This window comes from Solea senegalensis, linkage group LG17 (genome assembly GCF_019176455.1).
Source record: "Solea senegalensis isolate Sse05_10M linkage group LG17, IFAPA_SoseM_1, whole genome shotgun sequence".
Lineage (NCBI taxonomy): Eukaryota > Metazoa > Chordata > Actinopteri > Pleuronectiformes > Soleidae > Solea > Solea senegalensis.
This window is the reverse complement of record NC_058037.1, coordinates 8,186,762-8,475,119: the sequence shown is the minus strand read 5'-3', so window position 1 is coordinate 8,475,119 and position 288,358 is coordinate 8,186,762. Positions and strand designations below refer to the sequence as shown.

The window sequence follows — 288,358 nt, the reverse complement described above, 5'->3', positions numbered from 1 at the left end:
CTGGTGATGACTGTACTTAAAGAGTTTCAAGAAACAACTTCAATACAGATAAAGGACAATTAATGGCTGATCCATAATCATGTCCGTCCTTTTTGTCAGTGGCGGCCTGTTCATTGAGGACGTTCAGTCTCACATGAAGAAGAAGATAGGAATCAGGAAGATTTTGACTACCGTGTGTAATCTGCATCCATGTGTAGTTTACTGGCTTTCCTTTAGGGCACACAGCTCTTTACCATAGACTCTCTCGCTATAGTGAGAATGCACACAGACACATCCTTGCAATGCAAACGATAGGGAAGCTCTTGGCCACACAGTCGAGTGGACTGGCCCAGATAACCGGATATAAAGATCTTACTCTGGTAACTTTTGTATGTCACCATAAATAAATAAGAGCCTCAGAATTTATGAGTCAGACTCCTCAAATTCATTAACTAAATCCATTCTTAAACCACAGCACAACAACGATTCCTAAGCTGTTCGTTGCCTGACAGTTTAAATTATTAATCCATCGGTCGACCCTGTTTGACCGCATGTGTACTTATATACGTGTGTATACATTACACACGCTACACTTTTTTCACCCACTTTACACAAAGTATGGAACATCCCATCTGTTTGGCTGGAGGAAGTGTCACGAGGTCACTCCAGCTCCCCCGTCCGTCTTCGTCTACCTGTCCAAACTGTCAGTGTGCCCGCGTCCGTACATTGAAATGATATCTCAAATGCCGGATGATGAGTGTGGCGGTGCACGAGATGGTACCACCAAGGACAGCCGGGAGGACCCTAAAGGGTTCTCAAGAATTCCAGAACCTCTGCATTAAAAATAGAATGGGGCCCATACGTCCATCCCCCCCTTTGAAAGACAACCTGCGAGGCTCCCCTTTCAAAACAAGAAAGGGGTGTTCTCTCTCGTGGGATTAGCTGGTGTTGCCTGGCAGAGGTGACTATAGTGGTCTATTTATCGCGTGACAAATGAGCAGTTTTAATTTTGATTTGGTGAATCAGTCAGCAGGGAGCTACTATGTGGCCTCGAGCTTGACCTGTGGCCCCCACGCACAGCTCAGAGGAACAAAGTCGCAGACACCAATAATAGAGTCTACATCTACAATGCTACTTTGGTGTTCTCCATACATATTTAGTGTCAGACTGCAACACTAAATGTCAAACCAAACAAAGTGCGGCTCAAACATACGTTTTGATCAGGAGTCAGGAGATCGTCAACCCACGAATATCTCGTCGTTTTGCGTTGACCGGAGATGACCCAGGAGAATCATAAGTGCTGCCATGCAATCAGGCCTCCACTGTCACTCAAATGAGTGACAGTCATATCATAGTAACCAGGCAACATTTGGCAGATGATGATAATGATCTGCACTGACTCGAGGAATAAGCACATTAAGCAGCTACTTTGGGCTCCTGTATCCATGAAGGGGCCCCCATAGGGCAATTGACATGTCTCGCAGGAGCTCACGTTCATACAAAGATGCAATATCATGTCAACAGCTTGAAAACAAATACTGCTAGTTCAATCACGCACGTCAAACAGCGCGTGAATGATCATTGACAGTTGTCTGCTGGGGTATAAGGTGGATCAAAGCGACAAAAAAGAAAAAGAACTGCAGATTAAGAACTTCAAACTGTGCAGACCACAGAAATGATTATTATTAGAAGAAGACTATGACCAACTCTGATGATACAGACAAGATATAGTATAGAAGATGAATCATCATGTGATGGATTTCACTGTGGCAGGCCAGTGAAACGACACACACATATACAAACATACAATTACATACAACATACAATTAATTAAAGGGCCACTTCACCCAAAGAATATACTGATTTTTTTTTTACTCATTTACAGAGACAAATATGTTTTTGATCATCCGACAGCTGCTCTGAGACACAAGTCACGATCCCACAACAACAGAGGAAGTTGAGATAACAACAAAATAAATAAAATTGACGACAAAAAATCAACGTCAAAGTCACTTCCTTCAAAGAAAATGAAAGCCCTAGACTTCTCTTCACTGTGTTTCTGTCAATTATAACAAAAGATACGGCTAAAAGATAATGTATAAAAAACAAACAAACAACCAGGTCAAATTGAATCCAACTCAATAATTCATCTCCACCAACATCCAGTAGGAAGTACTGATACAGATGTTTTCTATAGAGCGGAAGGTGGAGGAATATTTAGCTTCTAAAGAGTTTTTGCAGCAGTCCTGAGTGTCTGTGCAATCTTGTGGTGACCAAGCCACTTCAAATGTATTACTCTCTATGTGCTGCATTTAAATTATAATAATAACTGCTTGAAATATTGCTAAATGCACTTGGTGTCACTTTCCTTCCTTCTTTAAGCTAAAATGAATATTCCACTCTGATGTGAACATAAAGTTGGAGACAGCAGGGATTTTATTCAGCAGACTGACAGAAAAAAGGGAAGAAACTGTGACCTAGCTCTTTTAAACTTTTTTATAAAAACTTCTTTGACGTAACGCAGCTTTTAGTCTTGGCCGTCTTCTCATCACTGCCGGATTTCAACAATTCATAAATGACATGTGCGTGACTGTGCTGGCAAAGTTCATGGATTCATATCCTTAATTTAGTCAAACAGATGGAATTGAGATCTGGTGGTAGTAAAATGACGTTAGCTTCACCTCAGTGACCAAACATAGCCTGTTGAAAACTGTTGCAGCATGAATGAATGAATGAATGAATGCAGGCAGACAGGCGTGCGATACTGCATTTAGAAACCGAGAATACCTACAATATAAACTTTATGATTTCATTACTCGTCATAGTAATGATGTGACACGTCGCCGTTATAAATGCTTCAGTAGCACCAGGCTCAGTGAGACGTGTCACTTGAGAGGCTCTTATGGTGTTAGGTCGTTGATGGTTACTGTTGGAGTGAAGTCATCGCTGGCTCCTGTACGAGTGAGTTACCCCGTCTGTGAATCTCTGCAATAATGTCAAAAATAGTGATGACATACTGGAGCCTACATAAAAAAAAAGTAAACACCACATGCACAACGATGGCACTATTCTACTTACAGCAATACAGCATTTATGTCACCGGTTGGTGTATGATGATTCTCTTATACATTAAACTCTGAGATTTAAAATAGCACACACACTTGGACACCACCGCTTGACCTCGCTAAACAACAACAAGGTCATTAATAATCCACACGACAACAGTGGGCCTATAGAGGTGATGAGAAATGTGGAGGGTCTGACAGGACTATTTGTAGAGGGATTGTGGAGTCAGGAGAGTGTATTTTCTGGAGTGTAAAGAGTTTGCATACCGAGTTCATTTGACCGTGATGTGAAAGCATGCGCAGGGATTGAATGTGCAGCCTAAAAACATACAGAAGTGCTGTCTCCTATGTGTCTGTCTGTCTGCCTGTGTGTTCAGCTGGTCCCCCGCTGACGCCAAGACCACAAGTAGCCATGCCACCTTAATGACACTAACGCACGCAGACGCACGCGCACTGCGACAGCGTCGACCACGATCAATCTAAATACAGATAGTTTTTTATGACATTTCAATCCGTCTGCTTATATAGCACGCCAAGTACGGCCACGGCATACATCTATACTGTATAGCTATACACTGAACATTCTTTTTTTTTTTTAACTACAAAGCAACACAGCATGTGATATGAATTCATTTTATATGCAGAAAGTCAGAGTTGTGTTTATAATCCATAGTGTCAGATTAGAATGCTAAATATCTCCATATATTATAGAAATTCAAGCTCAATAGACATGTGAAGCATGATGGTGTAAGTTTATTCTGCTTTATTCTGCTAAAATATAATGTTCATTACTTTATAACAAGTCATTACTTTTGGAAAATGATATCCCCCTTAATCAGAAATTATCCTTCATAATCTTTTTTTGGTTGTGTTACTGCCCTCCACTGTACATTTGTATTATTATTATTTAAACATCTGTAAATAATTCCTGTCACATTAATTATTACCCTTCAACTTTCTCTTTGTTGCATGATATCCTGGAAAGACTTTTAATTCCAAAAGGTAAGAAGCAAAGTTATCAGGAAAAAAGCTTCTTAAGTGCAGTGATGGGATTATTTTTTGGATTGCCACAAGTTTAAATGCATCAGTGTATAAATGATTGTGAATAGATCTGCAGTACTTCACAGTCTGTCTTTTAATACATTGTAATTGCACTGCAATATTCCCAGAATGGTGCAGTGTAGCGTTGCTCAGCAGCCATCGTCATACACTGCCATCTGCTGGTCACGCCTGAGGGCAAATCCACACTGAACATGAGTGTGTATGTAGAGTTGACTGAATCATGTTGGCTGTGATGCAGAAAGGAGGCAGACAAATTATAATCCCGCGTTACTAGCCTTTTATCAGCATATGTGGTTGCTATGTTGTTGTTATTGTACTGTTGTGTTTTGTTATTTCATACTGGCTGAAACTGGTCAGAAAGTGTGAACTTTGATCGTTTTTACATTTATAACCTCTGTCAAGATGGTTATAATTTTGCCAGATTTGAACAGATTTGGATTACATTATCTGGGGGTGTAGGTTATGGCCCAAGGAAGAAATATGGATTCAGACTTTTAAAAAAAACAAACAACAACAAATGTTAGCTTTGGTGGAGGTTTGCTCTCCGACAGCAAATGCGCAATGGTTTCTATGGAGATCAAACGTTAAGTTACCAGGGAATACTGCGTTCTATAAATGAAGTTGAATTCTGATTATAGATTAAGTTCGAGCAGCTGCAGCAGTGAGTTTTTTCAATTGTTTTATAAAATACAAGTCACTTATTTGAGTGTAATAACTCTAATAACATTGAATGGTAGATTAGCCCAAAGGCAGACTTTTTATGCTATTTGTTCAGTCACATGTTAAACAGAAAATAGTGACGTTGTTGGTGTAAACAACCGAAATCTAATCCTGTCCCATCATGGAAACCATAAGAAATTATGAGTTCAACACAATTTAAATCACTCTTTAAACTTGACACTGACTGAATTTAAGCTTGAAACCAAGTGACTGCAAAACACACTGTAAACACGCTTGTGTGTTGCCATGTTTCTTTAGCTCAGCCAGTCCTATGTGTTATAAATTAGACAACATATGTTTATAAATCATAAATACATTTATTAACTTGACAAAGACCACAGGGACTATACAGCAGAGACTGACAGTTGTTTTAGGGAACCGCGACACGACAACCTCAGACACCACCGACTGAAATGTTATAGTTAAAATAATAGAATCTGGGTCAAAAGGAGAAAAACAGAGCATTTGAAGACAGCTTGAGCTCATTTAAGTGCATGTACGTGTCAGTGCTCTGATAGTAGCCCTATCAAGATGACAGTACAATGACAAGAAATAGAAATCCAAATGTGTCTCTCTACATATATAGCCCAATACTTTCCAGTGGCTTTGCCAGTTGCTGATCAACACCAAACACCGCTCACATCAAACATCAACACCAAGACTAAAAGAAAAACTTTCATCTAAGACTGTTGTAAAAACATTACCCCCATAAACAAAAAACAACACCATTCTTAAATATCTGATAATTAGATCATAATTAAACGTATGCTCTTCAAATCACCAAAGCAGAGAAAAAAGTAGTTTTAACTTGTTTCTCATACACAAGTGCAGCATTTAAGCTTGATTTATATATTATAAAATAATAATATATCATCCACCTGTCAATGGTGTACCCCGCCTTACACCCTGTCAGCTGGGACTGGCACCAGCGCCCCCCGTGACCCTCATGTGGAGGAGAAAGCATAAAGAATGAATGACTGAATATATCATCCACTATGCATTCAAAGGACAAAAAACACAGAGAACAAAGTTGGAATTGCCCTGTTGCAAAGTGATGGTGGTTATTATGAACTGCTTCAGTAACAAAAAAACAAAAAACTTGGATTTTAAGTAGAGGACAGAGAAAATTCAAATGTAATGGGAGGTGTTTAGCCAGAGAAGGCAGTACATGCACACATTTTTAACACAAAATACGTAATTCAAATACTTTACAAAAAACTACCAAGAGTTGGATCTGGATCTGTCAATAATATTACTAGATAACATTATACACTAGTTTAAACCTGAAAAAAAGTGGTTTAGTTACTCTTTCATTTTGAGATTGTGTTGGGGTATATGTCCAAATTGTGTCATATATGTGCAATGTCTTTGCACATTTTGCTTTATGTATATACAATTTTGCCAAAAAATAATGAGCAAGTTCATTAAATATTGTTGAAAAAATAGGATTTTTGAATATCAGTACTGGGTCTTTTTTTTAATCCAAAATGTTCTGATGTTTTTGTCAAATTGTTGAAAAAGGTAAATTTTTCATTTATATTAGGGATGTATTTGTGGATAACATAATTGAAAGGGCAATATGGGTGTGTGATTTTAAAGAGAAGTTCTTTAATTGTTTTGGGCAGCACATATTTGTTTTGTTTTGAATGTAATGAAAGCCTGTAACTGGCCAGCAGAGGGTGTGCCTTCCCTATTCTCCCGGCTTGTCAGGGCAGCACCAGACACTATAGATGACTTCAGGTCCAGACTGAACTCTTGTTTTATTCTTTTGTATGTTGTATTCATCATCTGTTGTATCTGTTGTAAAAGGATGGGTTGCTGACTGAGGAAGTATTATGGACCGATATATAAAGATAATGGAGGAAAATCTGGAACATTTCAACAGATGCCTCCAGGGAATGTATAAAAAGCCAATATCCACAGTAAAGTAATTCATAAAAGGGACAATACAAGGAGACCCTCTACCACCAATTATGTTTGCAATGTACATAGGGAAGCACTCACTGAAAATATAAGGGAAACTCATAACATTAAAGGATTAAACTGGCATTATATACAGATGTTGTTATGTATTTAACATCCCCAGAACAATGGGTTAGTAATGTAATAGAAACAAACATTCTGGTTATAATGTAAATGGAAATAAATGTGAAATTATAGTTGTTGGTAAAGCGGTACCACCAGAACTTAATGATAGACATACATTTAAATGGGATTTGAAGAAAATAAATAATTAACTTTACTGGAGATACAAAGACTTCATACAGAAACAATTATAAATATTGGAATAAAAAAAAAATACCAGACTCAGTATTAAATAGAATATGTCCCCATCCCACATAGTAGCTTCAATTTATATTTGTATATATGTATATATACATACATACATACATACATACATACATATATATATATATATATATATATATATATATATATATATATATATATATATATATATATATATATGTTACTGACCTATTTTCAAGCCAAACAAGTAGAAACAATAATGAAATGGATGGACAAGCTAAATGGAAACTAATCTGGAAAACTGGCACTGCAACACTACCCTTTCTTTTACCCTCAAAAGATATGCAAAAATAAAATTATAACTGTGTAGAACAAATTGGAAACATATTCTGCTATTCACTTGAAAGGGACAGTTTATATTTGAGAGAGATCCAGATTTTCCACCTAATAAAAAATGATAAAGTTCAGAATGAAACAGCAGAGAGACACGCAGAACAAAGTAAGCATAAATTATTGCAGTTCATGAATGAAAACAGAAACTGCCACAATGGAAACAAAATGATATGTGGATAACACTACAGACAAAAACAATGGGAGAACAAACTGGCAAGAATAATTTTGGACTGGAGATATAAACAAATCTTTGAAACGACACACTCAAAATACTGGAGAGATTCCTGTAGGGTAAATAAATACGAGGATATTTTCACAACAAAATTCAGTACAGTAGGGAATGCCAGTGCTGACAAAATTTTGGAATGAATTTCTGTATAAAATAACAAAACATTTTACCAATAGAGCCAACAATACTTTATCTTTATCTTTATTCTCAATCTTTATTTAACAATACGTTAACCCTCCATCCATGAGCACTTGGAGATGAACAGTTAATGAGATTAAAGAAATGGAAAGAATAATTGACAAGCTTAGAGTCAAATGAAAATTAAATGGTCCCTGGAGATGGATGAAGAAGAACAATGGAACATCTCGTGCAAACAAACTCTCAAAAGAGTAATTAATATTTCTGATGGATAACAAGGGACAACCCTGACATCTCTACCCCCCCATCCCTCCCACCTCCCTGTTTTTGATTTGTTTTGATGCATGAACCCCTCACCCCCTTCCCTACACTTTATTCTTTCGATAAAAGTGTCAGTTAAAATTGACTTGTATAGTGCAATGAAAGTTCAAGAGCTCTGTAATGTCAGAAATGTGTTTCTATAGGGCTGTGTCTCTTTTTGATCACACGCCTCCTGATCTCTGTCACATTACCGTAGACGGTTGGGGCTCGTGGGACTTGTCTGGTGCGCGTCTCCTCTCCCTTCTTGTAAGCCTGCAGGCCTGTTTTCCGAACACATGGACCCCATTCCGTCCACTCACCAACCTCACAGTTCACTAGAGGAGACAGTAGATGTGATGTGAGGACACTGAAATAGAATAGAAAACAGTAGAAATAACCATGTGGTGGATTCTTAGAGAGATAGATGGAGAAGGGGGTGGGCTCTCACCTTGGGGGATGCACTGCATCAGCTGCACATCAGGCTCAGTTCCAGTCGGGCAGGTGAGGTGGCACCTCCCATGGAGAGCATACAGATGTGCTTGACACCTCACACACATGTTCCTCCTCACACACGCCTCACAGCCAATGGGGCACTCTGAGACAAGGGGTGGCGCATATTATAGAGCGTGCTGCAGTTTCCTGAGGTCATGGGGTGACACATATGCACTCCATAAATAACGTGCAAGAGTGACGGTATCTCACCTGTGCATTCTTGCAGTACACCGTTTGCCGTCAGCCCTTTCGGACAGCTATTTTCACATTTGCCTTGAAACAGAAAGTGGCCCGGGCGACAACGAGTGCAGAAATTTTTGCTGAAGCAGAAAGCGCAGTCCTCTTTGCACCCTGCGAATGGAGGGAACCTCAGTCAGTGACCATGTGATGTAGCGCCTATAGTTTTCCAGAGGGAGTCTCAGGGGTCACTCACAGCTGTTTGCTCAATAAATCCAGACCCATTTCATTCAGTCAAGTCTCATTCAAGTTCCCTCAAAATACTACTTAAACATCATCCCACTACTCCTGCATACAGTATGTTAGGGATGGATCGATACCACTTTTTAGAGTCTGATACCAAAACCAATATCGTAACCTTGAGTATCTACCGATACAGCAATTTTAAATTTTTTACAGTACTGACCTGATAACATATTCATAAAGATGCATTTATCACAGAGCCATAACCTGCCATTACAAAAAATATGAAGCTATTGGCTGATCCCTACTCTATGTTCATTGGCACCTACTGTTACAGGTGTTGATGTGCGGTGAGCGGCTTCCGTAGTGGCCTCGGGGACAGGTGGACAGACAGGTGCCCCTCTGCCTCATCCCGTCCAACTCCAGGTGGAAGAAGAGGCGAGGTTTACAGGACAGACAGCCATTCAGGGCCGAGCACAATGCGCAACCTGCCGGACACGGTCTCGTCACTGAGGAGCTCCCTGTCGTGAGAGGTCAGTGTGTACAAATGATCAGAGAGTAATTTTGATATTCGTCCCTTGTGCAAATGAAATATCCTGTGTCACATTGAGAGTTAGTACAGCATTCTACAGGCAAATTGTTTTTTCATGAGAAATGAACTATTGACCACATTGTTAATCCCTTTAAATTGACGATGGAGTCACATTAAAAGGTTGCATTGCATGGTGCTAAGTGGAAATGAGAAATAATACATGAATACTTACGTCTCTGTTGCAGCACCTTGGTGCCATCTACACGTATTGTTAGAATGATGAAGTGCGGAATCCAAATGAATAATGATGTCCACATTTTCCTTCACTTTGAAATTGATCCAGTCCACAAAGACACCTTGCATGACATCCCAAATATCATGATGCACGTTGAAAAAAAACAAACTCTTCATTGAGCTGGATCCATGCAGGAGACGTGTGACGAGACAGCAGTCGAGTGCACAAATATTTTTCCAAGGAAGAACCCCATGTACATTCCGTGCTGTCACTCAAGCCGACAGAAAGAAGCCATGAAAGAATGCAAACATAAGAGAAGCCATCATATGACAGTCACAACCTAGAGCTAATATAAAGTTTGGTTTAGCTGCTGTGTCTGTATCACACACACACACACACACACCTCCTTTTCCTCTGCTCGACCCTCCTCCTGAGATCATATCTAAAATGTCTCACACAGAATGGGACCGGGAGATTTTGCTTTGATTCGTGCACAGAAATAGGATGTACGGAAAATCATGCAATCTTAAAATATCGGTTAATTCTTATAATTCTACATCATTTCATTAAGTTTGTGTGTTTTTACTCAATGTTGCTTCACATGGATGTTTGACCTTCACTGTGCAGAATTGAACAGGATAAAGAGGTTCTCAGAGTTTAACATTTAAGCAGGACCTTCCGACACACAACTGGAAGCCACTGTTTTATTTGAAACCCACACAAATATTGAGGAAACTAGAATCCACAGTGTTTCACGTTACTGTCATCAAGTAGCTGTGTGGCAGGTTTCTTTTCCCCATTCATTTTTAACAACAAAATGAAATATATGTTCTATTTTGAACAATAAAAAGATACTTGTATAATTTCAGGTGTATATGAAATGCACAAAACGCTACATCAGTCACTTCTATTTTTAAATAACCGACTCATGGCACATAAGGTTAGTGTGCAATGGTGAAAAAAAATAACCCTGATTTGATTCCATGTAATTTAAAAGGCATGGCTATGTTTTTTGACACAAATCATGACAAGGGTCTTGTCACGCAGGCCGGATGAAGTCACAATGTTTGAACTACGGAAAGGACACGAGTCCACGCACTGCCAAAAACCTACACTTCCCAGACGTTTCGACTTAAGCCACAAATGGCCAGTGCATGTGTACAATTAAGCCGTGGGTTTAGAAAACAACCAAAAAAAGCACAAAGTGATTTGACTACAGAATGATAAGAAAACAAAACTGGAGAGTTGGAGGTGTCAGAAAGGACTGGTGATTCCCACAAAGCCTCTGGAATGTGATGAAAGTTTCAGTCCTGTGGGAGATTTGTTGTTTGACATCTTGTTGTATATTATCGTCTGTTTTGGGAAGTCTGTGGTTCTTTCAGTACTTCTCCAAAACAGATTTGAACTGCTCCTTCATGCATAGTTTTCGACCTCCCATAGCCTGTCAATGCTTATTGTGTCGCAAATGATTACATTTGTTAACAGGCAATAATTGGTGATATACTGCATGGTGATTTGTAAAAATGTTACAAATGTTGTCGTATTGTTTTTATGCTGGCGTGATGCCATTTCTGTGGCGGGAAATAAACAGAAACAGCAACGTATTTATGAAACCTGTGAAACCATGTGCTCCTCATTAAGAAAGGAACTGTTACTTATCACAATAACATCTCTGCCAGAATGGACTGTCATGCTCTCTTACATCTTGGCTTGTCTGGGAAAATGTCAAAAGAGGAATTAGCAGGAGCGATGCGGTGGGATTCTTTACACTTCTTTGATTTACTGTATGCGAGAGAGGAGCTGGACAGGGCGATATGCTGGCAGCCTTAAATTGTCAACAGGTGTTCAGACACATGCACACACACACACGAACTAAACAGACGAGGAACATTGTGGCTGGGCTACCTCTTTGTTTTGATAACGGGTGAAGAGTGTGTGGGTTTTTTTGTTTTTTTTTTAAATCCTTCAAGAACAGCAGCAAACCTGGAGAAAATGATACATAAACACCTCAGAGGAGCCTCTGTGTGTGCAGCCAGCCAACAACATCATCCTTCTGTCTGCATCTAGTGGTTTAGACAGTTCTGTTCAGAGGCAACAGTGAGAGGAAGTTCATCTCGAAAACTTGTGGAAAATATCAAAAATATTTCTTAGATATTGCAATTGTGCTTCTTTTTTTAATGTATAACTGATTTTGTATGTGATGGAGCATTGCCATATGATCTATGGATGAATGAAATAATATGGAAAAACTACTCTGTTCTCATATGCAAAATAATATGAAAATATGAATTCTCATCACTGTAACCAAACCATAATGTATGTGAGATATGCTGCGTAACATATATCCTAAATAGCTCCCTTCCCTAGAAATTTGAGAGGAAATAGTTTTATATTAGTATGTATAGTATGAAGGTGCCTCGTCAAATATTAGAGGGTTCTATAATAACAACAGGAGAGTCAAGCAGAGAAGAGCCGTGTAGAGACCGCTGAGAGGTGTCGCAGGGTTCAGGGGTCGGAAGGGCGAGGCTATAACAAACCCCGTAACATCCCCTCGACCTGACTAGGAACATAAACATGACGAAATCTACACTCGCTGGGGTGCCAGATCAGTTTCTTGAAGAAAACAACCATTGGAGGTTGTGGAATACAATTACAAAAACAATTACAACAAGCAAAAGTTGTTATGATCCAAGCGAGTAATAGAGTTAGTGTTCAATGCAAAGTGTATGGACATGTACACAATACAGGCCAAAAGTTTAGAAGCAACTTCAAGTTTCTGTTCACAATACCCTTCTGAAAAACAGTACGAGTTCAATGGATTTTGTTTCCTGCATGATCAGATTTTGCTTTTCATTGATATGCACCATTTTCCTCAAGTTACCTTATATATTGATTAAGGTATAAATTGATGTAACTAGACCATTGCTGAATAAATGTTAACAAAACAAAAGAAGGACTTTAAGGGATGAAAAGACTTGCAAGAGTCACAACTACAGTGCAAAGGTAAAAAAAAAAGACATCATTTTATATTTCAGATATTAACTGTGTTACTTATATCTCTGACAAACTACCACAGACATGGCTAGAAAGAAACAGCTGAATAAAGACACAAGAGTACACATTTGTACTTTGAAGAACGATACGTACATGCAATCGGACATTGAAGCTGCACCTTCTGCATTTTTGTGTGAAAGCACATAATGTACTGCTTTTACACTGACCATGTGCAAACCATTTACGACTGGATCAGGTCAGTAAAATGTGAGTCTGGTATAACATGATCCAGAGACATTCTTTGGATGACCAGCTGCTGAAGTTGCATCGACAGGTTAGAAACAATTGAGGCACATACTGTTTGGTTGAGCAATTTATAATCTGACTGTGACCTTTTCACCACTCACAATAAGGAGTGGTGATAAGGAATGAAGAGGATATCATCTGAACCATCAGATAATCTATAAAGCATGAAGAAGTGAGGAATTTGGAAGGAGGCTGAGCCCACACTCAGTGAGGAGGCTGCAAAGCACGCGACAGAGCATGACGGATAATAGACAGAGTCAGATAAGAGGTGAAAAGACTTGAACGTGCTAATACATCCTGAGCCATTTACAACTTAAGAGTTCATACATTCATTGTGCAAGCCTTTATCCTCCACATGAGGGCTGCTGGTGCAAATCCAAGCTGACGTACGGCAAAAGGCGGGGTACAAAATGAGACAAACAATCACTCATCAGAGAGTCAGAGCAGGCAAGTAACCTCACCATGTTTTTGGACATGGAAACTGAAGAACCTGGAGAAAACCCACACGCACACACAGAACATGCAAACTCCACACAAAACGGCCTGGACTGGGGCGTGAACCAGAAACCGGCTTGCTGTGAGGCAACAGTGCTAACCACGTAAACCACTGTGTGGCCCCTCCAGAGTTCAAACATAGCTTAATATACCCAGTATCCTGAGATCTATACTGCTTTAAAATAGTAAATATAAATACTTTTGTGTATTTCTGATCATTTGCCATCATTGGAACAAAAAGGTGTTTCCAATCTATGAATTTTGATTTGAATATTAAAAAAGAAAACATATTTTTTGCATCACAGATTGCAGATCTGAGATTAAGAAAATATGACACATTATACTGTAACATTCACAAACATTTAATAAAGAATATAAAGTCAAAACATTTGCTTGCACAAGATAAAAAGATTCAAAAATTAAATTCAGAATAAAACAAATATTGGAAATATCATTCACAATGACATTTGCAATGTTTGTTAAAAATTAAAATGACATAAAATGTCATACAAATTACAGTGATTAATTCCACTCTTCATCCTCTTGCCTTTTTCAGCATTTTCTATAAAAGAGAAAGAATTTGGATGTATTATCAAGCTCAGCTTCCACATAATTATTGTCAACAGCATTGCATTTAGCCATTTGGCAAACACTTGTATCCAAAGCAAACAACTGTATCACAACAATAAAGTTCAGTACAATAGCAAACCAAATGGGTTCAAAAACACAAACAGGGGTGTGCGGGGGGGAAAGGAATTTTTGTATTTACATCTGATTACATTTTAACATAAATTGTTTTATAAAAATAGACACATTGGTGAAAGTTTGATGATACTTGTTGCTCTTATTTCTTGTTTCATTTGAAACTTATTACACTCACAAGCAACCTCAGCTGTTACTGACTCAGTTTATATGTACACCTTTAACACACTCAAATTATGATAAAAGAAACATTTTTTTGGGCAGCCCGTGGCCAAGTGGAAAGGGAACTTGACTTGTAACCAGAAGGTCGCCGGTTCAAATCCCCACCCGGCCAAAAAGGGCTGGGGTACCCCTGAGCATGGTACCCAACCCCCCAATGCTCCCCGGGCGCCACTCAGTGTGGCAGCCCACTGCTCCTAATTCTAGGATGGGTCAAAAATGCAGAGGAATACTTTCCCTAAGGGGATTAATAAAAACTAACTTTAACTTTATTGTCAATGCAGTGAAAAAATAAAACAGAGATTATGAAAGCCGGTATTTAAGTAACAGCATCTTGAAGCACAGTAGCTCATTTAACGTAAGAACAATCCTGAATACAATGTATTTGATAAAACAGTGTGATGTGTAAACCAACTGAATTTTAAATTACGTTTAGTGCATTCCTGGCAATAATCTTCTTTACATCAACATCAACTTAAACTTAGATGATGGGGGTTTATGTAGAATACATTAAAAGTGGAACTGAATTGACAAAATAAGCATCAAGAGTCATTTCAAGATATTCAATAAAGAATAGTAACCCCATAGAAAAAACATACAACGGTATGTAACTGCATGTATTGTCAATGTTTCAAACCAAATAAATGAAATTCAAAACACAGCATGTCTATCATCGCCGTGTTGTTCCTCAAACACTTTTGGTCAAAAGCATAAAGTGTTTTATAAGAGACACCATTTTGGAGAAATGTTAGCACAAGTAAGAGCCAGACAATCTTTACACACAGGATATGAAAAGTAAACTCACCTTGGAGACAGCTTTCACGTTATGAGCTCTGATCCTAGCAGATTTTTCTTCAAACGCGTTGGTCTTGGCCTCCTCTGCCAGGTTGCTCAGAAACAACAATGTCAGTAGTTCTATCTGAGGAAACGCGGAGAAAACCGGTTGGTTATTTACGTCGGCTAGCTTAACTTGAATTTACCCACGAGTGGAACCAATACATAATGATTTCCTACCATCGCTTCCGATGTTGGTTTCACGTTGATATTACTCTTCGTTTTCGTTTTAATGATAGATTTCAGTTTTGGTGCCTTGTTCAACATTTTGAGCAAATGTTCCAACCGCGCGCCAGCAAAAAGGTTGTTTACGTTTTTCAATGTCCCGCTTCTTCTACTTCCTGGGTGTACGTGCTTCTTCTTCGTGTGTTTCCTTGTCGTTTATATCGTCTGTTGCTGCAGTACTGCCACCCATAGGTGTACGTCTGATAATTTTTTTAAATAGTATAATGTACCCGAATAGTACAATGTATTAATGATTATTTCAATGTACATGTAAAAAGAAACAACAATCCTCCAACAATGATTTTAGAGACGATTTTGAGACTCGTTCCTTTGCTTATGCTGCCATCTAGCGACCGCGAGTTTAACAGTCAGTTGCGGCGGACAGCGATGGCGGCCACGATGGAGGCAGCAACCGACATGAGCAATTTACTTCAGTTTATGAAACTTATAGGACAACTCAAAGTAAGACTTCTGTCCACACTCAAGCTTCTTGCACGTGTTTACGTCCCTGTACATAATATTAACAACGGTTTGATTTAAACGGATCTGGGACAGCGTGACTTGATAATGTTGTGCACACACACATAGAACGACGTGGAAACAAATTGCTGCTGTAATTTAGTAAATAACCAACAGTATGTTAGATTGAAAATAAAGTCCTTATTGAGTCAACAATAACTAATACTATCTTGTGCTCCCTGCAGATACAAATAACAGCCATGACAGATGGAGGACCTAGAATGGTTCTGTGTAGTGTTTATTAATAATTTACCACGCACTTTATTTTATTAAAAATGGATTTGGATTAAGTGACAATGTTGACACCTACATGCCTAACTACATTGCATTACTGTCATGCAATTGGCTGATTAGATTATGATTAACTGGTGTACCTAATAAAGTGACTCGTGAGTGTATTTTTTATTATTGAATAATCAGCTGATTAAGTGCTTTGTATACAGGCTGTAGAACAACACAAAGACAGAGTCACTCTGCTGATTCAGTAATGTGAGAGAGAGATTTATAAAAACAAAACCATTTAGACTTTATGTCCCTAATGCCTTGTGTTGTGTGTGATCCTGCTTGCAGAGAGTGCCGCGGACAGGTTGGGTTTACAGGAATGTGAAGAAACCAGAGAGTGTATCAGACCACATGTACCGCATGGCCATGATGTCCCTGACCATCACTGACCCCACGGTTGACAAGGACAGGTGGGTCCCACTCTCCACAACCGAACAAATCACACAGTTTGACAATGCATCTGTAGCTGATGGAAAACACATGAACTCATTGAAGACTGACAAGATGTAGCCCTGTCTGCAATCTGCATTTATTAACATCAAACTACTGTGACGTAATTGTGTCTCCACAGGTGTATAAAGCTGGCACTGGTTCATGATATGGCAGAGTGCATTGTGGGAGATATCGCTCCTTCAGACAATGTCAGCAAAGAGGAGAAACACAGGAGAGAAGAGGCAAGACATCAACAGCATTTACTTTACAGCTACAATAAAGTTTTTGACCTACAGCATGTTTCTGCTCTTGCAGTGTATAGTACATTATATACTATACAGTACTATACTGTTTCTTATTTGGTTTCTTATTCTATTTATGGTAGTTTAATGTACACATTTGCAGATACCCCTTGTATTTCTATATGTATTTTACTCACATTTATTTCCATTCTTGTTGGATCACCTGCAACAACCTCATATCAGGATCAATGAAGTATTTTCAATTCTGATCTCTTAGGAAGCGATGAGGCATTTATCAGGTCTGCTGCCAGAGGGGCTCAGACAAGAGATTTTTGGACTCTGGGAGGTAAATGGTTAAATTAATCTAACAGTAGCCTCAGCAGAACAGATTACAAAGTCCCTTTATGATTACATGGGTGTTGAATAACACACACGTCTCTTATCTGCAGGAGTATGAAAACCAGAGCAGTGCAGAGGCTAGGTTGGTGAAACAGTTCGACCTTCTGGAGATGATCCTGCAGGCTCACGAGTATGAAGAGTTAGAGGAAACACCTGGAAGACTTCAGGAATTCTTTGACTCCACCAATGGTGACTTTTAATTCTGTTTTGGTTTGACCTTAATTTGTGTCTTTGTTCCTTCCTTCCTGTATTGGTTCCTTGTTTAGTGTATACATGTGCATCTGAGGAACCATTCTACTTCATGTTTTACAAGTCTTGAAACTCTGTTTTTGAGTCATTTTTTAATATGAAAACTCATATTTGTGAGATTTAAACGCAGGTTCCTTTCACTTACATTTTGTATAATTTAATTTTTACATTTTCGTTTGTCGTCAGGCCGTTTTCATCACCCAGATGTGCTCCAGCTCCTCAGTTCATTGAATGAAGAAAGAAGGAATCGCATGGCAAAAGCTGATGGTACAAAGAATTCTGGGGACTTGAAAACTGCCACTGTAGAATCTCGGTGTAACACACAAGCTCCTCCTTAGTGGAGTGACAGAGATACTGGACACAAAATTTGCAAACAAGCACGCACAACTATGTCACATGACCAGATGTGGGAAACGGTATTTTTGAGGATTACAATTGTGCTCTACAGTTGGAGGTTTCTGTTTTACAACAGTGTGTCTGTCAATTCGATGCTGTTCTGTAAATCTGTATAATAAATTATGAATAAATAGTGGTCAAAGTTTTTATGCAAATCTTTTAAAAATCTATTTTAATATGTTGCATAGAGCTTGTGTTCTTTGTTATTACATTTCACTCTGTACATTTCATTCTATTGTGATCTTTTTTGTTTTTGATTTTAACCTTGGTGAGGGTGTCTTTTCAAGACCTGAAACATCCATAAACATGATTATAAAAAGAGTCCCATGTGATATTTGTTTTAAAATATGTGTGATATTGGATATATCAGCCATAAAGCTGTTATTTATAGAGCAGTGTTTAATTGTATAAATGCATCTTTAAAAAAAACTTGAAAGCTAATATACAAATGTCTTCTTTCAATAAAAGGCTTTGTAAAAAGGTCCTCAAATCTGTGATGAGTAAATTATTATTAATATAATTATTATATTATTATAATATTATATAATTTCAACCCATGACGCATAACTGTGAAATGGTTGACAGGCGTCGAACTTGGCAGGTGACTTACACCAGTGTTTTATGGTAAGATGCACTATATTTCCCTCTCACATGTAGTGAAGTAACATAAAACTGTAATACTCAGTTTAAATATGAGTACTTAAACTAGGAGTAATTACCTCCTCTCTTTTGAACACTGAATGGTTGTTATTTTTGCTTAATTTAAAGATTTTCTGCAGTTATTTCTATTTTGTTACTTTGCTTGCGTAAACATTACACGGGAGGAGGAACGAATGTTTCTGCGCAGGCGAACCGTGGGAATGATATATATCGAACACAGGAAGTGTAGTAGAGGTCGCCGCACGGAGCGAAATCGCGGACGCACGGCTTCGCTCACATGGGGATTGTAGTCGGCTGAACTGGACTCTGTTTACACTGGACACCGCCAATGTCACGAGTTTACCGCAGGAGATGAAGAAGAAGGAGTCAAGTGAGAGTGGATATGAATAACTGGACGTTAATTATAACGTAAACAGTAGCTGTTGTAGACTGTTCTGCTTCATTGCAGTACACGTCTAACCTGTCTGGACTTCCTCACTCTGGACTTCCTCACTCTGGACTTCCTCACTCATCTCCAAATGAATGTCTGCAAACCCGCGCTCCTACAAGGCGTTAGAACGGTTTAATAGAGACTGATCAGCAGATATCAGCAGCATGCCCCTGTCAGACTTCCTGGACAGCCTCAAGGACAACCCATACTTTGGGGCTGGTTTTGGGCTGGTTGGGGTGGGGACAGCATTGGCAGTGGCCAGGAAAGGTGCACAGGTGGGGATGATCTTCTTCCGCAGACATTACATGATCACTCTGGAGGTTCCCAGCAGGGACAAGAGCTACCACTGGCTGCTGAGCTGGATCACCAAGCACGCCAGGCACACACAGCATCTGAGTGTGGAGACTTCTTACCTGGCTCATGAGAGTGGACGGGTGCACACGCAGTTTGACTTCCACCCAAGCCCTGGAAACCACATCATATGGTCAGAAGAATACACACAATACTATACATGTAGTGTTTTACTGCTTTGCATGATGTTAAAGCTGTCCAACATCCTGACCTCCATACAGTCACTGGCCCCATATATCAGCTGCATAGGAGGACACATAACAAAGTGGTGTCCAGTGGGCTTCTGCTGCTGTAGCCCACCTTCAACTTTTACTGTGTTGTACATTCGGAGATGATCTGCATACCTTGGGTGTAACGATTGGTTATTCGAGTTACTGTTACTGTAGTTTAGCAGCCATTTTCCTCTGACCTCTGTAAACTGTGTGTGATCAGCAGTTTCTGACCAACAACCACAATAATGCTTAAGCTCAGTTTGAACTTTGGCTGGTCATTTTGATGATTAAACATTTTAACCAGCATTAATGATAATTATAAATATTAATGATAATAACATCAGCATTAATGATCACAGCTTTTATCCATTGCAGGTACGGGAGGAAGTGGATCAGGGTCGAGAGGACCAGAGAGAAGCAGATGGTGGATCTGCACACTGGAACCCCGTGGGAGTCTGTGACGTTCACTGCTTTAGGCAGAGACAGACAGATCTTCTTTAATATCTTACAAGAAGGTATAAGCCAGAAATACAGTTTCTCAAAGTTGTGTTTAACTCTTTGTTGTGCACAGTGGTCACTTACTGCAAGCTGTCCATCATGTCTTATAGCAAGAGAACTGGCCCTGAAGCAGGAGGAGGGGCGGACAGTCATGTACACAGCCATGGGTGGTGAGTGGAGGCCCTTTGGGTTTCCGCGGCGACGCAGACCCCTCAGCTCTGTGGTCCTGGAGGCTGGCGTGGCTGACAGGATTGTGGACGATGTGAAGGACTTTATTGGAAACCCCAAGTGGTACACAGACAGAGGTAAAGTACACACACAAGGACATTTTCAGTCAAGCTTGATATAATAAATGTTTTGTTATTGTTTGTTTTTGTTGGGTTCGTAGCTGGTCAACTTAACTGTACAAAACCACAACTGTTTTGATAAAAATTGTGTGTTTTTGATCAGGATTATGTGTCGTTTATCTGCAGGCATTCCCTACAGAAGAGGATATCTGCTGTATGGACCCCCAGGATGTGGCAAAAGTAGTTTTATGTGAGTGTGCTAAGGTTGTTCTTATTTACTTTACAGTTTTAGTGTAACTGAAGGATGGACTTGGGTCAAGTTAAATCTTGTTTCTGAAACATTTTATCATGTTATTTGTTGAAATCCTAAAGCTGCTGTAATAAGAGTCAATAGCAGCCTACGACCATCAGATTATTTATTTGATTTTTATATATTTTTAAATTTTGTACTAGATTGATTTTATTGATTCTTATTATTGTACTGGTCAGTTGTTCTTTTATTTATTTATCATGTACTAAGTCTTATTTAGTGGAGCCGGGAGCACTTTTATCTCATAGTTTTTATCTAGTTTTAGTGTGTTTTTATTTCACAATTTATGTTTGTCATGTCTGTAAGCCTCTGTCTTAAAACTGCAAATCAATCTGTTTTAGAATTCTGGACTATAGCTTTACATATCAAACTCTGGTTTTACTCCCATGTCCTGTTTTTGTATCACCGTACTTCAGCACGGCACTGGCAGGTGAGCTGGGCTACAGCATCTGTCTGATGAGTCTGAGTGACCGGAGTCTGTCCGATGACCGTCTGAACCACCTGCTGAGCGTGGCACCGCAGCAAAGCATCATACTGCTGGAGGATGTAGACGCAGCCTTCGTCAGTCGAGAGCTGCTTCCCACAGAGAGTAAGTAGAAGAGGAGGTGATTTTGGATTGAAAATTTTTTTTTTTTTTCCTGCTCTTCTATTTTAAAACTGTCATTTAACTAGCCGATTAAGCCTCTCAGCTCCACACAACTCTATTTGTACCTTAGTATAGGAGTGTTCAGATGGTTTGTCACCCAGCAACATCCCGTGCCACATACAGAAAGTGATTTGGTTTTTTTTATATGTCAAGACAGATGGAGTCAATGGCAAGATTGCACTAGTGAAACAAGGAACCTACAAACGCTTTGGCAAATGACCAGAAAAACACAAAAAAGTGCCCATGAAAAGCTTCAGAATGAATTCTACGGCTCAAAAAAACACTAGCACTTTGATGGGATAAACCTTTGTAGCCCCCGTCCGCCCCTGTGCTGCCAGTGTAGAAATACAAACACTCACTCAGTCAGGTCTGATAGTATTGCTTGGCAGAGCCTGTTTTTGTCATAGTACAAATAACGTGACATCATTTTTGTTCATGAACACCAAACAGTGGCATCATAATAACCTCAACAACAACAAATCACCAAAAGTCACAGACTGTAGCTTTAAATTCTTGGCACGCATCAACAATTAAAAATGCTCTGCTCAGGTGCCTGGTACAACTGCAGCTGTCCTATGTGCATAATTCTAATTTGAGGGTTACATTACATCTGTGTTCGCCTCACAGACCCTCTGGCCTACCAGGGAATGGGACGACTGACCTTCAGCGGTCTGCTCAACTCTCTGGATGGAGTGGCTTCATCGGAGGCCAGAATAGTTTTCATGACCACCAACTTTATTGAAAGGTAAGAACATAATCAGAACACACAAGAAAAAAAAAAGATAAATGTTGTATTTCACATGAATAGTAATGTTGCGATGCATCTTTTTTCTGATGGATAGATATTTGCTATCACAAAACACTAACTACTTGTTTTTCAGTGGCATTCACTTTGAGTTCTGTGCACACAGGTTAGACGCGGCGCTGATCCGGCCCGGCCGCGTGGATATGAAGCAGTACATCGGCCACTGCACGCACTGGCAGCTCACGCAGATGTTCCGGAGGTTCTACCCAAAGGAGCCTGCGTCCGAAGGAGAGCGGTTTGCGGAGATAGCGTTAGCCGCCCACTCCGAGATCAGTGCTGCTCAGGTGCAAGGACATTTTCTGCTGCACAAATCAGACCCCGCGGGGTCTATAGACAATGTTGCCCACATAAGAGGATGACTGAAGATGTTTGGAGAATGACAGCTAAATAAAGAGAAATATGGCACTCATGAGTACGTTGTTTTTACATTTCCAGTTAAAAGTTATGAATGAGCTCTACAGTGTAAAAGTCCTAGACACCACAAAACACACAAGCACAAAAAAACGACTTGATGACGGAAACGATCAATCTCTTTCCTACAATACAGCTGAGAGAATTCCAGCAATTCCAACAGTGGGAGAAAGCTCAGTGAGAGTGGAAAGAAAACACAGACAGACTCGAGAGACGTTGTGCAATAAAGAGAAAGGCAATGAAAACAGATGTTCTAGTGAGGCTGTTCCCAGCTATGTGCCCTCATCAAAGTCTTTGACACAGTCTAGAGTCCACATTGGTTTTACTGCATTGTTGCATAAAGAAGATTGAACTAAAGAAAAAATAGTTGACTCTTGTTCTGTCTTGTTTCATCAAGATTGTTCAGTAGATTGTGTTTTGAGTTTGTGGTGTATGGTATAGCACAATTTTTATATTATGCATTTTTTTTTCTATGTGCTATAGTTGCTCCACATAAACATTTGTGGCTTTTTCATAACATTTTGCACTACAATGATGTCTTTGTTGGTCGTGGTAGAACCTTGAGAGCTGGGAAGGGTTAAACGTTGCATGAAACATGACTCCTCCCTGCTGAGCTACTCTGTGGACCGCATTAGGATCCTTGCATTTTTTTTTTTTTTCCACCAGCATGGCTTTGGGACTGACCCGATGTCTGGTGAAAAGAAACGGGGGCTGGCTGCTGCCCGGCCCCGCTGCCATGGCCAGGGTCCACTACAGGTGTTCGGGAAGCACCTCGTCCGCCACAGTTGTCCAGCACAAGCCTCGGACAGTGAAGGACCTACCACATGTCAGCTTCTTGGAGATGGTCTACAGGATGGCGTGTCAGGGTTTCTACAAACGCATGCACGAGTTACAGGTATGCCTGTAGGGGTCTCTGGGTGAGACAGACATGCATTCTTGTGGACTGCACTTCAGAAATCCCTGACACAGTTGTGTCTGTTCTCAGGCCACTTGTATTACATTTGTTCCCATAGTAACCTCCAGATAATCCAGATTGTTTACAGGACTTTCTGTTGAGAATGGCATTCAGTCACGCTTTAACAATTACACGCTCACATGCTCCAATCACTGGCTTTGCAATGTGCAATGTATTTTCTATGACAGTGAGTTTGAAACGCATATTCAATTATTGCTCATACGACGAACATTTCTTTTAAGGATGATAAGACTGAGTCGTTTTACTTTTGTTTACATCAGATCTATGAGAAGCAGCGATATGGGCCCATATACAGAGACGGGTTCAAGTCGGTGTCTGTGAACACTCCACAGCTACTGGAGGAGGTCATGAGGCACGATGACAAGTTCCCCTGTCGAGGAGACATGTCTCTGTGGAAAGATTATCGCGACATGAGGGGAGTTGGATATGGACCTTTCACAGTGTAAGACTGAAGAATGTGCACCAGAATACTTCCTTTTTTTTCTCTCTCCCGCAAACGCTGCTGCATGTTTATACAATAGCTCTGTTGTTAAGATGGAATGTTGGTGACTGGTTAGTGTTTGCTCTGGGAGAATGATGGTAGACAGCCCAGCAGTCATTGCTTAGACACACACCAACTTTAAATGTAAGTATCTATTTCAAATTAACTCAAAGGCCTGACTGCTAAGTCAGCAGGAAGTAAATAAAATGTATTGGCTCATACGTGAATTCCAAAAACAATGAAGGTCATGATGAAACTAAGGGATCATCCCAAACAAACACAAAAAGGCAAGATGATGAAATCGCTCCAGCAACAAAATAGTCTGTGTGTCCGGAGAGAACCCACGCACACACAGGGACAACATGCAAACTCCATGCACAAAGGCCATTCTTCCAACCAGGGCTCGAACCCGGGTCTTCTTGCTGCAAAGGCAAGAGCGCTAACCACTACACCAACCGTGCAGCCCTTATTCTTAAACAATGTAAATGTATGCAAATGCTACTTATTTCATGTGCAACACGTCGATTTGCAATTGGATCTTCGTTGACTTGATCCGATTCCTGAGCACCAAGAGTTTATACTTCACGCTGCATTGTGGCTGCGCCTCTGTCGCCAGGGAGGGGGAGCAGTGGCAGAACCTGAGGTCCACGTTGAACAAGCGCATGCTGCACCCCAAAGACTCTGCACAGTACGGAGGAACCATCAATGATGTGGTCACTGACTTCGTCAAGAGGATCTACTTTCTACGCCAGTGCAGCCCCACGGGAGACCTGGTAACCGACATGGCCAACGAGCTCCATCATTTCTCACTGGAGGGTAAGTTGACTGGACACTCCTCACATTACAATACTATACATTTTGCCATTAGGAATATTTGTACGGTAAATACCAATAAAGAAGACTTAAGGGAGGATGAATTTCAGGTTTGTAACGTGTAATTATCAGTTTTGATTCGCAAACACTTTCACGTGAAGGTAGCCTATAGATATTTGCATTATCAAGCCATTACCTGGATACTAATACTTAAATAGCATGGTATTACTACTACTACTACAATTGTTATTTCCAAGCTAGAAACAGCATTAGAAATTAGATGCTATTTACGGGAATATTACCTCACTATTACCAAAGATTACCATATAAATACCATGTCTTCACATTAATGTAAAGTGTTACCCTTGGTTTAAAGCTGTAGTATGTAACTTTTAAATAAAAAACAAAACAAATGTTCGTTAAATCCAAAGCATTGTGAAATGAGTTCACACAATGACGATTAAGTCTATCAGCTCTACATGAGTCTCTCTGTGTTGTTTTCCTGTCTGTGGAGACACAGTGTGATGCATGTTACATCACCACTGACAGAGCGAAGGTGGAAGCATAACAGCTCAAATTAAAATGAAAAATTCTTCCATCATTCTCCCAACCTGGTGGGAACTCGAACCCTCTGGTTACAAGCCAAGTTCCTTTTCCACTTAGCTATAGGTACACGAACCTGCGTGAAGCTACCGTGGGGTAATTCTGCGGGACGGTAGCGACACTAGCAGTGTTTTGGCAACAGAAGTTACACACTAAAGCTTTAAGGCTTCTGCAGTGGCTAACATAAATGGTAAAGATGAATCAAGTCAAATGGAGTTCGAGCATTTCCTGGTATTCAACGAAGACTTGAGAGAATCCATTTTGCAACCACTCAGGTATCGCGTCCATTCTGTTTGAGACGAGGCTCGGGTGTCTGGAGGAGGAGATTCCTGAGGGCACCCAGGATTTCATCAGTGCCATAGAGCAGATGTTCACAAACAGCATGGCCGTGGTGCTGACACCCAAGTGGAGCCGCAGTCTGCTGCCCTACTGGAAACGCTACATCGCTGGCTGGGACGGCATCTTCAACTTTGGTGGGTTTTAAGACGAGAAGCATCGACTATGGTACAATCTCTGTTCGATCAGGATCATCGCCAAAAACATGCAGATTTGGGGATTGGGCAAATTGGACACTTTAAATTGACCCCAGGTAAATGCGACCCTCATGTGGAGGATAAAGCGGTAGAAGATGGATGGATAGGTCAGTGTCATTGCTAGACAGTTTTACGTGTGATAAACATTTGAATGTTTTTGTTCACAAGCCTCTGAAAAATAAGAAACACCAAAGTGTGTTGTTTTAGAAATGCTATAAGGACCATAAATAACTATTGCTTAATCTCTTCATTGGAATAAAAACACAACAAATATAAGAAATATGTATGCACTGATAAATTAACCTAAATCCCGTCTTTCCAGTCAAAATGGCAAAGATCACAGACTTTCACCCACATCAAATCCTAATTTTGTACAAGCAAGACCAACAACACTTTTGCACAGCGCTGTACATACAGTGTGGACAGAATCAGTGCTTTACTCACCAACCAACATACATTTAACCCCTCATGAATCCATTTAATGTACAACTTCATCCAACTTCAGTATTGTTATTTTACTTACAGATAACGTCGTACACGTGTGTCAATCTGATGGACACTTAAAAGAAATGAATGTCTGCACTTATTCCACAGCTAAAGAGTTGATTAATAAGAAGATGGAGGACATTCAGCGGCGTGTGGACAGCAGCCAGGATGTGGAGGGCGAATACCTCACGTACCTCCTCTCAAACTCTCAGTTGAGCATGAGGGACGTGTACGGCAGCATCGCCGAGCTGCTGTTAGCGGGAGTGGACACGGTACACGACTCAAGCCTTACATTTCAAACGACTACCGACTTAAATCCACAATCACAACAAGTTTTCCTTCTTTTTCTCGCAGACTATATAGTGTTTTATTTCAGCCTGTTTACTGATTGGAATTTCTCTGTTTGGTCAAGACATCCAACACCCTCGCTTGGGCGTTGTACCTACTGTCCAGGGACCTTGAAAGCCAAGACCGACTTTATAAAGAAGTGTCCTCATTGGTGCCGGCAGATCGAGTCCCCTCCACTGCTGAGATCACGCACATGCCATATTTAAGGGCCGTTATCAAGGAAGCTCTGAGGTAGAACTGAGATGATAGCTCAGGTTTTGTCGTCCTGACTACTGCACTTTTTTACGGACAGTTTGTATTCTTCACAGAAATCGTACAATATATCAGTTATCACAGACATTGGCTCTGTATTCTATATCATATTCCTGTCTATACCTACAATTCCCACCTCTCTTCATGTATATTTCTTCAGATATATCATCAGATTCTTGTTTTGCAGGATGTATCCCGTCGTCCCTATGAATGCAAGGATCATGTCAGAGGACGTCGCTATTGGTGGATATGAATTTTCAAAGAAAGTGGGTCATGTTTCACCCCTTTAAGCTGATTTTTTTTACTTGTTCTGTGAATATTTAACATACTTTATGTTATGTGACTTGTTATTTTCCCCCAGACTCCTTTCATTCTCTGTCACTACGCGATCAGTCACGACGAAGACACTTTCCCAGAACCGTTCACATTCAGGCCGGAGCGATGGCTGCGCGACGGCCGCAAGTTGCCCAACCCCTTCGGCTCCATCCCATTTGGCTTTGGCGTGAGAGGCTGCGTCGGCCGACGGATCGCTGAGCTCGAGATGTATATGCTCATATTTCATGTAAGTGGTCGTTGCTTTATTTATTGTGCATGGACGTTTGAAGGAAAGCAGTTGAAAATGATGACGAGTGAATGTGGGAATGAAGCCAGAATTTGTATTTACACAAATGAAACCACAAACTAATTATGACTTGGCAATTAGTGCCCTCGAAACTTCCCATCTTGTGTGTTTTTCCATATCAGTAAATATTCACGACTGAATAGTCAACATCCTCAGGTAATATTTTTTCGGGATTGTAGGATATGAATTGGCTGACAGAGACTGAACACATCACCAAATATTAGATGCTGCATCAAATCTTACTGGTGAACAAACATATGTGACATAATCCCAGATTTACTCCCATTTACTTCAAAATAGAACATGAAGCAAGGAAATAAAGAATTTTTATTTTTTTATTGAGGCAGAAAGCTGTACTTGTTTCTCAAGTAAGAAGTGAAGTGGTTTCACTAGAGTTTTCTCCTTATTTTTTTAATGTATTTTACTTTGCTTTTAGTAAAAGCAGTAGCAGAGAGTAGCTATGTGAGCCATAAAAAAGTAAAAATGAAGCAACCAAATTGGTGCGGCCTCATTCAGTCAGTCTATAAAAAATGACTTCACCTCTTCTTCTCTGACCCTCTTGACCCCCTGCTCAAAAATGACATGACACTAAATACAGTGTATAATTAGAGTTTATCTCTGCAATTATAAGCTCTATGTGAATTATCTCGGGATCAAAATAAAGATACCACTTGTGAGATTCACTGTAGATGCCACTGTGAAGGTTAAGTAACTCCTTATTCTCTTGTTTTCCCCTCCAGCTCATTCGCCTTTTTGAGATCAAACCGGACCCAACGATGGGAGAGTTAAAATGCATCAACCGCACTGTTCTGGTACCAGATCAGCCGGTCAATCTCCACCTTGTGGCCAGGAGACGCGAGGACGCAGGTTGACACGCGTTGGCAGACGGGTTGGCGTCGCATGATGTGAGTGATGTATTATAAATGAGTTCAAAGGTTGCAGCGGCTTTAAACGTGTAAACAAATTAAAATGGATCTCTAATAAAGTCAGTTTGGAGTTTTTTTGTAAAATATGTAATTATACGACTGACTTCAGAGAAGCCTTTTAATGTTTGTGGACAGCTATGGTTTTTAATTTGTTTTTTGGGGGGGGGAAATAAACGTTTTTGAATCAAATTTAAACCAAATCTGACTATTCTTTTTCTCTGCATATTGTTATTATTGTTACCTCCCATTCATGCACAAACACATGACCTCAGTTATCTTGTAAATTGTCATGACAAGACAAGCTTTAACCTTCAAGCCCTTAAACATTTAAAAACACAACGCACGGACAAACCAAGTTACACATGGTGTGGTCATTTCAACAGTTCAGTCTTTACTACATGAAGGAAAACATGATAATAATAATGAAGACACAGCATAAACATGATCGACCGGTGTTTCGTGTCGTTTGCATCTTTGGTGGCGACAAGGTTTTCAAGTACAAAGTAACTCCACACAGTGTTTTCAGCTTCAACAACAGGTCAATTCCGCACAGTGAAGTTTGTGGAGCGACAGCGCAATCTGGATTACAGTCTCACGTTACAGTCGAGGATTATGTTTCAGCCTGTACGCGCAGCAGAGACGGTACGACACCATTACGACGTGTAATATGACTCTGATTTACTATCTTGGGTTTCTGCAGCAGGAGGCGCACTAACACTTAGTTGATCTTCAGGTTAATTCCATGACACGCCTCTTAATTCCCAGTTCAATTCAGTTGTGTGTACAAATGTTTTGTTTTAATCCAAATCCAGCATCAGATTTCAAAGTCTTGAAGATTATATGTACAAAGTCATTAGAATATACGTAATTCATTATTACACTGATTCATGAACAAAATGTAATAATATGTACATGACGTAAAGGTTAGACTACATTAGTAAGATACAGCATGTAAATAGGTGTGTTACATTTGAAAGTTGTTGTTTTTAAGTGTTACAAGTACATTTGAAAAGATTCATCTAGTTAAATCATGTATTGTGATGATAAATAGTTGAATTTGACCTGCAGAATGGATAGATTAGTCAGATAAAAACATTAAATAATTTTTTTGAGCAGCAACAATTAGTTCATCAGTTGATTAGTCCACTGAAAGGAAATAAACTACTTCATCATCCATTCATTTCAAGCTAAGAAAGTCAAATGTTTCCTAGTTTTTGCAAAAAAAGGTTAATTTTCTTTGGGTCATATAAAGCAGTAAATGAGTTGTGGACTGATGGATGAGCACAGAACCGTATAAGGCCTTTTTTAAAGCAGAAAATACAATTAAATGTGTTTTAAGTTTTAGTCTTAAATCATTTATGCATTTAGGAGTTCTGGGTTGATCATGTCAGCCTGGGTTATGTACATTTTTAAGTACTAGGAAGCTGAATATGTAACGTTAAAATCCATTTTTATATACTTTATATACTTCAGAATGGTGGCCGTCAAATGTGTTGTACATCTTCCAGTTTAACCGTTTCCACCGAGGGTAAACTTACAAAGCAAAAGGATGGAATAAATAAGACCTCGATTTGTGTCTGTGATTTGATCACTGAACTTTGAATGACTTTGAAGGTCTTCCATCTGAAAGCCAGTACTGAACAGAAAATGATGTCATATTTGTGAGACCACTTGGTACCAAAGTGGGAGATATGCAAGATAATAATCAGACTTTTACTGATGCCACAAATTTGGAAACAGAGGCTTTCACAGAAAATATGAGGGTGAGAGTTAGTTTAGATCTACCGTGCAGGTCGATGATGTCAACATTCAGCATGTCTAAGAACACACACTGAAGTGACACAAATCTGACCTTGAAAATAGGTGTGTTTCCACAAAAATCTGATCTGAGTCACTTCATGCACCCTCAAGTTAATAAGGAGTTAATGATGGTGTCAGTCTCTGATGACTTTTATCACATACAGTAAAAGACTTTCTGCCAAAAACATCTAAAAAAAAAAGAAAGTAAAGTTTCAGTCAGAGCTTTTAGTGGATTTATGACAAGAGTGCTGTGATCCAGCCGTGATAAAGTTCCTAGTTTTGGTCCTGGATGCAGCTCTAACATGGTCTTTCAGAGCTGTCTGTTAAGTTGTTAGTGGGCGTGTCCTGAGAGCTGGCATTTGCTGCAGATGAGAGGACTTCTTCAAAGCTGCCGCCGGGTCCTGTGCCACCAACCTTTGTCTGAGAAGAAAGAAAGAAAATGCAGTCACATGGTGTCTCTGCTGGAGCACTGTTGTTGTTGTTGTTCTGCAGAAAAGACTCAAGATGGCAGCATTTTACACCATAAGACTTTTGCATAGTGTGTAAAACAGCACACAGACCACGAGTCTTTTAAAATATATATATGTATACAACACACACTGCATACCTTGATAGTGGACACTGTATTCTCAACTTTCTCCTCAAAGGACTTGAAGCTTTGAGAGTTTCTGTAAACACAAGGAATACAAATCATTTTTTAGTAGTAAAAAAGTAGTGTAACTGTATAGTGTCCCATCTTTACATTTTCACAGGTTCAATCAGTGTCAGAATGGCTGAAAACATGAACTACATGTATGTCAATAGAAGCATCGTTTATAAGCAAATGTTATATTATAATGAATTAAATATTAATTTCGCAAGAAAAAAAAGATACAATAGGAATCACACAATCATGTAAGCAAACATGCAGGTAGAGTAAGCAGTCTCACTGTAGTTACCTCATGGTGGGCATGCTCATAGAGTGTCGGACAGAGTAGCTGTTCCCAGAGAGCGTGGTGAGAGAGCAGTTAATGATTAGCACAGGGTTTGAACGCACGCACGCACGCACGCACGCACGTTCACACGCATGCACGCAGGTCCGCAGTAGGCAAGAGAAAGCAGAAGTTGTCCCAGAGCACACAGTATACATAGTACTTTATGATGAAATGACAGACAAAACTACTTTAAAGTAGGCACCAGCTTCAGGGATATTACATTCATGGAATCATTTTATACAAGACTGCACCTCACAATCAATTAATCCATCCATCCGTATTCACCAGTCTCAGCCATAAAATGAGTGAAAACCTTTAAGGATATTCTTAAAAAAACAAGGATGTACAGGGAAGTACACGACACCTTGTCCACATGATTCAGTGAGATCATTCATTTTGGTTGATCAGAAAACCAAAATCAATTCGATCTGTGTCACAGGAAGTCACGTGTGGCAGCAGCATTTACTCAGCTGACTGAAGTCAGAGATCCATTTAAATGTGTTTGGAACAACTAATGAGGGATAATGAGCTGTGTGACTCTTACCCTATAGAGTTGGACCTTGGGAAGCATGATGAAGGAAGATGAGAAACATTTAAAGATACCTCAAAAGGCATAGGAAATATTAAACACACACATTGGATTCAATATTGTTTTCAACACTTATTCTACGACAAGAAAAGCAATGTTGCTGTGGATGTGCGAACTGTGCTTTTTCTTAGATGGAAATACTCAAATTAAACACATTAAATACAAGAAAAGTAAAGTGTGTTAACTGTGTGTTTTAATACAAACATTAAAACACACAGTTTAAGAAAACCCTAAACCCGTCAATGAATAATTACCACCACACAAACCAACACACACACACTGCAAATATAAGGTTAAAGTTTGTTAGTATAAGAAGCATTAGGAATGGTGAAACAGAGCAACAGTAACTGCACTATTTCTATAGTTAATTTAATGAGAAACACGGATAAGAAATGTCAAGGATAAAATAAGCTTTTATGTTACCTTGTAAAACATATTGTAAAACACATTATAGGACACTCATATATTCCTGAAAGTAGTTCTGTGGTTTCCATCTGTCTTATTTCATCACACTTATAAGGAACTTTGCTGCACATACAGTGATAATAATACAAGTGAATTAAATTATTAATGCAACAGGACACAATATCAATAAAAATATCTTTGAGACACTCATCTTAATGACATGCAACATGCTCCAAACACTTCCAGCAGAAGTGGTAAACATGCTTACTGGACACACACACACGCGCACACACACACACACACACACACACACACACACACACACTCACACTCACAACATACCTCCGCGGGAACAGTAACTCTAGACCAACCATGCTGGAATACACACCAAAGAATACACACTGTTTTCTTTCTGAAATCCATGTTTTTAAATGTAAGCAATATCTTGTGGTTTAACAAGAATGACTAAAACTACATCTGTGTTTTGTTCGTTGAAACCGTCTTTTTGACAACACATGTAAATAAATGATCTTCGTTTCAGTTTGTCTTCTTTTCTGACCTTTTGTCCGACATGTACAGGACACAAACAGACACTCTGCAGCGAGTCCCACAGCAGGCCCCCACATCCCGGAGCATCCTCTTGTTGTCGTACACACAAACCCTCGTTCTACTTCACTCAGAACAATAGAGACACATGCGGCCTGACACTTTGTTGTTTGTTTACTGTCGCCGTCTCGGACGCAGAGAGCGACACAGAGCATCACAGAGAGACAACGAGAGACTGAAGGAGACGGAGGGTGTCCTTCAACTCTGAAAGCAGCTTAATGTATGTGTCCACAGCCTTCTCTGAAGTGGACTGCGTGAGAGTCAAAAGTGAGACAGCGCACGTTAGAAAGAAACAAAGACTGTAACCCACAAGGACATGAGGAGGATGCAACAATTCAAAAAGAATGAATCGTCTGTGAATAAAGGAGAAGTTGAAAAACTGAAGTTATTCACTTGCTGATTATTAGTGAAGCCAGGCAGAGGAGGGTGACACTTGACAGATCTGTCGCACCACAAACAACCCTAACACTGAACATGGGAGTTTTTGAGTTGTAAGGCAATGAGCTGACACAACTGACACTGACAAAATGATTGAGGATGATGAAGATATGTGATCCAAGCAAACCTAATATGATGACGTTCTACTTTTAAAGCATAATTGAGAACTGCATTGGTTCACTACCAATGACTTATTTTGTGTCAATTATCATTAAGCTGTTAAAATGAATCTTGTTTTTAAATTTAATGACATCACTCTGCTCCCCTCAAATATCAGATTCAGCTACGTTTGTTATCCACTGGCACAGATGACTTATTTTAAGGGTATAGATATTTATAAACCTTTATAAACATTGTATCGTCATGAATATCTCCATGCTTTTGGAATATTTTATGTAGCGGGTTGTATTTTTTTTATGGGTTGCCATTTCGTCTTTCTCATAATTTTATTTTATTGGACTATGAGGCTGTAATGAAGACTGAATTGAAATGTGTGTACCTCAAGTCTCCGAACCTCCTGGTGATGGTGTTGCCGAAGGTGCTGAAGGCAGCTGAGGTTCTCTGTCCTGCTGTGGACAGTGTCTCTGTTGTCTTCTTGTAGCTGAGACACAAAAATAAACATGTCATTACTAATGCACACTTTTATGCACTGAACTCACACACACAAACATGAGATCATGCTTCTTCCCCCCAACACAAGGCGCTGATAAAATAAACCCAGCCATCATAATCAATGTCACAATAACTTATTATTATTAATTATTATAAATCCTCATCAAAGGAAATAAACCCCACACTAGTATCACTCACGTCTCTTTATTAATAAACAACCAGAAAATACAGAAAATCTGAATTAATTAAGCTAAGAAAATGAATCAATTGAAAGAAGATCTTATATTTTAGTGAGTGTCCAATGAGTCAGACAGCGTATACAATATAATGCTAAAGCATGTCTTGAATAAACCTGACCTATTTAAACCTAAATAGATATAATATTTTTTATCATGATTTATATGTTCGGGACAGGGGGATTTATGTAATCAATCTGGCTTTTAAAGGGTTAAAATCCTCAAAATGATTAAATGCTTGATAGGTTTGGTTTTGAGCAGGGCTGAAGTTTTTATAGCAGTTTTTTGAAAGTGGACATTTTTGTCCTTAAGGACTTAAGAGGGTAGTAAATTTAACTGAAGCATGAGGGTTGAGTTTGTAGAGGCTGATTTCTTTTCTGTAAATGTTACTTTTTTTAATACTGCATACATATTTATCATATGTTCTGGCATGGTCATTATAGCTTTGCTTAAACAGCAAATCTCATGGTGGCCAAAGACTTTTGTACTTAAGGAATAGTTTCTTCTGTGCACATTATTTGTAACGTGGTGGCTCCTGTCGTCCTCATGTCGACTGAATCATGATTTGAAACTTTAACCAATAATGCGTCCGAGCCTCTCTAGTGTCTTCGTCTTACACTCCCGTGGTCACACTGGTTCATTATAGATGAGAGTGGAGGTTAGTGTGTGTAAAGTGATCTTCAGGCTCAGGTGTAACTGGATCAGGAAAATGTCCTGTGGAGACTATCCTCTTGCTCAGCACTGACCAACTAATTAATGATTAGATTATTTATGTATACAATACGAGAAAAAGGAAGCATGACTTTTGATTTTAATCACATACATCTGGAAGTTGTTTGTCAGATTGTTGCTCTATTTAGTTTTGAAATGGAAATAAAGGTAACATTTCAGTGTTCTTCTTCTCTGTAGGAAATTCCAAATGTACGATAGAGATGGACATTGTCAAGACAAAAGGTGCAAATGATAACACATGATTTTCTTTTCCAGTGCAGACACAGGAAGCAGCATGTGAAGCTGGCCGTGCACGGATATCAAAAACAGCCTTAAGCGCAGTTTGATGTGTTTTTAATTGTATTCATGATGTCACAACAGAGATAACGGAACACACACACACACATGCTGTGCTGCTATAGAAGCAGATGTTTATGTCTTTTCGATTGGGTTTTCTGATATATATATCTGGTTGACATGGTTGTTTATGGTTGTGGTGGCTGCTCTCTGTGTTTACTTTCTGTGAGTGCGTTCTGTAAAGGGCATCCAAGTTGGCAGCAAACAGAAAATCCATTCTGCTGTTAGCTGCCCGACCAACACAAATACACACACTCACACAACTTGGCAACTTTTTCCACACAAATATAAACACAAACATACTAACTTACGCTGTGGAGCTCTGCATGTCATGCCAGCCTCTGCTGAAGTTGTTTCGGAGCTCACTCAAAGGAGTGAGGCCCAGTTGCTGTTTGAGCTCGGCGTGCTGCTTCTCTTTGGACGACAGAACCTGCCTCAGTGTGCCGATCTCCTCTTCCAACTAGACACACAAACAAAAACCAGTCATTTTACTGCCTTTGTATTTTTGGACAAACTGTGTCCGTGTATCTGTATGTTCATACTTTAGCCAGTTCTTGCTGAATCTCTTGTCTCTCCTCCTCCGTCATGGTGGAGTTGGTTAGGTTGACCTCTGACACCAGGTCCTCATCGGCCTCTTTCAGCGGCTCAGAATCCATGAAACCTAGAAGAAATATTTCATATTTGATAAATATATACAGCGTCAGTCAAGTCAAATATTTAAACAATTAACCAGTTTATTATTCTCTGATAATCACATGGTTTATGTCATCCAATACAATAAAATCAAAAAAAGGAAGCTTTGTTGTTTCTCTAATAGTTTCTCACTTTTTTAAAGTGTCGATCAGGTTTTTTTCCCCACTGTTTTTATACTACGTGTCCATCTGCGTGTCTGTCAGCCTGACAGTTATGTCATCTGAGTCCGCAGCCAGTAGAGCTCTAATCTGGATTAACTCATTCGGATTATCTTGCTTTTAGTCTTCGGACCGACACTACATGACGCACACACACCAACAAATAATTAAGATGCATGGGGGAGACTGTGGGTCAGTGTTAGAGCCACAAGTAGGAAGCTGGAGGAGGTTTGATCCCCGGCTCCTCTAATCTACTGTACAATATGCTGACGTGTCTCTGGGAAATTACACTTCACCTCAACTGCCTCCTGTGCCAGAAGCATGTGAATGGGTATGATGGATGTGAGATACTAAATGTGCTGCATATACCTGTAGATTCATGCTGTATGAATGTGTGTGTGTGTGATTAGAATGGCAAGTTATTTGACTGCCTATTAAATCTATTGTGGTTTCACGCCGTTTACATATTGATTTTAGCAGTCTGCAAATGAGAATACAATGATATGGGAAACGTGAACCATCATGCAAACTTTGCAAAAAACCATGAGGAGCATGACGTTAAAAAAGAAAAAAGAGATCACATTCTTAAACGCACAAATATAAAGAAAACACTTTCCTTCTGAAGATTTAGAGCACAGAGCGAAGACAAAACTGACTGAGAACACCTTATTATATGACCTGCACACTGTATTTATACTTGTGGTATAAACAAAATCGCTAAGTCACACACACACACACACACAATTAAAGTGCCACACCCACTTGCACCAGCATGAACTCTTCATACATTAAATCCCTACTCTCAAGGATGTAGACAGTTTGAACTTCATCTGATCAGCCTCGGCTGAATATGATGCAGCAGAAATTCAACGACTTACTAACATGGGGTTTACACAGTGAGAGTGTTTCTGCCTGATTCACCTCACAGTAACTTTCTGAAAGGCAAAACACACACACAACCTGAGACGCATGCAGATGGTTAGGTTTGCTCTGTGTGCGTTTGCTGCAATGTGTACCAGTTATGTTTTTGTGTGTCATTGTGACAGAAAGGAAGTAAACACTGTAGACTGTAGTCTGATGGAAAACAGGTCATGTTCTCTCTTGATATAGAAAATCAGTAAACTTTTCCCTGAGGAGTTAATGGTCTCAAATGCAACTTGCAAGTATTTGTCATTAGCACATGACGTCAAGTGTTGTAAATGATGTTCCCATTTAGAGGAAAATAGACACTAAAAGCACAGAAACATGTAAGTGGACTCCACTGTGATTAACAGCTGGTTTCATATGATAGGTCGCCAGTTGCAAGGGATCTTTGTGGACTTTTGGGTTAAAAAACAGTCATGTAACTGGTCTGATATCCAGTTCATGGAAGAAAAATAACTGTACCTGCTCCGAAGTGTCCTCTCTCTTCAAACCGAAGCATTACAAGACAAGGGAAGATGGAGAAAGGTTAGTAAAGACCGACTGTAGTTGTGTTTCTACACACACCCCCTTCTAATCTAAGGTTAACAGGGTCAAAACAGCACCACATGCAGCTCACAGCACTAAACTCAAGCACAGCACGCACCTGCACAAGTCAGACATTTCTATAGATGAGAGCTCCGACACAGCAGCAGGAGGACATTTAGGTTTTTAAACCCCTGTGGCTCAGACAGGAGCTCAGACAGGAGACATCAGATGGAAGGTTTGTTTCTGTTCATGCAGCCGTGACAGCAGCTAAGAAATGACAGTATGTTCAGTGAGGAGACATTAGCACCTACAACACCTCTCCTCTTAAACTGCTTTCAACCAGCAATCCACTACTTTCTTTGCAGCCACAGCTTAATAAATAAGTGTCAAACAGAGCACATGACATGAAGGCATTTTTTGCCAGAGGGTTTGCTTGTGTTGCACGTCAGACAGATGAATAGTATAATAATAGAATAATGTACATTAGAGTTGCAGTGGGACATTAGGTCCCTTGTAATCTCATTTGTACCACGGGTACACTGTTGTAGCCACTTGCCAGGTTGCTTGTGTGAGTAACTCTACACTAAACTACAAGAGTTGGGTCAAAACAAGTTTGATTTTAAAGCACCACTTTAAAAGCAAGCTTATATTTGATTAAAACTACTACTACTAATAATAATGCATAAGACTTAGCCTATAGCACAAGTCGCTCTACAAACAAAGTAATCAACAAAGGTGGGTTCTGAGTTGGGTTTTGAATGAGGTCAGTGAGTCTTTATTGCATATGTTTGGAGGGAGACAGTTCCAGAGGGCTGGGGCAGCAATGGCGTACACTCAATCTGCGACGAGTTGGGGGGTGACGTTGAAGGAGGTCGGTGATGTTTGGAGTGTAGTTTCAGTAGGATAGGTGTGATGTGGTCTCTGGAGAGGACCTAGTCAACTTTACTGCTTATATTTGCCAATATCTTTAATATTGTTAACATTAACATTGTTCATCTGTGCACACCTTCTGTAGTAGCTAGGCTCTACGACATTAAGGGTAAAAAAACCCCCACAACATTTCACTTTGGTTGAACATGTAACACACAGTGCATCCACACTGATGAACCCTTTGAATATTTCAGTGAGCTGACACATACTGTAGATTACATTTAGAAGAAGGTTGTCCATACCCTCTCTCGCTCCGGCAATGACTGTTTAAGTGGACCCCAGAACCTGATCGGTCCAAAACACACTGACCAAGTACATATACAAATTAAACTCTACTCTGGGGAGACAGAGTTAGAGATACATCCTCAAGTCCTCTTGGAGAACATATTTTTGTTTACTTCAAACCAACAATAACTTCTCTAAAAGGCTTCAATTATTCTATGATTTGTCAACATTTAATTCTGTACTTGATTGTTTAATTCTATGACAGAGAGGCTCTTTTTGATTTTGCTGATTTAGTTAGGTCCAACGTGATCTATATACCCTACGGAGACTTAAATACTACTGGGGCATATCTACTCTGGTATTCATTAAGTGTTTTGTCCTTAAAGAAGTATAATACCACCAAAAACCGGCCACTTAGATTACAGACGAAGGGTGTGTTGACCCTAGTGAGGTCAGTTGCGATGACAAGTAAATGTTCAACCAAAGTGAAAGACTGGTCTACACTATGGGCTCTAATCTATGCTCCTCTTCACCTGTGCTGTCTAGCTGCATGTCCCAAGTAGTGGACATGAGCCAGTTGTCAGAGCAGGACGCTGAGCTCTGGCCAAACTCCTTGGGCGAGGACATTTTACCCCATTCTGTCAGGTTTTCCCCATTTTGGCGACCGGCATCCATGTCGCCATCATCTGAGGTCCACTTACGTGATTCATCTATGGACGGGTAAAAACATACCCTCGTTCAAACCTGGGCAAAGATACAGTTACAGAGTCTTGGGCAAAACAGAAATCACTTGACTCATCTTGTTTTTGGAAGGGATGAGTTCTGGGGAAATTAGGTTTTAGCTTAACTGGCAAAAAAAAAGGTGCAGATTTTGAATTTGAAGCATGTGAAACTGCCAGTGAGAACAGAGTAAAGGGAAGTTTCTGTCAACTGAAAAGAATGCACTCTGGTTAGTGGGGTCTTAAAGAGACAAGCCTCAGTCAGAGGGGAATGAACACAGAATACTCTTTGTCACAGTGTTAGGACTGAACAATATGAGGGAAATATCTAATTGCACTTTTATCCTGACAGATGATGAGGTTTGAGTTGGAGCATGATCTACATTCTAACGCAAGGATGAGATGAAATGAAATATGTCCCATAAGAAGGATCTAAATCTCTGACATTGAAACAGGGAAGTCAAAACCTTTGACAATGCAATAATAATAATCTGTCAGATATGCAAGATAACTTCAACAGCAGCCTTTGCTTTGTTTTGTTTTGTTTTCAAACGGTGATTTTGAGTGTCAGCTCTACGCACACTGTGACAAAACGACGTGAACATATAAGGGTAGTTTAAAAGTAAGGTTTCCTGCCCCGCCGTTCTCCGTGTCATCAGATTAACACACTCAACCACTCTCCTGAAAATCATCACATAAACAAACCCTCCACCACAGAAGAGAGAAAATGTGCCGCAACACTTCTTTAAAAACACCAGCGACATCGGTTTTCTGCTTCGTGGAATTCAGTGTGGATTTATGTTTTCATCTGGGAGAGTCGAGTCTTACCCTGCCCTCCCTCGTGTGTGACTGAGTTAACCCATTGCTCTCCGGGACCCATGCTGCCCCAGTCCACCTCTGCTTCACTCAGAACACTAGAGTACAGCAGCTCTGCAGCAGAGCAAGGCAGCAGGGGGCGAGAGGAGACAAGAAAACTGGTTAGACATCCACACACACACACACACACACAGGGATCTGTTTCTCTGGTGTCTGTCCCAAATCCACTAAATGGATAATAGGTCTGTCTTGTAGGAGTCGGTGCAGGCAGATTAGCCGAGTCTTCACTGGTGTGACACAGGAAATCTGATTTTTGACCCCTTTGTGGCAGAGATCTGAACTTCCCTGCGATCTAACTGGAAGTTCTCAGTTCTTGCAATCTGAAAAGTGAGCTGGTGGCAATTCTGAGCCAACCAGATTTGCTCATGAAATCTGATTACAACACCATAATGCAGCACAGCAGGAGGAGGAAGCTGGCCAACATTGTGCTGTTTCAGTGGTAGTCATTTCCTCCCGGTTTCACAGTTTATCTGATATCAGTGCAAAACAAGCATGATGGGTGGCCATAATCAACGCTATCGGTCACTCGATGTCATTTATCAAGTTGACAGGCAAACAACATGTTGGTTATTCCAGTGCCACCATCACACCTCAGACGAGTAACTTCCAAAGCCTTTCTCTTTTTAAAACAATTCAAATGATATTGTCAAATAAGCATTTCAGCCTTTCCCGTGTCATGCTCCCCCACTTCTTTTTGAGTGGGGTGGAATATCTTTGGTCACAAGACTTCCATTTGGTCCGGCAGTCATGTGGCTAAGCTAAATCAGGGGCCCGGAGACGGTCATATGGCTGCAAAATCAATTGAAAAGCTAAACCCGAGGCCAAGTTGGCCTGCAGTTTGGCCGACACACTGTACATGCAGCAAATAAACCTCTCAAGTTCTTCAGGGAAAGTTAAGAGCAAAGCAACCTTCCCAAGCCAAGGCTCTTTTTTCTTCTAATCTTTCCATAATAACACGTAATCTCAGGACTCGGTGACAAGAGGAAACTTTCAAAGCCTGAGACACAACAGAACGTTCACGTTTATGCAAAAAGAAAACAAAACAGCAACTCACTGATTCTGAAATTCAGAAAGTTCATTGTTAGCCATAACAACACAAATACACCACATTCACCACTATAACAACATAACACATTGAATTGGCTGGAGCCAGTGAGGATTTTAAATATCAGACCATTCCCATTTAAATTGTAGGCTACATTCATACTTTTGTTCATCTAAAAAAGCACCTGAGGGTTCAAGTGATTGTATGAAAAACACTTCTACTGATATCATACTGTAAGTTTATTCTTTGAATAATCTCAAAGGAAGATGTTGGAGACCATATGTGGCCAACGGGGACATTATTTTGATATCATAGTGAAGGAAAACTAAGTCTGCAAATACCAAAAATACCAGAAATCTCCTGCATTAAACCATAAGACAGATTCTGTGCGTGCAAACTTTATTTAATCCGGAGTTTCCGTGTTGTCATGAACAAACAGTAACACATACCTGCTGCACACTGGGCCACTGTGTGAGGAGGATGTTTGCTTTTCTACCTGAACTCACTACAGTCACCAGCAGCTCCTAAACCAGCCTGTCTGTCACCAACAAGCACGTTCAAAGTCACTGAAATGGCCCTTGTTCTCTGCTCTGATGCTTGGTTTCAACTGCAGCAGGTCATCCTCACCACGCCTAAGTGCATTAAGTCACTGCCATGTCATTGACTGACTAAATATTTGCATGAACGAGCAGATGGCACTACAGTGAACGGCTGTACCTAATAAAATGACCAGTGAGTGTATTTAAAAACCTCAGGATAACAAATGACACGTGTTCACTTTCATGTGGGGAAAACAACTCTCTCAATACTACAAAATTATTGTCGTACATTGTTCATTCTTACTTCCCTGTATTGTGGCATCACATACCCACGATGACTGTGACCTCAGTGACGTGTGCAGCCCACGTCAAAAACTCCAGCTCAAAAACAAACAAAACAAACCCACGAAAGGAGCGAATAACACGTGAAATGTTTGCTCTTTCGCGTCTTCTCACCTTGTTGTCTGGTTTCCATCAGCAACAGCCAGGTGAACTCCTCAAACAGCCTCGTGAGACACACACAGACACAGATACTGACACGCAGCACGCGCGGCGCCGGGTCAGTGCGCGTTCATGCGCTCCGCGGATGTCACGCGCTGCTTCCAGGCCTGAGGCGGGGCTGGGCGCACGTCACGAGCCAATGGGCTTCCGCTGTTGTGAATAATACTTATATATAATGTATATACATATATATATATATATATATATATACATATAGTGTATTCCAGACATGAAGTCACATATTTTCTTAGTGAAGAAAAACTTGTAATACAATACATCACAATCATAATACAAAGACTTGCAATCATTTAAAATCTAAAATGATCAATAGGACGTTTAACCTAAACTGCTTCATAAACACATCTCTTTATTAAATCAATGATTAGTTGTCTGTCCACCCTATTTGCTTAGTGATCGTCCTAATAACACACAACAGCTTGATTTTATTTTCATATCTATATATACATTCTGTATTTTTTGCAATTGGGTTTATTGAAAATATAAAATTCTGCTATAAATCCTGCTAATGTGCAGATAGTATAATGCAAATGTCATTCTAATGTAATCAAACATAAATAGGGGAACGTTCATGGGAACTAATGTGCAACCTAAAACGAGGAGAACTTTCCATATCAACTACAGGAGAACCTAGGTTGTTTGCTGGCTCACCAGGGCCGGCCCAAGCCTTCATGGGGCCCTAAGCAAAATTAGATTAGAATTAAAATTAGAATAAGCAACAATAAATTGAATATAGTATAACTTAACTTACACAATTGTTATTAAATATTATTAAGCTTATTTTTTATATTACATAATCCTATAAATAATCTTGCAAATAATTATTGTTACATAGATTTGCTTGCAACAGTACACTTATATTTGCATTGCAAATTAAGTGTACAAATTAAGGTGAAAGTCTTGTGTGGCACTCTGACGACCCCTGCTGGCAATAAATTGTAAACACGGCTGTGACAGGCGATGGAAACATTCACTGTATGATCAGGGGAGTGCTCTACACCCCTAGTGTAAAGAGATCAACTCAAACAAATGCATGATGGCGTTTGATCCAGTTGTATTTATTCTCCATCAGATGTTTGTGAACAATAATAATAATAATAATGATAATGATAATATCAGCAGACAATTTTAACAGTGACAGCAGGTGGAAGAATGTGTCTTTTTGGTGCAAATAAAAAAAAGAAAAGACATTTAAAAACATACAAAAATGATGCTGTTTTTTTCCAGCAAATGCATATTTAACCAGGAAAGCCCATAATACTAATACTACACACTCATCTGAATAACCACAGGCCTCCTGAGTTGAAAATCACCTCCATGATTGTCAATAAATACACGTTTGATTTGACAAATCCTTTTTGGTTTCACAGCCTTTTCGCACTTATGTTTTTTTTTATTTTTACTCTTTTTAACCTACAGAATGAAAACAATGAGGTTAGTAGGAGCGTGGGTATCTGGGACATATGGGAAACCCTGGATTGTGATACCTGTATACATTTGAATCTCTACAAAAAAATAACATTCAGCAGGAAAACACACACACATTAATTAGTTAATTGAAGGCCTGATTGTACTCGACACTGTCTTGTGAGAGTCTTTAACTACAGTATGTTGTAGTTACTCTGTTTGTGTGTTATCAAGGGAAATGTGTGCTTCAGGAGACACCGACATGAGCAGAAACTAGAACAAAGGTGGCTGTGAGCTCCGTGCAAGGTGTTTACACAGGTGTTTACACAGAGCAACATGAAAATAGAGTTTGAAGATGGGAGTGGGAGTCATTTCATATATAATTATTAATCAAATACTTTGGCATTGCAGCAGAGGTGAAACCAAGACGTGGCCATCTGTTATAATTTACTCTGCTTCAGGTCTGCGACACATTCTACTCCCATTTGCAACATGAACCACAGCTTGGTAAACCCTGATCTATACTGGATGTGAAGGCACGTTGCATATTTATGCCAATATTACTGGGACAAACAAAACAACTGGGGGGAATCAGCCAGCCAACACACCCCAGCAAAGGAAATCCCCTGGCTAAAACAAAAAATTTTTGTTTGCACATAGAGCTTAAACCAACTTACAGTTTGGGTAAATGTCAGCGAATGTCAGTAAAAGTCAGTTATGTAACAAAGCAATGATGGCAACATGGCATCTTTAACATACACATACCAATAGAGGATAAAGAAATCAGATATAGGTGCATGGCTGCAGCTTAACAGAGGGCACAGGTTCATATTAATTGAATGCGTCAGTAAACCCACGTTCATCAGGAAGCTTTTAACCTCATCTGACCAAATTATGGGCATTCCTTTTTCCTGATAAATCATGTAAACAATTAATCAGTCGTCAAAAAAATGACATTTGTTGATTCTTTGGCAAAGAATAAGGATAAATTCAGTGGTAGCATGCAATACAAAAATTAGAAAACAACAGCCCAAAGTAAATGAACCTAAATTCCCCCCCTCTGTTGATACATTCCTCTGTTCTGAAGTACAAATATCCACCACGCTCCCGTCAGTCAGTCAGTCAGTCACATGTCACTGTGGTGCTAACCAAGCAGTTACATAAAACACATTGTGCAATAAAACATTTCAACAGATGCGTAGATACTTTCAACAACATTTTGTTTGGCGCCAAACTTAACTCGTTCGGTTTCCCAGAGCTGATTCGCCTTGACCTCCACGACACGGCTGAGTCACACAGAGAAACACAGGCTGAGATCTGGATCTGGTTGTTTGTTTGTTTTTGACACTGGAGGATTTTTTTCCCTCCCCTGGAATTAAAAATGGTTGCTAAGCAGCTCAGAGCGAATGCATCAGGAAGTATCTTGAACCAGTGAGGCTGTTCATCGATTTCTGGCGGCACACGTCATGTGGATGGAGAGCTCTGGGTACAGTGAGGAGAGAACAGGGCTTCCTGAGACAGCATTCAAACCCACACCCAGGAACCAAAGCACTGCAGAAATCCTTGCATGTACAGTTTGACTGTACTGTACCAGACAGCAGTTTATTCATTATTTCCTAGAAAATGTTTCAGATCCCTGGAATAAAGCCAAGCGAATGGCATTGCACTGCAAAAATGTCCCATTATGTGCAGGAACAAAGAACCTGCTTTTCCTTCATACTTTAAATCCGGGATTTAGCAAAGATTCAGAAGTGAAACATGCTGTAACGCTCGGGATATATTCCACCGGTAAACACAACGGATTTTTAAAAAATGCATTCATGAAAACACACACAGCAATCTCTTCCCTCTGTGCCGTAGCATCACTTCTGTGCCTCTCCTCGTCTTCTGTTGTCATTTAGTCGTCTCCATTGAACGTGTTCATAGACTTTCCATTAAGGAGAAACATAAAAAAAAATGATAGATCCATAGAGTGGGTGGGATAAAAACACACACACACACACAAATGTCTGTGACTGATGTTCTTGACTGCAGTGTGCGCCACACTTCTGCTCTGTGTTATTTTCATATATCAGAGGCTTTAAAAGCCATCCAGTCTGGATGGCTTTTAAAGCCTCAGCTGCAGAGGATGAGCGCTCATTTTTACCTCAATCGAGCCGTTCATAATGTAACCGTCAGCTTTTTTTTAGCCTCTTTTCACGGCAGAGGTCAGAGAAATGTAAATGCAGTGACACCTCGGAGGACAGGCTGGAGTGCTCAATGGAAAAAATAATGAAAGAGAGGAAAAGAGGAAGAGAGAATAGATAGATAGAAGGAGGACAGTGAGCTGGTTGCTGTCACATGATGACTGTTAACGCGCTTGGATATCTCCTGATTCCTGGCAGCACCGCACATGTAGGTTTGTTTTAGTGCCTATGTGTATGAGTAGCTTGGTGTGTGTGTGTGTGTGTGTAAGATAAAATCCTCAATGTCACTCCACTCTCCAACCTCTCAATCAGAGAGAAATCCTCTGCACTTCAAAATCAAAAACCTCACACGTTAATTCCCGAAAAGCTTAAGAACTACATCATCTTACGATTTACATCCGAACTCCAAACTGCAAAGCAACCTGACACAGACCCTCAAAGCTTTTATAATATATTGAAAAATGTTTTCAGCATCCAGGTTACCCTTTTGGCAAACGACCACCCACACAACAACAAACCTGAACACTGTTTTCTGTGCATCTACAGCAACATGATCAGTCGCATCATTTAGCTGAAAAGCGGTTCGGAATGGCATCCGTTCTGTCTTGTGCATAAACACGCTTGCGACGTGTGTGTGTGTGTGTGTGTGTGTGTGTGATCCTGTGCAGACTCGCAGCATCACCCACCCACCCGCCCACACCTCTGTAAAAGGGCGACCCTCTAAAAACAAATCACAGTGGAGTAGTGGCTAGCGGAGGTTAACTGGAGTGAGTGAGTGAATTGTCTGTCTCTATATGTGGCCCTGTGATGGACTGGCGACCTGTCCAGGGTGCACCCCACCTTTCGCCCTGTGTCAGCTGGGACCCTCCTGCAGAGGACAAAGCGACGATAAAGACAATGTATGAATGAATGAATGAAAAAGCTAACAAAAGGGGGAGGGTCAACTGTCTGTCCTGTCACGTTCAGCGTTTTTGTTTTGGCACAGTTACTGCATAGCCGCAGATACTGGCACACAGTTACAGTATGTGAGTACAGCAGTGAAGAGCTGCCAGACAGAGAGTGTGTGTGTGAGCCATGATCCGGTCAGGAAGGGAGGAGGAGGAGCTACAGCAGGGGGCGACAAAGCAATATTGATAATTATCACAATATAATTTTCTTCAATGCCATATAACAATATGTATATATATATATATATATATATATATATATATATAAATATATATATATCACTATAATGTTGTATGCATTGGGGAAAACACCACACATTGAGATACTATAGATCACTGCCTTGGATGTTGTACCTCAGAATTGTGTCTTGAAGAAGTTCTAAACCACAGTTAGTAGTTTCAAAATGATATTGTGATTACAATTCCGGCCATATCGCCCCAACCATGGAAGAACTAAAGGACAGTTAGAGAGATGAAAGGGAGGAGATGATGGAAATCCTCAACCAGACAAAAGTGTCATTAACGAGAGAGTGTGCATGTAAATGCCAAACGCATTTAGAAAAACTCTTAACCTTTCTAGCAAGAACTTGAGATCAGGCCCGAGTCAGCCATTATCCAGTGTAAATCCGAATAACAATACCAGATCCTCCTTCCATGATCCTCCCATGAAGTTTAGTCTTTTAATTTGGCGTTTCATAGTGTGCGCTTCCCAAAACTTAAAGGTTTGGATGTCAATGAAAAGTGAGATCAGGAGGGGAAAAATAAAAAATAAAATAATAATAATAATGATCAGTCCTTTTTGCATCAGTGAGAATTCCCTTCTCTAACATGGCTTTCTCCAGATTTTTCCAATTCTTGCACTTTTCCAGGTTGTTCATCAGCGATATCCGTCAACAAGTGCAGATGTAAACGAATCTGCCTCCTCTTGCTTAATATGACACTGAAAGGCAGCGAAACCTACTGTGCCATGTCCTCACTGCTGGGAAATGTTGAGTCCTAAAGGATTCAAACACTTATCATCAATATTGTGAGCAGCACTGAACCAAGTCGGTGGTTTCCTCTTGAATTCAGCGTCAATGTCAGGGTCAGTTTTTTTTGTTTTTTATTTCCGTTTCAGCATGAATATCCTGGTCCTCACTAATTGCCCACGCTCTGGTGTTCTTCACAGACTCGTGCGATGACTCAGCATGGCGTGTCTGTCCCTGAGGAAATGTGGGGGTGTCATCGTTTCCAGCTGTGTGCGTGAGTGTGTGTGTGTGTGTGTGTGTGAGGCCTGGATGTAGAGTAGGGCAGGGTTTTATATCCACCGTCCAGAGCCCTGAGAGCGCTGCTTCTTCCTCCTCTTACACACATAGTAGACAGGGAAAACCACCGAACCTACAGATGAGGAAGGAACAGAGAGATACAGACAAAATATTTATTTTTGAAAGCGCCAGTGTCTAACTTCTGTTGCATCAGTGTTAGTATCTCTTCCTCCCTACCATAACCCTCTCTGTATCTCTAAACATAAAGCACACAAAACTGGCAGAGAAGACATAAAAGTACGTTTCTGATAGTTACTCAGTGGATTATGATCAAAAGCTCAAAAACGAGCGGCTGGAAGTAAGAAAAAAAAAGACATGAATGGAGCTTCTGCAGTGAGTGACAGAGACACTGGTGTATTCTCCTGCTGCAGCGGAATACTTCACCAATTTGCATTTAGCTTTACAGTATATTACTAGAATGGGGTAGTAGGGTCAGCTTCCCCTGAGTCGAGAAAGTTCCTAAGATGTGATTTTCTGCCTCACTAGGACCAGGTTTTGGTCTCCATGAGGACTATTGGTCCTGATAAGGTCAGTGTTTATGCCAGGAAATGGTGTGTGTGTGTGAGTGTGTGTAAAAGATGTTAAAACAGACTTATTCAGCATTACGTGATCTTATTTGCCATTAGTTTGAATATAATTGACATTTGTTTACATTCAAAAGTTGGGCACGACCGCTTTACAATCTCAAGACGTTTCCACATGGATCTGATTTGATTATTCTGTACTACAAAGCGCCGCGAACAGATTTGGCGTATGCCAAATTAAATGAGCCGAAAAAGGCGGAGTGAAGACTATTAACTATGAAAATAAATATCAATCTGCCACCGCGGCATGTAAGCCCGTGGCAGATCATCTGTCAGACATACAGACACGGCGAAGGGATTAACACTAATTACAGTTCAGCTGAGGCATCAATAGTTCAAAATAGTGCCTGACAGATGGCGCAGAAGAGTCTCCTGTTGGATGTTACTTTCGACAAATAAAAATAAGCCACCCCGACAGTGGAAATCCGGATCTATAGCGCTAATGAGATGCCTATAACAGAGGATGTCCTTGAAAACTGCAGCTGCACGGCTGCGCGAAAGCAAGATTCTGGAGCCAAAGCATTCAGTTGTTATTTGTTTAGTGCACCCCTCAGGTATATATGCATATAATTTCATTACCTATCACCAGCGCGAGGGCTCCCAGCACCACCACCAGCAGAATAACCACTGGAGCTATCAGCACCTTAGCGCCTGCAGGGAGACACGGAGAGAGCAAGACTCAATAACAGGAGTCACTTGTGATGAAAATGAATACTTGTGTTACATAGAAAGACATAGCATTGTTTAAAATGAATGGGTTTTTTGTGTCACCATATTTCAATTATAACTCTTTAACACAGAGCGTATCGCAGATGACGCACTTGACAATACCGTGATTGTTAATACACTAATTTAACAGGCAATCAATTGTGAAAATCTGCCAGATATTGAAAGTTATTATGGAAAAATGGGCAAAAACTTACTTACACTTACTCACAGGACATTTTGTAGCCCTTTTTATGATTAAAATAAGTAATAAAAAAAACATTTGAGGCTAAGGTGTGAAAGAGTTAATGAATCGCGGCAGAATTTCCTTCTTTTAAAGATGTTAAGTCACAAGGATGTAGTTACAGAAATGCAGCTGATATTTTTCATGTTAAATGTAAAATCTGTGGCGCTAACCGTCCATGACATTAGAACAGCGATGAGAGCCGTAATGAGCGAACAGGCTCTTGTTAAGGTAGAAATTAGCTCTTGGTCCGACAGGCTCCCCGCTGATATCACAAGCTGTAGCTGTCACAAAGAAGAGTCAGACAGTTCTATCACGGGAGCTCCGATTCCTGGAGGCTCACTCGTGCAATAACTTGATAAATGCGAAAAGATGATTGTGACTAACCTAATCTGATACAGTATAGTGATTCCTTCATACTTCATTATACAGCGTCAGTCTGTGGTTTCTGTGACTACAGTCAGATATGAATGAACACTCGTCCTGCAGTTATAAGAATAATAGAGTATGTTGCATGGTAACTGCGGCTCTGCGGTGCTCAGGAATGATTGGATTTAGACTAAACTTCCAATTATAGCGTAATGATACTAAGTTGACAACAATTTTGATCATTGATAAATTCGTTTTCTGTGATTTTAAATATGTTTTCTTTGGTATTGTGTGAAAGTAAACTGAATATCTTTGTGGACAAAGAGTTAATAAGAATGAAATGAACACAGTGGACATCCTGGGGGTGTGTGTTTATAGGTCACATATTCAGGCTTTAAAAGAAATTGTGTTATGTCATTTTATGTCACATTTTTAGTTGTGATATAAAGTAGCAATAATTGTGCACTAGATCATGTTTGTGTTTATCAAATTCCCAGTCAAGTTCCACTACCTAAAAATAGCAATGTGCCAACACTGTACCGCACCACACCTAACTTTTAGGCCAACACACCCATACTGTAGGTACACATGAATTTGCATGATTGCACGGTTTGAAACTCACACATATTTTGTGAAACATGACCTTGTCTTTTTATCTGAAAACGAAGGGGGGAAAAAACTAACTCGCCGCTTCAATTTCTCGCAGTATTGCTCATGTTTATACACTATTATAATCTCCAGCTGAGGGCAAAGTTGTCTCACTGGTTCATTTTCAGTCAGACAGAGTAGTGGAGGAACAGAAAATAAAGCCAGTTGAAAACAGAAAAGAAAACAGCAACAACAGTCAACAACAGTTTATGGCCACTGTACTGAATCTTCGTTAAAACCCTAAACAACTCCAATAAAGCAAAAATAGTGTGTATTAACAGAGAGCTGTATTAGTGTAAATTTCAATATTTCAGACTCAATTAATTGGTATTAAAAGCTTTTCACAGAGTAAAGGAGGAGCAGATTCAGGAGTCTCTTTGCCCCACCAGCACATACTCCTACATACAGTATAAACACCAACATACCACAGACAGAGCCTCTAATTAGCCGTCTCAGATGAGGTTTATCGGGCAGATAGCGATACTTGCAGCCAAAAACGCTGAGGTTTGATGTATGATCCCCGAAAAACCTGCCAAAAAAACATGGAGATAATGAAACCAGAGCTGCAGGGGGAAGAAAAAAAAAAACATAAAAGGAGGAGAAAAATAGCAAAAGGCTCAAACCTTAGGTGTCGATAACGCTCACCACAGCGGTAACAGAAGTTTGTGTTACACTGTGTGCAACTCATATGGTCACATCCTTCTGTTCGCTGGATATGAATCTTAATGAGAGAAAGAAAAAAGAGTACATTACTGACATTCGAGTGCAGTGCAGGTACACACTTCTCTTATTTTCACATAAACGACCATTTAGTGGCACCGTGATAGTGTATTCATGCAGCAGCACTGCTAATGGATTCTCACTGCTCGGCTGCTCTATCAGTAAGCAGCCTTGCTATAAACTAGGAATTAAGTTCAGCCGCTCTCAGCCTCTTTTCCACCGTAACCCACCATGACACCAATTTGTTTGGCTTCACAGTCAAACGCGACGGTCCCACCCTGTTTCCAGAGCAGGGACTCGGAGACGCGGAGCAGCACAGCAGTGCGAAGCACACAGATGGAAAGCCTTTGCTCCTGTGAGCAAACATTTCCCATAAACCGGTAATTAGCTTAATTTATGCCTTCCTTTAGTCATCTTCTGACAGTCAAATTAGATACAGTGCAGACTAACTCAGTTGTAATGAGACAGAGAGATAAGACCAGGTCGGTTTTTATGACCGTGAGAGTCAACCAGGCATGATTTTGAGCAGCAGAGACATCATCATTTTTGCAATATGTTCCTCATCTGTGTGTCTCTGATCCGTTGTACCACATGCACTTTAAATCTGGGCCTCCACCTCGTTCTCTGTAGTGCCCCATCCATCATCTGTCGCTGCTTTTAATGCTTCTTTGCCTCCATCGATTTATTCATCTACATTGATTCCACACCCCATCAGTCAACTCCCTTTTCCATTTACACACGCCCACGTTGCTCTGCAGAAACGGCCAGCGGTGCCCGTGCTTACCGGTGCTCTACTGCAGCTCGTAGATCGTCAACTATCTGCACTTCTTACCTTGCACTGTGGACACTTTTGGGCGTTTCTTTGTCCATGTACGATTACATTGGCCCAGGTTCGTAGCAGCTTGTCTCCTTTCCTGTATTCGCGGCATTTGATGCCGTTGTGCCAGGGCGCGTGGCATTTGAAACACCATACAAACTGGCAATTACCACACTGGATCTAAAGGAAAGGAGACCCATGCAGACATTGGTCTTGTAGTCGGATTTCATGCATTTCACAGAGTATTGCTGCTAAAGCCTCTGTGCAGCTGGAACAGCCGAGCTTACCTTGTACTTTTGCTCGGAGTGGTTACTGTTGTGCTTCTTCAGAGAGGTGAACTGACGGCACTGGGGGCACGGCTTGGTGCTGGAATCCAGCTGATTCAACTCCAAAAAGTAACGATATTTTGCCACATCCTCGTTGGCCAAGTGGGAAATCACCAGCCCCTCCTCCAGGTAACCACTGCACTCTGGGATAGGACAGCTGATGTGAGGCTTGGCCACTCGGACCTGTGAGACATCACAGATCGGTCAGTTCAGACCTGTAAAAAACATCTGTCCTCAGTTTAGATCTCAGGTCACAGCCAGATTGGGCTAAATATGCACCAGGGATTAAAATGCATCCTAGATTAATCTCCTGTGACTCCGTATGATCATATCTGGCTCTTTATTCAAATACACAAAGGCGTCATAACTGGAAGTGTGACGTATGTGCATCTGTGTGTGCGCAAGTGACAGTGACAAAGAGAGAGAGAGAGAGAGAGAAAGTAGAAGTGATAGAACATTGAAATATGAAACAAAACGCTATGTGCTTTAAATGGAAGAGCTGGTGGGTTTCTCCCACAGAGTAACAATGCTAGATGTGGGGTATGTTCACAAAAGCCACTGATGGGGAATGGTTAATAATTTACCGGAGAATAGAGTGAGAGATTGGTAGTTTAATGTCAGACTGAAGGAGGCAGTGGAGAGAGTGTAAGTTAATATGTAATACTGTACGCACGCACACACAAACTTTTACATGACGGGTAACCGCAGGTGATGTTCTGAATTACGCTTGAAGCAAACCAAGTGCTCGTACACGTCAAAACGCTGTATCTTACTTATTCAAATTGTTTCAAATAAGCACAAGCAAACACAAGACTACATTTGACACATTCGCGGTCTTCTCATTCTCACAGGGTGTGATGCTTTAAGTCAAGATACTCATGACAGCCTTTGTGCTCAGATCACATCTAATGTTACACATGACACAGTGATTATTCTCGGTACGACTGGAGGGACATTGACTCACACCAGCGACTTTTTCTTTGTTTCCTTTTCACCATCTATTTGCTTTTCTTGTCTCTTTTTGTCCTCTTCCCAGAACTTCTCTGCAAAGAGAATATCTCGCCACCAGTCTCCATGAAGACCAAAACCTGGTCCTAATAAGGCAGAACCTTACTTTTGAGGAAGCGGCTAAGTTTAGGGCGACATGAACTTGATTAAGGTTAGGGATTGTTTTTGCTGTTGGGAATGAATGGGAGACAATGAGAAGCAAATAACAATAGCACTGGCCATGGCCATGTGGGCGACATACCAAATATCACTTACAGCACGTGCTCGCACACACACAGCACGTTACATGAATATGAAAACATGTCCTCTGCAAGACTGCGAGCTGATGTGTTACTATTGTTGCCACAACACACACTGTGGTCTGTGATGACCACTGCCAGACTGGTTGGACAGGTTTGGACGGCTCTCTCTCACACTTACACACCCACAAACTACACGTGGTGTGTTAAAAGTGTGGGTGACTTTGTTCTACATTTCCACTAATTATTATTATTATTTATTATTTTTCTTTATGTATATCTAAATACTATTTTTAATACTATTACTTTTTGCTGTTTTTTTGAGTGGACAGCAAAGTAAGAATGTCATTGTACAGGGAAACAGGTGTTTCTTTGCTGTGCATATGACAATAAACACTTTGAATCTTGAATCTTGAATAAAGGTAAAACACAAAGCGACACATCGCCACTGACTCTGGCTTTTACTCACTCCTTCCTCTGCTGGAGAGATACTCGACAGAGGGCGAGCTGGTTCTGTGAGCTTGCCGAGTGTCAGACTGTGTCACTGAAATCATCTTGTCCACTCATCCATAAATCAAGTGATTCAAACAATGTTCATACAATGAGCAATAGGTGACACAAGCCGATGAAAACAGGAGCTAAAGCACTATCATTCTATCTGTGTCTATTATCTTGAAAGATAAAACAATGTAATCATATTTGTGTGAAATGCTATAACTGTACCTGGTTTGAAGACATGGTTGTTTGCACATTACATTAAGTCCTACTTCAGAGTTCAGCAGTAAAATTGGTTTGTATTACATTTCACAACAGTTGTAACAAACAACAACAAGCGTGCGGGTAACCCGAGACTCAATCCTACTAGGGCTGCAACTAACGACTAATGATTATTATAGTAATCGTTTGGTCCATAAAATGACACAAAATGTTGAAAAATGTTGATCACTGTTTCTCAAACCTGGAAATTACGACATTCTCAAATGTCTTGTTTTTGGCCACAAACCAAAATTATTCAGTGTTATAGATTTCTTAGTTATATGGAGCACAGAAACCAGACAATATTCACATTTAAGAAGCTGAAAAATCACAGAAACTGGTTTTAATTCTTTAGAAAACACTCAAACCTAATAAATAATTGATTAATAATCAATTCATCGAGTTTCAGCCCTACATCCTACATTGTATCACTTTAAGTCATTATCTCAAGTATGGCTGCTGATTATTAATCAGTTACGCAATTAATCGTCAATTATTTTGATAATCCATATTTCATGTTTCTCTGATTTTTCCGCTTCTTAAATGTGAATATTTCCGGGTTCCATTGCTCCATTAAAACCGAAAAAAATGTTGGTTTCTGGACAAAACAAGACTGAGAACATCATCATCATTTCGAATTTATGGACCAATCGATCAATCGCGAAAGTAACTGACAGATTAATCTGCTCTAATCTCAGGGCGCTGTGCACAGTGAGATCAAAATAAACTCAGAATATTATTGAGAAAATACAAATCAACAGTTTGCCAATAATGCCTTGCTATAAGGGGACTGGTTACTGCTCTAACCTTTGTCATAACAATATGGACAGAGACAAAGCGTTGAAATCCAACCTCTAACAACTGCATCCATCTACCCTGCCTGACCTCCTTTTCTGAAGTGCCCTGGAGCAAGATCCAGGTCCTTATACTGTGATCTCTCTCACTTAATGTTTACTGTAACTACTGGGGGACGACATCAAACGTGTGTGTGATGCATTAACAGAAGAAAATTCCACCTACTCAGGATCGCTTACATGACCTTATCTCATCCTCAGTGTGCTTATCAGTGCACGTCTGTGCCGGTGTGATTATCCATACACTGTTATCAAAGACAGCGATAATAACAGATAGAAGGTAAGTCTTATATCTGATATAAGACTGATAAACACTGTTTTATTACAACAGATTTAAGAAGAGCATCACCACTGTATAAACTGGGCACTTAAAACAAAAGAAAATCCACCATGAGACACTTCGGCTTTGGTAGGAGGCAGCGACTAGCAATGTGCCTTTTTGTTGCCGAGTGCCTATTTCCATGCAGCTCCACTGAAGATTAATGGAAGCAAATGTTTCATCTATCAATTATTCATTGTCAGGATGCATCAGTAAATCATCACCAGGACCAATGAGTAAGATCTGTGACTCGGCTCTTTATTTTCACATCGATATTCAAAAGGTCAGACGGGGTGAAAATTGGTTTTTGTTATGACTCTATTTTGACTGACTTCTGCACACATATATCGACAGTACGATATCAGCATGTGAGACATAATGTAAAAGTTATATACATACAGTATTGCAAAGACTGCTTGAACTGCAATAAATGTAGATTCCTCATTTCGTTTTTCTAAAATACGAAGATTATTGCTTTATCATATCACTGTTGTATGATTGCATGATGCATGTTTTCCTAATATCACGCAGCCCAAGCTTTATTTTTTTGCATCAGCAAATGGCAACTTGTGGGGAGAAGAAGAAGAAGAAGCAGCAACACACCTGAGCTCAAGTACACACTTGTAAACTATCTGAGTGGAGGATCCTCCTTCAAATAAGTGGGCCTGTGGTAAGAGAATAAAAGTCTGCTGCATGAACCCGGCATCACACAAAGTGTGCTTTTGTGAAAAGCTTCCCTGCCCAGGTACCAATTTTAGAGCAGAGCGTGACCCACATTCACAGAAAAATACTCATCACAAGGCGTCGAGACACGCCGCTGTGACAGCTTTGCGACAACAATCCCACAAAAATGTTGTACTATTTAAAACCGTTTTAATCTTTAATCCAAATATTTACATTTGTGGTCTGATCTCATCCAGTGAAGGATCAGTTTTTTCCACACTTCCCAGAATTTGCAGCCATGCCCCCGCCTGAAGGCAGATAAGATGCCAAGCACAAGACATAAAAGGTAACAGAGAGGATAGTTTGTGTGTTGATGTTGTTGCTGCTAAGGAAACGAACAACAAACTAACATTATTTTCACAACAATCGGTCGATTAGTCTCTCAATTAATGGGGTAGCTGCTTGATCCATAGAATGTCAGAAAACGGTTTTGTTTTATACACAAACCAAATATATAGAAAGAGTTTGATTTAAAGGTGTGTGTGTGTAAGAATCAGGTAATTATGGTCACTTTTGCATATTACAACCAGGATGTCGTAATAGCTGCCTCCATAAAGAAAGAAATAAAGTACATACTTTTCCAAGACTTAGAAGACCAACCAATTTTTAATTTAAAAGGTACAGCGTGTCAGTGAAATCTAATGCAGCCTGTAACAAATGATAAGGACTTCTCTTATCATCACTTCCTTTCCCAGGTGCTTCAGGGAACTATGGTAGCCTTTGCATACAAGGAACAGGATGTTATTAGGCTTTAAAATGTGAAAGGCCCCATTTGAACTCTCAGTTTGTGTTCAGGCTGGTGTAGAAACATGGCGGCACATGATGGCTGCTTCTGTAACGCAAGCAGTGGCGATAGCTCTAAAACAGCGAAGGGAGCTCAGTTTCCGCTAAAATGTTGTCAAATAAGTTCTGTGTTGTATTAACATTTCAATACTAAACAAGTCAGCGCCTTACGTGAATGTCATATTCCCATAGCAGCCTCCATATTAAAACCACTGGAGGCTCAACTACAACTTATCCTATGGGACGACACAGAATAGGTTTATTTCACTGCTGTGAGCTCGACTGTGATTGTAAAAATGCAGCAAAAACTACACTTCCACGGAAGCTCAGCTTCTCTATGAGTCAATTCTTCTGCATGATGATTGGAGAAACTGAAAGGCAGAACCAGTTTTCGATTGACAGCGTAACTGATGCCTCAGTCCTGTGTGGATTTTGCGAGGGGAGTCTGTTTCTTTTGTACATTTACACTGTAAAAAAAACAGTTAATAGCTAATTTACATTATTATCGAGTTTCCTTGTCCTCCTTGTTTGTTCGCTTTGTTTTAAGTTCCTCGTTGTTTATTCGCAGAATTTACGTTTATGTTTAAATAACTGGGCCGGACATGAGCTTCCCCTGTTTCAAAGACCAGCAACCACCACTAAAGGCCTATAAAAACTAAACAATATTTATTTTAAAGTGATTATATACTAATATGAGGGTAGTAATAATTTTCATAAATCGAGCTATTAACTGGATATTATGTTGGAAATAACATGCTTTTAGTATAATATTACCTCCTTCTTAACACACAAATTATAATTGTCATTTACACAGCAGAAAACTCCTGTGTTGCTCCCTATGACACAATATTTTCCATATTATTCCCCCACAATACAAACAGTGATGTTGCTGTACTGTATTGTCTGTATAAACCTTACTAGATGTTACAGACTGGACATTTAATAAGGACAATTCTAATTGTGGTTCAATTTTAATCACTGATAAATCACAGTGGCACAGATTACACACTGTATTATCGCCCTCTCACTAACCTGGGAGCTGACGTAGAGTTTCAGACACTCATCACACACGGCCTTCCTGCAGCAGGGCAGGGGTGCGATGGTTTTGTCTTCGAGGCACACCCGGCAACTCTGCGTCGCACTCTCCGCATCAGCCTGCTCCTTGAACAGCTGATGGACCATGTCCCCGAAAGGGTCCCCCAGGTCGTCCAGTGTGTACAGAGACGGTTCCGGACTCGAATCCGCGTCTGGTCCGGCCTCAGAGTCCTCAGCGTCCGGCTCGTCAGACGAGACAGTTTCATCGTAGGTCGTGTCAGTGTCTCTGTGATGAATGTCGTTGGCGATGCAGTAAACAGTGCAATACACATGTTCTTTGACACGGAGAGACTCGTCTAGACTCGCCGTGCTGACGTCATTGTCACATAGATGATGGCACCGAACTACATCAGCATCCGAAGTCGTTAACTCGCTCAAGGTTGGTTCGTTTTTAGTCCCGTCTTCTCCCGTTTCCCTGTCCGACTTTGCACATTCGCCACATTCACTTCCATGACCGTGAAGAGCGTCGTTGTTATCGTTCCCCGGGTGGTTTTCACGCTCGGTGTCGCGGTGCATCCGGCCGCTGCTGTTCAAACGGAGAGAAGGAGATTTAACCACCGCGAAATTCCTCCTCAGAATCTCCACGGCGCTCGCCCTCCTCCTCCTCTCTCCTCCTCCGCTGTTGCAGTTGTTATTGTTGTTGCTCTCCGCATCCTTGTCCTCCTCGCTGCTCCTCTCCTCCGGCGCCCTCTCACCTTCGTCGAGTGACAACCGAGAGTTTGCTCTGGTGACACGTCGGCTCAGAGCTCTGACCGAGCGCTCAACTTTGCTGTCCGCGAGGGAACTTTGTGTCGGCAGGTTGCGGGACAGTTTCACCCTCCCCTCCTCGAGGCAGCCGATGAAACTCGGCATTATACAGGCGTCATTTACCGGTCCGTCATCGTCCATCCTCAGTTTTGCTCTCCCCATCTGCCGGGCGCCTCTCACCCGGATGGACCTCTGCCTACAACTCCTGTCACTAAAACAAAACAAAGCAGAGCTCAGCGCGGCGCTTCCGGGTTTCGTCGTCAGCGCGTGTGTGTGTGTGGGAGCAGCGATAGGCCGAGGGGAAGCCTAGTGGTGGACTGCAGCAGATCAGCCGCAGCACACGCATCATTACATCCATAATAACATCCATGACAGACACAGACCACAGTGACTGAAGCAGGACACACTCAGCCCGGGGTGACAGAGCCCAGGCCTCCCACAACACCCCACCAGTCCAGTGGTGTGCACAGACATTTGGAAGCTCAGGAGCGAAAATTAAAAGGGCACCGGTGGGGCACCACTTGTATATAATATCCCACATTCTCACACACACACTTATGTATACATATAAAAAGGGACAGCCTTTACAGCACAGAATCGCTTTCTATCACTTGATATGGTTCCATTACTATAGCACCTCCTCAATGTGGGCGGAGTCTAGCATGGCTGCATGAAACTGCTGTGACTTTGTTTTACACACCACACACATAAACTAGTGACTCGTCTTTTCGGTGTACTGAATCATCAGACTTAATTAAAAAGATTTGTTTACAGAATCGTTCAGTACTTTTTTCATGACTGGAGCACAGACTCCATCTGACACTGAACTGAAATACAGTGCCCGGGGTTGTGATGAGGCTCGCCGCTCACGATCGCAGGCCTTCAGCAGTGAGAACAGAGTGGAGGGGTCCAATTCAGTTTGTCTTTTTTTGTGTTTCCATTAGGAATAGTACCAAAATAACTGGCCCCAGCCATTCCTTTTCTCTGTACCCTTCCCTTGCGGTACCAGAGTTATGGTACAGTACAGTTACGGGGGGTGGAGCTAGACCCACGACAGTCGAGCTGCAGGATGTCCTCCATTGTTGTCTGTTGTGTCACGTTCGATGTCGACATTCATTGTCGTCGCACCGGTACAATGTCACGCCAAACCGAACTGTACCATGATGGAAACACAGCTTTAGGAAACCCTATGGAACACTGTCATGTAGGCGTGGTAGGAAACTTTATAACAGCACCCTTTTTTGATTGGAAGGACGCCCATAGGAAATAAAGTTGCAAGGGCATCTTATAGGACACTGCACCACTTTTCTCCACTAGAAAGACACTCCTTTAGAAACAACCACTGCCCCAGTCATAATCAGTGTCATCTTCAAACACCTTAAAGGTAGACCAAGCAGGCTTGTTTTGATCCTGTCTACTCTTGTTCAAAATTGTATTTTCAGAATTACTCTTCTGCAACTTCTCTTCACTCTATTTACAGCCTCACAGCCTGCTGGAATTTATTGGAAGAAGAAGAAGAGGAAGAGCTTTAAGGTTGTAAATAAGAGAGCAACGTTCTGTTCTACACAGTTTTCGAGTCTGTAATCACAGTTCAAAGTTCTTGAACACAAATCCCAGTTGTCCTTAAATTCAATCATGATGAGAGGCTGTGATTAATCAGATCACAGGGCAGTTCAAAGAGCGACACAAGATGTTCGCTCGGTGTCTATAAAAAAAAAAGGATTTTTCAGAGAACGTGCATGTAGGTGTTTTCATCCACTGTTTTAAAGAATGTGGGGAGTTAGTTCTCCAAGAGAAGCAGAAGGTGGTGTGACATTTCAAACACATGATTTGCCAGACCCAACATTGACACTGAATGTTAAATTTTAAAGATCTTTCCCCCCAGGTTTGGACATGTTACAACATCACAACTATCACAGAACAATGTCTGCCAGCAGCTCCTCCCTCCTCCCTGGGAACCTATAGGTTAATCCAGCTGTGCAGGGGATAGTCACAGCCTGTGTTAAGGCCTATAGGTGGTCACATAATGGAGCTGCAGAACTGCAGTTCTACAATTCGCTAGACACAGACAAAACCATAGGTGTGCTGTACTGAAGCTGCAATTTGGTTCGGAACATTTTTTTAAAACATTATTCGTTGGAATCCCACATTTCCGCTGCTATCGTTACATCCAGTAAGTGACATGTTTGGCTACTTTGTGTGTCTGTGAGCAGCAGAAGTCAAAAGTAAAGGACAGGTGTGGATCAAATTTTCATATTTAGATTTTGGTCAATTTCAACTCAGTGGTTGTAAGTTCATTTACCCGGCTCTACTAGTCTACATTGGACAAGACACTTAAACCCCACGTTAGATGTACCATTTGTTAACCTTGCAGAATAGGGAAGTGTATGGACATTAGGTAACTGGTAGTGATTTGCATCGTCTCAGTACCTTCTCTGCTTTTTCACTTATTTTTATATTCATGGGTGGTAATACCAGCAGGTTTATTCTATGGTTGTATTTAATCACATCATGTGCACACATTTGTCACCTCTGTAAAGTCCCACATAAACCAGAGCTCATTTCATTTTAATGAGGAAAAGAAATTGAACAGCGAAGAATGGAAGTGATTTGGAATGACACACTTAAAGTTCAGCACTAGTGGCACGGCTCTCAAATAAACCTTACTGGACTGCCTGTTAAATGGGTTGTTAGGTCTGTTACAATCCCTCATTTTGCCATCGACTGCAAGCCACATGGTAATTAGTTTGCTTGTCCTGGCAGTGCCCATTTGTTTAAGTGGAAAATACCAACATTTTTTCTTTATATAATATCAGACACCCAATCCAATGCTTTCAGGAGTGTGTGTGAGGGATGGCACACAATCTACAAGTAAATATTTAAACTACTTCTACCCTTGAGCAATCACACCATCAGAAACACAGGCGATTGCTCCTGTTTAAAGGCTGTCTGGGGATGTCTGAGCTGAACTGAAAGAGAGAAAAGATCAGGGTTTGGACTGTGGAACAAAATGCTTGGCTTTTCTTCAGTGTTTATCCTTTGGCTGGAGAAGAAAAAAAAAATCCAAACCAAAACCTCAAAATAAACAAGCCAGACTGTCAATACTTTGTTATAAGCATGCATAATAACAAAGTGGCAGATAAAAATATGTCTACAAGGTGTCAAATAAATAACAGAGGACACACTGTAGACTTTGCTTCTTAATTGTCTACTTTATTCCCAACTGTCTAGTTTATGTACAGTCAGTCACCTGTGAGGGGGAAAAAACCACCAGAAAAAGAGAAGAAGTTAAAGCAACACAGATGGTTGGAGTCAGTGGTGAACATTAACAAATCAACCCAGAGCCACAAAGACTGAATGAAGAAGGGTTTTTTTTTTCTCTCCCACTGGCAGTTAGCAGCATATTCCTGCACTGACACACTGACAGTGTGGCTGTTTGTCGTGATGATGATGTATTAACGCACTCTTTGAGCTCTCCTAAATTAAGATTAAACTGATTCAATGAAAGAACTGCTTTTGAAATTGTCAAACGCCACACATTTGTACTGTCCGCTCACCTAACATGGCACAGTGACAAGCGACGGGGTTGGTTCTGCCGAGACTATGCATATACATTTCAGACAGAGAAACACTAGCAAAATATGTCGTTTTTCTTTCCCTAAATAAGTCACACACTTTTACGCGGTGCCACATTAATAACTGTAAATAACGGCCATAACTATAAAGCTTCCGCTGTGGGTAGTTAGATACTGGGACAGGTTGTAAAATGTCGCAGCGGCTTGACTAAATGTTTGTTTGCGCCACTTAAAATAATGGCTCGGCTTTGGCTTCCTCTCTCTGTACAGAAGTGCAGTTTTCCGATCTATAAGCAAGAGCTCTATTGACTGTTCCAACGTCTAAATGAGAAGATACACGATGCACTAAGCGCAGTGTGTCTTTATAATTAGTGTTACTGTTGTTATTGCTTTTCATTAACTACACGTATTAAGTTCGTCAGTCAGTTGAAATTTGTTGTTGAGTCCAGAGCAGGTAATGTCTTTAGCAGATGCAGTGCACACACACACACACACACAGGTTTGTGCAGCTATTCTTCTTAAGACACTTCATCTACGTCTATTCATTTGGACAGCCGCCTGAAAGCGTTATCCCTAACTTTAACCATAACCAGTCAACGCGTAACCCTAAACTTAATCTAACCACACGCTCAAATCTTAGCCCTACACTTAACCAGTTCCTCAGTAATGAGGTTCTGCCTCACACAGGACCAGGTTATGGTCTCCGTGAGGACGACCGGTCCTGACAAGGTCAGCGTTTATGCCAGAAAAGGTCCTAAAGAGGTAACACACACACACACACACACACACACACACACACGCACAGTCTTTCCGTTTGCTTCCGTCTGTCCAATCTCCCATAATTGTACTTAGTTTGATGCTGATTCCACAGTGTCAGGCGATAATAAAGTGATTCCAACTAAATAAATTCACTTTCAGTTCAAACCCGAGTCATTTGACAGATGACTGTGACTGTTTATCTTGAATCAAGAGCTCTTCATAATGGATATGTGACCCTTTCACAGTCCCCGATTTAACATTTCCAGAAGACACGGTCATTTGCAGCGACTTTGTTTATTAAAAAGCTATGTGCATTTATCAGTCTAAATAGAAATGAATAAATGTAATGCTTGTCATGTGCTGAAGTGAAAGTGAATTTTTTTTACGACCTCGGTGAAGGTTTTGATGAAAGAATTATGGACTATAGTGCAACTAAATCTCTTTCCTCCCGGTCTCCTTTTTTCTTACTCTCTCTTATGTAACATAACTGTACATTTAGAAGAAATAAAACATAGAAGTCCCACTTGTACACAACATCATACATTAGTAGTCAACTAGAAAAAACAGTAAACACGGCCACATGTTATTAAAAAACGTCTAGAAGTTCAAAGTTACATGTCATTGTTTTACACTCTAGTAGCTAGTATTGTCCTTCACTTGGCAGACACTTCTGACTGTTATAGAAAAAATCACAAAGTTCACATATAGGACTCTTTGAAGAGAGCGAAGGAGCATTCAACAAACCAAACAGTTTCCACTTTTAAGTAGCTAGTTAGTCACACGCAGCATGAGATTAAATATGCAACAGTTTTGGAAACACCTCATGCAAACACACAAAATGTTGTTTCTGTCCTCCAGAGTGACTGTAAGTAGAGCCTCGAGGGGCAGCGGCTCTGAAGGAAACCCGCAGAGTTTTGTTTAAAAACCAAAAAACAACGACTAGAGATAAGTTGGCAGAAGGAAGGTGGAAGATGGACTTTAACATCAGTTTGTAGAGGGGGGAGGAAAAAGGGTCTGTTGGTCAATCCTCAACAGTTTCCCCTCACCCCCCCCGCAAAAAAACACCGTTCCTTGTGTGACAGAAAAAGGCCTCAAACGTTTGGTCCGGAGATCGCATCACAAATGTAATGTTTAGCCACATGTCCAGAAGGAACCTGTCCATTCTTTTTTTTAAGAATCAATTCTGCGAGCCGTCTGGAATGCAAACAGGAAGGATCTGACACTGTTTTGTTGACATTAGGAACCAGATAAAAGTGAACCTGAGACCCATCACATTTGGTCCCAGTCCGTTGCTCTCAGAAACCAGGCTTCTTACAGGTGTCCGCGCGGTATCTCGGGTTGGCACTTTCAACATTTAAACTTGAGTCGTCGGGGTGAAAGAGGGGCGCAGCAAAGTCTCTGGTATTGTTTTTTGTCCTTGTTAGTCTTGCGGGCGAGGGTGGATGCGTTCACTGTCAGCCTCCGTTGTTTCCTTCAGCCTCCGTCTTTCACTAGTGCTTTCCATACATAAATAATAATAAATAACTCATCAAATTGTGTTTTGTGTTTTTTTTAATTTAGAGGCTCCTCTCCATGTGACAAATTCAAAGATACCAAAAGCTACTTTGACTGTGATTGTCATTCCTGTAAGAGTCACATGTCTTTTCTCTCTGTGGCAGCGTTGCCCACGGAAGATTTCAGCTGCTTTTGAACTATGTCTGTTATTAAATGGAGCTGGATGCTGTGGGGCTGAACAGGCATTTAATCTGGCTTCCAGCACTGTTTAAAAATATAATTCAAAAGAAAAAGAGCTGGGTGTGGTGGCTCCATGAGGACTGAGGTGGATGGGAAACTGTTGTGTGACCTCAAACATCTCTGCGGTACTGTGTTTTGTCTCCATCTCCCTCTACCTGCCTGCAGTGGGTGGAAGACAAATTACTTGGACAGCAAGACACCAAAGAAATACATCTGAACAACTGTCCTGTCTGATTTAGTATGGAAGAAAACGCCAGTTGGCATTTGGGATACTGCAGTGAAAAAGTGTCTGCAGGTCTGCCTGTCTGTCTGCTGCTGCACCTGTGAGTAAGAGCTCAGTCTCTCTGTGGTTTTTTTTTGTAAACATTGTTATTATTCACATTAGTAGTAAGGAAGTGGTTGCAGATCTCTATTAGTGTGTGTGTGTGTTGTTGTTGTGAATGTGTCTGCGTCCTGTACACATGCACGTATGTGATGATGTCATGTAAATATACACGTCCCCCTATCGCTACTGAAGTATTCACAGTTTTTTCAAGAAACAACAAATTAAATGTGAGTCTCCGTCTCCGTCTTTGCTGTCGAAACTTATCCGAATGCACCGTGAAGCAATCACAGAAAAGTTAAGTCTTGACATTCCTTGCTTGGCAGTCTTCTGAAGTTCAATCTTATGAGGCACACTGAGCACAAACGGTTCCAGGGTTGTTTAAACTGGCTCTATTGCTTACACAAGGGTGGGGTTTTTGCACTCTTTGGTCAGGCAGATCTGCACACGAGAGCTGTTTGTTTGTTCCCACATCACTCGAGGAAGCATCTCAAAAAGAAGGAGCTCCATGTTTATGTTTTCTTTTTTTTTTTTTTGTCTGACAGCAGAAAACAAACAGTTCTCTCTGGAGGCCTGAGGAAACACATCACCTGATTTGCGCCTCCATTTGGTTTCCATCTCACTGCAGATACTCAAACAGCACAAGACAAAGCGAGACCTCAGAGGCAGAAAAGAAAAGAAAAAAATCCTGCAGTTACCATATTCAACCACACGAGGCCAGTGTTTCATCAAGAACAGACTTAACTGAATTAAAAACAACAGAAGGGGCAGAAGGAAGCCTTCTGACCATGTACTGGGGAGAGGGGGTATTTGTTGGTTGAATCACAGAAAATTCAAATGTCAGTGACTCCCATCTACTTGACTGTGTCTCAGTTGTTTTTCAGTTGAAGTAGTAAAAGCAGGATGTGAAGCAGTGGTGGTTGGTAAGGCAGCTCTCCTCGAGTTTATCCCGGGTTTACTTTGACCTGCGGAGGAGAAGAGAGAGGAGAGCGTTACACATAACAGTAATGATTTATTGCTTTAATGTAGATTTAATGGGTCAAACTCCCAAACTGCAACTTCTCCCTCCTTCTTTTTAAAGGCATGTTAAGCAGCCAGTTTTAAAAAAACAAAACAAAAAAAAAAACAGAGTAACTTCAATGCAACTTGAAAAATCTGCGACACAACTGAAAACACTGACGGTGACGAAGTTTGGGGTGAAATGTGAAGTGGTGAATTTGCTCAGTTTGTCCTTGATAGCATAAAGTGATACACGAACACAACGTTGCGTGATGAGAACATCAGGAGCACAGAGAGACAGATTAACATCGTCATGGAGACACTGATACTTCTAATTATCACTACTACATACTGTAGAAGAAGCTGTTTGGTTGTCAGTCATCACCAGTGTTGACAGAGCAAATGACAAACATCAGACTATGTAGTAAAAAATATTCATCGGTGATAAAAACATACTGGTGTCATCTCAGTGTGAATATTGCTATTGTCATGCAGTGCTAGTGATCTGTACCAATGCTGTACTCTCTTTGTGCTATTAAAATGCACACAAATAGCAATATACGTTGTATAAACACGCTGTCTCTTTGTAAAGTAATGCAAATGCAATGTGTGTGTGTTTGTTTGTGCGTAGGCACAGCTGAGTTGATGCTGTTTTATTGGTCTCTCTGGTCAGGGCCAATAAACACCAGAGTAGAGACAACAGCTGGTGAACAATGATAGTGTATTGATGATCTTTGTGTACTGTATGTGTGCGTGTGCGTGTATGTACATGAATGTGTGTATAAGCACAAACCATCTATCTTTGCGCCTACATGTGCTCAGTACACTCAGTGTGTATGTGTGTAAACAGTAGATACGTGTATTCATACTCCAGCTCTTATGTGAGTGTGTGTTTGTGTTTGCAGCCATTATGTTGGGGGTCCATGATTTACGATCTATGTTATGGCTTCCACAGGGGACATATAAAACTAGAGAATGGCCCTTTATTGCCTTTCTTCTTTGGTTAGTTCTATGGTTCATCCATCACTGTTTATTTCTCATCTTCCAGTCTCCTTCTCTCTCTCTCTCTCTCCTTCTCTCTTTCCCATCTTGATCTCTATTGCTCTTTGTCCATCTCTCTCTCCCTCCGTCCGCCCGTGTCTTTCTCTAATTCGCTCCAGCTTTTCTTTCTAATAAAAACTGTTATCGATAACCTGTCGGCTGCACATCAGTGGAATCACCATTATTCTGCCTTGTTGTTTGTTACAGTGGGGGTAGCTTTCGCTGTATTGCTCGGTGCTTTCCGCAGGCCAAAAGTGAGACTGTGAGATTGATGCAGAGCTGTCTAAGCCGGGCCTCGGACTGATTTTCTGTTATCCTATTGGCTCTTTGGCCTCAGAATAGCTGCCGATCTCGTTGAAACTGAAATCCAAAGTCTGAGCCTCAGGAAATCTCCATATAGACACAAAATAAAATCTTCCAAAGCAACAAAATCCATTTCTTAACATAACAAACATACCCTGCAGGACACGTTTTCTATTTATCGGGGATAAAGTAATTAACAGTGTGAGAAACAGCTTCAGTGTGAATGTGATTAACAGATACAAAGGGTCCCATCATATACCCCACCTTTATTTGCAAAGTGCGAGGGGAGTGATAAAAATGCATGAGTGATACCTAATGAGACCTTGGGCTGATAAATGGTAAGACCTTGTGCTGATGCAGCGCGGGAGAGTGCTCATATTATTCTATGCAGACCTCAAGGTATTGAAATTTTGTCTCTAAACAGTTTGCTGTTGATGGTGAGGCTGAATTTAAGACGGTGAGACCTGTCCACAGCCTGAATACATATATAATAATAATCAAACTTCTTTTTTTAGGAAGATTTAAGACAAACTGTTACAACAAATACCAAAAAAATGCTTGTATTTGTGTGACAAAATTGATTTCATATTATTTGTATGCCGTGTTCTTCATCTGAAAACAGACTCTGTCAAGCAATACTATCAGACCTGACTGAGGGAGCGTTTATATGTATACAGTGGCAGAGCAGGAGCGGGCGGGGCAAAGGGCTTTTGGACCATCGACCGGCTGAATGACAAGATTTTTGAGCAGAAGAATTCACTTATGAAACATTTGGTGGGCACTTCTTTGTATTTTCAATCATACTCCAACCTGTTTGTGGTCGTCTCACTTTACTAGTGCAATGTTGTTGTTTTTTTTTATATATACATCTATATATCTATAGATGTATAGATGTATATAAATATATATATACACATATATGTATGTATGCATATATATATATATATATATATATACATATATATATACATATATATATATTTATATATATATATATGTATACATATATATAAATAAAAGTATTGTTCTCGTTTCCTCCTTGAGGCCAAACTGGAAGTAACAATATTCTAAACAACCACCAGGGGGAAACTCCTTTGAATGGGAAAATTAGCCTATTTACCACTTGATTTACTAACGATCTCAAAATGTTGAGTTTGTAAATTTTGTTTCCATTTAGATGAAAATAGATGTCCAGTACATATGCGTGGACATCAGTGTGGTAGACAGCTGGTATTGTCCAACAGGGACCTGCTGTGGGACACAGCCGGGGGACATCCGTTTGCAAAATGTCAACATGGCGCCGGCCAAATCGCCAATCTTGAGGCTTCTAATCGGGACTGTCTTCAGGGGACATGATCTAAACACTGTTATGCTGATAAATGCAGAGAGTTGAGTGGAGCTGAAAGGTTTAATCAGCATCACGTGAACTCATGTAACAGACGTCAAAATTAGCCGTATAAACTGTATTGAATCTTGTTGCAGTGACTTAATAATGTTATGATATGGAATTATGTTAAAAACATCTGGACACTTAGAACCATACTTACATGTACATGGGCTGTAGCTGAAGGTGAGACGTCTTCTGAGGCCCCTGGTAACCATACGAGTCAAACCCTCCTATAAAATCGACTGCACGGAAAGCAAACAAAACAAAACAAACAACAACATAATTAAAGAATGCGTGTGTGCTCATCTGGGAACCTTCCAGCACAGATGATTCACTGCATTAGGCTTCGTAAACCTACAGAAAGCTCAACAGCTGTCAGAAACACCAGCTATCATTGCTTTGAGGCATGAAACTGCATACAGGGAAAATATCTATTCAGTTGTAAGGAAAAAAAAAAGCCATATATTGCAATTTTCTGTCTTTTTTTCAGGAAGGAGACGTTATATTTATACCATGAGAATACGCTTATCTCTTAAATTATCTAGAATGGCCGCACAGATTCCTGGGCTGAGGAGCTGCCAGCAGGTGGTTGCTTTCCTCACACTGAGGCTGAGAGCCTGGACTTTTGAAGAGAGGAAGCCATGATATCTCCTTACTTTGATGTTGTGGAGCTTATAAAAGGCTACTTCCTCGCCTTGATCAGCGGCATACTCTCTTATTAATTCAGTGAAATTTCATAACGCTACGCACACTGTTGTGGGAAGGAGTCTGGCTGTCATGAGAGTGGGCTATCTGTAAATGTACCTGCGCTATACGGAGGAGGGTCATTTCAATTAAAACAAGTGCACAGATTACACAACGCCTATTCAACTCTGGGGCAAATGCACAATTAAGTCTTCTTTATTTACAGCATCAATTCAATTTTATTTGTATACAGTAGTGCCGAATCACAACACACTGGAAATCTCTGACAGAACCAGACTCAGAGATGTGCCTCGACCGGTTGGGGTGAAAGGAAAAATGGGGGACAGAGGAGAGGTGGGGGGGACAGACAGGGGGGGATACAAAGGACATTTATAACTAACAGTTTTCCTGCACTGCTGTGATATTTTACAATCACTAGGATGATTACTGTTGCCTGGACACAAACTGCAGAGCAATTGTCTGCATTTTCTTTGTGTGTTGTGACAACGTGGCCCATCCGCCCCCCCCCTAAAGGATCAGCCTCAACTGTTCAGAGCTGGGTGGATTCACTATGGCTCCATTTCTGCCCCCCTTGGTTTAAGCCTTTGTTCATGTTACAGGTATACCAATGCATTCTTCTTGCCTTCACCCACCCCCCCCTCACTGTCGATTACCGACTTAATATGTGATAGTTTGCCTGTGTTGACTTAACCGTAATACATTTCTTGTTTACTTGAAATGCTGATGTGTGGTCCTCCCTTCTTTGTTATGCCACTGATCGAGCCAGGCATAACAAGCGGGGGCTCGTCCAATTTGGAGAGATGTCACCAATTTCTGTGCGTTTGAGTGGTGTAATTGTGTTGGGAGACCCGCGGTGTCTGTTACCATTATGTTTGAGATTAGCAGGTACAATTTGGGCCTGTTATTTACACCGCTAAACTGCGTATGAGCTGTTGCGGGGAGAACAGTGATTTTTTTTTGGGTTATGTGGGAAAGATTTAAGCTGCATAGCTGTGTTATTTGTGCTGTGCGACTGTGCGAGCGCTCGTTGTATTCCCCAGATGGGCTGTAGCATCAGTCACAGCTTGGTGGTGGAATTTTGTAATTTGTTAGATCGTAAAGTGATACAATCTACAAAAATATACAAGTGAAAATTAAAAAAAAAAACACAGGCAACCAAACCTAATGAAACACGCCACAGAACCCATTTAAAAGATTCTCCGGAGGCTGCAGATCCCATTTCTAATGAATAAGAGTCTTATAGGGTTGGCGCAACTACTTCAGAAGCACAATCAAATTTTTGATTTCTCTCTAGTTTGTACAAATGGAAAGAAAAACCAGAGGTGACCTGTCAGTGGTAACACTGGGAATGGAGACAGTTAACAAGCAATTAGAATTGAAGCAGATAAAGAAAGGCTATAAAGACGAGTCATTTTCATGTAGGTAAAACAGGGGCCCAGTTATTCATACATAAATTCTTACACAAATTCTGCAATCGAACAAGAAGACATGATAATTATGTAAAACCAAAAGTTTTTATTTACTATATCGCCAAGCAAACGCTGGCAAAAGCGGGTTCCTGTGACTGCCCCATTAACTCCCAGAGAAGCTAAGCTTCCGTGGAAGTATTCTGAAGCTGAACTTCAGGAATACGAAAATCACATGAGACAATCCGTCAGCTGATTCTGAGTGACCTAGTAACAGGTTCTAATCCGGCATATTGAAATGTAAATAAAACACAGTACATATGTGTCGACATTTTAGAGGAAGCTGAGCTTCCCTTTCTGTCTTAGGTCAATTGCCTGGCGTGAATGGTCTCAGAGTAACCTTTGACACAGCTACTAGTACCAGCCAGTTTGGCTTTAATATTTTGGAGGATGCTCCTAACAGGGCATTTCAGATTGATGATGCAGGTACAGTAACAAAGTAGACTAATTTCTAATAGTACTTAAGACTATGGACTAGTAATTGGCCCCAAATGTGGACAATAACATCAATTCTGGATCCGTTTGTAAAAAAATGCTACATATCATTGAACAATGACATGAACACAGCATCTGCAGCTGCAGTTATTGGGTCCAGAGAAGGACTGCACTGGGGGAATTTCAGGTTCCAGCGTTGTTCGTCTCTGGAGGTTGCCCATCATGAGCCGCTGGTGCTGCCGTGGGACATGTTTCAGTGAGAAATGGAAAGTTTGGAGCACACGCGTGTCTTGCATTTATCCTTGGATGGAAAGGGGGAAAATAATTTCAAATTTGGCAAGTCACAGGAGCTACTTAGTCAAGCTGTAAAACAAATGGGCGTCCGCCAGTTCAAGGTGTAGACATGTTTTTGGACGTGACAAAGCTTCTGTGTGGCGATAATTGCGAAGCCGTGTCAAGCGGAAGAACATTCTGAGAGGAAGGAACCGTTTAAATTGTTAAGCACTTTCCAGAGGACAAAAAAAAAAGAACAAGCTGCAGATCCTACGCCGCAACCCTGATTCCTAGTTTATGTCGAGACGCTCCTTAATGATTTCTTGTTTACTTAAATGGTTGTTGTGCAGACGTCGCCCCTCTATCACGCTCCTGAATGAGCTGGGCGTAACAGTGTCGATCTGGCATAGGAACGCTATGGGCTTCCTGCTGATTCATGCTGCAGTCAGAGAGTCTCAGCAGTGTTTCAGCAATGCATGACCCACTGAACACAAGAGGAGACGCAGTCCCCGGACCTTGTGAGCGATCGTGGCGTCATTTAAAATTCTCATATGTTAATCATGAGACTTCTGGAGTGTGCTGTGAGCACGAAGGAAACGAGATGCCAGGAAAAGGATTCTCCATCGTATTTTTTTTCATACTATTTCAGAAGGGTCATGGTTCAAAAATGAGACCTATATTTTTTTTTAACATCCCTCTACATCCTACACTATAGAGGGACATAACCTTAACCCTTAAGGCTTTAAAAAAATGTGTTATTATGTGTTGTTGAGTCAAAGTTTTGATTCATTTTATATCTCATATTTTTAGTAGTGATATAAAGTAGCAATAATTGTGCCGAAGTCACAAAATTAGACCGCTTTTGTCTTCTTTTTGTTCACAAGTGAACTCTGAACTGTGACGTATTTCCAAATTTCACAAAGTCACTCCGATTTTAAACATTTTGAGTAATTTTGCTCAGGCGTGTTTATATAGTATAGAAAATGAAAGCCATTTTTCATCAGATTGCCTCGGTTGTGCTGAAAAATATAGCATATACTGTATGTTTTAACATATAGTGACGGAAAACAGCAGCCAAAATGCTCTGTGTTCTAAGGGCTGAGTTTATATAGACTGAAAACACAGCATATGGTGCTGTAGTGCATTCGTTTCTGCAGACACAATCGACTTAGATTCACCAGTTCTCGTTGTCAAAGTAATCTCAAAGGTGAGTGTACATCATTTACGTGTTTCAGGGTGGGCGCGAGACTCTGTCTGACACATGTGAATAGCCGCTAGCCGTACAGTAGATAACTGAAGACCGAAGATAATGAGGAATCTCCACAAGCAGATGCTACCACACACACGTGTGCACACACGCACGGAATAATTATCAGAGTAATTAGCTTCCTCAGCATCTTACAGTCCGCACAGGTCCTCAGTGAGTACTAGCTTCTTCACCCAGGGCACTTTCCTCTACTAAGCTCCCTGATTATGGTTTAGTCTCCCACATTACATTTGTGCACGTCGCTTTCCTTCACAGCCTCATTCAGAAAGTGAGCATCAGCAACGCAACGTTAACAATGGGTCTGGAAATAATGCTGGAGAAAATGATCTTTTTTGTTGTGTGAAAATGCTGCATGTGACTTGCTGTTACCACCGCATACATATTCATTAAGCATTATTTTTGCCTGAAACCTCAATTTGATCCCGATTTTTTTTCTTCTTAATATTTGTCCCGCGGAGGGAAGGAAGTGTGGGAATGACTCATGTGGCTTATTATCAATTATCTGTGTGAAGTGTGAATGTCGGCGTGGCACTTTTTATTTGCGTACCGGCAATTCTCACAAGACAAGACTGCTTAGGTTATTTATCCAATGCATTATCACAGCCCAGAATAATCATTTCTGAGAGCGCACTTACGTGACGTTCACCCATTCTTGCCAGAGTCTAGTGTCTGTCTCTAGTGTCTAGATTTTTTTTTGTTTTTTTTAGTAAACAAGAACAATCTATCTATCGGAAGTGTTTAAAAATTGTGACTAATGTTAACATATTTACTTTTGTGACACATTTGTGTCCTGGAGGAAGAGCATAAGAACAGGACAATACATAAAATGGACTGGGTGCTTAATCATTGTTGGAAATGTTGGCAAAATGAGTTGTTATTTCAATATGGACTAAATATTTACATAAATAGGTGTACATGTACGGACATCATCGTGTGTCTTTAATTGACTTAAATAAATCATGATTTAGTGTTTAATGCTTTAGTAACACAAACGACTTTGAATAAATATCTAATTGTGATTATTTGAACTGATATTGCGACTGTGATATGATTAACAATATCAGAGGGAATACATAATGACATAATTATTCTCATTTCCATTGAAATAACACATTTAAAATGATTACCATGCGATATCTGTGTACATCTGTGGGAAACAAAGGTGTTTTCTTCAGTCTGTAGGATATAATGTGTATGGGTGAGGACAAAATTTGATCTAAAACAGTTGAGATTTTGATCAAATTCTGATTAATTGTTCAGCCCTGCATGCCCCATGTATGTATAAGGGGATTGGCACTTTTGGTTAACATGTGTTGCCTCGTGATCCGCTTGCCTCTTGTTTAACGTATGATAACATTGGCCCAGCTCCACTGACACAATCTTATTAGTTTAGTAAATGAATGAGCAGATGCCTAGTTGATACTATATCAATGTTTAATTTGAGAGAATCTGTTAAAACCTGTGACCGCTTGATTTAAAAATTTTACTCATAAACATGAAATATTCATAAGCCCAACTATCAAAGTTAAATCGCATCAAATGAAATTCAAAAGAGGCTACGCTGACTCTTTCCAATTGAGCCCAACCCAATTTACATTAATGAAAAAAAGAGAGAGACTCTATGCTAATGTGGAATGACCAAAGTACATCAGTTTAAAAAAAAAAAGGCACATAGGAACTAGGTAGATGTTGATAATTTACAAATAGAAGAAGAGGCAGTTTAAGTTTCATGTCGCCGCAAAGCAGGCGTTAGTTCTCATCTATAAGCCCTGAAACTCAATTTGTCATGAATAACTCATGAAAGTGGCAAAAAACACCGTGTTCTGAACTGTTCCTTGACTTTAACAATGGAATTATGTCATATTTAACTGTGACCTTGATGCACACAGAGGTTGTTTATCACATCAAGAGCCTTTAGAAACAGTCGCTGATTCTTTACCCAGTGCAATTTTACAGTTTTATATCGGCTGCTGCTGCTCAGGAACAAAAAAAAAAAAAAATAAGCCCTCCATCACTCTCAATCGTCATATCTGCTTCAAACAGGAAGGAAAGCAGGAAAACCTGTCTACTCTCAGCACTTCAAACTATTTCCAGATCCAGTCTGCATTTATTACCTGTCAATACGTCTGTGTTGGTAAAGAGCATCCTCGATCCAGTGTTGAATAAGACATGCTTGGTTATTGATTCTCCCGCGTAATAGCTGCACTTTAGTGGAATAACAAACTGGCTCAGGTAAATGGGCTCATTCAAGTTAATCCTCACAGTCATGCGCTGCATTTAAAAGACAACAATCACAGAATCGACATGTTGATTTTACTCATATTCCTCATTGTTGTTGTGGAAGTGCACTTCAGATGCAATTCATTTCAAACTGTCAAAATGCTTAACGAAGACTGTTTTACACTAGAATTTGCGAGTATACCTGGGCTTTAACCGCGGGGAAGTTGCTAAAAATGAACACGATTAACACTAAACTAAATAAGTCGGGGAAAAAAAACACAAAAAAGTAAATTCATTTAGGTGCATGTCTGTGAGTGTGTACTTACAGCTATCCTCCTCTTCAGAAATGAGCTTGACCACATAGCAGGCGTAGATAAACCCCACCAACTGGAGACAGAGAGAGGAGCAGAAACACAGGAGAGATTATTAGCTCCGTGGAAGAACACTGGTTCATAGATGGAGAGAGACCGAGAGGGGGAAAGAGAGCATGGACACTGACCAATTAGTTGGAACAGACAGACAGGTGTTGGTGTAAGTGGAGCAGAACAGCAGTGTGGTATGTTGTTCCAAAATAGGGCACCTGAATCAGTGACTATGCACGTGCACTCACACACACTGGTTTCCATGACTTCAGAGGACTTTACAGTGACTTACATTCACTTCCTCACTCTAACTTTAACCCTAACCCTAAAACCAGGTCTTAACCCTAAAAAAAAGCCATTTTTAAGGGGTGTTAGAATGTGAAGACCAGCCTACATGTCCTCACTTCCTTAGGTATAAGGAAGTTGGTTCCTGTAAACAGACTGAAGTCCCGACAATATGAGTAACACTTGAACCACACAGTATCCGGCCGTGGCGTAATCAATCCATGCAAAAATGAACCAAAGAATTGTCACAGCCTTCTCTCCCTGTGCTGTGGTGCTGTGGGTAAAGATCGGGATTGAGATTGTGATCAGTGAAAGTGAATTTTCACCTCCCTCTGCTGCGTTTGTTATGATGTCAGAGCAGATATTTGTTGCAATTGTGAAAACAAAGGCCTCACACCACTGCCTACTCTCTGAGCGGCCTTTATAAGTGGTGGTTCACCTCACATTGCTCTACTCCATGGTCTCAAACACATATTTGAGCCCATTAAAAAAACCTGGAAACAACGAAGGATTCCTCTGTGTGCCGTAATAGTCGCACAAAACACATAGCGTTCAACATGTGTGTGTGTGTGTGATATTTAAACAGGGCCAGAGCAGTCCTCATTAGTAAAACACCTTTGCTCTCTGATCCTTTCTTCTCATTGACTATCTGTTTCCAAGGCAACTGGAGGTAGCTGATTGGATCAAAGATACAGGAACTTTGGGTTATAGTGAATTTATTACCCTGGAAAACAGAGATGGAGAGAGAAAAGAGAGGAAGACACAGACAAACAGGGATGGAGGTAGAGGTATGTGTGTGTGTGTGTGAGAGAGAGACAGAGAAATAGAGAGTGGCACTTTAAAACGAGAGAAGGCAATTTCTGAAGAGATTGCAGTGGGATTGCTGCCTTCTGCCCAAGCTGAAGCAAATCTGGCATGTTGCATTGAAAGTGCCATGAATGTGAAGAGTTAAAGGTTTCTAATTGAATGTCTGAATGTTTAGAGAGAAGCTGAACATTCGGGCAAAGTGAGGGATTGAGAGGAGGAAATAACATCCACAATCGAAGAACATCCCTTAGGGCTGTTGCGTTTATCACGAAAATGAACTGTGTGGCACATGACGACACATCGTATAACAACGGCTTCCCTGGCACAAACAATGGCCACACAGGTGTTTAAGTGTGTGACAACGGCATCTACTCTACCACAATTTGACTGACTTTTGTCACTTTGTCTTGTGTTACACGTATATTCACATACAGTCGTTGTTCTAACCTCGTGGTTAGATTTACAGCGATTGCTACTTGCTCTGTCTTAAAAAACGACTCGAGACTCGCAATCAATAATGTCCTAAATGCCGTCACTGTGTGTTTACATGTGTGCAGTCTAATCTGCTGATCTGATCGCGCCCACGTTGAGGAGGAACTATAGTAATGGAAAACGACGTGTCTGGTACCCAAAACCGTGTCGAGTCGAGCCGTGCCATGCCGATTAGAGCTAGAACTGTAAAGTGGAAAAGCACCAATAGTAAAGCAAAGACCCTATTACTGACATGTCTTCACTATAAGCCTTGGCTAAAGACCCTGATATAGGTTTTGTGAAGACAGTGTCAAAAATGGAAAAGGTAATTTAAAACAAGTCGTGAACTTCTGTGTTTACTTTGGTTGTCACGTTGTATGAAACGCGACTTTCTGGTGGAAAATCATGTATGAAGAGTGACATTTGTGAACTGTGGACTCTCGGATGTGATGTCATCCACCTTTTATGAATTACACACCAATGTACAAACTCTAGAATACGCTCTGAAAAATTCCAATTAGAAAAAGACAAGCCACGTTGTCCTAATTACATTGAACGCTCTGAAGTTTGAATTAAGATTTTGAAGTACATGGAACTAGTTAACTGACAGACATTAATGGAACAAGAGGAAGTAGAAAAAAGGTATAACCATATAGTGGGGATTGTTTGCAGCACTTAGATGCATTCTCCTAAATGAGGAGGTCTTACTGCTCAAATAAGTGCTGAATAAATGACACTGACTCTGTTAGTATTCTATGTGGACGGACACACACACACACACACACACACACTCGAGCATATAAACACAGCGAGCAGCAAATGTGAGCATTTGAGATTCAGTGTATATCCCAAGGTCCTGACCTCATTTAGTCTAAATAATGTTCTACTCCCAAAGCTCCCTTCTCCTCCCCTCTCCTCCCCTCCACACTTTTTCCTCACACTGTCTCCCTCGCTCACCATTTCCTTCCAGCGTCCTACATCGCGTCCTTTGTTTCCTTCCCCATACATCACCGACTCCTTCCTCAGACATGTATGTATTTATGCTTCGTCTCTTAGTCATAACTATAAATATAGTGTTGTTCTTCTTGGTGAATGTATCTAAAGATCAGCCAAATAATGGAAGGAGAAAATGCTGCCAGTATCAGTGATGAGAAAATCAATTTTGATTAAAGCGGAGACTTTATGTGGCAGAAACGCCTTTGAAAATTGACCAGGAGTCAACAATGCTGATGAACCTTTCTGTCTCAGTTGGCAGTGGATTGGACGGGAATTAAGCAGAATCCCTTTATTTTGATGTATTAGTTTGACCCGGCGCCGACCTCAAAGTGGCCTCGCCGTCCTCTGCCACTCCAGCCGGAACGGTTTATCATTAGCATTCACTGTGAAGGAGACTTCAGATGTTGCAAAGTCAAAATGTTGTTCAAAAAAAGACTTCCAAGAGTTGGGAGACTTTTCTGTCACGCGGCGCTAAAGCGGAGATGGAGAGTCCATTCTGTCTGCTGCAGCCTCATTGCCTCTGAAAATGACTTTTGGGTGCAGTTTTGTTAGCGCCGCGGAACAAAGTGCAGAGAGCCGTGCCCACACTGCAATAAAGAACATCTGATCAGCTGTGACAGAGTGCGTCTCTATGCACATCAATATCCTGTTAATATTCTGTGTGTAAGCATAATATCCTGTTTACAATAACCTTGATTATAATCCTCTCCCAATAACCAGGCTCAACCAATATGAACAATGTGCTTCACGCCGCGGTTCCGCGTTGGTTTGGTGCCCGCACTTACAGTCAGACATTCCCATTCGTCCTGCGTCGTTAAAAGATTTGAGGCATTTTGAGTTTTAAAAGAGACAGGAAACCAGTCAAAATTTCATCCACAGCTCCATCCATACAAATGCATTTTCATTTCGTCGTGTCCACACTACCCTGGCATTTTAGAGTCTCACACGCAGAGAAGTTTAAGAAACGCTGCCGACTGTGTTTTATTGTGATGTTTTACTGAACCTCCAGGAAACTATGACACAGTTAACCTGTGTTCACTTCATGATGGGTTCAATTTCAGTCTCACCTTGACGTCAATCTCATAAAAGAAATACTTCCTCTGGTTGTCGTACTTTCTGAAACGAAGCGAGCGAGAGAATCGACTTCCTGTTTACATGCCCAGTGTACATGAATGGTCACATGATATAATAGGTGCTCGGGCCGGGTATCACAACTGATAATTCATTTATTTAATTTGATTTGACCCAAAATCAGTTGGTTCAATTAGTTACGAAAGAGATGTTCACAAAAATAATACCGCAAATTACACAAAGTGTGGATCTCTGTAACCTGCTGCTTCATTAAAAATATTAAAAAAAGCTAAGTGCATACAGGAAATGGCATATATTAAAAGATAAGTCTATACATTCATCTGATACAGCGCTGAAATGCATCTGAAAGGACCATTTTCAAATGAAAATGTAATAGTATGATGTAGCCTATTTTTAATTAAGAGAGGGTTAAGAGTTAGTGAACAATTAATGGCCACAGAAAAGTAGTAGCGACTAAAATAAATAAAATTTTCCTCAATACTTATCCCTTGTGGTGCAGCTTTTGGTTCCTGCAGGTAGACTGAATTATAGTTTTTATCAGAAAGACAGCGGCTCCCTCGTCTTCTTTATTTTTTGTCAGGGGATTAGGGTTACCTAGTTACCATTGCAAAAAGGATGGAAGGCTGTTCCAGTGTGAAGAGAGGAAATTTAAATAGCAGCACTTCGGCGCGAACTCAGGCTGGATCTCTGACCTGACGAGCAATAATTTGTGTAACTTCTCCACTTCACCTCACAGAGGCATGCACCTAATTCACAACAGAAGCCATTTGAAAGGTTATTAAAGTGTCACACTCTATTCCAGGAGACTGGACGACAGTCTTTATGCCGATCCTTAAACAAACCGCACAGTGGGTACTTGTTGCCATGGTAAACACAGTAAAATGTAGATATTTAAACACCTACGGTAAGTGACTTTATCTTGAGAGAAGGTGAAAGGAGCAATGATATGGACAATCAGCTGTCAAATGTACATGTTCTTGTCTCCGTACAATAGAAGACGGTAACATCTTTCGCTCCCTGAGAGACTGAACAGGATGTTCTGGACAAATATTTGAAATTATGATGACTGCAAATTGGACTCCTTGCACTGATGTTATAACCTCTAGTTTCTTGGCACTTTCGGCTTTTTATATTCTGAGGCATTGTGAGATGTTTTCAGGTTATAATACAGATTATTGGGTAGTGTCATCTTGGCTCCCATTTGTGTTTACATCAGATTAAAATCACGAGCATGCATCACGCACACACACACACAGGGTAAAGGTATTATTTGGAATGTTTGAAAAGATGAAGGGTTTGGTGTAAATAACACAAATCGGCTTCATAAATCCAGTGGTGTCAGGACACAGATTGATATCAAGAATTTACTGACATCTTGCAGGTATCACTCTCTTAAAAACCTTAGAGATAAACCCGTGTCAGGAAATGTTTAAGAGGACCATAAAATGCAGGGCTACATTACCCAAGAAGAAAGGAGATGACATTAAACTGGGGAAAAAAAAAAAGATAACTGAATCATCATTCTTTCTGAAAATAATCAAGTCCCAAACGCTCCCCGAGCAGAGATTCTGAGAACACCTGGAAGTTTTTGAAAGGAGCTCGGGGAGATATTGGTTGAATGTCAAACAGCTGGTGTTTGATAAGGAAGGGGGGAACCTGCGCTATATGCTCTGCATAGCCTGAGACCAGGAAGCCAGGCAGAGCATCATGGGAGGAGACCTTTTCGAAGAGCAAGGACAGATGCCAGGAGAAGGCAGCTATAGGTCAGTCACCCAGTGATGCAGATTTGTCCTCCACCGAGCAGGAAGGAGAGTTTGAATTTTGCCAAAACAATCACAGCGCAAAGTGCTGACGCTGAACTGAACAGTCTCCCTCAAGGTCTGTAAAACTTGTAAAGCTTAATCAGCTCACGCGCTGATATACGACCAACACTTCAGTCGATCATGGCGTCATTTAGGTCTGTAATGGATTCTGTCCCGCTGCCTCATTCTTTTGGCCCAGGGATTGTAGAGTTTTTTTTTTTTTTTTGGTCTCACAATCTTGCTTTGTATTATTGAATGCAATATCCCCAAAATCTAAATGCCTTCAAATGAAAGATTTACGGCGGCATTACTGTGCTGTGATGAAGGTGTTACATCTCGGTTCAAATCAATTTGGACGACCAGATTGAAGGATTAAGGGAGGGTATGTCGCCAAAAATGGAATGATATCGCTGTATAACCACCTGCAACTGTGAATCACTGGGTGTCATTTTTATAATAGCTCACAACAGACAATGCAAACACTTTTTATGTCACCTGAAGGCAACACTTGGCAGGGGAGGAGTTAATCCACTGCTAAATGTAACTAAATCCTATGCACCGACAGGATTTGGCATGCGTACTTCTCATTACCGTAACTCCTAGACTGTTATTGTGATATCTAGAAAATTCCTGAATATCACGATGGCCATAAGAGGGTTAAAGTCTTGTGTCTTGCTCCACTTTCTTGACTATGCTTTTTAATTATGTGTGGTGAAACTTTTTTTGGACTGCACTGAAAAAAGCTCTAACGCTACATTCAATAATTATGCCTTATCACTTTCATCTGCATTTGTTTGTGCCAGAAGACGCTGGATTTACACATATTCCAATAATGATTAACCTCACTCACCCATTTGTTTATTTTTGCCTGATATCACAGCAACAATTTGCCATTTAGCTTTCTATGTTGCAAGAACTAATTCAAGACCCTCAGTGTTACCTGTCTTGATTTGGGGAAATCCCAACAACACCACATCCATTCACTTTATAGGAAATGAATAGGAAAACAATGCGTCACATTATGACTCAGTTTCAGAGCACTGCGTCCATCTTCCCTAACAGTATTATTTTTAATTCAATTCAATGTTATTTGTTTATATGGGGGACAGAAATTGAAAGAAGTAGAGACAGAGAAGAAAGAGACCAGGAGCCGATATATAACAGTTGTGTCGAGTTATAGGTTCAGACAGGGCAGTTCTGAATCAGTTATGACATGTTTATAGTACTACAATGTCATTTATACAGACAATTATTTGTTGATTTTATTTTAAAAGTTTGTCTTTTTCATTTTGGTGCTAACGATGAGAAGCCACCGTCATCCTGCTGACCATTGTCATAAGAAAGGCCTTGGTTTATACAGATCTAGGTCTAAATCTAACAGACCTGAAGGTGCACAGGTGTCTTTGGTTCGTACTTTTGATTTATCATATTTTACTAATGCCTCACTCTGTTGCATTAGTTCCAAATGAAGTAATTAAATCAACAATATGACTGTGACGGGCCACACGGTTGGTGCAGTGTTTAGCACTCTAGCCGTTGCAGCAAGGAGACCCAGCCTCTGGTTTCCTCCTACAGTCCAAAAACATGCAATATGAGCATTAGAGAAATTGGACACTCTAAATTGTCCATGGTTGTGAGTGTGAATGGTTGTTTGCCTCTATATGTGGCCCTGTGATGGTCTGGCGATCTGTCCTGGGTGCACCCCACCTTTTGCCCTATGTCAGCTGAGATCTCCCCCCAGCGACCCTCCTGTGTGGGATAAAGGGGTAGAAGATGGATGGGTATGACTATGAGATGAAACCTTTGGTTATCTAAGAAAAGAGATCTACTTTTCAACTTTTCCCTGACAGCTGGTCACTGGGTGTTTCTGACAGAACTGTGTCGAAATGTTTGGATTTTCTGGCAGAAATATGTCAAGGACATGAGCCCAGTTGAAGCACAATGCATTTGACTGTGGGCGTTGTAATGTTGTGTCATTTTTGTGCTCACTCTCGCACCCAGGACTCTGTCGTAGCTAATTATAATTTCCTTCATGTGAACCCATAACATTTCATTGTCAAGCTTATTTGAATGAGCTGTGCATATTTTCTTTCCTACCAAAAAACAACAGTAGGTGATTTCACTGATTAGTTTTTCCACTAAGGTTCAAGTCATGTTAATTACTTCAATTACTTGCTGCGCATGCAAGACCACTAAGCAAGCAGGAGGCCCAATCATAGGTGATTTCTTTTGTGAAATACCATTTAATTATCCTACTATCTGCAGTATTAGCAGTAAGAGGAAAGCTGAGGGGAAAAAAAAAAACAACCTGTAATTACAGAATTTGTTGCTCAATCACCGACACTGTCACAGTCTGGCAGTGATGCCATTAGCCTATGTCTCACTGAGGACTCCGGATCACTGTAGGTGACATCAGCGCACATAATCACACCGTGTTTCTAAAGACATAACAAAACAGCAAATAACACATTTGACTCAATAAAAGTGAGTGAATCAGCTCATTTACGATGTGAAATATATGAACCATGACCACTGCCTGCAGAAAAAAAGACAGAAAAAAGCTAATTTTCTTTGCAGATACATGTTAGAAATAGAAGAAATGGAAATAATTCACCGAGGTTGAGTGCAGTCGGAGCTATACTCTAACAACATATGAATCTTAAGCAGGAACAAAATCAGCCGGTTAGATTGTTAGACAGACAAAATAGTCCCATCACAGTCTGACTGAGTGACCGCCCAGCCAAACTAAATCATGCTCTGCTGAAAACCGTGACAGCTGCATATGCCTCGGTGAATGTTCCGACTTCACGGCACATCTTCATTTAAGGTCATTTCTCCTCAATCCCGTCCATCGCAGGGAGACAATTGGCGACGTGTCACGATTCCGCGTCTCCTCATTATTTACCGCAGCAATCAAATTACCGGCGACATGATCAGTGAAAAGACACCGCCGGCCACTTCACCGGCAAAAACCCAACCGAACCCCTAACCCCCGCTCAGTCAGCCAGTCCACTGGTTGGACGTTTGTTATTAGGCGCCCTGACAGTGTTTCCACCAATTACAGTACGCCAGCCAGCCAACCAGCCACAGCAACAGCAGTCAGACTGTGGAGTGTGTGCTCATGGAGCATGACAGTGTTTCCACACACCAATTACAGCGTGACAGTGGTACAGCTGTGTGGTGGCTTGGCACTCAGCCACACCAGAAGTGCCACTATCGATTGGAAGAGAGAGCCAGAGATTGCGCGCGGAGAGCGAGCAAGGAGAATGATGCCAAGTGAGAATGAGGGCATGGAGAATGAAAACTCTTAAAACTGAAACTCTCCCTCTTTCCGAAAAATGGCATAATGATGCGTGCGGTCGCGTGAAAGTGTCAGTTTGTGCATGTATTCATATGCATGTACACGCTGGAGAAACGGAGCCAGCAGCACAAAGACGCCTGGGATGAAAGAAGCAGGACAGGCCTCCCTCATTCTCGCTGTTTATTTCCCTCTCTGCTGTCTCTTCTGATCCCGCTAATTATCGCAGTTTGACAGGGCAACCGAGGAAGAAACTCAGAGTGCGAGGGTAAGAGATGGGCAGAGCAAAACAAAGAGAACCAAATTGTTTTTTTTGGAACAAAGAACTGCAACAGAAAGAGGGAAGGGAAAAGGACTAAATACTAAAATAGAGAGGAAGCGTCTCCAGCCCCATTCTATGCAAATGAGCCAAAGAGGTTATTAACTTAATGGAGCTGAGACGCTTCATTCTCCTCTCAAATAGAAACCACGACGTTGAACAAAGATTCAGAATTCTCTAACCAGATTGCAAGAGACAAAGAAGTTGGCGTGGTTGTGATACGCATTATAATAACATTAGTGACTATGCTAACTGTATAGAACATCAGCTTAATTCATTCAAAGCACTTGAGTCACAAAAAGAGCAGAATTTAAACACAGCAGATTATTTCTGTCCACACAAAAACAGATTCGCAGAAACTCAAACACTGAAACAAAGCAGATTTCTTTTAATTAATAACCAAATGTTACCAATCTAAAAACATTGGCTCAATATTTTGGGAAGCCATGGCTTTGTTGCTGCATATTAGATTGTCACATTATTCTCAATCATCTCTTGAATGTGTGATTTCTGTCATCTCTTTGCTGCACAGCATTCTCTGTCTGTCAGTGAATTGCTGGGGTTTTAAAGAACCCGTTGTTACTGTTTTGGTTGGATGTTGTTTCCAGATGTACAGAGTTCACAGAGAAAAAGTAGTTCATTTGGTTTTTGAAGAGTCTGGTATTTCTCTCAGTGGTTGGCGGAGAACAAAAATGACAAGGAGGAGAGGGACATTATTTGTTTTGTGGGGAAGAGCCTTGAAGCCACATGAATGCTAATGCTGCCTGATATCTGTTAGATGTGTAAAAATCGATACTACAGTTTTAATGGTCAACAGAATAAAGAGAGTCTGAGGCATTTAAAAGCCGATCAGTTAAAAGCATTTTACCCCCATTACCAAATGAAAAGAAACACAAGACATTTTAAAAGGTCTATGCTAGTCTATGCCATGATATATCAACTATATTAAAATGGGACGGGAATCAGTATCTCGTCAAAATCACTGGATCAAACAAATCCAAAAATTCTATATATCTCATGCTTCATTATTTACATACTGTAAAAATATCAATAATAATCAGTAAAATCATTTCAGCTGAGTAATATTTGGGCTGTTCATTTCTGTACTTGTTACACAGCTGGAGAATTATGTCTTTGAAATGACTCGGCACAAATGTGTTGTTAACAGCTTCATAAATGGTCTAAAATGAGTGTACTGGACTAATATCGGTATTTGCAGATACTCTAGTTTGTGATGTTGTGATATTAAAAAAGTGGTATCATCCGTGTAAAACATTTCCATACTTCTGTTTAGTCAACTGCATGTGTTTTTGCATAAGTAATGGAATTTACTAGTTTCCTTGAATGCATTATCAGCAGGTGTGTGGTTAGTGGGCTGCATGTGTGTTTGCAGAAGTAATGGAATTAACTAGTTTCCTTGAATGCATTATTAAAGGTGTGCTTTAAAACAGCAAGATAAAGCCCATACAGCCATTGAGCCATAAGTTGTGCTAGGCATGCTACTTATAGGTGTGTGAATCCTTCTAACCTTCATTGGTGATCATGTGTTTGTATTGTCAGCTTGTTTCATTTTCATTTTTATTTTCACAAATCACCAATTTAATATTTAAATAATATTGCTGCATGTTACCTTAATTCAAGTACCGGAGTTACTGCATTGTAAAAGTGACTAGTAGAATTTGCATTCCATGTATGTTCACTTACTTATAATAAAACTGAATATTAAATATGTTTAAAGAATGAAATGGGCACTTGATAGAATAAACTATTAACATAAAACATTGTGCACTAATCTACGACACCTATCAAGTGTAATACATTATTGTAGATATTATCATGACTGTGTTTGTAATAGTAGAACAATACATATGTATACATATACTGTACATTCTTGCCTTTTTTGGGAAAGAGGGAAAAGCAATGTCAGTGCTTCCGTTTTGAAAACGCCACCTTAGAATTCGCTCGTGTCTATTGGTTGTCCAACTCTGCTTCTGATTGGCTTACCAGGAAATGTTCCTCTACCTTAGCAATCATCATTACTTATACAGTTGTCCCGCCGCCCTCACCGAAGAAAAGAAACCTTGCAGATGCTACATAATTACAGTGGCACCAACTGTGAGAAACAGGCACTCCCACTGAAGATATTTTAAACGGTAAACCCAGATTATAACCGTGTGTAGTCTGTGTTCAGTCGCTTGGTTTGAAATCACAGTGCATTCTAGAAAGTACGTCTTTAGCTCAAGTACTTACAGCCAGCAGTATCTGCAGCGAGGAGTGAGCCACCTCTATGAACTGGAAATCCATCAGACAGCCAGATATAGATATATATCGGTGGTCCTCGGGTGCCCAGGAGGGGGGAGGGGTGATGGGTGTCACCCTGCACCCGGGGCCGTTCTCCATCCACCAGGAGCGATGCATGGACAGGTTGAAAGTCAGCACGAGGTCAGAATCCTGGCAAGACAGCGAGAGAGGGACAGAAAAGTGAGTTGAATTGCATCGTCTGAGGTAGCAGGCAGAATGTCAGGGCAGATTCTCACCAAATAGTTTAATTAAAACCGATGTATTTGTCACAGAGCGAGACAGAGAGTGAGAGAGAGAGGAGAGAAGGTTTAGTTAGGACTAAAAATAGATGTCAGATCTATGATTCCATTGATTTAGGATAATTCAGATTAGATATCACTCACGCACATGCAGAATAATGATGAGGAGGGAAGAGAAGGGAAAGATGGGAGGATGTAAGAGGCAAGACGAGGAAGGGAAAGAAGGACCAGATGATTTTCTCCAAGAATCAGAAGATCTTGTTGAACACTTGCCGCCTGAGAGAGAGTAGGATTTGTGTTGTGGTGTCATACCAGGGTCAGAAACTAAACTTTTTATTCCTCCTTAGGCAGGAAAATCACATAAATATGGAGGCCATAAAAATGTAAAAGGCACAATTAGAGATGGGGGGGGGGAGGGGGTTCGTGACCATGCCAGCGAGTCAGATGATCTACCACCTAAAAATCTGTAAAATTAATGTTCCTAGATGATGAATCCCACTCTGTGTTAATCCCAGAATCCCATTTTCATTTGAGACTGACAAAGATCCTTCAACTATTAGATGGATTGATGTGAAATCCAGCTCCACATCAAGCACAGACTCACTGGCGTGTTGTTTTTCCTTCTTCTGATTATTAAGTTAAAAGTGAATTTCCTTCTCTTCCTTGGCAGAGCCTGTCCGCCACAGCATGAGCAGCCCCATCACAGAGAAAGATGACTTAGAATTAAAGCCAGAAGCTGCAAAAATAGCACAACTGACAACCAGTAAATAAATAAATAAACATTTTTTGTTCCACACTGTTTGAGCTCAACTTTGCAGGGGCACAGGGAGACCACATACAGTTACAGTGTCTGCCTTTTAATTCTCAACGCCGCAAAGACGTGAAATAAATCAGTTATGATGGTCGACTTAGTTTAAATAATGCACATATTAACGACTCCACTTTGCAAGGAGAGACGTAGATCATTCATCAGGCGTGTATGGAATCAAACACACACATCAAAATGCACTAGTAAATTATTATTTTATTCATAGTACTGTGAATTTCACAATTAAATACAGGAAAATACTGCACACTAATGTATGAAGTTGCAGTAAAATACAGCATTCATACAGAGAAAAATGCCATATTTTCAGTGGTAGAGTGAGTCGCGTTGTTAACGTGAAGGTTGTGGGTTCGAGTCCCAGCTGGTCCACATGCCGACACTTAACCCCACATTGCTCGTGACGACTGTGTCAGCAACGTGTGAATGGGTGAGAACGAGATAGAGAATGAAAACTGTAGTTTATAGCAGATTTGAGTGGTCATCAAGACTAGAAAAGTGCTATATACTGTAAATACAGACCATTTACCATCAAGCATCCTACATGTTAATGTATGACATTGCTGCTATGTAGTTGCAGTAAAAATACAGCATTTATACAGAAAAAAAACTACATTTTCACAGTTTTATATTGCGTAACTATGACGACAAAGGAAACAGTTAAGTCAGTGGCTACGGGAGCTTGGTAGTAGAGCAAGTTGTCTGTCAACTTTCAACCAGCTCTTATTTTATATTGGCGATGTGTCCTTGAGCAAAACACCCCACATTCCTCCTTTATACAGCATTTGTACAGAAAAAATACTACATTTTCACAGTTGTATATTGCGTAACTATGATGACAAGTTTACAATAACTCAGTGGTACAGTGAGTTGTCCGTGAATGGTGAGTCGTGAATGGGTGAATGGCAAAACTGTAGACTAGAAAAGCTACATAGATACAAACCATTCACTTTAAGCATCCCTACCTATGTTAAAATTAAGTGACACAATACTTAACTACTGTAAATATTCACATTTGCTATGAAAGTAATGCAATTAGTTGGCTGTGAACGCACAGTCAAACATTGTACAGGATGCAAATAAAAAACGTTAGAATAAATGTGAATATAGTCCCACAAAGGCAAGTGAGACTGACTAATAACTTTTAACAGGAACCTCATTGTGACTATTTAAAGTAAGAAGGACACAAATCTTTAAATAGAGCTTTAAATAGAGACGGTGCTCTTCCATCAACACACAGTCAATGTGTGCAAATCTTACTTCATCTCTGCCTTGACCCTCCCACCACATCCACAGATCACAGTGTCACCTCCCTCAATATTCGAAGTTCATTTTTTTTCCTGTTCTACTCTATTAATTTATATTAAGGTCCCTCTCCCCCCCCCATTCTTCTTTTCTCCCCCTCTTTTTCTTCCTTGGCCTCTTTCTATTCAGCGTAATGAGTAAATGCCTCATTAGCGCAGAGCTCTGATTAATGCCATCTCCTCTTGTTGTGCTCCTCTTTTTAATGAGTAAAATCTCTTTAAATTTCTCTCTTCCTCCCACTCTGCCATCACTCTCCCGCTGTCGGTCTCCCACAGTTACTGCCTTGCTCCCTTTCGAAATCTCTTTGTTATTTAAATTTTTCTTATTTTTATTTTCTTTTACATCATATTTCATCGCTCTCGTTTCTCGTGTTTCTCCCCGAGACAATGCTGAACTTGCGATTTCCTGGTCTCTATGCTAATCTGCGCTAACTGGCGCCGCTGAACCTGCACGAAAACATCGACGGGATGCAAAGCAGTTTTTGTGGTTACACTGATCAACATCAATAATTGATCCACCACATTGAACAACTAAAGAGACGTAGGAGAAAGGTTTTTTTTGTTTTGCATTTATTTGAAGATGCAGTGTTTACTGAGGCTACATGGTCTGTATTATAGCTTGGAAGTCATAACAAAGAAAGTGGTTATCTCCTTTCTATTCATCCAGCAGCAGCAGTGTGCCACAATAACACTTGGCTAATACAGATGGAGAAAATGTGATATTAAAAACAACACACTGGAAATCAAGCCCGTTCTGTCCCAAGCAACTGTTTGCGAATAGTGCTTTTGTAACAACACGCTATTTGTATTATGGAAAGTTTTACATGTGTTCACATCCTGCACAAAAGATCTTAGAGCAGAACTAAAAATCCATCCAAAAAAAGGGGAAAAAAACACCACCCCACAACAATTAGACAGCAGCTGTGTACTGGCATTGATGCATTGCCTTAAAAAAAGTGGAATTTATTCATCACTGCAGATTTGACCCACCACAATGATGAAGCTGTTTCTCCAAAATAATTTTCAGATATTAATCTTTCTGGCAATGAGTGGACTGTTTGACCTGTAACCTTAAAGGAATACTTCACCGACTTACATTTAGCTAGTATTTTTGAAAAACTGTGCTTACCAACCTCAGTTTCCCCTGAGTCGAGAAATATCTTCATTCTTTTTTTATGTTACGTGACCACCAGTGACACTTGGTCCGAGCCTTGGTCTGAGGCTTGAAACTGCAGCGCTAATTCCGCACTTTTTAGACCCACTCGTAGGGGGAAGGGACCTCATTCCCAGAATGTAAACAGTGTCCGCCATCTTTGCTAACAGTTACGCTAACACTCGTAAGTGGACGGGACTTAATTCCAAGAATGTAAACAGTGCCCGGCATCTTTGCTAACAGCTACGCTAACACTCGTAGGTTGACGGGACCGCTTCCCCAGAATGTAAACAGTGTCCGGCATCTTTGCTAACAGTTATGCTAACACTCGTAGGGGGACGGGACCTCATTCCCAGAATGTAAACAGTGTCCGCAATCTTTGCCAACAGTTATGCTAACAGTACCAAGTGTCACTGGTGGGCACATAACAAAAAAAAGAATAAAGACATTTCTCGACTCAGGGGAAACTACTACCCCTATTCTAGTAATACAAAGCTAAATGCAAATCAGTGAAGTATTCCTTTAAATGAGACATATCTGGTGTGTGTGCGTACTTGTATTAGTGACACGTTTAGGGACCTTTTAGGGGCATAAACTCATGTCCTCATGGAGACCAAAACCTGGTCCTTATGGTCCTTAGTCTCATAATTTGAATGGTGTTTAGGATGGTGTTTGTTAGGCATTTTCAATGTATTTTATATACAATGACAATGAAAGCGTTTCTATTTTCTGGTATGCTACAGTTAGGTATGAGAGTCCTTCAAAGGAAAGCTATGAGAACCTGTGTGTGTGTGTGTGTGTGTGTTCGTACCATTTTCGACTAGAGGTCTCTCTCCACATGTTTCTCTCTCCCCGCTCTGACGCTCGCTTGTTATCCCCTCACAAACACAAAGGGGTAACAAATACACAAGTACACTCACACACCGGTTTGCACAGGTTTCTCAGGACACTGCACTGACATCCATTCGCAAGCCTGTGCTCTAAACTTAACCAGCTCCTCAGAAATGAGGCGTTCCACCTCATTAGGACCAGGTTTTAGCCTCCATGAGGACGACTGGTCCCTACAAGGTTAGTGTTTATGACAGGAAAGGTCCTGAAGAGAAGCGCACGCACACACATGCTGTAATTTCAAGTGTGCTAGTTGAAGATCATGCACTCTTGCTCTGAGGTCTTTGTCTCTGACTGTGAGCTAGTGACGCTTCAATGAACCACATCTGATTTTCCTCTGCCTCTGTCTCCACCTCTCCCTAACATCCTGCCCTTCTCTCTCTCTCTCTCTCTATCTCTTTCCCCCCTTTCCTCTTAATTTCCCCTCCATTTCTCACCTCTCTATTTTCCTTTGTCTACCACTCCCAGGAGATAGAGGGGAAAAGACCACTCACATAGAATGGTCTTTGCTTTGGCGGTCTGATAGTCGACGTCGGGAGACCGACGCCCTTGAGTTGCTACCGAGAGCAGTTCAATGACAATTAGGGAAAATGTGTGTGCAAAGAGGAATAAATAAACAGACTTTGGTCAGTAAATAAAAAGGAGCATCTGGAAATTTCAATTGTACACATTGTCTTAACTTTCATAAAAACCCATTTTCTACTGGATATCATGAATTAACAATTGCACTGATGGTACACCGTGGTATCAAAAAGGCACAACATCAAAACTAAGAATTCTACAGTATGAGCTGGAGGTGGGCAAGATAAATCATCTGGGATAATGTGGTGATTGTTGTTTTAAAATTATGCAGATCGACATTATGGAGCATTTAAATGACTTTACAAAAAACTGATGAAACACACACTGAAACTCCACACATTCTCTGAATCTGTGCAGCAGAAGGTCTCCTTAATTGCTGCAGCAGTGAGCGGGACTCAGTGTCACCAACAGTGGGTCTAAATGGAGACACCAGCCTTGCAACTAAGTCCCACACCTCGTACAAGTCCTCTTTTTAACCCTGTTCTGTGACAGGATTTGGCATGCGTACTTCTCATTAGCGTAACTCCTAGATCATTTGTGATAACTAGAGAACTCTAAAACTATGGACTGGCGATCTGTCCAGGGTGTGACCCCGCCTTTCGCCCTGTATCAGCTGAGATTGGCACAGCACCCTCGCGACGCTCATGTGAAGGATAAAGCAGAAAATGGATGGATTACCCCTCCCTCTTCAGATTAAGTCAGCTGTGTTTTCGAGGGTATGATGGAATGATGGATAGAATTTTAGAGTTGTATCCACAATACTGTGATATTTTTGTGTAAGAGTATTATATTGTCAGAATAGCATTGTCCCATGCCTACTAATGACCTTTAAGTCCATTGGATGGATGGATGGATGGATGGATGGGTGGATGGATGTATGGATGGATAGCATAAGGGAGGGAGTGGCAACTTTTCCTCATGGGTGTCTTCAGTATGCGCCCACTGGACACCTGCCTACAGCTTAAAACACAGACTCCACATAAAATCGTACAGCTTTATTTAACAAGCGCCTTCACTAATTTAGTGAAACAGACAGACAGACAGACAGACAGACAGTACAAAAAACATTCAGACTGACATACTGACAAACAACCACAGCCCACCGGGCTCTCAGTCCATCCAAACGGCCAATACAGAGATCATCAGCCTAAAGGGCAGAAAATCAGGAGGCGGAACATTATTAGCTTTACTCACACTAAAGTACATTTTTCACTCTATTTAACTAAACCTCTATCTCTATCTGTGGCTTCATCCGCTTTTCTATTACTCTGTCTCTGCGTCGCTCCGTCTGTGTTATTTCACACCAATATCATCAGTCACGGTGCATCTCCCTACATTGTTTTGCTGTGATTTCCCACGGGTGTTAGACGAGGCCTTAACCCATAATGCCTAAAGCACTTTTCCCCCTATCAGATTGGTTGGGGATGTTAGGGAATTGTTGGTGTGTGTGTGTGTGTGTGCACACGGTGGGATGCGTAGAGCATAAAGATGAAGTCCAGATCCTGACCCTGACCTTAACCACGCCAAACCTATTACTATTCTATAAGCAAATGCCTCAGCGTAATCGTTTTATTCCCAGCGGTTTTCAGATTGGTGGGCCAATTACGCGGCGCTTCCCCAGGTGGGATTCACGATTGCATGTTTGCCACGTACAACTTTTAATGGGTTAATGGGATTTGTATAAACCCTGTGGCCACACCTGATACAACCAGTCACAATTCCAGTACATCTGAGCGGCTGTGATACTTTAAAAAAAATCTGTAAAAATCCTTACAAATCAAATCAACTTAAGTTTCCATGGGACAACACACAGCCAACAAAAGACATGATTCACAGAATATAAATAACAGAATAAGAAGCTCTCAGGTGTTCAACACCTGCCTTAAGACATAAGAAAGTGCTTATCAAGACACATGACAGAATTATCTTTTTTCCTTGTTGAGTAGCGCCACAGACGTTGGGATAAAAGCGAGCTTCAAACAGTTGGTTTTACATTCGCTCGCTCAGTAACATCTGCCACACACAAATAAAGCAGCTGCATCTTAATGAATGTAGTAAAAAATACAAATGCAACGAGACAATCAATGGTTGTGTTGGTGAAAACACACAATTATTTGATCTTAAAACCTACAAAAATGTCTCATAAATAGTATCATGCCGGAATATGAAGAAGATGCTGATCACAGATTTCAACACTTATTTTAGCAGACAGTCTGATAATGTCCAATGCCACAACTGGACATAACAATTAACAATTAATCTTTAATGCTCATTTAATCCAATCATAGGACCATTTCCTATCATCTTTACCCCTCTGAGGAAACTAAAAGATCTCATAATGTAAACATTAAATAAACTTTTATGGTTCAGGCAGTTTATCAGTTTCATCTTGCATGTAAAAAAAAAACACACGGTGCCGCTATCACAGCCCGGCTAAAAATCTATTACAATCCAGCTATGAAATTAAATAAGAGCAAGTTTAACTGCAGCAGTCAGGTCAATCAAATTCATTATCTGATGCGGCAAAATAAAGAAAAAAAGGAAACCCAAACACAATCTCTGTTAAATCGGCTTGTTCCATTAGAACGAGTCAAAAATAACTCTCGCGGTCGCACATGAAAGTACACAGAAACAATGAATAATCAAAACGAATCGGCAGTTATAATAGCTCAGAGCTCAAATGACAAAACTGTCGAGCGAGTGTCCCGCTGGAGACACGCGGATGAAAAACAGGCAATTTCATGCCGTGATTTCAACAAAATGCGTCCATTGATCAAACACAGTCAGAGCTGATGCATTAACTCAGAGCATGAGGGTGGAGGTTGAAAGTGGAATGTCTATGATTTAATGTGTGGGATCCTCGCATTCATTATCCTGATCGGTGGTGAGTTAATACTGAGGCCAGTGAAATTAAGTGACTATTAGCATTCTGACTGGCCCAGGCAATCTGTTTTCTTTTCTTTATTCCAGGATGAATTGGGTGGTTTGCAGTTTGATTTACTGTCATATTTTTTCCCGGCTATTTATCCTGCAGTGCAAGTCTCAGCCCTGCAACGACAACGGCGACTCTTGATGCTGATGTGAAATTGATCTGAGAGGATCTTTTTCCTTTTCTTTCTGTTAGATAAGCAATCCTATCTTCCTGGGAGGATTTGTGTTGCTCTTAGTTTCTACTTTCCCCCCCCCCTCACTCTCTCTTCTCTCTTTTTCCACTGTTGAAAGCAACAGTGATTCACATGTGGCTTCATCCCTCAGCACATCATCATAAAATCATACCATCCTCTGTCTAAACCTCTCCGTCTCTCTCTGTCCACCTCCATGCTTTACTTCTTCAACCTGAATCTTTCAGTATTTTTTAGTTTCTCCCTCCTCATCTTTCATTTCATGTCCCGTCTACCAGTTTTCCTCTCTCTGTCACAGCTCCTGTGTGTGTGTGTGTGTGTGTGGAGTGTAGAGTACATGACTGGACAGGTGTGGGATTTGGAATGGTGCAGTTTTATGACTGGTGTGCACACATTCACACATGTGTCAGCCATGTTTTCTTGTTACTGGGATGACGAATGACAGTTTCTCCAAATGCTAGCAAACACTCACACACACACTTACACTGTCACACATTCAGTGTGTGTGTGTGTGTAAAAAGACACCCACCCTCCAACTCCCTCAGTAAATGACTGACATATGTGTACATCTATGTGTCTGTATCTCTGTGTCACCAGGCACCCAGGAGGTGACACATTTTATATGACACAGTGGACCACTGACAGTTCATTGCCTGAAACTGTGTGTGTGTGTGTGAGGGTTTGTATTTGTATTCCTTGTCAGGACCAGTCGTCCTCATGGAGACCAAAACTTGGTCCTAATGAGGCAGAACCTCATTCAACTGGTTAAGTTTGGGGTTGAATTGTTTGAATTGTGGTTAGGTTAAGGTTAGAGTTAGGCATTCATTGGTTATTACAACGGAGAATTAGGGCCAAAGTTTTTTTTTTGTTTTTTACTCTTTCGAGAATAAAGTGGTAATATTATGAGAATAAAGTAGTAATATTATGAGGATAAAGTGGTAATATTATGAGAATAAAGTAGTAATATTATGAGGATAAAGTGGTAATATTATAAGAATAAAGTAGTAATATTATGAGGATAAAGTGGTAATATTATGAGAATAAAGTAGTAATATTAAGAGGATAAAGTGATAATATTATGAGAATAAAGTGGTAATATTATGAGCATAAAGAGGTAATATTATCAGAATAAAGTGGTAATATTATGAGAATAAAGTTGTAATTTTATGAGAATAAAGTTGTAATTTTATGAGAATAAAGTTGTAATGTTATGACAATAATGTTGTAACATTTCAAGAACAAAGTCACAATATTATGAGAATAAAGTCGTAATCTTTCAAAAATGTTGAAATAGTGTGTCAATTAAGTTGTAATATTATAAGAATAAACTTGTATATATTTTGACAATAAAGTCGTTACAAGCAAAAAAAGTCATAATTTTATCTCTAATCATAATATACTCTTCGTAGATTATGATTAAGTTTAGGGATAAGAGGTGTTTTTAGGCTGAATCAAAGTCAGTGACGAGTCCTAAGAAGAACAGTTGTGCAAACCTGTGTGTAGGTGTGTGTGTGTGTGTGTGTGAGGTGTGATGGCAACACAGTGGCAGCTCTCACACTCACACTCTCCACGGGTTTCCCTCCAAATCTGTCAGGAATGGCACATCAGAAATATTTATAAAGATTCATTTTCACAACAGTGCTGCTGTATTAGATAGTGCAGCCGTGAGTGACAGGCAGGATGGGAGTGTGTCAGACTGATATATAGTATATATCTTGGGCTTGAGTTCAAATTACTGTCAGGGCAGGATGTATACCTTATCTGGCCCACATGCCTCTACAGAAGCCGTATGGAAGGTAAAGATACACGTTTGATAGAAAGTTCTGTCAAACTTAGATGTGCGGGAAAAACAAACTGGACTGGGTTTAAGGGAGTTTACTAACAATCTGTTACCTTTCTGTCAGGTAAGATTTTAAAGCTTCACACACTGATAAATAAGGTATGCTCAGACATGCGGTGTGTTTGTAGTATATGTACAGTGCTTAACAAATTTATTAGACCATAACTAAATTCTATTGTTATTTATTTGGCAAATAAACTGAATTTGCCCTTTTTATACCCAAATTTGAGTTGGCTCACTGGGCTTCTTCTCTGAGAAGTCAGAAATGAATCAAGCATAACATTCAACTGCTAAAATTCTTCCACTAAATCTTTCAGTTCAGGAAAGAAAGTAAATAACTATGATTTGACATCTTAATCAAGAAATAATATTGGGCTGTGCTATGCTATTTTTCTTTATTTTTCTTTATTTTGTACAACAGTAAATTTGGAAATTCATGGATAACAATCTTCCACATATTGGTGTATTACGGAAATGTAAAATATAATTTCTAAATTTCTGTTAATTTACGGTAGCTGTGGCTAACTAAAAAAAAACAACTTTCTTTCTTTAATGTTTTTATATTATTGGTCATGATTAACTTACTGTTATTTAATGATTCCTTAACTAATGGCTAAGGGAAATGCATGAAATTTGCAAGTCTAATTGAAACGCACGGTAACAACGCGAGGATTTGCAGAACACAGCTTTGGTCTCTTCTTCTTTAGCTGTACAAACCAAAAAGAATGAAAAGAAAGGTGTTCAAGTTCAGATGCAGCCAGCTTTCACACACCTCCATACATCTGGCCAATCACTGTCTTGAGTTGATGTGCTTGTTGTGTTGTCAAGTTTCAGAAAGTTGCAAACGATTGTTTCAGCACCGGGAAAGACGAGCGAGGTTCACAAGCTGTTCAACCATCTGACAAGTATTTCACTATACGATTCATTCCCGTCGCGACGTCGTACTGTAAACGAGAAACGTGCGAGAAGCTTGAGAGACAATGTTTATCCTGGATTAACGAGTGTTAAATTGTGATGAAATCACGGCGACAGTTTATGAGTGACCACAGTAATCAAGCGACTATTATAGCATGAGCGCTGAAGTAGTGATTAAGGCGGTAATTGTGGACACAGAAGTACACAGACGCTCAGAATAACCAATGGTGCCGGACATCTGCTGACAAGAACCAAGCAAATATGGCTGACATGGACTTTGGGATTCCTGCTGTTTCTAAATCCCAGGAACAAACTGTCAAAGCTCAGAATAACCGATGAGGAGAGAAAAAAAAAGTGTCTTACATTCAACTTTTGAGTCTGAAAAACCTGCCGCATGCGTGGGACATCGTCTGTGACTCATCACCGACATGCAACGCGCTCCTCCTCGCCACGTCTTGTTAACTCAGCGGCATGATGTCGCATCAGAAAACTTCCCTTGCATCACCTCCAACATCCGACCATCTGCCCCGTCTGACTTCTCAACTTCAAACTGCGCTGACACATTCTGACACGTCCTCCTCCTCCTCCTCCTCCTCACTGTCGACGCCATCTTTCCTCCTCGCGGTCCTGGGCGTTGGTGCCTTCATCAGGAGGAGAAGATGTCGCAGGTGTTTCGGCAACGCTTTTACGACCCCAGTCTCTCTGACTTTTCCAGCTGCTGTGCTGCCAGGCGTGTTCAGCACAGTTAAACTGATGCATCGCGCGACAAGCAGGTCTGTCACCGTCCCTTTAATCTCCGAGATTTTCCCTGCTTTAAATGTAATTACACCGTTTGTTGTTATTCTAGTGTCCCTGTTGTGTTGGGGGTGGGGAGGATGTACAGTCTGGGTATTAGAATAAAACGGACACAATTATTTTTTCAAAGCCACTGACAACGTGACATAAACCAAAGCGCGAGTGATTTTCTGACTCTTTCACGCAGGGAGATGTCTGTGAATCTCTGTAATGAAGAAACATCGAGTCTGTCACAATCATTCTCGTCCTGTGACCCCAAAAGTGTCTAAAGTCATGTAATAAATTGGCACACTGTAGCCGCCTATACTGGGACTTGACCATGAAGAGCAGCAGTCCCGACACTGGAAGCATCGAGGAAGAAAGTGGATGAGAAGGTGAAGAGGAGCACGGGCCCAGACTCACATGGCAATTGGCACAACTACATGAAAAAGACTTGATTGTAGGGTGAATTACAAGGGGGGTGAAGAGGGTGAGGAGGGAGGAAGAGGGAGCAAGAAAGAAAGCGGTAGCATCAGAAGTGGTTATTGGAAAAAAAAAGAAGAAGAAGAAATTCTATAACACTGCTCTGAAAGAACGGCTCACACACCATCATTACCTTGCATGAAGAGACCAGGCCTAATCACTGAGAGTTCAAAATTGGCACCCGGCACTTGCCAAATAAGAGTGAAAAAATATACGTTGGTGAATAATGTAATGAGGTCAGTCCTCAGTGGTGGATTGCTGAAATAGACCTACTTTATAACCTGCACATCAGTGCTCCACTCTCTAAAGTCGAATCTAGAATTGGTTTTCTTTATCGTTAAAAAAAAAAAACACACTCCGCTAAACAGCTTCTGGTTAAAATGACCGTCCTCCCAATCATAGATTGTGGTGATGTCATTTACATATCAGCTCCCAAAGACCCTCCATAAACTGGATTATCTTTGTCACTGGGGTTCCCGTTCATGCCGAGAAACACGTTGGTTTCTGTTCATTTACAAAACCTGAACTTATTAACGCATTCATCCCCAAAGAGAATTGGTTCTCTAAGATAAATAAATAAATAAATACCTTTCATTCAGCTGTCCAATGTCTCAAGCAATAGCTCAACACAAGGGACACCCTGACACACACGAACGCAGTGAGGCGCTAACTCGAGCTCCAGTGGACGACTCACACCCATGCGTCACCTGCCACGTTTCGACTTCTTAGCCACGGTCGCTCGGTCAAATCGAAGGCGATGCGATGTCTGCCGTCGTCGGTTGCTCCCTTTTCCGTCAAAAACAGAGCGAGCGCTCTCGCCCGAGAGCTCAGTGATTTGAGCGACTAGCGCCTGTGTCGGAATATTTGCATAATGGGATGTGATTGGCCAGCGTTCACGCGGCTACTTGGAAAGCGGAGGCTGAACAGTTTGTCGTTTTCAAAAGCAAAATAGAAATTGGTGGCGACGCAATTATCGCATGGCAAAGACTATAATTTAGCTGTTCTATATTTTATGCCAATTTAAAATGTGCAATCCATAAATGGTGGAAAGTTGGGTGAAATTATTTTTGATTTGGCAGAATTTGAAGGTTTAAAAAAAAAAAATTTCTACTTTGTTTTCATATAATTGGATGAATGAATGAACTCAGAATGAGACTTTTTATTTTGTTGTAAAAATGACCCACAACCTTCACATTTTTTTTCCATATTAATGATCAGTGAAGGTGACATTAGTTCTCCAAAACACTTGAAAGGGAAGAGGGAGGGATATTCATGTGCAACATTCAATTTCAGCATAACTGTTTCTTAATTTTACACACTGCACGTTTAAATGAGCATCCCTGTGCATCATGGCAACGAGATATTTTACACAAATTATTCAGCCCTATTGGACAGTTGGACATTTCTCAGTCTGTGCCGCATGAACAAAGCAAAGCAGAAGACCCACCACGTAGTTCACACCTCCCCCACGTAAGTGTGAGTGGGCCTTAAGAGTTTTTACACTGTCAACAGCTCAGCATGGCAAGAAATGTACTGTCAATCCAACCCTCAATCTCCTAATCCAACACACTGGTGTCTCATTCCTTTTCTTATCACTGCTTCAGGTCCAAGCTGGATTATCTTCACTCTTATCCCAGCTCTCTTTCCTCTCCGTAACTTAACTGTAATGGGAGTTTATCGATACACTTTATGGCCAATTTAAGTATCATGATACTAAGAACTAATGGGGGGGGATTAGGATTAGAGGGTGAGAGAAGAGAAAGGTGATTAGAGGAGGAAAGGTAAGACAAAGAAAGGTCAAACATAGGAAAGGTGGATGACAGCATTGTTGGAATAAAAATGATATTGTTAATAAAATAAAATAAAATTGAAATACACATTTTCTTGTTTTCATCCTCCTCAGTCTCAGCCACGTTTTGTTTTCATAATGTCTAAAACATTAAGGAAAACCTTCTTCCAACATCCTCTTTTCGTGGACAGCTGCTATTTTGAAAAGTGTCTAACACCGAATGACTTACGGTAAATATCATCACACTATCCTCCTGCCTCGCTTCCTGCATTTTCCTCTGTTTTTGAACCGAGTGACAGATAATGGTCATCGCCATGTTTGTTTTACATGTGGTTCAGTGTAAAAATAGCCCTCGGGTCAGTAAACAGGCCCTTAAAAGGCAGGTGATGGATTCATATCTCAGTCAACAGCTGGAGGGCAGAGACGTGGGCATGTGTGCCTCCTTCCTCACTCAGAAAGTCGGTCAAGGTTGACGTGCCCTTGAGGTTGGCACACACAAACTGCTCGGATCATAAAAACAAGCTGTTCGGCATCTGCTTTGAAACTCTCCGACTGGTCAGCGTTTGATTGGTAATTGTGCTGCTAATGCAGTGGCCGCGTCGACCTTGGTGAAAACCAGATGTGTTGAGTTTGGTCGGGGGAAAAACAGTGTGGTTTTCGTATTAAATGAGGAGAAACATTAGAGTCATCGTTTGTATAATGGATGATAAATCCAAAAAATTGTTATGCTGTATTTCCAGATGTTCCAAACTTGTTGTCAAGTGCATTATTTTTTAGTGTGATGGAGACAAAACCCAAACAATTGTGACAGTGTGGCAGAAAACTAGGCCTCAGGGCCAGTGTAAGATGTAAATATCATTAAAATGAAAGACTCGTGAAGGTGCGAGGAGTTTCACAGCTGTTGACTCACCATAACACATGGAGCAGTGGTTCGGCAACACATTTTTAACAAGACTTAGAGTTTATGTGTGGCTCTGTGTGTGTGTGTGTGTGTGTGTACAAATGGTAGATGGCCGTATGATGCAGTAAATGAGTAGTGAGCGCCACAGGAAACTAGCTGAGCTGATGACCCTTCAGTCCAGACTCGCGCTAATTAAAGTTTGTGTGGTTCGTGAAAAATATAGAAGCTGAGTCACATTCAACAGAGCAAGTAATTAACCATAGACTATGGCTGGAAAAGTAACTTCTTTTTTTTTTTTTTAAACATAACACCCCAGACTATAATCAGCCACAATCAGTGCTGGCATCAAGTGATTTATTCTGTTTATGGAAACACTGATTGGCCCTAATCAAATATCCTGAAGTTGACGGAATAAACATTTAACTTGTTTTAAGAATATCTAACAACCTCAACTTTTACAGTACGTCTCATACTGTGCTATAGTTTAGTATATAAGACAAAGAACTGCAAATCAGATGGGGAAAATCCCAAATTAGAGTGTCCAATTTGCCTAATTCTGATATTGCATGTTTTTGGACTGTGGAAGGTTTAAACCAAGTATTTAACCCTTTAACACCTAAGCCTCAAAATGTCCATCTGGACTTGTTTTTTGCTTGTTTTAACCATAAAAGGGCCAGCAAATCCTGTCCTGTGAGTGATTTTGCCCATTTGTCCAGAATAACTTTCAATATCTGGTCTTATTTACAATTGACTGCATGTTAGAATGGTGTATTAACAATTTAAAAGGAAGAAAAACTAGAAGTTGTTGTATTGACAAAGACGCCTTTGACGTGTAACTTCTCGGCTTTGGTACACAAACTGCAGTAATGTAAAATGCACATGCACAAACATGTCGCCTGCGATACGCTCTGTGTTACAGGGTACAGGTTTAAAAGGATCCATCTTTCAACGCTGCACTCCTAATCTTTACTTCTTACTACGTGTTACTGTTAGTACGCAGTCTGACAGGGTCTCGCTTCTCTTATTACTGTGGCTGAGGTTGCACTAAAATTGCTCTGAAATGATGTGGCCCTTCCTCTTCAGATGAGACGGAGGGGAGGGGTCGGGCAGTCGTTTCCGAGACGTCAGCACTCGCTGTCACAGTGGAGACATCGCTCCGCGGTGTTGTACACAGAGAAAGGTGTGTCTGTGAATAATGCAAACACACACTTTCTCCCACTTGCGGTCGTACAGCAAGGAAGACGCTCAGTATCACCCTGAGAAGAGCCTTCAGATCGTTTGGCTCTTTACATATAAAAGTGAAGTGAATCGTTAGCATTGATCTCTCATTCAACAGACAAAACCATTTGTTCGTAGCTTAATTAGAGCAGCATATATATATATATATATATATATATATATATATATATATATATATATATATATATATATATATATACATACATATATATATGTATATATATATATACATACATATATATATATATATACATATATACAAATCAGTTCATTCAAGATCTTATGTCTTATCTTATCTTATGCTTTTCCCCCCCGTGTGGGATTTCTAGTTTATTTAAATCTCATTTGTTTGTTTTATGGCCAAATCATCCTGGGGGTGCACTGGCTTGATGATGTTTAATCACCCAATCAGGAGAAAATTCAGAGGGAGAGAGAGAGAGAGAGAGAGAGAGAAGGAGAGAGAGTTACGGCTGCAAAGAGATGCAAATTGAGGATAGAGAGCGGTAACGTAAATGTAACCAAATTGAAATGGCAGCGTTTGAAAAGCCTAGCATGTTGCCCTGGAAAAAAAAAGAAAAAAGAAGAAAGGAAAACAAATGCAGATACTTTGGCATTATAACCTCTTGATTGTTCACATTTCAGGCATTTCTCTGTGCTCGTTATCGTCGCTGCGTTCACTGGGGGTTCGCGAGGACGACGTAGCGGAGCGGGAAGAGTCAAGTTAGACGCAGCTGTTAAGTGAAGGATAACTGAATTGAGGCGTCAGGCCGAGGTTTCCATTCGCACACCTAATGCAGAGTGTGGTCTCTCGCCTCTTCTTGATCGCTCTCGGTGTGCAGCATGATATAAAGAGTATTAACAGCGAGCAACAACATTTTATTGAAAATACACAAATTGCAAACACACCATCGATTTAATAATTCAAAATTATTGTATTTTATTTGTTTGAAATACTTTCTTTTAATTAGAAATGATTGTAATTTCACTTGCTCCGACTGTCTTTGCGATTCTGACCATGGGCGGGGCTTAGGATGCCACCTACTGATTGGCTACTGAGTTTTGGAGCCAAAGCAGACCCGGGCTTGGAGGCACTGTCTGTCTGGACATCGGACCAAGCGAAATTATATATATATATATATATATATATATATATATATATGTACACATGTTTATATGTATATATATAATATTGACAGAAATCTAAGTCCACACACACCAGGCTTTAACTACACAGAGAATACTTGTTAGTAGATCATTTTATCGCTGATTTAGTCATTTGGACTTCCTAGAAAATGCAGATTTCCAGCCTTGTTGCATTTGTATTTTTGATATGCAACAAATGCGAGTGCAAGTGGGATACAGCCTGTGGTTGTTACTCGCGACCTGTGCGTCAGAAGACCCGAAAATCCCCGAAAGGTTGCAGATATGTTAAGAAAATGAAATGATTTCTTACTTTGGAGAGATCCCCAACCTCCAGGTAAAAACAGATGATGAAAACATTCCAGGTCATCCACGCCACGAGCCAGGCCGCGTACTGCCGAGAGACACAGAGATAAAGAGAGACAGAGGGGGAGGGGAGTCAGAGGCAGACAGGGTTTGGCAGGTGTTTGCTAGAGAATTATAAAAGCATGTTCCTGCCTTGCATTCAGAAGTAGTGAGATGGAGAGAAAAGACACGGGGAGGATTCACTTGTGATGTTGTTAAGACGTGCAGATACAAAAACAACGGCGAGGAGGGCAACCAATCACCGGAATCAAACCAGACAGGGAGAGAAAATGCGTCGCAGTACTGTGCGTGTGTGTGTGCATATGTAAAATGAAATAGAAATTTATGACTGAATAAAAGAATTTAGAAGTTTTTATAAAAGTTTTCTTCCCTTTCATTATTTGGATCCTCTCACTGAGTATTCACTGTGTGCACATGTGTGATAATTCTCATATATACTACATCTTTAGGAGCATTTCTGGCACAAACCGAGACCTTGTCAGAGCCAGTCGTCCTCATTGAGACCAAAACCTGGTCCTCATTAGGCAGAACCTTCTTTCTGAGGAACTGGTTACGTTTAGTGCTAAGTTTACGGGTTGGGCATTAACTGTCATGGTTATGTTTAGAGATAATGGTTTGTTGAGACTAGTCTAAATCAGGGGTCTCAAACTCAAACGACCTGGGGGCCAATGAGTGTCCAGTCTGCACTATGAAGCAAATTAGCTTAACGTGATATAACAATAAAGTGATATTCATAGTGATATTTCACAGTATTTCGAAGTAAAAGTGTTTGTTATTATATGGAACGAAAGATATGGACAACTGGAACAAAAACACAAATCAAGCTTATATATGTATACATATATAAATTATACATTTATATGTATATATACATATATATATAATTTTGAGTTAAATACGTTTAAAAGTTTGATTTATATCACCTCTATAGGTATTATTATTATAATACAAATAAAAAAAAAAAATATATATATATATATATATACTCGCTACAGCTGGTCTTTGCGGTCCAGTTGTCATTATAATTGATATGAAGTGGTGGGCCACATTAAAATTAAGTGGGGGCGAGCCACGGGTTCGAGACCTCAGGTCTAAATGAACGGACGTCACTGCAGAGAAAAGCTGTAGCTGCCAACACAACATGTTCCTACTGACACTGTCCTCCCTCCAACTTGAACCGATCAGTAGGAAATAAATCAATAATTAATGAAGACGGTCTCATATTCCTTCTTCTGTATGGACAAGGTTTTTTTTTTTAAGGCATGAATGAAGACGGCTCAGTTGTGACTCTGTGTGTGTGTGTGTGTGTGTGTGTGTGTGTGTGTGTGTCCACCTACCCCTGTGACGTATCTTGGTCTGAACTGAATGGTGCCAAACAGGCCCAGGATGACGACGATGATGTGGATGAAGTTGGTCAGGATGGGAGCCCACTGGTAGCCCAGGAAATCGATCACCTGACGCTCCAACACACTGACCTGACGGGACGAAGAAGAAGAGGAGGAGATTAGTGACAGAGTGACAAGAATCATCAAGTTGTTGTCTTTGCAAAAGTCTAAAGTCACCATACAATGACAGACAGTTTCCATGCACATGACTACATCATTTCAATGGACGTTCTGTTGTTAACCCAGTTTACAAACACTACTGAATCATGGTGTCTTCTTGCAAGTCCAAAAGAAAAAGCACTGGCCTGGATTTAGTCATATTTTTACTCGCTGTTGTCTTCCCCTGTTTCTTATACCATGCAAGGGTCAAATCCCGGGGTTGATAACCTGCACATGAGCAGATCACCCAGGCCAGATTGAGTCTGACAGAATGTATACATGTAGTATGCAATTGAGCAACTTTTGTCAGCCTAACATGAATTGTAAAAGTCCAGTTTTACTCGTACTAACACTTAAACTTTAGTTTTTATAACCTCATGTAAGCATACTCTCTCTCTCTCTCTCAGAGTTAATTACAATCCAACTGAAAGAAAACTTAGAAAAGGAGAAACAGCAAAACAAGAGGATGTATTCACAATCCGCAGCTGAACCCTAATGAGGCAAAAATCTAATCAGTTATTGATGCATTTGTGTCACGATCGCAGGATTCTCTCTCACTCTCTCTCCCCCTATGTGTGTGTGTGCACAAACAGGGACACAGAGAGAGAGAGATTGTTATCATTTGCTATTATTAGGCCTTTGGCACTTCATGCTGAGATAGTTAATGAAGTCAGCACAGTGTATGACATGACAATGCTAAATATATTAACACTAAAGCTGACTTGCTTAAAAGCCTCAACGGTTGCTATGGTAATCACGCATGTACATCTATACTTAAGAAGAAAGAAGTGTCTAGTCACTCTCATTCTCTTTCTAGACACACACACACACACACACACAGGTTTGTATAGCTATTCTTCTTAGGACACTGCATTGACTTCCATTCATTTGGACAACCTAAACAAAGGTAAAGGACATCTCTAACCTTAACCACAATTCAAATCTTAGACCGAAACTTAACCAGTTCCTCAGAAATGAGGTTCTGCCTTATTAAGACCAGGTTTCGGTTTTAAATTGAGGACCACAGGTCGGGACAAGAGCCACTGAAAAGGTAGCAAACACAAGCACACACACACAACGGCTGAGCTTAGTGTGTCCTAATGTGAGACCATATGGCAACACTATGGCGCTTTTGCAGCCAAAAAGAAGGTGCACACACACACACATTTAATTAACACACAAATAAACAATAACCTTGTGTCAACTACACTTATGAGACATTGGTTCTAAATCTAAAAATATGATGTAGACTTTTCAGATTTACAAGAAGAGGAATCTGTATTTAAGTGAGTGTGTGTGTGTGCGCGCGTGTGTGTGTGTGTGTGTGTGTGTGTGTGTGTGTGTGTGTGTCCAAATCAGGGCAGGTCGTCTGTGCTTGCACTTGACAGCACCTGCTGTTATTGGACACATTGGGCTCAGCTGGCATCACAATGTGTGGGTGTGAGTGTGTGTGTGTGTGTGTGTGTGTGTGTGTGTGTGAGAGAGAGAAGACATTGGGCTTCTTTGTCTCCCGCCTCTTTGTCCCCCACCTCTGTGTGTGTGTGTGTGTGTGTCTCTCTCTTTGTTTCTCTCAGTGTATTATGTAAAAGTGTGTCCTCCCATTGACAATTATAAAGTGCTGCAATTGTACCTCTCTTTTACAAACACACACACACATACACACACACACACCTATAGAAGCCATTATAAGAAGTCAGAGGCCTCCCAGTCCATTATCGAGGCCCCTCGGGGCCCCTTCTCTATCACCGATAATATAAACAGTCTTCACCCCAGCTGGGACACACACACACACACACACACACACACTCCCCCCCAAATAATACACAACACAAATCAGTGGAGGAAAGATTACTTTCTACAATGTAGGTAACAACCATATTGATTTCTTATAGTTATTACAACACAAAAACTCTTCTGTTGCTGGTGTTTATTGTTCCACGCTGGGCTAACACGAGGCCAGTGAAGAGCGGTGTCCAAAAACCACACCCTCTGCCCCGTCACCCCGCACATTGATGTCAACTCCTCATTTCATGGCTCAGCTGCAAGACAGCCAACTTCATCTGCGCCAGCGCGTCACTCTTTGTAATTAAGTCACTCGCTCCTTCTGACATACAAAAGACAAAAGCGTCCATAAAAAGCCCCCGCTGCTGCAATCCCACAATCCTTTGCACGTGTCAAATGACAGAAAGGTGTGAAATTGCCCGACCTTTCAACAACTATAATTCTTGTGGGAGAGAGAGAGAGAGAGAGAGGGAGAGACGGTGAGATGCGCCGTCTCTACAGCGGCAGCTACGTTAGCAGATGTGGCACATTTTTGATATTTCTGTGCAGCTGATGAAGGCTTCGGCTCTGCACAGGTGGAGCTTCAAGCTGGCTACTGGGCTCCTTTGGGATCTGCTGCCACAGGCTTTGATGCCGCTGACAGAGATGTTCGTCTCAGTTCCGCTGCTTAGAGCACAGGACGACGAGGCATGTTCACATCGGGCTTGTCTGTCTTCGTCTGCCCTATCGCTCTGTGCATCCACCTGTGGACACAGTGTGCTCGTCTTCATGGGGGCTTTTTTTTTTTTTGTCAATCATGAAGTTGATGAGGCCTTTTTTTTTAGAGCTACATAAATAATGAATTTCCCATAATTCCATACTTCCAACAAAGACAACCTATTTAGCATCATTAATGGGTGCAGGGAAATTTAAGAGGGCTGACTGCCCCCCCCCCTGCACAAGGCTAAGTGCGTGCAAAAAACTAAAGGTATTTTATCTGATCTAAGTCAGCCTCTTTTCTCCGAGTACATGTTGTTACCACTTGGCCGTAGTTCCTCGACAATGAACGTTATTTGTGGTGTTTCCACTGCTGCTGTACAACAACATGCAAATGCACGTGTGGGTCCTGAAAGAGGGAGTTCTGAGGCTCTTTTCTTTCAAAGTTTTACGTACAGATTCAATTGTGAGAGTGTATACGGTCCTTTGACCCCGCCTATCCAGCCGAGATTGACACAGCGTCCCCCACGACCCTCATGTAGAGGACAAAGCAGTAGAAGACAGATGGACACACTTGATGCATGTAAGCCTATCTGCCCGCGTGCATGTGTTTGTGCATGGGCCTCAAAGAAAACACAGAAAACAAGTTGTTATGCAGCTTCCTGTCAATCTAACGCCAGCGCGGATTCCCTCAAGATTCAGGCGTGTGTATTCCTGCCACTGCTTCGTTAGCATACTCTGATGCTGGGGCTCTTGTTTGCATGGGTTTCTGAAATGCAGCAGTTAGCTGAGGGACCGACGACAGAGCAACAGAGCATCTATCACTGTCACTGTTGGCCATTTCCACAGCCAACATTCCTGAATCCTATTTGGTTTATTTGTGTTGTCTGCAAAACAAACTGTCAAAGGGCAAAAGAGCAAGAATCAAATTTTTCACCATGTTGGTTAAGCGCTTAACTATTGATTGTTTTTAATCAAAACAGATAGAAATGTGAAGAAGGGGCTGAAGTGTTAAAAAAGACACACTGAGGGAATACAAAAAAACGGACCATGAGAGAGAGGCAGACGAGAAACATCTTCAGCGGGTTTCAGAAAGATTTCCGTCTATTTGATAGTGAACGATAGATTTCCAAAGAATCATTATTGCTCCAGACAGGAGGACAGCTGCACTGCATGACCATTATGTGACACAGCAGAGCGATAAAAGTGTCCTTTTATCTGAAAAACAGAAGACGAGGACGGAGACGGGGGAGGGTGGGGGGGTTGGGTGGCAGACGGCGAGAGGAGAGGACGAAGACAGGCCAAGAGATGTGATGAAAGGGCTGAGGATTAAGCTCCGACTGTTTCTGAGAGAGAGAAGACGATGACAGAGATAGGAGGCTAAAAGAAGAAGTGAGAATGCCTCATCTTCCGTCATTGTCTCTCAACTCCTCCCTACCTGCAGTCTTCCTGCTCCTGCCCACTCTTAAGTCACCCAGCTCATCTTCTCCCGTCTCCACTTTATCATACATCTATTCTCTTCTTCTCCACCATAGTTGATATGCCTTCATCTATTACGAGATCTGATACCACAAATGACCTCATCTGAACCTCTTCTTGTCGTCCATCGTCTTCACCATCTACTTTCTATCTTCATCCTCCGTCGCCGGCTCCTGCTTCCCGCCTCCGTTCCTCGCTCTCATCCTCACCTCCCTTGTTCCCTCACCACTGTGGCTGAGAGTTTTCGCTCGGTTCTGTGACCTTTAAAAAACTGCTGATCAATTTCTGCTGCTCATCCCATTATAGACGACAGAGAGGGGAGGGTGGGAGCTGAGGTCAGGCAGGCGTGAGGGTGAGATAGATAGCGGGGAGAAGCTGGAGAAAGACATGTCAGCGTGGAGGAGAAGGAAAAGAGCAACGGGAAGGAGGCATGGAGTGGAGCGGAGGGGAGAGAATACCGGGCAGAGGGAGAACAACAAACGCGGAGTCAGACGGAGAGAATCGCAAAAAAACGGCAACGTCCAAGCAAAGCAGACGCTCGCCGAGGTGCATATAGCTGTTTTACCTCCTTGGCTTTCATTCTGAAACCATATTTTTTCTGTCTCTCTGATAATCATAAACTTTATTGTCCTAATAAAACTCCCGAGCAATCGTAGTTTTACTGTTAACTTAATTAAGGCCACCTGCCTGTGCAGTATCCCACTGTGTACAGCAAAAGCAATCTCCTATCGATTTAGTTCACACAACGATCAATTCATCTCCATTGGAGGCTATTAGGGGCCATTTGTGGCTACTTAGGGCTCGGAGAGAGTGGAAAGACGGTAGGGAAGATGGGGTGAGCAAAGCGAAAGGGGAAATGATGAAAGGATGTGTAGGGAATTGAAGGGAGGGAGAGAGAGCAGAGGAGGGGAAGCAAATGATGGAGATGGAAAGAGGGAGATGGAGGAAACGCAGATATGGAAAGAGACAATGACGATCAAAGGTGAAAATCTCTCCATTAAATATCCAATTTCCTCAATTCAGGCCCACTCATTGTCATCACAACTATTCAGTCATATCAGTAAAAGCCATAATGTCCATCGTCACTCAGCTATAGATAGACTGCACAACTCCGGCTGAGAGTCCCACTTAAAGTAACATTACAGGATGGCCATTAGGCTGATATACTTCTGGCCGTGGCCATAAACCTTCAAACAGTGCTTTCATGGGAGTAGGTTAGCCGTAAAATACCTGTGACTCACACAACTGTTGTGTTACCTTTGCATGTGTCGGCTGAACTTTGCGCCGAGTCGTTCTCGGGCCGGCGGTGAACGCATCTTTACATTTTCAGATTTTAGGGGCAGTCTGGACTGATGATGGAGATTATGAGGATACTGCTTAACATGTGGTTCTGTGCTTAAAGCTGCACTGAGTTGCTTTTGTTGACTTCTATTGTTGGTGATGTTATTATTCGTGTTTATTATTTGTGAACAGAAACAGTTTGAAGGCAAATGTACCAGAAGTGACTGAGGGAGCATTTGTGCATATACAGCAGCAGTTCTTTGTGTTTTCGCTGCAGTTAGCTCCATCAGGTCCTGACATAAAAGGTATCACTTCCTATGTGCATGGCTGCAACCAGAACTGGAATTTAATTTAGATATCGATTTGGTGATATATCGTCATCCTTCCTTGTGCAATATGATCATCGATACACCAGCGCAAATGCAGATATTTTAATGAACAAATTGAGGCGCTCTAAAGTAAACAGTCCCTATCAGGCAGCGGGATAATGGCAGAGAAAGCTAGGTTAAGAGATGCTCTATCCACATTCAGTACATAGATTAATGCACTTTGTTCTCTAAGTTGTGCACTTTTTTAATTTTCCCGGACGTTTAGTTTTCTTCACTTCGACGGATGTATCGCTATATGAGGGTGACTGTGATTCCCACCCCGAGAGTGCACATCATTGCTTCAAATGTAAAGGCATTGACAACCCCATGAAATGGTTAATTTGACATCACCGTAGTTGAGAAAAGAAACACATTTTAATTTTTTCCTCCTTAAGGCCTCACATACACAGACAGAGCTGGGTCAATTGTATGCTTGGAATTAGCTGCAAGACATCATTAACTTAGCAATGTACCCTCTCTATTAGCATGTTTAAACATTTTTTAACATAATCTTTCCATAAATCATTGCCAGTGCTTTTAAACAGGTACTTTTTTTATGTTCCATAACTTGGGGTGAAGGACCGTGCCCAGGGACACATTGGTTTGCACCCAAGACCTTCTACCACTGATCCACACAGCCACGGATTTTTCTTTTCCTTTGTTTGTGTGTCGGTGTTAATCATGCGTTTTGTGTTATGCCTCCCTGCTTCTAGACTCCTATACTTCATTTTCTGCCCATCCTCACCATGGCTCACTGGCAGAGGAGATGCTCCCATTGAAAGTGCACCGTTTGAGTGAGCTGTCTACAGACGTCCAGCTGAGAGGAGATTTTGGTGGGCAGCCAAATGTTGTTACACTGTCAAATGGCTGTGTGGGAATGAGTAAACTGCAGTTCAGATCCATTCACCACTGGTCTTGTTGTCCCATCAGTGTTATTTAGTACAGCACACCGTGCAATCACTCACAGCAATGTGAAGGACATCGTGCACACTTCATCAATGTGTTTCATTTTTCTTCTTGCTTATGTCTAAACATGCCGTGAGAAACATCCGTCAAAATGTGCAAAAGGTGTAAACAAACACACCTCAGAGGTTTAAGACCAGTGCCTGCAGGCCGTTTCTGCACCATAGTTCAAATGGCTCAAAGGTCATGTCATATTAATAACATCTGTACTGTAGATGCTCAATTATGCTGTCACTCATCCTCACTTTTCACATGCTACTTAGAAATATCATGAACAGCTGCTGGTCCACAGGTATAATCCAGTTTCTCACCTAATTTTTTTTTAAAATAAGCATCAGCCTTGATCAAAAAAGACAAAATACAATTAATTGGCCGCTCTAAATTGAGGTGTGAATGCGAGGGTTAATGGTTGTCTCTATATGTTGGTCAGATTGGCTCCAGTGGCCCCGCCCCGACCTTCATTTGTGGAGAATAAAGCAGCAGACATTGAATGGATAAATGGATTAATTGTAGTCATACACGTCATAGACAGAGAGAGATTAAGAACCTATTTCTATGACTATAACCAGAAATGCCACAGAGGGAAATCCCTTATTCTTTTCTTCCTGTCCTTCAAATGATTTTTTTTTATTCCCCACTTCAAACGAGTAGGCTACAAGATTGTCGTATTACCTCATGTTGAGAAGCAGTTTCAGCCCAGCAGTAAAAATGACAATGTTCCAAGACAGACCGCATGATTTCACCTATTAACTCAATAACCCGTGCTGTGTTCAGACCATTGACTTAAAAAATGACATTGCCAGAGTGAAGGGTTTAATTTTCCACAGACCCTACTGTACAGGCTCCAACATTTGCATGGTGAGTACGTTGATAATTTGGAAAATGTACGTACAATTTTCAACTATTTTCTTTTTTGCTGATATTTTTCCATTAATAATAACAACAACAACAACACACTGCCTCTTTCCTCTCTCCCACCACGGATCCATCTCCACATGAATTAACTACAGTAATTAATATTCCTCGAAAACATTTCTTTATGTAAACGTGGCATTTAAATGTCAGAAACACTGGCTAATCAGTGTGATATTTTCACAGATCTTCCCTCTCTGTCTGAGACTGTCCACCCCTCGGGCTCCATCCATTTCTGCCAGTGTTCTTTTGTTTCCTGTCAGCTGGACGCGTTCTCTCTACGGCTGGAAACAATGAAAGAATAAGGTCTGGCCTAGATATGTTACATGAATGTAAATAATACTGTCATCAGAATCCCGTCTCTTTACTTTTCCCTGTCTGGTTTTGATTGACGTGTGTCAAGTGTATTCATGATGGAGCACATTTAAAAACAGAAATGACTTCACCAACGTGCTTTAAGGAAATGACAGTGATAAAAAAAAATGTGGACATTAAAATTCCAAAGGGAATTGAAGGCAATTATAAAAGGGTTATTAAACTGACTGTAAGATTATAATGATACTGCAGGACTGAGCATACTTTTTCAAAGTATAGGGTACAAACTTTTTTTAAGGGCATCTGCACAGAGTGTAAGATTTAGAGAAGGAATTACAATGTGTTCTTTTTCAGTGTCTCGTCCACAGACCGTAAAGAAAGACTGGCAATATGTCAATATAAGCCATTACATCCTCAAAAGGAAGGGAAATCATCTTTATTGTCATTACACAACTGAAACTGCACAACGGAATCTGAGCCACCGCGAACATGCGCCGCCACAGGGGACCAACCCGACTGAGCGCGTCCAACACTCTAACATGTTTTGATGGGGGGGAGGAAACCAGAGAGACCGGAGGAAACCCACACAGACACGGGGAGAACATGCACACGTAAAGGTCCTAGAATGGGAACCGTGAACAGCTAACTAACCACTCTGCCACCAAAACAAGGGCTGCCAATTAACTCTCTTTAAGTGTTAAAGAGTTAATTGGAGTTAAGTGACGCTGTAGTACCAAGGCCCCACAATATATCCGCGCTCAGTCAAGTCAGTCGCTGCTGTCAATCAGGACATTTCGCCTTGTTTTTTTTTTTCTATCACTAACTCGTTAAAATGAGAAATGAACACTGCCCATGTGCTCATATTTTAGGGTGCTGTCACATCGTCAGTCCATCTGACCACGAGAAAAAGAAAAATGAGACTAATCAAAGTTTCAGGAGCTGATATCATAAGAGCCCTAAGGATCGTTCATCCAGTCAAATTAGCCGTAGCTTGTCAGAGACGATCGGAGTCGAACCTCAAACTGTGAATATCACAATTAATGACACGTCCTCATCCCAAATTATAGAGGGGGGTTATTTATAGCAGTTGAATTTGAATGGCGCACACACAAAAGCACACCCACATTTACACAAATCCAAATAGACAACATGAATACACACACACACACACACACACACACAAACTGGAGGACAGTCTCTCTCTACAGCAGACTATCAATCAGATATCATTAGTCTGCCTCAAACAAGACCATGTGTGTCTGTGTCTGTGTGTGTGTGTGTGTGTTGCAGTGATACTGAGCTGAATGTGTCATCAGTAATAATTGTAGGTTGGAGCAGAAGCTCTTCACAGTTATTTAGCATGATTGACCAACTGATTATGATTAATATCTTACACAGCATCCAAAGAAATGCACTTGCCTTTTTCCGCCCACCTCACGGCTTCTCTTCCTCTCCCACTTCTCTCCTTTCTTTCTTTATCTTATTTCACGTCTTAGTCTCACGTTCCCTGGCCGTCCAACCCTTCTCCGAGGCTCCGTATCTGCTTTATTTATCAAACTACGTAGTAACATATTTAATGTCTGTGATGGAAAGCTTGTCCCTCTGTTTGTGTCCGTGCTGCTGCCTCTGAAAGCCTCCTCTATATCCGTCTGTCAGATTAGCTCCTTTTTGTGTGTGTGTGTGTGTGTGTGTGTGTGTGTGTGTGTGTGTGTGTGATTTATCCAGCCAGACCAAAAGAATCGCTGACATTATCACAGAAGAGCTTTGTCTCAGTATGTTTTATCTGCTCGGCTGCTTTGATGTAAGCAGGACTGAAGAGCAGCGGGCACGAGACATCAGAGGTGGACATGACTTGTGGGAGCATGTTTTACAGATCGGACAAATTACTCATTCATTACTTTTTCCTTGACGTTAGAAAATGTAAAATATTGTGCACGTCTGACACTAAATTCGTTATCCCCGATTCCCGTTGCGTCCGGTTTTGATTTTTCCATCCAACCCGAACGCTTCACACGGGACAACAGTACAACTGTCTGCAAATCAACAAAAAATTGACATTTTTATGCTTTTACCCTGGAAGTAAGAGAGTAAAAAACCAGACAAGACATGATCAGAGAGAAAATATTCGTCATCTTCATGTCCATCGTAAATAACATATTTTAAACAATATAGACAACAAGCTACAGCCTTGTTTTCGATGAGACCGGAGCGCAGGGACCGTCTACAAAGTGCAACACCCAGAAAGAAAATGATATTAAGAAATATTCAGTAACTACACATAATACAGTGTAGTAACTTTCTGAAAACTTCACTGATGTTCTGTGCATGATACTACACCACTTAATAGGAAAAAAATACACTTTTGTACATTTTTTGTGAATATTCGCCATAATATGCTGCAGTATCATCAAACTCTCTGTAATAAAAAGGAAAAAAAGTTCGACTAAAGCCAGATGTTTAAAATAAGTCGGAGTGTGTGCCTTCAGTCAAGCTGCACATGCGCCACATTTACAACCTACAGCTAAAACCAGGAAATAAGAGAAGAAGCATAAACACTGAAGATAACTGTGACAAAAACATGGAGATATTCAGGTTTGGAACATTTTTGACTTCATATTCTAATGTTAATGGTGGGTAGAAAGAATGGAGGGGGGAAATGGGTGCTCTTTTTTTCCAATGTCAAATCATATTTCTGATGCATAAATGAAAACATTGTGATTGATTCTGGAACACACTGGGTCATAACCATTTCAGGTATTACACTAACTGTTCAAATGATTTTGTTCTTTTGTTTTTTACTCTCGCGGCACCTTAACGGCTCTGACTCCCTCTGCTTGTTGCCTTCTCCCCGTGTTTTTATCTTCCAAACCTCCAGTGGCACTCCCTTTCTCCCTTCTCACTCTCCTTTTCACTCCTTTATCTCAAACCTCTCCCCTCTGTCTTGCTTCTGTCTCTTTATCCCTCTCTTCTTTCATTTCGGTCTCCTCTCTCTCACACGCTCTCCATCATGTCTTCTCTTTGTTTCTTTTCTGTTGATATCAGCTTCCCTCTCTCCTTTCTGCTTGTGCCTCCATTATCTCTCCTTTCTCCTCTCCTCTCACCTCACGCCACCATCCTTTCCTCCCTCACTTAATCAGTTTCAGTGCTACTATGCAGCACGCACGTGCACGCAAATGTGACACAGACGAACGCACGCACGCGCGCGCACCCCCCCTCCTCCTCCATCAGCCTCTAAATGAATTACCGGCCCACCAACAGTTTTCTGTTCTATCTTAATGGTCAATCTATGCAGACAGTGCTTTTATTAGAATAAAATATTTGTGCGTTTGATAGAGTTACAGAGGGAGAGAGATGGAGAGAGAGAGAGAGAGAGAGAGAGAAGGGGGTTCAACTGCATGATAAATAGTAAATATTAGGAGGCACCTCTATTGTACCCAGAGGCTCTTGTTTTGTTTGTAAGCTCTTGTGTTTGTGTGATGGCCGTGTGTTTGATCATGGTTCCATCGTGCAATGTGTTTCATTTATTCAGTGTGTGTGTGTGTGTGTGTGTGTGTGGACATGTCTGTAGTAGACTGTGAGGACAAACTCTGAGTCAAGCCTATCTCTGTGAGGACATTTTGGCTGGTCCTCATAAATTTAAAGGGGCTTTTTAAGGGTTTGGATTTGGTTCTATATGGCTATGGTTATGTCAGGTTTAAGGGTTAGGCGTTAAGCATTTAGTTGTGATGGTTAAGGTTAGGGTAAGGGGCTTTATGTCTTAGTGAGTGTCCTCACTAAGACTGGTGGACAACAGTGTGTGTGTGTGTGTGTGTGTGGTAAGAGTTGTGGGACATGAAATGACACCAGACGAACCCACAGATGGAAGCCCAGCGGGCTAAGAAATATTAAGACAGCACAAATATTAACACAAATTAACACACACATGCACACTTACACACACACACACAGACAGACATGGTAAGTAGATACTGGCCTCTACCTCTCTCTGAACAACCTCATGGGAACCAAATGAAATCAACCACATCATGGTGGTTGTGGTGTGTGTGTGTGTGTGTGTGTGTGAGTGTGTGAGTACACATCTGTGACTACAACAGGAAGGGTGTATTGCATAATATCAGCTTTTAGTTATGATTCATTTGAGCCAATAACTGACGTAAAACATTAACTGGTGTAAATCACATGCTAGTTTAACATGTGACGTCCTGACCACGAGCTGTTCCCCCAAAGTGTTTCAGTTCCTTCAATAAGTCAGGAGACAATAGCGTTACTGTGCCAGGACTAAATTAACTTTGTGTCCGGGCTGAATGGACGACATGAAAAGAACCTGTGGTGCTGACAATGAACTGCCAGCCAACTTTGTCACCTTATTTAAATGGACTTCATTGTGCTTGCAGTCCTCGTAGCATCAATGGGCTCCGGGCGCTTTATTTTCTCTTGCCCACTGTTATGAAGCAGAAAATTTCCATAATTTAAGTGAAGGTGATATCACCGAGTACACATTGCTGATTGCCCATTCACTGTCAGAGGAGTGCGTCCGGCGAGCGCTGAGCTCCCAGTGCATGTGGACATGACGAGTCGCAGTCTCTGTGTTTACTGTACAAAACCGCCCACGAGCAGACTGCACTTAAGCCAATTATGACCCGGTGAATGTGGAAGCCTCCACATTTTCATCACTATGTTACCTGCTGCTACACAACAAACAAACAAACAGCGTTTTCCAATCAGGCCAAACACGATTTCAGAGCTAAACTAACCTGGTTTCCTGGGTATCAGTCCAGACCGGATCAACCATTAATGGGAATTACTTTGTACATGTCTTCAAAGTAACAGACCATGTTGTGCTAGATGTTTAACTCACAGCAATAACACATACAAAGGCACTGACCAAATGCTTGATAAGTGCACAACAGTAGAAAGAGCACATGTATGCCCAATGCCTGATGTTTGGAAAATGCCGAGAAGTGGGCTGTGAGCAGAGTGAGGGAGAGGAGGAGAGAGCAGATGGGAAGCCTTTTTAAACATTGAACTGCAATGAATCCATTACAGATATCTGTGACGTCATTTTCACAGTCTAATCATCTACAGTTTCAGAAATCTCTAATTCAGTTTTTACTAGTCAAAAAGACGTCACTTGTGTACGGGGTTTGCCATTATATTCGGTTGCAGATAATTGTAGATATCTCTAATTCCAGAGACTGAATTAGTGATAGCTGCGGCGTCATTTTGACTAATAAAAACTGGATAGCAGATATGGGAAACTGTGGTTCTGAGAGTAAGAAAAGAGTGGACTGAGTGAAAATAGCCAATGGCAAAATTTGAATGCAGTAGTTGGTGTTTGACCAGAGGGTGGCAGTAGATATGTTGATGTTTTATATATCATTTAAATACTTGACACTACATTGTGACAATTTGCAACTAGAATAAACAAATAACATCACTAGATACTGTATACATTGGTTTTCAGTGGTTTAGGGGTTCAGTTAAACTTATGATGGTAGGAACAGAATGGCGCTCAACAGGGTACCAACAAGCTGCCAGCTAACGTTGTTTGGACTGTGAATTACTAAGTCAACAAGAAAATGCTTAAAAGTAAGAAGATGAAAGGGGGCGTGTTGCCACCTAACGCAACAGAGGCGGACAAACTTCAGTCAATAAGTCGATTGCCATCTACAATAGTGCTGTGTGTGTCGGCAACTCAACCCGACACACGACTTATATTATGTTATATAAATATTGCAAAGACAAGGAAACCCAGCTTCAGCATTATTCGCCTGCACCAAACAAAAGCATGTTTTGTTTTTTTTAATCTTTTAATCTGAGTTTTAATCTTTAAAACTCAGATGGAGAGAAAATCCGAAAAGTCAACTGTGTGTCAGCATGTGTGCTGTGTGTTTGTTTTTCATTCAGTTAATGGCGTGACAGCACTTCCGCCCGAGGATAAGAGCTTTCAGATGGATGTGGTAGTAAACTCAACTAATCTAAAATTAATGTAATTATCATTATTAAGGTCATTGCTTTTAGAGGGGAACCGCGGCGAAGACTTTGTTTCCACCCGTGTCACCCCTATCTTTTTCCATCACGCTGATCGCTCTGGCCGGCAAGCTGCTCCGCTTCCTCCATGACTGGTTATAAACAGATTGAATTACTAATGTCTAATACCACTCAGCAATATGGTGGGACATTTGTTGCAGGAATGGCATGTGGATCTGAGAGTTAAAAGCTCAGAGAAAACCTTTACATTTAAAGGAATTGAAGATATAAAATTGCTCCGTGGTGGTTTCACAATGCAACTTCAACCAGATACTTAAACATTATGCTAATAAGCTATGTTATAATATGGATTCTTAAGTACAGATCTGCTGGTTCTTGTCAACTACACTGAATTGTACAGTGTTAAATAGTTAACAAATCCCTAATAATATAAAATGACTCACAGCAAAACAGCTTTTCATAAATATTACCTTTGCAGGTGTATGTCATATGTGCCACTGAAAATATCTGGGAGCTAAAAACTAGTCAAATGAATTCTGTATTTATCTTCCCAATATGTAAATGTGTTGGTCCTTGTGCGCCATCAAGATTTGTTGCTAGTATAATAAAATACGCGCTGTGCTGATGGAGAATCAGAGCTTGATGCTCGCATTCTTCCATGGGGAGCGAATGTTTTCCTGAGGTGAAAAATTTAGAACCCCATATTGTGAGACTTTATTAAATAGGTTGTTGTTTATCGTGGGAAACAAACGAGACAGAAATGGAAAGTTTGACTTGGAAATGTACCCTTGGAATTGAATTACTTTTTGGTTCAAACTGCATTTATTAACGATGTCCTAACTGGGATTTTTGCCGTCAAGGTTTTGGAGAACGGGGAAGAAAACCTTGGAGTCTGTGGTGAGCTCATTTGAAGGGATTTATTTGACTACGCTCGGAGGAAGACGAATAAAGACAAAATGAATCCAGGCATATGCACAGCATGACGCTTCCTCCAACTCTGAAGATGAATCCTCCAGATGACACATACAATCCTGTGTCTAATGACCTTTCATATATTTCATTAGAATCAGGAACACACAAACTCTCTGGCTCCATCATTATCGATTAGTCAGACTAAGACAATAATTCGGTTTTCTCAATGTCAAGTAAACGAGTCTTAGTCGGACTAACATACCTGGATGATGCGATTCATAGTCAGATTACTTGATTGCTTGTGCATGTATAAGTCGGACTGGAGTGTGTTGTGTGTTGATTTAAACAGCCTGGCACTTAAAACTTTTTATTTTAAGTTTGTGTGTAGTGTAAAATGCTGACATAATATAAATGAAATGTCATTTGCGAGAACCCGGTGTGGAGCAATCCACTAGAAAGTAGTCACACTCTGCAGTTGGTGCAATCTTCTCTCACAAACGATCTTTGTCAAGCACGAACAGTTAGAGCTGTTAAAACAATTTAATTTAATATAATATAGATTTTTTTTTTTTTTTACATTACACTCTCTTTGAGATGTAACTTTTTATGTCATGGTTTTGTTCAATATTGACTTTATTATGCACTTAAAATTAGATGAGAACTAGATATGAATTCATTATAACACATCTCCCCGTGTGTGCATGGCTCTTCTCTAGTTTTATCTAGTTTTCCCTAGTTTCTCCGATTTCCTCACACAGTCCACAAACATGCAGAGGTTAATTGGACACTCTACATTGACCGCTAGCCCCACAATCCTCATGTGGAGGGAAAAGGTTAAACCGCAGCCTCTGCGACTTGGTTGCTGTGTGTCAAATTACGATTTTAAATTTAAAATGATTAATTTTTCACCCCCTGCCGACGACGCGTGCAGAGAGACACACACACACACACACACACACACAAACTGTCGGCTGCAAAGTTTCCTACACTGATTTTTTTAATGATTATTATCGCTGGAGCTCAGTGAACCCGTGCGTCTTTACAACTTCAGTGTCTGCACTCAGTGCCTCCCCGCTGCAATATTTCACATTCATTAATTTTCACAGCCTAATGCGGCATAATGCCGCATTGTAGAGTATTAACAGAGTGAAAACCTCTACGATGAAGGTGCTCTTCTCAGTGGGATGTGCTAAAAACTCTTCATTACCGCATCAGCAATCATTTTAAGCTCTATAATAATTATTATTTGTCATTAATAATAAAAGTATCACACATATATTACCAATAATGGCCATCACCAACAACTCCTCTATCAGAGCTGAACTGCAGGATGAATTTGTGCCTCACTCATTCACTCACTCACAGGGTCACACGCAGCTTTTTTAACAAAAAAAGTTGTTTTGTTTTGTTTTAAATGACCAGTAATTACGGCATCATTATTCAAGGTGACAGTTGTAATAATACATGAGCGCACAATGTTGAGAATGACTAAATAAAAAAAAGGGAATGTAAACCAGGATGAGAGCGTTTTTGGGATGTGAACCAATTTCCGGCGCTCTTTAATATTCAGTGGATGAACACAGTTAATAAGTGCGCCGAGTCCTGTCATGTTTCATACGAGGGAACCACATTAGAACATGTCTTCCTCCTCTTTTCTGCGGGGAAAACTACAGAATCAATCTGTTGACATGCAGAGCCATTAGATTAAATGCTGAAGCAGCCACACGTCTTTACTCTAATTACAGAGGGCCACGGCGATGGAATTTAAAAGCATTGTTTGACATTTTGTGAAACATGCATTATCACATTACTGTCAAAAGGTTGGATGTGAAGACTAAAACCACTCCTTTATCAGGCTGTTCCATATGAAAGCCGCAGTCGGCATCCAGAGTTACGGTGTGGATCGATCAAAACATACAACTATAACTCTGTATAACCACATAACCTTAGCAGTGTTGTAATGGAACAAAATACAAATACTTTGTTACTGTACTTAAGTACAAAATACTCATATCTGTACTACATTTATAGTTCTAGCAACCTTTACCTTTAGCGCACGACACTTCTTAAATAAATTATTTACTTTTACTTATTATTATCATTATTATTATTGTTTATATAAAACTGAGCTACCATGGCTCAATACTAAGTTTAAGAATACTTGTTAAACTTAAATACATTTTATATCAAAAAATTACTGTTGATACTTAAGTTAAGTAATGTCATAATACTTTACGACTTTTACTTAAATAATATTATAAAAATTGACTTTAACTCCTACCAAATTCATTTTCTGGCAACATGCTTGAACTTTTACTCAAGTATCACTTTTAGATATTTCATACAAGACTGAACCTTAGCCTATGTATTGTAACCATGGTGATGTGGATGATCTTTCCCTGCGCATAATAATGTTGTTTTTGTGCCTTAAAGGAGATATATGTAAAATAATATACAGCAGCGAGCTTGTGCAGTTGCAAATAAGCCACTGCACTTGTGCGTGGCGTTACACAGATCCGCATATGTACTGTAACCGTCTCGCTGTCACTTTCATTTTAATAAACAATTAACCTCTTTGGTTAAATTTAGCATAATCAGCAACAGGCAGAGATGGAGAGGGAAAGTGTATCTGCTGAAGAGCAGCGGCAAAGATGACAGGGCGACGAGAACAAAACGTAAAAATGTCATATGTTTATCCGCATGTTTATGGAAAGTGGTTTAACATTTAATCAGTTGACAGGATATTCACTACATTCAGTTACTTTAGCCATTCATGTGCATGGGTGTTTCAGTGCTGGATATTAGGGGTGGGCGATATTGGCACAAAATGGCAGATGTCAATTTTTCTTTTTTCTTTTGACATTGATAGCGATATTTAGCCGATATGTGATTTGAGTTGTCCGAGTTATAGCTCATTAATTGTTGGTTACAGATGATATCAATGTCCACAACTCTATTTATTGTCTTTAAACTTAAGGATTCAAGTAAATATCCATCCATCCATCTTCAAACAACCATTCACTCTCACACTCACACCTACGGTCAATTTAGAGTGTCCAATTTACCTAATCCCCATATTGTATGTCTTTGGACTGTGGGAGGAAACCACAGAACCCGGAGAAAACCTCAAGTTCTGCAAGGTTCTGCAACATTGCACACAGACTTATTATAATCTGTCTTATTAATGGAACCCATGAAATGACTAACCTCAAGCTCTGTCCAGGATTTTACAAAAATCCCACAAAAAAAAGGAACATTTGCACAGTGTGCTCCAGATTATCTTGTAAAATATAGAATATAGAGTTTTAAACGAATGTCATTACTATAAACAAATAGAAAAGAATAATGTGACTATACTGTACGGACCTCTTAGGACTGTCAGTTTTGTTTCCCAAAATTAAGTTTGAACCAATTTATAATGACCCGTAATTCGTTCAATTAATTCAAACCCCTGTGAGCGCACGCCGCCGCCCCCCGCCACTGTCACTGCTCAAAATGTAATAATGTTACATCCAGTAGATTATTACCCGCTGATGAGAACACAGTGCACAGCGGAGGAGCACCAGGCGCTGTGTGTTTGTGCACAGGTGTTTATTTCTTCTGAATGATACAGTGAGAGTTCGTTGAGTGAGCCTTGCAGGTTTACAGGGCTTTTTCTTGAGATGTGGGGGCTGCAGCGTCTCTCTCCATGTTTTCTCCACTTTTCGCCCAAGGTAATAATTTTCAGTACCCGGAATGTTCTGGGAACGTTACCTTTTGGTTACGGGAACGTTCAGTGAAGGCCCCCCCCAATCGGTATTGGTCTGATACTGGTGAAGATCGGATATCGGACGGATAGAAAATTTAAAATCTGATACAATCCAAAAATCCTATATATTGCATGCTTCACTATGTACAGACTGTTTATGTTTGTTATGTTTATTTCTTCTTTTTTGGAGAACAATATTTTTTACATAGTTGGAGAATTATGTCTTTGAAACGACTCAGCACAAATGTGGTGTTAACAGCTTCATAAATGGTCTAAAACGACTGTATCAGACTCGTATCAGTAGATACTCGAGTTTGTGGTATCAGTATCGGACACAAAAAAGATTTATCATCCCATCCCTGGAAAACAACTGAATTGCAGATATCTGTAACTAGTTTTGGCTAGTAAGAATGACATCACAGATATCTACAGCTACAATTTATACTAGTCACAATGCAATTAGTCAATACGGCGTCACAGAAATCAGCAATGGGAATTCCAGATCGTCAAACTTGGCGATTAAATGTTAAAAAGGCTTGCCATCTTGCCTCTTGTGGTTGAGACGTCTCTGAGAGGGGTACAGAGGCTTCTTAGGTCCCGTATCATGCAGTATTTCCAACATTTAGCAGCTTGCTGAACATTTATTTTGTGAATTTTCTGGCTGCACCATTGTTATCAGGGAAGCCAGTATTTTCAGTTTAACACATTTCCTTAATCTCTGTGACACATCGTGGTTATTTTACGACTTAATATATTAGATTTCTTGAAATACTTACATACACAGCCTTTTTAATCAAATCTCCGGCACAACAGTGTCTCGTCATAAACTGTATTTGCTTTTAATGAGCCTCGCGATGGGCATCTGGGAAACATGATGATGTATTTTGTCGCAACTACAATAATTTGTGATCTAGCAGACGGAGACAAAATCTGAAAACAACCAGCAGTTCAAATGAGGTTTTCACGTCTGAGTGATTTGATCACTTTTTGTGGTTAACTCCACTGCTCGCAGTGAAACTTCCCGCCCAATAAGCAATAAGCACATATCCAATCTCCTCCCTTTCCTCTCTCATTCAACTTTTCACTCCCTTCTGCCACACCTTTATGAGTCCTAATTCATCCCTTCCTCCCTCTTTGTGACTTATCTATCTACAACTTCACCCTTCTCATCCATCTCTTTTAAACCTTTCCTTCCTCCCTGTACACGTTTGTCCTTATCCTAATTGTCCCGTCTTCCTCCCCTTCATACCACCTTGTCTCTCTGTCTCCATCTGCTGCAGCTTTATTTAACCGTCCATCCATCTCCCACACCTTCCCTTTCTTCTGTGAACTTTTACTACCTACATGCATCCCTCAGTGCCCGACTTGCTCCCTCCTCCACCACGGTTTCCACAGCAACACACACACACACACACACACATCACATGTGGACAGACTGCACCATCATCTTTACAGGCACACACACACACACACACACACCATAATCAACCCCACACTTGCAGACTCACACACCAACCCGACTGCTCCATTGCTTCTACATCTTTTACACACACACACACACACACACACACACACACACACACACACACACACACACACACACACACACACACACACACACACACACACACACACACAGTGAGATGTAATCACCATGAGTGCTGAGAGTGCAGCAGAGGTGTGAGGCCTCTAAATGCTGCCTGCCATCAATCATACAATCCTTTCTTGGGATTTCGGACAGCTGACAGTGTCAGCATTACGCATTGTCTTCCTTTATTTCAATCAATCACGTCCTCCGCACTGCAAAAGGCCCACAGATCGCAGAATGATATTGGCTTGCTTTCATCAGACTCGGTGAATAATTATGATGGATTCCGAGCATAGACTCTGTCCCTCTGTGCTACTGCGTGCTAAGTTCCTGTGTTTTATCTTACATTTGCTGCCTCCGTTAGACGCGGAGGGAAAAGTATAGTTAACAGACAGTGATGCACCACGCTATGATTTGAATTTAAGTACAATTTCTGTGCCAGCGTGAAATGGAAATGTTGCGCCGCAACATTATTATTACATATATTATTAGTCAATATTAATGATAAGTCAGTGGCCATGGTTTGGATTTATGTGCAACTACATGCAGAACACAGCAACAGGTTACCACAGGCAGCAACACAACACTGTAATAACTAGGGATGGGGGAAAAACATCGATTCTTAGATGCGTTGAAATTCAGCCGTGGATGATTCTATATGGATTCACAAATGTCCAAATTCTGATTATTAAAATATACACATATTTTATTAGTTTAATAAAAGATAATGGAAATGTTTCTCATCACAAATGCACTGTTGTTAAAAAATAGCAGTGGGTAAGTGGTGAGGGATCGACAGATCAAGACACATCGAGAATTGTCTTATAATCTAACTGCAGCGCCTGAATCGTAATCGAATCATGAGGCACCTGAAGATTCCCACCACTAGTGATTACACAGCTCAACATTTATCAGACTTTAAGCTCCATATTCAGCATCTCCAGCAAAGAAACAAATAATAAAGTAATTATCCATGAATTGCCTTCACATGATTTCTGTGTAGGTGGTAAGAAAGGTCATTTTCAAACCCTTTTTCCATTTGTGCGTGATCAGAGTCTACACTCTTTGTCATGTTCTCCCTCTTCAATCTTTGTTTCCCGTTGCCTTCATGCTAATGTTCTCGCTTTGTGGGGGGGGAGCGCAAAGGAAGGGAGCATCATGCGAAGAATACTGTAGCGATAAAACAAGAGATTTTATCAAATAACATCATATATCTTCATGTGCCACATCCCTTCTGGTTCACTGCACTAAATAACTCCTCCCTCACACGACTGCCACTGAAAAAACTTGGCCGCCACCACACTGGCCTCAGCCTTTTTATGTCAAGAGTCTGACAGGTTCTAATGTTCATCATGTTATCATTGCCTGGGATAATTCTTGCTTTACTCATTTTGGCCAATCCAGGGAGCATCTGAGGCGCAGAGCCATCAGTGCCAATATCCAACTGCATTTCCATTTCCAAGTGTCACGCCATAATGGAAAGAGTGTGTCCAGTTTTCAGGGAGTTAAAGCCCTGACCCTGTCAGTGATGTTGGCATGGAGCACAGTGTTCCTCTCTCTCTCTCTCTCTATATATATATACACAGTATATGAGATAATGAGTGGACTCCCTCTCGACATGCACACACAAACACACGGCGATGCCACCGCCACGTCGCCTACGTTCCAAAACATTCTGTGCTTCTATTTTGGTGCGACATGACTACAGTTTGGCTGATATGCTGATACGGAGTCGAGCTGAAAGCTGAGACTATATCCGTATCACACTGCTGTATTCAAAAAGTACAAGAGATTGCCAAGTCTGATTGCCGTGTCTGTGTGTGCTGCTCGTGTCTGTGCGAGTATGACAGAGGGAGCAGGGGAAGAAAAATAAATAAAGAAATGGAAGGCAATATGAGTGTGTCTATGGGAGAGAGGGAGATAAGAGGGGAGCCAAACCAGACGGCAGGTGTGTAAAGTAATAAGACTAAATCAATTCATTCTGAGAGGAGAGGAGGATGATTACAGGTTAGGATGAGAGTATGATGTTGACATATTTCTTCTCTCGCACGTCAACCAATATGATATTTAGTCCTTAAAGCGATTCTCACCCCTAAAACGTCATCCTCACTGGGGCCTTCAGGGACCAGAAGAGGAGCATCTTGATGCTAAGGTGTACGGTATATATGCCCAGCAGTGCATGGATATGGAATTATGCATTGCGTGACAATGTGTGTTCATTTGTGTGAGGGAGCAGGTGCCCAAGTAATATATTTATAGATCAGAAATAAAAGCAGCTTTTGGAGACTTTGACAGGCAGCAGTGGAAATGTGACCCATCCACACATAAAAAGGCATCTGTCAAAAACACACACATTACACCAAAATATACTTCACAAGTATTGAACGTTATGTAAATGTTTTATTAACCATTATTAAACAACTAACCTAGCCTCCAATGTTTAAAATATTCCTACGAGCAGAAAGTCCAGGTTCTTGATCCATAACTCAGTCTTTAAGCTACGCTAACTTAACTTAACAACCATGCAGTAAAATAAAGTATTACGTTACAGTGGATGTGTGTTTGACAGAGCACAGTTGAAGAAAAGACTGAGTGGATCATGACCCATTTGTATCCCTCATAAATGACTACAGTGATAACTATAACTATATATTTTTTTTAAGAGAAATGTTTTCAAAGTGAAATATGACATGAAAAATTCAAGAAGCAACATGTTTCTTGTCTGAGGATATTTTTGTAAACACACAGACCCAGACACTTGCTGTGCCAGCAGACTGAAAGCGTTGGACACACAAACAGTCTCCGCGTTTATATTTATTCTATAGTCCCACTTGAGTCTTTTTTGGCCTAGTTATGAAAAGTTCAGTTCTACAGTAAAAGAAAAAAAGTATCTCAGGTCCAGATGTTCTGAGTCAGAGACGTGGATATCAAGGAAAAATGGAAACTGGAAGAAAAACGTCAAGCGTTGAATGGAGTCGAGCATTGTTTTTTCACGTAGATATAAGGACACAAGAAAACTGCCATATTTGCAAGTTTCCATTTAAGTGTCACATTCAATGGCTTTATAATGAGACAATTTTTAAAAGAAAATACACTAAAATGCACCTACTTGCTGCTGCTTCAGCCCCATAATTAAATTAGAAGAGAGCTGTCCACTTCCCTGGCTGTCGCTGTTGTAAATATGACGTTTGCAAATATAGTAAAGTGCTTCTGTTTTCCATCAGTGGCCAGAAGAATATTACATAAAATGTGATTGTTTATTTTTTATTTTTTTTAATGTAGTGTTTTGGGCATTCACAGATGATAAAAACCAAAAAAAACTTTAACTACATAACATTTAAAGACAAATACTGTATGATTGTGTATGTAAAAGTGCATGTTAGCACATATCCAACTAAAAGAGACACATAACTTGTGTTATTACTTGACACTGCACTCGAAAACAAAAAGGTCGGCCTCTCTGTATCACACTGAGAATTCTCAGGACATGAACGTTTGCGACAACGTGCCGTTTCTTCTTGTTCTGACGCTCATGGATGGACGGAGTCCAGGTTCAAAATGAGAACTTTGATCCTCGTGTGAATGGATCGATTCTCTGAACGTGTGGAAGACTCCGGTATTGAACAATCGAGGGTAAATCTTTGGTAGGTAAAAATTAATGAAGGTCACGCACTCAATACTGGCCAGTAACGTTCTTTAGACAGTCACGCACGCTTTCTGGCTGTGATCCACTTCCTCTGACCGTGAGTCATACCGAAGCAAAGGTAACGCTCCACATCAAATGGAGGACCTTTGAGGGATTGTTATTAGAGACTTGTGTGAAGAAAAGCAACAGCTGAAGGCATCATTAGGGTACTTCATGTCGCCTGGCTAACATGTGTTGGATTATAAAATTCTATGTAAGATAATTGTCTGAGACAAATCTAGTAAATGAGGTTCAGTTCTGACAGTTACACCCTATGTCTGTCGTTTCAATTAAATGACTTTTTTTTAGAGAAAAGTAATTGAGGTCCCACCTCAGTTCAGCATAACTCTGGATCTTACTGGACCTGATTCTGGCAGTTAGACTCGCTAGAGATCATTAAGTTACACACAGTGTTCCAACTTGCAGTGGAAGGACAGGGGAAAGTGTGGGAATGAAAGAGGTTTATTCTCCCCGTTACAAAACAGTGACCCAACGACATCACTGTTGAAGCTGTTATTTTAAATGTAAAAACCACTCGTGATAGCTGTCGGGGAGGAAGAATCCAGACAAACATCATTATGGATGTTTACTGATACTAAACACCACCACCAAGCAACAAACCAGTGTTGCTTTAGTGTATGAATCTGTAACCAGCAGCTTTATTCACAATATCGGTCAGATATTTTGATTAAATCTAATGATGCTACACTATCAGACCAAGAGTGTGAGATTATTAAGGTCTGTACAAGAAGAGATGGTTGGAATATGGTCGGCAAGAGGCTCAGACAAGCCACATACTTGTTTTGCCTACATTTCCAATGTTCATAGATTTTGAACCCTTGCACAACTCTGTGAACATGGGCTACGCTGCTCCTTTGATGATATTCCGATCTTCTCTCTGCCGGCACCCACACGTTATTTATTACTCATAACAGTCTTGTGAGGTTGCTCCGTCATTGAGCTGCTCTTCTGTGATGCCTCCTCCGCTGCGTGACTCTTCTGCCTCGCAGCTAAGCGAACAGATGAGTCCACAGATTTGTTCATTACTGTGCCATCCATGGTGTAACACCCCAAAATACTGCCACACGCTGCACTTTCAAACGCTTTGGTGTGAGGACCGCCTGCTACTGATGATCTAAAGCCGTGTTTCCATCCTGGTACAGTTCGTGTTTGGTACAGATTTGGAGCGGTACAGCTTGCGTTTTGATTAATAACAGTACCTTTTACTTAATAGGTGAGGTGTGCACTGTGCCCGATGGTTGTGTCAGCTCCACCCGTACCGTACCGCACCCTGAGGGAAGAGTACCGGAAAATGGAACAGTTGGGGCCGGTTATTTTGGTACCATTCCTAATGGTAACGCACAAAAAAATTCATACCAAACCCGAAACTATTCCTCTTGGTGGAAACACGCCATAAGGCCAAGCTGTGCAGCACCCTCTCTATGGACTACAGTATATAGCTATCTCTCAGATGGTCGAATGCACTTCCAGGCTGTTTATTTGGTACTTGAATGGGTTTAAGTTGAAAGTTTCCCACTAAAGTTGGAAAGGATATTCAAATGTTTACATATAAACATGTATATAAGCCAACTGCAGCCACCACTGTCACAAATTCAATAACCACCACAACTGACTGGCTCTCTCCAGTCGTTTTTTGCTTATTACTGATAAAATTGCAGCGTTAAACCACCCATTTCTTCCATTCATTCACACATCTTAGGTATGTGTCCTTCATCGATCCATCCTCTCGTTATCATCCGCCCCGCCTCTGCTTCCCCAACTCATCTCACCCTCTCGCTCTCCGTTTATTTGTCCAAATTGTGATCCCTCCATCACAGTATCGATCCACATACAGACATTCATCTATTCTTTAAGGATACATCTATCCAACCATCCTTTCTTCCCTTCCTCCCTTGGCTCCTTATCCCAGTAGAAGGGCTTCTACACCAAGACTTAACACGCTCCACTACCTTTGCTGTCGCTGCAAGTGAGCACACACACACACACACATACACGCACACACACACACGCATACACACACACTCCCTACAGGATGCAGAAGCAAAGACACACAGACATCGTTTTCACAGCTCTTCACAGCTCCCTGAGCAACTGAAATGGCCCGGGAGAGACTGAGCTCAACAGCGAAAGAGAGAATATGAGAGAGCGAGCCGAACACTGAGAGACGCAGAGAGAAATATTAAAAGGCAACAAGGACAGCGCTGATACAAAAAGAGAAAGATACGGTGGAATAACAAGAGAATGCAAAGAACAGAAAGTTGGTGAAAAGAAAAGAAAAAAAAACCCACAAAACTCAGGAGATATTGAGAAGTTTCTGGGCATATTCATGAAACGGTAGACGATAGGATAACGTTTAAAAACTGTCTAAGATGTTTTATCAAGGGTAAGATTACTGTTGATGGCCTACATTGTTAGACAACCATTTATTTCTGTGGGAAAAAGCAAGAGAACGATAAAATAAAATCCACCATTCCCAACTGACAATCCTGTGACTTAGTATTCTTGCTTCTCTTTTCTGCAAATTTTTGGGTCTACACGTTCACAGTCATTTCTTCACTCAAGGAAACATCTGTGCCATTCTGGAAAAATACAGTTGTTTTCCTCTCCAGATAGCTGCAATCAGCTGACACCAGTCATATCTCCGTCCCACAATTATGTGTAATGAGGTCTTGCTTTGCAGTCGCTCTCCATTATAATTCAAGCACTGCTTTGATGTAATAAGATCAAAATGCCGGTGCTGGTGGAATATCAGGATTCACAGCAACAACAACAGCAACAGGATATGAGTTCTCAGAGAACAATGGAGGAGTGTTTCACCTTGAGGGATAAATAACAATGCAGGAGCAGTGAGCAACACAAAGTCAGCGTCACAGCCGTTTCAAGCGTATTAAAAGGAAAGAAGGTGGCTGTCTATATGTCCGTCTGTCTACCTTTTATGTCACGCCGATGCCACTTTGCCACTTTTACAGTTCTAGCATGGCTCGGCACGGCTCAACTCTACTCATGTTTTTTCTGCTTTTCCATTAGGGATAGCACCTGGTTCCAGGCGAGCTGAGCCGATACTAAAATACGACAGACTGCCGGCCACTGGTTGGCAGAGAGTGTCGTCACTGAAAGTAACCGTAATCTCCAACATTTAGCAAGAAGATGTCTAAAATCTCAACATTTAACAGAAGAGTCGGTCGGAACGCGTTACGACGACCCCGCCCACGTTGAGGTGGTACTATAGTAACGGACAACAACGTGTCCGATACCCAAACCGCGTCGTGTTAGAACTGTATCACGGAATAGTGCCCTAAGTGTGTGTAAATATTGAGACAGCAGCATTTGACCAAACACCCTCTCAGCTCATTCATCAGCAGTGGTCACACACAAGGTCGACTTCCGGCGCTGCTGATACGCATTTCGGCGGCTCAGCGGGAAACCACACTCTGCCGTGTGACCTTTGCCTCGTGTCATCGCCACACTTTTCCTCTCGCCCGTCGCTGCAGAGTGTCGATACGAAGCCGGCGGCAATTTTCAAAGATGAGGTCAGGACTTGGGGAATATGATGCAGGGAGATTGAAATAGGCCACCAGATTGCTCTGAGGAAACACGCCTGTTAGAATGTGACAGGCTTCAGCGGCTTAGCCGGTGTCCACCACAGCTGCAGTTTAAGATGAAAGGTTCTGAGGATGCTGGGGATGTAGTTAAGTCTTACTTTTGGAAATTAAGAGCCAGAGTACATAAACACTGTGTCACGACATGAATTAAAGATGCCTTTGAAAGATTCATAAGATAGTTAATTTGGTTGTTTTTTACCCCCTCATACTCCACAACACACTGCACACCGCACACTGATGTATTAGCCTCCGTATTTCTTGCGTCACGGATAATTCAACTAAAAATAAACCTGCAACTGCACCGCAGAATCATGGGAGACGGTGGACACTAATGAAGCGTGATTTAGGAAGTGGTATTGTGGGCAAGTCCCATTTGTTTTCTCCACAGACAATAGGAGGTGATTCACAGTAAACGCTAATGAAGCTCTCCCACTTCATCAGCGCCACAGACGTGAAGAACATCTGGTTCTTTGATAAAAAAGGTGAGTGCGTGTGCAAAGATAATGTGAGTTATTGACCCCTGGTGTGGAGGCTCCTTCTGATCATTAAGCAAATCTCTTCTTAAACTTTTTATGTCGTTATTATTAGGGAGAAACAATGTTATAAGTCATTATAAATAGGTCACCAGTGGAGGGCACTGAATAAAAGCCAGTCTATAATGACCACATTGAAAAGGTTTGGCTGTTCTCTGGTAAATGTCTCTTCTGCAGCTGGTGCCTGTAACCAGCCAGAGACTGTTTGTGATGGGAAAACACATCACACTGTTACATCACTGCACAACCAGAGTGGAGAACACAGAGCGTTTTTGTTTTCGCCTTCTCAGGCGAAGAGGAGCGTCTTTAAGTTGTAACTAGTTTAGCCTGTAATTACTGGCAAAAGATGAGGGGAAATAAAAGTCTTAAAGATAGTCTTAAATAACTGCTACTACCTTTTTTTTAGAGCCTTCCTCCTTAACAAACATGACAATCATTAAAGTGATGGCCACCTGAGAGACTTCTCTCATGAACAGACTTCAGCAACTGTGAGAACTAATGAAGTGCTCCATTCACACTGTTGTGATAACAGCACTGGCTGTTATACAACATTGTGCGCGACATGCCAGTGTCGGGTCACATACAGTCACAACTGTGCTCGGTACAGTGGATGTGATTTTAAAGTGTGTCATTGTCACTGAGACTAGAGAGCAAATAATCCGACTGTGTAAGGGCTCAGTTTAAAGCCTCCACTGAGCAGTGGAGGAATACAGATTGAGTCAGCTTTTCCAACCTGAATGAAAAGATTTCAGTTTGTACAGAATCCACATTTCCACAGTTCCACGACGACAGCGTGAGCTGATACGGTATCGAGGCTTTGCTCCCTTTCTGCGAGCGTCTGGATGCTTTTACAGGACATGCCACAATCTCAACAGAGGGAGGAAAATATGTGGGTGGAAAATTGGACTTTATGAGAAAACTTTCTAAAAGGAAAAACAAAAGCACAACAGTAGTGTTAACAGTGAACCTTTGAACTTCTTCCCTGCATCTATGGTCATCTGAGGTTGTGTCACAAGAACAGGGTGCAGCTTCTTAGAAACACTTTGATAGGACCTGGGACTAAAATGGATTGGTGGAGCAAACTGTCTTTCATGAAAATCATATATATATCTATATATATAGATATATATAAATATATATATATGATCTGACATGACAGCCAATTTTGTTTTTCATAGTTCATAAATGGTACAAAAATGATTGTATCAGACGGATATCGGTATCGGTAGACACTCGAGTCTGTGACACAAAAAACTGGTATCGTCCCTTCCCTACTGGCTTCACTTTGGCTTCACTGTGCTGCTATAGGAAAGGCAAGATTTCTTGTTTTAAGCCTAAAGCTGCAGTTACACATACAGTTATTACAATCAAAACTAACAGATGGAATGGCAGAATCAAGTTAGACATTTACGATTTCCTGAATCACAATAACCCGACTTGTGTGTCTCGACTTCTGCTCTCTACCCTTTGGTGTTCCAGTGATTTTATTTTTTTGCTCAACAACACAGCAACGCCGTGGCAAAGTGGAGCCTCCAAGAGCCACGAGCAAGGATGAAGACTCATGGTGTGACAAAATATTCTATCCTTTTACTCTGGATGTAAAGGAACCCAAGCTGGCGCCCTGATATCAAAGCTGTCTGAAGTTTGAGAAAGTGAGAATATCTTAAAATTGAAAGAACTTTCATATGAAAAATATATTAATCAAACCACCTACATACATTCAACCACATACTGTAGTAGATATGGATAAAAAAAACATATTGAATAACAGATGCTAAAGAGATGTGGGGACGATCTACATCTCTAAGCAGCAAAAGTGACTAATTGGCTTAAATATGATACCAGGAGCGAAGAGAAGGCGCTCAATTACCTGAAGAACTACACACTTCCGTTACTCTATCTGAGCCATCAGAGGTCAATTTGTGAAGGGTCATATGGGAGAGGAGCTCTGTCACTTCCAGATGTTTCGTGACGCACCTTTTCATCAGCAACCAACATGGCTGTGAGGCTCTGACAGCCTTCTGCTCAGGCCATGGCCGCGTTCCAAGAAAACAAAAAAAAAAACGCTCCTTGCTGCACATTTTCCATTTCAGAATTTGGTCTTTTTCCAAATCTTAATGTACTGACTGAATCTAAAGAGTCCAGCCTGTAAAGGAGGCTGTAAGCGGTTTGCTGGCAACTTTGTGAAGGATTTTTTTTCTTCAGCACACACGGCATCACATTTGCAACCAAGTACCACAGACAAGAGTGTCAATGTACGGAATTATTTGCTCACTATCACATTCACAGATTTGTTTTCTTTCAATGTGCAATGCTTCATTTTGACAACCAATTAAGTGTTTGTGGAGCAAAGAAATCAGGTGAAACTTTTGGATTTCTTCTGATTAGTTGAAGTTTTTAGTGCCAACCAGTCTGTTCATGCACTCGTGTATTGCTGTCAACAGCAGTGAGGCTGTATTTGTCCTGCTCCTTACACTTACAAAAAAAAAAGAAAAAAGGTTTACAATAGGTTATGAGAGGATAAGAATTTTATGATCGTTTGTAAAGAGTAGGAGCAAAAAGACAAAAATCAATAATGATCAAGGAAGAAGTATTTTCATCACATTGTTTGTGTCCTGAAGTTGAGGAAGAAGAAATGAAAAATACACGTTCGCCTGAACTGGGATGATCCATTTGTCGAACATGTATCGCAGCAGCACCGCTAAGTGCCCTGAAATGAACTCAACATCTGCCGTCTGCCAATTGCAATTGTTTTGAGAGTTTGACTGCAGATGCATTTTTTTGCATCTCAGGCAAAGGCACATTTCCTGTTTTCTTGGAACTTGGAACATCCATTTATTGTGTTATTTGTTGTTAACTTAGGAAAACACACACAAATGTCACAATGAAAGCATGTGCCACATATATTTTTTTTGGGTTATGGTTAGGGTTGCTTTCGAAAAGCAATATATATGATCTACCATTATTTCCCAAGACAAGGAGAATGTTATTAGCCGACTTTATCATTATGGCATATGTAATAAGTGCCAGAGTGTGTTCAGCAATAATCCAGCCAAGCTAACTTGTTGTGAGGGTCTAAGGACAGAGGGTGTCACTTGCCCTTGGAGGCAAACTGTGTTTGTGATGTCAGGCTGTATAATTAAATGTGACTTGACTCACTGATTATTCCTCATCTTCTCATCATCTATAAAACTGTAGTTTGTTTGCATGCGTCCAAGCCATCTATGGATGATCGGCTGTAAAAGAGGCTGACTTTGTCGAGGAAGTGTGGCTTCAGCCTCTTCTCACACGTCTTGAAGCTTTTTGTTACAGGCTTTTGGTTTAAAATAATATCCATTAACAACAACTTAAATGTCAGTTGGAAGGGGAGTTAGCTGAACTAGCAGCTGTCTAATGTTTCCTTCAAATGCCACCCAGGAGCTTGCGGTTACAATGCGGGAAATCACTGCGGTTCCAAGTGGTGTTCAAGTGGTTAATCATGAGAACACTGCTGCTTAAGGCAACAGCAACATGGAGTCTAATACTAATCATAAGCAATCCAGGATTGATGCAACACAAACTGTTGAGAAAATGAACATTATCCTCAGACATATTATAGCATTTTGCAGGAAAAACAGTAAATAAAACACTTAAATGGTCTATCTCCTCTCTGAAAGTACATCACAGTTAGAGGCTTAGTTGTTGATATGGGCTCTTCACACAAACACAGTAGCATACATTTCAGCTGCCGTTTACCAAATAATAATCTTTATTTACAGTATAGAGCACTTTTCTTAAATGTTACAGACCGTGTTCTGTTTACTTCTATGCAAAATAAAGGATGCGTCGTTTAAAATGAAATGTTAAGTGACGCACCAAAAGATTCCCACCCCCACTCCCAATGCAGCTTGTACTGATCTACAAGGCCTGAGGTCTGGTGTCAGACTTATACAGCATAATGGAACTATCGCGACAGGACCTGTAGGTGAAAGCTTGTTTTGTGCTCCGACTCAACTGAGCACACTGAATGACTTGCCAGACAAGTCAGTGGCCAAAGTGTGATGGCTGCATTCCTCTGAGCACAGACTGAAAGGAACTGGAGGTGGCGACCAGTGAAGAATTGAAAAGGAGCAGAAAGACGTACAGTGAGAAAGAAAAGAAAAAAGAAAATACATACAGAACAGGAGGTGGGAACAACGACAAATTAGAGACTTCAAAAAAGAAAGACAGACCAACACAAAACCTATAGGCTCGGGGCTGAACCAGTGCAAGTCTGTTGTTGAAAGTGACATTTTTTATAAAAGGAGAGCAAAGTCGTTTTATCGCAGAGTTGCACGGACGAGGAAGGAGGTGTGAAGATGTTTGCTGCCAGAGTGCAGGAGCTGCTTTTGCTTTCAAATGAAAATACTCTGATATTTTTGCTTAAAACCAAGAGCATGAGATGGAAGCCATAGAAAAAATATAATTGGCTGAATATTGCAAATAAAGTGTTATGGTAGTCAAACGAGTCAAATTGGACAATGGACAATTTATGCCAATTTCTAAAATGATTCAACGTTAATTATTTAAAGCTGCAGTGTGTAATTCCATTGTTGTTGATGTTATTCTGGCTCTGTTTGGTCTGTGTGAACAAAAATGCATCCTTGATGGGCTTAATCTGCAACGGTTTGCATTTCTATTTAAAATTGACCAGTAAATGTAATGCATTTCAATGTAAAGTTGTGGGAATTTATGTTAATGCGGGAAAAATGTCGCTCCATGGTTCTATTCCCCACCTTCGAGAACATCTTTTTGATCAAAATTGACTTATCCGTCACTGATTTGCAATCAGGCACCACATGACAGACATGCAGAGCTATCATTTCTGCATTCGTGTCACCTCTTCCATGCAGTAAATTATTCATTATGTCCCTCAGTGGTGGAAATGTCACAGGAATGTAGCGCCACCGACGGACAAACATGACGTCTCTTATAGCCTTCAGCCACTCAGCCTGTTTGGTCAACCTTGTTCCAAGTTCACTTCAGCTGTCACAACACAATCTGTGGAAGAACTATTGCTTCTGAAAGTGTTTTGGGAAAATCACAGGGTCCATACTATTCTTTGAGTGTTTCATCTATTTAAAGATTAATGATCTCTTATTGATTCCATTGGATTTTTAATTATCTTACTGTGATTGTTCGCCACATCGAATTACAAAGCGGCAATTTCGTTCCACTTCATTTAATTAACTTACAAACCGACAACATGATTAACATCGCATCAACATTTACGCCCACCAACCGTCTACACGGGCTCCTGTGAAACCAGCCAATTGAGCGAGGCCATCAGTTGCCACCCTGTTACCTATCACGCCATTGGATTTAGTCATTGTGACAGGAGGTAGTGGGTGTGTGGACTGACTGATATAGCAGCAACGACCGCAACCATCACCACGGTGAGTCACCGGTGACATATGCGGTACCTCTGTGTGTGTGTGTGTGAATATAAAGGTTTTGGTCAAAACAACATCTCATGTGATCTCTTGGTACTATATCTTGCTCCGTTTTCAGCTCACCACAACATGACGCACTTGAGTGCCTGTTTTATCATGCTGCCATTTAAAAACTACTTCATGTGAACAATGTGACCAATACCTCCCTTGTATCTTGTGCCTACTGCACTGTGGGGGCAGTGTTGTGATCTGAGGCTGCTTCAGTTCATCGCGCAAGATTAGGTGCCCAAACAAATGACTACATGCATATATAGAATGATCAGGTTTTGGATTTGCCACTACAGAGTCCAGATCTAAACCCCACTTATGGCATATTTCCACCAGCTCTACTCGTCTAGCCTCGCCACAGCACGGGACAGTTTAAGTAGTGTTTCCAATAGCATAGTGCCTGGTACCAGGTACTATATGTAGTAACTGCTCCGACGAGTAGGTACTATTGATCAGACTGTTGACCACTGACTGGCCAGAGCGCCGTCACAGGAAGAGACGTTCGACACAAATCAAGCCCAACGCTGCTGAAATGTAGATCGGTTAAAACAACTTAACAATCCTAAAAACGTGGGTTCATCTCCAACAATTACCAGGAGTCTGGTGTAAAGTCACTAGTCATTCATTTTAGTCATTCAGTCACCGCAGTTTCACGCAGCTGTGCAGAGATGACTCCGCCCAGTGGAAGTACGCCATTAGAATCTTCAGATCTTCAGGATGTGCTGGAGAAGACTTCATACGGAACAAAAGTTTCAGTGTGTGACGTTTTTGCTGGGCAGTGTATATTTTTACTTTAACTATGTGGGACTATTTCTTGCACAGGGACTTCCTGACATTTCCTCTGGCTGCTTTAACAACCTCGCTGTGATAGGGAGACTGGTGTCATTGTCAATGATATTCTAGCACATGCCCTTAAACTACATGTGTTCGCGTGTGAGCTTTTGAGGTGCAGATTTTGTTACATTCAGACAAGTGCCACGTTAGCTCTTTTCACCGGTTTCTAATGCTCAAATATGATATTGTCTAACATTCTCATCTGACAACATATCGTTACCGATACAGACATTTAAGGCTCCTCATAAAAATATAACACATGGTCTACAAAGCATTTGGGACATGTACAAATCCCATTTATCTAGTTAAATGCTTTTTTAAAAGGCAATGCTGTGCCATTAAACTGATCTAGAAGCATCTCCCATCCTCTTGAAGTAAACTTGCACTATGACTATCTAGATGGATACAAATGTGTGTGTCATTGGCTGGAAAAAGGGACACTGCATGAGACTGAGACCCGCAAAGACACTTGCATCCCACCTGACACTGCTTTGTGCCAGGTCTAAGAGAGAGAGTCTAATCAAATCATCCTAAACTCAGTCAATTCATAACCCTTTTATATCACCCGTTTCTAAGAAATGGCAAAATGAGAGAAATTACATTTGCTATTAGTCCGTTTTCATAAAAGTCTGATGACATTTCAGTGATTACTTCATGAATTGAGAAATTAGCAAGATTAATGGGTGATGAAGATGGTGCCTATTTTTGCAGCCAGCTTTCAGGTGTGTCTGAACATGTCTCCAGACAATGGATGTGGGACAAAAAAAAAAAGCTCAGGGTCCAAGTCTCTAATTAATGACACCAATATCTAATGTTAGAGAGCAGAAAGAAAAGTCTTTAAAATTGACTGGTGACCTAATAAAGTGAACTAATCAGCCGAGTACACGAGACTTAACTACATTTGCTCTCATTTGCGGTACAACCTAGTTTAATTTCTACCCATCCATACATTTCTACCACTTTATCGTCCACATGAGGGTCACGGAGGGGGTGCTGTGCCAATCTCAGCTGACATATGGCGATAGACAACCTGGACAGTTCGCCAGTCCATCACAGGGACACATAGAGACAAACAATTATTCACTGTCACACTCACACCTACGGTCAATTTAGAGCGTCCAATTTACTTAAACCCCCAAATCTGCATGTCTTTGGACTGTGGGAGGAAACCGGAGAACCTTGTTTAACTTCACATGGTCGAAATAACTGCACTTGGCACATGGTGACGTCAGCGGTGATGTAGATGTTAAACCTGGATCACTGATCTCAGCTCAGCTATAGTGACATCAGATATCTCAGCAATTAACCAAGCTAATGAAGCAGGGGGGAAAACAGCTGTTAGGAGTTACATTAGATATCAGTTCCACTACATAAGGCCCACCGACCCGCTTTTGTTTTCCACTCTGCAAGGTCATCTATTTGGTGGAAGTTCACAAAGTGAAAACATTTACCACCAGCTGGGGTCATAAGCAGAGAGACAGGGTTGTGGGGGTTTCTTTTACGCTGTGGTTTGAGTTCAACAAAGATGTTTGGGTGTGGTTTTTTGACAGAAGCCGTGTAAAACAGTGTGCTCGCGGCTGTGTTTCCGTGGAGGATTTGTTCATGTTGTGAGGACATCATCAGGAGGGCTAGTGTCTCATGCTTTCAGCTACAACAGAGCTAACTGTGCATGGCCAAACTGTAAAATACAGTAGTGTTAGACCTCCAGCTCAGCTAGCAGTGGTATCCTCTGGCTTAGCTATTACAGCAGTTAGCAGAGCAAAACATGTTGTTGACTATGGCATAGCATTAGTTCCACCACATTAGACACAATGACTATCACTATGACAGCATCTTATTCACTGGCTGGCACACACACACACACACACACACACACACACGCCAGCTTCCATTTCACTTATGGAAACACCCAGCACCCACATTTACAGCACAGCGGTATGTTTCATGCCCTTACAGCGCATGTGGAAACCTCATGGGCATTCAACTGTAGAGACACATTGACTTAAACAGCCATTATTCCTGAATTGAATGAAAACATGCACAGTTCCACTTGACAGGAGAAGAGGCCTGCTACAACCACACACTTACACAGAAAGGGTCATTGAGCGTGAACTTGGAGATTTTCACAAAGCCTTTGTACTCGGTGGAAACACACGCTCGCGGGGGGGGGATAACAGGTCATCGACGGTGCCCTTTTCAACATGACAATAGGTCTTAAGTTTCCACTTACATACAGTACATGACTCCATGAGCTACAGCACGGGCACTCTCATGTTAATGAGGCCGTGCACATGTAACATACAATGTCCCATTCTACACGGAATGCATGCTCAGTGTCTTGACACCCAATAATCCCGTTACACGGCAACTACAGAAAATCCTGCCTGGACCGAAGCCTGTCCCACACGAGAGGATTTTTTAAATCCGACTTGATTTTAAAAACGTGGGAGACCAAAGAAAATGGATTTTGTTACCAATATCCAATGTTTAAATCCCAAGACAGTACAGACTAGATGATCCCGTCAACATGCAGGACCACACACTTGGCATCTAATGAAATGATTTCAGGGAGGGATCTCACAGAAACGCGCGTGACTTCAGAATGTAGACAGACGTGGAGGTTGACTGTCTCTGTTTGGTTGTGATACATCTTGCAGGACACATGAAACAAAAGCAGTCATACTGTTGCCATAAATCCACAAGCGTGTCCTCTTTCTCTACCGTCCCAAACTGGCTCTCATAGGTCCTGCTCACGCCCCAGTTGCTGTTCAGTTGTGCACTTACACTTTTTTATCGGTGATGCGTCCGATGACGTTAAAATCTCGTCTGTTAACCCCTCAAACTACAGGATTATTTGGCCAGATAATCTGTTCAAATCAGCCTAAAATCGGGAGCACCCACAATTGACGGAAGGAAAATCTGGCTAATTATCCTCAAGTGTGGAGTGGGCTTTACTGCAGCTACTGGCTTTGGTTGAGTTTCAGTAGTAATAAACTTTTTACAGCACAAGTAAAGCATTACATGTCTTCAAAAGGGTCCCTGATATTGTTATTTATTAAAATGTTAGAATAAATGACTGTGTAATGAAACATGCTGCACTTTTATTTATTTTCTTTATCGGTGCACTCTCATATTTGTTCATTAATCTTATTTACAGCTGCAGCACACAAGTACTGACAGCAACAACAAAAAAAATGCCATGTGATAAATTCACAACCCGGATATCTGCCCAGCACCACATGCATGACAGACAGAGGCAAATATAGCAATTAACATAGAAGAACAAAGCATCTGAAAAGCCTTTTTTTTCCCCTTTTCAAGATGTTGAAGAAGAAAAACAAAGCATAGAGGAGCACGGTTTGCCACTTGCCCTAACCAAAAAAAAAAAAAGAAAAAGAAGAACTAGTACTGCTTTGAATTTCTGCCTCTCTGTGATGGATTTCTTTCTGTATGACTGGTGAAGACTGAAGAAAAATGGAACAGATGAAGATTAATCTGCTCATAAATCCCACTGTACCACCGCTGTCCTTGGAATGTACTGACCTGACAGACGATCACCTGCATTTGGTCATTTTTCTTGTGGGAAACAACAATCAGACCCACCAACGAGAAAGATTTCCCTCTTACTAAGAACCTCCTCTAATGAGATCATTTGTGTTTCTTCTCCCGCATGCACACACACTCACACACACCTATAGAACCATCTCTCCCTCCTTCTTGTCTTCCTTGGCACCGGTTTACATTGACACAGATGGGGAAGAGCAGAAGACACAAAGAGAGACATGTCGAGAGAGAGAACAGCGGTTCATAGCCTTCATTTCTGTCTCTCCTGTTCCCTTTATCTTTACATTTTTATCCATAAATCACACGCACCTGCTCCCTAAACCCATCTGCCATCCATCCACCCATACCTCCCTTTTCTCCGGTGTGTCCATTCATCACTCTCTGCCTCGTCCATCTATCTGTCCTAAAGCTCCCACCAATAGCTATTCATCCGTTCAGCCCACCCATTTGTCAATCTGTCCCTAAACGCAGCTCCTACCTTGTATAACGACCTTTTACACACCTATTAACTTCTGGAATCTGACCTTTCAGTCATCCATTTTCCTTCCACCCACCTGTGTCCCTCCTTTGTGTCAAGTCAAATTTGCCACTTCCTGATCATTACTTATTTTTAGGAGATATAGATATATATATATATGAAAAAGAATATTTCTCCTGATCAATTTCTCTCACACAGCCACCTTCTTTCACTGGAAAATCAATAGCAATCTTGCCACTTACCAGCTGCATGCCACAGATGAAGGCCAAGGTACACCTGCCGCTACAGCACCCCATGGTGTCCCCCTCCTTCTCTGCCCACGTGGTGAAGAAGAAACTCTGAGTAACTCCTAAATCTCCAGCTGTACCTGCACAATCCAAACCCCCCAGAGGGCCGTCTGGCTGGCCGGCAGCCCAGGTAGAGGTGCACAACAGAGCAGTGCCCCTGTAGTCTGCTAGAGCTCAGAGGAATGAAAGGCTACTGCTTCATTCAAATGGAGCAGCTGCTGACAGGTTAACAGCCCCACAATGTGGTCCCGAGGTTTTCCGACACACGTGGGGGTCAGGGATCAGAGATGGGAGGTGGATAATTCAAGTGCGCCGATTGTTCTCTGGTGCGTCTGTGTTGGCAGAGCCTTCACAAGCCTCAGCAACTGGAGGCAGTGCAGAAGCTGGATTATTCAGGTGGTGTGGTGCATTTCCAAGTGAATGGTCCAATCACCAAATTCAGATTTCTGAGAATGTGGGTGTGAAGTAGAACAATGTTGGCTCAAGAAAGGACTCCTGCCTTCATCGAGCAAATGTTACACTGATGTCCACAAAGGCTCCACTTGTCCAGTCATCACCTAGTGGACTAGAAAGTCCGGTCCACAATCCCCTTAATGAGAAGCAGCATCCTTGTCATGGTCTTGTTTTGAAGCCAATTCCAACGAGAGAAGAAAAAAAAAGGCAGCAGGGAGATGATGGGGAAATGAGAATAAACAGATAAAATTATAAATCTCTCCTTCTCTAATCCGACTGAGCTCCACTTGGATTCCTCCGACTGAAACAAACTGGTGTGTTTCAGGGTGGAGGAGACAAGTGAAAGTGGTCCCTGCCTCCTCTCACAGATCAGCTCATCATCTGTTCACTCACACCAGCGATTCATGTCCAAACCTGCGGCTGAAAATACAGTTTGTTTATCCGCCGAGTCAAATTGTTGCCAGGATGTTTGGAGATGTCAGCAGCCGCTAAAGAAAACCCTGATCCCGGTGCCTGTGTTGCCTGGTCAAGACCTTCGCCTCCTCCTCATGCTCCTCTGGTTCATCCCTTCATCTGCTTCACAAACACAGCCGCCTTGTTGTTTGTCATCCGCGTCGTTGATCGGTTCATTCACAGCCTCTTCATCCGGTTCAACATCTCTACACTGTTAACAAAATAGACAGAAAAAAAAAGCATGTCCACGTCTCAGCCACAGGGGTGGACAGAGTGAAGTGTAATGTCCACATAAGTCTCCACGTGTCACCGACAAAAACAGCGATGTGAGCGAAATAAAGGCTAAGTTTGGCGAGTCGTCTCCGGGGTTTGTCTTCAAGGAGTGAGGAGGAGAGACAATGGGAACCGAGACGGACCATCGGACCGAGAGAGAGGGAGAGAGAGTCAGCCTGGAGGAGCGTCTCTCGCCTGCCATCTGTCAAGTCAAACACCGAGCAACCACGAGGCTCGTCCGGTTCAGATTTTCAAAATAAAACCGTCGAGCTGCTTTGTACCTTTTGTAATGTAGAATTATCTTGATAAATCTGGAGAAAACACACCTAGTTTATAACCATAATGGCTGAGAAATAAATACGTTTTAACTAAAAAAGTATGTACATATTTTAGAAAAATGTAACCTCCACAACTATAGGATTAAATGCATGTAGTAAGTGTTCAAGCAAAAAAATTCTAATTTAGAATTGTAGTGTGAAACGTAATATAAACAAAGAATTTTTACATTCAAATCATTGTCAAATGAGCTCAAACATTGCTAATTAAGCCCATCAGTGCTTTACAAATCCCTCTCTGTGTTTGTCATGTGTTTAGATCCTTAATGTCATCATGCAACATTCCCACACTGGACACAGGTAGTGATTTGTTTCATGTCAAGTCAGACAACAAACAGCAACACTGCACTAGTAAAGCCTGACCGCTGCAAACAGTCTGGAGTATCACTAAAAACACACAGAAGGATCCATGATATGTTTCAGGAGTGAATTCTACTGCTCAAAAAGCTGCTTCATCAGCATTCTTAACTGGATAAATGCTTCTTATCCACACTTGCCCCTCACTGTATACACACAAACGTTCCCTCAGTTTTCAGATGAAGGACACATACTGTAATGTTACATCGTTTCTGTTCACAGAGACCGAATAAATGCAGAATATAAACACCACCACCAACTAAAATCAGCAAACGCTATACACTGCAGCTTCAGTGAAACAGTGCATTGTTTGGTTCACAAAAAGGCAGCGTCACAAAGCAATGAGATGAAGAGAAAAGTAAAAACAACTTACATTGAATGTGATGTGAGTGAATGGTGAGTGGAGCCTCTCCACTGTGAGCTGAGGGGATAATGAGGAACAGGTGTGGCTAATCAGGGAGTGGCCTGCAATCACTGCCGAGCTCCCTGAACACAGGTGACGGTGATTAACAAAGGGGAAGTAAAAACCAACTGAAATGAGACAAAACAGGAATAGGAATGCAAACACAGAGTGAGACAGAAACGATCAATGTGGAAATGAAATGAAAATAAACACTAGAGACCAACATTTGTGTTATTCACAACTTTTCCAGACTTCTACCACAATTTAAATTCCCTCCTGGTTTGTTGCAAAAAAAACAAAAAGAAAAACTGTTGCGAGTGGTATTGGTAATTATATTTTGAGGCATATGTAAATGCAAGACACTTGGGGACAGAAATATTCAAACAACAGTCAGTATAAATAAAAGCAAATGGCTACTACTTAGATAATGACAGAGTGTTGAGTGCTTTTATTTTGAAGGCACAGCGCCCTGACATATATCCTTGGTGCAGCTGCCTCAGGCTGACTTGATGATGCTGATGTTCCGCTCAGCAGGAGAGCGAGGGGCTCTATTCACTCTCTCACTGAAACACACACACACACACACACACACACACAGGGAGGTGCAGCTTTGGTCGGTGAGCAGCTGCTCAAGAACATGGCCTGTAACCATCAAGCAGTATAATGAATGATCTCACTTTCTCTCTGTGTCCAGTCTGATAATCATTTTATCCTCATTTTCCATTCACTTCATCGAAGGCTAAAGATTCCCAGATAACCTGCTATTAAGCCTGAATGTTCAAAAGAAAGGGGTGCTTTAAAATGACCATGTATTTGAATGAGTTACATCTCAGTTATTTGACAGAACCTTGTGTTAACACCTCAGACAGAGATTACCTCATTTGTGAATGACACTTAATTTGTCTCTTTGTTGTGGCTGGAGTTCAGTGAAGGCATCACAGCAGCTAGACTATATTCAGCCAAATGAGGTGACGAGTATGCTCCTGCAAAACAAGTCACCTCCCTCCAATTAAAGGTGGGGGGGGGTAAGAGTGTGTGTGTGTGTGTGTTGTAGGGTCATCGGTGCCACGCCTATAAAGGACCCAACAGTTTGAACAGACACAGAGGTGTGGAGGCTATCAGTGCTTTAGCTTCACAACAGAATGGCCTGCTTTCCCCTAACCATCAATCTCTGTCACAGTTTACCCCTCCCACACACACACACAGGAAAACAACGCATATTCAGATCCACACACACACAGACACAACATGCAGTGCAGTTAATTATGTCTCTAATCTTGAGTGACAGGGGCATGTATAATGGCAGTTTGCCCTGGGGCCATGTGTCAAAGCATCCATCCACCCATCCTTCGTCTATTTATCATCATACCTTACTTAGTCATCCATCGTCGGCCCAGTCCACCCCGTATTCCCACTCATCTTCTTCATTTTTATATCTACCTCGTCCACCCGTCTTTTTTATATCACTTTCTGCTCCCCCCCATTCTTTTCTGTGCCCTTTTCTGATAAGAGCTGATAAAAAAAAAAAAATCTCTAATTTAGCCCTCGTCACACATGATCTGCTCTTTCACAAAGGTTAGCGAGCAGGCTGATTGGGCCTGTGCCCGGGGAGCTCTGAACTCTCGGACCTTAGTTTACCCTGATGAGGCCCCTGGTGATCAGAAGCTTACATTCATAGGAAAACAAGAGTATGAGCGAGCCAATAACCAGTATTGTATAAAGTATAAAAGGACATTTGAGTAAAAGTACGAGTGTCTTCACCAGAAAATGACTTTGGTTGAAGTTGAAGTCACTTTTTATAATAATACTTCAGTAAAAGTCTTAAAGAGTATGACATAAAGTAAAAGTAAAAGTATTAAAAAAGTGAGGAGTTAGGATTGAGCCATGGTGGCTCAGTGGTAGGGCGAGTTGTATTCCTGGCTCTGCTAGTCTATATGTGTCCTTGAGCAAGACACTTAACCCCATGTTGAAGTGTGCAAATGGGTATGAAAGATGTGTGAATGGGTGAAAACTGTAGTTTAAGCAGCTCACCAAGACTAGAAAAGCTCTATATAAATACAGACCATAATACCAACTCTTCTTCTTCTGTTTTTGTTTAATAGTAACAAGCAACATAGATAGTAAGAGACATTGGGAATGCAGATCAGCCACAAAAAGGTTAGCGTTGTTGACAAGAAAGTGGGTATCTGTAATGAATGTCAGTCTCCTGTATTCTGCCGCTTGCACTTGTTATATTTTACGATTATCTTGTTATAATTTATTACTCATTATCTAAAAGAACAGTTGAATGTCTCAGAAAAGTAACGTTAAAAAAGGTCAGTCCTGACCTTTGAAACCACGGGAGATGTCCGGCTGCCGCGGTAACTTAAAGTTTCCATTTAGCTTTAGATCGTCAGAAAAGATGGATAACAACAGGTATTTGGAAGACCTATGGAAATGGGGGGGACACATTAGTACACTGCTGGTTAATATGTCGTTATTAGTTGCTGTTGCACTCACTTACCTCATGTGAATCATCGTGCCGCTTCACCAGCACACTCTGCTCTCCTGTCATGTCAATGAGGCTTTTCTGAATTTGATTTTGACAGAGAGAAAATGTGACACACACACACAGACTACACCTCCATCCTGATAGGGAGATAGTACGTGTTTGTTACTTTATCTGTCTGGACCAGATGTCACCAGATGCCTGCTGCTGCCAGCCTCTCTCAGCCCACACACACACACACACACACACACACACACACACACCTTCTGCTGCTCTGACATGTTATACCTCCCACACCTTGTTCTATCTGAATCAAACTTACCACACAGCCTGATGGTTGAAAAATAGCCCATATGAGCTCAGAATATCAGGTGAAGTGAAGGAACTAATAAAGACTCGCGCACATCCAACAACAAAAGATTGAACAAAATGAGACGAGAAACAAAAATGACAACGGGACCTGAAGGGAAAGAAGGAAAATGAAAAGTCATTGGGATGCTGTCCTGTTGAGAATATGGGAACCTCCATCTTCTGGTGAAAATGGAGGAAAAAATACAGACTGTCACACGAAACCATTAAAGTTCTCACTGAGCATTGTTACCATGGTTTTGTGTGCTGACAACTGTAAGACAGATAAAACACAAGTAGAATGACTATGGAAGAGTATTAGGGCCACACGTCAGAGAATAAAATAAAATAAAATGGAAATATTAAAATATAAATCAGCATCAATTCTGAGATTAAAATATTCAATCTCAGAATAGGACTCCAATCTCAGAATTCAGATTTTTCTTTAATCTCAGAATTCTGATTTTTTCTTTAATCGCAGAATTCTAAGATTAAGTCAGAATTCTTACAAAACATACTTTTTTTTTTTACATGTAGCCCTAATACTCGGGTTGTCACACACACTGTTATGTTTTATTGAGAAACGGTGAAAACAACGATGATTATATCTAATATTGATAGTCGTGCATCTGTACTGGACGAGGGCAGAACGACCACAGCACTATTTTATTTCTTAAAACACAAACATGGAAGAGGTTAAATGATGTAATCACAGTAAATGGACACTGTCCTGCAAGATCGCATATGGCTGAAAATGACACCACGGGGCAAAGCAGAGCTGAAGTAGCTAAAATGGTCCATAACGCAGAGGGGAAACTGCACTCACTGATAATTAAAAACACACATTCGGTCGTTTTAGGTAATAACACAAAATAAGGTTTTCTGGGATTTTTTTCTCTCTCAAACTATTCAGAACAGCAGCTGCACAAATTCTAAGGGCCAGTGGTTCATCGTGGCCGTTGCCACTTCAGTGCACCGGCCATTTTCTCTCCTATTAATTGTCTTGTGTGAGAAAAACATGGCTGAGAGCATTTGAGTGACCTATTTTGCTGAGTGGCTGATTGTTGCACAGCCATAGACGGATATGTGAGTCCTGCCAAGAAGTGCATCACCGGAGCACAAATCAACTTAGCTGAAAGAGGAATCAGTGATTGTAAAATGTGGTTCATTGAATCTGTGACAGATATGCCGTAATGTTCATGAGTCACGGCCATTTGCAATCACAGGCACGACGATGAAATCACAGGGGGCTGTTCTGTGAAGTGATTTGACCTCAAGAAAAATAAATAAACATTTGCTTTCTTGCTGAAATTTGGACGAGGAGGTAAATACAAATAAGTATTGCATAACTGTTTTTAGACTGTTTTCATCCATCTGTCTTGACATAAAAAAAAAACACTTCCGAAATTTCACAGGGCGACGCGAGATCCAAACGAAACGCGCGTGGATAATTGAGTTTGGACACTGCACAAACTCAATTAACAATTGTTTCTATTTAAAAGTTACACACTGCAGTTTTAAAGTCAAGAAGGAGTCAGGGAGGAAACCTCAGTGTCTGGTCGAAGCAGAACCATTTGTAGCTCAGTGTCAGTGAGATAAAGCTTTCAGACAGAGCAGGGATTTACTGACACCTGTCACCATCCAGGGTGAGGAGGTGGTGACGGCACCGTCTCACACATTTCTGAGCTCTGACGACAGGGATCCACTCTGACTCAAGCAGCTTAAATAGACAGGTTAGTATGCGACCAGCGCGACAAGGAAACATCAATACAAAGAATCACGTGACTCGACAAATGGCTGCTTTATCGTGACTGAGCTTTGACTGATGTGGCTGGAGGGAGGAGCCGGTCCAGCGTGAGCAACATCTTGGCAAATATCTGCTAATCTTTTGATGTGCTTGTGCAGCACAAGAGCAGCTTTTAGCCGCTGGCTCAGCACCTCCAAAGCGCTTCAGAAAAGACACTCACTCTCCAGCATCAGTCTTCATTCTGACAGAGTCTTTGGCACGAGCAGACGCTAAAGCACCTTCAAGTTCATCATGCATCCCGGCAGAATATACAAAGGCTCGAATTCTGTCGCTGCATGAAAGTGCATCGTTCAATCAACACTCCTCACCGTGTGGACACGCATTTTCCTGACCTTGTATTCCTCTGGCATTGGAGACAGCTCAGTGGTGGCTGGAGATTTGAATCATTTATTTTCTTTGCCTTTTAACGGGGAGTGAGATGATCATTTCCCAGAGGATTTGTTTTTTCACCGTCACCCGTGGAGTTGTTTAAAAGGTCATACAAATCCACTCAAAGTCAAAAAAACGGTTCTTTTATTAAAGTGATAACACCTTGTGCTCAAACAAGACTGCAGCTTCCAACACTTGCTTCCTTCTCATGTGCCTTTACTTTAATGTTAATAACGCTGATGCAGTAGTGTGTAGGGACATTATAGTGCAACCACTTTTCCCCAATCACTTAAAGAAATACACACTAAAAGCAGCATGGGTTGCCAGACCAGCAGCGCAATGACCTACAATAAGAGTATGCATACGTTTTTAATGAAAAACTCCATTGACTGCAATTTCTGTCAAAAAAAACAAGAATTGTTATGAATTAATGTGCATTTTTAAGTGAGTCAGTCAGTCAGTCATCATCTAACCGCTTTATCCTCCACCAGAGGGTCGCGGGGGGTGCTGTGTCAATCTCAGCTACATCGGGCGATAGGCGGGGTACACCCTGGACAGTTCGCCAGTCCATCGCAGGGCCACACACAGATAGAGACAAACAACCATTCACTCTCACACTCACTCCTATGGTCAATTTAGAGTGTCCAATTTACCTAATCCCCACATTGCATGTTTTTGGACTGTGGGAGGAAGCCGGAGAACCCGGAGAGAACCCACGCACACACGGGGAGAACATGCAAACTCCAAGAGAGGCCCTTGTTCCAACCAGGGCTCGAACCCGGGTCTTCTCGCTGCAAGGCGAGAGTGCTAACCACTACACCACTGTGTGTCCCGCATTTTTAAGTGGTTGTACAGAAACCCTGCCCCTTTTGTAGAGGGTATATACATCATATACCTGCGTATCACATAGACTACACCACTGATTTCAACCTTCAAATTTAACTCACAACATAGCACCTCTGTCAAAGCCTGAGCAGGTCTGCATCAACCTGAATTATGCAATATGGAACTTCTGGTTTGGGGTTCATGCCACACACACAAATAAAAACAAACATTCTGCTGTACGGCAATAAACGCAGTTTGCTTGTCATCTGTATCTAGAGCGTTTGGGCTTTGCTGTGTGTGAGGCCGTGTTATTGAGGTCATCTGGTCCTCTTGTCCGACTCATTCATAAATCCTGTGATTCTAATTATGTGCATACAATGAGCAATGGGGTTGAAAATGCAGGCCATGCTAACCAAAGCACTATCATTCTTCTGTCATTTTTTTCCAGGTTTAGTTTGTGTTTATATGAGGAATCACGGAATCTTTATTTTCAAAGGGCCTGGTCTTCAAGTAAAATAAACTACACTTAAAATAATAAAAATACAAATAAAAACAAGAGCAATATAAAAACAAGAATAAATGGATAAAAGCACTACTGCGGTAACAAGCAGTCGGTACATTATTATGCAAATGTACAGGTGTGCAATAAGTAAATGGTCAATGTGCAGGAAGCAGCAGTGCTATAGTGCACCACCAGAATTATTAGAAAATATTAGATACAAAAAGTAAAACTATGTAATCGTGTTGGTATAAAAAGCTTTATAATAGGCTACTGTAGCAGGTCTGAAGAAGTGGTTGTTAGTACAGTATATATGTATATGTATATATATATATGTATATATATATATATATATATATATATACACATATGTATATATACATATCTCACATCATTCCAATCCAAACACCAACGATCACATAATGTGATAGACACCAAACCAACACAGTGCCCTGAGACTTTTACACAGTAGACAGACAGATGTTCTCGTCATGTGTATTAACATCTAATCACAGTGTAGTTTTAATCACTTGATTTATGTGTCTCTTATAACGTATAAAGACGAATTAACGCACAGGAGAAAATGAAATATAATGCCGTAATTTAACAACATGTTGTCAGATCCTTTGTACTGTGAGCACACGGTTTCACTTCATCCATCAAGTGGAGAAAGACAGGATTTATATACGTCTAAATATCGCTAATCTCCTCACTTGAAATGTATTATATAATTAACATTTTATTTAAACTGTCATTGTGAGGAATTAAGTCCACAGTTGCACAGAAAAATGCTTAAGGTTTTTCCACATGATTATCATTAATTTCTCATTTAGAATAATTACATTTGCCTACAAGCATATTCCTGAGTGATCCAACAGCTAAGGTGTGTTTACCCTTATATAATTACTGAAGCAAAGACATCACAGCAAGCGTCCTAATATTTTCTTTTCCATCGATTGTACTTGTAGACAACGAATACTTCTTTTTTTCTGTCCAGTAATCAAATAAGTTCTTTCTCTTTTTCTTTCTTTTCTCCATTGACTTTGACAAACGAGCGGGGAGAAATAATTTCGTCCACTTACACAGTGTCCCTCAGGAGATGATGTAGTTTACGAGGACGTGGAAATACAATAACAGACAACTACGCATCCGACCTCACAGAGCAGCACAAGAAGCCTCATTAACTATTCCATTTTAATGGTCTTATAAATATCTGGGAGGTGTTACATAACACAACACAAGAGTATTTGGGGATTATACAAAGAAACAGTAGCCTGTAAAATTGTCCTGCAGGTCACCATGCAGACTCAGTGTGTGTGTGTGTGTTTGTCTCTGCTGTGTGGACACAGACAAATAAATCACACACTAATTCAGTTTTATTTGGACTCCTTGTCCGAAGAAACATTTTACCATCTTAAGAGGTGTGTGTGTGTGTGTGTGTGTGTGTGTCTGGAGGCAAAAATGTAAGTGCTATTAGACCTGGATATTGCAGCAGTAGCTCACAGGAGCTCAATACAATTTAACGCATTTGTCATTTTTATCAAGAGCGGCGTAAATGTGTAATGTAAATCACAACAAGCTTTACGTCCTATTATCGAATTCAGCCCCGAGTCAATTTCCCCTTCCGTATATTTAAATGCGTCGGTTCTGCATCTTTTTGTTCGTCATCGACAGACAAACGCTGTCCATATTTGTTACTTGGCGTATCGGCGCAAAAAATGCATTCATAGAAGAACACATAAATACATAGCAATCATTAAATTATTCACAAATAGACTTCGGTGAGTCAAATCAAATTTTACTTTTCCCTCTGAGAAAATAAGCGTCTTTAGGAGGCTTGAATTAAAAAAAGGGCTTGCGTGTGTTCTAGTCTCAGAAGGATTTGTTTGTGTTTGTGCTTGCAAATCCAAATGTGCACTGCACTGCAATGTGTTTAAAAATGTATTAACACTTAAAAGAATACATTTACCAGGATTACAGAGAAAAATCCACACATAGACCCATTTTTCATTATCTTCAGAACAGGACAACGGATTTATATTTATATTATTTTGGTGTCATCTGTGCACAAGTTCTGTAACAGCATTCAAATTCAAGTCAAGCAATACTATCAGCGCAGACCAGGCGCGTGGGCTGCACGTGCAGCGCAGGTTTTTGGAGCCGCGCATGCGCAAGCAGAACTTCCGCCCCTCAGGTGCCAGACTTGCACTGCCACCCGGTGGTGACGTGGTGATACTACAGGACACTGACGCACGAGTATACCAGGGTCCACGATATGCGGCGCGCAATGCGACACGTGCGCGGAAGTATACCACAGGCTCGAGGGAGCACTTGTGTGTATACGGAGGCAGTGCAGGGGCGGGCGGGGAAGAAGAATTTATCTTTATCAAACTACTGAATGACCAGGTTTTTGTTGTCTTGACATAAAACAAATCGGTCCCTGCAGTGTGTGCAGTGTGGGAAAGTCTCCCGGTGACATTGGAGATTAAACGCTGCTACACTGGGAATCACAGAGAGTCATGTGGAGCTGATAGGCTTAATCAGCACTGTGTGAACTCTTTGACAATTATTTTTTTTATTATCTCCTTATTATATGCCATTTATTATTCTGCGTGTTAAAGTCTTTGTGTGAGCCTCTGCACACCTCGTTGTCACTGTAACCAGCCTGGAGTCTGCATGTGCTCAGAGAGCCCGTGCTCTAATGCCAATTAAGGCAAAGTAAAGAGGGCCGGGTAATTCCCAAAGTTAGCTAAATGGGGAAGGGCATTTACCAGCCCATTTTTAATCGATGAAGTGAAAGAGAGCAACAAAAGAGAACAGAGAGAGAGAGCAGGCTCGAGAGCAGAAGGTCTGGGGCAAATAGAGAGAGAGAGAGAGAAAGGACAAATAGGCCGAGATGCGAATGATTGTGTGGCTCGAGACGGAGTGAGAGATCAGACAGAGGGAGATGAGAGACGGGACAAATTAATAAACTCTGCTGCCGTTCAAGGAGAAAAGGTAACAGGGCGCAAGGAAAAAGAAACAATTAGAGGGAACATAGAATACAACAGAAGAGAGGGAGGAAGCCGAATGAGGCAGAGATGGATAGAGGAGGAGGAAAGAGACATAGAATAGCGGATATTGATTGGTTAAAAATGCATGAGGTGTCTGGTGTGCAGCTCCTCATAATGTCTTCTGACCAGACAGTCTGAGGCTTTTTCGGTTTCTCCCTGAATGACTCTATTTGACGGCTCTTTTTCTTTTTATGTCTTTTGCTTCACTGAATGAAGCCACTTGGTCAGTAGTACGGAAACCTGCTTATTCTTGTAAATGATCTCACGTCCATATTTATACTCTTCATCATAACCAATCATGAACATATTTGTGTCTATACCTCACCTCTGGTTAGATGCCTTCTGTATTTACGTTCCCTTGTGTACGTGTAATGACAGTGTTTTGAGACTCAGTGAACTCAGTCGCCGCTGCACTTGAAGAGAATCTGCTAATCTAACAGGTAAAGAGTTAAGCGTTAAGCTGATCTGACGAGGCGCTTCACACAGACAAGACAGAAAGGTATTGGAGCGTCAGATTGGTTCACCGTCCTCTCAGGCGCCAGTCAGTGAAATGGCTCTTTAAATGGCTGTTAAATCAGATGCTTTGCTTTATGGTTTTGTCCCTTGGCTCTATTTAATCCAGCTCTGTGCTTCATGTCACTGTCACTGTTATCAGCTCGGATGAAATGCACCTGTTTTAACTGTGACCAATATTTCTTGTCTTTGAGAAGTCGTCAGCCTATAGAAACTTTGTGAGGCTGTAGTAGCCACGTGTTTGGTTTCATGCTGGTCTTAGTTTAGTGTATTACCACAGCAATAACGCAAAACACTGATGGGTTGTATTTTACAGGCCATTCATTGAGTCTATTTTAACCTTCTGCCTCGTCTCGTCTACCGCGGTAACCTCTCAATACAATACAAAAGTCGTCCGTCCTGAATTATTCATACAGCCAGCAGGATAATTGGAATACAGCGGCCATCTATGTCAGAAATGTGGAACAGACAATTTGTGAGAAAGGCAAGGTGGATTTTAGCCAGCAATGAGCATCCTCTATCAGAGAAATGTGTTCCTCTCTCACCAGGTAAATGGTAAATGGTCTGTATTTATATAGCACTTTTCTAGTCTTAAATCTGCTTTACACTACAGTTCTGCCATTCACACATTCACTCGCTCTACCACTGAGCTACCTGAGGCAGCCTAAGGCAAAGTGTTCTTTTGTTCTAAGTGCAATTAACCCTTTAACACCGCACGTATCACCGACGACACGTTTGTGCAAGTGCACTTCTGAAAGCGGAGAAGTTGCTCATTACGGTAATTCCACTCGCGCCTTTGCAGGAAGCCAGAGAATCGGCGTCTTTGTCACCATGCAGAGAGAAGAGAGTTGGGAACAACGTCTGATTTTTTCACATTGAGAAAAAGACTCAAACAAATGTTATTGTAAATATGTTTTTATACTGTTCAAAAATTATAATTGTAATATAGATATTGGAAGTTAATCTGGAAAAATGGTCAAAACCCCTTAGTTACAGGACATTTTCTGGCCCTTTCATGGTTAATATAAGCTAAATAAAGAAGTCCAGACAGAAATTTTGAGGGTTATTGCACTCAATCAATCAGCCAAATCCTCTGTGACACTTTATCATTTTGCTTACTTGTTATTATTTATTTATCGTCTTTTAAACACACTCTTCTTGTGGCTGTATTTTGTCAGGTTGCTTGCAATATTTTGTCCTTCTGTCTTGTGTCTTTTTAACCACTGCTGCAAACCAAATGTCCCCCTTGAGGGACAATAAAGCTCTGAACTGAACTGAACTGAACAATACAACACCAGTTAACTTCCATTAAACTAAAGCATGAGACCAAACGCAATTTAACCCCACGGTGGCACAGAATGAAGTGTAATTATACGCCACATTGCACTATTAATATAGTCAACATGTCAGGCTAAAGAATTGAAACCTAAAGAATGAAAGATAGGAAAGACTAAATTTTATTTATTTATTTATTTATGCCCATGTTTGTTTATCTGTAAACAGCAGATTTTCATGACATTTTGCTTGGGAAGGAAATGAGTAGGATTTGGTGGCGATCACGATAAGTAAACTGAGCAGCCGCGGTGCAGTTTTAAAGTTTACAGCTAAAGGTTCCTCAAAACTAACACAAAAACACCTTTATTAAACCCCTCCTACCTCTCTACTATAATTGAAGTAATGTCTTGTTTTTACCATTCACATATAGTTGTAAAGTGTGTCATTATAGAATAAAAACTGCTGTTTGCCATGCTAAAATGGGGGTAACTAGACTTAGAGGCAGTGACTGCCATCTCAGATTTTGACTTTTTGGTGAGGTTTAGTGTGGAAATTCACATTTAAATGTATTACATTCTAAATTATTCAACTGTGTTTGTCTCAGCTCATTCTGGACATTCAGTTCTTATAGTTGAAAACTGAATGGAGTCATTTTGTTTTGTTGGAGTGTTGTTTTCCCTCATAATACCATCACCCTTTAAGTCACAGTGCAGTTTTCGGGGTGTAAGGTGGACTGTACATCATTCGGTTCATTAGCTCCGACACAATAGCCATTTGTTACATGATAGCTATAGTTTTAATGATCTGAAACTGTAATTACTTTCGGCCTTTGAAGGGCTGAAAGCACAGACTTTTATGCCGATCCGCAGAGACATCTCACTGGATAAGGAAGAGTGCCAACCTGCTGGTGTCACCAGATAAGAAGCCAGGGAGTCATCAAAGTCATGAGGCTTTATCGCCAGGAAACAATGACTCACAGTGAGTTTGTCCCAGTCTAGTAAGTGTTTTCAGTGTTTGGGCCAAAGTGAAATAAATATGCTGAAAATGACCTCATATTGTTAGATTGATGACAAATATCCTGTCAGTCATATATGTAATATTAGTCCCCGAGTTCTCTTTGTTCTTTCTGACACTGTGACTTTAATTTCCACTTCCCCCCTGCTTTCTGCTGTCTTCCCATCTGTCTGCGCTGCCTCTGCCAATACTGTGTTTAACACTGTGTGTATGTGTGTGTGTGTGTTTGCTGTATACTCTCCAATACATTTCCCCGTGTGTGCACTGGTATCAAGACACAGCATGGTTTGGCAACAGTGACCACTGAGTACCAGTTTGATGGAGGAAAACTGCAGGCTCGACAGATCAGAGTTAAGATGAGAGCCACAAAAACGAAAAAAAGAAGGACTCCAAAGTTTGCAGCCTATTCAGATACTAGTGGTTGGTACACCCACCTACCCTGCTGTTCCATCTGTCTGTTTCCTGTGAAGTGATGTTCGCAGCCAAATATCGTCTTTAAACCTGGCGTAGGGTAGCCCGTTCGGATGAGCACAGTTCATGGAGTCCATATGTTGCTTGTAACGCAACATTTACTGTGGCATATAATCATAAAAAAAACCCATTTAGAATCTGGGTTATAGTTATAATAATGATTTAATTAAAAACATGAAATGGACCCAAATCAAAGCTGCAGTGGGCTAGAAAAACGGACAGAAAAAAAAATAGTTGATAGTGGAGTTTCATCTACAAAAAGGAGCACCGACACGGACAGACCCATTCATTTTGAATGCACATGACCAATCTTTCCGTCTCTAGCACTACGTGGTTATACTGACACAGGTTTAAATATATTTTGATTTACTTTCGGACTCTTTCCTCGTTCTTAAAGTTTCTTTGCAACATAGAAAGACGATGTAGCTGAAAGGGGTTGGTCAACATCTGTTGTGGCACTACAGTTTTAGTGGCGAGGCTGTAAACAAAGCCTAAGTGCTGAAGATGAGTCATTGTCTCTTATAACCCTTTAACACCAAAGCCTCAAAATGTCCTTCTGGACTTTCTTTTGCTTTTTTTTAAGCGTAAAAGAGCCAGAAAATGTCCTGTGAGTAAGTTATTTACAAATCACTGCATGTTAAAATGGTGTATTAACAATTTAAAATGAAGAAAAACAGAGACAAACACTAGTTGTACATGATGACCAGAATTTGCGTGTTAAATTTGAAATATGAACAGTATAAAACATATTTAACATAACATTTATATGCGCAAAAACAGGCCAAAAATTTGAGACAATGTACAGGCATTTTTCCAACTCACTCCTCTCTGGTGACAAAGACACTGATTTGCCAGCTTCCTGCCGCAGTGTGAGTGCAATTACCGTAAATAACCGCATGTTGGATTTAACGTGCAACTTCTCAGCTTTCAGAAACCGTTGGAAGTTTTCCGATGGCACAAACCGTCGCACAATTACAATAATGCAAAGTGTCTTCTGCGATACGCTCGGCTTTAAAGGGATAATGGAATTCTTGATCAATAGATCCCGGCAACTGTTCCTTTAAAAAAAAAAGAAAAAAGAAAAAAGTTAAATGTGTGACTGATCTGTGAAGAACGGCGCAGATTACTTTTTCCTTTTCCTCTCTTTTCTCTTCTCTTCGTTTCTAATTATCTGTCACTAAAACACAGATAAAGCTGCAGGCCCATTAGACTTAGCAGATTCCCTGCTAATATACACATCAACTTTATTGGCTGACATAATTATCTGAAACAGCAAGAATTTTTTTTCCCCGGCCAGCTCACACTCGGCCTACAAACAGAGTGTGTGTGAGTGTGTGTGTGTGTGTGTGTGTGTGTGTGTGTGTGTGTCTTATCCCATCAGTAATATAGCTTTCGGCTGGTTTACATTTGCATAATGAAGTCAATAACACTGGCCTCCTGGGAGAGAGCATGGTGACATTATTACTAATTTAATAAGAAGAGTTGTGTGTGAGGGTGTGTGTCTGTGTGTGTGTGTTTGCACAAGTGCATGTGCGCGTGTGTGTGTACTTGTTAGATTTTAAGGATCTTTTCTGGCATAAAAACTGACCTTGTCAGGACCAGTAGTCCCCAGAGAGACCACAACCTGGTCCTAATTAGACAGAACCTAATTTCTGAGGTACTGCTTCAGTTTAAGAATAGTTTACGGCTTAAGGTTTGAATATTGATTAGGTTAAGGTTAGGATAAGGCATCATTGCTTCTGGTTAAAGGGCTGTTTCACCCTTTTTTTCCACTCGGTCAAATGAAGAATACACTTAAAATCATTACGATGCTGCTGGGTTTGCTTAATTCACATTCTATTACAGAGTTGGATTAAATTTGACCAGTTTTCTTTTAATTTATTAAACTTTTTCTGGTCTTTTACTCATAAAATTTGTTATAAATGACATTATTTTTAATCCCAACGTCCTCTGTTGTTGAGGGAATGAGACGAGTATCTCAGATCCACTGTCTGATGATCAAATAACATATTTATATCCGGACATTTGTAAAAAACTGTATTTTATTGGTTGAAGTGGTCCTTTAAGGTAAGGGATAATAATCTGCTTAAGCTGTTGAATGAATGGAAGCCGATGCTGAGTCCTAAGAGGAATAGCTGTGCAAACCTGTGTGTGTGGAGAGAGAGAACGAAACAGACAAAGATGGAAGGATATGAAGAAAGTTCAGATGCAGAGAAGAGGGGGAGGAGGGCTGAACGAAAGGAAGAAAAGGAGCACAAGAAAGGTGACTTGAGAGATAGAGAGATAGGATGAATAAGTCAAGGTGAAAGAAGGACATAAAGTTAGAAGACACTCCAAGAAAGATTATGCAAGCACAGTAAAGAGGAGAACAGACAACAACAGCTAAATATGTGGGTGGCTGAAGGAGTCTGGCAGTATTGCAGACATGGAGAGAGTGTTTTGGAGACGGGGACGTATAGATGTTTAGATGTTGTGGGACTGTGTGTTCCTCACCTCTTATTCTTATTCCCAGAGTTGGTGCTCTAAAGGCCTGCAGCTGCCTGTGAGCTGGAAACAGACATCTCAGAGTCACACCCCGTGCTTCATCCAGCCTGTGGAGCCAAATGTATATAAAATTCATGGACATATTCAGTAGCTTAGTACATAATAAATGATGTGCATTCATTATTTATCGACAAAAAAAAAACAACTATTTGGACATCATAGGTTAGTTTTTTTTTTAAGTTTATAATGTTATATATTGATAGCTTTTTTTAAATTAGAAATGTTTAGCGATCAGAGCATCTATGGAAACTTCTCCATGTCTGTTAGATGTAAATATAGCATGACAAGCCCATAGGGCTGAAATAGGAAAAGATGCTTTTGTAAAACATTTCATAAACAGTGACAAAATCAAAGCATTTTACCAATTGCACAAAATAATTGAGACAAGATAAGATAGATCTGCAAAGGTTTTCTCCAGTTTCCTCCCACAGTCTAAAAACATGCAGATTTGGGGGTTAAGCAAATTGGACAGTGGCGATCTGTGCAGGGTGTACCCCACCTTTCACCCTATGTCAGCTGGGATTGGCACCAGCACCCCCCGCAATCCTTGTGTGGAGAATAAAGTGGTGGAAGATGAGTGAGTGAATGAATGAGTTAGCCTCCAGCCAGAAATGACCAGGGAGGCTGAGATCTAAACATGGTTATAGTTGGCAAGAGTCAGAGGTTGTTTGAAGTAAATACAGCTTCTCTGTGTTTGTGTTGACCCTGAAGAGGCAGTAGCCTCAAGTTAAAGAAATTAAATGACCATTATGTAAACAAAACATGTAAAAAATAAAATTCCGTCCTGGCCTTGTAGCTGATTTGTAGAAAAGTAACGCTTTTCTAAAACTGATTATCTGACCACACAAGAAGATGACTTAGTAGACTCTGACCTTCGAAGGTCACAGTGTCTGGAATGTGTCCAAACATAAAAAAGCTGAAGGACATAACCTCTGCAGTAGGAAGTTGCAGTCACACCATTCTGAGTCAAGAGTCAGTGAAGTGATGCTGGATGTGTGACAATTCATGTTTGGGTGTGTTTGATGTGATTGGGTCCAGCTGTGTCTAACAGTAGCCACAGGTGTGTCCCAGTTCACTCTCCATGGTGCTGAACTGTCATCAGCAGCCACAGGTGTGTCCTTGACCTAGTTCACTGTCCATGGCACTGAACTATCACAAGTAGCCACAGGTGTGTCCTAGGTTCAGTTCACTGTCCATGGTGCTGAACTGACACAAGTACCCACAGGTGTGTCAAATGCTTAGATAACTGACCATGGTGCTGAACTGTCACAAGTAGCCACAGGTGTGTCCTAGGTCTAGTTCACTGTCCATGGTGTTGAACTGTCACAAGTAGCCACAGGTGTGTCCTAGGTTTAGTTCACTGTCCATGGTGCTGAACTGTCATCAGCAGCCACAGGTGTGTCCTTGACCTAGTTCACTGTCCATGGTGCTGAACTGACACAAGTACCCACAGGTGGGACCTATGCATAGATAACTGACCACAGTGTTGAACTGTCACAAGTACCCACAGGTGGGACCTATGCATAGATAACTGACCACAGTGCTGAACTGTCACAAGTAGCCACAGGTGTGTCCTAGATCTAGTTTAATGTCCGTGGTGCTGCACTGGTATCAGCAGGACAGCACACCTCTGTCACGGTTCATCCTGAACCTCAGCTTGAATAAAAACCTATGTAGAACGAACCATACCTCTCAGTCAAATCACCACTAACAGCCACACACAAAGACGTATTACCGCAGAGAACTGTGCAGACATGTGCGTTGTTCTTGCTGATTGCTCTTAGTTTCATCAGATTTTTTGTGGATGGTTGGTTTCATCACTGCATTTCTCCTGGGCGTGCGCGTTTGTATGTGCATACAGCATAGCAAATTGAAATGACAGATACATAAAATTGAGAGTACAAATAGAAAACAGGGCCAGCTGTAAATATTTATTATGTGGTCGAGAATGTAACCTTAATTGAGTCTAAATGACTGAAATTTGAAAATTGGTACTCTTGTGGACCGGCCTGACTACAGGGCAGATACCCAGTGCAGCATGCAGTATTTAAAATGAGTATAAATGACTAATCATTCACTGTTCAGGCAGATGGGGTTGCACTAAAATTTAAACATATGCAAACGATTCATATTTCCACCTGATATTAACTGCAAATCAATAAAAAATTGCCTTAATTAGCTTTTGTGCACAAGTGTGCAGGTGTTTTCCATCACACTCTCACATCACAGTCAGCAGCATCTCCTATAATCAAATTTATATTTACTCAGTTCTGCATCACATAGAAATTTAAAGTTTGTGTAATAATGAGCAGAGATTAAAAAGAGTAGTCTCACATTTACTTTAATTATAGGTAAGCAATAATCAAATCAAAGGAAATCAAATCGGGTCATTTGATATGTCAAAACCAAAAGTTTTAGTTAATGGTTTATATTTGTAAATTATTCTTAGTGTGGGGTTTCATAAATCAACAATGCAGACAAAAGATAAGGCAGGAGGGAACCCTAGAGAATATTTATTAAATAAAGAGGCTCATCATGCTGGACAGGTTGGCAGCTATCAGACACTGGGGTAAACAGGAAGTCCTTAAACTCAAATGAACAAATAAATAGAAGGCACAAGAGGTCACTTCGATGTTAAACCAAAGAATGAGGGTAGCAGAGACGATGAGCACAGAATTGAACTGAACGGAGCACAAAGATTAGCCAAAAAAGACAGATGGGATCAGATGGGGAGAAAAAAAGAGGACTACATGGAGCATAGAAACAAAAGACACAAGGGAGGCAGAGACACTTAGACACAGGGACAGGAAGAGACACACGAGGAGAGCAACAACTATACGAAAATGTAACTTAAAATGTACAAAATTCCTTATATTTTTTTTGTTGTTGACTGAGAAAATGGTATTGACAGACAAACTGAAAAAAAAGAATCTATACATATGTACATCATATTAATTCATTTACTGAATTATTCATGAAATAACACTCACACGTTCACTGAGTGGTAGCAGTGCTATGGTAAAATATGTGCAGTATCATAACACGAGTAAGAGTCACACGGTCTCTCTGAAGGAAAAAGAAAATATTGAAATGTCAATAACAGCAGTGAGGGTCTAGCTTTTTTTTAAGAATTAAAGGTAAAAAACAAAAAAGCTCATGAATGACTCACATAAAGAGTTACATGGGCTAGACTGTGTGTGTGTGTGTGTGTGTGTGTATGTTGTGTCCCCCAGCCCTCAGCCCCCTCTGTGTGCCCTACATATAAAGCAGTCCAGTCCTATGTTAACACCAGCTGCTGTCTGTACCTCTAATTATAGCCTGTGCCATGCAGCAGCGCAGGCTCCCAGGGCAAGACTGGGGGTCAGGTTACACCTTAGCCCTGCTCGGTTACACACACACACATATAAACCTTTAAAGTGGGTCTAAAAAACAGGTTCTGGCAGGGCTTTAAAACTCACACGGGGCTCAATTAGATATTTTATTTACTTATTTACCCCTGACTTTAACCTCCGTTTGACAAGGTTGGGCACCGCGGAGGAGGATACAGTATATGTTTCCCCTTGGAGGAAGATGTTTAAAGTTCTAAGTAGTTAAGTTGTTGTCAAGGGCACAAAGTGAATATATTTGCTCTCTAGACAAAGTTGTGATACAGCAGAGCTGCTGCTGTTGTTGTCGTCATCGTCGAAGGACCCCCCTGTTATATGATATTATTAGACCATAATTAAACACATAATGGACTTAATTAAAAAAAAGGAAATAAATGAATACCTGGTCCACATTATCGGTGTGAGGGAATAGCCTTGTTAATTTGAACAGGTCAGTCCAGTAATAAACCTCTCAGAGGAGGAAACACCAACTAGAACCGTGTCTTCCTCCATCATTATACCGTGATTAATAAGCCTGGGTTTCTCAGACTGCATGTGAGACCTTGAGACCTTTGTCTCCTCACTTCTCTCTCTCCTCCTTTTTTTCCCTTCTCCTCTCCATCGCTTGATCTTTGCTACTGTGCGGTCTGTTTTCCCCCCTTTCCCCCCTTTTCTTCTTCTAAAATCTTCCCCCACCCCTCCCTGATTTTATCTCTCTATTTTGGACCCTGAGAGGGGGCAGGGTGGGTCAACCCTTCTCCCTGTTTCTCTCTCTCTCTCCTTCTGTCTCACTCACTCTCTCTCTCTCCAGCAAGTTATAACCAGGACTCTCAGATACTTTGACGCAGACTGAAAATTTAAAAACCTTCAAGAACAACTTACATTGGAAATACAATGAACTATATAAGCTGCCACTTTTCTTCTGCTGGGAAGGTTTTAGTTTATTTTTAGGCCCCGTGTGATCCAGCTTAATACGACCGCTGTGCGCTTTTCGCTGCCGGATTTGAGTGTTGCCTCGGTCTTAGTTTCTCACATTCAGCTTGGGCCAAAAACAAGTGGAGTTACATTTGTTTCTATGGTAACACTGCATTTCCCCGAGCCTTTGAAGGACTGAAGGTTATCGCTGAACATCCAGCTGGTCCAAGGTACGGTACAAAAAAAAAATCCATTTCACTCTGGCTGAACTTAATAATGATCTGATCGTGGTGTTTGTGAATGTTAAAGGTCAGATGACAGGTCCATACAGGTGTTCATACTTATTGTCATTTAAAAAATGCTTTCATTGGAACTATATGTCTAATGAATAGTTGATGTTTTTGTCCATAATTGTTAATTGTGCATTGTTAAACTATAATTACTGGGAAGTAATCTTAACATTGCCGACCTAAACATGATGGTGCTTAACTCTCTCACACTCATCGCTAAATAGATCTAGCTAAGTGTGACATCCAGTAGAGTCCAGTGATTCTTTGAGTTTAAGTCAGGGGCAGACATGAATGAGAATTCTTATTCTCACTGCTTCTTTCCAATCATGAAAAGATTGTAAGATTGTACCATGTTGTACTCTTCTACAGGGGTGTCAAACTCATTTTAAGTTCAGGGGGTCACCTACAGCAGCACAATTTGCTCTCAAGTGGGCCGGACCAGTAAAGTAATAACCACAATAACCTATTAACAACAAGCACTCCAAATGTTTCCTTTTGTTTTACATTAAATTAAGTATCTTTTTACAAAACAACCAGAACTCTCTTGAGGAAAAATAAATGCAGTAACAACAAAACATTCAGCCACAGGGATCTGGGACTGAAAATAAAATATTTGAAATATATGAAATGCTCACAAATCCATCCTGGGGGCCGCGTATTGAACACACTGGTGGGCCATTTCTGGCCCCCTGGCCATACATTTGACACCCCAGATCCTGAGTCAAATCTTTTGTTGGGTTTAGTCTTAATCTGCAGCAAAATAAAGTCCCTTTAACGCCGTACATGCGCACTTTGCATTGCCGTAGTTACGAAAAATTTCTGAGAAGCTGAGAAGTTGCACGAGTTTTGCCCTGTTTTGGAACATTGAGAGACAAAGACTCAAACAATGCTATTGTAAAATATGTTTTATACTGTTCAAATTTCAAATTGAACACGTGAACAAGTGCAGTGTTTTTCTAAATAAACCTTCTTTGTTTTTCTTCATTTTAAATTGTTAAAACAGTAAATTGTAAATAACTGCCGGATGCTGCTCTGGAAAAATAGGCCAAAGCACTTTCGTACAGGACATTCTCTGGTCCTTTTTATGGTTAAATGAATCAAAAAAAAGTCCAGACGGACATTTTGAGGGTTATCATTAAATGTGCTCACCAACATTCTCCACAGACGACAGTGAAGAGGTGAGTTGACTATTTTGTCAGACAGCTGTGTGCGAAAGGGTCATGCGCTCATGACTCATGACTTTTCTTTGTCACCTTCCATTCGCCCTCAAACGCCGGACAATAGCCTGTGCCCACATTCCTCTCATTCTGCTCATTCCTTTGCTGTGAAGGAGAGAGAGAGAGAGAGAGAGAGCAACAGCCTGTGTCCTTGTATGTGTTAAGACCGTGCAGAACTGGTGGCAGCAACAGGTGGGTCGGGTCATCTGCATGGCTTTAAAGAGAGGACAGACTCATGGGACACAAGTTTTTTTGCAGGGTGTGTGACTCTCCTGTTGATCTACGTGTGCAGGTGTGCAGAGGAAGGCTAACGATTGCACACACACACACACACACACACACACACACACACAGACAGACACACACACCGTGCAGCTTTTCCTCCTCTATCTGCTGCGAGGTTATTTCCACTTGTACTCCAGCCTTTTATCACTGCAACACTGGGACCGTTTTTACCTGCTGTGGATCAATAAGTCGGCCTGATCAGCCCATGCCAGGGCTTCACTTGATCAATGGCTTTTATATCACGAACACACGCTCAGACTCGGCTCTGACTTTTAATGGACACACACAAACACACAGAAACACACACACACACACACACATACTTGTTGTTGCTCACCAGATCAATGGCTTTTATATCACAAACATGTGCTCAGAGGCACACTTGGCTCTGACTCTTAACACACCAGTTGTTTCTCTCTCACACACACACACACACATACACATTCCAGTCTGTGTGGACGAAATTATGTTAAATTGATTTTGTAGTTTGTTTTGTGAACACTGCAACAGAAAGGTCACCTGGAGAACGGCTGCTGCCCAATCCAAACACATCGACTCTGCACATTATGGATGGATGGATGGATAGATAGATAGATGGATAGATGGATAGATGGATAGATAGATAGATAGATAGATAGATAGATAGATAGATAGACAGATAGATAGATTCACGAGGATTATTTATGTTTGAAACTATCAAAGCGAGAACAAATATTAAATGTAGACGTGTGTCAGACTTGGGGCTAAAATGATGGCACAAACTCAAAGTGCAAAACTCTTGAGCTCTTTTGGGGTCCAATTTTTTTTTGAAATATAAAATAATTACAGCTACAATGCAACTTGAAAGTCTAGTATCATTGTAAGTGCAATGTTTTATATGTTTTCTCTACATTTCTGATTGTCTTGGGTGTGAGTGCAAAGGGAACAGATGTAGAAACTATGTACCTTGATGTGAGAGAAACAGCATCCAAACCACAACCTAATTCTCCATTCAGTGTCATAATGAGTATTGTTTAACAGCATCGCACACAACACACACCTCTCCTGGCTCTGAATCCTTCAGCGGACACAAACTATTTCATATTTCATTCCTGTTTTAATTCAAAAACATCAAACCAGAGTAACTATCGTGTCATATTTACAAATAAACCGCCCGAGAGGCAGGAACGAGAGAGCAGAAAGAAAAAATTAATCATCTCAGGCCTTTTGTCACATCACGCTGCCTAATCAACACAAACAACCCGACGTGGGCACGTACTGTAATCACGTTAAGGCTCAGCGGCCCACACCGTCACACAACAACGGGAACTTTCCTGTGAGAAGTCGTTCGTCTTACAGAGTGAGATGGAATTTAATCTCATCATCACCTCAGGTAATCCTTGTTCTCTTGCCACTCTCCTTCCCCGTGCTCATCTCTCCACTTCACATCTCTCATTCTCCTCCTTCAACGAAAAAAATAAAATAAAAAAAATCACCGAACATATTGGAGTGATTCACTGACAACCTTGTGAATTAACAGTTGCTCAGTGCATCAATCAAAAGAAATGAAATAAAATGAAAAGTGTATAGTTGGTGCACATACTAATGATGATGACGCACGGGTTAAAGTCACACACACACACACACACACACACACACGTCAATATCTTTCCACACTTATTGTACCGACAGCACCATGACCTATCGTCCTGCACTGTACGCAGCGGAAAGCTTTACGGGCAAATAAGACCTTGCACTATAACAATCCTCCCAAGGTTTCTGTGTGGATGTCCAGTTGAGTTTAGATGCTGATTATTACTCTTTTTTTTTTTTACTTTTGACGTGTCGTCATGGTTCCGACAGAAAAACAGACAATTTGTTGCTGCAGCACATGGTTTCACAACTCAGAGGAGACTGCACCATGTCAACACTAAACAACTTCACTTAATGGTTGTTGTTTTTTTTACAGATAGTGGAATTGTTTCTTATTACTGTTCCTTAAGAAGACACAGATATTTTCTTCTTTTTGTCGTCTGGAGACAACTGTATTTTATATAAAACTCACTAAATAACAGCTTCTTTTACCCATTTATCATTTCTCGTACAATATTATGCAAACCATAGGAAAATGGTTGTAGCAGAGGGGGCGACTTTTTGACAGAAGGGATTGTTATTCATGTCAGAACTTCTGCATGAGACTGGGGTCAAGACACCAAAAGCACTCTGACTTAGGCCTGGTGCACACGTAGGTGGGTGTTTTACAAAACCTACTTTCCTACTTTTGGCTTTAAAAAATACTCTCCACACATTTTTCAGGAGAGGGAGTGAAAGAACTTCTTCTATAACAGAAATAAAAATAAAATAACTCGTTAAATGCCCCGTTAGCAATGATACAGTAGCTATGTTAGCTATGTCCGACTCATTACACAACTCCCACATGTACCTTGAGTCTATATCTGTCCCAATGTAAAGAAAGAAAGCTCGGATTTGTGATGGATAAGGTATTTGCCTTTGATTTGATTCCTTTGTCTTCATGTTTATTTGGCCATTCTTTAGTGTTTGTAATGTTCAGAACACATATTTTTCGGACTATGTTTAGGAATTTCTTTAAGATATACAGCCAAACACACTGGAAGAGTTGACCCCTCTTTGTTGCGGGTTGTTTGACTTGATTGTATTTTGTATAATCTGATGCCACAGATTTGTACATTAAATTTAAATTACTTCATTTCAATTTAATCTATCTATCTATCTATTTATTTATTTATTTATTTATTTATTTATTTAATTAAAAAGAGAATGGGAAAGTAAACAGTGACAGTAAACGCCCACAATGTTCCCCTAATGTTTATAGTGAAGAAGCTGTGACTGGATGCCGAGCAGCAAAAATAGATGACACAACATCATCACTGAAAATGTAGCAGATTCATTAGGTATTTTCACGGCATACTGTGGATACGTTAATGAACACTTCGCCCCATTGTTGGGGAAAAAAAACCCCAAAGACAAACAGAATTTTCAGCCGCACTGTGTTTCCGTCAATACATGTTTGCTTTTGCAGATTAGTGCTTTAACAAACATCCACTGTGGAAGACAGAGGCTGCTGGAGGAGTTCTTCTGAGAGAGAGAGAGAGAGAATAAAAAATCCTTTCAATGACAAAGACATCAGCATTTTTTTCTGCTTCACTAACAGGTTCTCTTCAAATTATCCAGACCTGCTTCAATAAGTGTTAAGATATTTATGATTTTTCTTTTGTTGATGCTGTAAGATTTTGAAATATTGACCTCGATTTGAATGTAACTGTTCTTTCTACCGTGTCTCACGCAGCTTTCTTCGACAATGAGCAGCCAGTCCAACGGCGGGGCGGTGATCCCCACAGCTCGGAGCAGTGCGAGGTCATTTATGGACGATGTCATTTTAACCTTCAGCTCGCCGATGGCTTGGCTGCTGGTTGTGGCCCTGATCCTCACGTGGTCGGGCGTAGCCATTGTTCTGTTCGACCTGCTCGATTATAAGACTCTCACAGGTAAGAAATTCAAATTGAACAGATATTTTTAAAAACAATATTTCCATTATTTACAGCATTCTATAATGGTTTTAATCTCATACAAATGTTTTTTGTAATGTTTTAATATTTTTCGACGCTAATGACACTCTCCTCCCACTCATGTATCACCCATTTTCCAACATTTCCATCCACACATTTCACAGCCTCACAGACATTTTTGAAGCAGACTTCAAAAGTGGCCATGCTCTCACCAAGGGCCGTCATTTTCGAGCACGTCTCACCTTTTCTCATCAGCACATATTAATGCCGCGGGTTCAACACGCCTGACCGTCAATGCGGTGCTTGAACCTCGGCTGGTGTTTTAAAGCGGCACGTGGCGCGTTAAGCAGTCACTTGACTCGATGAATGCATCGAAAATGACACGCTCCTGTTCGGGAGAGCCCTTTTCTCTAACATTATACAGTATGTACTGCTGTAGTATCCCGCTGAGTACATGCTGAGGTCCACGCACTCCTCTTCATCTTCACAAGAACATCTGACTCATACACTCAAAGAATGGATTGAAAAGAAAACTCCACTCATAGACGGTGGATGGAGACTTCTTTGATAATCTACAAATGTAACGTTGCCGCTTTGCTTCATTTTATACCGTATAGGTCTTATTTGTTTTGAGTGATCAGACTCCGTTCCCCCTCCTGATCATGCTTTAATTACTTAATTGCCACGAGATAAGAGAAAATGAATTTCCCAGAGACTGCAGTTAGGTTAAAGACCGATTCAGTTAAATGCAAGATATCGCCTTCAAACATTTTCCAGGTCTGCTTAAGTCTGTCTGCTCGCTGGCACCGTGATCGGGGCTTTACAAAGCTCCACAAACCAATTTAGTTTTATCTGGAGATAATGAGAAACATCTGATTACAGTATAATAAGATGGGGGAGGAGAACAACAGTCGCTCTCTTGTGCTGCAGTTGCAGAACACAGTTTTCTTTTTGTAAACACAGCATCTGGGTTGATTTCCCAAAGAAATAAGAGGATAAATGTGGCCGTGCTAATGTGAATCCACTACAGTTATAAATGACTTTATGGATCAGACTGAGGAAGTGCAATTTGATTATTATTATAATATGACTATTTTACCTGCAGGAAATTACAGGGTAGGTTTTTTTTGTTAAGTATTCCTTAACCCTTAACACAGATTACACAACTCCTTATATGGACATCCTGAGGGTGTGTGTTTATAGGTCACATCTTCAGGCTTTAAAAAAACTGTGTTTTTTTCGTCTTGCGTATGTGTTGTTGAGTCAAAGTTATGATTCGTTTTATATCTCATATTATTTTTTCAAAACCGGGCGCAACAATTGCGCAAAAATCACAAAATAGACCGTTTTTTCTGTTATTTTTTTTCATAAAAACGAGTCAAGCGAAATTTGAGCTGTGACATAATTCCAAATTTCACACATTCAATCCGATTTGAAAGATTTGTAGTACTTTTTGCTCAGGTGTGTTTATATAGTTGGTGAAAAGGATATAAGACAGTCTATATTGCACATTTTATAGACTCTGAATACACGTTTTAGCATAATCATGGAAAAAAAGCAGCCTAAATGCTCCGTGTTCTAAGGGTGAAGAAATCCTCCCATGCAATAAAAGGATATCAGTTGCTGTAATTGCATGAGAAGGGGATTATTTTCTTTTCCTGCCAGAAGGGACACAAGGAAAATGGCCACTGATTGTCCTTTAAATGTGTGAGCATATGCATTTTTGTTTTTGAAGACAGACTAAAAGAAATCTACAGATAATATCAATATAATCAACAGGCACTTTTGTATAGGTTAGAGGCTGTAGACAACATAGTTAATTGTATGTTAATTATCAGTTGAGTAAGTGTCAAATGATTATCTGTTGACATGATATTTAATACCTGTTGGTTAATAATGGAGTTAAAAATGGACTAAATGTATCATTGAAGTTGTTCTTTTTTTGCACCTTTTGATGAGACACTACTCTGCTTCCAAAAACACCTTCTTCTATTTTTTACCGTTTAAACTAAATTAGTTACAAGTCTAGTTTAGTCATCAGTTGATGACGAATGTTTGAAAATGCAGCATTTGTGGATAAATTCCATGAAATAAATGAATGTCATTTACTTATTATAGGAAGAATAAATTACCTCATGGAGTTCACTTAATTGTATCGCGTCTTGTAATACACAAAGTCTGTCTGCGGCGCATATTAAATACTGCGGTGATCAAATCAGATACAGTGTCATGCACAGAGCTAAAAGCGTCGCAGTTGTTTTTTCCGACCACACAACAGAAAATCAATCATTTATTTTTGTCACAGAGCTGGTGTATTTCGGTGCTCGGCTAATTTACGAGTCAATTCAACTCATATCTATTCTTTGTCACAACTGCTCCACATCACCGCCACCATGTATGAGGACTATATGCTGCAGTGCAGCGATAGTCCTGCCTCACACATTCAACACACTCATCTGTAACACTTGTCCTCACTTTCCTCCTTTGTTCATCCATCCCCCCAAACCCCCTTCACCTCTCCTCCATCCTCATGCTGTCAATCACCTGCCATCCCATCCAAAGAGTACACATCATACTGTGACGACCCCGTGTGTTTATCTCCTGGTAAAAACAACAACAACAAGCAAACGAAACATTAACAATCTAAACTGCGCCGCATGTTTTTCTCTTGCTTGCACGACAACAACGCGTGACCGAGCAGTGGAAATCAAGATGGTCCTTGTCCTGTCTTGTCCGCTGTGTGTGTCCAGTATTTCACACTGAGAGCCGCTTGCATTTGACCTTTTTCAAGGGTGGATCAACACTAAATCAGGACAAAACCTTGCAGTGGGTGGAACCTTCACTCTGCACGCGTTCGCCACCAGCTGTCAAAAAGCTAAACATGTGCCGAGAGCCATGATTCTGCTGATTTGAGTGCCAGGTAAAGCTATTGTACATGCGAGGGACACAAGGGCTCTTGAAGGAAACTGTTAAGTGTGGGGCATCACCATCTTTATATTTCTGCTATAGTGCAGTTTAGTCCCTGACATGGTCCTCTCCATGAATACCAACTATCCTGTAACATTGACTTTTTGCTGACAAGCTTTACAAAGTTACTGTAGCTTTTTTTTTCACCTCCCATCCAAATTCCTGCCTCATAGCTGTTTGCAAAGTTAAACACATGTATATCTGAAAAGGAAAATGGACATGGAAAGAAATCTTTAAAGTGACTTAGTGCTGATTTGCCCTTTGAAAAACGTTTTTTTTTTCAAAATGTGTGTCTTGTTTTCTCATTTGCTGTGAAGAGGAAACGACCCGTGATTAACAGCCCTTAATCATTGCAACAGACGGATGACAAATGAATGGGAAAGTGACGTTCCAAAACCTCACGCGAATGGTTAAACGGACTGGAAAGAGCGAGTTTACGATCCATAAAATTTTACTGAACTAAACAAACCACTCAGTGATCTTTTGTGCCGCCCTGGAATAAATTAGCATTTGTTCAATTTTACATTTATTGGGGGTTTTACCGCATTTGTCACAAGTCTGTGTCAGTGCACGATAATGTACCATACAGTATGTGTTGCATTACTAGTGTGGACGCATGTTGTGAGGACCTATATCCGTTAACACCAAAAGAAACCACTCCTTATAATGTAAATCTAAGGAGAATACATGTTTAAGTTAAGGTCAGGTTCAGTAGAAGTGAGACTTAAAGAAACCAGAGGCTTATTAATAACAAAGGGTGATAAAGTTGCTTATTCAGATCATGTGTATGAATGCAGCTGTAAATCTGCTGCTAGGAATTTAAGATTGAATCAATTGTGCAATTGTGGAGATTTACTGTCTATTTGGCACTGGAAGTGTTGGAGTTGATATTTCAAGAGCTCAGTGAAAATGGAATAGAGAGTCCGGGATGGAAATTGATTCATACATCACCCCGCACATCACACAGCTATCAATAAAAGTTTCAAGTCTTTTTCTCCAAGTCACAGAGAGATATTTCTGTCAGGGCTAATGATAGAGCTGAAGTGAGGAGATGTTTCCCTGTACGTTGGAGTTATCTTCCATTTCTGGAGGCAAATATTTGCAAGGTGACAATGACAAAATGCTGGGCTGCATTTTTAATCACAAGGCTTTTCTCCCACCATGACATTTCAATAAAGGCCAGTTTGTGTAAATGAAACCACAAGGGGACATTTCTGGACAATGAAGAAGATATGCAATTTGCCCTGTCGTGAAAAAGCGAAGTGTGTGTGTGTGTGTGTGCGTGCATATAAATGTGGAGACATACAGTACTAAGAAGGTTGTTGTATAAAGCAGCAGGGGCTGTCACAGAAGGAAAGACAATGGTTGAGAGACAGAGACAGTGGGCAGAATCAGTCATGTAAAGACTGTTCTTCCTCCTCTGTCAGAGAAAAAGCAGCTGAAGTGTTTAAAATAAACTGGGGTGAGAACATTGTTTATGTCACAAGAAGAACAGGCTGGAATTATATTCCAGACATTTGTGAGTCTGAACCTGAAGAATGTTTACATCATCCTCAGGAAGGAAGGAAGGAAGGAAGGAAGGACACAGGAAAGATCAGAGGAAGAAAGGAAGGAAGGACACAGGGAGGATCAGAGGAAGGGAGGAAGGACACATGGATGATCAGAGGAAGAAAGGAAGGACACAGGGAGGATCAGAGGAAGGAAGGAAGGACAAGGATCAGAGGAAGAAAGAAGGAAGGACACAGGGAGGATCAGAGGAAGAAAGAGCAGAGGAAGGAAGGACACAGGGAGGATCAGAGGAAGGAGGGAAGGACACATGGATGATCAGAGGAAGAAAGGAAGGAGGATCAGAGGAAGGAAGGACAGAAGGAAGGACACAGGGGAAGGAAGGAAGGACACAGGGACAATCAGAGGGAGGAAGGAAGGACACAGGAAAGATCAGAGGAAGGAAGGAAAGAAGGAAGGAAGGACACAGTGACGATCAGAGGACAACATTTTCTTTTTGCCCTGACCCTCCTCTCAACTCTCCTCCAAGATTTTCATCTTCCTTTTTTCCTTCATGTTTTCTCATGTCGATGTGGCTGCTAAACTTTACACCAAACTAAAAACAACAACAAAAAAACAAAGGCAGAAAGGTTGGGAGAGAATAAAGACACGAGAGGAAGACACATGAAGAGAAAACACAGGATGACAACATGAAAGTAAGACGATGAGCAGAAATAGATGGAGATGAAAAGCGACACGGAGAGAAACGAGACAGAAAGAGAGCGGGTGGAAGTGTTGGAGGTGGAGGGCTGTCCTTCTATTCCTGATAGAGTGTGGAAATGTCAATCAAAGAAATGCCACCGCATTAATGAGCTGTCTGTGAGGAGACTTGGACAACAAACAGGCAGAGAGCTGGAGAGGGGCAAATTAAAGAGATCCACAGAGACAACCAAAACAATGCATTTAGCACTTTAGAGCCAGGAGTTATCATAATACTCGCGGAGGAGCGATGAATGTGCTAATTCATGTGTTCCTCAGAGAGACGGATGCAAACACGCGCTCGCCGCCGTGGCAGCTGTTGCATCACAGTTTGCTTTAACACCACTAACAGGATGTGTCATTATCTTCAAGGCCAGAGCAGTGAAGGCATTATCTGGCTTATTACAGATACTGATGAGCGGCAAAATATTTGGGCGGCAAAGTCCCTCCGCAGTAAGTCGTACAGAACTGTACAGTGTGTGTGTGTGTGTGTGTGTGTGTGTGTGTGTGCTGTAGTGAATAAATACATAATCAAAAAAAACAACAACACTGGTGTGAGTCTGAATGCAATACGAAGCAGATGCCGCGGCAATTAGCGGTTAATGAATTGTTCAAGAAGACGCTGAGACACACAAGCACACAGTTTGATCGTGATAATAATAAAAAAAAAACTTCATGTCTGATGAGAAATCAGCTCACTAATGAAATCATTAAAGGTTAATGAGAGTAAGTTTGTAATTAATCATCAAGCCTGCACTTGTAGATGCTATAATTATTGCGTATGAAATGCCACTTGTGATTTCTAGCCTTGTTGTTTGTTTGATCAGAGTCCGGCTACACTGAGACAGGAAAATCAGAACAAAGTATAGATTTTATGTCATTTGTTTGCCTGTATGATTATTATTTATTTAAAAGGAGCTGTGTATGGTTAAACAGAACTCCCTTGGCAGGTCAGTCCAACACAAAGAGACGTTTTACAGCAAACATAAAAGTTAAACACAATAAATAAAGCACATCCTACAGAATATAAGAAATATGTCTTACAAAAACATAAATAAATCAAGTCATTGAGATATATTACATTAAGGGTAAAAACCAGTGAAGCTGAATCATCACAAAAGCTGGATGTGTTGCTGCTTATTGCTGTGTCCTCCGCATCCTTCACTTCAGAGTTAAGTCTGAGCTTGTTCTTTGTGATAAAACTTTGTTGTTTGTTTTGTTATCACGTTACTGCATTAGTGTCACGCGTGTGTGGAATCTAACGCTGCATGTGGCTTCGATTGCTTGAAAACTAAACAAAACAGCAGTGAGACAAAGGCTGCTGCTCATTGTTCTTTTACGTTTTTGAATCTATTGTCTCCTCTTTGTTTGCTTTTTGTTTCCTTTATCCTCTTTGCAACCTGTAATTTACCCAAAGACACTGCGTCTGATAATGTTGATAATGTTGCGTTCATGTATCTCTCTCAATATCAGGTCTCCCTCCTCCTTCTGCCATCGCTAAGAGAGGTTTGAAGGGTAGAGGCAAGTAAAAACGTCACATTCACTCAAGTATAAATAACGATTATTGTGTTTTCGTCCAGTCTGTATCCTTGACTCCACTCTTGCCTAAAATAATGGTCAAATGTCATATGTTGTTTTTTAGTTCTTTTGACTTGTGGAGTGTACATGTATCTATTCTGCTTTGACTCAGGCGGTGTTCGTCCAATGAAGTCCAGCTACGCTCCAATCACAGCTCAGGAAAACACTGATTGGTGGGAGGTGATGTGGACGTTTGCCGCCAATTTGGTCGCTCCCGAGGAGGAGGAGGAAGGTATTCACCACCTAACTGAAACCCTCACATGTAAGAACACATCACCTTACACTCGTAACCCATCTAACCCATGAGGATTACTATTAACACATTAAGATGTTCTTGTGTCCACGGTGTCTCTTCAAAATCACTAAAGAGACACAGAAACTACTTAAGGGAAAAACATGAAACAGCTGCAGATGTGTTGTCATTTCAAATCTGTCTGCTTTGTAGAGGAAGATGGGCCCTTTTACATTTTGTACACAAGATCCTGCTGTTTCATAATCCGCCTGTGCTTATCCCACCTAACGTCTTGTTCAGGGAGAAGGCTTTTACACGCACCAGACCATGAATGAAACATTTTCAATATTCTGTGGAAATAAAGGGGGGAACAAAATAATCTGCATGTCAATGTGGAAAAACCCTGTATCAAACTCTTCTCATGTTTATGCTAAAACCACATGTTTTTAGTGCAGTCTTGCATTGTTATAGCCCGCGGACGTGCACGTCATAGTAACGACGCGGCTGCAGAGTGTAATCACTCACTGACTAAACCGGGTTATAGTAGTAATGAATATGATGCTCATCTAACCTGCAAAATTGTGCCACTACAATTGGTAGAAAATGAGCTTTTAATATTAGCTTCTTCAATTCAATTACCAAAAACCAGTGTTCCAGTCATGTTACCGTTAATTAAATGTAATAAAACCTTGACCTTGGGCAACACTTGCTCCTGTTCAAGTATTTAAGAAGACGTTTTAAGGCCAAATCAGCAGCAGGTGATGATGATGAAACAAAAATTCATGAATAAAAAGGCAGCCTAACACTGATCATCACTCTCCATGTGTAGTAATAGCAGCCAAAGTGCATGTTTTCTCCGGGCGAAAACATCACAATCAGTGGTTTGCATGTGTGCCACTCTCCCTCCCCTAACATTTACACCTGCTGTAGGCGTGATTGATGAACTACTGCGACTGATTTTCTCCCCTGTCATTCAGCCTTTCACTCCGAGGAGCTTTAAAAGAGAAAACGGGCGGCGAGAGGACAAAACACTGACAAGTATGAAGATAAAGAGTCGCAGAGAAGACGCCAAGACAAAAAGATACAAGTGTGCCAGGCAAGAGTGGACAAGATAAAGTGGAGGGATTCAAAGAGGGAGAAGGTGTAAAAAAAAAAAATATATATCACAGCAGTATTTCTTTCTGTTGTTAACTAGAACCTGGTGAATAAAAACTGCCACTTTTACTTCCTGGCTTTTTGTTTCATTTGTGGGCGTGAGAGCCAATGTTTCAGGAGAACTTGAGCAAAAAAAAAAGAAGAAGAAGAAAGAATTATTGATGTAGTGAAGAGGAGAGACGAGCAATACAAGCTAAACAGCTGAAGACATATTTTCTACCACGTAACGATCTTACATGGTCATTACAGGTTATTCTGCACCGAATTAAATCATCATCATACAGGTATTAGGATTATTTTGTGGGTAAAATCCTAAGCATTCACTCGTGCTCATGAGAATGGCCCCGATTAAACACCGACTAAAATAAAAAAAACTCCTTCACATCATTGCATCATTGAAGTTCATAGTGTTTCTGTTATCTGGTGTGTGGAATTTCTCAGTTTGGTTCAAATCCTCGCTTAACAATGACCAATCAGGCTCTAAGCTGCCAGGCAGGAAGATGAAGATAAGCTAGGGAGGATATGCAGAAGAAGAAACGGTGCACGCTCCCTGTGGCAGACACAGGTGAGATTAAGAAGTAGACGACGGTAGGCGACAGAGAGAAAACACTAAACTAAACCCTCACAATTCACCCATCTTCTACTGCTTTATCCTGCACATGAGTCCATCGCAGGGCCACATACAGACAAACAACCATTCACTCTCACAACAACAGTCAATTTAGGAAACCGGAGAACCTGGAGAAAACCCCTACACACACACACGGGGAGAACCTGCAACCTCCATACAGAAAGGCCCTCGTTCCGAACGGGTCATGAACCCGGGTCTTCTTGCTGCAAAGGCAAGAGTGCTAACCACTACACCAACCGTGTGGCCCTCACAATTCATATTAGCAAAAAAATAAACAATATTATTGACATTTAAGCACCTGATAGACTCATAAAAATTCAACATAATACTATATTTTATTTGTCTGCAGCATTTAATTATAAACAATAAAATTGGACGGTGCAATGTGGTTAGGATTTGAGAGTCATTGTTGCGGAGGTCAGGAGGGAGGGAGCAGAGCATTCAGACAGTCAACTCAAGCTACACCAACTATATGTGACATGCCTCATTCGCCACAAACACACACACCCTTCCAACTCTGTGGTCTCTTTAAAGTGCAACACTTGCCACCCAGCTCTCTCCGCCTCGTTCCAGCGCCGCTGCCCATACTTCAGCCCCAGCACCATCACCACCACACCAGCATCAAGGCTTCGACAGGGGGGTTTAAGAAATTTGCTCACGCCAAACTCAAATACGTGTGAAATGTATTCCTGCTGCAGTATATAGCTTAAACGCAGGTTGTCTGGCTGGAACGAGATAACTGGAGAGGGAGGTTTCAAACCAAAGTCGCAGTAGTGTGTGAGAAGTGGGGACTTCCAATGTTGAGACTGCAGGTTTTTAGCAAACACAGGACCCCTTTCGCTCACTCCTCCCTTTCCTTTCAAAGCATTTAAAGTGGATTTTTTACCCTACTTTAACAGCTACGGAGTAATTGTGATGATTACATGGCTTGCTGCCAGGAGATTGGGGGCTGTCTCCAGTCCCCCGACCATCTGTTAGCGCAAAGCCAGCCTTGCAAGACCCAAGGGGTCCTTAGAATCAGGAGATCTCACAAAGTCTCAGGTTTCGCAAGAAACAGGACTTGCGTCATGATATTGTTGAAATTGCACTTATATTTTTCAAGAAATGTCATGTTTTGTAAAATTCTCCTTCATTAAATGTTAAACAAAGGAGAAAAAACAAAGGAGTTCTTGTTGTTCATAGGTTATTATTCTATTATTTTGCTATTTTTACTGGTCCGGCCCCCTTGAGATCATATTGTGCTGTATGTGGCCCCTGAACAAAAATGAGTTTGACACCCCTGGTGTAGTATAAATATTTACTCCAAAACTATAGGAGGCTCTCTGTAGAGTAAAAGATGAAAAAGTGAACTACATACTAGAAAGGAGGATGTTTTTTTTGTTTGTGTAGTATTAGCTCCTGCTTCAAAATGCAAAATGCACTCTCAGGCTGGTTTGCCCAGGCTGCAGATACAGCAAAGTATGTTTAAAAGGCTGGTCTGCTGACATTTTGGTCTTAAGTACCTTAAAGGGATACTTGAGTAAAGGTACAAAGTATCTTACCAGAAAATGACTTTGGTAGAAGTTGAAATCCCTTTTTTTATAATATTACTTAAGTAAAAATCTTAAAGTATACGACATTTACTGCACTTAAGTATCAAAATGTATTTTCTGACATAAAATGTGTTAAAAAAGTGAGGAGTTAGGATTGAGCCGTGGTAGCTCAGTGGTAGGGCGAGCTGTCTTTCAACTGGAAGGTTGTGGGTTTGATTTCTGGCTTTGCTAGTCTATATGTGTCCTTGAGCAAGACACTTAATTAGAGGCAATGCATAGAGGAGTAAAAGTTAAGCTACACAATAACAGATACATGAATAATTACAACACTGCTAACTTGTGCCATGCCTCCACTGACATTGCATACATGTTACTTTAAAAATGTTTTTATTCATCTATATATGAAACAATTTGCAATTTTCTGAACAGAATGTGCAGATGCAGAGATTTCCAGATCCCTTACACCAGAAAGGCTTTTTCCTTCCTCCTCACCAAGAAAAGAAAGCACAGGCAGGGATTTGATATCTGCATGAATCCATTTTTGTCTCCCTGATGTTTACATTTAGTCACCAGCGTTTGCATGCAGCTCTATTCCACAGATGCACAAGGCACAGCATGTTTTATTTTTTTTTTTCCACACTGGCTTTTTTCGACGCATGATTGAAGCAGCTTTGCCTGTTGCGCTGCATCTCTGTGTGATCGTGCCCTTAGAAGAATAACTGATGTATGCACTGGCACAGCAAAAGCAGGTGGGTGTAAGCCGCCGTGGTGTATGGCTTACATTAAACAAGAGTCATTTTATGATCTTTGATTAACGTGAAAAGGAAGGAATGATAACAGCGATAAAGAACTCATCTTTAAAGGTAACATTTTGACTCCGCTGTCAGCCGTGTCATTTTACAAACTCTACAATTCTCATGGTTATTTACAAAATGGGAGAGGGGTGCATTATGTTTTAATTACAACAAGCACGCTTGCAGTCAGCTCTGTGGTACTGTTCACTTCACTCGTTTAATTTCATCATGAAATTAAAATGAAATTGGGACAAAATCATGACTATATTACAGCTTTAATGGATTTTAAACAGAGTGCAGTGAGTTTATAAATGTGGCAGGGAGTTGGTCAGTAAATTACATTCTACTTAACAAGATATTATAATTAAAATCATATCAGGCAATCATATTTATAGGAAGTCATATTCTTATAATAGACTTTTCTTCCCTCATTACAAGCTGCTTTTAAATTGTAGAAGAGATTAAAAAAAATATAAACATTAACCTCAGATCAAGTTACTTTATAATTGCTTCATAAACCAGAGTGAGTAGATAACACAACTAAAATTTACACCATATAAACGCATCATCATTACATACGGTCATTACTTTTTTGTTAAATAACTGTTGTTGTTTACACATTAATATTACATTTCTACATTTGACCCACCACAGACTCATAACAGAGGGGGGAAAAAGACCATATGGTGTGGTTATGTGTTAGGACTGTTACTGATGACATGCTGGGGAGTATCCTTGTACTGACCAGGACATGCTGGCAGAATTATAACTCATATGACCTGGAAAAGACTGCTGCAGCTCCCCTGTGTAGTGATTCTCTATAGTTATACATCAAGTGCACGCTTTAACTTTCAGCCCGGAACTCCGAGGTGAATTTTTTTTTATTCCATGAATATAATGTCTCACTTTGAAGCACATTTTGCCAGAGATTATTTCAATAAGCAATTCTGATAAACAACAACACTTTCACTGAAACTAAGTTGTCGATGCAAAGGAGACTGCAATGTCAACTGTGCAGGGTGTGACCACGATCGCTCTCCATTAGGAGGAAACACGAAATGGAAGATCAACGTCCTTTGTTGTGAATTTCCATTATGTGTATCAACATGTAAATGTTATTCAATTTCATCACCAAGATAATTTAATGGGGTGTGGGCGGTTAATCTTTGAATAATTGACAAAACAAAAATACGACAGACACACACACACACACCTGCCTTTAGATTCCCGGCAGTAAGAGCCATGAATAATGGATCTTAGTTCTCTCTGTTGCCTGAGGGAAAAGCTTTTAAACATAATTTGTTGCTTTAATTTATTTACACAACCTGGCTACACTTGCCCCTGGGCTAGGTGCATTACATACAACCTGAACCACACCTAAGGGGGTGGAGCACGGGTTTGAGACAATCACACATACACACACAAAAACAACCGCACATGATTTACACACACACACACACACACACACATAGGCAATGCATGTACTTACACAATGAATTACATACAGTGTGTCTGTATGTGTAAATTATTTAAATAACTTCTCCCACTCACAAACACACAGGGTCAGTGTAGAGGCACAGATGTCATTATTAGTCTGCTGAATCGCTCTCCAAGAGTGGATGTTTACTGTTAACCTTGATGGATTTTGTTTAAATCGACACACACACTCACCACACTCAAGTACACAACAATGTGACACGTAAAAATTCAATTTAAAATATTTCTAGTAAGTATGTTTGTATTTGAAATTAAATAAGTTGGTTTTAATAGCCTTTAATAGCCATTATATAAGTTCTTTAGGCAAGGGCCTTGTATTATGGAGTCCACTATCTTGTAAATGGTAAATGGTTTGTATTTATATAGCACTTTTCTAGTTTTCTTAACCACTCAAATTTGCTTTGTCATTCACTCAATGACGTACACTTTCATACAGCACTTTCATGTGCAGTGCATCTCTCTGTCACTCATCTTTAATCCCCATTTACACGCTGCCATCAGGAAAAACATGGGGTTAAGCATCTTGCTCAAGTAAACTAATGGAGCCGGAAATCGAACCCATGACCTTTGAGTTGAAAGACGACTCACTCTAGCGCCGCCCCCGTGCTGCAATGTTTCTATCGCAACCAAAATGGACAAACCAGAGCCAGAGTGTGGGACATTTTGCATTGAAAGCCTTATTATGCAAATAAAGATGAATAACTCCTCCCCATAAACCCAATGCATAGACCAATCGATGAAGAAGCAGAAGGAGAAAATGGCAAAGAGAGAGTGAAGAGTGTTTACATCCTTTCTGGTTTGCAAAGGCTGACACACTCGAGAAACAGAGGGGGTGAGTGTATGTGATGTCACTGATTCTTACACAATGGCCCTTTAAAAAAAGAAATATGTACATCATCTACATCTGACGATTAGAGCTTATTCACTCTAATGCCCATTATTCACAGGAGCTTATTGTAGCATGTTCAGTAGTATACGGTAAAAAGAAATGAAGACGACTTGGACGCACAATTCCAAAAACAGTTCTCTATAGTGACATGTGTGGCCCTGAGTAAACTGGAGCCTCATCACTTTGTTTGTGTTTCCCGGCGCTCACGACAGCTGCAAGTGAGAAGTGTGTGCTCCATCAGAAAGAAGACGCTGCAATAATTTATAATTTAGGACAAGATGTACAGATGATTAGGTAACTGAAGCAACACAGCATTTGTTACTTTCTTGTACGGCCCTTTGAGCTGCACTTGAGAAAATGTTCTTTTGCTCTTTTTTTGCTTTTGCTGGGTTTCCTTTTGTTGTGTTGGGAGTCGGTGTTTGTTGATATTAGCTTAGACTTTATTCCTATGTGAACTCCAAGTCGCCCACAACCTTGCTACTCATTGCTTCAGTGACAGTGCAGGGAAGTCAGCCACTAATGTTTACAGTACCTGTGCCATGCAGGAGTGTGTATAACATCACATCTTTTAGACTTTTGTGGTCTACAGGGGATTAAAAGCAGGTTGGGGACAGTCCAACTTTCTACAATCCAAACTTTTTAACTCACTCTGTGATCTGTTCTTCCAGTGGCATTTAAAATGATTAATGCATGTGTAATGTTTTATTCAGCCTCTAAAAGAATAAATGTTTTACAGGGACAATACAAAAATACAAGTCGTTGTTGAATGAAACCACGGTAAAGTAATAATGTTGCAAGACAGGATTTCTCTTGGCATCTGCAAGGAGGAACAAAAACTCTGCTGCACTAACGATCCAGACATCATGGAACGTTCTGCCTTCTCTCCTACTTAGTTCTTAACCTCTCCCCCATGCTGACAAGTTCAGACATCAGCAGCTGGTGATTGCTGGTTTGGTTTGCCAAGTCCAAACTGTTGTCACAGCTTTGCAACATGTGGCAAAGGATGCGAGTGTTTGTGCGAGAGAGAGCGGTAGATTAATCACTGAAATCCGAACAACCTATTCAACACCTAACAACATAACTGTCAAGCCTCAGCACATGTTGCTTTGTGATATATTATTCATTTTTTTCATCCGCCTCACACTCATAAAATTAAAATTTTATGCACCAAATAAACCATGCACACAGGACTCCATCTCTCATTGATGCTTCGATTTACAGCAACCTTTTTAATGTCTGATGTCTTCCACCCCGGTCATCTCATAAATCCTAAACAGATTTCAGGATCAGCAGTGCCACCAGACTTTGATCACACTCGCCCCATGATGAGTTTCATGTTGCCAGAAGTCTCGAGTGTGTTTACAGACGGTGTTTACAGCACTCTGCTTGGTTGCCTCTGATCCCGCTGAGTTCTTATTCACAATAAGCTGTTTACTGTACATCCATCTTCATATGCCCATCATTAATAATTCCTGGGATGGCAACATTTCACAGCAGACACCACTAAGCACAAAAGCCAACATTTGACTGTATGATGAGTTTGCAGGAGCTGGCACGCTGGCCAGCGTTACAATAGCACTCTGCTGCTACTCTATCACTGTCCTGGCAGGACATTCATGAGCTTTTCAAGACTGGAAATGGACTCGCCCAGGTTACCACACCTCACGGAAACAGCATGAGTCAGCAGGGAAAGAGCAGTGTTATATGTAACCACTGACTGGAATTCTTGGAATCAAGGTTTAATTTGAAACGTTAAAGCTCTAGTGCAGAACCTCAATCCCCTCCTGTGGATTTCTGAGCAATTACCAAAACAGTCGACTGCCTCTGTGACCTGTGGTGATTGACCTATTTTTCATCTCCTCCGCCCTTAACCCACTCTCACACGCACTGTAAACACACATAACGTGAAAGAGACTCAAGAGAGAATCTCAGCAACAATCATTGGATGTTTCTATCGTACTTTGCTAGGTTTTGTGTTTCATATCTGCCATTTATTGTGGCATTGCTTGCCAAGACTGCATCCAGGAAACCTAATTGGAGCTGTGTGGTGAAGGGAACAGCAGCAGTTATGAGTGGCAAACGCAGACACACAGTCAGGCAGCTGTGTGTCTGCTGCTGTATGAAGTTTTTTTTGGTCCCATGATGCCCATCGTTTTGAAAAGTATGAGGCAGTAGAAGATCATTTTGAAAGTAAAAGTGAACAAGAGCTGCTGTAACAGGCTGCGGCGCCATCTTAAGCCTAAAATGGTTTCAATGTAACACACATTTATTTATATTTAAATGTTACGCACTGCAGCTTTAACGTAATTGTGAAAGCAGATATTGTCATTCATGCAATACGTGCAGAGGTTGTGATGTCAAAGGCTGTAAGTCGTTCATTTTTGTGCAATCTGTCTTCAGCGCTATTAGAACAAATGACTATTTTAGGAAAAAGATATTGTTTGAGGTGACATCGGAGGATCTGTTTGCTAAATATGTAGATTCATAGCAGGAAACACCAGAGGCAAGCAGCGCTGGCTCTGTGATGACAAGACTCTATGACAGTACCGCATCTAACCAAAAGGCACAGGCAGTAAACGCATACTTCTGTCACAACCTCTTACTCTTATAACATTTTGGTTTTAGTGCAGAGTGAATAAGATGTGTTGATTAGTGAGTTTGGTTTGCGATGTTTCTTTCAGCAAAGCCGTGGCTCGCTGTCAAGCTCCTGCTGTTTATTTACTGTACAGATATGAGATTTGCAACTCTCTTTTCATCTCACTCTCTGCATGAAACCACATAATGTTTCTCAAAAAAATGTCAAACTATTTTCTGTGAAGGGACACAGCGGTGCACGGGAAGCCGATGGTGAAGGGTTGAAGTGAGGTAAAACAGAGAATAGTATTTTAATGGTTGGGCAGAACTTCTCCTAATGTGACCATCCATGTGCATACGGGGGTGTATATTTTCAAGACAACAGTATTATTGTCTTGGTATAAAAGTAAAATACAACACGGAATGTGATTAATCCACTACTATATATCTAGCAGAGAAAAGTACTGCAGACAATGCTGCACATGCACTGAACGGAAGAGCACTGCATCGTCGTCTTCTCTCTTCATTCCAACTGGCCCCTGTGAAAGCTCTGATTTAAACTACTTCATCCATCCCTGTAGTGACGCATGTTATTTTAATTAGAAAGGATTGGCTATGCTTTAGTGCTATCATATCACCAGCATCTTTGATGTAAATTATAATTTTCCAGCCAGCAATCCTCGCGCTATATCAATACTTCAGAGATCCATTTTAATCTTCTCACAGATGAATTTGGCACAGTGGTGCAATCTGTTAAAAAGCTCAACACAGCCCTCTGCAGCTCAGCACAACACTGTATCCTCCATTTCCCAGAAATGGAATAATAAGGCACATTATTAGGCATTATACTCACTGACAAATATCAGTCTGACTTCATATACTGGTCCTGCTGCCCAGTGTTTGTCAGTGAAGTGAGGGGGGGGATATTAAATTTGCTGGTTGAGGTTTGTCAACAGGAGAGCACTCCTCTGTCATTGCGGCACTGAAAGGTAATCTGCTTCTCCATGCTGTCATGATCAAAGGAATTACACTCCCATGACAATCACATGCAACAACCCACACAGGCGACACACAAGCAGAGACACAATGAGGCGCACCGATAAACATATGCGAGGTTACAACACATAAATGCTGTGCATACTTTGTGCAAGCGGGGTTCACATAGACTTTACAGCACAAAAGCACTGGGACTCACATTCACACACACACACACACACATACACAAGCTAAATCTCAGTGTCGCTCCGTCTTCTGTTTTCTATAAGAAGCTTGACTCCTGCTGTGAAGACAGCAGAGGGAGAATGGACACACACACACACACACACACACACACACACACACACACAGCTACTCAAAGCAGCGACATTCATATTCCATTTCTGAACACAGTTATTATATTTAGCATTTTTAACATTTGTGATGTTTTGTAACAACAACCACTGAACATCGCAGGGTGAGATGAAGTGGCAGCTCAAAGACTTGTAACCCCAATGCGTTTTTTTAATTTCTTTTACATGAAATTAATGGAAGATGTGACTCAATCCGTGGCCCTCGCTTGCTTTCAGAATGTGCTCATCTGATGTCTACCAGTGCTGGAGGTTTGGCAGCAGGGAATTTTATCCACTAGAGTCATTTGAATGATTTGCAGGCAGCAGCTGAGCCACGATCGAACAGTGTACTGTAGCTTTAGTTCTTGTTTCTAACCTGCACATACACACAGATTATTGCTGTAAGGTGCATCGTACCACTGTTAATGTTTCTTGTGCTGCTGCAGGTTTGCAGTCTCCACCATCCACTGAACCAAACCTCCACTGCCTCCCTCGCAAGGGAATCAAACCAACTCCCCTTTGATGCTTTAGTCACCCCGCCTGGACTGCTGCAACATCCCTCCTGGCTCAACTCCCAAAGCACTCTTTAGCTCTTACATCCAGCACCCCACCCACCGTTGCACCCACCCAACCTATCCCCACACACTCACACACGCACAGTCACACACCCCCACGCATCCTGCAGTCCCACCACTGGCTCCACAAGGCTGTTTGCGTCGAATACAAAACTGCGGCGCACATACCTCCAGGCCACAGTCTTGTTGTGCCTATGATCTGCATTCTCTTGTTACCTGCCACTTAGCTTTCCTCGCCCTGCGGCAGTCTGCTTATTCCCCTTCCTCCCACACCCTCCTCTCCAAAGCTGAAACGACTTCAGTCAGATACGTCAATCCTCATTTTTCATCCTAAAACCCCCCCAAAAAACTTCTTTCACGTCCCCTCTGACTAACATCCACTGCCTCCTCTGTAAATGCTGTAAATTGGGAGAGGGGACTATTTACAGGCTGCAAAAAAACAAAAGAGAGAAAATAGCACTGACATTTAAGATTGAAGTGATGTAGCTGTACATCTTAAAGAATTTTTCATTCTGCTTCGTTGACTTCAATAAGAGAACTGAAACTTTTGCAGGGTGAGTGAGCACCAAAGGGTAGAGCCTGAGAGAGAGAGAGAGAGAGAGAGGGGTTGGGGGATAATGAGGAAGGGCAACACTGAGACAGTGAAGAAAGACACTGAGCAAGATAAATAGCCAGAACCGTACAGACTGAACAGCTTGTGCTCGGAGTTGTCTTCCAACTTTGGTGCACAAGTGTTTCATACAGCATAAAAGCAAGCGATGGACAAAAACAGATTCATTCTGTTTACATTGCCTATCAGGTTATTGTTTTTTAAAACCTACAAAAGTAAATAAAGGCTACAGTATATTGAGGTTTTTTTAAATTGTGGATGGAAAAAAAAAAAACTCATGTGAGAGCAACGTGGTTAAAATGTTTGATTAGAAACGTATTTCTTCTTTTGTAAAAAGCCAAAATTAAACGTTACATAACACAAAGCAGAAAACTTGAATTAATAAGAACCTCTGTGTTTTAAGGTGAGCTAGCAGCAGAGAGAAAAGAACTTTGTATGTGTCATCACAGCAAACGTTCCATTAGTTTGGTTTATGACTTAATACATCCGTGAATTACATTACAATTAGCACAGGCTGTGGCTACACGTGTTTACGCGCAAATCACAGCATGCTGACATGTTAAATTCACATTTAATAATAATAACTGCAATAGTATTTGCAAAATTCCCACACAGAGGTGGACGGGAGGGTAGTGGTCTGTAATGAGAGAGAGGGGGAGTGTCAGTCTGAGATACAGAGATCTAACATGATTAAAAAGTATTGCTGTATCATTCATTACTCGGTGAACAGAAACCCCAACTGCAGGAAAATGAGAATGCGCATGTTCCTTAACGCAGTAAGTTAAAGGGGGGGTGGGGGTGCGGAGGGGTCGGCGGCTCTATTTAATCAAAAAAAGTGTCACATTAATTCAGACAAATTTAAGCAATCTAGTTTTCTAATAAAGCTGTCATATTTGCATCCTGTGACTTACACTCACCATCGTTTTAGATTAATTCCCGTCACAACCTTTTGATTTATGAATGCATAATAACTGAGGGCAATGTCTGTGACTGTGAGCGAGTGTGTGTGAGTGTGTACAAAGCCTTGACTTTTAATCTAACATGTTGCTTCTGCCAAGACGAGAGAAAATCTAATTTTGCTATAATTGAGGGTGTTAAAAAGGAAAGATCAGAAAGCCGGTTATGAAGGAAAACGAGTTGCTTCACAGGTTACATGTTTTAAAGCAGCTTGATTCTCATTTTATCGTATCTTATGGTCGTTCATATCTGAGGATTCAGTGCATTTATATAGTTGTTTGATTGTGTACTGTGTGCATTTCACAATGTTAATATGGAATGGCCTTGTTTGTGGAAAGGTCGACGTCTGCTCTACTCAGTGCTCAAATATTAAGAGGATTTATGTCTGTTAACTGTTGATTACTGCTGGTTTTTTTGTGGGGCAAGGAAAGTTCATAGCAGGGAATAATGTAAAAAAACATTGTGGATTATCCTTGCTGCAGAGTTTTTGTCCGTTTCCATTCCATATGTGTTTCTTTAAATGAAATGCACATAAGAATTTCTCCACCATAGGAACTGGTATGTTTCAGGTATGTTAATTTGTCAATTTGAACTTAATTTCGTTAAAATACAGTTTTCTTTTCAACACTCTGAAGACACATTATTAGACTCCATGTCATATACAGAACTATATAACACAAAATCTGTGTAAATCAAGATTTCTGTACAGTTTTGTTTTACTTTATTTGGTCAGATATTTGATGTCAGCCTTTGTTATCCACCTTTATTTTGCTGCTGGGTGCTTTTATTGTGGGATGCTTTTTTTTGTTTTGTTTATGCTTGATAATAACAGACATGTTTGATATAATTAGGAGTCACAAACTGCACCAGAAGGTACAAATGAGACATCTGTTTGCTTTAGATTCTGGCACCATCCTAAAATCTGCTGATGCACTCCAGACATGGCATGATCTAAAAGTTAGGCTGAAGGCCAAACCGGCTCTTCCACTTCTCTGTTAAGATTCCTGCATTCCCTCAATCAAACAGATGGACTCCTGATACTCAATTACCATCTTCTGGCCAGAGTTTGTCACAGCTTGTAAAAACAGTGGGGACTGCTGCAGGCTTTGCGGGCATGTATGACGGAATAGCATTTTTAAATTAATTCAAAGACGAATGATGAAATCAAAGTTGTGCTCATTGTAAATTAAGCATCACTCCCTCTTTTCAAAATCAAAAAATGTTTGTGTTTCGTACCAAAATGCCACAGGAGATGGTTGAAAGGCTGAATCTAACATCAAAAGCCAATGTGAAGACACTGAAGACGTCTGTCTCAAGCAGACTTTGCATGTCATTATGTAGACAGTGCTACACACTGAGATCTGCACAAAAATGTCTTTTGTTACATCATCATACATGGGTGAGACTAAGGAGAACCCCCCCGGAGCCGTCTCACTCCCTGCAGAAAGTCTGACACGGGAGAGAAAAACCCTTCACACGCTGTCAGTGTCTGCCAAAGACTCTCAAAGAAGAGACTCCAACACCTGCAGACAAACCAGTGGATGACTTTCTCTCTGAGCTGTTCGTTTTCCCCTCAGCTGCCACACTATGTCATCTGCAATGCTGAGTGCTACAGAGAACATAAAACTTCTCCTCACCCAAATGTGAAATTAACTGCCTTACAATTATTTCTGTCGCTCAGTAAGCACTGAAGTATTCTCATCTAAGAAAAACAATTTAATAAATGTGTTAAATGATACAGTATAATGATATAATAACAATGTGATTACTAGTTTTGGCTCTAGCCTTGGTGCACCTCTTTTTTTTTAAACTTTGAATAATGGTGTGTGCAAATAACAGCAGCTGGGGTTTAGGGTTTCAGTGATTTGTGATGTGCTTCTTTTGAACAGCAGCAAAGCATTTAGTGATGGAGCTCTTCAAATAAATGTACACTCCCAGAAAGGAACAGCTTCAATTGTTCAAATGTAACAGTAAAAACAACTGTGCAGTGCTGCTCCCTGCTGGTTTTACTGTACATGTGAGATTGTCGTGCTCTGCCAGTCTGTCTCTGTGTCTCTGAAACGTGATGCCAAGTTTCTGCTGTGACACACTATCTGAGAGATGGTGACACAGCTTTGCACTAATTAGCAAGGTCAAAAGAACCATAATAAGAAGCAAGGGTGATAATTTGACAGGCAACAGACCTAATAGCATTGTGCAAGGCACATATCCCCTTGTAAATTTGATATTATGACAGTGGCCTAAACTGTGGTACAGGCTACTCTGTGTATGGGGTACAGGCTACTGTGTGACAGCAACTGCACATTGCACACTACGATTCAATAAGAGGAAATTAAAACATTATATAATATTGAGTAATAAAGATCACTTTTTAGTCTGATACAAGGCTAAATATTATATATTATGCATAGTATGTTAATCATCAGTATACATGTAAAGTCTCTTAAATAGAGAATGGCAATGGGTGTTATTTGCTAATGTCTGCCCTTAGATTTAAAAGTGGCCATTATGAAATGCATCTTTGTACCAGTAAGGGCTTTTGGACATTTTACTCATTCAGACAATAATTACACAATTGTGTGCCTCTTTTTGTACACTACATTACATGGAGCATTAATTGAGCAATAAAATGTTAAATGCGTTTAAGTTTATGGAGAGGGCTCGCAAAAAGTAAACAAGCCTGAAAGCACTGATAATGTGCAAAATAGCTGTTGGTGCTAGTTGGTGCTAGAGTAAGGCAATGCACCAATTCAACCAAGCTTGTTTTCAAATAAACAGTACCTTGAGGCTGTCTATAGTAGATGTATACAATGCAGTAAGATTTTGATGCACAGTAAGACATTAAACAGTGCAGAGGTCACAGCACAGGACTACCCAACCTGTATATTGCTCTTTTCCAGTCTTGTCTAAAGTACCTAAAAGGGATACTTGAGTTAATGAGTAAAATTATATGACATTTACTGTACTCGTCTGATGTAAAATGTACTCAAGTTTTACAAGTAAAAGTAAAAGTATAAAAAAAGTCAGGAGTTAGAAATGGGCAATGATAGCTCAGTGGTAGGACAGGTTGTCTTTCAAATGGAGGGTTGTGGGTTCAATACTTAACTTAATGTTGAAGCTTGTGATTGGGTGAATGGTATAGTGTAAAGCAGCTCATCAAGGCCAGAAAAGTGTTATATAAATATAGACCATTAGCAACTCTTCTTCTGATTGTATTTGGTAGTAACGAGTAATAACGACAGTTAGAGGAAATGTAGTGGTGTAAAAGTTGCTATAATTACTAGACATGATATGTTCATATTGATTGATTCTTTCAATCTAAACAGAATACAGTATATATCATTCTATAATTCAACCATGCTAAAAGAAATGAAAGCAACACAACACTTAACACAATTGCACAATGTTTTGGGGAAAAAAAAACCCTTGTTTTAGTCAAGTACCATGCGCTTTTAATTTGAAAATAAAAACCCTACTTTACTCTGAAAATAAGACCGGAAGTTTGACATTGTTTACAAACAGGCGCTCTTACCTGTTATGGTAGTGTGAATTAGCGCGTGTGATCCAGTGTCATTTTCTGTCATCCGCTCCAACTTTTCCTCTGGGAAAGACTGGCGCCCGCGAGCTTTCTGCGTCAACAACCGGAGACCTGGTTATCGATCATGAGTGTCCTGTTAGTTAAGCTAGTTATGGTAACAGCTAACACTTGATTAGCTCAGTAGCACAGCTGCAGCTTAGGAGTTTGATTTACTTTAACAGGTGTTGTGTTGGGCTTCTCGTCGGTAAACATAGTTAAAGGTTAACATTTAGTTAGTTGTAATATATGTATAACTAGCTATCTGTTACCTTTATTATTTTATTCGTTAGCCAAAGTTTCCCACTCGTGTCATGCTCCTCGGTCGCGTCCTGTTAAGCCTAAAGTGGACGTTTTCAGAAAGTTTGAACCTACCGAGGATTTTTGCAGTCAGTGAAGCGTCCGTTCACAGACTGCGTCACGTCACCACGTGTCAACCACAGCTAGGACTCAAGGTAAAGTCTTAAAGTCTAGTCAGTATAAAAGTATGTCTGTCCTCATCCGAGTTTACAAAAATATAATAATATGACCCATTTTAGGCTCTAATCCCACAGACGTGTCTGTACCAGCTCATAGTGAGCGACATGCAGCCAGTGAGCATCTGCCATGGCAAAGAGACCACTGTTGCCTCAGGGGGTGAAGATGATGAAGGTGCAGTTGGACATGATGAAACAGTGAAAATAATTACGAATCTAGACCAGGTGGAGGCTGTCACCAAAGGAGTCCAGTCAGGAGCAGTCTCCACTGGATCTGGTGAGTAGTTCTGGTTAGGTTTGGCAAAATTGCCACTCATGCTTTCCACAGGGACTCAGTGCCATGTCGTGCTGGGTGAAGGGCGTTTGCACATAATTTAATATCAGCATGCAAACTGGCACGTGTTACTAATTCAGGAAAATGTATGTGCTGTTTCAGTTCCTCAATCACCAAGGCAAGGAAGAGTCATGTAAAGGGTTTGCACATTTATTTCCACTTGCCTTAGGTTACATTTCCATCCACAGCCTCTCTCGGATCAACACACAAAAATGTTCCATTGATATTCCAGGTTGTGAATGATGATTTATAGATTTAACAGTAACATAGCAGTCAAAAAACATTTTTACACAAAACACAGCACAGCTTACAAACACATCCACCAAGGCAAATTGCTAGATGTTTTACAGTATATATCTACGTATCCCTCTATCAAAGGTATCAAGGGCCCATGGTACCTTTTATCTAATAAAATGGAGGTTTTAATAACATCAAAGGTCCATAATACCACCTTTATAAGAATATTTACTCATAGGTTTAAGGCCAATGTTTAACTACTTTAACTGTTCACATATTACACTGTAACAAGTAATCCTGCATTAATAATTTTAACTAACTCAACTAAATTAACCCAATACTAGGCTCCTACAATATATTTGATGCATGTACAGCATGATAATGGTACAGACCGGTAAACAGCTCTCAAGTTGTAATCATGATCATAATCAAATGAACAGTGCATCAATTTGCGTGTAGCATTAACAAGTTTAACAACGATGAACTCCAGTTCCACAGTTCCACCCTAACTGGCCACAATTATGTTTTCGTCATATGATTCATTCCATTCATTCTCTGTGATGCTGTTCGTTATCACTACAGATATGATAGCTAAACAAGTTGCTGCTGCATTGACTCTTGCACAAGTTTGCGGTGTAAGCAGTAACAACTCATTCCAAGCATGCCATGTTTTACTATGTCCTTTTCAGGTAAAGCAAATAGTTTCACATGGATGATTACCTAATATTTACATATCTGTTTAATAAACTATTATCTGCAAACAGATATGTACCATCATACATACAAACTGCACTCTAGCAGCTTCCCTATATCCATCTCTCTATTATAACACTTGTAATGTTATATAATTATATCATGTCAATATCATCAGTATATGAATATAGTTTTGTTTTGTATCCATGTTGAGACCAGATCCAGGTACAGTATGTGTGTTTGCTCGTACAGGATCTAATGAGAAGACAAAAAGGAAGATGAAGAGAGAGTGGAAGAAGCTGATGAAGAAGAAGCTCAGGTCGGCCCATAGTTCGGACAATTTAATGTCAGAGCTTCCTTTTGCTCTGACCAGTCCCACCACATGGAAGGAGCTGGAATGTACGTACATAATTATTATGTTCATTTTAATGTATTCCTTGAAATAAAAGGTAGAATTTTTTTTGACTTGTTGATAGCTAATTGCCATTGTGTATGAATTACTGTCTAACAAAACACTGACCCTTCTGTGTATCTGACAAAGTGGACAGCTGCCTGTATCATTGACTACCTGACTATGATTTGACTTTTAATCAGTGCCCATTCTCTAGTCCCCAGCCCAGAGTCTGGGTCAACCCAGAAAAAAAGAAAGAGGAAGAGAGGTGAAAGTGGAGTGCGAGTGGACAGTGAGGAGGATGGAGACAAGAAGAAAAAGAAGAAAGACAGTCAACGGCCCAACTACTTTGTCTCCATCCCTATTACTAACCAAAAGGTATGGAATCAATGCGTTGTATACTGCACATACTTGAGTACTTGCACTGCCATTTAATTTTTTAATTGATTATTTGCTTGATTATTTCATCTCTCACTATGCTTTGAAAAACAGATTTCAGTATTAAAGTTGATAAAGATAATACATTTATGAACACCAAGGAAGTGGGTAATGACTGTTACTGGATGTGTCTGCATCTGCCTCAGTGTAACTGCTGATGATTGAAAATTAATGTGTCCAATGACAGATAAGCTCAGCCGTGGCTGAGGTCCAAGAGGCGGTGCTTCAGCAGGAGCCCCGATTGGCTAAAGCTATGATCCCAGTCCCGACGCTCCACATCACGCTGTTAGTCACCCATCTCGCCAATCAGGAGCAAATAGACCTGTGAGTGGATACACATGCTGCCACATACACAAACCATATCACAGTGTGAAAATATTATCGATTTTTCCCTCCGCTAATTCAGCCATGTAAACCTCTTTTTTGCGGAAGAATGCTGCAGTAGTGACTCTTACACACATTGGTGATGGAAAGCAGGGAAGTTGGTGTTTTGCAGTGAATAATTCCAAACATGCCATGATTTCTCTCTTCCTGATAGAGAGGATGTTTTCCAGATTCAAATTCCAGTAATGAGCCTTGAAAATACTGCTGAAGGTGTTTTTTTTTTTTAGATGGACAGTCACTGAGGCTACAGAGGCTATGTAATACAACTCTCATCGCTACTCAAATTTCATATCTAAGAAGGGGTTTTCTTTTGTTATTGGTGCTTTGACTGAAGCTTTGTCTGTGCTTGCTGTCCTGTTTGAATTAAGCAGACTGTTTGATTGATTGATCATATTGTTTGTGTTAAAGAAAAACGGTAGCTACAACCCACATATCTGCCACTGAAAGTGCTGTGAACGATGCTACAAAATCATTCATGTGATTTAACTCAAACTGAAATAAATGTGAACTACACCAAGTGCAAATACCAGGTACAGATAAACCCGTGCTACAGAGTGAAGCTCTTGCTGGAAATGACAAGGGCATTATTTTATGTCAGTGGATGACACTGACTCTTAATCTCAGTCAAGTAAAAGATTTTGTCATTAGTAATCACTAGATTTTCTTGTTATGTAATATGAGTGGGAGGGAGGGAAAGGATTAAGCTGTGAACTGGTGTGTGTGTGTGTGTGTGTGTGTGTGGTGTGCTCTTCTGCTCCCTCATGTCTGTATTATTTCCTCTCAGAGCGGCTACCGTGCTGGCCCGGGTCGAGCCATCATTGGCTGAGCTGCTGGGTGGGCGGGACCTAGTGCTGCCCTTCTCAGGCATCGGTCATTTCAGGAAGGAGGTGGTGTTTGTTGGGCTGGGCCCCGGACAACACAGACACACACTGGACAGCTTGGCAGGTCAGTGACAAGTGTTAAACTTATAACTGTCCTGTCATCATCTAATGCCTTTCAGAAATGAACGTAAGGTCTATAAATTCCAAGATACATTTAGCTTATGTATAAGCTAAATGTAGCTTATACATTGGAATGGCTCTCTGACTTTGACAGTTTTATTTTTACCCCTATTCTGTCTTTCTCTTGGAAAGAACTTAGTTCTCTGTTGGAGTTGGATATAAATTGTTGTTGTTAAATAATCAGAAACAGAGGCTGTGATTAACTTCTCGTACCAAATTGCCTGAGAGATTTGCAGTGGAAGTGGGTGTGTCTTGCCACGAAAGTATGCATTTTGTTCAGGCACTGATTAGATTTACATTCCTCCATCAAACTTTCTCTGTCCCTCATCAGACATAAGGGGCAGAGTCTCTATATTTGTCCCCATCAAACACAACAGTCCTAACCTTTGAGTGATTGAGTCTGTGCTGCAATGAGCATGAAGTGGTCCGAGAACGTATTAATAGAAACAGTTTTGCTCAAGTGTTCATTTTATCGCCGATGCAAAGAAAAGAAAAAATACACCAGCAGTTTTGTATGTTAGGAGTAATTCCATTGACTGCAAAACAGAGGCAGCAGATCACAATGTGTGTGTAGCAATTTAAATAAACAGTAAACAGTTTAATTGACAACAATAACTGAAACAACAATAATAATAACAAGAAAAAAGCCTGACATTATTGTCCGTTATCCAAAGCCTGCCAAAACTGTAGATGTGGACTTGTAAAACCTGCATTGGATGATTTGACAAAGGTTAAATGTTAACAAGGGTCCCAAATCATGCACGGTGCATATTGCTTCAAGTTCTACTCTGAATTGTGACATGAAAAACAGAAATGCGGTGGTGTTTGTTGTTGTTAGAAGAGTAAAAGGAGGGAGGAGGCATGAAGTCAGACTCTTGTCCACCTCTCGTCTGCTCTCTCTGTCACCGTTATTGATTACCTACTAACCTTCCTCTCTCTGTGCAGCTCTTCTTCTAAAAATACCTCTATTGTTTCCCACTGAACCTCATCAGCTGGTGTGTGTGTGTCTTTGTCTGTGCGTGTCTGCCCTTGGAGGTGGGCTGTGCGTTTGTGCCCTTGTTTTTGTGTATGTGCCTTTTGTTTATGTGGTGAAATGATACTCCAGCAAAAAGCCCTTTCACCTCCTCTGACGCACGTTCACAGCCATTTGCGTCTATTGTCTGCCATTAAAGCTTTCACTGAAGTCTATAAGCAGATTTGAGATGGATAAAGAAGCGGATATACAGCATACTCATGATCTTGTGGGTGTGAACCCGTCTAATGTTTCTCTGTTTGGTAACATGATGTTAACATACATTAGCGTTCCTTTTTGACCATATTCATGAATGGTAGCTCATTGTTTGTGTTTGTGACAGAGTTGTTGCGGAGTCGCTTTGAAGAGGAGGGGCTTTTGCAAGGAGGCAGTCGTGGGTTTGAACCCCACCTCACCATTATGAAGCTGTCAAGAGCATCAAAACTACGATCCCAGGTAGGCACAGGTGCGAACACACACACAGAAGTGCATACATAGAGTTAGTAACCTAGTATCCTAAAGGTCCAGTGCATAGTTAGGAGGGGTTATCAGCAGAAAAGAAAAGACCCCCCAAAACAAACAGGTACAATCATCCATATAAGACAGTCACTCTGCACTTGCAAAAACATAAGACAAACAGATGTCACTGAAGTTCTATTATGTATTCTACATAAAGCCTCTGGTAAAGATAGTCTATATAAAGTCTATACCTATATCAGACATAATAGACACTTTTAACTGTAACTAGTGACCAAGACATTACATCAGCTTTAAATTACCACCATTTGCTTCAGTTAAATAAAGTTGGACTGGCACGTTTAGAACAGTTTCCAAAATAAAAACTAGAACAGTATATGATACATGATGTTGTTTTTGGTTTTATACACAAGCCCACATTAGTTCGTTTACTTGTTACAAACTGACTGGAGATGGCCGCAGTGTTACTCCTCTGTCCCAAGTTCCCTTACCTCTTGCTGGCTGTTAAATGTGTCATCCAGCAGTTAAATATCAATTTATTGCTCCACCAAAAAACTACAAGTGGGAATAACTTGTCTGTCTGCTGTGGTATTTTAAAATAAAATAGAGTGAATGCAATTTCCCAGTTTATGATGTCAAGCTATTACAGTATATTAGGATGGATTACAATAAGTTACAAGGGAGCAGGAAATGGCTGTATGAAATGAGGTCATGATATATATATATATATATATATATATATATATATATATACATACATATATATATACATAATTAAAAGTGAAGGGGTGAAGGGTACAGAAAGATAAGTGGAGATGAGTTGTGGTTTTGAGGTGAGAGTCAGAGGAAGTACAGCATCTATCTTATGTTTTTGTCACCTGACGACATCCTGTCTGGTGCCTGCTGGGCGGCATCCTTGTCATCCTTCCGTGAGTGTGTGTCTGTGCGCCCATGTGTGATTAAAACATGAACTTGATTTTCTCTGTGTCTCGCAGGGTATAAAGCGTGTGGAGCCAGCCCTTTACTCCAACTATACTGACAAGTAGGTGCTTAGTTTTTCATATAACATTTTTGTTATACGTGTTGTGGGACAATGTATATTGTTGTGTGTCAACACTGTGAGTTTGCTAACATACATAAACACAAGTCAGTATTCTGTATTTATAGTAATATAGAAATACTATCCTTATTATTTTTGGCCTATTTTTGGTTTTATATGAACTACTATTATCACTACTACTACTAATAATAATGTATTTGGGTTCATGTTTTCCTTTTAATTCTTCTGTCTGCTGGAGGCATCAACACTCTGCTGTTCTCTGTCCTAAACTTTGTTTTACTAACTTTCACTGTCAATGCAACACTCAGGTTCTTTGGAGACCAAATGGTGGAGCGGGTGGATCTTTGCTCTATGTTGAAAAAGAAGCAACAAGATGGCTATTACCACACTGAGACTTCACTACAACTTGGTGAGTACACACTTACAGTATTGTGCCACTAGGGGGTGCTGTCTACTCACCTGATAATAAGTGTCTCTGTGGCAGTGGAGCAACATTTTCTTGCAGCAGCTTATGTTTGGAATAATGACACATTATTGTGAACTGATTCCATTTCATTTGTGTTTTTTAGCATTTTTGTTTGTCAAAGCTACATGGATTTGCATATGGCATTCACATTGTTGTTAATGTGTTGGTCCGCTTGTGTACAGGTGGTATTTTTTTTTTATGCCACTTAAAAAAGATTGAAGCAATTGGTTTATGACCTGCTGGTCATATTTGTAAGTTTATGTAATGCACTCACACTGCAGAAGTGAAAAGAGAGTCAAACAGGCCTGATCAAGCACTCTGGGGGTACTCGAGAGCTCATTTCCATTTTACCACCATGCCAGTTCTGTCTAATGTTGGCACTGTGCAGAAAAGGCAGCTTTAATGGCTGCTGAATTAATGAGTGCTGAGACATTGGTGGAATTAAATGGTCAGTGTATGACGATACAATCCATGTTTTCCATAGAGTACATTTCCTGGCGTGGAGCATATGAGTGTGGAGGGAATTTTGTTTGTTTTCGTTACAATGAGAAAAGAACATAGTTAATTTGTCTATTCAGGGTTACACACACTTGTTGTCTTGGTCTGAAGTTTGGTTTAAAATGGGAAATGGATAAAATCAGTATGTTGCAGAATTTAATCTGCAGATTTCTATATTGTGTCTGAGCTGCTTTGTTTGTTGAAGACTCAGGACAGGCTAGTCTGTAGCCAGACAACATATTTGTGCTCCATGTTGTCAGGCTAATGCTGAGCTTTATGACAGAATGCTAGGAGCTAAGAGGGAGTTTGATTCCGTGGAGGAATAAAAGTCTTTTGAGTCTTCATAATTTCATAAACGTATCCGCTTGTGTAGCCGCAGATAAAACATATCATCCTAAATCAAATTCTAGCAGACACTTTCTGTTGAACATTATCTGAACCAGTTTTGCCACCACAAAAACAGCCCACGCACAAATTAGAGACGCAACAGTTATGAAGCTTTATGGCTGCTGTGAGCCAAAATCAATTGGCAGAAATGAAATAGGATCCATGCCAACTATGTTGAAATTAATGTATTGACATTAAGTCAGCGACTGTCTCTGGACAAAAAGTCTGCCTTGAGAATGTCTTAACTAGCATGCTCTGTGGTTATATTCAAGCCGGTCTAATGACGATGACCATGAGTCAAAATCAGTTTTATTGCCAAGTAGGTTTTAAACACACAAGGAATTTGCTTTATAAATATGAGTAAAGAAGTATCAATCAACATAGACATTTGTGCAGGATATAAAAATGGACAGCTGTTGCCAAAATTAGCTTAAGGTTTCCCAATAACATAAAATGATCCTAATAATCTGTAAGTACTTTTAAAAGGGAATATTTAGTGTTGAAGTAAATATTCATCAAGGAATGATGACATTATTACCATGGAGTTCCACATCCATTATCCAGAGTATAATAGATGGACTGGGACTCCCCAAGTCCCACTGTCAAGTAGCTACACTAATTGCTTTGTATACATGTGCATGAGTGTGTGAGAGCTGTCAGCATGACTAAAACTGAGCTGTCACAATGTTTGTGGATGGCTGGTCTCTCTGAGAGACACAAAGAGTGACAGTGTGTTTGTGTGGGAATTGGAGACGGGGCAGGGGGATGTTTACATCACACTTCCCATCATCATGTTGCTTGTGTTTTTTGGCAACAATATATTTAAAATGCACGAGACGCAAAAAAAAAAGGGTTTTCTGATGTTATCGGTGAATGTCTATACCAAGGTGATGCAGTGTTGAGGGTTTGAATATGAAAAAAGTGGTTCTATTGCTGGGTGAGTTGAGGAATTGGCTGCCATCCTCAAGCTTGTAAGAGAATGGTCATACTGTGCATTAGAGCATTATGTTTCTGTTATTTGAAGCCAAAAGCTAATGATGAGCAAATGAGTAATTGCTCCTTGGGAGAGCAATTACGCCGTCAACTCTGCAGCAGTATTGTTACTGACTGAAGACAGTGATGCAGAACAACGACTCCTCTAACAATTCAACAAGTCTGACAGAGAAACCACTAATAATTGTTGAAGATACTGTGCAGCTTTATGGCACACTGTTTATTTTCATTATGTCCTGACACCTCAATTATTGCACTTGCATAACATTTTAGTCATTGTCTTCATGCTGAAATGTAGAGCATGTCAGTTTGGTAGATTGTCTCCGTTACACCATCGCGTTTGATCCCGCTGCTTACATGATGTCATCCTGTCCTGCTGTGCACATTATTCCAGGGGAAGCAATGGATACTGATTAAACCCATTTGTGCTGGATTTATGCTCCTCTTCGTGTTCCTCACAGGCTAACACTGAGGGTTCAGTGTGCTTCTCCTGTTTGGTTGGAAGTGGTCAGTGTCTGATTGCCTGTGTATAATCCTATAATCCATGGTACAACAGAATCCACAACAGGCCCACTGATACATGGATCAACAGAGTGAGTTGTAGGAAGCAGGCCAAAATATCACTTCACAAAAACTGTGTGCCACAGGTTTGGATTAAGCTATGATTATTCTCATTTTATACATTGTTCATATAAAAATATATGAACAATATATCTGCTTTATTATCTGCTTCTCAGTTCTCCCATTCCCACACAGATAAGGAAACTACAGTGGCATGGAAGTACATTTTATTTGTTTGTGTAGTAAGCCTCTGCTTCAAAATGCAAAAAAAAAAACACACTCTCTGTCGTTTGTTTGTTCGTGCTACTGTGAAAACATGGCAGAGCAATGGATAAAGCAAGTTCCTTGGCTAAAGTGATTATAAAAAGGCTTACTCTAAGGCTTTGAAAACCAAAAGATGTTTTATTTCAAACTATAGCATACACTGATACAAACAAGCAAACAAACAAATATTCAATTTCTGCCACTAAACCATCCTACATGTTACACACCAGACATTTTTAAGTCTTGTAATGTTACAGTTGAGGAACCCTTAAACTGGTTGTGAATTCACAGTGCAGCCTCTTCCTGCTTTCATGTCTTGTTTTGCCCTCTACTGTCTGGTTTGTGTGCTAAAGACAAACCGGCATGAAATATTGTGTTGGCCTGTCTAACTCCATCCAGACAGATGGATGAGAGTTTTACACACACACACACACTTAGTTCTCTTTCACATTCCTCAGACTGATCTGTTGGAATGCGATATTGATGAACACAGAAGAGAATGTAGGTAGATCCTCATCACTAATCTTGTCATTTCATGTGGTATTTGCTGGGAAATGAGGAGTGAGGAATACTTGAATAGGTTTCCTTTCAGTTAGCCTGAAAATATGTTTGTCAAAGAAATTGGAATACAAATCTAAATTGTCTTGTCTCTCGAAGTACATCTTCATATTTATGTTAATTATTAGAGTAACAGCTCAGTGTGAAGAAAAAATAGTACCCTTATTAATACTGCAGCCTCTGCCATGACTCGTTTGTGCTCACAGTATTAAACATCACACCCACAGCTTTCCATTCAGAGACGTATGTATATTTAAAGACATCGATATAGAGAAGCCCCTAGACACAAATGCACAGCACTCAAAAAGCACATGCTCGTGGACAGATAATGGTGGATTGTTGCTCTGTGACCTTTTGGTATTTTGTTGAGATAAGGTCTGTTGTGCTATCTGGCTTTTTCCAATAAAATGACTCATTGGCCATGCTCATTTTCTAGTCACCAGCCACAAGCGTGTGCCAGGTGATGCAAATTGCTAATTTGCATTTAAGTGGGCTAATTCCTTTCCACAAAAACACTGAATCAGGAGCCTGCAACATCTGAAGGACCAGGGTTGGAGGGCTTTGTTGAACACTAATCAGGGATAATTAATGCCTGAAATGTGAAAAGTAGCCTCTATTTATTGAAGTAAAGTTTGTTGTTTATTTGCCTACAGAGGCCACAACTATAGAAAGACCTGCTCAGTTTTTAGTCTTAATAAACATCTAATGATAATTGTGTTATTTCCAAGCATGACAGACATTTTCCTCATGACAGTGGAAATTGGATCAAAAATGAATAATACAAAAAAATGATTCAGTTATTAAAAAACACTTATTTTTGTCGTTTGACTCAACCGCTCGTTGCCATAATCCTGATTTTATGGCAGCTGTGACTGTTTTGTTCTACATTTTAAGGTGGGGATGTAAAAAAATGGGTAAAAACAAACCCTTTGAACATTTAGTGTTTTGAATACCAGCTGTTCTCGCTTTCAGTATTCATGAGAACATACAGACAGAGAGACCGACATACACCTCTCTTCTAATTCTCTAGAGTGAGAGAGCATCTGAATTTCCAATTTGATGGATAGAGCATCTGAATAAGGTCTTTGTTGTAACTGAATATCCATCACAGACCACAGATTATTGGCAAGGTCTGCATAATGACGGCACCATAGCAATCTAACAAGACTGAGGCTCAAATGGTTTCTTGATTTTATAGTTTTGCACTGAAATGGTAATCCAATCGCCAGAAAGTTATTCCTGGATACAAATTAGAAATCCTTCATTAAATGTGCTTTGCAACAAAGGATTCTCTCCCCCAGTAGTTCTGGTGAGCCTGATGCAGATTGCCTCGTTATATCACAAACCTGCCATTATGTTTACCATGAAATTGCAGGAAACCGTGGAACCATTTGAAAAAAAAAAATATACCCTAACGTCAGTGTCAACAAAGTACTGGAAAATTGCTACAGAGAATGAGTACAGGTTGGAATCTAAATCAGGATTAAGTGCAGCAAACGGGCATCTGGCAATTAGTACAAATATAATAGTGACTGAATAGATTAATAGGAGATTAAACAACAATACTGATGGACTTTTATGGGGAAACAAAGAAGAACCAGGAATTGGGAATTGTTAAACAGAAGCAAAAGCAGATGAGTACACTTTGTGTGATATCAAAGGTGAGGTAAAGGTGCTAAAAAGAAGTCAGATGGTGTCATAAGGGATGGAGTTGATCCTTAATGTCTTCTGACAGGTGTAATCAGTGAACTGTATCCTACAGAAGTACTTTCAACTCTGTGTTTCTGTGACAAACTGGTCATCTCTAAATATTCTGAACACAGCACCTTCAAAAAGCAAGCAGTTGTATCAAGACCTTTGACTTGAAAACATTTCAGGCAGAAGGCAGAAATGCTTTAAAAACCTAAACAGTGCAGATGAGCAAATAATTATATCATAGTCGTTTTGTTAATTAGAGCGTGAATGAATGCTGCCCGAGCATGAGCACATGTGAAATTGCTGCTTTACATTAAGTTCACCAAAGTGATTTGACACAGTAAGCTGGTGACCAGCGTCAATGAACTTAACAAAGCCTGTTGTGTTCAACGTGTGCTTTCAGTGACAAGACGCGCAAGAGCGTTAAACGTGACTGGGCTTTAATTATTCATAAAAGTGTCATTGTCCCCTTGTTATTTCTAGCTCTAGTCGCGTTCTTTATGTACTTCAGTGAATAATAACTGACACAGTGTGAGATGACCTTGAGCTAAACAAAGTCACTGCTGTTCACAGCTTTTTCTTTATCTCTCCCTCTCTGCACTGCTAGTCTGAGAATCTTTTAACATGGCATCTTAAAGAGCACATATATGCAGATATTAAGGTTTGTATTTTTATCTGAGGTCACTACTTGGAAAGGTTTTCATGTTTAAATGATGAAAAACCTAGCACATGTAGGAACACTCACGCCCATTAACCATAAACGGACTCAGAACGGACTCAGCCAAACATTAGTTAACGCTCCTATTGTCATAATGACACACCAGGTTAGAGAGATCCATTTTGACACAATTTGTGAGTTGCAGTTTCATTTAAATGAAATAGCTTCTGTTCAGTGCCGTCTCTGTAAAACATTTCAAGTGGAAACACTAGCATCCCAGGCATGTCGCACATAAGCTCGACATGGCTTCGTTTTGCACCTCATGGTTTCTCTTTATGCATGTGCTTGTTAATTTGTTTGCACGTAATTATTCAAACTGTAAGCCATATCGCCATGCCTGTGTTATCTGCAGCATGCAGTCGTCTCCTCTTTGTGTGCATAACCCGTCTCGTGATGAAGCACTGAGGGACCGTGCGCCAACCTTCAGCTAAACTAAGTCAACACTGTGCAACAGTGTTTTCTTTTGCCGTCTTAATCTCACTGCCATAGAAAAAGCACATTTAAAAAGGTTGATCACAAATTTAGAGATGATGTGGTTTGTTGAAACGATGATGTGGTTTGTTTCACATTACCGTTGTCTGAGCGGAGAAGGAATAAGATAACCTGCCCACAACAGCTGCTGTATATTTGTATCTTCAGTGTCTAAACGGACCAAGCAACCACTTTTACCGTTTACATGCATTCTACCATGTAGCATCCTGCTGCATAAGTTATTTAAAGCTAGTGCATGTGAACACGAGCTGGTTCCTGCTGGTGTTACTTCATATGAGTTATCACCGATTGGTCTATGCACTCTGAATGCTGTTTTCAGAGTGTTTTTCTGCAGTTTCAACAGTGACACACCTTTTTTCTTGTCAATATATTTCAACATCTAAATATTTATAAATACTGGATGTATGTAGATTATCATGGTTGTGGTTATATGCCAATAATTATTCAGACATTTACTAATAACTTACTAAAAAAACACAATATTTACATTCATACATGGGTATGTTGTGTGATGAGGAGTTTGTGCATGTCTAATGTAGCAGCTGTGAACTAAATACTGCTCGGGGTCCACTGGGGGTATTTTTGCTCTTCATACTTCATATCTCCCCTTGTTTGTAATCCCTCTGTAATCCTGCTGAGTAGACATGTGTTTTTCACTACCCCCCTTAGTCAATGTTTGCACATAGAGCCACTAAAGAGCCTCACTGAAACTGGTTGCAATTCATTGTACTGCTCAAGGACTCATCGACAGAGCTGATGAAGGGGATGATGAAAGGGCTTGAACCAAGGCCTTCTGTTTAAAAAGCAGGGCCACTAATCACCCTGGTTTCCACATCCTCACACCGACTTTTGTTTTGTTTGGGTTTTACTCTTACGTCTGCTTTCAGTGCAGCATCCAATTTGCTTTTATGTAGGTATAATAAATGCACGGTCTGTAATCTCCGCCATTGTCGGTTTCTCAATCAAAACAATAAGAAAGGACCTACAGTAGTTGTGAAGCCATGTGGCATCATGGGAATTGTGGTCTGGGTAGAGCTTTGGTGGCAGAACTCAAAGCAAATGGCAATAAATATTCATTATCCATTACTGACAAATAATGTACACACACACACACAGTGGTCTGCAAATGTGATGATCTGCCAATATTACCTTAGCTCCACCACTCTTAAAAAAAACGTATTGGTGCAAAAGGCTGATGATCTGTTGTGGCTCTCTATAGATGGTATAGATCAGTTATCAAATTATCTTTTTCCATCAATAGAGAATAATTGTAAATGCAAAAGTAGATTGAAGTCCAGCACAAGTGAAGTATAAACGAGGAAATCATGCTGCCGAACTACACTGACTATGAGTGCTCATTCAAGATCATTATGTCGGAGTGCTACGCAGAACTGTATATTACCGCAAAACTGCTCAGCTTGTCTTATGATGCAATGACTCAGGCAATACTGCTAATATATCGCAGTGGAATAAAGTATCAACTGAAGTACGGTAATACATAATGAGACAGCTAATGTAGGAATACTGTGGATTGATTTATGGCCACAAGAAATGACTGAGTCACTAGTTTATTTGCTCGCAATGCTGTGCTCTTCCAGTTTGTATTCAGGTTACTAAACAAACAAGGTTTCAACAAGCAAAATGCATGTAATAAATAATTTACCTTACTTTGCAAGGTCAGAGACAAGACCATAGTTTCCCTTCGACCAATTGATTTGACACAGACCAGCAATAGAGGATGTCTGTCTGCAAAAAAGAATCCCTTTCCATGTTAATGGAGAGATGAAGGTGAAGAGTTTTCGGTTGGATCGCCAGCCAGTGCCAGCTTTTCACTATGAGAAAATTACCCGCTGGACATTGATTTAGACCTCAATACGCTAGAGAATAAGTAGCTGCCACTACTTATCGCTACGGCCAATACTTCAGTCTTTATTCCTTTATAAACAAGCAGTGAAGGACTCCTTGTAATGTAATGCAGCTTGTGATAGCTCCACTCATGTTCTTGTCCACCTAACCTGGACTGAGTTTTCCATGATTCGACTGTAGCTCTGAACAGACGAACTAAACACATGGCTCTAGGGAAGGTCTTTCTGTTACATATTCAACCAAACATTTTAGTATAAAAACATCTGATATTTTTGTTCTTAAATAGTTAGCTTAAGGCCTTGGCTGCAGACAGTCCTTATGTAACAGGTGAAACATAAGAAATAATGGCCTGAACTCAATGGGCTGCATCAGGTCAGGTTTAGTTCAAGCTGTACTGTATATCCAAGCTCTACCTCGTGATCTATTATTCATTACATTTGCAGCATTTTTTGAAGGACTGCAGCATACAAGATATGATTTGAGAAATATTGGAAACTGCTGATAATTGAATCTTCTTTCATGTATACATGTCTGTCTTTATGCCTGACCATTAACTGTAATTCATGCTTGACCTTTGCATAGATCTACTTTTAACAATAGGGTTTCATAGATTCTTTTTAGTATTATTATTTTTAAAAGATATTGGTTCCCTTAGTAACTTACCAATATCATTGAAGTTCTCATAAATAACAGGCCACCGGCTATTCAACAACCATTACTCAAGCTACAGTGACAAGTGTAGGTGGAGCCTTTGTCCCCTGTCTCCTCCCCCCTCCACACATACACACATGCACGCTCAAACAGGGTAGTGTCTCCCATCTCCTCACATATATTGCTCCCTGTAACTATAGACTTTCCACACTCTTACACATGCTCATTCTCATATTCTTAAACGCAAAACCCACCCTTACTCTTGTGTCTGCATCTGCCGACACACAAACACACACATGTTCTTTTTGTCTCCTGCACGCACATGCACATTGCACACACTCCAGCTCTTCCATTCTCTTTTTTCTCCCTCCCTCTCCCACTCTTTTCCCCTCTCCTTCTGTCCCTCTCTGATACACTCTACATTCACTCACCCCTCCTCCCTGTGTCAGTGCAAAGTAGAGCGAGAGCAAGGAGCCACTCGTTCTTTTTTTTTTCCCATCGTCTCCTGCCTTGCTCCGTCTTCACCGGGGCTGAACAGAGGGAAAGGGAGGGTTTTCTTTGGTTGCCTCCATCCTCATTGAGTCCATCAGTCCTTCGAGGTGGGAGGAAGAGTGACACGGAAGAGAAAAATCCGAGGAGATAAGGAGTGGGGAAGACTGGAAGGTAGCAGGACTCTGGCTCAATCTGTCTGTCTTAGAACAAGGGGAAAGGGGAAAAGAGGGGAAACACAGAGAGAGGGGAACAGGACGAGAGGGAAGGAGGCGCCATGGGTCAGCTGTGCTGCTTCCCTTTCTCCCAAGCCGAGGAGAAAATCAGTAAGTGTCTCCTGCTCCCGTCTCCATGTGTGGGTGTGTGTTGTAGGAAAGACTGTGTGCATGTAGAGCGGGACCATAATCTACTCAGTGTGTGTGTCATTTTGTGTCAGCTGTCTGTGTGTATGTGGTAACATCCATGAATGTATCTGACTAAGAGGTGGCCAACGAGTACATGTGTGCAAGAAAGTGTGACCATGCACTTTGCTTTGTGTGCAGTCTAGTATTGTATAATGATCTAGTGTAGCCTCTACAACAGTAGAAGTAAGTATGTATATCTTTAATCTCATACTGATAAGATCTGGTTGATACCTCCAGCTAAAATATAAAGGTTCTTTGTGGAGTATCAACACAAAAGTTATGTTTATTCAGTTGGATTGATTTGCTTCCTTACAAAATGACTACAAAGCGCATATATAGTTACTATAAGCCTTTGCATAATTTACATATTTGTCAGTTTGCAGTTTTCTTCGACTGCCCCCTTGATTTGTTGCAGTGCATCTTTATGCCCCGCCGCCTCCAACTGTCAGGTAGAGGAATGACATTAACCACACACCTCGTAAAATGTGTGACTTTGTAATCGGTACTAACAAAACTAGAGACACTAGAGTCCAACTATTTGTCCACGAGAGGATTACTCGTGGACAAATGTCAAACAATGGTGCTGAGCATTTTGTTGCATTTTCAGTGTCTGAATGACAGTGTGATGAAGTAGATATGGGCTAAGTTTATATTAGTAGCATACTTGTGTATGTTGAAGAACTGGATCATCTGTTATTGTAAGTTATTTTGTTATGGCTTCACTGGATGATCTAACAGCTTAAGAATCCCCTTCAGTTATTTCTCTGTCTTATATTTACAATCTGCAATGTCCCCACTGGAAAAATGGTTTGTTAACAAACCATCTGTCAAGTCACAAAATTCTACTCTATGTACACGTGTTAAAGTTAGACCATGCAGAAAACTGCTTTTTTTTACACTCAGCATTTTTAGCATTCTGCACTGTAAACATGACTGAAGGAAGAGTAAGTAAAACACATTTTGTTTAAGTAGAGAGTAGGGAGGTTATATTTTAAAAGACCACATGGCACAGATTAGCTCTCTGCAACCACAATATACTATAAAAGCGTTTTTTGAGCACCGATGTTAAACATCAGTGGCCTGGGGTACCAAAGTTAAAGGTTCCAAATTCCCATTGCTTACTGTTGATTGGACACTCTAGATGGACCCCTACATCCAGTGTACTCCCAGATAAATGGGAGGGTTGCGTCAGGCAGGGCTTCCGGCCAAAGACATTTCTACCAAATCAAATATGCGGATCATCTGCTCTGGCGACCCCAAGAGAGGGAGAAGCCGAATGAAGAAAAAGAGAAGTACAGATTAGAATAGCACTTTATCAATCTCCCAAGGGGGAAATCATTTCTGTTACAGTAGCAGAAGAAATGATAAATAAATAGACAGTCATTTGTTTTAAGCAGCACTTCATCTCTCATGGTTCTGTAGCAGCTGTAAGCAATGACTCAGGCAATACGTTTAATAAATTAAACAGACACATTTTGAAATGAAGAAATTAACTTGTACAAATTCAAAGAAGCCGCTCTACAAACCATGCCCTTAAATTTAGCAGCACAGTGTCATTAGCTGGTAGGTACTGGGTATGAAATGTGGAAATTAAAATTCATGCGTCATTCACTTGTAAAACATACCAAACAGTTGCACATAATATAGCTGTACGCTCCTTTTACTGGTAGCTGAAGTACTAACTTGTGAGAGAAAACTAAAATTCCAATATTTGTCCCATCTGTCTGCAGCGTCCCTGGTCACTACTGCAACTACATTAGGCCACGGCACGGGTTGACCTCGGGGGGAAAGGTCATCGCGTGACGTAAACAGACTTGACAGCAGATTGCTAATAAAAATATTTCACATACATCTTAAAAAGGGGAAATTTTTTTGGCATCATTGGCATTATGTTGGATTTCTTGTTTGTTCCAGTCCAAGAAATTAAAATTGATTTTATTAGGACATTTAAATTAATCGGCCACTCAAGCAGAGAAAGAGGCTCTTAAAAGAAAATGGTAAACTACACTAATAGTTTCATATTGATTTAGCTTCTAATTTGTTGGTTGCATTAATGTTTCAACAGAAGTAGAAAACATAATAAAGTGTGTGTGTGTGTGTGTGTGTGTGTACGAGCCGTGTATAAGGTCTTGATCATGCAGATGTCATAAATGCAGACTTTTACACTGGCTAAGATAGTGATGGTGGAAAATGTGTGCATGTGTTCTCTTTTGACGCACAAACAGAAATATTATACTGAGCTCTGTGTACACACATCACTGTGTGCTCCTCTTTTCTTGCATCTCTTTGTTTCTCTTCCTCCTGTGTTCTCCCCCAGTGCTCCTCGCTTTCTCTCTCTTTCGCTCTTTCTCTCTCTTTTGCTCAATCGCTCTCTCCACGCTTGCAGCTGCTCTGCTATAAACAGTCAAGCCACTGTGCCCTACTTCTGAGGAGGGAGAGAGAGATGGTAGGAGAAGGGGGAAGAACTGATGTGGGGAATGAAAGCTAATGAGGGGGAAAGGACAGGAATGGTCTTAGAGAGATATAATGATATTGAAACAAAGGCAGAGGCAGAGAAGTTTGCGTACTGAAGGTCACATGCATGTGTGTGTATCAACCATGGCTGATAGGTTGCAGTTTTTTTGTCCTCACTCAATCATTTAATCCATTTACGCATTCATCCATTATCTATGTTGATGATACTTTGATGGTCACAGGCAGAGCTGGAGTCGGTGGGTTGAGAGGCAGAGGTATCATGAACAGCTCATCAGATTATCACAGGGGCAACCTACAGAGACGAACAGTTTACTTCAAAAGGACCATACCCCAATCTGCATGTCTGTAGGCTGAGGGAGGAAGCTGGTTTACCTGGACAAAAGCCATGCACACATAGGAACATACAAATTCCACACAGATCGATACCCAGAACCTTCTTGCTATGTGAAACCAGTACTAACCACAAACAAGTGCGGACATGTAAGTGATGCCAAGAGGCAGATGCATGTAAGTCCTTGTGATGCTTTGCTCTGAACAGGATGAAAATGATGTTGTAATTTACACTTCCAGACCCCTACAGAAACAACACTCATGTTTAGTCACAGCAGCTGATAGAGCTGATAGAGTCAAGTCATGGCTTGTTATGTTGTTGTAAGTTACCAAACAGACCAGGCTGTTATTTCTTGTGTTAGGACACCAGGCTGTAGAACGGAAAGATGTCAAAGCAAAGTGTAGCATGAGTTTTCTCCTGTTGTCCGTTGTCCACTCAAAGGGCCGGTCAGTCTTTTTGATCTGCGGTGAGGCAGCATTGACGGGGAGACACGCCTGTCCAGCTGCAAGGATTTTTAAATGGCCATGTGTGATCTGAATCACACATGGCGGTGTCCTCTCTAACCTCCAGATTTCATTAACTGTTCATACATTTTTGACATTTCCTGCCAACTAAATGGCACTAAATTGCAAACCAGAACCAAATATATTGTAGTTATTTTGTTCTGTTATGAAGCTACAAAGTCTTGTCACTGCTTCACTGCTGCTCTTTGAGAGGCAATGATTGTTTGTCTTGTTAGGGCTTAGCTATGAAAGTTTATACTTCGCACAAACACTAAATGCATAATTGCTGTAAATGTTTTTACCTTTATCACATTCACAAGAGGTGACTAAATTAACTTTCAAAGATCTCAATTATTTTTTGCTGTAAAGCAGTCGTTACTTTTGTGCTGATATTTGTGACAAATGGCACCACTGCGTTGGTTTTGTTTTTATTTGTAGAGTCAGATAAAGGCAGCATCCTCTTCACGGGGGGTCGCAGATGGCCTGGCAGAAGTAACTGCGAGGAGGCTCCGCCTCTGGTCGGTCGCTGCATGAACTGTTCATTCACAGGAACTCTATAGCAACAGAACAGCTACGACTGTTCTTTTCTGTTCTTAATGTGTGTCAAGGTCAATCAAAAAATAAAGAAGCTAACACTGAGTTATGTGGTTGGATTTATGAGCCTCTCACAAAGCAGAGTGATGCACAAAGAAAGAGAGAGTGTGCGCTGGTGCAGACAGCAGAGACCACATGTGAGGAAGGAGGGGAGAAAGATGAGGAGAGCAGGGCGGAGGATTAACAAGCCACAGAGGGGCAGAGAGAGGGGAAGAATTGCATGCAGCACTGATAATTTACACTGTTTCTTCTCCCATTCATATCTCTCAGCCAAGTTTTCCTCTCGCTGCCAAGTGACTCTGTGTTAACTCTCTCTCACTCACTCACTTTTGTATGAGTCTGACAGCCAACGACAACTCAGCGTTGCTGGTTCACTGAGCGGAGAGAGAGTCATCCCCGAAATACTGACGCGACTGCTTTTTGCATCAAGTCAAGTTTTGACACTGAGGAGGAAGAAACAGCTGGGTTTAAATCACAACACACATACTCTGATGCTTCACCAGGGAATAAGGGACCAAGGTTTTGCTCTTACAAGGCAAATGGAAACAGCTCAGAGTCTGCTTTCTGAAGGAACAATCAATTAGAGGTGTTTACTTCAATTTTTTTCTCTCCCTCTGTTTGACTGTGCTGAGAACAAACTGGATCACAGGCCGTGTCTGTTTGCCCAAACACAGTTCAAGTTTGAGATATCCATTCAACACATCTTCTCTGCAGACACGTGTTTAGCTTCGCCTCTGGAAACGTTGCACCAGTTAAAAGACAAATGTTCCTGTAGGAATTAAAATGATTTATCATAATAGATCTGGGTCCACATCCAGACCGCAGTCCGACTATTAGTGACCTGGGACGTATGCGATTTAAACCCCATTCCCAATCCCTATTTATTCTCAATAAATCAAGTCATTCTTACTCTATCACTTTGGAGATAAGAGTGTGAGAGATTTGAAGGCATTCCCTGACTCATTTGAAGAAATTTATCAGCCATGAAATTGTCAATAAGAGGATTCTCACACTTCTGAACACCGCTGATGTCACAAGGCAGAGTGAGTCAGAAATGTGATTAGTTGGTGTTATTGCTGAATTCTCTGAAATGCAGGCAAGTCAGGCCACATGTTAGGGAAAGCTGTAAAAACATGTGATAGAGCTGCAGAATTATGCCTCCTAGCATCCTCTTGCAGTATTTTGCCTGATATTTTGTGTTTTAGATGTGTTAACTGGACCTGGGAGCAGTGTTATTATTGAAGTTATGGGGTTGGCTCCTGCCAACGACCATGTGATGTGCATGCTGGGCCCTGCAACATCTCTGAGGCTAAGAATAACAGCGCTGGTTTATTGATCTTACACTCTACCTCCAGCCAATTGTTTAATTTACTGGATTCATCTTCATTGAGTTTGTGTCAGCACAAACGTTATGTTGTTAATCAGCATGTTTAAGGAAAGCATTTGTTTTGCAGTCTCCATGGCACTGAATAATAATAACCCATCAACAGTAGGTCACATACAGACTGTAATAAAGTGTAAATTGAAAGTTGTTGTGAGAGATGTAGCGAGTTGTGTCAGATTCTGTGGTATTTCCTGAGGAAACCACTTTACCATCAGGGCTCTAGCCCCACCTTTCCCTACAGCCTCGACTCTACTGTATGTACTCCGACTGTCCGTAATTTATTCGTATTACAAGGTCTGTCCTTCCTCATTTCCCCCTCGTCTCCTCCTCTCCCTCCCAACCCTGTACTCAAATGCACCCATTCCGTTCTCTCCTCTTGCTTTGCTTTTTCCATTCTCATTCACTTCTTTTTCAAGGAGATCCTTGCCCACAAATATCCCCACCCTCGTCTTCCTCATGTCACGTACTGTTGTCTTCCCCCTCCTCCTCCTCTTCTTCTGCCCATTACATTCCTACTTTCACCAGATATGCTGCAATTAATGTGAGCTCAGATCTGCTATAAAGGTTTCAGGAAATCAGTTGATATCAGTCGTAGCAGCAGAGAGTCCCTTTGATATTCTCTTAGATGGATACATTAAAGCTGTAGTGCATAACTGTTGGGGATTTTTGTTGTTAATGTTATTATCTGGTGATGTAACATTATTTGTGTGTCAAAGTAATACTGTCATACCTGACATACTCCTGCATGTGTGTGTATACGGTGCAGGGGAAACATGTATTTTTGCTTTACAACTGAGATCTTTTGTGGAGTAGAATTCACTTCTGAAACTTTCCATGGGCTCTTTGTTTGTGTCTTCACTCGTTCTCCAATGGCAGACACATTATCACAATTAAAATGTTTCGTACCATCAATAATTATTGCAATTAAACATTTTTAAAGATTGTTTCCTCCTGCCGTGACAGAAAACAACAAACACAAAAATGTCTCAGCGACAAAACATTTAAGCAATTTAGTAATTATGTGTTTTTGTGCCTTTACAGTTGTAGTGCTGCTGGAGCTGAACTTTAGAAAAGTCCATCATGGAAAGTACAAAGAAGTGAAAGCTCACCAAAGATTTTTGGCAGAGAATGTCAGCTCTGATCCAACATTAAAGTGGAGTCTGAGTTATTGAGAGGAAGACGTTGATACGCAACAAGATAAATAGATGTGTAATAAAGTTTGAAGTCATCATGTTAAAACGGTTCTTGCGCAGCACAAATTGAAGTGCAGGCACTGTAAATACTGGCTGAACAGTTTCTTCTGTTTTGGATGTGGAATAATGTAGGGTATTTATGTCGTGAGTGTGTTGTGAAAATCGAGTGGAAACAAGACGGAGAGGGCATCAGAATGAACATGAATGGTGTCATTTGACTATCATTACTCTATGAAATCAGTTTTAATATCATACTGACAAGTTTTATTTTCTTTATTATTTAAACCCCAGTTGAGGTATTTCGTGCTGGAAGGACAATTTGTGAGAGCAATGTAAAGAATTAGAGCAATATCCTGGATTAATCTCATCATGCTATATGAGATTAGAATAACATGGATATAGTATCGGTCCAGATGATCATTTCCACGTTAAGCTGTCCTCATTACTACTAACCAATTATAGAACCAGATTGGCTTTGGTTTGCTACTAAGAGCTTAAGTGTGGCTGTTTATGATTAACAATCACAATGAAAGAGGCAGAGACTGTTGAATGTAACGTACGCTGACTGAAAAAAGATCTGTGCTTTGTACTCCGACACCTTCAAATCTCTTCTTTGTTCAGAGTTTTCTCAGTGGTTATAATATTTAAACTGACAGCTTTTTTTTTTGTTTCATTAAACATCTACAGCTAAAGCTTGTAAAGAATAAAACATGTTCATGCACAGAGAAAGACTTCCGAAATGATGACGGGTAAGAGGTCTTAAGACACGACAGTGAATCGATGACGGTATAGAATTGAGCTACAAAGAGAAAGATGAATGGTGAAATGGACCCAGAGGAAAGGGTTAAAAAAAAAACCCCAGAGAGACCAGAGAGTAAAACGTTCCAAAAAAGAGAAGGAATTTGGTGCAGCCTCCTGTGTTGAAAAGTTGAAGTGGTTCTCATCTTGTCACCATGACAACGCTGCCAGCACAAGAGGTAAAGCAAGACGGTGGAAAAGAAATATTTAGATAGCAAAAGAGGTTATGAAAATGAAGGAGGTGAGGAGAGGAGGAAGAGGCACAATGGTAGATATGGAGGGAGTATAGAAGAGTGGTAGATAAAGAAAGTGATGAGTGTGATGGTGAGAATGGGAGCTTTGGTCTATTTTACTGTGTGAGAAAGTGTTGAGAAGATACTTTTGAACCTGCAGTCTGTGTGTGTGAACCGCAGATAAAATGTGAGAAGAATAGCCTTGTGTCTTTAAACCCTGTTGCTGTGGAATTGGTGACAGTGAGAGAGGCTTAACGCTGTGAGCAGATGAAAGCTTTCTCACAAATGTTGCCACACAGCAAACATATTTCCTGGATGTTAATGAAGACAACAGGAACTGATCTGATTTAAAAAAAAGGAGATGAAGTGAGGGATTTGTTCTCCATATGCCATTAATCTCCCCACAGTTTACAATCGAAGTGCTGCCTCATCTGAAACACACACACACACACAGCAGTTTTTTTAAATAAAAAATCTTCCTGTACCTTATTTTTTCACTCAGCTGAGTCTTGTAGTTTTTGACAGTATGAGTCAGTGGATTTTCATAACCGTATTAGTGCATCCATTTTAGTTATCATGTTGCCAACGGGTAGAAACCAATCCTTTTAAAATCACTCTCGCCCAGCACAAAAAACCCCCATCTCCCTTGTGTTAACAGACAAAGAGGCTTTTAATGATTGTGTTGTTGTGTTAGTCTGTGAGATTCACAAGACACTGAATCAGGTGCTATCGCTATTAGATATTTGTTGCTTGTGCTTGTTTTGCAGATGTGAGCCCACTTAATGCCAAACACTAAAGTATTTATTCAGTTACAGAGTTTCATTGGATACCTCATCTACATCTGAGCCTTGAGCAATCATATTCCCCGTGAGTGATGATGTGATCACTTTAAGCAACGCCTGAATTACCTTTTGATCATATTGTTAATACATCACAATAAAAATGTTTTCTTACAATTATCACCTCCATGTGTGATCAGAGTGATATTTTTAAAATCCCATGTTTACATTTCTACTGATCTCCAACCTTGGAACATTCCATAAATCACACAGAGAAAGCACTCATTTTTTAGTAATGAACTTTAATCAATACTTTCAGCTAATGCCGCATTACTCATCTGGAGTCATTTCAGGTACCCTTTCAGTTCTAACTTGGTTAACCAGAGGCTGCCACTGTCTGTATGTCTGGTAAATGGCAGCAGAGCAGGAAACGATTTAAATTGACTGTCCATTAATTGCACTGCCTGGATGCATGGCCTTGTGTTAGCGAGCCAGTGCTCTTCCCCTGCTGTTGTTTCCTTAAACATTGCAGTCATCTGTGCCTAATCCTGTACTGTTTGAGATCCACGATCTCCTCAATACCTTTTATGGTAAAGTAGATCCATTAGCCTTTCACATGTTTCAGTTCTTGCATTACGGAGATTTTATTGCAGGCTATGTAATGACATCGTCCACCACACTATCTTTATTGGATCTTTATTGCATCACATTTTGTGTTGTTGAAAGAGACTTTTACTGCACTGACGTCGTCACACATCCTGACATGGTTACACTATGACTGACCGTCATGTAAGATATGATACAGTAAACAATTCATAGCTTTACATCACCTTGCATTAGAATATAGAGTGGTTACTGAGTTTATTAATGCTCCTTTATGTTAGTAATGAATGAATATTGAACTTCAGCTTGAAAAAGGCATCACAAGTCAAACTGCATAACACTGTATCCCACAGATGAAACTGACTCTGTATACTGTTGTTGATGTTTATGAGGATTGTTTCCTGAGGAGAAGAGTCCCACAGGTGTGACTACAGGCTGATTATTATTGGTCACAAAGACGAGGAGCCTGTCATCAGTAATGAGCTGCTTGAAGGTTTGTGCCTGCAAACAACAGAGTGGGCACGGGGAAAAAAAAACCTTGCAAAGCTTGTGTAATGATTTAAATCATGTGATCGTGATCCGTTCATTAGTGCCTGAAGCGCCAGTTTCAGTTACTCAGAAATAGCCAAGTGTATAAAAGGAGTCCCACACATTCATATCTCCAGTCACTTCAGTGTACTAGGAAAGTCTGATTTAGAATAAATTGAGTCTGCTGCCATCCTGAGTGTAAAAATACCTCACCAGACCGTGGTCATAGGTGTGAGTCTCTTAAACTGTCAGCCAGGCTGCAACTAATCAAATAGCACAGCAGTAAAAACTACAGTGCTTCTCTGTAAGCCTTGAGTTAGATGTATAACAGCAGAACATCTTGTTAGGACCAAACCAATTTAGCAGAAATAGAAGCTGATGTGGGCACACGGTGACCACAGCTGAATCAGTATTCATGTGCCTGCTGCTCTGTTGATTACTGGTTTCTGTTTGTCAAGCTGTTAGCAGAATGGCCTCAACAACAAAATCCATAGATGCATAATGCATGTCAACAGAAGGAGCTGGTGGTGATATGCTGTGGTAACAGTGACTGATTTATGACACTGGGCTGTGTGGTAGAACTCAACAGAAAAGGATGGAATCAAGTGCAAATTGGTAACTCATCATGGACTGAGCATAGCATTTATACACCCCATTTAAACTCACACCTAGAACCATCCAGCCTGGTTGTATACAGTATGTCATGGCTTATAGATGCTAGTTCCCAATATTAATACGTAACAGACAAATCACCAAACCTGACATATTTGTTCAAACTAGGTTATCATGTAAGTCAATTTGTGGGCAAATGACCATGTGGAGTTTGGCGTTTCTCCCAATGTGCCCATGTGCTCTTGCTGGGACTCCCCGAGAATAAGTGAAACATTGCACATCCACAGTGTCACAAGGATTTAATACAAATTAGCATTTCAGAAACGACAGTATTAAACACCACAGCATGTAAATAACAAATCAATATATTCATTTATGGATAAGATTCTGACCATTGTCTCACTACTGTCACTGTAATGAATAATAGAGTGGCACTCTGTTTTCAAATGTAAACAAACCTCTGGGCCCACTGGGACTGTGTGGTATAGAAGATAAGCTCTGGGATTTTATGTTTGGCCTCTGTAATCAAATGTTGAGGTGGTTATTATGTGTGTGTGTGTGTTTGAAAAGATGCTTGAGTGAGTTTCTATTATTCTTTATCTAAATGGCATAGTGCAGGCTGTCCATCTCACAGCGAGCCGGCCTGCTTGTCTTTCTCCATGAATTATTGACATCTGCCTTCTTACCTTAACTTTTTTCCCCCCCTTTTCATTTTTTATGAAACTGGCTTAAAGTATGTCTGATTTTCATCTGCAGTTTTTTTTCTATACCACATAAGGAAACTGCAGTGTGCAAAAAAAGCTTTTCCTGCTGAATCAAACACAGCAGGAGGTAGATTCAATTACATAATGCATATAGGTTTGACTCATCTGTTATCATCTGTTATCAACATTCGTATCATTTCTGTTGTCTGTCAGCCTTATGGTAACTTTCTGCTTTCATTTTGCACATAGTAGAATCAAAAATATGTCATTACTGTCTCATATGGTGGAGTAGAACACCAGCAAGTTACATTAACATCCATGGTAAATTTACAATTAAATGAACATTGAAATTGCATATTGTTTGAATTTTTAGAAATGAACCACAATTTCAAGACGATTACAAAATGAGTAAAGCCATTTCCTCAGCTATTAAACTGCTGAATGCTGGGTAGTTGATCAGTCCTTAATAATATTGGATATTTACTTTTTTGACATTGTTAATCGCTGATCCTTATTGTGCTTGATCACTGTTATACTTGTGTTTGTCGAATGTTTTCAATACGAGTCAATTCCAGGGGCAAACCACTTTATTATCATTCAAAGCTGTACTATTGATACAAATATTATAATTTATTACATAATAAAAATCTATCTCAGAACAGTAAGTTATTGATGAGGTGCTGAACATATCAGAGCATTTAGCAGCTACATACACAAGAAAAATAAGTGCTTAAAGAGCAAGTTCAGCATCCATTATGTTGTTTTGCATCAGTGAATTTTACAAAATTATATAATAAGCACTTTTGTGTTCAACCCAGGTGCGCGTCGCCGGTCTGAGCCAGACGAGGCGGAGCTACTGAGGGTCAGCAGGAAACTGGTGGAGGATGCCGTCAGTCGCGCTGTGCAACAATACAAACAGGAAACACTTCAAAATGGGGGCGGGGTTAATTCTGTGGCGGTGCAGCTCCCTGGAAACACTGAGGAAAATGCTGCAAAGACAGACACTACCGCTAACTTGACCACAGACAACAGGAAGTGACATCTAAAGACCGAGGTACACAGACTGATAGTCCAGCTGCCCACAGACCATTAGCCAGACCTGGCTAACCAGAAGAAGAGTCCGTGTTCTGGGCAGAAAACCCTGGACCAGCCAACCAGTCAGTTTGCTGACCAACTACACCAGCTAGCCAACTTCAACGGCTAGCCAGCCATGCTAGCTACCTGCCCACCTGACCAAGCTTGACACAGTGCTAAACAGAACATGGAGCCGAAGACCAGTGCCACTCGATGACTGTCTCAAAAGACAGGCTAGCTACGTCTGCTAGCTCACCAAACGTGGAGCAGATTCAAAGAAAAGGAAAGAAACGCAGACAAACAAAAGCAGCAGGACTTCCTGTTGAATTCTGAAAACTAAGTGTATTCCCATCACATTTGGTCAGAACACACCATGACGGTGAGGATGTTGTCCCTCCCTCTTCTGCTCGTCTGTGGGTCCATGTTAGCCAGAACACATTTGTGAAGCACTCCTTCTCTGCACATGTAGGGTTCACTGTGACCTCTCACTCACTAGAATGAAATGAATCATGTTTTGTGGACAGCTTGGTTTACTATCACCAAAATTTCTCTATCATGTCCCCCCCAACAAAAACCCTCCTTTCTCCTTCAGCAGATTATTTCAGGTAACGGAAATCATGCAGTTTAGAAATTCAATGACTGACGGTGTTGTGACTGGGCAAATTACGCAAACTTAAATGTGAAATATAGAGTCTCGTATTTAGGGCTGTCACTTTTCACTGATGCCGTCCTCTGCTGCTTCACTCAGGTGGAGCTAACCGATGCGGTAAAAGGTGAGTCAGCATTTTAATTTCTTACTATGGTGTAGAATCCAAAGTATGTTGCCACTTTTTAGGATGCTTTAGTATTTGGCCTGTCTGCATCCTACATTGTCACAGCAAAATGTTAGGTTAAGAAATTTTACTTCTAGTTTGTTTCACCCAATTTAGAACACATTAAAAGTGACAGCCCTAATTAGGAGTTTGGAACTTGTTCCATTACTGCATCGACTTCATTTTGTTGTAGGATTATGACTGTTTTTGTTTACAAACCATCCCGCAGATTTGTCTTCATTCTAAAGCGGTTTGTAGAAAATGGCTCCAGTTATGACCCAAGTATTTAAAAAATAAAATGTTCAGCTGAGACTACACGGAGACAATCATGAAGTTAAGGAAAAAAAAAAATAAAAAAATCAGCTCTTAACTTGAGCTGATTTTGACATGACTCCTGTTGGGTCCATTAACAACAGTCTGCTCATGAATCCGGTGTCCCTCAGTCAGTCAGTCAGTCATTCATTCATCTCCACTAATGTATTTACTTAATGGAGACACTATAGATACTCAAAATACTGCAACACTATGACAACACACTACAAGCTGCCAAGAATGTGTTTTACCCCATTAATGAGACTTTGTGCTTGTCTCAATAAAAAAAATAATAATAAAAAAAAGCCGTTACATTTATATGTGAAAGGCTATTATGGCTGTTGCTATTTGACACATACAATAATTTAATAGCCCCGCTTTGTGCCTGGTGATCACATATAAATGTAAATTCATTTCATTCACTCTCTGTATTGTCAGTTAAAGAGCATGCACATGATTTATTAGTTTTTCTTCTTCTTTTTTAATCCATTTATCAATAGTCTGAGTTTAAGCCTGGGCTCAGTGTTTACTTGGTATTTGTGCTAATCTGAGAGACTTTTATTCTCAGTGACAGCCAAACAGCCATTCAGATGGAAATGGCCACGCTGGAGGAAAGTTGAACTCCATCAGACAATCGCTGCTGTCAGCTGAATGATAATCCACCGTGATCTTAATTTCGCTGTCTTCCATCGATATGAGTGTGACCCCAAGAGCATTATCATTCCAAGCCATTCAGAAACACATACTGCCAACAACAATGTTTGGTTTTCAAAGGGGGGGGGCGGGGGCCTTCGACTGACAAGATGACGATGGCACAAGATAATGGTTATAAACATCTGACATTTTAACTATTGTATTTATTTGCTTTAGTTTTGCAGCAGAATCACTGTCAGAATTATTAAGTTCAAGTGAACAACTGAAAAAGATGTTTTATTTTGAATTCAGTTTGCATTTAAATGTTTAAAAAAAAAAAAAGCACAAACTTTAGATTTTGGGTTTTTTTTATTACCTAATTTTAAGAGAGCAGGTAGATGCTGTTAAATCAAACTGCCTCTGTTTAGAGTGGCCTTTAGTCACTAAAACTAATTGATGAAGATTTTTGTTGAAGTGTTGAAGGTGACAATGCACAGGTAACATTTTAGCCAACACGAGTAAATTGGTGATGATAAATGTTCAAATGTGGAAATTGATGGGGGAAAAAAGAAATCCACCTCGAGACAGAATTCATGTTATTTGTACTTTAAATCATAATTATGTTGCTGTGAAAAGAGTGACTCGGCTTGTCGGCTCAGATTTTGTGCCATATGAGGTTTATTTCCCTTTAGTTCAAACAGGCGTGAGGTGGAAAATGTTCTCTTATCCCTGTGAAATCCACTTCAGTCCTGTCATGGACTCACTGAAACATGAATAACACAAGAGAATTCTGTCTTAAGGTGGACGCTGAACGTTTTTGTTTTGATCTTATTATTGTCACCGGATCCTTAATCTCCTTAAAAATCCCCTTTAATCCACAAATTGTCCTGTTGATTTGTTTGTTTAATCTGTTCATCCGTTTGTGAGCGCGTGTGTGTGTGTGTGTGTGTGTGTGTTCACAAAGTGACTGTGGGATGCTGGATCAGAGCTTCCCCAGAGAAAGTCTCGTCACTATCAGTTATAAAAACACAGAGGCGAGTGTGAGAACGCCTCAACAAATTTGTCTTTTCTGTTTGTCTTTCCCTGTCAGTGTGTGTGTGTGCATGTGTGACTGCCTCGGTGTGTTTGTACTGTGTGTTTTATCATGTTCTGCCATATTTGAACAATAAAACAGGATATGAGATTCACAACCAATATCCTCCTCTCGGTCTCCTGATTACAGTCCACGTGTGTGTGTCCACAGAAATAAAGGTTACGTCACACACAAGGGTTTTGTCAAACAAAGTACACGACAGTGGTGACGTCTTCTTAAGAAAGGAACACAGTATTGGTGATAAATGTCATATCCTTTCTGAGGAAATAGCAGCAACTTAAAGAGATATATTACTGTTAGAGGTGGGTCAAAATATCGATTTGGCGATATATCGTCTATATCTGCACATTCAATGATTCACGTCTCTAAAAAATTATTTACACCAAAAATCAATAACATGGTTTACTTTATGTTAAATGACTAAAATGAAATGTCATAAATAGTAAAAATGTACACTGAGAGACACTTGAAATACCTAATACATAAACTTGGGGAATAATTTTACATAAATTGACCCCAAGGGTTAATGGTGTTAGTAAATTTGAGGATAACAGAAGGGTTAAAACCACAATTGAGATGTTTCTTTAACCTTCATTCAAGAGCAAAAACTGGTCCTAAAACATCGGGCATATAAGATAATAATTATCTATATCAACTGCCATAAAAAGGTATTAAATATGATAACATTTTTCGTCAATGTCCAGCCCTAAGTCAGGTTAGATGGATTTGGTGTAAGAGTAGAAAATGCACATTTAAAAGTCAATTAAAATCCTGGAAGCCCTTGCAATAAAAGTGTGGCTTAAGAAGGACCTTAAGTCATTACTGACTCCACTGACCTGGTGCTAAATAGAACAAAACCATCATTCATTTTCATTTCAAACACTTTGACAAGTCAGCCAAAATGGCTGCCACCAAAAATGGCCTATTTATGTACAAGGGGGGAATTCGACTTACGTTCTTACTGCAAAAAACACCGTCTTTTACTTGAAAAAAATGAATGAATAAATAAATAAATCTGTTGTTCCAGCACACTTACACTCAGCTGAGCTCTGACTCCTGCAAACACAGGTGATTTCACTTTGTCTGAGGTGTTACACTTGTCTGCATGTGTGTGTGTGCGTGCGTGCATGTGCAGACGAGTGTAACACCTCGAATGCCTCGACTCAGTCGGAATAACGTGTGTGCGAGTGCACGTGGGACTTGTGTCACTTGTCGCTGCCTCACACTATAAAAAGGACGGCGAGTTCGTGATCCCGCCGCAGTGACACAAAATGTCAGGGTAACACTTTACATCACAGTAACAACGTGGAAATTAATATTTAATACTGGGTTAAAATGAAGGTTAAACCATGTTATTTCTTATGCAGTTTCCAGTTCAGTAATAGTGTGATAATGAGGAGATAATATTTACAAATTAACATTCAGGTAATAGCTTGGCAGTGATAATTAATGTTGGTTATCATCAGTGTAATACATTCACATTCACCCTTTAACACCTAAGCCTCAAAATGTCTGTTTGGACCTTTATTTTCTCCCCTCATTTAACCATTAAAAAGTGTTTTTGCCCATTTTTCCAGAATAACTTTCAATATCTGGCAGTTATTTACAATTTACTGCATGTTAAAATAGTGTATTAACAATTTAAAATGAAGACAAATGCATTTGAACAGTATAACACATATTTAAAATGACATTTGTTTGAGTTTTTGTCTCAAAATGGAAACTATGTGCAGGTGTTTTTTCTTCTCTGGTGACAAAGACGCTGATTCGCCCGGCTTACTGAAACAGCGTGAGTGAAATTACCGTAATAACCACACGTTGGCTTTGACGTGCAACTTCTCAGCTCTTAGAAGCTGTTGGAATTTTTGCGATAGTGCAAACCATCGCGTATTTACAGTAATGCAAAATGTGTGGGAATAATTGATCGCTATTACCAACCTATTACTTGGTTATTACTATACAAATAATTAATTACACTTTACCATATTGTTAGTGTTGTAAAGTGTTGCCACAGTTAGAATAATATTGTTTGTTAAAAAAAAAAGTTTCATATAAACATCACTAAAGATGTTGATTCTGTTATCATGCAGCACAATGAGCCATTTAATTACGTTTGTCTTCCCTCTGGTGACATTTAGGATGTATAAAAAAAACAACAGTGAAGGAGTCACTAACATCACTGGAACTGAAGTGATGATGAAAAACAGCACATGATGATGTTTATTTTTCAAATACACAACAAAGTCAGTGTGTGAGGAATGGGGTCAGCGGGGCTTTCACGGTTTGCTCCCTCACTTCACAGCTTTCTCTAGAACATGAGAATCTACTGAGTCACATGGGATGAAGATGTTAGCTGAGCGTGTGTGTGTGTGTGTGTGTGTGGGATTGAGCGCTCATTCAGCGGTGTGAAAAAAATGGAATAAAAAACGGTAAATAAGTAAAAATGGTCATAAAGTGGTAGGAAACATGTCACAGCCCAAGACTAACAAAAGTCTATTGGGACCATGGCCTCAACAACTCAACAGGAAGTTGGCAAAAAATAAAAATGCACTCGTCTGAGAGTGTTAATGTACCAACATTTAAAAAAAACAAAAACAAAGAAGTTATCAAAAAAATGTTTTTTAAAACCTTCTTTGCATTACATGACCGATTTGCTCAAAACTTCACATGTGAGACCAGAGCCGTGCCCTGAGCATATATGCAAGCCATGACCTCCCAACAGGAAGTAGTTCATCTCAAACAGGAAGTGTCCTGTAATTTTGCTGTACATTCAATCTGGTTGAAAATAACATCATAAACATGCTGAATACATCAGTGAGCTGACTGCCCTGTCATTTTACGGTTATTATTCTGTGGCTTTGAGGTCATCTTAGGTCAGGTCAGGTTATGTCAGGTCATGTTAGGGCCCTTCCAAGACCAACTACTACGAGCAGTCATAAGTGTATTTGTTACCTCTTTAGGACCTTTTCTAGCATCAATACTGACCTAGTGAGAACTAGTAGTCCTATATACAGTGTGTACACACACACACACACACACCAGTTGCATGTAGAAATGCCAACACTGCCTTAATGGCAAGATGATTCTTCTCATTATTGCAAAATCGGTTTTAAAAAAGGAAAATCATGAAAGCCCTGTCAGTTCAACTGAAGATTGATCACATGAAAATAAAACATGTTCACTTCTCTCTGGGTGTCCACACTGATTCAAACTCAAGACTAATCCATTTTTTTTAATCTCTTTCATTTGCTTCTTGCTGTTAATTTTCAGGTTGGGATTGCGAGTGATCACGACTGGAAAATGTCAAGCACAGCGTCGGCTTTTGCAAGTTATCAGCTCTTTATACCCACTGTGCCTCATCCTGCAAGGTAATTGTTAATGTGGCTCGTGCTGAATATTTATGAGGCCCGTGATTGGACGACATGATTCTGCAGAGAAACAAAATGTCTGAATTGGAAAAATTTTACTTTTATTTTGTTTTTATACTTGCGCTGTAGAAAGTATTTATTGTTTTCAGCTCTTTCACTGACATCTTAGATATTTGCACTGCTGAAGAACATCAGTCATGATGAATCCTTCATGATCCCTGCTCTAGTTTGGTTCTGAAACTTTTAATAATGTACTTCAGTACTGAGCTCCACTGATTTGTGTATAATAATGACTAGAATTCCCACTCAAGGTCATTTTATTCCATCACATGACATCAAGTGTGAGGCTATTGTCCTCAATTTGTCAATAAATTGAATAAAATAAAAATAACAACATTGGAGTGCAAAGTTAACACTGTAGTAGCTTTTTCCTCATTAACAAAAAGGTAATTTTGCTTATAAAAAAAACAAATCATTATTTCAATTGTTACCAGATCTTCATCTCAAGAACATGAGCTGTAGAAATAATAGAAGTGCTACAGAGAGAGGGGTCAGTGAGAGACTAATGACCAGCGTTTGCCCTGAAGCTGGAGCCGACTGAAAAGGTTAACCTGGTTACTCTTAAAAGGTCAGTTTACTCATCATGAGTAAGTCATCGGTTAATGTCGTTTGTTGCTCTGCGGGGAGCTTTTCTGACATCGGGTTAACTCATGCAGGAAGATAATCAGTTGCATTGTGGGAGGTCTGAGGGTTTTGACCCACATTAAGGTTCTTTTGATTCATACGCTCAATAAGCTTTTTGTATTTTATTTCTTTTCTTCAGACCAGTTTTATGAGTGTAATTCGTAGGAACATGCATGGCAGCAGATGTTGCTACTTGAGTAAAAAAACGACTAAAAGACTCAAACTGTTTATTTTGTTGTCAAATAATTATATAATTCATATCAGTAAACATTTTGAAGCAGTGTATTTCCAAACACAATGTGTGTGAGAGATTCTCCCGTTTCCTACTCGAGTCTAAAAAACAAACTGGAGTTTTTTTTAAAAATGCCCATGAATAAATAAAGCAACACAATTTGGCCAGCACCCAGCTGTTCTTCTGATGTGTGTGTGTGTGCGCGCACTCTTTCATGCCCACAGCATTGTTCTGTTATTGCATTGAAATGGGAAATGTCATTCTATATTAGTCTCAGTTCATTTCAGTGTGTTTGCCTTGTATTGTTTTATCCTCTTAAGGTTCCTTTTCCGACTTTGTTAGGTCATCCTCATGGAGACCAAGATCTGGTCCTAATGAGGCAGAACCTCATTTGAGGATTTTGGAAAGTTTAGGGCAGGGGTTTGCAACCTGTGGCTCCTTGTAGCTTTCTAGAAAAGCTTTATTTACATGGTTTTCACCCTTTTTCTAAAGATGTCTATGTCAAACGTGATATTGAAAAACCCTCCCCAAAAACCATTCCCAATAAATGAAGCAATGTGTACATAAAGTACACATTTGGAGATCTTGGAGATCAAGCATTATTACTTTTGCAGGAGAATAAATGCACTGAACATCATGTCTAATATGCAACACATTAGTTTCTTAGAAACACTTCTGTCACAGGGAAAGCCTTATTACTTAGATAAATGGTTTTAAAACACTGTTTACAAAGACCTAAAAAAATACCATTTTCACTTTAACGGTGATTACCGTGTCGTTTCAGCTGTGACAACCAACATGGATTTCTTCCTCAGAAGAAAAATGGTGTTGCTCCTGGTGCTAAAAGAGCTGTAATTTGTATTTTCTTTGGTGTGTGACACACACACACACACACACACACACAGAGATTCTTCATGATAGATTGTGTGTACCTGTATGTGGGTGAGTGGGGTGGCAGTGCTGGCTTGTTCATATTCCAGTCATGGTTGAGTCACCTTGCAGTCGAGGCTCTTCATCACAAATAATGGCTTGCTCTCTCTCTCTGTGCCTGCCTGCCCTTCACTTTCTTTAAAATATTATTGTGATAATTACCCACTTTCAGCCCACGTCCCCTGTGAGATGCCTTCCATTTTCATAATTGTATAATTATGACAGCATGTGTGCAGATAGTGTGGATTGAGTTCTCGCTTTATACTGTTGATTAAAATAGGACGGGGGAAAGAGTGAGATCGAGGACGATAGTGTCGACATGCACTCACTTTTTAAACTCTCAACTCAAACGTGACTTCAGCCAAACTTTATCTTTGACTATGATTCATGACTTGTGAGGTTATATCTCAGTCTTGCATGTTCTCCAGGTTCTGCAGTTTCCTCCCACAGTTCAGACCACATACAGCGCTTAATTAGACACTCTAGATTGACCACAGCTGTGAATGTGAGAGCGAACGGTTGTTCATCTCAGTATGTTGGCTCTGTGAATGTGATGGACTGGCAACCTGTCCAGGTTATACCCTGCCTTTCACCCCGTTTCATCCACGACCCTTGTATGGTAGACAATGAATGAATGAATGAATGAATGAATGAATGATGTGGCTTGTTCAACAGATTCAAACAGAAATGTAAAAATACTGGGTGCATGATAAGATTCATTGGCTAACTCAAAATATAGTTTTACAAACAGCAACAACGGATTGATAACCCTGGAGATCAAGACCACTTAAGGATCAAGTTCACCTCATAGACATTCAAATGTTGAACAAATGAACATAACATTAAAAAACAACCCCAATGTTTCCCCATATTAAAAACAACACACAAGCATGAGACCAGTGTCTGCTGGCAGTCTGGCTTCACGTGACAAGAAGACCAGTGTCACTGAGAAAGTCCAGCCTTTTGTACCCAACCCCTTTGAGCTGGACCAATCAGCTCCCAGGATCCTCCATGCACATGTGCAACTCATCATCAACCTAACAATCATGCACACCTGCAGTCCATCACACACTCACTCACTCACTCACAGAGAGAGAAAGAAAGAAATAAAGAAAGGGGAACTGGCCTGTAACGCTTAACTTTCACCGACTTTAAGTGTCTAATATCAAAATATATATATCAAAATAGTGTTTAATATCAAAATATTTCCCTTAAAACATTTGCTCCATTGCTTTAGTTAAAACAAGGGTAACTGCATGTCCAGTTGTATACATATATATACATTTATATAGATATATATGTATGTTTATGCAGAGAGAGACAGATTATACACTTAAAATGATTTGTTGTTTACTTACCGACTGACTGACTGACATGTTACTACAGATTTACAGTCACTTTACAGCTCAAGTTTTTGTTTTTTCTCCCACAGCCTTGAGCTGTGAAAGGTTGCCGTCACATCACTGCCGCCTGACAAATTGCAGTACCATGTTTTTAATTACCTCAATAAACACCTGCTGTGAGGTGAGTGTAACAGTCTGATTTAAGTGAATGCTTTGGGAAGAAATACATAAAAAACCTATTTGATTGTATCTGGATAGTAACTGTGGGAATAGGAGCTGCATTGTAAAAAAAAAAAGTGTGGTAAAACATTGAGCTGTTTGCACATCACATGAGTCATTCACCCTTTCATGTTTTCCCATACAGCAGCAGAGATGGATTAATGTTACCTCATATGCTGAAAAGGTGTACATCAATACAGTGGATGCATATAAACATAGAACATACAGAGTTGTTTTCTCAGTGGAGACAAGCAAGGTTTCAATCAACATCACGATTTCAGGTCAGGTTTGCAAATATAATAACATGGCAGCCTGGTAATGCTCATCACAGACACTTGTGCAGCAATACATTCCCTCGCTCTAACCCTAACCTTTACCCTAAACCCTTTTCTAACCCTAAAACCAAGTCTTCACCCTCAAAAAGCCATTTTAAGGGGTGACAGAACCTAAACCTTTTCCTAAAATGTCCTCACTTCCTTTATGGTTTATCCGTTTTTTGGTTTTTGCTCTGAAAGATACAGCAAGGTTTCTCGTTGACCTAATTCTAAACCTAATCCTAAAGTCTTACAACTGTAAAAGCCCTTTAAAATGTTCACACTTACCCTCATATCCTATGGTTTATACATATTTTTTGGCTCTCACAAGTATATATATACATAGGTACACACAGAGAGACATGCTAAACGGTGTAATTAAGCATTAATGCCCTGCTAATACATTCACTTTATTAGGTACAGCTGTTCAACTACTTGAGCTAATGAGCTAATCACATCAACTGTCCAGACTTTTACCAAACTCAAGACAAATCGTACGGGTCCTGATGATTAGTAGTTAGACAACAAAAGAGCTTTGATGACAAACTGCACAGACTGGAGGTTATCTTAATCATAATATCTATCACATATAACAATACATAAAGTAATAGTTTTACCTGCTGGAAACAACTTAATGCATTTAAGCATGAAGACATCAAGATGACCTGCATTAGCATGAAGAAAGGTGAGTTCGGGGACTTTGAACGAGGCTTGGATGGATGAAAAACTGCTGATCTACTGGGATTGTCATGCACAACCATCTCTAGGCTCAATAAAAAAGAAAATATCCCAGTGATTTGAAGCAATCTTAGCGGAAATGCTTTGTTGATGCCTGAGGTAAAGGAAAATAACCAGAGTGGTTGAAGATTATATGAAGGCAACAGTAATTCCAATAACCACATGTCACGACTAGGGTATGAAGAAGACCGTCTCTGAATGCAGAGCACTTTGAACCTTGAAGCAGATGAGCTACAGCAACAGAACAATCCTCGGCAGACACTTTGTGAGGTTCACATAATAACTGTCTGAGTGCATAAACCTGGATATTGGCAGCAGCATTCCTTTTATTGAACTGGATTTCCATACAGCTTTGGGAAAAGCCTGTTTTTGAAGCAGGTGTGTATGTGAGTGTGTGTGGGCAGGAGACTGCGAGGGAGTTAGATTATTTGCCATTTTACGCCATACTAAGGATGTGAGGTTGCTCTCAATGACGACTGCTTCTCTGTACGTTGGTGACGTGCAAAATGTAACCAGCCTATTACACAACGAGCGCTGGCATTGACTCCAGCTGCACTCTCAACCCTGACAGCATAGGCTGTATCGACTCTGTCTGTTTACACTGCCATCTTCTTCACTCGTTAGCTGTGAGCGACTGGACATGCTTGAGTTGAGTTGAAGACGTTTCAACACTCATCCAAGAGGCGTCTTCAGGTCTAACGACTAACTACTGGGAAGAACCACCAGGAATTTATTTAACCAAGTAGACTCTGCCTCTCAGGTGACCCCCTAACGAGAAGCTGAGAGGGTTGAGCGATCTGCAACGACTCTCTAGACCGCTATCAGCCTCAGGGGTTAAATACCTAGTCCTTCCCACTAGATAGTCAGAACTGAAGAAGCCTTCAACTCAACTCAAGCGAACTACTGTAGAAGATTATGACCTGGAAGACTGAGAATGGACATTACACAGTTCACAGTGCATTATAAATCCATGGGGATCAAGTAATATACAACCGACTGAATACAAGTGACACTCCTTTCAGCTTTTCACATGTATGTTGGGGTCAGGCCCTACGTTCCCACATTTCTAAGGATTATTTTTTTCACAGAAAACGTTTGAAAAATACGCTTACAATGCAGAATTTGTGCAACATCGCCGGGCAGTCCGAGGAGAAGGCGATAGACCACCAACACCAGCGTTTCAGTCGATCTGTTCAACAATGCAGAGAGCCAGGTCTGAGGCGATGCCAGAGATCCCAGCCACTGTGGATGAAGTGGAGGTCACAGGCTCATGGGCCGGAGACCTTTTTTTTGCTACGTGCTGACAATGATTGGGGCATACTGGTGTATGCAGCAAATAAGAATCTGACCCTGCTGCAACAATGCAGAACAACTTACATGGATGCCACCATTAGGAGTTGCCCTCGACCATACAGACATCGTTTTACCATATTGGGAAACCATCATGGCTTTGTACTGCCTCTTGTTCATGTGGTTATGGAACAGAGAACCATTGGACACGACAGGCAAGTACTCCAAGTGGCCATTCGACGAGTAACACACCATAATTGGCTGTCTTCAGGGCTGGAAACGAGCCACAGTTGGAGGTTGTCATTTTCATTTCAACCAAACCCTATGAAGGAAGATCCAAGAGCTCGGACCTTCCACTTGCTCTGGTTCAGATGAACGTAGGGCCTAATTTTGAAAAAACTCAGAAATGTGGGAACATAGGGCATACTCCCTGTATGTTAACAGCCAGAGTGGACACAGATACAGATACAGTGCAGTATCCAGACATCTTAGGGGTTTCTGATAAACCCTCGTCCTGCTCCAAATAATGGTTATAAATCGCTAAGCGACAAGTGGAATGCATTGGCTCTGGGTTCCCATTACTCCGTCTTCTATGCTCAGGTATGCTATGGCTGCGATCTCTTGGCATCCTCTCCTGTTTGCTTGTCTCCCGGATCCCGGAGCACAACAGCTGTCTTCACTTTTTGTGAATACAATCGCAAAAAGAGACGAGCCGCCCGACACAGCGCCTGCTACATATTGTTTGGCATAAAGTCGAAGTTGTGAAAGACTTTTGAATGCATTGTTTTCGTGTACCAATAAAAGTCAGCGATGAATTTCTGTGAACAAATGGATTTTTGTGTCTGGAGTGTGGATTCATACTCATAGATCTTTCCCTGCAGGCAAACGCATATCTGTAAACATTTGTTACATTATAAGTAACTCAGGGGTGTGTTTTCTTTCCCTCACTGATCAATACACAATTCATTCTCTACTGAACACAAGGACCTGATGACATCAGGTCCTGCCAGCGTGAGTCACTAAATCAACCAGCACTTAAATCTTCAGTAAGAGCAGAGTGGTTTCCTTTTTGTTCCTGAAAGCAGCGTTGACTCTAATGCATCATGCAGCTGTTGTTCATAAATAATCTGATCTTCTGAGTCAACCTGACCTTTTGTGGAAAGTACGCACGCTAAAGCACGGCGACCAGTCAGAGATCAGAGTGAAGCGCGTACTAACTGCACCAGTTTCAACATTTTCTAATTAAGACCCTTAGCACTTAATGGAGGGATTAAAGCATATGTTAAAAAATACTGACTCACAAGAACAGATTAAAGGGATATATCGAACTTCGGTTTTAGTTAATTAACTACAAATTGAATTTATTTAACTCAGTTAATTGATTTTCCAGCCTGAGGGCAGCCTGGCGTTAATGGCAGTAAAACATTAGCATCATTTTGCAGACTTAAACGTGTGTGAAATAACCAATTCAGTGTTGATAATCCAACAGTGGCAGACGAATAATTAAGATAAAAGTTTTTATACTTTACCAGGTGATGTTCGTGATGTTGCCTGGAAGCTCAGCAAAACCCGACACTTTCCTTTAATGTAAAATATTATATATTAAGTGTTTTTCTGTGGGTGACCGTCGGACTGTGTCGTCACACATAAGGGAAATCATTCTTGTAATTTTGTGCAGCATTCAAAAGTGAGCACCCTCATTTGTATTACCTAACCCTAACCCAAAACCAGTTCTAACACTATCCCTAAAACCAGGTCTTTAACCCTGGAAAAGATTCCCAGAGAGAGATTCCCAAATTATCCTGGTTTTATATGATTTTTGGTTCTCACAACGCAACAAAAACAAGAACACACACCAACTTACATCAGATATAAGCTGCTTGTCTAACTGTTGACTCCAAAGCCACAAATAGGAGTTCACTTTTAGATGTTTCCCCTGCTCCAGCACACCTGATTCAGATGCCTTCATCTGAATCAGGTGTGCTGGAGCAGGGCAAACATCTAAAAACATGCAGGGAACCTACCGTGTTACTTTATTGTGTCCGTTGTTGCTTTGATGACATTATTCTATGTGTTCTGTTCCTATCCTTGTACAATATCCTTTCATAAGTAAACAAAAGTAAAAAAATACAAAAAATTCAATACATGTAGGGCATGTACCTTCTCTGATCAGACAAACACACCCCACTCACGCTGTGAAATGTTATTCATCGATTCTCCAACTGGAGACTGAAGTCGGTGTCACTTTGTAAACCCCGACATCTATTGAAGGAAAAAAGCAACTTAACATGGCACACACACGCACACACAGATTTGGGGATTTTGCAATTTTGGTGTTAACAAGCAATAAAACTTCCCAACCAAGGCAGTAGCAGACCAGCAGATTCCATGTCCCAGGAGCTTAAATACTGATTTTCTGTGTCCAGTCACAAAAAGCTGTCTAATGTGAGTTAAAGCAGAAAATAAGGAAGAGAAAGATTTTATTAGGTGACCCTTTGTTTTTTTTGTTTAAAGTGACAGAAGTCCATTTGTCTTTGTGTGTCCACTATGGTAGCCATTGAGAGCTAGTGTCCAGAGGAGTGCACAGAGTGAACCAGGTAACAGTGAGTCACAGAGGATGTTGTTTTCACTGACGAAGATGAGAACGTTGTCCACACCCTTCATCACAACAATTTCACTTCACCACCTGCCCACACACACACACACACACACACACACACACGCTTCAAAGTGAATTTAAAATGGTGCAGTCACAGAAATGAGTCACCAGCTCTTACATGAGTGAGGACTTTTTGTATCTGCTGAGTAATAACAGGAAATAATACAACATCGATGATTACTCATTACCGTGTTCTTCCAAAATAAAGCTTTTCCCGCAGAGTCGTCCTTTACATTTAGAATTTCGGATATTAACATTTTTTTTATTTGTTAAAACATTGAAACTAGTTGTTTTTTTTTCGTATGTCTGCACAAAATGATGAGCATTTGTAAAACAGGAGCTGTAATCAGCTGGAAACAACACCGCGCTGCTGGCAATCAGCAGCGGCCACAGCTGCAGCTGTGCACTGAAATGATAGATGTTACTCTCTGATTTGCATATGCAGAGTTTGCACATATATGCAGTCACGACACAGGGGTGACTCGGAATTCTGGACCCACAGCATATTTGACTGAACTTCTTCAACAACCTGTATCTGTTTTTCCTCACAGGTTTGAAGTGGATGCAGACTCAGCTGGCAAACACTATACTCTTGTGCAACAATCAGTCCGTCAACTTTTGTTCAAGTCGCTGTGAGCTCTGTCACACTCATCACATGTGGCTCCACAATTCTGCAGCCTATATTTATCTCTGTCTCTCCCGTGAACCTTTTAAGGGTCACAAGAGGGGCAATCTCAGCTGTCAATGAGTGAGAGGCAAAGAAAGCCTTATCTTCACTAAAAGTAAAATAATAGAACTATTATTCTGATTTTCATACGTGTTATTACATTTAATTCTCAACAGGAAAGAAGAGCTTCATGACCAAGCCAGTTTCATCCTTTATTGACATCTAATACAGAGATAAGAGATGTTGGATGAAGGATCATGCTGAGTCACAGAGGCTACATGTACAGAATATAGATTTTCTCACTGGTAGCTTTTGTGTGTGTCCACGTAGCTTATGGATTTTCCCTTAAAAAGAGCAAAGTGTGTTTGTGACCCATCATCTGGTCAGGGATTTAGTGGGAAATCTCAGCTGAACGATAAGTGATTATTTCACCTGAAGGATTTTTGAAAAAAAGTTAATGTGTAAGTGAAGAATCTGGTGACACCTTTCCTTTTCTAAAGAAAAACCTGACATACCCTCTTTGTCCCATTCCATCTGTTTCTGTCCTCCACAGTAATCCAAATTACTGTGCAGCAAATGACAATTACGTCTGTAATTGCTTCCTGTTTGGCACCACTCTACTCTAATAATGCATCCTTCAAACACACACACACACACACATAGCTCATCTACTGGCCTATGCCAGGGAATGTGATCTTAACTCGATTGTGACTCTGATGCCAGTGCAACAATCATCCGGCAGCCGGGAAACACCTCGTCTTGTCACTTTCTGTCAATTAGTGCTCTGCATTTCTTTTCTTGTCCTCATCCGTCCACCTGCTTTGCCTCCTGTCAAAGAAAGTGAGACTGTCAGCTCACATTCAGAGTGAGAGGGTCACCAGATCCTTCGCTCGCTCTCTGTCTCTCTCTCAGAGACAAAGTCAGAAGCGAACAAATGCTGGGGACACTCATTTAACCCAGATGCACCTGGTTACCATGGCAACCGCCGATGAGGAAATGGAGTGTTCGGTCTGTGTTCGTCTCAGAGCTTCTCATTTAGCAATAATTGAATGTGAAGGAGGAAGAATGGAGGCGAGACTAAGTGTGCAAACTGTCTGTGGATTCAGTGTGTGTGTGTGTGGGATTACCTTAAAGGGACATATTAAAGACTAAAGATGGAGACAAAGGAAACAAACAATCGCTCTCATACAAGTAACTTTTCACAATTGTAAATGATATGAACATAGTTCACTGTTTCCAGTCATTTTTATTACTTCTATATAAAAAATAGAGTAATTGAAGTTGCAGAAAAGACTAGTTTTGACAAATGATGACGTGAAATAAAATGTCAAGACTGGATAATTCCTGAGTCAAGACTCTGGGCTGGTGTGACATCCGAAAAAGAAAAGAACATTTCTGTAGCATCGTATCGTTAAGTGGCAAAGGTAACAGTATTCAAAAAGCAAAATCCAGCACAGAGAAGGAGACAACAAAGGATCAACAAAGGGAATGCACTGATGTGAAGAAAGAAACGATTGAGCACAAGAGAAAGCCACAACCAAAAGTGAGGATAATGAGGTCGAGCAGGAAGTAAAGTTACTAGAAACAAAACAAGAATAAATCAGGAAAAGACACAGTAAAGGTCAAAATGTAAATCAAGAAAGACACACAATAAAAAACCTGTTTCACAAATTAAAGTCAGAACAAGTTGACACTGTCACACATTAACCTGTGTCAAAAACGTCTAAACTGCTTAACATCATATGTGTGTTACATACCATTCACTCCTTCAAGGTGAATAACTGTCCTACATTTTCAATGTTATTACTGATACCTTCAATAATCCTTCCAGTGTGTCACTTTGACAGGAGAATCACAGGTGCAATCAATCCGTTTAATGATGGCTGGGTTCCATTTAGCTGCTTCAGTTTTAAGAGTCGTGTCAGTTCACTGTCACACTGCCCTTTAATCAGTGACACCTGTGCTTTTCCCTGCTAAAACATGTCAAAATGACCCATTCACCGATGATTAAGTGTGCACAAGTGTTTACTGACATCCTCTTTTCGAAACAAGCAGAACAAAACAATTGAGTTTTACGGAGTATAACTGAATTCTAGATTCTAGAATCGATGCTCGATGACACATTGGCTCTGGAAACCAGCCCATCCACAGCTCCTGACCCTCCGTGCGGGAACTAAATTTAGAGCCGTGCTTCCCACGCGGCACGAGCAGAGCTGAGACAGACGCGCACATATGTAACTGCAGCTTTACATGAGCGCACAACCCCTACATGTCGTCACGTTACATTAAGTTTAACAGGGCGACGCAGAGGCCCGACCTGACCTACATCCAGGACCTGACAGAGATCATGCGGTGACTCGCGCTGACACGGAAGGAAATAATAGGGTTAAGGGCCGAGCACAGATGGTGTCACTTGTGATGTGATTATGTCACAGTTGACCTTGCAAAGGTGAAACTTTAATGAAGAGAAATGACATAAACCGCACTCATTATGTCTCTCTGTGAGGCCGCTGTCTTGTGAAGACACAAGAAAGGATTAAGCGGAATTTGCAAAATGGGAATCACAAGAGATGCTCGGGCCTCTGATGTAATTAAGTATTGGCTTACTGTTCATGTCATTTTCTTACAGATGACCTGGCGGAGATGTAATTTAATTGAGTGTGGATGAGTGGCAATGATTGATTGTGGGTCTTAACCTCGTTTTTCTTCAACGTAAACACCGGGGGTCTCAACAGGACTCCAACGCCGTGCCGAGGGGGAATAAGGTCACTCTTTTCAGGAAGGGGATGATGGAGGCCTTTATGACTGATAGTGTTGACGATTACAGGGCAGCGCCTGCTGAAAACTTCATTTATGCTGCCCCCCAGTGGTTTAACCCTGATGCAGGCGTGCACTGTGCGAGTGTGTCAGTGTGTCACTGGTGGGTGTGGTCACGCATGGTCATGACAGAAGCTGACTTGCCTGCAGGGCATCATTTAAACCCTTCATTGATTCTGCAAGATGAAACAGACTTCATGTTTTTTATTTTATTTTAACTCTTTAGAGACTTTTCTTACATAATACAAAGTGTATTGTCTGCAGAGAAGCAGCTACTTCAATAAAACACTGCACATGGCAGAATGAGACTGCAAAACACCATTGTCACTTCAATCCCCCGGTGAACACCCAACAGCACCATTTTAATTATAACCAGAATTTGCTGACCCAACAAATATACCCATAGGATTTGGAATCGAGTTTTGCTCTCACGAGTTAATTGCAATATGTCAAATGGCAAAAATCCCAGACCCAGATCCCTGCCAACATGTTAAGTATTCTTGGTAATTAAATCTGTCTGTTAGGGTTGATTTTGAAAGTTTCATTTGACAGATTTAGAAAAATAATCTGATGAGGCCGACAGAGTCTCTCTCTCTCTAATGCTTAAGATATAAAATGTATGGGTGAGAGGAGGAAACTGAAGGCAAGCAGGGAAATGTTGGACTCCCCCTCCTGGTGTGAGGCACAGTGTTCTCAGAAACTGTGTCGTCTCGGTCACACCCTGCTTGCATGTGACTCACCAAAAGAAAAAGTGTTTGTCTAAAGAGTGTGTGTGTGTGAGAGCGAGGAAGGTTAGCCAACACGGTAATCTCTGCAGACATAAAACAGCCTTCAGTTATCAAGGTAAAACTAAGTGTTTTACAAAAGGAAAGAAAACACAAGCCAACCCGCGTTTTTGAAATGTCTTCAAATGGAAGAAAGAAGTATAAAAGCTGAAATACCGAAATCTTTTTTTAATGAAGTAGTAATGAAAACATACATTATAAAAATGACTGCAAAAAGAAAAACAATAATAAAAAAAATACATTATGATGATAATAACAACGCTGTTTCCTTACAGTATGTCACTACTAGACAGGGGTTATCTAAATATATATATATCAGTCCATCTGACTTCTTTTAAAGTTTAAAAATGTATTAACTGACTGACTGTGTAGTAGTTTGGACTGCATTCATCCATGCTTCAGTTTTCAGGACACACAAGCAGCTCTAAAGGTCACGTGCTCATGATCTAGGTCCACGGCCGCGACAGTTTCTGCATTTCCCCCTTCGGCCGCCTACATGGGCGTGTGCGCGTGCTGCGCGGTGGAGGGCGAGGCGGCGGCAGAGGACGACGACAGCGACGTGGGCGGGGGCTGAGGGGTGGAGGAGGAGGGAGGGGCGGACGTGGAGGTGGAGGCGGCGGCGGCGGCTGCGGCTGACGACGAAGTCTCCGCAAGGCTGCTGTGCGTGATGAAGCGCAGTCGCAGCTTCATGGCCGGGCGTAAAGTCATGATGATTTTCTCAACCTAGAGAGAGAGAGAAAGGACACGGATGTTGACAGAAGGGTCGTGTGATGACATAGGGAGACAAATAGTGATGACACACATCGCAGTCATCTGTGTAGATTTAAGAACTAAAATACCCTTAATGATGAAATAAATATAAAGTTTTAGCCTCAGACTACCAGTCAATCTACTGTTTTACTTGTCTTTAAGAAGCTGAGTCAAGGTTTGACACTGCTATGTGCAGTCACTGTGTTGTATGTGGCGGAAAAACATTGAGATACAAGTTCACAGACGTATCATTACTGGAAAACTTCATTTATAGTATTCTTAGAACAGCTGTTCCTCGTTCAGTTCAGAAAACATGACATGAAAGCCATGAAAACCTGTCTCTCTATTTAAATACAAAAAGATCTGTACTGAAGCTTACCTGCTCCTTCACACTGTCTCCAGTGTACATGTATTTAATGTGGTAAAGGAAGTCACAGATGGGGTCCATGTAGCTGAGGTGTTGGCAGTGCTGGTCGACTGCCTGCAGCATCTCATAGAAGGCCACGCCGATCTGAGACACACACAAACACAAAACAAATACACAACCAGAAAAATTAAGCCCTTGAAATCACATCAAATGGAACAATAAAATGCAGTTTTATGTTAGTAGTCGACTCCTTGTCTAAAAATATAGATTCAGGTTTCATTTAGAAGTGAATAATAAACAAGATTTGCTTTTACACTTGACCGTGGAAACCTTTGACGTTTCAGTTGACTCCTCCACCATGTACGTGTGAATATTGATTTACTTTTACTGTGGATGTGGGTGCATTGTGTCCTCTGGCCCCAAGAATCCACACTTCTGTTAAAAGCCTTGGCTTTCAATTTCAAATTCTGTTGTTAAGTCAAGCTTTTTTCAACTCAAGGTGAAGGCCTATCTCCCTCGCAAGGTCCTAGAGACAGTAATCCATGCTTTTATAACATCTCGGCTGGATTACTGTAATTCTCTGTATGTTGGTGGAGACCAGTCATCTGTCCAGTGTCTCCAGCTGGTCCACAACGCTGCCCGTTTAACAGGGATAAAAAGAAGAGAGACAACATCACACCTATGTTGCACTCTCTCCACTGGCTTCCTATTCATTTTAGGATTGATTTAAAAATTTTATTGGTGGTTTTCGAAGCGTTTCTTTTTCTTCATGCTCCACCCTGAGCTCTGAGGTCTAATAACAGGCCCACCTCTTCTCCTTGGCCTTCACTTCAGCATAAAAATACTCAACCCAGACACTTCCATAAAGTTTTTACCACTTACTATTCTTTTTTAGTTTTACCCACAATTCACTACTATTCTATTATGTCACTATTTACTGTTTTACTTGTATTTATATGGATTTTCTGTTTTATATTTATTATGTTGCTGTGCCGTTTAATCTGTAAAGCACTAGAAATAAAGTTGAAAAAAAGAATCATCAACAGTCGTGTGTGCACCTCCAACATGCATCTCGTCCTCTCCTGCTGGAAGCGCTGCAGGAACGGTCCGACCAGGTGATAGACGTAGAGTAGCTGGAATTCTGTCTGGACGATGGGCTTCAGAGTCTCTGATAAGAATCTACACACAAAAACAGACACATTTATGATGACAATCAAAAATAACGCATTGGGTTGGAAAGCATTGGAAGGAAGACGGTCTTACTTGGGAATCAGAGACATCTGTCCAATGGATGAGTGGTGCCAGACGGCGTGTGCCAACGCAAGCACGTAACTGCAGTACATTTCACTGTAGCTCTGGTGGCAGGCTGTGAAATCCAGCAGGGCGAAGGGATAACCAGCCCACTGGGTCTCTGATGTCAGTGCCGGAGAGCCGAGCACAGACACAATGCGGTCATGGAGAACGATCCAGTATGGCTCCTGAGAGAGTAGAGCAGAGGTGGCAAACAAACGTGAATACAGTTTGTGAAATACTAAGCCCTGACTGTTAAGATCTTTGCGCACGTTTTCCTCACAGGAAGTGCAGTGATCACAAGGCCAATGGCGTTCATCCAAGCTGTGATGTTCTCTCTGGGAACCAGTGGCTGGCTAAAAGGTCAAAGAAGAAGTTGCTATGTTAATAAATAATTTAAACACACACAATAGTATTTACGACAACTCTCAAAGCTGCTACCTGTTTAAGGAGGACATGCTCTTCTTTGTCTAATCATACCTCTTCAACACAACGTTGAGCAGAGCATTGCCAACATCCTTTCCCGGCACAGCCAGAGCCATCAGCTCCACACAGGTGACGTGCAGAGCGTGGGCTGCAGGGTTGGGGAACTCGTTGAACCTCCAGTCACAGTTGGGGAAAGGACCTGGTGACTTTCCCGCCATGGGTACGAAAGAGTTAAGGGTAAAAAGGCAGCGACACAGACGTGTTACCCATTCTCTGGATGCAACACTGTTCCCTAACAACACGTGAGCTCCATTTTATTTAGGCAACATTTCTAATGTAATGAATTAACTGACACAAAAACAATTACTGTGCCAGAACATAGTAAATAAATTATTCAGGGACCCCAGAGGTCAGTGATGAAGTTACAGAAACAGTGAGAGAGCCATCTACCCGTAGGCTTAGATTAATGAAGGATATTGTCGACCAGGCGTCCAATCAGCTTGCAGTAGTAGGTGTCATCAGGGATCCACACGTTGTCCTCTCTGGCGTTCATACCACACTTCAGATAGGTCTCACTAAGGCACCAGCCTGGTGTACGGTTGTCCTACAAAAAACACCTGTGTAAAGCAAACTGCTGCCAGTAACAACAAATAATGTCATGTATGAAGTGAGACGACGACGACGACGACGACAACGACAACGACAGCGAAACGGGACATGTTCACTTGGTTCTTGTGACATACTTTTAGAGAAGACATGATGGCGTGCACCAGCTTTCTCTTCAGGTTGGTTCTGTCTCTCAAGTGTCGTTCATAGTAGTGAAGCGTGTTGTACAGGTACGTGACAGGGCGGTCTGCACACAAACACAACATTAAACAAAGATCAGATTACAGACTCTTCTTCCTTCTCCAGTATTACCTGGTATTGTTATTTCTTTTAACAGTAAAATCAACCATCTCTGCCTTTTATGTACATAGCACTATATTTGTATTTCTATATTGACAGCATGATTCACCATGGAACTTGTACAGCCCTCCCAGATGATCCAGCAGTGTTTCTAGCGACTTGGACACAGGAAGAAGCTCCAGGAAGCGGTGAATGACGATGTCAAAGACGGGCAGGAAGCGCAAACACACGTTGCCAAAGTAGATTGGCAGATACTGAGGCTGGAGCTGCATGGGGGGGTTGACTTGGTCTGCAAGACCCTCAAAGTACAACTTCTCTGGGTATTTCTGGCAAGAAAAAAACAAAACACCTTTTAAATGAAGGCTACATCATTTTAAATTTCATGTTCTCAAATCACATTTGTCTTTCATTCCCATTAAGTGACATTTCATTTCACAGTGTGACTCTGTGACATGTGGTACCTTGTGGTAGCTCATGTGTTTGTTGTGCCAGTCGCTCTGTAGCCAGTGCTCCGGGGAGTTCTCCTTGACAAAATCGTTGACTCGGTTTCTGAAATCGTTGGGTTTCAGCAGTAGCAGCTGGATTATGAAGTAGCAAACCTGAGCCTCGTTGCCCTCATGGCTACGCATCGCCTACAGGAGGAAAAGATGAGCAGCAGATGGTCCATGTTTACCAGGAATGTAAATCAAAGCATCTTATATGTTAGTGTTGTAAACTCAAGATGTTTTTTTTTCTATTTTTCAGTTTGTTCTTACCAAACAGAGAATGAGTCTGTCCAGTGTGACTATGTTGTATTTCCAGACCATGTCATTGAGAATTTCAATGCACTTGTTCAGCTGCTGTCCGCCGGCTGAAGTCGAGAACTCATAGACAAGGAAGTCTGCAAATGTGCGCACGTGAGCCACAAGGGCACGAGCCCCAATTCGCTCCAAAACCCTGAGGGACACACAGTCAGGATAAAGTTGTACGTTGTAATTAGCATGCAGTGCAGGCAGAGGTCAGGTTCTAATGATTCAGGCTATTCAAATTGAAGCAAAGCTAGCACATTTGGGGCTTTTTGGGCACAAGCAGGCATCGTGGAAACACTGCTAAATGTCTCAAGTGATGTTTCTTTGAAAATGCATCAAAAATCCCACCTGAAGCCTATCTGGTTGATGTGATCCGTCTCCAGCAGCATCTTCCACAGCAGACAGAGGAAGAGTGGGGGAGAGCCCTGCATGGAGAAGTGGGTGATGATGTCATTCTCATTGGCCATAGATTTCCACTTCCTGTACTCCTCTTCCACGTTTTTCTTCAGGTTAAAACGAGACTCCTGAGGGACATTGTTTTGCTTGAAGAACGCCTGAAGGAAAGAAAGGGGTTGGAGTCGTTATAGCGTGGTTAAAATTAAATTACTGTTAGAATTTGTCCACATCCAAATGACCATATATGCACCTGCAGTGGAGCAGGGAAGCAGGACAGAGTGTGTGAAGCCCAGTTATGAGGTGTGAAGTTCATGATGGTCTGGAGAATGTCTTTACACCAAGTCCCGTGGATGGAGTCAGACCCTGTGAAAAAATCTGCATACAGACACAAAGTGACAATTAAACATACAAATATCCGGCAAAAATCAAATTTAACAGCAACATTAAAGAAAGTGCAAAAGAACAAAAAAAAAGAGACGAGCTACCAGTGACGTGTGTGGCTCTGGCCAAGGTGAGGATCAGGGCTCGGTTCAGTTCCTCGGACTCAGCTGACAAAACTGTCTTTGGATCATTTAGGAAGCGAGTAAACTGTGGTTGAACTTCTGAACTCCCCAACGCTGTGATCAGGCGCAGAGCTGTACTCTCAACACTGAATACAAATAAAGAGACAATCAAAGACACCATCTTTTGTCTTTTTCAATCACAGTTCAGTTCAACCATACAGAATAAAAAGTATTTTTATGTGAACAATCTGTAGTAGAGATGTGAATGGAAGCAACTTGCGTTTGTGTGTGTGTGTGTGTGTGCATTACCACAGATGCAGCTGATTCTGGTTGGTCAGGGCTACGGCAGCCAGACTGTGCAGATGACTCAGTAGCTGGACCCTGTAGTGCGGCTGGATGTGGTGCATTCTGTAGCTGAACATCTCCAGGAGAGTGTGAAGGATTCCCCACGCGTGACACTTAAACACGTTGGGTAACAACTGGCCTGGACGGGAGGGGAGAGCTGTTTAGCTGGATGCTTCAGAATTTCTTTAACAATGTGTATTTTTAATTTAATTTCTCATGCAGAGACATATTATGTTTGAATTTGCCACAGATCCACAAAACCACCCTGTGGCCAAAATGGCATCTATCAAAGTACCAATGAGCTTGGACATACTAGACACTGACAATGTGCAGGTGCATAAAAGACAGATTCCTTTCTCATGGTAGGATTAGAGAGGAGATTGAGCGTCTCTCTGCTGAGAGATTACCTGGTTGTCTTTTGAAATGCCTTTCGTCACATTCACACACATACATTTGTATACTGACCCTACTCTTTGTGACGGTGATGGAAAAACACTAAATGAACAAAGGGGTGGTTACACTGACAGGTCGCCAGTCTATCACCGGGCCAACACACAGAGACAACCAACCCTTCACTCTCACATTCATACCTACAGTCAGTTTAGAGTGAACATGAAAACTCCACACAGAACCAGGTCGCAAACCCAGACACAGACTTCCTGCTGTGGGGCAACAGTGCTAGTGCTACTCCAGGATGTTACTTTAATAATAATAAAAAACACTTCCCCTTAAAAACACATTGGACAAAGAAGAGTATTGTTTAAGAACTGACTCTACAGTATAAACAGTATCAGTAGAGTTGCAGTACAACACATCCACATGTACAAGCTTTTTGTGCAGAACCCTGTGACAATTAAATACAACTATTATCATTTTAGCAACAAAGACATGAGTATAATTTTATCTCCAATTCATGCTGCTCCAAATATGTATAACATCCATCAAGTGCTTGCTTCCAATAAAATTATGTTGTGTGTTTCGGTGCTATACAAATAAAATTTGATTAGATTTTTTTATTGAACGTTGTCTGATGGTGATATTTGATCAAATATTACACTTTGTGATTTCTGCATCTGACATAAATTAAACTTTGGGCACATTAGGTATTTCCAGTGAACTGAAATGTACTCACTAATGAATCCTTTGATGCCCAGTGACTCGATCTCCATGTAGACCAACAGTCTGCTGTATGTTTCTACCAGTGCCGGCGCCAGGGCATTGCTGGATTTGGCATGAGCCAACTTTATCACCCGTGTGGCAATGCTGTGGATTAGACTGGAGAGAGGCAGACTGAGACTTACGAAAAGGTAAACAGCGACATTATTTAAATAGTCTTTCAAAACAGTGTCACCGTCCTACCTGCTCCATTTGTTCCTACCTCATTTTTGCGTGTACTGTGAGTGAATCCAGCAGGTTCATAGGCAGTGGTGTTACAGAACCTGACGCCACACAGTTGGTGCCAGGCAGGTTGATCCTCATAGATCCATTACCATAGATGGTCTCTACTAGGACACCCATAGGCAGAGTGAAGCACTCAGAGTTTGTGCTATAGGCGTTACACAGCAGGGCGATCTTGTAGTCGGACATGCCAAGAGTTTTGTTACGCAGCGACTGCTGGAGAAACCTGACAGAGAGGAGGGACTCAGGTCGGGTCATCAAGCTACACAGGAGGTCTGTATTATTTCACTCATTATTAGGTACATTACATACTCGTGGTGTAGCTTCAGAGAGTGCGGTATGGGTATCTGTAGTTTGGAATTGTCGCTCTGAGCTTTGCGATTGAGGTGGATCCAGATGCAGGTCATGGCAAATGAATGAGTTGACTGAGGCTTGTTAATGTCAGGAACAGGGATGCACTGAGGAGACAGGGAGAAAAAATGCAGATAGATCTGATGGTACTTTTTTTATAAAAGGTGAGTCACAAGGAGACTCTCACACAAAACATTAATGATCACATTATTTCCTCTAAATATGCACCTCTTTTTCTGGGTAAAGCAGGTCAAAGAGTTTCATAACAGGCAGGAAGTCAGCCAAGGCGTTCTTCTGAATGCTTCCTGATATGAACTGCAGCAGGACCCACATCAGGTGATCCCTCCCTTTAATCAAACCTCTACCTGCAAGCTGCAAAAAAGAGATTAGTTGATTCAATCAAAACACAACAAACACAATATCTTTTTACCATATCATCTGCAATCTCCAATAATATTATTAATGACTGATACTACATATTTTTACCTGTATTTCTCAGGAATTTAGAGATGACAGAAATTTCAAGTTATTCAACTTATTTAATATTTTCAGTGTTAATGATATGCATTAATAACCAGATGTACCTTTTGATGTAATGACAGAACCATATGCGGGAAGCTTGCAAACTGAAACAAAACAAAGAAGATGAGCTGGGAAGAGAGGTGCTGCCACAGCAGTTGGCTCGTTCCTCCGATGTCGGCGTCAAAGTGTTCCTCTTTCTCTGAGCGCTCCATGGCGTACACCACCAGGTCCACCAGCTGCTCCTCGAGCACTGGGCAACGCTGCTTATGCTGGCGGAGGAGGAGGATTTTAAGGATGAAGAATATTGTGGGCAGGGGAGAGAGAGGAGGTTAAATAGAGAAGGGAGGAAAGACACCCAAGAAGACAAAAAGAAGAGTGAAGAAAGCCAGAGATAAAAGGTGGGGAGAAGAAAGGAAGAAAGACAGAGGGAGGGAGAGAACGAGAAGGAAGGTCATCATCAATATACTTCATAAACAACATGTAATCTTAACAGATGCTCAAGCAATTGCTCAAAATTGTACCAGAAAAATGTTTCCTCATCCCTGGCATGCAGGACTGAATCTCTATCCTGTCTCTGTCAGCTGGGTAAACCATGTTAATCCCCATTTACCTTTCTATTTGTGTTGCTGTTCTCATAATGTTATGAGGGAGCACTCACACATCTCCAGTTAATTGCCATATAGTAACAAGTATCTAGCAATAATCAAATCAGAACAAGTGAACCAATCACAAAGGAAATTTCAAGTTCATGCAGGAAAATGTGAAAGCTGAAATTACACTGGTTTTAGTTATCCTTCAGTTGGTTTTGGTTGTCCTATGGAATAATATGCTTTTGTCATGATTCCATTGCATCCCAATACTTGGGTCATACAGTATTGTGCAAAAGACAAAGGCCACCATTAAATGTGTTGTTTTAGCAATGCCATAATGACTATATCCAGAAAATAGGGGAAAAATGCATGCAGTTTTAAAACAGCTTCTACAGGAGCTCGACTTATTGACAGCTTACTAATATGAGACTAACTTTTAGTCACATCATTCTAATCCAAATGCCTATTATCACAGACTTTGAAAGGCATAAAAACAACACCGCTGGTGGTGCCCTGAGACTTTTTCCACAGTACTCTATATAGATATGGTATCAATGACTTATTGTGGGAGTGGAATTATGACTTATTTCGAATTGCCATGTAGATACAATTAGTTTCCATACACAGTAGAACCTGCATGATGAGGGTGGGCATCTGCTCAGAACTAGGAAGTGGACTTTTCAACAAAAGAAAGACGGGGAGAAAAGAAAGAGGAAGAATCACTAGAAAATCAGAATAATCGCTAGAAACAAGGGAAGATGAGGATTTTTAGTGAGGGGAGGGCAGGTTAATGAGCTATTAATGTCTTAAAGCCATGTAGTTCAGTGAATGCAGTCCATGACGTAGGCTAACTACATTTTCCTGCCTAGGAAATGAAGTTAGCACACCATGTGGAAGACTGTGTCAACATGGCACTATTGCACCAACATGGCATGGCCCCATCAATTGTTGAATTTCCTGATGAAAATCTGACTTCACCCAGGAGTGACAGAGCAGGAGTGAGGATCTCTGCACTGTGGGACCCAGCAGAGTCATGTTCAGAAAACTAAGACACAGAGCATAGCAAGGGACTGAACAGCACAACACTGAGCATTACAATATGGAACCGAACAGCACAGCACAGCACAGCACAGCACTAAACACCAAACTGAACCAAACAGTGCAATACATTCCTGCATGCAGGCTAAAGGGTTTGAGAGAGGTGGGAGGTGGTGTAGTGGAGAAGAAGATGAGGAGGAGCTGTGAGGCTGTGAGTCTTCTCATCACTTCTCATCTCCTGCCCCCAAAACACAAACACTCACACAGAAGGAGAGAGAAGGCCAGAGAGAGAAATAGAGAGGGGTCCAAAAAAGAAATCAACCACAAGCTGCTTTACCTATAATCGTCCAAACACCAGTGTCCTTATCAGGCTGAGGGCCTGGTCTATAATCCCACCTATCATGTACCTACATCCCAAACACTGGATTTTCTTAACTCATCTGCATCCTTAACAAGCACAATTTCTACCATGGATTATTTTTGCAAATAATTTCCAGTGAGGCAATAATTGTAATAACTACACTTCTTATGAAACAAATAAAAATGGCATCTGTAAATACCTTGGTATGTCTTATTAACCAACTCAAAAAACGTGTATACTTGTGTTATAATAATATAAATGTGTTATACTTTAGATAAAGCTCAACTATTAAAACAATACAAATAAATCAAACAAACCATTGTGAACAAAGACTGTGAAATACACTCCCACTAGAAGTTTCGATTTTGAAAAAATGTTGCTCTACCTGATCATGTAACACTGAGTAAGTCACTGACATGAGCTCTAGTATGGGCATTTGTGTCAATGTTTTATCTCATTCATAAGAGGAACCTGTACGACTAGAATTAAGAAAAAAAGATGCAAACAACTCTTTGTTGTCTTTCATTAATGCGCATCATTAACCAGTGAACATCATGCAACACAAGTCAGAGTTCACTCGTCCAGTCAGACAGTGAATCAGAGTCACTCATCAGCAGACCTGAACAAATCACTACAAACACACACATACATCAAAAGACAGTGGCGCGACAGTCATTTTGATGACCCACCAACTGTGGACTTCACTTCAACTCAGCACAGTTCACTGCAAATAAAAACCATCACCAAACCAACCTTAATAACACAATTATCAACAATTTGACGTATTGACTTGTAGACGTTTACTACGTGATTACATGACACATATCGTCTTACTGCCTGAGTCAACACTACTTAGTCCAAAACTGTGAGTTTTGCCCAGGTCAATGGAACAGAGAGTGGCAGCACTGGGTCAAACATGAGAGGAGGACCTAACCTAACAACAGGCACAGACCAGACTACATCCATACATGCAGTGCAGCAGGACTTGAAATGTCAACAGCAGGGTTTAAAAAAAAAAAGAAGAAAGAAGGGTAGTCCGATTACTAGACGGGCACATAGAGTACGTGTATACCATGGCTGGGACTCCTACACATAGCCAATACACTGACAGCCAAGAGACGATTCAAACGTCATCCGTGTCAGGCAGCTTGATTTATCATTACAGGGTTATAAAATCTATTTTAATGTGTTAAAAAAATATTTTCATTCACAAAACCCCTGCGCTGTTACAGGCCTAGGGGTGACAACTTGTTATGCCAAAAATATAAATCAACATAGTGATAATGAATATTCATTATGACCATCTGTAGCCTCAATTAATACATTTTATAAGGCTGCATACAAAATGTGACTCGACACAATTTACATGCTGCCAATTCATCCAAGATTATTGTTCCATGAAGAACCTGCATATACATCAATCTACCTGCTGTTTCCTACCCTTCATGCATTATCTACCCGTCTTTCTGTGTACCTGTTCAGTATTTTTCTGTCCACATCTGTCTCTCTCTATACTCAGTATATCTCTATGAAGCCCTGCTGTGACCATTTCAAGCTCTGTGACATTTCCCTTTACTCATTTCAAATTTTCTTTTTCATTTTCTTTGTCTGCTTTCCCATTTCTAGGCTTCTAAAAAGCCAAGTGTCCAATGGTTGGGTTAGTCAATAGGTCAGGTGACCACGAAGAGGAACAATGACATACCTGGGCAATGTTCAGAGTCTAGAGAGCGCATGGCAGAGAGACAGACAAAGACAACACAACCAGAGGACAAAAGAGAGGGAAATAAAGACAAAAGGAGAAAGAAACAGAGAAGGAAAAACGGAGAGACAGAGAGAAAAAGTGGTGACTAAGGAGCTAAGTTGTTCACGATCTGTTCAGCACAGTTGGCTTCAACTCAGCCAGTTCAAGCATACAAACTGGATTTTTGTTTTGGTGGTTAAAATACGTACAAAAATCCAATATACTGCATTGATGAATGCTTTGTCTTAACAGCACACTCTATAGACACACCGCGTCAAAGGCTGTGCTCAGGGGCTGAGTTGAAACTGTATGAACCCAACAAGGCAAACTAACACCAGTGCATGTGGGTAAAACACACATCATTGGTTTGCATAACATATGGTTTTATACACAGTGACTGTGTTACCAGGGCAACAAGTGTAGAGAGTGGTTGAGGGGTGGACAAAGTTGGAAGAAGGGGAGAAATAAAAAAGAATGATACGAAAAACTGGGTAAAGATAAAACAAAAAAAATAGAAACAGGAGGACAAAATAAAGAATTAACTAATATACAAACAGGATGATAAACAACACAAAGGAGCACTAAAGAAGAGACAAAATTCAAAAAAGAAGCTGAAGCAGAGAGTGTGGGTTTGTAAACATGATAACAAAAAAGGTAAGAGTCAATACAGAGAATGAAAGAAGAATCGTGACAGCAGGTGGAGGTCAGGGTATACTGTGTTAGCAATGGAGCAGAGGTAGAAGGAGAGTTTTACCTGCTTGTTCAGTCCCAACATATTGCACACCATCTCTCTCGAGTACGGCTGTTCTAGCACATAGCGCAGCAAGACTGTCTGTGGCTCAAACAGGTCCTAAATCCATTAAAAGTAAACAAACACACACATTCAAATTGTGACCATTTCTGGGAAAATGTGCATAGGTGTGTGTGGTGTTTAAAGATTATGTTACCTTGTCATAAGGCAGCATTCCTTTCAGGGGAAAGTGAAGAGTAGTGGGGTCTAATTTCCAGGAGTTGCAGATGGCTCCACTGTTATTCACTACAGGTAACAGGCTGCATCGCCCTGTTACAAACAATCATACAACAAATGCCCAAGAGAAACTACATAGGTTTGTATTTGTGTGTCTTTAAGGTTGGTTGTGTGCGTTTCTTACCACAGATAGAGTTGATTCTCGCTGTGGGTCTGAAACTGTCCACGAAGTCTGATATCAAACTGCCTAGAAGCTACACACAGGATGGGCAAAACATGCAACAAGAGGGAAAAAGTGTTACATACACAAATACATGTACACACATATACTCAACTGACAAGAAATACACACTTACCCAGTGTGTCAGCTGACCCTCTGGATACAGTTTTCTGATTTCTGTGATGGCAAAGTAGGCTGGCAGGAGACAGGCGTTTCTGTCTAGAATATACTCTACAACCTTAAATAAAAACAAACATTCACAGAGAATAAAACATGAAACAAGTCATTAAGTATGACAACAAATTCCAATAATTTAACATAAAAGTAAAGAACTGAATGACAAGTACCTCTCTTGCAGCCAAAAGCTGCTGGACTATGGCTGAACTGACAGTGGTAGGAATGGTTTGAATTTTATCCAGAACAGGTTTCAGCAGGTCCCGGACACCCTGAATCAGAAACACAAACATATACCTACACATGTGACAGCAGAAGATGAATCCTGAAGAAATGTTCTCTACAACGATGCAAGTGATGTTTGCAATAAAAACACAAATAGACAAATAGAAATTGTATTTTTCATGTTCATCCTTGAGCTTGTTTATGACTTGTCTCAGCTGTACAAGCATGTGCGAGTGTGTCTATGCAAGTGTCTGTTACTGACCTTGTAGTCCACACCACCAATGATCTTGCGGATGAGTTTGAACGTTAATGCCCACAACTGAGTCCTCTCCCACTCCAAGCTATCTGAGCTTATCAGAGCTACACACACCATCCTTTGAATGAATGAAAACATTCATCAGATTAGGGATTAATTCATTAGTTAAAAATAAAAAATAAACAATAAACAAAACAAACAATACAAACCATAACAAATGCACAAGATACAAAGAAACAGGTTACAATGCAATTGATGTCACAGAGAAAAAGCATTGTTAACAGATGTCTTAGACAGATGCTAAACTTGGTATATCTGTCAAGCCCTGTATGTTAATAGATTTGTGTGTGTATTGTATGTATCTATCTGCATTGTTGAATGTGAGTGCATGTGTACCTTGGTGGTAACAGGCTGGTCTCCACAGCCATCGCAAGACAGTCATAGAGAAAGGAGATTCTCTTAGGACTGTGTTGACTGTGAATAAACCGCACTATCCACTGTACGCACTGTTCATGAGACTCCTGCAGAGAGACAGGGACAATGTTAAAAAAAATCTGGTTAATCAATCATCCTCTGAGCAAATTAGTGTCTGTTCCTCTTTGAGCAGAGACCTGTGGCAGTGTTCCCCAGTATTGTCTGAAGGCCCCGAGACAACTGATCAGTTTAGTCCTCTCATCCTCAGGAGTGTCCATAAACATCCTAAACCACCACAAAGCAGTACATTTAGCCAATGTATTTACTGCACAAGCATGAGAAAATAATGAAGGCAATTATTGTACATTTTCTGTCATTAGTGTACGTCCTCCTGAAACATAAAATCAGAACAGCAAAAACTAACTGCTATCTTCAACAAGCAAAAATTGGTTAGAAGGAAACGATAAGTCAGTGTTAGGAGGAGTGTGTATGTGTGTGAGCCATTTTACCCAGCAAAGGCCTCTTCTATCATCTCCGTTTTCTGAAAGAAGGAGGAGAAAACAACTTCAACAAAAGAAAAACTTCATTGGGAAAACAAAAAAATTAATCAGCACCTTTCTCCCTTATACACAGAGTCCACATAGAGTTCAGTTGACAGCTCTTGCAGCAACGCAATACATTATTTATAACCGGTGTTCGCGAGAGTAGTGTCAAGCTCAGGTACATGTATTTGACGGGAGAATGTCTGAGCAAAAACAAAATGCAATAAATTAATTTCAGGCATTACGGGCTATTTTAAAAATGTGTAATCAGTGAAAGAATTCTCGAAGCTTCATTGTTGTGAAATATCAATATAATATAATCTCAGATGCTACAGCCTTAGCTAGCGGGATAACGTTATTGCAAGTAGAGGCAAATTATGTCCCCATATTTTGGTGAATATTATTTATTTGCAAAGATAACCATAGGACAATGACAAGGGGCTAACGCTGTATGTGGTGCTAACAAGTGCTAGCTTTCAGAACCAGTTTATGGACGTGCACAATTACCACCACATCTTCAAAGATGCTCTGGAGCTGCGTCTCCATAGAAAGCGCCATGTCTGCGTCAAAATAGGGTAAATTATTAGCGATGCATCATACACATAAAAAAAACAACCCAGTTACTCCTTCCATAAAGCGAACACACTCCTCTCAAAGAGCTAACTGCTAACGGCGCCGTGAGACGTGCAACACCCAAAACAATCCGGATTCACATTAGTACAGATACAGAAGGTGCACAGTTCCGCTTCATTCGGTCATCGTTATGTGAAAATTGGCCACTGTGGTTATTGTGAATGGTGGTTTTAATATCGATAGAATAAAAAAGTTAAATACTATTATGAATATGCATTTACTTTCAGGAATCGGTTTATCGCTGATCTGTGTGACCTATAGTATGTGAAATATATTGCAGTGATAGACAGTGGCCAGTAGATGCCGCTGTGGATGACATATGTCAGACAAGTTTTAGTTTAGGTCACAAATATTTTGAATTTGCTGCAGAATGAACTTGCATGCATCATCAAACTGTTGTATAACGAGTTGTTTTGTGTTTGTTTAAAAGAAATAGGCCACAGTCCGTCTTTTATATTATATAATTATATATGTTTGTATGTGTGTAGTGTAAAAATTGTAAATTATGTCATTTGTAAATCCTTTACAAATGACATCGCTTTCTTTCTTTCTCTCTCTCTCTCTCTCTCTCTCTCTCACACACACACAAACAGGTGAGGTGACATTCCGTCCTCATACACGGAAATTTGACGCGCAGGCGGTATGTTAACAGATACAGATAAACACAGCACCATTGCGACTTTTATATTACATTACATGTCATTTAGCAGACGCTTTTATCCAAAGCGACTTACAATGGAATTGAGTACAATCAGCCAGGGGTCGAACTTGCGACCATTGCGACCATGATGTCTTTCTTTAATCTTCACTTCCTCATTGTCTTCTTTTCGACCATATAGAAACTTGTCAGGGTGAGAAAGAGGATCTGGGGCAGCCAGCATTGTGTACGCGGACGACAGGTGAGCTGGAGGAGCAGAACATGTCTGTGGAGAAAACATGATCACTCCACGCAGAAATGTGGACACTGTCATTTGTTCTGGACCTGGCGGTTCTGTTCTATGCAGGTATGTATGCGTCTATGAGTGTTATGGTTGTTTCTTTCGCTTTTCTGTTCTTATAGTCCTACAGAGTTGCATAACACATAACTCCTTAAGTCCTGTAGTATGTTTCTCCTGTGTTATTAATGACTAACACTGCAGTGATTAATCATTAATCACTCGAAATTCCAAGTTGCGACACTGTTTTGTTAACAGGGCGACAAGTCAGGGACATTTCAAGGGATTTTGGAGCCTCAAGGTAAAAAGGGGCCTTTACATCGAACTCCCGCCCCCAAAGTTTGCTCATTTTGTCATTAGCATTAATCAACCCACTTTTCTAATACTACATTGTAAATGTTCATTAATTAATTCACAATCTGAAGAAACACTGTCGTTAACTTTAACTTTTAAAGTCTAACCAAAGCAAAGGTTCTCAACCAGGGGGGCGGATCCCCTCTGGGTTAGGCAAAGCTGTTATAGGGTGTAATATTTATTCATGTTAGTACAGATGAACCAACATTACAGTGTTTTTTGAGGGGAAAAGATAAGGGTTACAAAAATGTATTCATTAAAAATATGTTATATAATTCTTGTGATAACAAGGACGTGAGACATGCAAACTTGAACACCCACAGTCAGTACAAATTATATAAATAAAAATAAAGGATGGGGAAGTTCCGGGGGCAAGGGGAATGCTACATTTCTCAGAAAGTAACTGTCACAGCCAGTCGTTTGATTTTGTAGATCATGTCATTCATATATTTATTACAAGCTCCAAGTGTCCCAGCTTGCGACAGTATGACAGTTCCCTTTTACGATGTGTTTTAGTTTGGGTTTTCTCTGTGTGGCCCTATGATGGACTGGCGACCTGTCCAGGGTGTACCTCACTTTTTGTCAGCTGGGATTGGAACCAGCACCCCATCCCAACCCTCATGTGGTGGATAAAGCAGAAGAAGATGCATGTATTTAACTGTGCATTGTGTACATTCAATATCGAGACATTAGTATCTAGTAAGCACAACCAATAATTCTATACTGGATTATAGCCATCACGTTTTATGAGGTAGCAACAAGTATCTTTATTATAAGAGAAGATTTAAGGACCAACCAGCTGAGATGTAGCTATCTGCACAAGCTGGCATTATAAAAAGGGAAATGAATATATTTAACTAATTTATCTCTCTCTCTCGCTCTCTCTCTCTCTCACAAACTTCTTCCCATCTTTTTTCTCCTCAGTGTCTTCCACACCTCCCAGCCCTATCAATGTCACCTTCTCCTCAGTGAATCTCAGGAACGTGCTGCAGTGGACTCCAGCTAATGGCACACCAGAGGATACACACTTTACAGTGCAGTATGCCATGTAAGTTTAAAAATATATGTTCAATATGGATAACTATATGTGTATGTCTGTGTTGTTTTTCCAATAGAATAGGCCCTGTAAAGGTTCAGAGAGGTTCTTTAGTATATGGGTCACACTGTCACTACATTGGACTACATAGGTGAAGTCAGGGTTTTTACAAAGGCTTTCTTTTGCAAGTCTCAGAGGAATTTGTTGATAAAAGAGAAGTCAAGCGAGAATTAGGGCAGACAAAAAAGAGCAAAGAAACCTGAACAAACAGGTTGTATAACGTATAAGTTCTTCACCTGAGGATACATTTTGCGATGATCCCTGCTTGTGCAGGGTTTCAGAGCAGTCATCTCATCTCTTTGGGCCTGCATTGTCTTTTCCAGCTACGGAGACACTATACAGGGAAGTAAAGGGAAACGGGTGCATTGGAGGGCGGCACAGCAGTGTACGGACATAGCAAGGAGCTGGTGTGACCTGAGTTTGGAGACATGGGATACAGAGGAGTCATACTATGCCAAAGTCCGTGCTGTGGGCAAGAGAGAGTCCTCCAAATGGGCCATAACGAGGAGATTTGATCCAAAGTTGGACAGTGAGTTAAAGTGACACTTGACAAATGAAAATATTTTGACACGACAATAACAAAAATGTTACATCCATCCATATAGCTACTTTGGGTCCTCCGCTGGTTTCTGTGGAAATGGAGGGCAGTAATGCCATAATTGATATGAAGGTACCCATTAGGCATCAACCCAACAATCACTTCCCAGTGGTTTCCATGGCAACACTGTACCCCCAGCTGACATACAACCTCTCCATCCAAATCCACAGACAGACAGTGAGTAGAAAAAGAAGTCATAGCTTTCCCCACCCTCCTGGCACGGACACTGTGTTAAATCAAACACTCTTGAATTGCCACTGTAACAATGAACCAATTATACACTAATATCGTATTTGTTCTGTGTGTGTGTGTGTGTGTGTTTGTAGTATCATTTTCCAGTGGACTCTAATCCGTACACATACCAACTGATACATCCCAATAAAAAGCACTGCTTTTCTGCCAGGATGAGACTGCTCTCCATGCCCATCAAGTGTCAGTCATCAGCGTGGCACTGCATAACCACACCTCAAGGTACAAACCACATTGCTGCTGTGTGAGATTTTGAGTACATGATGTTCCTGTTGGTCTGGTTTGTTAAGGAATGTTAACAAGATACAGAAGATACATGAATGTGCCTGAGACGGAGTTTAATATGAAATATGTGCGGAAAAAATATGTGGTCATACCTATTTATGTGCTGCCACTTAGACAGCCAGTGTTCTTTCTCTAGGTGTAGGTTATGCCCCAAGGAAAAGATAATTCTTTTAGTGGACATCCAGGTCTGGATCCAGATTCAGGACCTTTTTTAAAACAATTACTTTGCAAAACAGGAGTGGACTACAAACACTGTGGGAAACTGAGCATCCTTGGTGCTTTCTTTTGTACAAAGTCAAAGAAACAAAGTCTTTTTACTTTGATTGAGCTCTCCTAATATTTGTTATTTACCTTATGCAGTATATAATATATATAAGTACATACATATGTACAGTGTAATTACATATATTGTTTCACCCATCTCCTTCCAGACCCTGAGATTGTTTATCTGCACAAGGTGGTTTGGGCTATTGTGGTTCCATCTGTCTGCTTGTGTGTACTTGCTGTGGTGGCCTACTTACTCCATAACTACCTAATGGGAAAAGGACAGAAGAGCCGTATGCTGGTAATGCACACACAAACAATGGAAACTGCTTTGTCAAATATGAGTCCATATTGCTATGAAAATGTGCTTTGATTATGATGCATCTATTGTATCTATCACCCTGTAAATGTTATTAATATATTTAAAGCAATAAATACATATGAACAGTATAAAAGTACAAATGAAATTTCTCTAGGGAGACACATGCTCTCTCAAGTCAGAGAAAATTACTCTGATGAAGCATTTATCTAAGCATGGAAGTGTAGAACAGTTTCAAAGAAGAAAGGCTTTTGTTACAAACTGAACTGTAGAAGTGCTAGGGACTAATAGTTAGTGTTTGTAGTATTAAAAAAATAAATTTACATGGCCTGCAATGTTCATTTTTATAAATCTTTAAAGAGCAAATTGTCAATCTGTAAAATGCCACCCCTTTTCTCCTTCATCCTCCAGAACTCACCTACTATTTGGGCTCCATCTCTTACCTTCTCTCCCGAGAATCTCAATCTCAACTTCATCCTCGTCAGTGGCATCAACAATGAGTCACTATCAGACCTCCGTATGCAAAAAGATGATCTTGTGCCACCATACGCTCCCCAGGGACCAGAAACACCTCCAGAGACTGATGACTTGTCGATTGATTATGGATTTGTTGGAGTAGCTCCTCAAACCTGCGTCGGAGGAGAAGACACTGCAAGAGAGAGGAGGCAAGACCAAGGTGGAGATGGGAATAATCTGAACGGTACAAATCAGATATGCATAGCAGGAGACAGTTACAAGAAGAAGAAGTGGGGAGCTGGTCACTTCACCAGAGTTAACTCTCCCCAGACAAACTCCTACCTCTCACAGAAGTCACCCCACACATGCACACATGATCACAGTCCAGTAGAAGTAAATGGAAAGACAGATAGAAATGCAGAGGAAGGGAGTGAGGCAGTAGCCCTTCTCTCTGCATATGCCTCCCAGAACATAGGAAACATCGCTCCCATCCACGCTGACCAATCTGATTCCTTGGCAGATGACTATGGGCTTCTGAGTGTAGCTTCAGCACACAGTGCAGAGAAGGAAGGGGAGGAAGAAGAAGAGGAGGAGGAGGAGGTGGGACTCTGCATTAACTGGGACCCCGAAACTGGGAAACTAGTGTTTCCAGAGATTGACACAGAGGCAGGCTTTGATGAGGTCATGCAGGGAGCGGAAGGGAGTGAGGGCAACTTAGGACGAGAGGAGGTGAACGTAGTGGGAGGCAAATTGAAGTTGGAAAACGTCTTAGTCAAACAAGCGTCTGAGGAAGAGGTGCAGAGAGAGATGGAGAGAGGTGGAGAAACAGGATGGGAGGTGGATGATATATTCACCAAATGGAACGTGGTCATCTCAATGGACCAGTAGATGATATTCATCAATGTACTGTATTTACCCCCATTATTACAAAAAATCCTCTTCTTCTGCACTTATCTTGTTAGATTTATTGTCACGATAGAAATGAAAATAACACAAAATATAATTGTGATTCATTTTTAATACAGATAATACTGACAATATCTTAAAGCACTAATTAGTTTGGTTATGTTGTCAGTATAGTTGACCTACTGTATCTTAATGATTAACAAGTCACTCTAATCAATATTAATCCTATCACACTGTGATCACCTCAATCTTGAGCAATTTATTACTGTATTACTGTATTCTATTATGTTGATCTGTTATTATTTGTTGTGAAATCCTTATGTGTTGTCTCTCAGTCCAACAGAGCACTAATTGCATGTTCTAGGCTAGTGTCATGTTTCACCATCGAAATTTAGTTTTGCCTTTTGTTAACGACATGGAATCCTTTTGTGATATTGTGGGGGGTTTTTTTAACAGTACATTTTGATTTTCTCCAGGTCTGCAGTTTACCATGAGTGTATACTTCTGTGTTAAATGATGACAGTGGGGTTAGCCATAGTAGTTTTGACTTAGTTCCGTCTGCAGTTTAGTTTCGGGGGTTTAACGCTTGAAACTGTTCTTGCTGAAACACCTTTGAATAGGGTTTGTTTTAAAAAATGAAGGATAGTATGGTTAAATTATATGTAATCTTTATTTTTATGAAGGAGAGGCTGATGGGATGTGTAATAGGACGATTTTATGTTCATGTATGATGTAGACAAACCTATAGCACTTAACATGTTATTCTTTTACACAATGTAAGTTTTATTTGAATAAGGAGGCTGCATGACTCACACGTGTGTCGTGTTTCTTTCCTTGTACTAAAAAAAGGGACAGTTGATCATTATAACATTATTTTGTTGCACTTTCTTTTTCTGTTTTCTCTAAACCCATTTATTTTTTCTACTACTAGTATGCTCCATGGTTTTCTTGTTTGTTTTTACCAGCTTAATTATTAACTACTGTCTTGATTTGCATTAGAGCTATATAAGTATAAAATAATGTTGTTGTTTTTTAATTCTGTATCGATGCATAGTAAATTCACTTTCACTTCACTATTGTGTCTTTGTGATGCAGAAGAAAGCCACCTTGGTTATATTCCACCATGTAGTAATGAAGGAAATAATTATAATGTTTTGTCAATGCTCTTCTGCTTCTTACATACATGAAGCTAAAACTACTGAAACTGTGTGTACATGTAGAACATTAACCCTCTCTCTCACCTCAGCTGACTTCTGCATTATCTGTATCATAGAGTCTCATATTGAAAGTAACTGTAAAATCTCTTTCTGTAAATTCCCTGTGTCTAAGATCACAAGAAGAGGGGGGATTTGCAAATAAAACCCGGGTTGTCTACTATGTGGTGGGCAGTTAGATGCTGTGCATTAAAGTTGTATCCAGTTTCCTAAAATGGTTTAACTCTGGGAATTATGTTGGGGATATTGTTGCCATATTTGTATGTTGCAAGACAATATGGTTGTATATTCAAATAAAACAACAATAAAGTGAACGTATATCATTCCTGTTATTTTAATGAAAGTAAAAACCAAAGGCTGCCTGTTCTTAAACCAGTATTCTCTCTTTTTGGAGGCTTTAAACTCGCCAGCATTTTTCATATAATCAGGATGAATGCGCAGTTTAGAAATTCAGGAAACCTTTGATGAGAAATATTATTATTCTTAACACTAGCCTGTTAAAGCAATAACCAGTAGGTCATTAGCGACATCTGGTGGTCAAATTACAAACTACTCATTAGATTTACTGCAAGGACATGAGTAAACAGAGAATGATATTTCAGAAAAAAATAAACATATAGAACCATAATATAAAGATAGTTTATAGTTTAAGTGTTTTAATTACAGTCGTCCGTGCATGTGGATTATTTATTGTTTTCAATAAAAATGTATTTTTGTGTGTTTTACTATAAACACTATAAATGTGCCAAAAAGTGCAGTATTAGCACAGCTTGAAGCAGCATTGTATGAAGTTGCTTGCATGCTAGTGTGTTATGTGTTTGCACAAAATTTGACATGTTTGCACTGTATAAATGAATGCGAACAATTGTTGAAAACATTTTAAAGTGCACAGCAAAGTGTTTAAACAAGGTGTGGCAGGTGAAAGGTTTATCTTGCTCTTTAGCAAGCTCGAGAGACTCGTGTGGTGTTTTTTATTGGAATATTTAACATTAAAGGAAATAAAATATCTTTATATTCACTTCTCAGTGTTGTAATGTAAGAAAAAAAAATGCATAGCTGACTAATTTCTCAGAGAATCCTCTGGGTGGTGCACTGTCCATCCTCCATCCTCTCCTCATCCATCATGGCGTCGCCCTGATCGGCTTCATCCCCCGCATCAGAGGGGCGGGACCTCGGTGGGTCGGTCTGCCAGTCGTTGGGCACTTCCGGCGGGCTCGGATTTCCTTCGACTCGGCATTTAAATGGAGCTGCAGTGCATCAGCTGCTCGTACATTCACCGCTACGCTGTGGCAGACATTAACTCGTAACGCATTTCAAAACAGGTTTCTCTTCATTTTAACAGCGGCAGGTATATAAGAGTTGGACCTTGAGTTGTGTTTTGTTGGCAGAAGAGCGGGAGCAGCTGAACAATAAGGGCGGCTGTGCTCTGACAGCAGCTCGGTGCATCATTTTTGGGATTCCTCCGCTTGCTCTTGGACGAAATTGAATAGCGGTAACGTGATGCTGTGCATGAACAGAATGATTTAGGTGTTTTATTTTTTTTCTGCGCTGTTTGTTTATTTAAAGATTGTTGGGAAACATATCCAAACTCAGTGAGTGCAGTGTTGTTTCGGCCCAGGAGAACAAGTGGCCTGGACATGAAAGGGCTGATGATCAGATTTAAATTGAGAGTCTAGCAGAGATAAAAATATTACAAAATCATAACTGGACTGAATATAATTTAAAGGACTAACATTTGTATTATAACCAACAACCAGTTGGCCAATCGGTGTTAGTTACAATAACATTTCTCCCTCTGCTACTATTCTATTTATTTTTTATGACTAAAAAAGCCTTTTAAAAGATATTTTTTTGTCTTTTTCGTGGGCAAATATCCAATACATCAAAGACATTTCACATTTATTAACTACAACGACACATTCATAACAACAAACAGCATTCTTGACCATATTGGAGGTTTTACTACTCCAACAATAAGCAAACATGTTCAGTTGGCTTGGAACCGATGACAGAAGGAAGAAGGAGCCAGAAGTGTTTCAGACTGTCAGCGATGGATTGAAGAAGCTCTACAAAACCAAATTGCTGCCTCTGGAGGAAAGCTACAAGTTTCACGAGTTCCACTCCCCGGCTCTGGAGGATGCTGACTTTGAAAACAAGCCCATGGTCTTACTGGTGGGACAGTACTCCACTGGAAAGACAAGCTTCATACGGTGAGAGGGCAACATGAACAGTCAATACACACACACACACACACACACTGTATATATGATGACAGTCAATACAGAGAAGAGAAAGAAAAAGGGGGAGGCTGAGGCTGACACACCCAAACTCACTCTTCCTTCTCTCAGCTTCAGCAGTAGAGCAGAGCCAAGCGGAGCAGTGGTCATATACAATAAAGATAAACTGGTAATGATAATAATAATAATAAAAAAATTAATCATTATAATAATAATAATTTCAAGAGAAAATAATGCACACAACTATGTGAGAAGTATATTGGAAATTACAATATGGTTCTTGCGCAACCTTGTTGCTCAAACCCTAATAAAGGTCATTCATTACACACAAGAAAACAGACAATCCAAACGTCTGGAAGCACTTTTCTGTAAGTTTTTACTGAATCCATTAAAAGTTTATATGACAGCCAACATAACACACACTCACTAACAAACGTGATACTTGGTACATGGATCTGCAGGCTTATGCATTTGTTTCTGCGTATGGATGATCATCACACTGACAGACTCATGACCTGTGAATTGGATGTATTCAAAATTTGTGTTCTTCCTTCTCAGAGGAATTATTGATGTGTGATAGTATGTGTGAATTCATATCTTTGTGAGGTCCAAAAATGTATAAACCCATCCTTTTGAGGACAGTTTGACCTTGTGGGGACATTTTGTCTGGGCCCAGTAACTGTAAAGGGTTTTAGGGTTGGGGTTAAGGTTAGGGGAAGGGGTGAGGGAATGCATTATGTCAATGATGTGTCCTCACTAAGGTATAAAAACAACTTTGTGCATTGTTAGTAGAGTCAGTTGACACAGGAGGCTAGACTGTCAGTCCCTGAGGGGCAGTAGGTCTTGTGATCCTCCTCCTAGTCCTGACTGACTATACCAGCCTAGATGTTTTTTGTTTTTTTTACTGAATAACTCACACTCTCATGATCTGCACAAATGTTGTGGAAACTATTTTACATATTTTTTCTAAAGACTCTGGTCACGTCATTAGTCCATCTCTCTTCTCTATGACACAAATATTTACCAAGGAAGTGTGTTGTCACCATGCACAGGAGAGCCTGATACATGTTAAAGAAGTGAATTCTACTGCTCTCAAAGCTGATCAAATGCTTCTCGCTCCCCACCCACCCCTGTTCTTCCAGTGTATACACACAAACGCTCCCTCATTACATGTCATTAGTCAGGTCTCAGGCAGGTCTGATAGTATTACTTGACAGAGCCTGTTTTCAAAGGCAGGATGCAGCATACAGATAATGTTACATTGTTTCTGTTCACAAAGGCCAAATCAATATCAAACTACAAAAACCGCCAAATGTCATGCACCACTGAACTCAATGTTCACATTAACCAAACTGACGTCTATTTAGTATAATAGTAATAATAATAATAATGATTATGATTTTATTATCATGATGATAATTTTGTCAGAGGAGCCCTACAAGAGGCATTTGTGTGTATGTGTGTGCGACATGAGGAGATATTAGCAGCTGGGTGATAAAGGCCTCTTTTGAACCACTTGAGTGCTGTTGACATCTTTCCTTTCACACACATGTGCACACACATACACACACACACACACAGTCTTGTTAGTCATTAGTTGAAAGCCAGAGAAAGGATGCTGTTAGTGACTTCCTGCTACAAGACAGGACAGCGCAAACATCCCTGCTTTCTCTCCTCTTCCTCCTCTGTCTCTGATTTGCTCCGATACTCTCCCCGTCTTCCACTCTGCGTTGCTCTTTCACTCAGGACAACACCCACACACTCAGCAGTGTGACCTCTCACCGCCGCCGATGTAACACTAAGATGAGGAATGTGCAAAGTGCTGAGTAACCCTCGGTGAGAGCTGCTGTGCAGTTACAGCATCTCATTTCACATCGCAAGAGTCTCACTGTGAAGCTGTGAGTTTTCCCTTTAAGATGACTGCACAGATGCGGTGTCATGAAGGTCTAGTGTGGAGAGGGTTTATTTGAAGGCATTAAAAGTATTAACTGTGAGCAGCAACGAGTTTGTTGCCTTAGAAAAAAACATTTACATGTACTGTAACACACCGGGCCTTGCTTCAGAGAGGCCGCTATCTTGCCACCATATTTCTACAGCAGCTGAAAGGACAAACCAGCCAGAGCGTGCGTTTACCATATTTTCTGGTTAAAGATAAGGAATCTGCAGTCAACTAATAATTCTTATACTCTTATAGTAGAGCTGTACAGTTTCATGATCTGGAACCTTTAGGCTGTGGGTATCTTGGTGCCAGTGGATTTTCAGGTTTATATCCCTGACAGGGAATGAAGAAACTGCACGAAACTGTGATGAATGAATGTGAACTAATGTTTCTTCTATCAAACATACAGTCTGATGCATGCAGAGCCTCCCCACAGGCAACGCAGGACTCTCACCACACAGACGTGTGTGTGTGTGTGTGTGTGTGTGTGTGTGGAGAGAGAGATGGCTCTGCCAGGCACTGCTGGCTCCTCTGACAAGGTGTATGTGTGTGTTTGTGGAGAAGATGTATAAGAGACCCATCTTTACATCTGGTAGCCATTAAAATGTAAACACGCTCAGGCTCGCACTTCAAATTTATGACCCCCCCATTTTTTTAAAAGTCGTAAATGTTGTTCTTTTGGCCTGTGCTCCCACTGCTGTGTGCAGAAACTTGACAGAAGGTCATTAAACCTTCATTTGTAACATGTGTTATATCACTGAATTAACAGCTGAGGAGTCATTCTTTCACACTTAAACCATACTCAACTCTATTAGCTACATAGCTAAAAATTAGGTGAACAATAAAACAAAAAAAAATATCATTTTGGGAAACTGCCATACATGCCATACATTTTTTTGAAGTCAAGCTTTAGTTCCATAATTACAAAGTAAAATATCTCAAATCATGATGGAGCATTAATACATTAAATATGAATTTTATGAATTCATTCCTCTATCACACATTTGCTTTTCATAGCACATGGAACGATCAAAAGTAGTACAAATTAATTCCAGCCTTTTTGAGTCACAAATTGTGGGGGATTTATGTGTTACTGTTGATGATGAATTATTTTATTTTGTAAGTGACACATGTACATGAAATATACAGTAAATGACAAAAAAGATCAATTTACCAGGTCCCACTGTTTCTCCCTGCACCAAAAATGTATATGGCTATTTCATTTTATATATATTTTATTATTCATTATTTAGACAAACATGAAATATCACCATATACCGAAATCCGGATCAAAATGTGATATCAATTTGACATCAATTGTTCTCGTAATAGTGCTAGCCCTTTATGTATAATACTGTAATAATATTGGTCATATTTTGCTGTAAATCACATTAAGAAAACCAGATTTGAGAAGCGTATTGTATGTCAAAGCCAAACATGCATATAATCTACATCTGACAGCCCAGTGTCCCTTACAGTTCTTTCACCCCAGACAGCTGTTTATGATCATCAGTGAGGAAACAAGCCTGTGGCAAGGTAACAAACTTGAGTGTTTTTTTCTTACAGCCAGTGCACAGCACTAATCCACTCGATGATTATGTGAAATTCCCCCAATCTTTGCTCCAGCAGCGACTAATTCAAGACAGACTACGTGTCGGACAATTTTTGACTCATATCTTACCATCCAGACCAATTTCCTTTCAACATGATCACAATACGAAAACAAAAGCGCACAGTGCTTTCTTTCAAATAAGGGGCTGCAGATGTGGCCGATCTGTTCCGTCGCCTACAGATGAATGTCAGGATTTTATAGTAATATGACGGATATAGAGGTTACAACTTCATATTGATGAAGTGGAGATGCAGCTGTTGACTTTTCTTTCCAAGTTCTCAGGGCTGGAGAGTTTAAGATTAAGTGAGGGGGTTTCTGTCATGACACCTTAATACATTCACAATAATATAATTCCCTTGTCATATACATAATACATAAATAACAGATGGTTATATACATCATCCTCTACTCCATCATTCAATAATTCAGGCAGCATCTATTAGAATGATTACAGCAGCCTACTAAAAAGCCCTTTTGGAGGTTTGAACATATCGCAGAAATCTAAACTTGTGTTGTTTATTTAAACGCCACTTCTTACAATCTTATCCACAGATACCTGTTGGAGCAGGACTTTCCTGGGATGCGGATCGGCCCTGAACCCACCACGGATTCCTTCATCGCCGTGATGCACGGCGACACTGAGGGAGTCATTCCCGGGAACGCTTTGGTGGTTGACCCAAAGAAGCCCTTCAGAAAGCTGAACGCATTTGGAAACGCATTCCTTAACAGGTAGATGATCTCTCTCTTTCTCTCTCTGACACACACACACACACAGGTTATTCTTCTGAGGATCCTGCAGAGAATTCCATTCATTTGGACAACCTAAACAAAACATTATCCGCAACCTTAACCCTTTAACACTTTACCCTCAAACTGTCTGTCTTATTTTAACCATTAAAGGACCAGAGAATGTCCTGTAACTAAATGCTTTTGTCCATTTTTCCCACAATAACTTTCAATATCTGGCAGTTATTTACTGCATGTTTTAACGGTTTAAAATGAAGAAAAACAAAAAGGTTTATTTAGAAAAAACACTGTTGGAAGTGAACAACAGATTGTGCGTGTCAAATTTGAAATTGGAACCGTATGAAACATATTTACAATAACATTTTATTGAGTCTTTGTCTCGCAATGTGCAAAAACAGGCCAAAAAATGAAAACTATGTACAGGTGTTCGTCCCACTCTCTCCTCTCTGGTGACAAAGACGCAGATTCTCTGGCTTCCTGAAACAGCGCGAGTGAAATAACCATAATAACCACATATGGCATGGCATTTGATGTGCAGCTTCTCAGCTTTCAGCAACCGCTGGAATTTTTCCCATAGCACAAACCATTGTGTAATTACGGTAATGCCGAGTACGCTTGCGCAAGCGTGTCGTCTGCTATACGCTCGGTGTTAAAGGGTTTTAACCATAACCAGTTAATGCCTAACCCTAACTTAACCTAACCACCATTCAAATCTTAGCCCTTAACTTAACCAGCTCCTCAGAAATGAGGTTCTGCCTCATTAGGACCTGGCCTTAATGCCCAGATGTACTACGACTGGTCCTCACAAGGTCAGTGTCAGAAAAAGTGGAGAAGAGAGTGAGAGTGACAATCCACACCACAGCTCAACATTCCTATGTGATTGAATTTCCATCTGCTCACTGGTTAGAGACAGAGACAGAGAGAGAGAGAGAGCGAGACTGATCTTTGCACAATCATCTTGTAAAGGGAAACTGCCAAAAACTCTTTGCTCTTGCAGTAGTGCCCTCACTGCGAAGGCCCACCACGGCTGAATTGAGACAGCGCTGACTGTCAGTGGGGATTATGGGGGTTCACAGTGAGGACGGCCGCTAACCTGCCTGTATTTATCCAGCTGCACAAAGACAGAGAGCCAGAGCAGTCCAGATAGAGGAGATAAGGGAAAGACTGAGGTCTGGTGTGGACGATGTTTGTTGTTAAAATGTTTTACACTTCTGTCCTGATGCTTTAATGTGTCCTCTCTTCATGTGTGTGTGTGTGTGTGTTTGTATGTAGGTTTGTGTGTGCTCAGCTGCCGAACCCAGTGCTGGAAAGCATCAGTGTGATCGACACACCGGGGATTCTGTCTGGAGAGAAACAGAGAATCAGTCGAGGTGAGACACCCCACTCAGGAGGCTCACACTTTCATCCTTCACTGTTTATACTAGTGTGTGTGTGTGTTTCAGAGCTAATTCACTGGACTCATTCAGCTGCAGTCCCCTTGTCCCACTGAACTCTGAACAACAATGTCAGCGTTTCTTTTGGATGTGTGCGTACGTGTGTTTATTTTAGCTTTTAACTATCAGGAGGATTATGCCTCATTCATTTCAAAGAACAGGAAGCAGCGACAAAAAGATCAACTTTGAATGCTCTCTCTGTCTCTCTCTCACACACAGAGGGTTCACAGTTCAGACTGAACCGTTTTAGCACAGCATAGATCTGTACTGCATCTTAAAATATGACACAATGAAAACAGAGTTATAATACAGTAATACATTATTTGATTACATCCACCAGGATGATGTTTTTGCTGGTGTTTGTGTCTCTGTCTGTCTGACTGTTTCTGAGCAGCATAACTCAGAATATTAAAAACAGATTCCGTCTACTTTCTCTGTGGGTGTAGGTAATGGCCTAAGAAAGAAATGATTACATTTTGGTGGTGGTCAGTATCCTGTGGGAAACTGAGTAGCCTTGGCGGGGGGTTGTGCTCGCCAAGTGCTTTTCCTAGTGTTTCATTGTAATTATAGACATATTTAGCCGAGTTGAACCAGCTCTCAGCTGTAGTGTTGAACTGAAACAGAAAGAAAGAAGACAAGAAACATTCCCAGCTTTCTCACCGGTTGATATGTGTGTGGCATGGCTGGCATTCCCAAAGCCAAAAGCTGTCTTTGCCATGCCGACGGCCAGCATTAACAAAAGGAGCTCAGATAATTAAAGACAGCAATAATTTAGTCTTCCACACATTCTCACTCTCTTTCTTTGTCCATCTCTGAATTTCGTCTTGTTTTTCTCCTTTCACTTTAGTTCAAAAGACCATGATGTTTGTTTTTTTTAGTTTTTTTTACTGAAACTGTCACAAGCGTCAGAACTTCCACCAGTAAATGCAGTATCACATTAAAGAAAGTAGCCCGTGTGGTGAACACAGAGTGTGGTAATAGTGCTTGGTCGTGAGAACCCGAGATGCTGAAGAAATAAATCAACTCATGAACCAGATATGCACATCATTTCAAAGAATTACCTAATTCCCTTTGTGAGAAGAGACAATGTTGTGATATTCAGGGTGTTGACCTGATCAAATATGCAGCACACACACACACACATGCACTTTCAAAGGCTAAACAACAACAGGGAACAGATCATGGTCATCAGGTTCATCACATTACTTCATAACAGGGTTGGGTCTCTCTGTCTTTCTGTGATGTGGAATTTTTCGCAGACCGTGTTTGTCACGAGAGCAACGTTGTGCGCAGCTTTTCTGTTGAGGAAAAAGAGCCAGTGCTTTGTCAGCACTAACAGAATTTCACACTTGAGTGTGTATATACTGTTTATACTGTACTGCTGTTTATGTTTAGGAGTAGTTTCATTTGAAACAGACCCACATCAGGTCTGTTCTATTTCCCAATTTTCTTTTTCAGCATAAATGTCCCTTGATCATGTTGTCAAACCAAATAAACTGCAAGGCGAGGTGTGTCTCTGCCATCGTCTGTTGAAACACAGGCTAAACTTAACCACCACTCAGTCAGCACAGTTGTTTTCGCTGAGGACAAAGTCTGTGTATGTTCGTTTTTGTGTTTGTTTGTGTGTGTGTGTGTGTGTGTGTGGTAATGGTGTTAATTTTCTATGTTTCACTTTTATCACTGTGTGTTCACCCATTGCATTATTTCACCAACATCTGTCTCCATTTGTGTGTGTGTGTGTATCCAGATGAAGAGTTGTCAGGCTATAGCTGCCTACATAGATGTCCGTATGGAGGTATTGTTGAAAATAAATCTGGGCACCAACTACCTGCAAAAATGCTAAAGAAAATTCATTTTTCTTTAAATGTATGGCGTGTTCTTCAAGTTCTTCACCAGACTCTTAACACATGGTTTGGGAAATACATATATATACACATCTAGTAGTTTGTAAATATGTATATGTGTATATACTGTATATATATATATATATATATATATATATATATATATATATACACACATATACACACACTGTATGTATTGCTCAGTTTACCCTGTTAGAGAGATTTTTTTAGCGTTTCTTTAAGAGAGAATTAATCTGTTTAGTTTTAGTCCAGATGTCCAACAATATTAGATGGAACATATACAAGATAGAACCTCAAATGTCGTAGATACAACCTCAAAGAACTGTTTCTGAGTGAGTAAAACATGCTTGTGACAACAAAAGTAGGTTAAAACACACCTTTCCTACAAATATTGACTAAAGGAGGTCATTTTAGCAAGACATTAAAGTGTTTGCATTGGAAAATGAAATTTCAACTTAAGCCCTCTGTTCTACGTTATAATAAACAAACTGATCTTTGTGTTCGCCTTAACGTTACCTCATTTTAAGCTGATTGGACCTTAAAATAATTCAGAAAAATGTTAGTTTTTATGTGTTATTCAATGTAATTATCATTTCAGCCTTTTGGTAGCCTCTCTCCTCGACCCCCTGCCATATGAAAAGTGCACTGCGTGAAGAACAGCCCACTAAAATGCAGACCCTCTTTGCTCGAGCAGCCGTGTGCCCTCTGTCTTCTCTCAGCTGTGCGCACACAAGTCTCAGAGACGCCGCTAAACCCGATTTATGTTGTTTTAGATGCTTCTTGCTACCACAGCTAAACGTTTGCTGCCATCCCGGTGAGGAATGTTTGAACGCCAACGTCCTACTGAAAGTTTTACCAGCCTGAGGTTTTAATGTCAGAATTACATTTAAAGGCTATTGTGCAGCTGTGCAGCCACAGTAACAGTTGCGGTTGTAAAATGTGGGAGACGGAGGACAGAATGTCTGTATCAAAGTTATAACATGGAAAAACCGTTTACTTTGTAGCTTGAGGGAGGAAAATGTTTCACAAATAGAAAATCCATCTGACCTTCACTGTATTAACACAGATTAATACCCACTACCAACTGACAGCTATTGCTATTGTGTAAGCTGGACTGTAACAGGTTTACCATTGACTCTTGCGTCTCTTACACGTCCTTCAGTGTTGGTTGGAAATTTTAGCCCACTAATCACTCATTCTGCCCTTTTGTTCTTTGTTCACCTCTCATATCCTGTGGAATTTATCCAGGTAAGAGTCCTTGAACACAACAGAACGTCCAAGGAGTCAACTATGGACTCCTGCTGACAGACTCAGTCAATGATTTCATTTAGGGAATTATTATTGGAGCCGAAACTCTTCCTTTTACTCAGTCATGCATTGAGTCATTCAAAGTATTCTAAAAAATCACAACCAAATTTAGTTGGGAGTGAAATTGCTAAGGATTTATGGAGATTGTGGTTCCACCCTTTTAGTTTAAACACTTCACTTCTCACTTAATGGCCCTCTGAATGCTTCCTCTATGACCTGAAGCTATTACACTAATTTTCTCCTGGGAATATTGCAACATCACAGTGGATGTTGACACTTCTTGGAGAACAGATAAATGTTAAATCGTCAGCATAAAGCTCAAATTTTTAATTCGAATGCCTCTGTTGATACTGAAAACGGTTCATTTTCCGTCACCTTGTCTGAAACCATTATTATTTTCATTTCATGCCCTGATGGCTTTTTTTTGTGTGGATTTTCTCCACTGGTGTTCCTCCCTTTTCTTCCTCCTCCTGCTCTCAGGTTATGACTTTGCAGCGGTCCTGGAGTGGTTTGCGGAGCGAGTGGACCGGATCATATTACTCTTTGACGCCCACAAACTGGACATCTCTGATGAGTTCTCAGAGGTGATAAAGGCCCTGAAGAACCATGAAGACAAGATCAGGTGACCTTTTCACGATCTTTCCATACTGACGCAAAATACTGTACATGCTCATAAAGCATTTAACATAACACTAATGTGGAACTTTACTTTGTTTAGGGTTGTGCTGAACAAAGCGGACCAGATAGAGACTCAGCAGCTGATGAGAGTCTACGGAGCGCTGATGTGGTCACTAGGGAAGATAGTCAACACGCCGGAGGTACAGTAACCATGAACTTGAACTAACCATGAAAAAGGTTGCAACTGTTTAAGCGGAAACTTTGTGTGTTTACTTACAAACAGACCGAGAGGCAGAAGTGTTCCACATGTCAGACAAATACACCTTTTATATATATGTAATAGGCTGTGGACATTGTACTTTGTTTTTGCCTCTGTAGGAGATTGAGAGTCACGGGTTTCCCAAGTGATCTCTAGAGTCACACTTGGCCAAGACTGTGTTGTAAAAGAGATTTTTATTATTTTAACGAGGCTGTGCTTTTTAATAAATGTCATGATAATAACGATGGCCACACTTATAGGTAATATGCCAGACTGTAGTATACTGAAAGCACACTATGAACACCACACTGGTCATCAGTGTTGTAGTGGGTGAAATACACAACTGATTGTGCCTTAAGAATCGTGTTTTTTTTAAGTAATTCCTTCATAAATTGCCAAAATTCTCTACTAAATATGACTTTTCATTCCACTGACAGAAAAACTTGTATATTACTGATCAATACGGAGACTTGCCCATCAAATTAAAGTGTCAATAATGACGTGCTTTAGGATTGAAGTGGTGTTTTTTTATGTCTCATATCTTGTTGTGGTCCCAAACTTAACACCAGATTCCCCTCTGTCTCCCTCATTGGCAGGTGATCCGTGTCTACATCGGTTCATTTTGGTCCCACCCGCTGTTAATCCCTGACAGCAGGAAGCTGTTTGAAGCAGAGGAGCAGGACCTTTTCAAGGACATTCAGTCTTTACCGAGAAACGCGGCGCTCAGAAAACTCAACGATCTGATCAAGAGGGCGAGACTAGCCAAGGTAAGAAAGCGGTCATTGGAGAAGATTCCGCTTTCAGATTATTTTTGTCCATGTTTCCGAAGAGTAACAATCACTATTGTCTGAACTTTCAAGGCATCACACTTGTTTTTTTTCTTCTTTTTATTTGTAACAAGCCGATATAACGGAGACACTGCTGCTCTTTGAAGGTGACATGTTTCATTTGTCAGAGTGTCACTCATTCACCCTCTCCATCCTGTTCAGCTGGTAACCTTGACAGAAAAAGCCTGTCACTATCAGACAACCAGGAGAACCAGACAAATGCGTCTCTCTGCTCCTCTGAGTGAATTATTTCCTTTTTTGCTGTCCGGACAGGACGTCAGGTGTGAGAGGCAGCAGTCCTCTGGCTGTTGTAATTTGAGGAAACACTGAGGATGTACACATGCACACCGTCAAACAGTGTGCGAGTTGAGGGCATTTTTCCTGTTTGACAGCTCCAGGGCTGCGTGTGTGTGGGGTGATAAGCCTCAAGGACAGGGAAAAACACACACACACACACACACACACACACACACACACACACACACACACACACACACATGAATATTAAAATGTACAGATTAATTAAACAAAACAAGTTGCTGTTACATTTTTACTGATAAAAACACAAAGAAACAAATTCATGTACAATGAATGAAAGGAAATGATTGTTTTGGCCTAATAAAAGACCTTTGGAAATCATGAAACTCTTAACATGACTCAGTTTTGTTCGGTTGAGACCTAATGACATGAAGTTTTATTGTAACATGCTTTGTGCAGTGTCACATTTCACTTAAAAGAAGGACTGAAGCGGATGTTGTGCAATAATTCATAAGAGTGGCTGGTTTTTCTTTGATTGTATTTCTGACAACTTCAGCCCAAGTTTGATCTTGTACACTTTCCCTCTCCATGTGCAGGTTCACGCTTACATCATCAGCTCACTGAAGAAAGAGATGCCCTCTGTGTTTGGTAAAGAGAACAAGAAGAAGGAGCTGATCAACAGTCTGGGAGATATCTATAAGCGCATCGAACGAGAGCATCAAATATCACCTGGAGATTTCCCGAATTTGAAGAAGATGCAGGTAAAGAGAAGCAAGTGATGAAACTGTTATTTATAAACATGACACATGAAATCCAATAAAAAAAATCTTTTTGCTTTTCAGGACCAACTCCAGGCTCAAGATCTAAACAAATTCCAGCCTTTGAAACCCAAACTCCTGGAGGCAGTTGATGACATGTTAGCCCACGACATTGCTGGCTTAATGGTCTTGGTCCGTCAAGAAGAAACCCAGCGTCCTAATCCAGTTGTGAAAGGGGGTGCGTTCGATGGCACTTTGAACGGCCCGTTTGGCCACGGATACGGCGAAGGAGCCGGCGAGGGGATCGATGAAGCCGAGTGGGTTGTCGCTCGCGACAAACCGGCCTACGATGAGATCTTCTACACGCTATCGCCCGTCAACGGAAAAGTGACGGGAGCCAACGCCAAGAGGGAGATGGTGAAGTCGAAACTGCCCAACACGGTGCTGGGAAAGGTCTGGAAGCTGGCAGATATCGATAAGGACGGGATGCTGGATGATGAGGAGTTTGCGCTGGCCAATCATCTGATAAAAGTCAAACTGGAAGGACATGAACTGCCATCAGAGCTGCCTGCACACCTGGTTCCTCCGTCTAAGAGGAAATTACCTGAATAAATGTAAAATCAACTCCCTGCTCCAAAACCTGTAAGTAGAGCCCTAACCCCCATCTCGAGAGAAAATGATTCCCAATATAACAGGAAGAGGAAGCTTATACTTATAACTCGACTTCATTTTCCAACCGCCAACCTGCCCTGTTCACACCTGCAGCCTTTCCTTACCTTCAACAGACAGATGAGTTAGTTCAATTCAGATCCTAATGAAATGTGAGCAAATTAGCTGCAAACCTTTGTAGGATTTCATGTTTAACAAAACTCCATTTGAGTCATTGTCATATCTTGTAATAACATTTTAATTTTTGTTTGAATCCAGGTAGAAAAACTGGATCTGGATCAGTTTTAAAAGCAGAGTCCCCCTCATTTAGTAAAAGGTGAGATACAGGAGTTGTTAGGTCGCCCAGGAGATTAAAGATGTTGGCACAGTTGATACAGTGAGTACTAAAGGAAAGACTAAACCAAGAAACACTGGAAGAGCAAAAAATATATATAATTTGGTCTTAACTACTGGAAGAAAAAGGGGGGAGATGCAACAATGTAAAGACAAAAAAGGAGGATAGAAAGTTTGGAGGGAAGTCTTATTTTGAGATAATTTAACATGCAAATATTCAGTCTATAGAAGACATTACAGCATTATTACCTGTGATCGTCTCATTGAGCTGAGCCATTTTTATTTCAAGGTCATGCATTATTTTTGGTCTCCCAGCACAGCAAAGGAGTCTGGCTTTTGTTTCATACAGACAAAGATTTCCTGTCAAACTGCATGAGAGTAGACACACAAACACACACACACACACAAACACACACAAACACACACAAACACACAGTAAATGAACCAAGTCAGACTTAGCATTTTGACATTGACAGAGTGCAGCCCTGTTGTGTTAACAACAAATAAAATGGCCTGGAATCAACAACTCACTACTTCTAATACGTCGATGTGAGTGTCTGTGTGGGGGGGGGGGCGGAGCTTATGACTTAAGACTTTAAGACAGACTTTCACGATGGAGGCGGATATGTGTTTCTCTCAAGGGAAATGAGAGGAGACAAGAGGGTTTTTTTAAATTGTTGTGAATCTCATTAACATGTCTGATGATACTGTGACTGTAATATGGAACCATTGTGTGCGTGATTGTTTGGACACGTCTGTGCGCCCACATTCCCAGGATAAATGTATACATGTAAGGACGTTGAATGTTCATGGTTCCTCGTGGGCACATCCGGACTTTTCTCTGTCAGTGTTATCATTTGTAATGTATGTGTATTCAGTCTTAATCATCACACAGGCTACTGAGTTGGGATTATTCCAGTGGGTTATTCATTGATTATTAACTATAGCTCACTAACCTGACACCAAATTTTACAATTTTAAAAGTGTTTTCTTGTTGTTATTGTTGTTGTTGGAGAAGAGGAAACAAATTGGCTTTTAATTCCATGTAATTAAATTGTACACATGTAGTACATGCAGTTTTACCATGTGTGAGCTGTGTTACTGTGGTGTTATGCCAGTATATGCATACATTATATTTGTATATTTCACATTAGGAACATAGATTTAATTAAAAATTGATACCCATGTGGTAAGAAATATTCACAGATGAGAAAAATACTGTCATTTCTTCCCCTCACTGTACGACTCCGTGCTCTTACTGTGAACCTGCTTGCATTCCATGGAGACAGGCTGCAAAATCACTCACTTCTTATCATGTGCTTCATGCGTCTCTAGCTCATATTTCAGATATGGAGTGAAGAATGTGTGAAAACTAACCTCTTGAACGTAACACGTTGGTTTCTTGTCCTGATGGACTGCGACATGAAATTCTGTCTATGTCTATGTCTATGTATTCTGTATAATGTACAATAGTTTGTGGAAACACTGGTGTTCTGGTATCTTTTTTTGTTGTTGTTGCATTGCTTCATCTGTATTTCGCTGCTTTCCTGTCGTCATAAACTGCATAATAAAAGTCATTTAATCAGCTTTCTGCCCTTTGTGTGTATGTACAGTATGTCTGGAAAAAAACTAAAGTGTAAATCAGCAAAATGATTGTATATTTAAAAGGGAGAGAAGGGAGGACAGGATATCGCTGTAGGTGCAGTTGTGTCATCGTTTTTCTGAGTGATGTAAGGAGCAGACATGCCATGGCTCAAGATTTTACACTTAAAGGAAGTGATTAGTTTGCCCATAGACTTTGCTTAAAGAGATGCACCATACATTTTCATCAATTTGGGGGGTAAATAGCAGTAAAAACAACAAAGATTCATTGATTTAATAGAAAATTCCATAGAAATGTACAGTATATACTCATTTAGTTCCTCTGAATGAAGCCTCAGTGATGCTCTATGTCTCTTTTTGAACACAGGACCTCTGGCAAAATGAATATACCCGTTTACTTTACTTTTAATAATGGAAATATGCAAGATTGTAGCCAAACATTCTTTCCATCTTTAGTCCCTTGGCAGGCCATTGTCGGCTACACCACAACAATAATAGTAAGAATAAAGTGCAGAATAATAAGAGACAATGTTAAAATGTCAGTACAAAAAATCAGTTTATAAAAATATGGAAAAGAGATAAAGCAATAGAAACCATATGACTTAGTGAACACACTATTACTTGTGCTTAATCTTACTTTTTTAAAGCATTAAACTAAATTACTGTATGTTATACATAATATAATATAATTAGGCTAATTAGGCTGGAGGTGTATCCTTTGAGATGCAGTCAACAGACACCAGGCTTTATTAAAGATACTTTATGTTGTTTATCTAAAGGAAAAATAATGTAGAATATACAATAATAATGTATAGTAATCGGAGAATGAGAATTCCTCAGTGCTCTCACTCCAGGGAATTAAGTCAAGGAATGTTTTCTAATGTTTCTGTGTGTGTGACAGGAAGTGAAAGCATCCCCTATGGCCTATGACTCAAAGACCCCTTTAAAACTTACACACATACACAATAACACACACACGTGCATGTGCACATTAGGAAGATGCTCACACAGGAAGTTCTGTTCTTGTCCACCATTTCCTGTCTGTCCCATGTTGACCCTCACACTCACACCAGTATAACATAGTCTATCATATACTAATGTAATATATGATCTTCATATGTAGAGACTGTGTGAGGGACAGGACAAGGTGAAATGAACATTTCAGCAACTTTCATTGACCTATGTGAGGTAACATTCAAAAGAAACCTTCCCGTGTTCAGATTTTCCACGTATGTTTGTGAGCTTTCCTGGGGTCATTCAATTGTTTGTAGTAAACTGTTTCAAGTCGAGTATTTTAGTCTTTCCTGGAACTGGGAATTGTGGAGAATTTGAACAGAATGATGGAGAGAGACACACACACACACACACACACACACACACAGAAAGAGAGGCATACAACGGAAAAGGAATTTTCAAGTCAGAGACAGCTGAAACGTGTTTGTCTCTGGTTTGGGGTGGTATCTTATCATGTCAGGGGAAACAGTCTGTCATGTACTCTGCGTGTGTGTGTGTGTGTGTGTGTGTGTGAGAGGTTGAATGTTTGTGATGGATGTGTGTGTTTGTTCTGGTGGACAGGCACGCATAAGGAAGATATACATCAGGATTGAATGTATACACCCAAACACCCGAGGGAATGGGTATTTTCGAACACTGGGCGTGGATGATGAACTCTTACACACACACACACACACACACACGATATCATGGTGATATTTTTGTTTGCCTTGTGTGTGTGCGCTTTTAAATAAATGTGCTCTGTAGTACTGGTGACATCCTAACCCCTACACATTTAAAGTATGTGCATAGGCTGGAGGTAAACAGATGTTCCTCTTGGTAGAGGTTGAACCCGTGCACCGTTTTTCTTTAAGTTGATCATCTCCAGTCCTGTTCATTTCTCAAGGCCCTGCTGTCTGACCCGAGAGACCCTGTAGACAGATGTGCACCTCTGACACTTACTGCGTTAGCTAGGTTTTACCTCTATACTCCATACTCAGAGACAATGCTCAATATGTGCAGTCTTGTATAAAGTACTTTAAAGGGATAGTTGAGTAAGTATCTTCACCGGAAAAGGACTTTTGTGGAAGTTGAAGTCACTTTTCTTTTTTTATAATATTACTTAAGTAAAAGTCTTAAAGTATATGATATTTACTTTACTTAAGTATCAACAGTAACACCCTATGTTTAGGCGTGTGAATGGGTGAATGGCAAAACTGTAGTGTAAACAGCTCATCAAGACTAGAAAAGCTCTATATAAATATGAATACATTTCCAGCTCTTCTGATTTTATTAGGAAGTAAAGAGTAACGAAGACAGTTAGAGGAAATGTAGTGGAGTAAAAGTAAAAGTTGCTATAAATATACGTATAACAAAGTACAGATAGATGAATTTGTTACAACATTGAATATGGCCAAGAACAAGTTTGGAGTAGACGTTTTCAGAGCTTTAGAAATAGCCTTTTATACATACTTGTTACTGCCATGTTTCTACGAACAGACAAACCATTTTGAAGCAGAAGGCTCCAACAAAAACGAAGAAGTATTAATAAAACTTTAAAACATCTGTATCTATGGGAACCTCACCAGCTGACAGACATACAGAGTCCTCTGTTCCCTGCACTCTGCAGTCTCACCATTATATGTCACTAATTACACTCTGGGCCTTAAATGATGATGGTGCAAGATGAGGCAAGCAAACGCGAGCAGTGATCTAAGATGGATCTGATGCAGAAGTAAACACAGGATTAAGCAGAAAAAAAATACAAGCTGGAGCTTGGCCGACGTGGTTAAGACTGGATTGTAGAGGCAGTGTTTTCATTCATTCATGGATGGGGGTTCAGGTGTGCAGGTGGCTTGGCAGCAGGAAGGAAAAGGGGTCGATACACCCAAACACAGACGGGGTGAACAGGGGACAAAGAGGAAAACAGCAGGAAACACAAGGAGTGAAGGAGAGACACAGCCTGACCGTGACATACTTCGGTCATCTGCTTCTTCTCACCTGCCAGTGATCAGCTTTACCAGGAGAACATGACCTGGTGTAGTTCACGCTATAGTTCACATTCTTGTAGCCGGTGTGATCCCTCACCAGCTTTCATTTAGCAAAAAGCTGACAGCTGTGTTTCTTTCCTGAATCTGGTTCCATCCGAGAAGATGGACTCAGCCACTCTTTGATGAATGTGTGTGTGTGTGTGTGTGTGTGTGTGAGGGTGGAGCCGTCACAAGGTCGGTGGAGTGGTGTCACCGCACTGTTAAATATCTCTCATCTCCATGGAGACAGAACAAAACTGAGAACATGTTTATTTTATTGTCCTTTATTTTTAAATGGACATGTGTTATTGTCCAAAATAAAGGTTTGTTATTTGTTGAACTAGTTGATTTGACTTGTTTTGCACAGTGGAACATGGAAAAATAACAAAGATAAAACATAGATATAGAGTAGGGAGTGGCAGAATGTCCATTTGACTCATCTGAAGTGTCCATGTACATAAAACTACATATTTAACAATAGTATAATACCATATAAAAAGTGTGAATCTAAGAAGTTGTTGTGAGAATATGAATCAAATCCTGCAACAATCGATCAGAAATAATGACAATGACTGACACGGCTGATGTCTGGTCACATGGTCACATGTCTCTCTCGTCTGTCCTGTGACTGAAGGAAACAATTACATGTGTCTGTGTGTTAAAAGTAACCACAGGTCCTGGTGGACATTCCTTCAACGTCTTCCTTGCTTCACCAGAGGTCATGGATGAGGTCAAACACAAACATAAGCACGCCCATTTATATGAATGCTAAAGCACATGTCCATCTCAACTTGCTTATGAGACTTTTGACCCGTAGACTAACGCGTGTTTTTTGTTTGGAAACCAAGAATATCATGAGAAACATCCCTTACATGTATGGATGTGAGGTCCATGTCAAATGAATACTTGTTTTCCTTTCCTTAAAGTCTCTTAACACAACAAGTTCAATAAGGAGAATCAAATATGATAGAAAACAACACAACAATATTTCATGGCCTTGTTACAAAAGCTGATAAGACAACACGGCACACTATTGTGATCCAATATTTCCTCTATTTAATATGATTTCCACCCGAACTACCTGACAATTCCATTAAAGGATGTTGCTGTGAGATAAAAGGTCAAGCACCTGATGTTGTTTTGCCCCAAAACAAGGCACACCTTAGTTATTCTAGGAACAGTGAGTGGTGGGACAGTCACTCTTTGAGACACAGGCCAAATGGCCGTTTCAATAAATCAGTCATTTTGAAGAACTTCCTGCTCTCCTTATCCACGTTTCGGTTCTTTTCCTGTCCTGTGCGTGTGTGTGTGTGTGAGCAGGAACTATGTTTTCATCACTGTTGTATAAGACTTGTGCAAATAAGGAATGTTGTGATATGTTATCAGAGTACATTATGTACACCGCTCTGACTCCACTGCAGACAGCAGCACTCAGGCGTGGACATTTATTCTACCGACCCCAGTGAGTCCCATCTACCACTCTGTGTACTGTATATACAGTATGTGAAAATTAAACATCCCAGTGCAACGTCAGGGGATTTTGTAAGCGGCATTGCACTCTGAACACAGAAAACACACCGTACTGTCCCGCCGTTGTCGCTGCTATGGTAAAATGAGGAGATTCTAACTTTTTAAGTCACTCCCACAAAATAAATCTGTTTTATTTATTATTAATTGTCTAGTAATTCTGTATTTCACTAGTTAAAAAGGTCTATTCCATGCTTTACACACTCTGTTTGAACTGTTGCCCTCAGGCAGACAGTTCAGGTTAATTAAGATTCAAACAAACACACAAAACAAAGCTGCAGCTGTTAGACTGTACAACAAGCACTGCTCTCAGTAGACCGCACATAACAGGCTACGCATCCCACGTGTCATGTATATATAAAATAGTTTATATGTACAATCTCATGTTCAATCCTTGTTTATACTGTAAATATCAAGCCCACACTGCATATAGTCTGGAAACTGTCTTATCTTATCTTATAAAAGGCTTTTACTCAAGAATTGCTGCTTGTTTTACATCTCAAACTCAAATAAAAGAATAGCACTAGAAAAAGAATAAACACAGGCAAGAATAATCAAAATTAGGAGGTGTAACGTAACTGAAACAAAAAAAACTATAGGAAAGTGATGTAATATAGGAAATATGGATAAAGTTATCAAGCTCTATGCCTTCAATGTCTTTTTTCAACTGTGTTTTTTCACTTCATGGATCTGGATCCATGGTCACTCATTCAGTTTCTTAATGTGGTTTAACGCTGCTTTTATCGAGCTTCAATAAACACTCACAAAACAATTATGACTTATAATTTGCTTGGTCGTCTTGAAGAGCCATGACTTAATCAGCTGATGAATGAGCCTCTATGCTGTGAACAGGTCAGGGACCAGGACGAGGAGAGGATGTGAAGAGAAGACATGGTGGGTGGACATTGTTTGCAAAACTTTTCCCTCTCTAAGTGACGGACAGGATGAATTCTCACAAAAACGCAAAGTGTGTACATAAACACACTGGTAAAAGAAAGGTAGCGCACAAACATTTCTGTGACTGCATGCAATATTCCTGCAGACGAGCTGTGAAACGACAATATTTATCTCATCTGGCCTGTCTGGTGTTAAAAATAACACAGATACTATCTATATATAGTTGTAAGTGTAATTGAAAACAAACAGCAAACACAAAATCATTCTAACCCTTACCCTTCCTTTTCTCTTTGTAAGTCTCTGCTGCCACCCAGTGGTACAGTCGGGTACTGTGACAAATGTGTGTGTGTGTGCACTTGTATTTGTTATTGATGTCCTTTTTTAGGACCTTTTCTAGTGTCAACACTGACTTTATCGAGACAAGTAGTCCTCATGGCATCAAAAACCTGGTCCTAATGAGGCAAAACCTAATTTGTGACGTTAAGGACCAAGATGTTAATTGTGGTTAGAGTAAGTGAGGGTTAGGCATTTACTGGTTATGGTTATGTTTAAGGATAACACTACAGGCTTTCAGAATGAATGAAAGTCAAAGCAGAATTCTTAAAAGGATAGCTGCACAAACCTGTGTGTGTGTGTGTGTGTGTGTGCGTGTGTGTGTGTGTGTGTGTGCGTGTGTGTGTATGTGTGTGTGTGTTATGGTATCTTTGTGAGGACAAAAACACTTACAAACCATAGGGAGTGAGGATATTTTGGGAAAGTGAGGACATTAAGGATGGTCCTCATGTTCTGTCAAAGTTTTAAAGGGCTTTTTGAGGGTTAAGACCTGGTTTTAGGGTTAGAGTAAAACTGGGTTTAGGTTAGGGTAAGGATTAGGATTAGGCATTTAGTTGTGATAGTTAATCTTAGGGTAAGGGTCTAGGGAATCCACTGTGTCACTACAAATGCTGCACAAACGTGTGTGTGGCTTCTTGAGCCATAATAATCTTCATACAATTTACAACTTATATACAATATACATTATATATACACACACACATACACATACATATATATATATACATACATATACACATATATATATATATGTTCTTAAGTAAACATATCTTCTAGTTTATGTGTCATGTAAACTGGAGTATACCAAGTAGACATAGACATGAAAATAGATTTCAGTGGTTTTCACACACCCATATTGGTCTATGTTTCTCTGATTCTGTGACAAACCACAGTGTTCAATTTCAATTAGCACATGGGGGGAGTTTGTGTTTGTGCCTCTGTTAAACTACCTCTGTCTCTGTTTGTAACTCCAAAACCCTAAACCACAGCTCAACATTTTCATAGCTTGAAGTCAATTGTATTGCTGTACAGTATATGTTAGTTATATTTAAATGTTGAAGGTGCAGTAAGTCACTGTAATAAATTAGGTTTTGTTGTAGACGAAGCATCCACATTTGGGACCAGACTCAGTCTGTGAATATATTTTAACCCTTGCTATCGTGTGGTGTGTGTTCAACTACGTGGTTGAGAAAATGAAACTTGTGTTGGTTGAATACGTGTGTGTGTTTTTGTATTGAAATATGTGTAAATATCACATCCTGAACTGATATTTGCTCCTTTCCTTTAAGATCTCTTTAACTCTGGTTAAACATAATGAAATGCAAAAGAAAAGTGAGGTCAGTAATAATGTTACTAATATCAGTAATGTAATCAAAAATGCCTTCATATTTTCATGGATTATCTGAAAATAGAGGTTAAACGTGTTGTTGAAAGCTCATTGGAACTCTGAAAAGCTGACTACACTTTTTTAAAATGGCCCTTGTTTTTGTGTACATGTTCACACTCATGTCTTACACTGACGATAG

At 40.6% G+C, this 288,358-nt stretch overlaps 13 protein-coding genes across 36 annotated transcripts; 7 read left to right on the top strand and 6 right to left on the bottom strand.

The window, feature by feature from the left end:
* Positions 1-8,192: 8,192 nt before the first annotated feature.
* LOC122783802 (R-spondin-3-like) lies at positions 8,193-13,879 on the bottom strand. 2 transcript variants are annotated; one of them, XM_044048645.1, is made up of 5 exons: positions 9,813-13,877; positions 9,378-9,569; positions 8,839-8,979; positions 8,585-8,731; positions 8,193-8,471 (listed from the first exon to the last, which is right to left on the bottom strand). In XM_044048645.1, the coding sequence occupies exons 1-5, from the start codon at positions 9,895-9,897 to the stop codon at positions 8,281-8,283; spliced, it is 756 nt and encodes a 251-aa protein (XP_043904580.1). In that variant the 5' UTR covers positions 9,898-13,877; the 3' UTR covers positions 8,193-8,280. The 2 variants fall into 2 exon arrangements, with proteins under 2 accessions (XP_043904580.1, XP_043904581.1); XM_044048646.1 differs by having other exon boundaries at positions 8,438-8,503; positions 9,813-13,879.
* A 77-nt stretch (positions 13,880-13,956) lies between these two features.
* On the bottom strand, positions 13,957-15,728 carry cenpw (centromere protein W). The gene is made up of 3 exons (XM_044048511.1): positions 15,546-15,728; positions 15,337-15,450; positions 13,957-14,172 (listed from the first exon to the last, which is right to left on the bottom strand). The coding sequence occupies exons 1-3, from the start codon at positions 15,630-15,632 to the stop codon at positions 14,146-14,148; spliced, it is 228 nt and encodes a 75-aa protein (XP_043904446.1). The 5' UTR covers positions 15,633-15,728; the 3' UTR covers positions 13,957-14,145.
* Positions 15,729-15,943: 215 nt separating this feature from the next.
* Positions 15,944-18,593, top strand: hddc2 (HD domain containing 2). Its single transcript, XM_044048510.1, has 6 exons — positions 15,944-16,052; positions 16,680-16,801; positions 16,963-17,065; positions 17,343-17,411; positions 17,515-17,653; positions 17,900-18,593. Exons 1-6 carry the CDS (start codon positions 15,978-15,980, stop codon positions 18,049-18,051), a joined length of 660 nt encoding a protein of 219 aa, XP_043904445.1. The 5' UTR covers positions 15,944-15,977; the 3' UTR covers positions 18,052-18,593.
* A 411-nt stretch (positions 18,594-19,004) lies between these two features.
* LOC122783813 (mitochondrial chaperone BCS1) lies at positions 19,005-22,713 on the top strand. The gene is made up of 7 exons (XM_044048670.1): positions 19,005-19,683; positions 20,138-20,277; positions 20,371-20,565; positions 20,734-20,797; positions 21,274-21,446; positions 22,131-22,248; positions 22,415-22,713. The coding sequence occupies exons 1-7, from the start codon at positions 19,364-19,366 to the stop codon at positions 22,665-22,667; spliced, it is 1,263 nt and encodes a 420-aa protein (XP_043904605.1). The 5' UTR covers positions 19,005-19,363; the 3' UTR covers positions 22,668-22,713.
* A 648-nt stretch (positions 22,714-23,361) lies between these two features.
* Positions 23,362-28,822, top strand: LOC122783812 (sterol 26-hydroxylase, mitochondrial). Its single transcript, XM_044048669.1, has 9 exons — positions 23,362-23,614; positions 23,956-24,137; positions 24,793-24,992; positions 25,868-26,065; positions 26,720-26,883; positions 27,024-27,190; positions 27,399-27,477; positions 27,573-27,773; positions 28,574-28,822. The coding sequence occupies exons 1-9, from the start codon at positions 23,387-23,389 to the stop codon at positions 28,703-28,705; spliced, it is 1,551 nt and encodes a 516-aa protein (XP_043904604.1). The 5' UTR covers positions 23,362-23,386; the 3' UTR covers positions 28,706-28,822.
* Positions 28,823-29,130: 308 nt separating this feature from the next.
* Positions 29,131-42,693, bottom strand: tpd52l1 (tpd52 like 1). 11 transcript variants are annotated; one of them, XM_044048671.1, is made up of 11 exons: positions 42,578-42,693; positions 40,490-40,591; positions 39,476-39,652; positions 37,725-37,745; positions 36,030-36,148; positions 35,799-35,947; positions 34,071-34,172; positions 32,078-32,092; positions 31,498-31,536; positions 31,167-31,227; positions 29,131-30,979 (listed from the first exon to the last, which is right to left on the bottom strand). In XM_044048671.1, exons 1-11 carry the CDS (start codon positions 42,594-42,596, stop codon positions 30,857-30,859), a joined length of 927 nt encoding a protein of 308 aa, XP_043904606.1. In that variant the 5' UTR covers positions 42,597-42,693; the 3' UTR covers positions 29,131-30,856. The 11 variants fall into 11 exon arrangements, with proteins under 11 accessions (XP_043904606.1, XP_043904609.1, XP_043904608.1 ...); XM_044048674.1 differs by lacking the exon at positions 42,578-42,693 and adding an exon at positions 42,426-42,570; XM_044048673.1 differs by lacking the exon at positions 42,578-42,693 and adding an exon at positions 42,451-42,570.
* A 4,881-nt stretch (positions 42,694-47,574) lies between these two features.
* On the bottom strand, positions 47,575-59,709 carry rnf217 (ring finger protein 217). The gene is made up of 7 exons (XM_044048563.1): positions 58,612-59,709; positions 52,859-53,080; positions 52,587-52,751; positions 51,658-51,755; positions 51,460-51,563; positions 49,648-49,719; positions 47,575-48,557 (listed from the first exon to the last, which is right to left on the bottom strand). Exons 1-7 carry the CDS (start codon positions 59,581-59,583, stop codon positions 48,478-48,480), a joined length of 1,713 nt encoding a protein of 570 aa, XP_043904498.1. The 5' UTR covers positions 59,584-59,709; the 3' UTR covers positions 47,575-48,477.
* A 6,902-nt stretch (positions 59,710-66,611) lies between these two features.
* On the bottom strand, positions 66,612-195,474 carry nkain2 (sodium/potassium transporting ATPase interacting 2). Of its 3 annotated transcripts, XM_044049181.1 has the most exons (12): positions 195,415-195,474; positions 162,670-162,767; positions 150,018-150,083; positions 149,842-149,942; positions 147,485-147,597; positions 145,196-146,357; positions 106,536-106,673; positions 105,146-105,226; positions 87,590-87,790; positions 76,234-76,294; positions 69,702-69,783; positions 66,612-66,776 (listed from the first exon to the last, which is right to left on the bottom strand). In XM_044049181.1, exons 6-12 carry the CDS (start codon positions 145,247-145,249, stop codon positions 66,767-66,769), a joined length of 627 nt encoding a protein of 208 aa, XP_043905116.1. In that variant the 5' UTR covers positions 145,250-146,357; positions 147,485-147,597; positions 149,842-149,942; positions 150,018-150,083; positions 162,670-162,767; positions 195,415-195,474; the 3' UTR covers positions 66,612-66,766. The 3 variants fall into 3 exon arrangements, with proteins under 3 accessions (XP_043905116.1, XP_043905118.1, XP_043905115.1); XM_044049183.1 differs by lacking the exons at positions 145,196-146,357; positions 147,485-147,597; XM_044049180.1 differs by lacking the exons at positions 149,842-149,942; positions 150,018-150,083.
* Positions 166,855-180,564, top strand: LOC122784096 (triadin-like). 7 transcript variants are annotated; one of them, XM_044049185.1, is made up of 7 exons: positions 166,855-167,230; positions 172,100-172,298; positions 174,882-174,923; positions 177,939-177,983; positions 179,004-179,045; positions 179,221-179,370; positions 180,318-180,564. In XM_044049185.1, exons 2-7 carry the CDS (start codon positions 172,112-172,114, stop codon positions 180,338-180,340), a joined length of 489 nt encoding a protein of 162 aa, XP_043905120.1. In that variant the 5' UTR covers positions 166,855-167,230; positions 172,100-172,111; the 3' UTR covers positions 180,341-180,564. The 7 variants fall into 7 exon arrangements, with proteins under 7 accessions (XP_043905120.1, XP_043905121.1, XP_043905119.1 ...); XM_044049186.1 differs by having other exon boundaries at positions 179,004-179,051; positions 179,221-179,340; XM_044049184.1 differs by having other exon boundaries at positions 166,857-167,230; positions 179,004-179,051.
* Positions 195,475-195,770: 296 nt separating the features above from the next.
* Positions 195,771-226,763, top strand: LOC122784094 (A-kinase anchor protein 7-like). 2 transcript variants are annotated; one of them, XM_044049179.1, is made up of 10 exons: positions 195,771-195,911; positions 196,011-196,209; positions 197,449-197,595; positions 197,805-197,965; positions 198,213-198,349; positions 199,194-199,354; positions 200,766-200,878; positions 201,895-201,941; positions 202,268-202,368; positions 223,557-226,763. In XM_044049179.1, exons 1-10 carry the CDS (start codon positions 195,771-195,773, stop codon positions 223,775-223,777), a joined length of 1,428 nt encoding a protein of 475 aa, XP_043905114.1. In that variant the 3' UTR covers positions 223,778-226,763. The 2 variants fall into 2 exon arrangements, with proteins under 2 accessions (XP_043905114.1, XP_043905113.1); XM_044049178.1 differs by having other exon boundaries at positions 195,996-196,209.
* Positions 226,764-242,917: 16,154 nt separating this feature from the next.
* On the bottom strand, positions 242,918-257,983 carry med23 (mediator complex subunit 23). 2 transcript variants are annotated; one of them, XM_044049233.1, is made up of 31 exons: positions 257,786-257,983; positions 257,246-257,277; positions 256,934-257,021; positions 256,719-256,843; positions 256,329-256,440; positions 256,015-256,113; positions 255,804-255,905; positions 255,632-255,701; positions 255,428-255,540; positions 255,235-255,330; positions 254,442-254,459; positions 250,813-251,019; positions 250,457-250,600; positions 250,190-250,335; positions 249,858-250,103; positions 249,612-249,754; positions 248,444-248,618; positions 248,117-248,280; positions 247,882-248,006; positions 247,584-247,789; positions 247,203-247,383; positions 246,909-247,079; positions 246,557-246,773; positions 246,285-246,394; positions 246,019-246,145; positions 245,596-245,761; positions 245,399-245,471; positions 245,089-245,303; positions 244,884-245,004; positions 243,838-243,969; positions 242,918-243,431 (listed from the first exon to the last, which is right to left on the bottom strand). In XM_044049233.1, the coding sequence occupies exons 1-31, from the start codon at positions 257,834-257,836 to the stop codon at positions 243,201-243,203; spliced, it is 4,206 nt and encodes a 1,401-aa protein (XP_043905168.1). In that variant the 5' UTR covers positions 257,837-257,983; the 3' UTR covers positions 242,918-243,200. The 2 variants fall into 2 exon arrangements, with proteins under 2 accessions (XP_043905168.1, XP_043905169.1); XM_044049234.1 differs by lacking the exon at positions 254,442-254,459.
* A 490-nt stretch (positions 257,984-258,473) lies between these two features.
* Positions 258,474-264,901, top strand: il20ra (interleukin 20 receptor, alpha). 2 transcript variants are annotated; one of them, XM_044049932.1, is made up of 8 exons: positions 258,474-258,504; positions 258,751-258,915; positions 260,125-260,248; positions 260,620-260,825; positions 260,902-261,071; positions 261,221-261,365; positions 261,860-261,993; positions 262,423-264,901. In XM_044049932.1, the coding sequence occupies exons 2-8, from the start codon at positions 258,867-258,869 to the stop codon at positions 263,353-263,355; spliced, it is 1,761 nt and encodes a 586-aa protein (XP_043905867.1). In that variant the 5' UTR covers positions 258,474-258,504; positions 258,751-258,866; the 3' UTR covers positions 263,356-264,901. The 2 variants fall into 2 exon arrangements, with proteins under 2 accessions (XP_043905867.1, XP_043905866.1); XM_044049931.1 differs by having other exon boundaries at positions 258,503-258,551.
* Positions 264,902-265,806: 905 nt separating this feature from the next.
* Positions 265,807-281,037, top strand: ehd3 (EH-domain containing 3). Of its 2 annotated transcripts, XM_044049328.1 has the most exons (8): positions 265,807-266,797; positions 270,928-271,104; positions 272,395-272,492; positions 276,209-276,350; positions 276,447-276,546; positions 277,202-277,372; positions 278,287-278,451; positions 278,533-281,037. In XM_044049328.1, the coding sequence occupies exons 1-8, from the start codon at positions 266,571-266,573 to the stop codon at positions 279,058-279,060; spliced, it is 1,608 nt and encodes a 535-aa protein (XP_043905263.1). In that variant the 5' UTR covers positions 265,807-266,570; the 3' UTR covers positions 279,061-281,037. The 2 variants fall into 2 exon arrangements, with proteins under 2 accessions (XP_043905263.1, XP_043905264.1); XM_044049329.1 differs by lacking the exons at positions 265,807-266,797; positions 270,928-271,104; positions 272,395-272,492 and adding an exon at positions 273,400-274,350.
* The last annotated feature ends 7,321 nt before the right edge of the window (positions 281,038-288,358 follow it).

Excerpts from the sequence above, each read along its gene's own strand:
- LOC122783813 (XM_044048670.1), top strand. The coding sequence starts at position 19,364 with ATGCCCCTGTCAGACTTCCTGGACAGCCTCAAGGACAACCCATACTTT. Across the intron at positions 20,798-21,273 it reads TGTGGCAAAAGTAGTTTTAT|CACGGCACTGGCAGGTGAGC; the intron begins GTGAGTGTGCTA and ends ACCGTACTTCAG. Across the intron at positions 21,447-22,130 it reads AGAGCTGCTTCCCACAGAGA|ACCCTCTGGCCTACCAGGGA; the intron begins GTAAGTAGAAGA and ends TTCGCCTCACAG.
- LOC122783812 (XM_044048669.1), top strand. The coding sequence starts at position 23,387 with ATGGCTTTGGGACTGACCCGATGTCTGGTGAAAAGAAACGGGGGCTGG. Across the intron at positions 23,615-23,955 it reads AACGCATGCACGAGTTACAG|ATCTATGAGAAGCAGCGATA; the intron begins GTATGCCTGTAG and ends TGTTTACATCAG. Across the intron at positions 27,191-27,398 it reads GTTATCAAGGAAGCTCTGAG|GATGTATCCCGTCGTCCCTA; the intron begins GTAGAACTGAGA and ends CTTGTTTTGCAG.
- nkain2 (XM_044049181.1), bottom strand. The coding sequence starts at position 145,249 with ATGGGGTGCTGTAGCGGCAGGTGTACCTTGGCCTTCATCTGTGGCATG. Across the intron at positions 105,227-106,535 it reads GACCAAGATACGTCACAGGG|TACGCGGCCTGGCTCGTGGC; the intron begins GTAGGTGGACAC and ends GTCTCTCGGCAG. Across the intron at positions 87,791-105,145 it reads AGGTTGGGGATCTCTCCAAA|GATTCTGACCTCGTGCTGAC; the intron begins GTAAGAAATCAT and ends CTGTCTTGCCAG.
- tpd52l1 (XM_044048671.1), bottom strand. Across the intron at positions 39,653-40,489 it reads CACACACGAGGGAGGGCAGG|ATGAATCACGTAAGTGGACC; the intron begins GTAAGACTCGAC and ends ACCCGTCCATAG. Across the intron at positions 36,149-37,724 it reads GAGAGGACACTTCGGAGCAG|GTTTCATGGATTCTGAGCCG; the intron begins GTACAGTTATTT and ends TATTTCTTCTAG.
- rnf217 (XM_044048563.1), bottom strand. The coding sequence starts at position 59,583 with ATGGGGAGAGCAAAACTGAGGATGGACGATGACGGACCGGTAAATGAC. Across the intron at positions 52,752-52,858 it reads ACTCCGAGCAAAAGTACAAG|ATCCAGTGTGGTAATTGCCA; the intron begins GTAAGCTCGGCT and ends CCTTTCCTTTAG. Across the intron at positions 51,564-51,657 it reads GAGCGTTATCGACACCTAAG|GTTTTTCGGGGATCATACAT; the intron begins GTTTGAGCCTTT and ends TTTTTTTGGCAG.
- il20ra (XM_044049932.1), top strand. The coding sequence starts at position 258,867 with ATGTGGACACTGTCATTTGTTCTGGACCTGGCGGTTCTGTTCTATGCA. Across the intron at positions 258,916-260,124 it reads GGCGGTTCTGTTCTATGCAG|TGTCTTCCACACCTCCCAGC; the intron begins GTATGTATGCGT and ends TTTTCTCCTCAG. Across the intron at positions 261,994-262,422 it reads GACAGAAGAGCCGTATGCTG|AACTCACCTACTATTTGGGC; the intron begins GTAATGCACACA and ends TTCATCCTCCAG.
- cenpw (XM_044048511.1), bottom strand. The coding sequence starts at position 15,632 with ATGTTGAACAAGGCACCAAAACTGAAATCTATCATTAAAACGAAAACG. Across the intron at positions 15,451-15,545 it reads AACCAACATCGGAAGCGATG|ATAGAACTACTGACATTGTT; the intron begins GTAGGAAATCAT and ends GCGTTTCCTCAG. Across the intron at positions 14,173-15,336 it reads ACGTGAAAGCTGTCTCCAAG|AAAATGCTGAAAAAGGCAAG; the intron begins GTGAGTTTACTT and ends TCTCTTTTATAG.
- hddc2 (XM_044048510.1), top strand. The coding sequence starts at position 15,978 with ATGGCGGCCACGATGGAGGCAGCAACCGACATGAGCAATTTACTTCAG. Across the intron at positions 16,802-16,962 it reads CCCACGGTTGACAAGGACAG|GTGTATAAAGCTGGCACTGG; the intron begins GTGGGTCCCACT and ends GTGTCTCCACAG. Across the intron at positions 17,654-17,899 it reads ATTCTTTGACTCCACCAATG|GCCGTTTTCATCACCCAGAT; the intron begins GTGACTTTTAAT and ends GTTTGTCGTCAG.
- med23 (XM_044049233.1), bottom strand. The coding sequence starts at position 257,836 with ATGGCGCTTTCTATGGAGACGCAGCTCCAGAGCATCTTTGAAGATGTG. Across the intron at positions 257,278-257,785 it reads GCATCTTTGAAGATGTGGTG|AAAACGGAGATGATAGAAGA; the intron begins GTAATTGTGCAC and ends TCCTTCTTTCAG. Across the intron at positions 246,395-246,556 it reads AGGGCTGTACAAGTTCCATG|ACCGCCCTGTCACGTACCTG; the intron begins GTGAATCATGCT and ends GTTTGTGTGCAG.
- LOC122783802 (XM_044048645.1), bottom strand. The coding sequence starts at position 9,897 with ATGTGGACATCATTATTCATTTGGATTCCGCACTTCATCATTCTAACA. Across the intron at positions 8,980-9,377 it reads GCACATCAACACCTGTAACA|GGTGCAAAGAGGACTGCGCT; the intron begins GTAGGTGCCAAT and ends CTCCATTCGCAG. Across the intron at positions 8,732-8,838 it reads TGTACTGCAAGAATGCACAG|AGTGCCCCATTGGCTGTGAG; the intron begins GTGAGATACCGT and ends CCCTTGTCTCAG.
- LOC122784096 (XM_044049184.1), top strand. The coding sequence starts at position 172,112 with ATGAGCAGCCAGTCCAACGGCGGGGCGGTGATCCCCACAGCTCGGAGC. Across the intron at positions 177,984-179,003 it reads GGCGGCAAAGTCCCTCCGCA|GTCTCCCTCCTCCTTCTGCC; the intron begins GTAAGTCGTACA and ends TCTCAATATCAG. Across the intron at positions 179,371-180,317 it reads CCTAACTGAAACCCTCACAT|CCTTTCACTCCGAGGAGCTT; the intron begins GTAAGAACACAT and ends CCTGTCATTCAG.
- ehd3 (XM_044049328.1), top strand. The coding sequence starts at position 266,571 with ATGTTCAGTTGGCTTGGAACCGATGACAGAAGGAAGAAGGAGCCAGAA. Across the intron at positions 266,798-270,927 it reads GGAAAGACAAGCTTCATACG|ATACCTGTTGGAGCAGGACT; the intron begins GTGAGAGGGCAA and ends TCTTATCCACAG. Across the intron at positions 276,351-276,446 it reads AACCATGAAGACAAGATCAG|GGTTGTGCTGAACAAAGCGG; the intron begins GTGACCTTTTCA and ends TACTTTGTTTAG.
- LOC122784094 (XM_044049178.1), top strand. The coding sequence starts at position 195,771 with ATGCTCCTCGGTCGCGTCCTGTTAAGCCTAAAGTGGACGTTTTCAGAA. Across the intron at positions 199,355-200,765 it reads CACACTGGACAGCTTGGCAG|AGTTGTTGCGGAGTCGCTTT; the intron begins GTCAGTGACAAG and ends TGTTTGTGACAG. Across the intron at positions 202,369-223,556 it reads TGAGACTTCACTACAACTTG|GTGCGCGTCGCCGGTCTGAG; the intron begins GTGAGTACACAC and ends TGTTCAACCCAG.